Genomic DNA, 288,358 nt, shown 5'->3' with positions numbered 1-288,358 from the left:
TTAAACTGGTACCAAAAGAACACAGCATCGGGAAGACTATTCAAGTTTCACTCCAATCATCCTCGACGAATTAAGATCAACACTGCTACAAATTTTATAAACAGGGTTTTAAACATAAGCGACGTAAAATTTCATAAGGCTAACGAGAAGAAAATACGACAGATTTTACAACAAAATGACTTCCCCAATAAGACAATTAGCGATCTTCTAAATTACGTGAAAAATAAAAAAGATACAAATGATGACAAACAGGAAGCCACATCTATGGTTTTCAAAAAGATGACATATGTCCCAGGCTTCTCCGAAAGATTTGAAAAATCAAACATATACAACAAGGCCCAAAAATGTAACAAAACGATATTGTAAGGAGAAAGTCTATTACTTTGTAAAATGTAAATACAATTAATGTTATATTTTTGTTTCAAAACATTGTTAAAGTTAATATTGTAAAATATTTAAATTATTACAATTTTTTATTACAATTTTACAATATTTAAATTATATACAATTTGAAGATGATCACCGATGGTGTATCGAAATATCCGAGAACAGCAATATTTCAATAAAAAGTAATGAAAAACATTAACACCAGCATTTTTCATTAGTCCATGACCTCAACCAAACAAATAATCCCAAAATTGCAAATTTAATTTCTATAGAACATTTTTTCCAAATTTTACTTCTATAGAAAATGTTGTCAAAATTTTATTTCTATAGAAACTTTAAACTTAATTATATACGTATTTAATCGGCCTTTTTTAGTTTAATATATACCACGTATGGACTATGTGGTATATATAAAATATATAAAATAAATATAAATAAATTAACACAAAACAGTAATTCCGTATTCTCCATCCATTCCAAGCAACAATCTACACGCGACTGACGCGCAAAATGAAAATCGTGTATACCTCAATGTTTTTATAAAATTCTTTTCGCTGCAAAAAGTTAAAAAATTAAATGGTCACGCAAAAATTTACATGGTCTTTATGGCCATGTAATGGTTCTAAACATGTCTATACCTAACCTATAAAAATACTTTTTTCCCTGCAAAAAAGTCGACAAATTGAATGGTCAGGTCACATGATTTTCCTGACCATGTAATGGTCTCAAATTCTATCATTTAAATAGTCGAAAATTTTGCGGCATTTGAGAACCATTTAAATGCTTATTGCCAGCATACATTTTTCTCTGGTCGAAAATTATTTTTACAAAGACCAAATACATGGTTTTCGCGACAATTACATGATCTAGATAAGTATTAAATGGATGCGGCAACTATGTCCAAACATGTTGTTTTTTGTGCGTGTAGTTTAAATTCAAAGATTTTGACCTTCCCTTAAGGATTTTGGTATTGATTCTGAGGCAAAGATGCTGATTCTCTAATATAACGACATTTTTAAGAGAGCTATTTGATTTTATATCAAGACGCTATACATTTTAAATAAATACAATTCCGTTCTCTTTTTACGATATATCCACAAAGGTATTCATGTACAAATAAATGTCAGTTTAAAACTCCAAATTATAGCAGATACAAATCAAAACACGTTTTCTTAATTAAAACGAAAAAAAAATGGAAAGATGCAAACTCTTCAAAATAAATATTAGCCTATTATTGAAACTTTTCCGTCTGTAATATGAAAAATGTTGCCTTACCTTAATTTTGTATAAATTTCGTGTCCTCACATTTCGATTTCAAAATCTTTCATATTAGGTCAATATTTTTTTCAGTGTAAGTGAAAGAAAAAACCTTTAGATCCAAGAACACTTTAAGATTGTGACTTTTTTTATTCATTATAGACTAAAGATTCTTTTATTCATGAAAACCCTAAAAATGTGAAAAATAAGAAAGTCCTACCTCTATTGATTTTACATGGCTGGCCTGGTTCGGTGCGAGAGTTCTATGATATTATTCCAATGCTGACTACACCTAGTGAGGATAATGATTACGTTTTTGAAGTCATTGCTCCTAGTTTGCCCGGTTATGGTTGGTCCCAGGTAAATATTTTCTAATATACTTTAGACAGAAATGTTTCTAAAACTTTGCTTCTTATTTTAGGCGGCATCTAAGAAACACATGGATAACTCACAAATTGCTGTTATTCTCCGCCATCTGATGGTGCGTTTGGGTCATGAAAAATTCATAATTCATGGTGGTGATTGGGGTTCTATCATTGGCTCCAACTTGGCTGCTCTCTTTCCACAAAATACTCTGGCTTATCATTCCAACTTATGCGTCAATTTTAGTCCACTTGGTGTAATTAATGGCGTCATCTCTAGATTAGTGCCAAATTTCTTCTATGAAAAGAAACATTCCAAATTCTTTAAAACAGTGCGAGAATATGTGGCCTTTGTTTTAGAAGAGTTTGGCTATTTTCATTTGCAAGCAACTAAACCCGATACTATTGGCACTGTTCTCTCACATAATCCTATTGGTTTGGCCGCCTATATCCTTGAAAAATTCTCGTCAGTGACCAATAGCGAATTTAAACATTTGAATGATGGTGGTTTGACCAAACATTACACCTTAGATAGTCTACTTGACAACATTATGATCTACTACATCACCAATTCCATAACCACATCGCAGCGTTTGTATGCAGAAAACGTCTCGAAATCGTATTTGGGAAAAGAATTAGAAAGAGTGACCGTCAAGGCTCCAGCTGGTTGTGCCCACTTTCTACACGATATTGATCATCACACCGATTACCAACTAAGGAGTAAATTTATCAATCTCATCCACACCGCATACTATGAGGATGGAGGTCACTTTATTGCAATGGAAATGCCAAGGATTTTGTATGAAGATTTTATAGAATTTATTAAGAAGGCTAATCTGTAATAGCATTAGAGGCAGATATTCGTTGTCCTAAAAGCCCTTATTTATTTATTTAAGGAAAGGAATTACAGCTCGAGTTAATTTGTACATAATTTAAAGGGTCAAAGATGGCGAAAGACGCATCCATATGGCCTAAAGTTTCGTCCCAAGAACGAAAATGTTTTCTATACTATGGAAAATCTTTCACTACGTCTTTGTTAATATATTTTTCTATTTCCGTAGCGCATATTGTAGAAGTTAATAAATATATGTATAGGGCTGTTTTCTTTTTGCACCAGTGCAAGTCGCGCCGATCTTGCCAGATTGTGCTTTGATAAAGTGACGCTTCATCGATTCACAATAGCACTTTATTGTGACAAATTTATCGAAAAACATGTAATTCAAAGTGCACTGAAAAAACAGTGAACCCACCAGGAAGAAAAATTTCGGTTAATTGTAGAAAATTTTGAATATTTTGAGAAAATTTTAACTAAACAGTATAACAAACGCTGGCATCACGCCGATGTCATTAAAATAAGTAAATATTTTTCTACAAGTTCAAGAAAATTTACTAGACATACACTGAAAAACAGTGAACCCTTTTCCATTGCAAAATGAACTAAACTGTAGTAATATTGACCATGATTTAGCCCTTAAGATTTTTATACCCTCCATCATAGGATGGGGGTATATTAACTTTGTCATTCCGTTTGTAACACATCGAAATATTGTTCTAAGACCCCATAAAGTATATATATTCTGGGTCGTGGTGAAATTCGGAGTCGATCTAAGCATGTCCGTCCGTCCGTCCGTCCGTCTGTTGAAATCACGCTAACTTCCGAACGAAACAAGCTATCGACTTGAAACTTGGCACAAGTAGTTGTTATCGATGTAGGTCGGATGGTATTGAAAATGGGCCATATCGGTCCACTTTTACGTATAGCCTCCATATAAAGGGAACCTCAGATTTGGCTTGTGGAGCCTCTAGCAGAAGTATATTTCATCCGATCCGACTGAAATTTGGTATGTGGTGTTAATATATGGTCTCTAACAACCATGCAAAAATTGGTCCACATCGGTCCATAATTATATATAGCCCCCATATAAACCGATCTCCAGATTTGGCTTGCGGAGGCTAAAAAAGAAGCAAATTTCATCCGATCTGGCTGAAATTTGGTACATGGTGTTGGTATATGGTTTCTAATAATCATGCAAAAATTGGTCCACATCGGTCTATAATTATATATAGCCCCCATATAAACCGATCCCCAGATTTGGCTTGCGGAGCCTCAAAGAGAAGCAAATTTCATCCGATCCGGCTGAAATTTGGTACATGGTGTTGGTATATGGTCTCTAAAAACCATGCAAAAATTGGTCCATATCGGTCCTTAATTATATATAGCCCCCATATAAACCGATCCCCAGATTTGGCTTGTGGAGCCTCTAAGAGAAGCATATTTCATCCGATCCGGCTGAAATTTTGGTACATGGTGTTGGTATATGGTTTCTAACAATCATGCAAAAATTGGTCCACATCGGTCCATAATTATATATAGCCCCCATATAAACCGATCCCCAGATTTGGCTTGCGGAGCCTCAAAGAGAAGCAAATTTCATCCGATCCGGCTGAAATTTGGTACATGATGTTGGTATATGGTCTCTAACAACCATGCAAAAATTGGTCCACAGCGGTCCATAATTATATATAGACCCCATATAAACCGATCTTCAGATTTGGCTTGCGAAGCCTCAAAGAGGAGCAAATTGCATCCTATCCGGCTAAAATTTGGTACATGGTATTAGTATATGGTCTCTAACAACCGTGCAAAAATTGGTGCACATCGGTCCATAATTATATATGCCGCCCATATAAACCGATCCCCAGATTTGGGTTGCGGAGCCTCAAAGAGAAGCAAATTTCATCCGATCCGCCTGAAATTTGGTACATGATATTGGTATATGGTCTCTAACAACCATCCAAAAATTGGTCCACATCGGTTCATAATTATGTATAGCCCCCATATAAACCGATCCCCAGATTTGGCTTGCGAAGTCTCCAAGAGAAGCAAATTTCATCCAATCCGGTTGTAATTTGGAACATGGTGTTAGTATATGATCTTTAACAACCGTGCCAGAATTGGTCCATATCGGTCCATTATTATATATAGCCCCCATATAAAACATTCTCCAGATTTGACCTCCGGAGCCTCTTGGAGGAGCAAAATTCATACGATCCGGTTCAAATTAGGAACGTGGTGTTAGTATATGGTCGCTAACAACCATACCAAAATTGGTCCAATCACACGAAAATTGGTCCATATCGGTTCATAATCATGGTTGCCACTAGAGCCAAAAATAATCTACCAAAATTTTATTTCTATAGAAAATTTTGTCAAAATTTTATTTCTATAGAAAATTTTGTCAAAATTTTATTTCTAGAGAAAATTTTGTTAAAATTTTATTCGGTTCATAATAAAATTTTCATCATTGTCAAAATTTTATTTCTATAGAAAATTTTGTCAAAATTTTATTTCTATAGAAAATTTTGTTCAAATTTTATTCGGTTCATAATCATGGTTGCCACTCGAGCCAAAAATAATCTACCAAGATTTTATTTCTATAGAAAATATTGTGAAAGGTTTATTTCTATAGAAAATTTTGTTAAAATTTTATTTCTGTAGAAAATTTTGTCAAAATTTTATGTCTAGTTTGTCAAACTGAATTATGTACGTATTGGATCGATCTTTTTTGATTTAATATATACTACGTATGGGCTTACATAAAATTTAGAAGATGGGGTTTAGGAGGTTTTAAGATACCTTGCCATCGGCAAGCGTTACCGCAACTTAAGTAATTCGATTGTGGATTGCAGTGTTTAGTAGAAGTTTCTACGCATTCCATGATGGAGGGTACATAAGCTTCGGCCTGGCCGAACTTACGGCCGTATATACTTGTTTGATTTAATATATACCACGTATGGAGGTTTTAAGATACCTTGCCATCGGCAAGCGTTACCGCAACTTAAGTAATTCGATTGTGGATGGCAGTGTTTAGAAGAAGTTTCTACGCAATCCATGATGGAGGGTACATAAGCGTCGGCCTGGCCGAACTTACGGCCGTATATACTTGTTTTTGTTTCAAATAGGTAAAAAACAGAGTAAGAATTCATAAAATGGTACAAATCATTTCAATATTGTCGACAAAAATGCTAAATCCAATCTGAAAAAATTGTGAATTTTTGAAAATATTTTGCATCCAAAACATAGAATTCGGATCACACCTAAAGAAGTGATGCAAATTCAGTGCAACGGCGGTTGAAATGGAGGACTTCCATCCTATGACAAGCCATGTTAAAATCATCGCTTCTGCGTCAATTTTGCACCACTTCCGGATCCAAAAAGAACATTTTCATTACTTTTTTGGCGACGCTTTTTTTGCTGGGTAAATAAACAAATACAAATTATCGGAGGGCCCCCCGAATTTAACTATTGGGCCTCGAAAGCCCATTAAAAAACAAAAGCTAATAATTAAGGAAAAAAAAGTCGATAAACTAAATAAACAAAAATATTTTTAGAAGTCTGTATCACTCATGAGAAATGTATATTAACCCTAGAAAGCTTATCTTACTGAAAGTCACGGATAAGCTAAACATACATCTGTGGGACGTATCACACTCAAAAAAGTGAACTCTGTATTTCACTAAAGCCAATTTAACTTTATTTTAGTTCATGGAATTATTATGTTAGGAGAAAGTTTGCTCTACTCTAATAATTTTTTTGCGTACTTTAGTTAAATGAACTAAAAACGGAAAAAATATACACAAATAAAGCATAAAGATCCACTAAATTCGTATATCTCACAAAAAAAGTTAATTATTTCTTTAGATTTGTAAATTTTACTACAAATGCGTCCATCATGAACATCGTATGTCACTACAGACATTCTTGCAATTTTGAACTCCAATTTTTTCCTTCAAACTAGAAAATTTTTTTAACAAGTGAAAAAATTATGTATGTCTAATAAATTTTCTTGAATTTTTCGAAAAATATTTACTAATAAATTAATGATTTTTCAAGCTCGAGGTCTTTTTTTAAATATTTTATTTATTTTTCCCAATATTTCGCGATTGTCATATTGAATCGCTTCTTCAGAGGGTCTACAATAGATTTTCAGAAATTACATTTCATAAATATCACAGTATTAAACAAATTATAAAATTTTAAACAAGTCTACAAATTATTTTCTTTTAGTCAATACTTGTCAATAAGTATTATACATACATTAATGTTATTTTATAAATATCGGACGGATATATTTACATCACATTTTACAAGTATCAGGCGAACAGAAAATTTTGGGAAAAATAAATAAAATATTCAAAAAATACCATCATTAATTTATTATTATAACATAAAAAGGTCGAAGAAAATAATAATGAAAAATATTTACTTATTTTTGAGACATCGGTGTGATACCAGCGTTTGTAATACTGTTTAGTTAAAATTTTCTAAAAATATTCAAAATTTTCTAAAATCAACCAAAAGTTTTCTTCCTGATAAAGGTTAAAGTAGCAGCCCGATTAAGATTCAGGCTCACTTAGACTATTCAGTCCATTGTGATGGGCTCACTGTTTTTTTCAGTCTTCCTGATGGGCTCACTGTTTTTTAGTGCATGGTTTGTCATCATGTGTACACAATTTGCGGATTTTATTTTTTACTTTTTGTACTTACACCGATTCTATATACAAATCCTTACCATTTAAACCCGTTCTTAGCTAAACTTTTATTTATTGTGTAACAAAAAAATCACATTTTTGGTACTCATTTTCATGAGGTAGAGCGAAAAAACCCAAAAAACGCATACGTCTCTCAGACGTAGATAAGCTGGTTTGGGTTATGGAAATACATTTTGAGTATATTCAACTGTGTGCAAGATTTTTGGCCATTTTTTAACAACAACAAAAGTCAAAATGTCACCAATATGTTTTGAGGTTTTGAAGAGCCCTTTAGAGTAACCTAATGAATTAAGGCCGCCTTATAAATAATTATACCATGGTAAAATGTACGAATTTTAATACCTATTTTCTATATATCGAACGAAAACCCACACAGAAAAAAGTAAACTCGTGCAAAAATTGAACTAAATTATACTCCACATTTTTAGATTTCCACAAAACATTGTTAAAACCAGGAAAATTTATTGCCCTGGTCAATTTTAAGTACTACTCACGAAATCACACCCTCTCACGGATGAAAAAGACTGTTTTTCATATGTTTGGCTATAAACATTATATGTTTGGAACACAAAATTTTAAACACAATATTTTTGAGTGCAAGCATATAATGTTCATAAACTAGCATAACATGTTTGGGACATATATGTTAATATGTTAGAACATATTATGTTTGGGACATAAAATGTTTGTAAATATAATATGCTTGGATGCAAACATATATTAATTTAGAAATAGCCTATAAACATATATGTGTTTAGTAGCTTGGAGCGCTATTTAACAGGGAGCGATATTGAATTAAGTTGGTGGTTGTTGCTTGTTATTACAAAATTAACATTTTATTTTCCCTTGGGCAATTGATCAGCTACTTCTTTGATCCTTACAAACTGTGTGGTCCGCTGTTCGAAACCCCGTCCGGTAAAAGGTAAAATTAAAATAAAAAAACAAATCATAAAATTGAATAATTTCTTCAACAATGTTTGTATTACAGAAAAAGGTGCTAAGAACTAAAAAATCTTGTGGAAGTGAGAAAGATGTCGGGGAATATACAATTGGGCAGAAACAAAATTTTGAGCATTCAGGTCGAAAACCTATGTTGTTAGCACCTATATTACCTGTTTATTTTCATAATTCATTATGATTGTAAATATATAAATAAATAAATAAAATTTTGAGCACAATATTGTTTGGGAGAATTTTTTTAAGCATATAATATTTTTGGGTACAAAATGCTTCCAAACATATTATATGGTCACATAATAACATATTGTTTTTTGGAAGACAACATTATTGAATTTGGATGCAAAAATATAAAATGTTTGGAACTTAGACTACCCAAACATATATTGTTTAGACCAATATGCTTTCAAACATATTCTATATTGATAGAGTTCAAACATATAAATGTTTGAGCAATACCCAAAAATGTATATGCTTGAAGCAAAATATGTTTGGGAGTATATGTTACAGAAGCGATTTTTTGTGAGCGTGCTCATAGAAGAAAAAATGAACAAAAAGTAAAGAACAAAATCATTGGCCGTGACAATTGTAACCATACTGTAGTTCATTCTTATTTATTTTTGGGAAGCGTAGGTTAGGTTAGGTTAAAGTGGCAGCCCGATTAAATTTCAGGCTCACTTAGTATTCAGTCCATTGTGATACCACATTTAACTAAAAGTACCTATTACATATGGGCACTTCTAGTCTTAGTGGGAAGCGTACGAAATTTCATTTGCGTTAATTCGTATTGAACATATGTATGTGTACGGTTATTGAACTTTATACCCACGTTTAGTTCATAAAATGTTTGAGACATACTTAAAAAAAGGGAAATTTTATTAGGCTCTGGAAAATTTCGAAAAAAAAATATAAAATTCAACTACAAACATATATTTTTTTGCAATAAACATAAGTTAAATTTAACGTTTGTTTAACTTCTTTATTTAAGTTCAGGTATAATTTGTCCCAGTTTTTAGTTTTGACTATTTAAAACATAATAATTTCCACACCCTCACAAAAAATCGCTTCTGTAACATATACTCCCAAACATATTTTGCTTCAAGCATATACATTTTTGGGTATTGCCCAAACATTTATATGTTTGATCTCTACCAATATATAATATGTTTGAAAGCATATTGGTCTAAACAATATATGTTTGGGTAGTCTAAGTTCCAAACATTTTGTATTTTTGCATCCAAATTCAATAATGTTGTCTTCCAAAAAACAATATGTTATTTTGTGACCATATAATATGTTTGGAAGCATTTTGCACCCAAAAATATTATATGCTTAAAAAAAATTCTCCCAACAATATTGTGCTCAAAATTTTATTTATTTATTTATATATTTACAATCATAATGAATTATGAAAATAAACAGGTAATATAGGTGCTAACAACATAGGTTTTCGACCAGAATGCTCAAAATTTTGTTTCTGCCCAATTGTATATTCCCCGACATCTTTCTCACTTCCACGAGATTTTTTAGTTCTTAGCACCTTTTTCTGTAATACAAACATTGTAGAAGAAATTATTCAATTTTATGATTTTTTTTTTATTTTAATTTTACCTTTTGCCGGACGGGGATTCGAACAGCGGACCACACAGTTTGTAAGGATCAAAGAAGTAGCTGATCAATTGCCCAAGGAAAAATAAAATGTTAATTTTGTAATAACAAGCAACAACCACCAACTTAATTCAATATCGCTCCCTGTTAAATAGCGCTCCAAGCTACTAAACATGTGTTTATGTTTATAGGCTATTTCTAAATTAATATATGTTTGCATCCAAGCATATTATATTTACAAACATTTTATGTCCCAAACATAATATGTTCTAACATATTAACATATATGTCCCAAACATGTTATGCTAGTTTATGAACATTATATGCTTGCACTCAAAAATATTGTGTTTAAATATTTGTGTTCCAAACATATAATGTTTATAGCCAAACATATGAAAAACAGTCTTTTTCATCCGTGCATGAACTAGAATTGAGTTAAATTGACTTTGTGATTAGGGTTTTTTCCCAAACTGGATCGTTTTTTCGTGGTTGGTGATAGTACGAGTATATTACCTTGGAGGTTAGGGGGTTTGGTTGGGGATAAAACAGTGGTTTCGGGATTTTTCTGGGGATAGTTCCACCTACAACCTCATATTAGCAACTTTGTTCAAGAAAGTGTAAAAGTGACGTAAAATAAGACGTATACGTCAATCTTTCGATTTTATTTAGGTTGGGCTAAATCGCATTCCTGTTTACCTTCACAGCTTCGCATTTTAGCAAGAAATTTAAAATATTTCGGTTTGGGATTCTTTATATACTTTCGAAACTTTGAATTTCTCTCTCGAAAAAAATCCCTTTTTAATGTTGTTATAAAGCCAAACAAAAAGTAAACGTTACACTGCAGCCAGACTTCTCCCTCCCACTACTTGCTACATTTATTGTTTATTTTACGCAAATTAAATTTTTAACTCCATTTATTCTGTGTTCCTTAACTCGAAAACGGCCATCGACTGCCGCAAATCTTTCAACGAGATGGCTGAGCAGTACAATGTCAACCTAATATGGATGCCTGGCCATAGGATCATACTGGGGACCTGCGAAGCAGATGAGTTATCAAGGCTAAGAACTACCTTACATATTCCAGGGGAACTAGAATCTGTTGGTATGCCTCTGGCTACCTACAAGCCCTTACTGCGTGATTTATGATGGCAAATCTTCGATGGGAGAATTGCAAGGGTTGTAACACCCAGAAAAAATGCCTTGGAAACTAAAGGAAAAAAAATTCATCAATTTAGTTTAGCCATTTTATTTCCATTTAGGTTAGGTTAGGTTAGGTGGCAGCCCGATGTATCAGGCTCACTTAGACTATTCAGTCCATTGTGATACCACATTGGTGAACTTCTCTATTATCACAGAGTGCTGCCCGATTCCATGTTAAGCTCAATGACAAGGGACCTCCTTTTTATAGCCGAGTCCGAACGGCGTTCCATATTGCAGTGAAACCACTTAGAGAAGCTTTGAAACCCTCAGAAATGTCACCAGCATTACTGAGGTTGGATAATCCACCGCTGAAAAACTTTTTGGTGTTCGGTCGAAGCAGGAATCGAACCCACGACCTTGTGTATGCAAGGCGGGCATGCTAACCATTGCACCACGGTGGCTCCCTTTATTTCCATTAAGTTAAATTATTGTGTGAAATAATAAAATTTACTTGTGTCAATAAAAAAATCCTCAACTGAAAGCAGTTAGGAATAGTTCATTAACTAGAATAAAGCAAAGTTATAAGAATTTTCTACTGAACAAGAAAATTTTATTCACTGATAACAAAGCATTCGTAAAAATAAACAAAACCCGAACTAAAACCAAGTTTCCTCAAATTTAGTAAAATTTCTTATAAAATCATAATTCTGACTTCCTTTATTATAGAAAGCTTATCATACATACGAATAACACTTGGCATAGAAAAATATTTTAGTTCATTCGTACTAAGAAGTATTCAATCCTTTCAAAACTTAAGGAAACACACTTGGTAGAATATAGAAAATGTACCTATATTTCTTTTATCTACCTGTAATCGATATCTGTCATCGATGTAATCGATATGTTTGCGCGTGGGTTGTTTTTTTAGTTGGAATCGTGTTGTTATGGTATACGGAGATATTGTTAAAAAAAATAATATAGTAAAATAATAAAATAAATAACAAATATAATATATAAAATATTTGTTATTTTAAATTAGTGAGAAAATTTTTCGTTTTTTTTGAAAATTATTAAACATAAACAAGAAGTCTATCAATTTTCGCGATGGTATATAAAAAAGAAAACACCAGCATTCGTCTTCATTTTGGAATCTTCATTTTGGAATCTTCAATTATCAGGTAATATTCAGTAGCGCTAACCTTTTGTGATTAGTTTTTATTGGGTTAAAATTTATTTTTTGTTTATATTTGTAGGTATTGAAATTGTAAAAGGAGGACAAAATCGCTAGCCAGCAACTTATTAAAAGTGAAAGATACTAGAAGAAGAAAAAAATGTCTTTTAATATTTCAAGGCCAGTCAACGCTGTTGATTCTAAATAAATATATTTAATATATTAATAAAATATATCTTTTATTGAAGAAAAAATTGCTTATATAAATAAATAAAATTGTATTTAAAAACGAAGGTTAGCAGTTCTAATTTTGAAGTAAAAGGATTACCACAAATATGTAAGATTTGTCCAAATGTGTTCAACTTAAAAAAAAATATTCATATAATCTCATGTGTAGAAAATTTTATTTATGCAAAGGTATGTATACAATATGTTTATGATATTAAATTGAGCCGACGGGCTTTTTGGGCAGCAAATAAATCAATGACTTCTTCAGTCGGCACATTTATTTGGCGATTAACCGACATTAATGCCAATCCATTGAGTCTACTCTCGCCAGTCGAATTTCTAAGATACGTCTTTAATCTCTCCATTTTTGAAAATGAACGTTCGGATGTGCACGTAGTAACTGCAGGGATGGAAAATGCAGTACTAAAGTACTTTTTTCAATACTTTAATATTTTGAGAAAGTCTTTATCAACCTTATTTGCTAACAGTCTTTTACAAATATGACAAAACAGACATGTTCATGTGGGAAGAAAATCTCGATTTTGTAAAAGATATAGTCAAAAACAGGATTTTATTGAACTTCAAGAATGTTTTAGTCGAAAAAAGAATGCGATTCTATATTATCAATTTTTTATTTCGGTAGAAAATGTTGTCTAAATTTTATTTCTATATAGAATTTTTGCAAAATTTTATTTTTATAGATAATTTTGTCAAAATTTTATTTCAATTGAAAATTTTGTAAAAATGTTATTTCTATAGGAAATTTTTGCAAAACTTTATTTCTATAGAAAAAATTTTGCAAAATTTGTTTTCTATAGAATTTTTTTTTGCAAAATTTTATTTCCCTTCGTTTTGTTTTGTAATTGTTGGTTTTGTTCTTTAAGCATTGTCGTTGTTTTTTTATTGCAGCTTAAAACCATACATTGACTAAACTACAAGTGTAGCTTAACCAACAGCGGAAAAAAATGTTTGTCAAATTTATTTGGGCAAAGCCCTATAGACTGCAAGATGGTTGGATGGACGCACGTTTCGGAATTACCACATTCCTCATAGCATCCCCTACTTGCAGCAAAACTATCAACCAATTATAAGAATAAATTCAGGCAGTTCATTAAACCCAACAATAAACCACACTTGAACCTTCCGAAAAAAAGGTTTTTGTATGATAGCCGGCTATAGAAAATTTTTGCAAAATTTTTTTAATATAGAAAAATTTTTCAAAATTATATTTTCTTTAAAATTCAGTCTCTTCACAATAATCTTCCAGTGAAATTTTTGTTGAAATTTAGTAAAAAGTACCTTTCCGCTCAAAAAATACCTTTTTTGTACTTTCTTAAACATTGTATTTTTCCATCCCTGAGTTACTGGCAAAGTGACCAAAATTTTTAAAAGAATATGCACGTTTGGAAATATCTCTTTATTGCACTCTCCAAGTGCTTCCATCGCTGAATTAGGCAGGTTCTTTTCGCAGGTTTTGCGCCATTTCATTTACACATGTGTGTTTGGCTGTTTCGTTGTTGTTGCTATGGCCAAACAAAGCGAGTTATGTTCACAAAAAGAACAACAAACACACATAAAAAGCAGAAATACATTTTCCAAAAATAAAATTTGTGGTGCGAGAACAAAAACAATTTGTTTTTTTCGACCGTCGTTTGACGGGCTTTTCAACTAGTATTCTAGGATTTGTGCAAGTTTTATAGGTAAGCGTTTTCAAAATAAAACCATCAGCTTTCCTTCAACATCTTCGATAAGATTTTTCTATGCAGCTAAAAATATATATTTATTTATATAAAAATATTCATTCATTTCGGGGGGGGGGGTTTGATCCCCCTCATCCCCCCCTGAATAAGGCCTTGTATGGAATGCATTCTACCTAATTTCTACGAAAATCACATCGTTCAAACAAATAAAAATGTCTTTGGCGCTATACGATGTTCAACTTTCTTCACAATGAGTTCATTTTAACTTAAAGAAGCGGTCACTTTTTTCTGGGTGAACGACACCAAGCAAATATGGTCCCATTTAAACCGCACACTAGATTTGCTAGTGTTCTCAAGACGTCAGATTTCACTCTTGATATCTGTTATAACAGGTCGCTGCCTGATATCCGATTTTGCAAAAACTATTGTTGCGAAGTATAATGACTACTGTATGAGCTGTCATGATGCGGAGGAAAAGGAATCAATAAAACACGTCTTGTGTGAGTGTTCTGCGTTTTGAGTAAGGCGAATTTTAAAGGCTTTGTGAAAACGATAACTTAAGCAGTCTGCCAATATTTTTGGAACAATCTGGTTGGTTCAACAGAAGAAAATAATCGAGAAGGTTCAGCAGTTAAAACTAGAAGTGCCCATATGTAATAGGTACTTTTAGTTAATGTGGTATCACAATGGACTGAATAGTCTAAGTGAGCCTGAAACTTAATCGGGCTGCCACTTTAACCTAACCTAAGCTAACCTACAATTTATCTTTGGGTAATGATGAAGAGAAGTTCTTTCCTCATAGAACATGATCTTACGGAAGTAAACAACATTTCCTAAAAGCAATTTGGCATTGCGAGTTTTTGCCGGGTACCCGAAATGAATCTATTATACACATTTAATTTTTGAAAAAAGTAATGCAAATTGCTACCGGCCGATCCATCACAGGGCATGTTTAACATATTCCAATAGATTTTCTTTTCTGGTGGGATTCGGATGGTTAAAATGAAACAGAATTTCTCCCTAGAGCTGCAAAACTATCGATAGTAGCTCCATTCGATAGTTTCCTTCAGCACTATCGATGCTATCGCTTAATTTGCGTATGTTAGAATTAAAAAAAAATACACCCAATATTTTTACGAAAACAAATACGTTAAACCAATAAGTTATTTTACAAAATAAAATCTAATTCAAATACATAAAAGAAAAAGAATACAAAACACTTATCATAAAGACTTAAGTTCGAGTTTAGTTTCAAATGAAAATGCAATTACAGTTGTAAACCACTATTTTGAAGACCTTGAGGAAAACTATTTTAATCAAGGGATAGAATTGCTAGAAAAGCGTTGGACTAAGTGTATTGAAGTTTCAGGAGATTATATTGAACAAGTATATACGGCCGTAAGTTCGGCCAGGCCGAAGCTTATGTACCCTCCATCATGGATTGCGTAGAAACTTCTACTGAAGACTGTCATCCACAATCGAATTACTTAAGTTGCGGTAACGCTTGCCGATGGCAAGGTATCTTGAAACCTCCTAACACCATCTTCTAAATTGTATGTAAGTCCATACGTGGTATATATTAAATCAAAAAAGATCGATCCAATACGTATATAATTCAGTTTGACAAAGTAGACATAAAATTTTGACAAAATTTTCTACAGAAATAAAATTTTAACAAATTTTTCTATAGAAATAAAATTTTCTATAGAAATAAAGATTTTGACAAAATTTTTTATAGAGAAAAAAATTTTGACAAAAATTTCTACAGAAATAAAATATTAACAAAATTTTCTATAGAAATAAACTTTTGACAAAATATTCTATAGAAATAAAATCTTGGTAGATTATTTTTAGAATAAAATTTGAACAAAATTTTCTATAGAAATAAAATTTTGACAAAATTTTCTATAGAAATAAAATTTTGACAATGATGAAAATTGTATTATGAACCGAATAAAATTTTAACAAAATTTTCTCTAGAAATAAAATTTTGACAAAATTTTCTATAGAAATAAAATTTTGACAAAATTTTCTATATAAATAAAATTTTGGTAGATTATTTTTGGCTCTAGTGGCAACCATGATTATAAATCGAATGGACCAATTTTTGTGTGATTGGACCAATTTTGGTATGGTTGTTAGCGACCATATACTAACACCACGTTCCTAATTTGAACCGGATCGGATGAATTTTGCTCCTCCAAGAGGCTCCGGAGGTCAAATCTGGAGAACGTTTTATATGGGGGCTATATATAATTATGGACCGATATGGACCAATTCTGGCACGGTTTTTATTGATCATATACTAACACTATGTTCAAAATTACAACGGGGTTGGATGAAATTTGCTTCTCTTGGAGACTTCGCAAGCCAAATCTGGGGATCGGCTTATATGGGGGCTATATATAATTATGAACCGATGTGGACCAATTTTTGCATGGTTATTAGAGACCATATAATAATATCATGTACCAAATTTCAGGCGGATCGGATGAAATTTGCTTCATTTTGAGGCTCCGCAACCCAAATCTGGGGATCGGTTTATATGGGCGCTAAATATAATTATGAACCGATGTGGACCAATTTTTGCACGGTTGTTAGAGACCATATACCAATACCATGTACCAAATTTCAGTCGGATCGGATGAAATTTGTTTCTCTTAGAGGTTCAGAAAGCCAAATCGGGGGATTTTGGCCTTCCAAGAGGCTCCGGAGGTCAAATCTGGGGATCGGTTTATATGGGGGCTATATATAATTATGGACCGATGTGGACCAATTTTTACATAGTTATTAGAGACCATATACTAACACCATGTACCAAATTTCCGGCTGATCGGATGACATTTGCTTCTCTTAAAGGCTTCGCAAGCCAAATCGGGGGATCGGTTTATATGGGGGCTATATATAATTATTGACCGATGTGGACCAATTTTTGCATAGATGTTAGAGACCATATACTAACACCATGTACCAAATTTCAGCCGGATCGGATGAAATTTGCTTCTCTTAGAGGCTCAGAAAGCCAAATCGGAGGATCGGTTTATATGGGGGCTATATATAAATTTGGACCGTTGTGGACCAATTTTTGCATGGTTGTTAAAGACCATATACTAACACTATGTACCAAATTTCAGCCGGATCGGATGAAATTTGCTTCTCTTAGAGGCTCAGAAAGCCAAATCGGGGGATCGGTTTATATAGAGGCTATATAATTATGGACCGATGTGGACCAATTTTTGCATGGTTGTTAGAGACCATATACAAACACCATGCACCAAATTTCAGCCGGATCGGATGAAATTTGCTTCTCTTAGAGGGTCTGCAAGCCAAATTTAGGGGTCCGTTTACATGGACCAAAGGTCGGATGGTCGGATGGGCCATATCGGGCCCATTTGCAATACCATCCGACCTACATCAATAACAACTACTTGTGCCAAGTTTCAAGTCGATAGCTTGTTTCGTTCGGAAGTTAGTGTGATTTCAACAGACGGATGGACGGACATGCTCAGATCGACTCAGAGCAATATCTTAGAGCAATATTTCGTTGTGTTACAAACGGAATGACAATGTTAATATACCCCCATCCTATGGTGGAGGGTATAATAAAGCCTTTAAGTTTGTTAAATTTCAATCAAAAATGTGACTTTTGATACAAAAAAATTCGCTTTTTTCTAGGTATTTTTTAATATTTTTTAGCTTTTTTGGCTAGTTTTTTAGACAAATCTAGCGGCTTTTGGTGAAACAATTCTGCCAACGCTGGTATAAACACATAACATTGCAACCATTTTTCCATAAATATTTATCAATGTTATTATTAAGAGCCATCCTAATATATAAACACAAAATTATTTGATAAGTCTGAGACGAATGCTAACTACAAACGCTCAGTAATTTAGTCAAAGCAAAGTACACGTATCAAAATTCTATTTTTTTAGTACAATAATGAGTGCTTCAATTCAATAGGAACCTGGCGTGGAGTACAAATTAACCGATCGCTTGTTCTGATCGTTTGCGACTTTAATGCACTTATCATTCGATAACAATATACACGTCCAGATACATCACCAACAAAAACAAATGGGTAAAAATCGAGCTAATAGAAGCGATTATGACTGTGGCCACAATCGCAGCTATTGTCAAACACTTTAGGTAGCAGTTGTCCATAAAACTTTGAACATAACACTGGCTGGCACACTTCCACGATAGGCCGGATTATAAATTATAAATCACAGTGAATAGAATGTCTCCATTCACGCGTATCTTAATCCTTTTCCTTGCCATTGGCGGGGGCATGGTATATAAGGAGATAGCCCTAATGTTGAGCGATGTAGAAGCTCCCCAATTACCATTGAATCAATGGTGGGGAGATGAAGAGGAGCCAAAGGATTGGGATGCCTATTTAGCAAATTCTTCTGAAGTCATAGGCAATCGTTTAATGTATCCTGATACGGTAAGACTTTTTGCTCGATTCTAGGCACTCGAAATAAAAGATTTCCCTTTGTCCACACAGACTCTGGATGATTTGCGCTCACAATTAAACCGTACTCTACGCCTCACCGAACCTTTGGAAGATGTTGCCTTTGAATATGGTTTCAATACGAATTTCTTAAAAGAGCTCGTTGAATATTGGCGCGATGACTATTTGCCTCGTTGGCGGGAACGTGAAGTTTTTCTTTGGCAATTCAATCATTTTACAACCGAAATTCAAGGGTTAGTTGATTCAACCACTTCAAACTAACGAATGGCTTATCATCGTCCATTTGCACGTTGTTGTCAATTCTTATCAGTTACGTTTCAAAATTCCCAACTCACCATCGTGTTGTGTTGTTTTTTGTTTTTCTTCTACAGATTGCGTATGCATTTTCTGCATTTAATGGTCTATGATGAATACACCGTGAATAAACATCATTATCCAGTTCTCCTACTGCACGGTTGGCCCGGCTCCATTCGTGAATTCTATTCAATAATCCATAAATTGCATCAGACGAACAAGGATAAGAATAACAAGTATATATTCAATGTTGTGGTACCAAGTTTACCTGGATTTGCATGGTCCCAGGTAAGAAGTAAATTTGAACAAGTATATTCGGCCGTAAGGTCGGCCAGGTCGAATCTTGTGTACCCTCCATCATGGATTACCTAAATAGTTCTGCTACAAACTGCCATCTACAATCGAATTACTTCGGGTGTGGTAACTCTTGTCTTAGTTCATATGGATGCAGATTAAATGCCCATATAAGCCATTTAAGTTCGTGATCGGTTTTAATAGACGAGCCTACAAATAATTATGAACCAATTTTCGCACGGTAATTAGAGGGCCAAATTTAAACCAGATCGGATGAAATTGGCACCTACAGGAACCGGAGGAAATCAATTTTTGCATGCTTGTTAGAAACAGAAGTTTGCACCAGGGACTTGGTGCAAACTCCATGTACCAAATTTCAACCGGATCTGATGAAATGTTCACCTCCAGGAAGCTCCGGAAATCAAATCTGGGGATCGGTTTTAATGGGGGCTGTATATAATTATGGACCGATATGGACCAATTTTTAGATGGTTATTAGATATCATACACTAAGAACACATACCAAATTTCAATCGGATCTGATGAAATTTACTTCTCCAAGTGGTCCGATATGGCCGATTTCAATATCATCCGACCCAAATCAATAACTACTATTTGTGTCAAGTTTCAGGTCGATAGAGTTTTGTTTGGAAGTTAGCGTTATTTCAACAAACTCAGAATTTCACGATGAGGCAGAATATATATACTTTATGGGGTCTGAGACCAATATATCGATGTGTTACAAACGAAATGACAAAGTTAAGCTTGCAGCTCAAGTCCGATCGTTCTCAAATTTGGCATAGGATTTTACTTCGGCGAAAATCAGCTCAGATATAGCTGCTATATATATTTATCACCAATCTGTTCATAATTGACGATCCTCTTTCGTACATCCGAATATTTTGTGGGTCTTGTAAAACTTGCAAAATATCTATTTAAGTGTGTCGAATTGAATCCAAATTGGTTCAGATTTAGTTAACGCCTCCATATACATATATGTTCCTGCGATTTAGGCAAATATGGCTAGAACACCCACATTATAGACACAGTTTCAATGATGATTTTCTAATTTTATAGTTAACTATATCCTACTCACTGTAATAGCGGACTTTCCACATAATTTGTTAGGAGTTAGATAAAGCTGCGACTTGTGTAAATGCCGCCCGATTTGGCCAAATATTCTCCCAAACTCCACAAAGCGAGATCTAAGCCAAATCGCCACTGACGGGTAGCAATAAATTGAAAAAAGCCTCCAATTTACTTATACCTAATTACATTTAATTCATTCATTTATACACATATGTCGCTCGATAAATCATTTCAATCTAAGATTTAATTAGAAATAACAAGTATATATGGCCGTAAGCTCGGCCAGGCCGAATCTTATGTACCCTCCACCATGGATTGCGTAGAAACTTCTATGAAAGACTGTCATCCACAATCGAATTACTTGGGTTGTGGTATCTTAAAACTTCTTAACATCATTTTCTAAATTGTGAGTTAGTCCATACGTGGTATATATTAGACAAAAAAGGTATGTACACTGAAAAAAAGCATGCCCGGTTCCAAAGATTTTGTCTTTACTTCAAAAATGTTGGTATTGCTTCTGAGCCAAAGAAGCGGAGAATACAAGTAAGGATACTTTTAAGACACAATACTCTTTTAAATTAGGATTTTGTGTACTTGCTTCTAGGAAGCAAATTTAAATTTTTCGTTTTTTTCAGCTTTTTTTCTTCACATGCTATCAAAGTCCTTTAAAAATGAGTCAACGACAACTTTATTTTCCAAATTCAGACTTGACTTCCATTAGAAATTATGCTATGTTTCACGTAAAAACGTCTTTAAAATAAAGTGTTGAAAAACATGTCCTATATTTGAATGATTTTTTTCTTTGTAGTCAAGATGCAAAAAGACAACAAATTTAAAGACAATTTCATTTATTTTAACGAATTTTTCTGAATTATTAAAGTCAAGTTGACCTTAGCCCACAATTTTTTTCTTTCATGTTATGATACCCATTTTCAAGTCAAATCACTTAATTATAAGGACAATACGACTTCATTGAGAAGTTTATCGACTTTTGGTCAAGCCAAAAACTTTATATTGGGGAAATGCGTCTTCTATGCTAAGCAAAATTTGCATTCGTATTTTAAAGATATGAAATCTTTTACCTCACGACAATATTTTTTTTCAGTGTAGGTATGATATGATGATATGGGCCAATTTTTGTGTGATTGGGGATCGATTTATCTGAGCGCTATATACCATAGACCGATATGGACCTAGTTGGGCATGGTTGTTAACGGCCATATATTAGCACAATGTACCAAACTTCAACTGATTCGGATGAAATTTGCTCCTCCAAGAGGCTCCAAAACCAAACTTCGGGATCGATTTATATGGGGGCTATATATGATTATGGACTGATATAAACCAATTTTTGCATGGTTGTTGTATACCATATATTAACATCACGTACCAAATGTCAAAATTGCTAGAGATCATATGCTGAAACCATGTATCAAATTTCAGCCGGATCGGATGAAATTTGCTTCTCTTAGAGGCTCCGCAAGCCAAATCTGGGGATCGGTTTATATGGGGACTATATATAATTATGGATCGATGTGGACCAATTTTTGCATGGTTGTTGGAGACCATATACTAACACTATTTACCCAATTTCAGCCGGCCCGGATGAAAATTGGTGGCAAAACTTGAGGTAATTAATTATATATTATATTATTATTTATATATTCATAATTATTTCCATACATTTTCTTGCAAATAATATATGGTCTCTCACAACCATGCAAAAATTGGTCTATATCCAAATCGATCCTCTAAGAGAAGCAAATTTTATCCGATCCGGCTGAAATTTGGTACATAACATGCAAAAAATGGTTCACGTCGGTCCATAATTATATATAGCCCCCATATAAACCGATCCCCAGATTTGACCTCCAGAGCCCCTTGGAAGAGCAAAATTCACGCGATCCGGTTGAAATTTGATACGTAGTGTTAGTATATGGTCTCTAACAACCATGCAAAAATTGGTCCACACCGGTCTTAATTATATATAACCCCCATTTAAACCGATCCCCGGATTTGACCTCCGGAGCTATTGTAGGAGAAAAATTCATCCGAACCGGTTGAAATTTGGTACGTGGTGAAATTTGGTATATTGCGCCAGTATATGGCCGCTATCAACCATGCCAAAATTGGTTCATATCGGTTTATAGTTATATATAGCCGATCCCCAAAAATAATCTATCAAAATTTTATTTCTATAGAAAATTTTGTCAAAATTTTATTTCTACGGTGGAGGGTACATAAGATTCGACCTGGCCGAACTTACGGCCGTATATACTTGTTATTTCTAATTAATTCTATGATTCTATCATTTTCGCGATTGAAGCAATTTCAATTAAAAAAATATTTTATGAATATTATATATTGAATGAGAAAAAATCTGTGTAGGGAAATATGGTTTTTTAGTTTTACTACAAATCTATGGATTTTTTTATTTCCAAAGTTTACTTACATTTTACAAAAAAATTATATAATAACTTAATATTTTAGAAGTTTGAAGACCAAGAATATTTTTTTCTAAAGGCTTTAATAACGGGTGATACGGTCAAAATTTGGTCAAGGGAAAACGTGTGTAAATCGGTGAAATCGTTTATTAAAAAAATCAAATTAAATTTCTTTTTCAAGTTCAATTAGTATAAAATTCAGGAAAAATATTCAGTTAGGCTTTCGCTTTTCCAAATCCGAATTGCCGGGCCTCACGCTTGACACCTGCCATCAGATTTTGTACAACCACCTTGTCCACCTTCTTCGCCGCAGAAAGCCAGTTTGTCTTGAACTGCTGCTCGTCCTTAGCAGTTTTTTTGGTCTTCTTTAGGTTTCGCTTGACAATAGCCCAGTATTTCTCAATTGGGCGGAGCTCTGGCGTGTTGGAAGGGTTCTTGTCCTTGGGAACCACCTGCACGTTGTTGGCGGCGTACCACTCCATGGCCTTTTTACCGTAATGGCAAGATGCCAAATCCGGCCAAAACAGTACGGAACAACCGTGTTTCTTCAGGATAGGGAGCAGACGTTTATTCAAACACTCTTTCACGTAAATTTCTTGGTTGACAGTCCCGGAAGCTATGAAAATGCTACTTTTCAAGCCACAGGTACGGATGGCTTGCCAAACCAGATATTTCTTTGCGAACTTTGAAGGAACTTTCCCTTTCCTTTTGCCGTATAAAACTCCTGTCCCGGAAGCTGCTTGTAGTCGGCTTTGACGTAGGTTTCGTCGTCCATTACCACGCAGTCAAACTTCGTCAGCATCGTCGTGTACAGCCTCCGGGATCGTGCTTTGGCCGTCGTATTTTGTTTATCATCGCGATTTGGAGTCACTACCTTCTTGTAAGTCGATAGTTCGTCTCGTTTTTTGGCTCGATGCACGGTTGTAGACGATACACCCAGCTTATTTGCGGCATCTCGGAGAGAGAGGTTAGAGTTTCGCTTGAAACTAGCGGCAACTCTCTTTGTCATCTAAGCGGCTTCCGGTTTTCGATTTCCCCCCGATCCAGACTTCCTGGCTGTCGACAAACGTTCTCCAAACACTTTAATTACATTTGTAACGGTTGATTTGGCAACTTTTAGCGATTTTGCCAGCTTCGCGTGCGAGTAGCTCGGATTTTCGTGATGCGGGAGAAAAATTTTGATACGCTGCTCTTCTTGCTTGGACGGCATTTTGACAACTGAAGAGTGAATTCCAAAATCAAAATAGGAGCAACATTCTACACACACACACCTTCCAAATGAGGGGTGTTCATGTTTTTTAAATGCAAAATTGAAAGAAATACGTCAAGTTTATATTGACCAAATTTTGATTTGAATATTATGTACCCTCGACCATGGATTGCGTAGAAACTTCTATTAAAGACTGTCATCCATATGGACCAATTTTTGTGTGATTGGCCATCGACTATATATAACTATTGACCGATATGGATATGGACCAGTTTTTGTGTGATTGGCCATCGGCTATATATAACTATTGGCCGATATGGACCAATTTTTACATGGCTGTTAGCGGCCATATACTAGCGCAATGTACCAAATTTCAATCGGATCGGATGAATTTTGCTCTTCCAAGAGGCTCCGGATCGGTTTATATGGGGGCTATATATAATTATTGACCGATATGGACTAATTTTTGCATGGTTGTTAGAGACCATATACTAAAACCACGTACCAAATTTCACCCGGATCGGATAAATTCTTCGGAAAACTTCATTAGAATAAAGTTTTGAAAAACATGTCTATATTTGAACGATTTTTTGCTTTGTAGTCAAGATACAAAAAGACAACTAATTTAAAGACAATTTCATTAAATTTAAAGAATATTTCTGAATTGTTAAAGTCAAGTTGACCTTAGCCCAAACATTTTTTTTCATGTTATGATACCCATTTTTAATTCAAATCACTTAATTATAAGGACAATACGACTTCATTGAAAAGTTTATCGACTTTTGGACAAGGAAAAAAACTTTATATTAGAGAAATGCGTCTTCTATGCTAAGAAAAATTTGCATTCGTATTTTAAAGACACGAAATCTTTGACCTCACGACAATATTTTTTCCAGTGTACTTGAATATGGTACCAAGTAGTAACAGTTGCCTTGTCCGACATATATAGTCGTAGGTACCAGCCCAGGTTCTGACGGCCTACCAATTGGTTAAAAGAAGGTTTCTCTTCCTAATCTTTTATCGTCATATATCGGAAAACGGGCATTCCAATAGACTGGTAGACTAAGTAAAACTTTATAATCAACGGATTTTCGCGATGCGCGAGCAAAATTTTGATACGCTGTTCTTCTTGCTTGGGCGGCATTTTGACAACTGAAGAGTGAATTCCAAAATCAAAATAGGAGCAACATTCTACACACACACCTTCAAAATGTTCAGGTTTTTTAAATGCAAAATTTAAAGAAATACGTCAAGTTTATATTGACCAAATTTTGACCGTATCACCCTTTAATACAAGAGAATCAATAAAAGTTTTCTTTAAACTGGAACAAAATTTCATTAAAAAATATGAATTTCAATAAATGTTACCTTGACAATAAAATACGTGTTTGTCGGTAATGAGCTCGAAGAGCTGTTAAGATCACTTCCTGATTGTAAATGAAGTCCAGTTCTAGAAAAAATCGAAAACGATTTTCATTGCAAATTGAATTCAATTTAATTAAACAGCTATATAAAAAGTTCAATATTGAGAATAATCTACTTACAATTATTGACGATTTCCATTCTATTAAAAAGTGCAACATTTTCGAAATTGGACGTAGGATTCCTCACAATATTATGAATTAGCAATATCATTTGGGCCGAACGAATATTTTACACCGCAAGAACAAAGATGCGAAATAGGTTAAATCAAGACACTTTGATTTGTATATATTTACAATCAGCCGAAGGAATTTGTCCTAGTTCCAAGAGTTCCCTTAGTCATTAAATTTACTAGAATTCGAAAACTGTTTATAACAATACCCAAACGTTTTAATTTTCATATTTCTAAAAAAATTAAAATTTTCTTCATTTTTTACAAAATTTTTTCGAGTTTTATATTCGAGTATTACCGTATTGGATATTTTGGGTGTAGGTAAAGAAGGAAATTTTTGAAGTTGCGTAGGGAATTTTCAAAAATCCTTCTGACAACACTGATCGAATCCTTCTCTTAGAGTAGTTTTCGCTTATAGTCCACACCCATAGTTGCACAATTTTTTTTTTTTGGAAATTCGACAGTTAAGCAAATTTTTTTTCATGCCAAGATTTTATTTTAGTTGGACTAAGATATAGTCCTAATAATCTATACCGGTTTTTTTATTTAAAAATGGTTTCATTTTATTTAATTTTCCTATATGAGCGATGAACTATAAGCGAAAACTACTGTATTCTAAATATGTTTTGTTTCTTTATGTATTTCAGGGTACATCAAAACGTGGACTTGGTCCAGCCCAAATCGCTGTTATAATGCGCAATTTAATGTTACGTCTTGGATATAAAAAGTTCTTTATTCAGGGTGGCGATTGGGGTTCTGAAATCGGATCACATTTATCCACATTATTCCCCGAAAATGTTCTCGGTTTTCACTCCAATATGTGCCTTGCCCCAACTCCTAAATCTTTTCTCAAAGGATTCATAGCTGGACTTTTCCCCAGCATCTTTGCCCCCAGAGGATATGAGGATTTCTTCTTCCCAACATTCGAGAAAATCCATTACCTTTTGGAAGAAACTGGTTATGCCCATTTACATAGTACCAAACCAGACACAATTGGCTCAGCTTTACACGATAACCCCGTTGGCCTTGCAGCCTATATTTTGGAGAAATTCTCCACATGGACAAATGCATCGTATCGTCACTTGCCTGATGGTGGTTTAAAAAAGCGTTATAAATTAGATGCTCTTTTGGATAATGTAATGATATATCATTTGACCAACTCCATTACAACCTCTGTGCGCATATACAAGGAAACATCGTCACCAGAAAATTATGCCCTGCAAATGCCACGAGTTCCCACAAATGTTCTTACTGGCTGTGCCCGCTTCAAGAGTGATATGGCGCACTTTTTGGATTTACAATTAAAGGATAAGTATCCAAATTTGATACACAGCACCTACTACAAGCAGGGAGGTCACTTTGCTGCCATGGAAGTGCCTAATATTTTGTATCAAGATTTTATAAACTTTGTTAAAAAAGTTGAAGAAATTAAAAAGATCTCTGGATATAAAGGAGAATTGTCAAATATGTAGTCAATATGTATGAATTTTTTATATTATTTTGTATTGTAGATTAAATTCGTTACAAATACTTAATTAAATATACATTTTTGCAAAAAGAGTAACCTTTGTTTATATTTTTGTATACCCATAGGATGGGAGTACACGAACTTTGTCATTCCGTTTGTAACACATCGAAATATTGGTCTCGGGCCCCATAAAGTATATATATTATGGATCGTGGTGAAATTCGAAGTCGATCTAGCTATCACCCTGTTGAAATCTCACTAACTTCCCAACGAAACAAGCTATCGACTTGAAGATATTGATGTGTTTCGGGCCATATCGGACCACCTTTAAGTATAATCCCCAATAAACCGACCAAAAATTTAGAATTCCTGAATCTCTTGGAATAACAAGCGCCTATCCAACAATAGGTTCATACCTCCAAAAGCTTCCGGAGGTCAAATCTGGAGATCGGTTTATATGGGGCATATATATAATTATGGACCGATATGGACCAATTTTTGCATAGTTTTCACCACCCAAAAATAACATTTTACTCTTGATATATGTTTAAGGTGATCATATTCTTCTCTGCTGTGAAAAATGTAATCTCCATCATTGCAAGTTGCAGCGAAATTGCATTCATTGATCGATTGAAGAACTCAATGGGATCAAATTTTGCTAAATATTTGTTTAGTTACAAACATAGCATATGAAATGTTTTCAAAAATTAGGTTTGTCCGGAGTCGACTTTTTACGACTCCGACTTCAGCAACTTTAGTTATATCCCTATCCTATGATGGTAATATACACTGAAAAAAATGTTGTCGTGAGGTCAAAGATATCATGTCTTTAAAATACGAATACAAATTTTGCTTAGCATAGAAGACGCATTTCTCTAAAATAAAGTTATTTTCCTTGCCCAAAAGTCGATAAACTTTTCAATGAAGTCGTATTGTCCTTATAATTAAGTGATTTGACTTAAAAATGGGTATCTTAACATGAAAGAAAAAATTTATAGGCTAAGGTCAACTTGACTTTAATAATTCAGAAAAACTCTTTAAATTTAATGAAATTGTCTTTAAATTTGTTGTCTTTTTGCATCTTGACTAAAAAGCAAAAAATCGTTCAAATATAGGACATGTTTTTCAAAACTTTATTTTAAAGAAGTTTTTTACTTCAAACTTTCTACTGGAAGTCGTGTCCTAATTTGGAAAATAAAGTTGCCGTTAACTCGTTTTTAAAGGACTTTGATAGCATATGAAGAAAAAAAGCTGAGAAAACGAAAAATTAAAATTTGCTTCCTAGAAGCAAGTACACAAAACCTAAATTTAAAAGAGAATTGTGTCTTAAAAGTATCCTTATATGTATTCTCCGCTTCTTTGGCTCGGAATCAATACCAAATTTTTTAAAGTAAAGACAAAATCTTTGGAACCGAGTATCCTTTTTTTTCAGTGTAGGTATGTATATAATTTTATACACAATCCATGGTGGAAGGAAGATTCAAATTCATCTTATGTACCCTATAAGATGAATTCGAATCTCCCTTCGTCCAACTGTTATATGTTTTTGCTGGATTATTATAACGATTTACAGTCCGATACTGAAATATTTTGTTCACTTTGAGGTAGTTTAGCTACAGCCAAATATTAAATAATGAGACTATCAAGATTAAACTCCATATAACTTTCATGTGAAAAAACATTGACGAAAATGTTTTTGATGACTTTTATACAATATAATGAGCTGTCATGTGAGAGATATGCCAGTATACACTTGGTCACCTTCGTGTCAAATACCTTGTATAAACGCCTTGTAAAGCGATAGCTTAAAGAGACAGCTTAACCACCAACAGTACGGATCAACACTTGTCTGCGGTTATCCACCACATCAATTTGTTGATGATTGTGTTCATTGGCAAGCAAACATCATGCAACGTTATTGCACTCTTGTTATGTGTCATACCTCTGGTGATCGATTAATACGGAATGTACATATATATCTACGTTTTTATTTTAAATTTATCATTAATCACATATACATTTTTAATTACTAAGAAATATGTCCTATTTAGATATTCACTGTGTCATCAAGAAAATTTAGGATGAATGAATTCCGACTGCGATATGATGGAAATAGTCTGTTTCAGATATGGGTAGAATCAAGATTTCATAATTGTTATGCTCCATTATTGAAAAAATGAGTTTTCTCCAAAGAATCTATGATGGGAGACAGCTAGGGGTTTTTCTCGGACTTTTTTCATTCCCGGGAAAACGGGATATTGGTAGAAACAAGATTTCACAATTGTTATGCTCCATAATTGAAAAATGAGTTTTCTTCAAAGAATCTATGATGGGAGACAACTAGGGTTTTTTTCTCGGCCCTTTTCCATTCCCGTCAAAGCGGGATTTTTTTTCAAATTATACTAAGTTATTATACTAAAATAAGAAATATTTTGTAAACAAACTACAACATTTTATAATGGTCACAATGGACAGTCACTTCCGATATAGTGGGATTTTTTTGTAACATTAGAACTTGTATGGAAATGAAAGAAACTTATTTCGATGTCACCATCGTAAAACAGAGTTACTAGGAGTATAAGCACATGTTCGGTCAATATTCCCAGAAGGAATACACCATCTATATTTGAAATTAAAGTAACCATCATATTAAAGTTGCCATTTTAATATTTAATAAACACATCCTTGCAATAATTATGAAAATATTTTGCAATTATACAAAGTGGCTATATAAGGTAAAATAACCCATTGTTTATAAAGTTTTACTTAGTCTACCAGTCTATTGGAATGCCCGTTTTCCGATATATGACGATAAAAACTTGGGAAGAGAAACCTTCTTTTAACCAATTGGTAGGCCGTCATGAATAAATGAAATACTTAAATTATTTTATTTCATAGTTTATTTAATCTGAACAAAAATACCAAAAACAATTAAATTATATTATATACACTGTTAGAAAAATATGTTTTTCATATGTTCCGATATAAACAAAATGTGTTTCGGGCACGATTTTAAACCACAATATATTTAAGTGCGAACATGTAATGTTCCTAAACTAGCACTAAATGTTTGGGACATCTATGTTAATATGTTAGAATATATTATGTTTGGGGCATGAATGTTTCATAAAAATAATATGTGTGAATACAAACATATATAAATTTACAAATTTCGACTAAACATACATATGTTGTGATATTTTATTCAAAGCGACAGAGAGAGTATAGAGAGAAATAGAGATGGAAACCGGGAGAGTTGACGAAAGATATCAATATAACACAGCAAAAGAGTCAAAAGAGAACAATTTCTGTGAAACCGCTTGTATGTTGTTTCGGAAAACTGTTTTATGATAAGGCCAAAAATTTGATATTTTTAAGTCTAAATATTATTTAATTTGAATAAAGAGAATATACATTCTGAACCAAGAGAATAGACATTTGAAAAACAAACAGCTTATGTTTTCGCCTTGAGAGCAGCATTTTATGTATGTGTGGACATGTGTTTTGTTTATCATTTTGGCATTATGGGCACAATTTTTTTCTTGGTTCGCTAAAAGAAATCAGGGGTCTTCATAAAAATAACGAAAGGGCACTATACTCTTTTTAGAGTTGGGACAGTAAAATGAAATAATGAGGAAATAGTGAAAAATTACACAGTAAAATGTAAAAAAAACAAACTTTAGTTCCTCTTTATTAAAAAGTAGTCCACGAGGAGTTGACGGACACCATCAAATATAAAAGCGGGCATTCAGTTCGAGTTTTACAGCTAAAACAATTTAAAAAGTTTATTTTCTTTAAAATGAATTATTAAAGAAAAATAAAAGGAATTTTAGAGCGATGGTGTTAAATGCTAGTAAAAAACTGTTCACTCCTAAATAAATTTATGTTTATATTATAAAATTATGTATGTATGTTTATACTCGACTCCACGTTCTTCTTTTGTTAGTTTTTGAATTCCTTCCAAATTTTAATGTTTTGTACAAAAACAGTTTTTTATTACAAGATTGTTATTTTTGCAATAAAAAATAATGTTTTATCCAAAAATCAGTCAATTTCGTTTATATCAAGCACTGTTACTGACTATAAATCTTTAATAACGCACATTTCGAAGTTTCATTAAAAAAAAAATAATATAGTATAAATATAAATGTGTAAATTAAAAAAAAAAAAAAACAAAAAAAAAAGTTCGGTCGGAGCAGGGATTGAACCCACGACCCTTTGCATGCAAGGCAGACATGCTAACCACTGCTCCACGTGGCAAACAAATGTATGTTTCTGTTAAATAATGTTATGTTTGCATGGGCTCGTGGGCGCTGCAAACTATGCTATATAAATGTAACTTAAAACGATATTTATCTACTGGTGACTATAACAGCTACGTAGCCCAGTGGATAGTGTGTTGGCTTACAAACTGTATGGTCCTCGGTTCGATTCTCCGTGCAGGCGAAAGGTAAAATTTAAAAAAATTTATAAAAGTGAATAATTTCTTCAACATTATTTGTATTACAGAAAAAGGTGCCAATAACTAAAAAATTTCGTGGAAGTGAAAATTACGAGTATGTTAGGGAATGAGCACAATCGTGTTTGGGAAAAATTCTTCCAAGCATATAATATTTTTGGCTCAAAATGCTTCCAAACATATAATATGTTCACATAAAACAAACATATTAATGTTTCCGCAGTATGCAATAATATATGTGCTTCCTGCAAAATATGTTTGGAACATATGTTAAAGAAGCGATTTTTTTTGAGGGTGTATTCTTCTCTACTTAGTCTAAATTATACCCCATTCACATGAGACCCAAAATCTACTCAAATTGGATTTGAAGTCCTTTATTTACGATGTAAATGACAGTTGAAAATAGTTAAAGTAGATTTTGGAAGTGTAATGAAAATGATGATTTACCCAATGGTACTAAAAATAATGTGTTTGTAGTATTTATCCCTCCATTTCATATAAAAAACTGCAAAGAAAACTTCCCGGGAATTCCCGCACTTAATTCCCAGAAAAGCGGGAGCGAATTCCCGGAAACGGGATCCCTGGAAAAACCCCTAGAGACAACAGATATTGGCTGTTAGTAAAGTACATCATAGAAATGTTTCTGTAGTAAATCTATAGAAGTTGTAAACTCGGTTAAATGCCTCGTTTTGGTTTTAGATAATAAATTAGTTAATTCTATTATATCCAAAGTAAATTTTTAGTTTAGAAAGTTATCCACTTGAAACTTGGCATAAGTAGTTGTTATTGATGTAGGTCGGATGGTATTGCAAATGGGCCCCCATACACCCTCACAAAAAATCGCTTCTGTAACATATACTCCCAAACATATTTTGCTTCAAGCATATACATTTTTGGGTATTGCCCAAACATTTATATGTTTGATCTCTTCCAATATATAATATGTTTGAAAGCATATTGGTCTAAACAATATATGTTTGGGTAATCTAAGTTCCAAACATTTTGTATTTTTGCATCCAAATTCAATAATGTTGTCTTCCAAAAAAACAATATGTTATTATGTGAACATATAATATGTTTGGAAGCATTTTGCACCCAAAAATATTATATGCTTAAAAAAAATTCTCCCAAACAATATTGTGCTCAAAATTTTATTTATTTATTTATATATTTACAATCATAATGAATTATGAAAATAAACAGGTAATATAGGTGCTAACAACATAGGTTTTCGACCTGAATGCTCAAAATTTTGTTTCTGACTAATTGTATATTCCCCCACATCTTTCTCACTTCCACGAGATTTTTTAGTTCTTAGCACCTTTTTCTGTAATACAAACATTGTAGAAGAAATTATTCAATTTTATGATTTTTTTATTTTAATTTTACCTTTTGCCAGACGGGGATTCGAACAGCGGACCACACAGTTTGTAAGGATCAAAGAAGTAGCTGATCAATTGTCCAAGGAAAAATAAAATGTTAATTTTGTAATAACAAGCAACAACCACCAACTTAATTCAATATCGCTCCCTTTTAAATAGCGCTCCAAGCTACTAAACACAAATATGTTTATAGGCTATTTCTAACTTAATATATGTTTGCATCCAAGCATATTATATTTACAAACATTTTATGTCCCAAACATAATATGTTCTAACATATTAACATATATGTCCCAAACATGTTATGCTAGTTTATGAACATTATATGCTTGCACTCAAAAATATTGTGTTTAAAAATTTGTGTTCCAAACATATAATGTTTATAGCCAAACATATGAAAAACAGTCTTTTTCAACCGTGTATAAACCGACCCCAGAGTTGGCTTGTGGAGCCTCTTGGATGAGCAAAATTCATCCGATCCGGTTGAAATTTGGTACGTGGTGTTAGTATATGGTCTCTAACAACCATGCAAAAATTGGTCCATATCGGTCAATAATTATATAAAGGCCCCATATAAATCGATCCCCAGATTTGACCTCCGGAACCTCTTCGAGGAGCAAAATTCATCTGATTCGGTTGAAATTTGGTACATTTCGCTAGAATATGGCCGCTAACAGCCATGTAAAAATTGGTCTATATCGGTCAATAGTTATATATAGCCAATGGCCAATCACACAAAAACTGGTCCATATCCATATCGGTCAATAGTTAACATATATATAGTCGATGGCCAATCATACAAAAATTGGTCCATATCGCCAAAATTTTATTTCTATAGAAAATTTTGTCAAAATTTTATAAATTTGACAAGCATACTTTTCCTCTGTTGGTTAAGCTACACTTGTAGTTTAGTCAATGCATGGCTTTAAGCTGAGATCAAAAACAACAATAAAAATTTTATTTCTACACGGATGAAAAAGACTGTTTTTCATATGTTTGGCTATAAACATTATATATTTGGAACACAAATTTTTAAACACAATATTTTTGAGTGCAAGCATATAATGTTCATAAACTAGCATAACATGTTTGGGACATATATGTTAATATGTTAGAACATATTATGTTTGGGACATAAAATGTTTGTAAATATAATATGCTTGGATGCAAACATATATTAATTTAGAAATAGCCTATAAACATATATGTGTTTAGTAGCTTGGAGCGCTATTTAACAGGGAGCGATATTGAATTAAGTTGGTGGTTGTTGCTTGTTATTACAAAATTAACATTTTATTTTTCCTTGGGCAATTGATCAGCTACTTCTTTGGTCCTTACAAACTGTGTGGTCCGCTGTTCGAATCCCCGTCCGGCAAAAGGTAAAATTAAAATAAAAAATCATACAATTGAATAATTTCTTCTACAATGTTTGTATTACAGAAAAAGGTGCTAAGAACTAAAAAATCTCGTGGAAGTGAGAAAGATGTGGGGGAATATACAATTGGGCAGAAACAAAATTTTGAGCATTCAGGTCGAAAACCTATGTTGTTAGCACCTATATTACCTGTTTATTTTCATAATTCATTATGATTGTAAATATATAAATAAATAAATAAAATTTTGAGCACAATATTGTTTGGGAGAATTTTTTTTAAGCTTATAATATTTTTGGGTGCAAAATGCTTCCAAACATATTATATGTTCATATAATAACATATTGTTCTTTGGAAGACAACATTATTGAATTTGGATGCAAAAATACAAAATGTTTGGAACTTCGACTACCCAAACATATATTGTTTAGACCAATATGCTTTCAAACATATTATATATTGGAAGAGATCAAACATATAAATGTTTGGGCAATACCCAAAAATGTATATGCTTGAAGCAAAATATGTTTGGGAGTATATGTTACAGAAGCTATTTTTTTGTGAGCGTGTATAGAACATTTTGTCAACATTTTATTTCTATAGAAAATTTTGTCAAAAGGAATTATATACATATTTAATCGGCCTTTTTTGTTTAATATATACCCCGTATGGGTTAACTTACAATTTAGAAGACGGTGTTGAGAAGGTTTAAGATACCTTGCCATCGGCAAGTCCTACCGCAACCCAAGTAATTCGATTGTGGATGGCAGTCTTTAATAGAAGTTTCTACGCAATCTATGGTGGAGGGTACATAAGATTCGTCCTGGCCGATCTTACGGCCGTATATACTTGTTTTTTATCACATTTTTAATTAACTACACCCAAGGAAATTTGTTAGTATAAACAGCAGAAATGTCTGCTGAAAAAGGGAAAGCAGTCACTGTTTGCTGAAGTAGCAAACAGTGTCTGCTATTTTTTAAGCTCGAATACACTAAAACATGTTTTAGTTTGGCTGAAACAAATAAAAATATCAACTTAGGGGCTATCGTAACACAATTAAAACAATATTTTATGAATATCTATAGTATTTGCCCAAAAATCCGAATATTTATCAAGTTCATGTATAACAACAAAGAAAATGTTCGCTGATCACATTCAGGTGCTTTTAAGGATATTACAGTGCAAAAATATACCAAAAACTACTTTTGGTGCTTAAATATGCTTTGTGGAAAAATGTTTAACCTAAACATTTATAATTTATTGTTCGTTAGACCCTAAAGGTGAGTACTACGTTCGAGTTTAAGGTGAGTACTATGTTCGATTTTCAACTTGAAAATCACTTTATTTTAACGATTACTTTTCCTGAAACAATCAAAATTAAAATTGAAAACAAGCACATTCTCATAATGTCTTGCCGAAATCTAGAGGATCAGGAAACTGCGCGTCAATTGAGTTCATTTATCTGCTTTATATTGAACTGTTTTAATAAAGTAACCGCGATATTTTCAACTCGAAAACCGAACATAGTACTTACCTTTAGCCGCTAAAGTGAAAATTAAATCAGCAAAACAAAGGCATAAAATTATACATATTTGTTGCAAATTTTATTATAACTTGATGGGGTATAGGCCAAAGCAAATTTTCACTAAGTTTGTATTCCATAAAATGGATTAGTAAAGAAAAGTAATCGTGAAAAAATGACGATTTTAGCGGCTAAACTCGAACTTAATACCCACCTTAACTGAAAATTTTTAGCAGTTAAGTTCCAAACTGGCATATGGAATATATAGACATGATGACGGCCATGTCCAAACTACGGTTTAAAAGTTCGTTAGCTGATTGTTGTTTATTTTTTTTTTTTCTTTATGTAATTCTTTGTTTTATGTCTTGTTTTCCATATTTATATATACTACATAATTTAGTTTTAAGAGCTTTTTATTTTTATTGGAGCATTACTACTACTTTTGCTCACTTTCTTGTAACTAAATAAAAAATGTTTTGCTATATTTGCTAACGAAAATTCCATGTAGCATTGTTATCGGCTTCCATAGAAATACGTGGCTAAACTGTGTTATTGGAATTTTTAAAATAGTAAAAACACCCAATGATCATTGCATAAAATTTCTCATACCGAGTCGCAATCCCTATATTTGCACATGCGAATCACTTCGTCTTAACCCTTTCGGCAACGAAACTCCCATCTCTGGGTTTGTTTTTGAGAGATTATCCTAAGAATAGCATGTGGCTCTCATGTAGGGTTACCAGATGATTACGTAGTCATTGTCTGCAGTCTTTGAAATTCCTAAATATGTTGGAACCTCTGAAACTCATATTTACTCGCATATTTCGGTTTTGGTAAACAAACTTAAGCTCTGCGATAACAATTGCTGCTTCTTTTATAGTGCCTTTAGATACTGGGAATTTGGGTATCGCCATGGACATGGTTTTGTTATATTTCGCATCAGAGTTGGGGATTGTTATAGTGTCACTGAAGATTATGGTAGTGAATGGGATAAAGTCGAACTTTAAAATGTTGGATGGGAGTATAGACTTGACTTATAATTTGTAAAAATGCATTTCGCAGAAAAACGTGCATTTGAAATAAAATAAGACATTTGCGTATATTTTTTACATTACTCAAGTGGTAGTGATTTGATTTGTTTCTCATAGTAATGCGATTGAATGAAATGGTACAATTCTCACAGTCAAATGTACATTTAACAAGTATATGCAGCAGCAAGTTCCGCCGTGCCTAATCTTATATACCCACCACCATGAATCAAATATAACAGTTACCATTGAAAACTCTTCGTCATAGGCGGTTACTTGATAATATATAGAAATGATTAAATAACGACTTGATTTAAAATCTAAAATCTATAGATGCTTATCCCCATTATTCAAATGATTAGAAGAAGTAAATCCTGGGCATTTTACTTTCAGTTTCAAGTTTCATGATCAGTGCGCCTTATATACCCTCAAGAAGCGAAATCGGTGTATATGGAGGCCTTACCAAATGGAGCAATAAAAACTAAATCCGTTACAATTTCAGGCAAATCCGATAAAAGCTAAGCTTTATATAAGCCCAAGGAGTTAAATCGGGAAATCATTCTATATGGGTGCTATACCAAAAACATGCACCGATACAAAAAATTCAGCATACCTAATTGTGGTTCTGAAAACCCTACAGAATCTAGACCTCAGAGGACGGGTTTATAAGGGGGATATATCAACATCTATACCGATACACAATTTATTCGGAACACCTATTTATGGTTCTCAAAAACCTATAGATTTCACATTTCGAGCAAATTGGATAAAAACTACGGTTTCTAGAATCTCAAGAAGAAAAATCGGGTGATCGGGCTATAGCAAATCATAGACCGATACACACCATATTCGACACGCCTATTTGTGGTCCAATTTCAGTCAAATCGGATAAAAAAAGGTTTCTAGAAACCTAAGACGCCAAATCGGGGGTCGGTTTATATGGGGGCTATACCAAAACATGGACCGATATAGCGCCCACCTTCGAACTTCTCCTGCCTGCAAACTAAAACGAAATGACAAACTTAAACAATCCTGCCGAATCCCGGCCATCTGGCAAGGCTATTCTCGTGGAGGGAGGCAAACGAACTGATTGCAGCCGTATAAAAAATGAAAAATATCGACGATCAAAAGCAGACTTGAATCAGATCAAACGGAAGTTTTGCGGGGGACACTTTACTCTTTGTGGTCAGTCATTTTATTTCGTGGTACCGTTAGAAAGTTAGTTTGAAAACTAATATTTAATTGTTTTATTACCATCATTAATTTTTACAATTGTAAATAAATAAACAAGATGCACAAAGTCGAATTAAAACCAACGGTGGCATTAACCAGTGCAACTGTGGACAAGATGTCACGACATGACATGTTAGAGTGGGTCAATACTACCGTTCATGGGCAGCACAAAAAAATTGAGGAGCTGTGCTCCGGTAAGTGTTTTTCTTTTAGTGAATATATTTGCTTGTAACACCACCAAAGAAAGAGTTGTCTTTGGCAAATATACTCAGGATGTCCGCCTGAGTCGATTTAGCGATATCCGTATATCTGTGTACGCCTTTCTGTAATCAATGTCTAGGTCACAGTGATCGATTGGAAATATGGATTTGGCACAAAGTATATTTTTTGGGTCAGAATCCACCCCCATTAAAATCGGCTCGAATTTAGATGCAGCTCCCATAAGCATTTATATGGCCACAGAGGCCTTTATATAGCCACTTATTTGATGTTTTTGCATAGAATAGGGTCGAAAGAGGGCCAAATTTAAGCAAAATTGGTTCAGATTTGGATATAGGCCCATTCCCACCGAGATTTTTTAGAATCACTAAAACCAAATGTGGACACAAATTGCTCCAGATTTAAATATCTCTCATTTTTCTTAAATATTGTAACCAGGTGCTGAAAGTATTTCACCAAACGATCGTGTTTACTATTTGTAGTCAAAGTATATGTCCCAGTTTTAGTCCCATCACCTTGAACTAGATCCTTTAGTTTGCCACAATTGTTTCTCAATTTAAGCAAAATGTGGTTGAAATCATTTCAGAATTATATTGGAATTAAACTTATTTCTTTTGCCCGATATGCATTAATTAGCTACAGCAGACGTTTAAGTGAATGCAACTTTACAGAGATCGGTTCAGATTTAAATATAGGCCCCTGTATATCATCCGCTGTCAATATACTTGTAGGACCACAAAGGGTCGTTTAAATACTAATTTCGTACAAAGAGTAAAATTACTTCATATATGCGATGAATTATATTGAATCGGCTCAGATATAGACATACATTTTAGCAAATTTGAACATTTAATCACAGGAAGGACAATGTTGTTGTACAAAGTGGTGCAGGGTATAATATAGTCAACTTTATCCTTGCCCTTTTTTACTGAATTCGATTTTTTTTAATTCTGCTATCGAATATTCGTTTTTCTATATCCTCTTTATCTATTAGGTGTAGCCTATTGCCAAATGATGGAATTACTATTCCCCAATTGTATTGGTTTGAAACGGATTAAAACTACGGCTAAATTAGAGCATGAATTTCTCTACAATTTGAAACTATTCCAAGCCGCTTTTATAAAACTTAATTTCGACAAATCTGTGCCCATCGACCGTCTAATGAAGGGGAAATTTCAAGATAACTTTGAATTTCTTCAATGGTTTAAAAAGTTCTTCGATACTCACTCTGGAGGTAAAGAGAATCTTAGAGTGCCAGCTGCGCAGGCTGCAGCTATCAACAATGCTCCCAAACCCATAAGAAAACCCACGGATCGCCAAACATTGGGAACATCAAAACCAGCTGCTGGCTCTAAGCAAGAACTACTAAAAACACCCAAAGGAACACAGCCACATGAGGAGAGACAGGTCTCGCCTTCGTCTATACAAACTTTAGAACAAACCCAGACGCAATTAGCTGAACAAATATTAAACGTAGAACACGAGAGGGATACGTACTATAAGAAATTGGCAGAAATAGAAATAATGTAAGTACATATATGCGTAATATCGGAAAGAAAGATAATTAAACAAGATAACGCATACATACAGTGAGCGTCAAAGTAAGGGGAATAATGGTTTTGTTTTAATAGAGACTTAAATACTTTTCATGTAAACTAAATAATGTCTAATAAAATCGTAGAAATAAAGGGTGAAGTAAAAACTACTTTGGAAGAAGTCGTATGTACTCTTTATTATGACGCTCTCTGTAGTATGACGGCTTGTGAAGACTTGGAGCTAATTGCAAAATTGTCAGTATTCCAAATGATAAATATTAACTCAGCAAAAACTCACATTACACGGTAATCTTGTAGGTAAGCCAATTTAAAAATTAATAACCATTTATTAATTGGCATCGCTCCGAATTACATTTACATAATACGCATGTCCTAGGAGGAAAGTACTTCTCCCCAGGCATACCTTCGGCCATGAAATAAGTAGTGCTTTTAAAGCATATAATTCACCTAATATGAAATCACTTATTCATAGATATACCAAAGTTTGCAAAATATTGACATCTCTAGCCGATTACAATGGATCAAAATATGGCGAGTAATGCTGTAATATGAACACTACTTGAATAGAAAGGAATATTGCTGAAATAAACAAAAATGTAACAAATCATCTAAAGAAGTTTACACGAAAATTACACGCAAATAATTTCACACATTGATTCGTGTTTTACGTTATAATAAACCTAATAGAACATATTAGGTTCGAAATCTACTAAAGGTCGATTTTAAATACCTTTTTTAAAAGGCAAATGGCTGTTGAAATCTAGTTAAGGTCGATTTTGAAAGTGTAATGTGAATGAGGTATAATAAGCATTAATTTAAAACATAATATTGGAATGTCATTAACTTAAAACACAATTATTATGAAATATTCGTGAAGAATATTCCTTAAAGGTGAGTATTAAGTTCGAGTTTAGCCGCTAAAATCGCCATTTTTCCACGATTACTTTTCTCAATTAATCCACTTTAAGGAATAATCTTCAGAATTACCGTTACATTACATATTCTTTTTGATTTTTTTAAGTAAATAATTATACCTTATGGTACCATCATTTATTCTATTTTACTACGTCATTAACAGCCAAATGCATTACATTTTGAGAATAACAATTCGAAAATTACCTAGAAGTATTTATTATTGTCATTACAAGTTAGTCCTTATAACTCACCGCAATGTAATACAATGTGTAATGGCAGCTTTAATGCAAATTGTAATGAGATGTGGTTACCTAGTTTTTGATGGGTTGCATTTCTTTTATTTAATGTATGTATATAAACAAAAAAAACTATAAAAAATATATAACAGTGTACTGTTATGAAATTAGCGGCCGAGTAGAGTCGAACACGCTTAGTTGAAACAAAACTTGTATCTCAAACCAAACTAGTTAACTATTTATGAAAATCACTATCGATTAGTCAAAACAATGCTTTTATCTCAAACTACATGGAAACATTTTTTGAAAACGTTTAATTTGATATTTTCTCTCCACAGTCTCAACGAATCTGTGCAAAATGACATATATGTCGAATGGTGCAAACGTGCTTTAACCATACTATACGCTACTGATGATAATCCTGCTACCGGCGGCGTTGATGATGTAGCTGAGTATGAAATACCAGGATCTACTTTGGAAACAGATGTATGAGGTTGTGTTTGAATTTATAATTTTTTCTCCTTCTTTATAGTTATCTAATATTTAATGATTGAATTTGTCGATTTGTATTTTTTTCCTTTATAACTATCTAATATTTGAATAAAAACGAATTTTTTCTTATAAAGAAAGAAAAGAATCAATCATCATTTTCTGAAGGGGACGACAACGATGAATTGGAACTAGCATAATCACAGACTAAAGCTAAACTTTTAGGTAAATCTACTAAAATGGGAGAATCGGCTGCGGTGGTGGTGGTATGAATATCGCCTGAATTGATATGAATGTCGCCATTGGAGGTGCTATCAATGCCATTGATTGTTGTGGTTGATTGTGGAATCGCATTGCATGATGTGTCTTCTCTATTGTTACATTCTGTCGTCGTTTTCCGTTTGATGCCAAGTTGTCCATATTGCAATTGGGTACTCAAAGCCTTTTGCCTTTTTAGTCCTCCAAATGTGGTTTGTGTAGCACTAGGTAATGCTGGCTTTAGGAGAATATCCAAACGCTTCTCTTCCTCGCGTTCATATGCAGATTTACTCTGAAGCTTCATAAGTGCCGCCATTTGACGATCTTGTTGAGTTTCTGGAAGTAATGTGATATCCAAACTACATTTGCTCAATAACTTCTCATCTACATCTTTCAAGGCCTTCAGTTCCTTTTTCTTTGTCTAAAAGAAGAAAAATCAACTGTATCATTTGTGTCTCATCGAATATCCATAACTAAATACCCTAAAGTCTGCTCTCAATTTACTATTGGCCTCATAGCAATCATCCCAAACTGTTTTGTTACGATCGATTAGTTTTTCTAGCATTGGTTTTGCTTGTTCTCCCGCATCCTTGTCTTTAGCCTGGTGTTCCAATTTGTACATTGCATCGTCAAATAATCGTTTTTGAACCTCTTTGGTTTCTGGAACAACTTGTTCATTTTGAGTGGGATCCCAGCGATTTTCTTGCCGTCTTGCACCAGATAATATCACATAATCCAGATTTCCTGGATCCGTTTGTATCTCAAAGTGATTGTCGCAAAGATGACATTTCATGCGAAACTTGTAAATGGGAGTTGAATAGTACATGCCAACTTTAGTCTTCTCCGCATTGTATCGCACTCCCATGCCAATGTGATTTTTACAGCCATCACACCATATATTATAAGGCATTTCAAATCGAATAATCAAAATTCCTAAATGGATTTTTCTGGCCCTTTCACGAAGTGCATGTGTGCCACGGAATTTATTAAGTCCACCCTTTTTCGGATCGTAGTCCGGGGGATAGTATTTATTTTGACCTTTTCGTTCACCCATTGTTCACAACGTAAAAGATTTTTTTACAGCAGCCAATATGGAATTATTTTCGTGAATTAATTTCTTGGGACAATCAAGTCCCTTATATATTTTCCTCAGACAAAAACGTAAACAAACTGCCGCTTCAATCCACAGCTGTTAAAATTGTGTTAGTACTTGTCAGTGAATGCGGGCATATGGCATTCAAACTGGTTTGATAATTACTTAAGCGATCGTACAGATAGAAAGAAAAATTTTTACAATAGTCCTGTTTTATTTATTTAATATATTTCTATAATTCAAAGCTCATTTTAATCTCTATTGGTACCACAGACTCGTAAGTGGCTCCACAACACACGCCAACTGTCATGGCGAAAAGTCAAAAAAGTGCGAAATGTACATGAAAATATTTTTCCTCCATCAAGAACAAACACCCTGGCTGAGAGACGTTGGTACATCAGCAGAATTGCTACTTGTATGTATATACTGCATATATAACGCAATTGTCGAACCCTGCCAACATTTTTTGAATTTGACGACGCTTCTGAGAATCCCAACCACGTCGAAAACAGCCGTATACGATATCCAAAACTAGTCGGAAAAGTGACGTTACTATTGAGAAGTTGTACCACGCCAAGTTACTACAAAAACGTTTCGCATGAGTGCAATTATTAGGTGCCTTTTTAGATAATTTTAAAACGACGCCAATAAGAGACCCTTCAAACTATCAGAAAATGTGAATTTTAAGATAACTGTAAACGAATCATTGTGGTCAAGTAAAACACGATTGTTTAGATTTTTATTAATTTGATTACACACTTATTCGAGTATCACATAACATTTAACATAATTTTTTACATTAATAAACGAATGATGTCGAGTTACAAGTAGCAAGTTACATTTTTCAGCGTCAATCAGCCAGTGTGTTTTTTTCTCGGTGGAGGAAGCGTACCTGGAAAAATATTATTCACCAGTATACCTTTCACAATTTTAAGCGAAATAAAATGTTTTTAGCACTTCATTTTCGTTTTTATTTAAATAAATTATAATAAGCAAGTTGCGCTTGGTATTTCACAAAATATAAAATGGCTCTTGGAACAATAGTGATGGCAAAATACTGTCATGTACCTTCCGTACTTTTTAATAAGTTTCCCCAATCACAGTTGGCGATTGTTGTAGTGTCACTTACGAGTCTCTGGTAGCGATGAGGATGAAATGGAACTTTGAAATGATGACAGGGAAGGGACCTCCTTTTTATAGCCGAGTCCGAACGGCGTTCCACATCGCATTGAAACAACTTAGAGAAGCTTTAAAACCCTCAGAAATGTCATCAGCATTACTGAGGTGGGATAATCCACCCCTGAAAAACTTGTTGGTGTTCGGTCGAAGCAGGAACCGAACCCACGACCTTGTGTATGCAAGGCGGGCATGCTAACCATTGCACAACTGTGACTCCCGTGACAATGATGCTTTTACGGTGGCTCCCTTGACAATGCTTTTACAACTATAGGCCGGTATGCACCTCTAGCGAAATTTTCGGTAGCAAAAATTTATTTAAGTCTACAACAACAAAACAGGGCTGTGCACGCAAATTGTAAACCAGCTAATCGCTTTTAAAAATTGTTAATATATGTTCCAAATATTCCTCAAATAAATTGTTTATTATTTACAGACCTTTTAAAACTTTTACGCACACAATGATTGTAATAAATTAAATGTTTGCTGCCAAAATATGCTTTTGACAACCCTGTTATTTTCATTAGAGGTGCGTACCAGCTTACGAAATTGAACGCTACCGAAAATTTCGTTAGCATAAATAGCCATGCATTTCTTATGAGAATGAAATTTTTCGCTAGAGGTGCATACCGGCCTTATCTTAAGATGCACCTTTTCCAACAGTTTGAAGGGACTCTGATTGGCGTCGTTTTAAACTTATCTAGAAAGACACATAATAATATAGTAACTTGACGTGGTACAACTTCTCGCTTTTCCGACGAATTTTGGAATTCGTATACAACGTATGCTACATGTTGTGTCGCAGGATTTATCCGAACTTGTAAGGTCCACTTACTATTCGTTACAAAAACAGAAATTTCGTCCGGAAAACTTATGGTCTGAACTGCGCACATTTTTCGTACAAATCGTTGGGGATTTTACATAAGACACTTGCCAAACTTTATGCTAGTTTTCGGTTTTAAACGATAGTTTCTAATATCAGCTATAGAAAGTTGTAAAGAGGAACTCATTTGCATTCTTAAGGCTGGTACTAGGTTAATTCTTGCGAAAAATTTGTATAGAAACCATTATTTCGCACATAGAAAGCGGTTTTTATTTAGGTAACTTGGAGCGCTATTTTATAGGGAGCGATATTGAATTAAGTTGGTGGTTGCTGTTTGTTATTACAAAATTAACATTTTATTTTCCTTGGGCAATTGATCTGCTGCTCCTTTGATCCTTTTTATAGTTTCGGAACAAAAATATAATCCGTGTTTGTGTTATAAACCCATACAAATAGTTTTAATAAATAAATTATTTCTTAATTCACATTGCAAATGGCGCCATGCTATAAACGTCAGTTTTTCAACTCGACAAAAAACAAAGTATAACAAAAATAGAAAAATTTCGCTAGTTTTTCGCATTTTTTAATTTTGTATGGAGTTTCAACGTGAAAACCGAACAGAGTACCGGCCTTTAGGAATATTGCAAAGTGTTTTATTTGCATTCTTCCGGGTGGATATTGTTCTGTGTGGCGCAGAGAATGAAGCCGACCCATTTTTGTCGGCGGCGGCTAATACTAATTTTTTGCTTCCGGCGGCGGCGGCTTGGTGGCTAAAGGCCGGTACTCTGTTCGGTTTTCGCGTTGAAACTCCATACAAAACCAAAAAATGCGAAAAATTTGCGAAATTTTTTCCATTTGTGATACTTTGTTTTTTCGTGTTGAAAAACTGACGTTTATAGCACGACGCCATTTGCAATGTGAATTAAGAAATAATTTATTTATTAAAAACTATATGTGCGGGTTTATAAATCAAACACGGACCATATTTTTGTTCCGAAACTATACAAAGGATCAAAGGAATAGCAGATCAATTGCCCAAGGAAAAATAAAATGTTATTTTGTAAAAACAAGCAACAACCACCAACTTAATCCAATATCGCTCCCTGTAAAATAGCGCTCCAAGCTACCTAAAAAAACGCCGATTTCTATGTGCGAAATAATGGTTTCCATAAAAATTTTTCGCAAGAATGAACATAGTACCGGCCTTAAGCCGATATAAATTTGTCTTATCGACGGCGGCCAATTACCCATAATAAAATCAATCTGATGTTATCCGAACAGAGAATGAAGCCGCCGAGTCGCGCCGCCGATTTCAGTCGCCGCCGACGATTTTTGACCAGTCGACGCCGCCGCCGAATATATCGACTCATCTCGACTCAAATTTAGCCGCCAATTAATCAAAAATATCGATTTAAATCAGAAAAATGTATTACTAATTGTCGTACTTTATTCCAAAATTTTGAACCTTCCACCCACAATCAATCTATTTCACACTGCTATAATAACTTTGCAAAAAAATTTGCTCAGAAAATTTGAAGTCAATGTAAATTTGATTGTAAGATTGGTTGTACAACTAATCTCATTACCATTCGAATAACTTCAAATTGATTTTATAATGGATAATTGTCCACCGCCGAATGGACAAATCTATATCGGCTTAGCCGTCAAGCCGCCGCCGCCGGAGACAAAAATTTAGTGTCAGCCGCCGCCGACAAAAATGGGTCGGCTTCATTCTCTGTATCCGAATGGTAATGAGGTTAGTTGTACAACTTATCTTACAATCACATTTACACATAATGCGCTTTACAGATTATCAGTTATTCCGGACGGAATGTCGGTGTTTGTAAAGAATCTTACAGCCTGTTTCTGTATGTCGAACGAGTTCAATCGATCGACTGAAATGCATAGAAACAGCTGTTTTTTGGTTATAAATTCAGCTGTTTGTTTCCATTTTAGTCGATCCACAGAGCTCAGTCGACATACAGAAACAGGCTGTTACAGTGTGTCGGATCGATACGACTTGTCGGCGATGACTAAATAATCGGTAAATATGTTATCGATATATTTACCGTAAACATGCAGCAGTATCGATTACGACTTCGGACTTAACTGATAATGTGCACAATATATGGGATATGTTAGACACGAGCACTGTCGTCCGGAATAACTGATAGTCTGTAAAGCGCATAATGCTAAGTACTAACAGCCTGTTTCTGTATGTCGACCGAGCTCTATCGATCGACTGAAATGGAAACAAACAGCTGAATTTATAACCAAAAATCAGCTGTTTTTATGCATTTCGGTCGAACGATAGAGCTCGTTCGACATACAGAAACTGGCTGTTCGTTCGTTTCTGCGAAACCCGAATATCTTCATCTATCTCCGTAAATAGGGTCTCAAACGCAAGGATGTTAGCTTATTTATACGAAATAATGTGCCTACCTATTTTTTCGTGCGCAAAATCTAGGGTTGTATAAATATGTGTTTAAAAATGCTCAAATCAAAGATTTCGCTTTTCTTCCGCGCTAACGCTTATTATATGGAGTATCACAGTTTTTCGCGCTAAAACGTTATCTTAGTACTAGGATTAAGTCAAATTTTCTGAGCCAAATTTTTGCAAAATTATTATAGCAACTTGATACTGACGGATTTTGGGTGGAAAGTTAAACATTTTAACAAAAAATGACCATTATTAACAATTTTTTCTGATTCAATCAATATTTTTGATTAATTTGCAACTAACTTTGAGTCGAGATGAGTCGACAAATTCGGCGACGGCTTCGACTGGTAAAAACTAGTCGGCGGCGGCTAAAATCGGCGGCGCGACTCGGCGGCTTCATTCTTTGGTGTGGCGTATTAATAATGTGTGTTACGACAAATATGTAAGTGTGAAGTGGATGTAGGTCTACTATGCATTTTGTCGTATCTACTAATCTGGCAACCTCGTTACCACATGGTACTCTTTTTCTGACAGACATCATTTGTGACAGTTCTAATTAGGACCCTAAATAGAATTTTGTGTCCAGTTGGAATTAGTTTCAAAATAAAAAAAAAATTGTTTTTGCCACGTTTATTGAATTAATACTCGATAGTAAAGTACTCTCGTTATTTGTTAAGGATTCACAATGAAAATTTACACAAACGAAGGGAATCCTTTTGGCTTGAAGCTTCAGATACTGGCCAAGTTTGCGAAACGTGAAGTGGTCGTGGAAAAAGTTAACCTAAATGGTAAAATGTGTTTGTTGCTTATTGCAATATCCTGGCTATGAAGAACTCAGAAACTAAAACATTTGATTTGATATATTCCCATTGATTAAATTTTTATCTCGACTTCTTTCCTTGGCCACAGATTCCAGAGGGAAGGATCTGACAATATTGCCTACATTGGAGCTGGATGGTGGTATAAAGCTATTTTCGACTGATGCTGTTGCTAAGTACTTACTTCCTGATGAGGGTCAGCTGAGAGACGAAGTATGCATTGACTAATTTAGTTAATATTTTGGAATGACCTTGAAAAGGTTGTATTAATTAGTGGCGTTTTCATATTTCAGTGGCTGGAATGGTCTACTACTCTTCTAGCTCCCGCTTTGGTCCATTATATGGGTGTCGGCCACCGTGCTAATCCCAATGCAATGCCTGTCCTAAATGCTTTAGTGAAAAAGTTAGACGACCGCTTGTCCTCATCACCCTTCCTGGCAGGAGACAAGTTGTCAGCCGCTGATATTTCCGTCTGGTCGTTATTGGCTCCCGATGGTACTCTAAAAGGTGCTCAGCAAATCGATAATGTATTGGTGTGGTATCGAAAAATAAATGCTATGCCCGAAGTCCAAGCAGTGCTTGCCGTAGAGCCTCTCAAGGATCTTACCTTCAACGCTTTACAAAATTCAAATCGTTTTGGTGGCCTTTATCATGTGCCCCTCAAAGTTCCAGCATCTTCTGCTGATACTGCAAAACTTTTGGCTGATTCTGGATCTAATTTGGCCGACACTTTAACAGATGATGAAATTGCGTCAGCACGTACAAACTTTACTTACAGTGCACCGACTGAACGAAAAGAACCACGCACCGTTCTACCTAAAGCAGGAGAGCGCAATGTGTTGATAACTTCTGCCCTGCCTTATGTTAATAATGTACCTCATTTGGGAAATATTATTGGATGTGTTCTATCGGCAGATATCTTTGCAAGGTATGTTGACAAACAGTTGCTATATGTAATCATAAATAGTTTCTATGGGAATATATAGGATCGACATGCCGCAAATGCCGTTTATATCATTTATCATTGAACTTCTCTCTTATCAACGAGTTCTACATGATTCAATCTTTCATCTGCGTTTCACATTACGGTGAACTCAAGGCTCTTTGTATGCAATGCGGATGGACTTAGGATGTTATTTCATTCATAGTCCCATCTACGTTTTGTTTAGCAGGTGTAGGTCCAAAGTCTTATGACCCGTAACATCAATATCATTATGTTATTTATCGTGTTAATAAAACAGCTGATCACATACAAAAATTTGACTTTTTTGCCACAACAAAGAACTTTTCAAATTTGGCATCATTCGGAAGAAATTTAACAATTGTCCCCATAATTATGTATCGCATGATTGTCCCAATATGGTCCTCATTTATGACGAATCTTTTCAACATTTCGGACAAGTAAATACATTACGATGCACCTTGAGCAGTGGTTGTTGTAACACTAACTTTTTCTAGGCATCACGGAAATTTCTGTAGAAATCTGCCGTAAAATTCTTTTGAATTTACGAGACTCAGGAATGATAGAAGTAGACGATGTAGAAGATAGAAGGAAACTGGTCCTTGTTATAAGCGTTACACCGACAGAGTTCGCTAAAGAATATCAAACTCATTTACTACTGTATGATTTGGGTAATTTTTTTGGAAAAATTTCTCGAAAATTTTTCCAGTTAAAATCTTAATTGAGTTTTAAAAAATATTCAATTAAAAATTTATTTGATTTAAAAAATGTTTTAATTGAAATAAAAATCAATCACACAAATTAATAGTATCAATTAAATATTTAATTGGATCAATTAATTTTTTAATTGAGTGTCAATTAATTTTTTAATTGGTAATATCATTTCTGTGATTGAAGACATTTCAATTAAAAAATTAATTGGATCAATTAATTTCGTGATTGAATCACGAATATATATATATATATATATATATATATATATATATATATATATATATATATATATATATATATATATATATATATATATATATATATATATATATATATATATATATATATATATATATATATATATATATATATATATATATATATATATATATATATATATATATATATATATATATATATATATATATATATTTCTATATTTTGTCAAAATTTTATTTCTCAAAAAAATTTTGTTGAAATTTTATTTCTATAGAAAATTTTGTCAACATTTTAATTCTATAGAAAATTTTGTCAAAATTTTATTTCTATAGAAAATTGTGTCAAAATTTTATTTCTATAGAAAATTTTGTCAAAATTTTATTTTTATAGAAAATATTGTCAAAAATGTATTTCTATAGAAAATTTTGTCAAAATTTTGTTGCAATAGAAAATTTTGTCAACATTTTATTTCTATAGAAGATTTTGTCAAAATTTTATTTCTATGGAAAATTGTATAAAAATTTTATTTCTATAGAAAAATTTGTCGAAATTTTATTTCTATAAAAAGAATTATTGCTATAGAAAATTTTTTTGCTATAGAAAATTTTGTCAAATTAAACTATTACCAAACAACATATGTGGCAACCGTGTAACTTTGTCGACTGGCACATGCTATTCTATAGATTCAGATCTATCGCTATTAGATTCAGTCACCGCTCTAGGCGTGATTGAGTTTTTTTTGGTCTGGGCATTGTAATGCAAAGCTTCGAAGGAGTTGTGGACTCTGAATTTTTTTAGAATTGCAGTAGTCATACGGCGCAATTCTTGTTTTTCACCTTGAGACATCTTTTTTGGAACAGTGGCTTTCTTCTTCCTCCGTACACGTTTACGTTGGGTTAGTTGTTGTTTATATTTCCCAGCAGAGTCTTTGCCATAGAATGTGTATTGATTTGATACCATGCCATCACATGAGGTGTGCGCGTGAGTGAAATTTCATTCACACTCACGCACATTCACGAAGCAAAATGTTTATTCACGCACGATACATTTGGTAGCCACTCACGCACGTTCACGAAATGAAAACCGGTACTCACGCTCTCTCGCACGATTCATGGCAATTAACGTGACGTGGGGGTGATTTTGCAGGAATTTTATTCACGTACATTCACGAATCGATTTTATTTCTCACGCACGACTATTTTTGGTCCCATTCACGCACATTCACGGAAGTTTCTTCATATTTCGTTCACGAGTCACGTGTGAATCACCCGTGACACGACAGTTTCGTGTCACTCGCACACCTCTAGTTATCACCATATTGACACTAACTTAAGTAGTAATGCGATTAAATCTGTAATTACAACACTCTGCCTCCAACTCGTCATGGTCCGAGTTTATGAGTACGCTTGCCCTACGTTGTGAGGCTTACAGTCAGAAAGGGCGGGGAAATAAAATGAACATTATGTATGAGAGGAAGCAATAGCAATCTATTTGTTAAAATTATAATTTAATTTTAGATATTCGCGAGCTGCTGGTTACAACACCCTTTTGATAAGTGGTACGGACGAATACGGAACAGCTACAGAAAATAAGGCCTTAGCAGAAAATCTCACACCAAAGGAAATTTGTGATAAATACTTCGAATTACACAATGCCATATACTGCTGGTTTGGAATAGGTTTTGATTATTTCGGACGAACTACCACACAAGAACAAACAGAGTAAGTAGTGGGATTCTTTTGTTCTATGAAAATGTTATGGTATGCTTTAAATTTCAGAATTGTTCAAGATGCTTTCCTAGATGTTTATAAAAATGGGTACATATTAACTGAGAGTGTAGAACAACTGCTTTGTCAAAAATGTGATCGTTTCTTGGCGGATCGGTAAGAATAATGAAAGAAAACATTCATTTTATTTATTTCAGATAGATTTTGTATATAAATTCAGATTTGTGGAAGGAACATGTCCCCATCCAGGATGTGGTTATGAGGATGCTCGCGGAGATCAGTGTGACAAATGTGGTAAATTGGTAAATGCTACCGAACTGATAAGACCTCGTTGTAAGGTCTGCAATACTGCCCCTGTTGTACGCTCCTCCGATCAATTGTTCCTTGATTTGCCTAATATTGAACCCAGTCTACGTGAGTGGGTGGATCGTTCGGAGCAAGGATGGACAAATAATGCTCGTGTTATTACCCGAGCCTGGTTGCGAGAGGGCTTGAAACCACGTTGCATTACAAGAGATCTTAAATGGGGTATACCAGTTCCACACAAAGGCTTCGAAAATAAGGTGTTCTATGTTTGGTTCGATGCACCCTTCGGTTATGTTTCCATGACAAAGCGTTACACTAAAGAATACAAACAATGGTGGCAACCCGAAAAGGGCATTGATGTTGAATTATTCCAGTTTATGGCTAAAGACAATGTTCCTTTCCATTCGGTAGTGTGGCCAAGTGCGTTGTTGGCTATCAATAAGGGCCACACATTGGTCTCCCATATAATGGCTACAGAATATCTGAATTATGAGGATGGAAAATTCAGTAAAAGTCGTGGTATTGGTGTCTTTGGAAACGATGCTCAGGCAAGTTATTTGTGATATTATTATTTTTCAAGAGATTTTTATACAGTGCATTTTTTCAGGATACCGGAATTCCCGCTGATGTTTGGCGTTTCTATTTAGCTTCTGCCCGTCCAGAAGGTCAAGATTCTAGTTTCAGTTGGAATGATTTGGCAGCTAGAAATAATTCCGAGTTACTGAATAACTTGGGCAATTTTGTCAATCGTGCTCTAGTCTTCTGTGAGAAGAACTTTAATGGCATTGTTCCCGCCATGAATCTCACCAATGACGAAGAAGTCCTCTTGGCTCTCATCAATCGTGAATTGCGTGGCTACATTAACTCTCTCGAAAAGGCACGTTTGCGTGATGGCATTCGCCACCTACTTTCCATATCTCGACATGGCAATGGTTACATGCAAAGCCAGCAACCTTGGGTCCTCCTCAAGGGAAGTGAAGAGCAAAAGGCTAGAGCTGCTACAATTATTGGTCTCTGTGCTAATATAGCCTGTCTTCTTGCAAATCTTATATTCCCATATATGCCTACTACTGCTCGCACAATGTTCCAGCAATTGAATACAAAGAAGAGTAGCTTAAATCCTGAGTAAGTTATTTTCATTGCAAACAAAACACAAGTTTTCTTTGGTAATCACAAAACTTTTCTCTAGAAAACCCTATGTAACCATATTGTTACCTGCTGGACACAAAATTGGCAAACCAGCCCCATTGTTTGCTAAATTGGAACAAGCCTTTATTGAAGAAATGAAAAAGAAATATGCTGGCCCTCAAGTTTTGGGAGATGCTAACAATTCACAGACGGGACAATCAGTAGCCGAATTGGAGAAGGCAATACAAGCCCAGGGTGAAAAAGTTAGACAACTTAAGGCTCAAACAAAGGACAAGGCTGTGTGGCAACCTGAAGTTAACATTCTCTTGGATCTGAAGAAACAATTGACTGAGGCTCAAAGTAAAGCGCAGGCCAGCTCTACCACTCAAACCAATCAAAATGGTTTATCAGTCAAAGAACTAGAATCTGCCGTCCAAGCCCAAGGAGAAAAAGTTCGACAACTTAAAGCCCAAACAAAAGACAAGGCTGTATGGCAACCTGAAGTAAATAAACTTTTAGAATTAAAAAAACAATTGGCAGCAGCCCAGTCAAGTGGTCCAAATGTTACTGCCCCAGTATCATCTACAACGGCAGCTCCTACCAGTGCAGGCCAAGTCAAGGAGCTGGAAGACCAAATTGCTAAACAAGTAAACTTTCCATTGTCCTTCATACGTTATAAACATAATTGATTTGTTTCCTTCTTCTTTCTAGGGCGAAAAGGTACGCACATTAAAAGCTGCTGGCGATGCATCTGTTTGGAAGCCTGAAGTAGAAATTCTCTTGGGTCTCAAGAAGCAGTTGACTTCACTCACAGGGGTTCCAGATGCAAATGCTCAGGGCAAAAACAAGAAAAAGAAATAACTCTCACCTACCTTCACAATTGCCTAAGATAATTTTTTCCAACATCCAATGTATGTGTCGTCCTTTTTGTACTTCGCTTTCACCTTTTCATATTGTAATTTAAGCAAACTTGAGGCTCTTCGTGTAATAACTCTGGGAAGAATTATGCGAATGGCTACTATTTGTATTTGTTGTTACAAACATCTAGTAAATGCTGTTTTTCTTTGTTGGAACTTCATTGCTTTGCAGTGAGTTTCTTAGCTTTTATACATATTTCACCTTTAAATGACTTTTATTTATTCGATTTTGTGGTAATAATGAAATGCTCAATAAATATGATTTTATAAATTGGTCTTCAATTATACATTGGTTTTGTTTTGAGATTTGTTTCTTCATGGAGTTTCATACGGGGGTTCCCGTAAGATCTAGTTGAGGGAGCCACCGTGGTGCAATGGTTAGCATGCCCGCCTTGCATACACAATGTTGTGGGTTCGATTCCTGCTACGACCGAATACCAAAAAGTTTTTCAGCGGTGGATTATCCCACCTCAGTAATGCTGGTGACATTTCTGAGGGTTTCAAAGCTTCTCTAAGTGGTTTCACTGGAATGTTGAACGCCGTTCGGACTCGGCTATAAAAAGGAGGTCCCTTGTCATTGAGCTTAAAATGGAATCGGGCAGCACTCAGTGATAAGAGAGAAGTTCACCACTGTGGTATCACAATGGACTGAATAGTCTAAGTGAGCCTGATACATCGGGCTGGCCTAACCTAACCTAAGATCTAGTTGAACCCAATTTTCTACACAATTTGTGGATGGCATTTGCCTCGAAGATTTACATTTGCAATGGAACAATTATTTCAGACATGAAAAATGGCAACAGCAAAAACTGAAAGCAAACATTGAGTACAGTAGCAATTCCTAGGTCTATGATGGATATGGGGCTTATTGTTTAAAGACGGTCTGCATATTCAATATTGCCTTCAAATGTATTGGTCGTTGTTGTAGCCCCTTGGAGTTGACGCCGACCGAGTCCAAATTTCACCACGACGAAGAAAATATATACATTATGGGGTCTGAGACCAATATTTCGATGTGTTATAAACGGTATGACAAAGTTAGAATACCCCCATCCTACACTGAAAAACTATCCTCGTGAGGCCAAAAATTTATTATCCTTAAAATACGAATGTGAATTTTGCTTATCATAGAAGATATATCTGATATAAAGTTTGTTTGTCCAGAAGTCGATAAACTTTTCAATGAAGTCATTGTGCCCTTATAGTTAAGTGATATGGGTAGCTTTATACGAAAGAAACACTTGTTGACTAAGGTCAACTTGACGTTGCCCAGCAAAAAGAATTGGAAGTTGTTCCACAGACATTTCTTTTTAAGAGCATCCCGAGATCCCCCATCAATTTTTTCCACTTCCGATGAAGTTATTTTGGATCAGACTTATAAAATGCGCCATTTGGTCGATTAAAGTCAAAATTAAAATTTTTGAATGTTAAATGTCGCAAAAAATAAAATAACATCAATAAAAAAGTAAAAAAGAAAAAATAAAATAAAATTAATAATTTCACGATGATTTGGATATGTGTCAGTCGACTTTTTCACATCCAAGGAGGTTCTTTTGCGAAGGTTTTGTAAATTTCGAGAATTTTTAATTCAATTATTTACAAAAATATATGCCAAGAATAATAAACTAAAACCGATGTATAACATAAAAAATAATATTTGAGATTTGAATCTGCGTTCTTTATTTTTTCATTCATACTAATAAAGAACATTTCATATAATGACTTGGTGTCATATTACGATAATATCACAAACATTTGAATTGACATATCAGGCTTCATGTTCAATGGGGTTTGTGGCTGAGTGTGCTAAGGCGTTCTGTTATGGTGCCAACAGCCCAGGTTCAACCCCTGGTGGGAGAGAAAACGTTTTTATACCCTCCACCATAGGATGGGGGGGGGGGGTATTTAACTTTGTCATTCCGTTTGTAACAAATCGAAATATTGCTCTAAGACCTCATAAAGTATATATTCTGGGTCGTGGTGAAATTCTGAGTCGATCTAAGCATGTCCGTCCGTCCGTCTGTTGAAATCACGCTAACTTCCGAACGAAACAAGCTATTGACTTCAAACTTGGCACAAGTAGTTGTTATTGATGTAGGTCGGATGGTATTGCAAATGGGTCATATCGGTCCACTTTTACGTATAGCCCCCATATAAACGGACCCCCAGATTTGGCTTGCGGAGCTTCTAAGAATAGCATATTTCATCCGATCTGGCTGAAATTTGGTACATTGTGTTGTTATATGGTCTCTAACAACCATGTTAAAATTGGTCCATAATTATATATAGCCCCCACATAAACCGATCCCCAGATTTGACCTCTGGAGCCTCTTGGAGGAGAAAAATTTATCCGATTCGGTTGAAATTTGGTACGTGGTGTTAGTATATGGTCTCTAACAACCATGCAAAATTTGGTCCATATCGGTCCATAATTATATATAGCCCCCATATAAACTGATCCCCAGATTTGGTTTGCGGATCCTCTAAGAGAAGCAAATTTCATCCGATCCGGTTGAAATTTGGTACGTGGTGTTAGTATATTATATTCATTATATTCAACCGTATATTCATTATTCAACCGTCGAACTGAACGGACGTGTTTTCTAATAGCGGAGTATTTCATCGTAATAAGTACTTATTACGAATTTCATGTGTGGTGGAAATAATAAACCTCCATGCAGCGAAATTCAAAGTCATCTACTGGGTTGCTAACTTCAAGGCCCAGTGGGCGGGTAACGACTGAAGTTATAAATTTGGGCAACGACCAAGAGTCAGGCCCAATTAGTCGACCTGTAGACGGGTCGACTGGCTGTGACACTTTGGCAAGTCGAACCTTTTCTAAGGTGACGACATCAGAAGGAGGCAATCCCTCTCGAAAGAGATTCAAGGAACGAAGAAATGCTTTGTTTATCCTAAAGAAATTAGGATCAGTCGACCCAAGCACGTTGTCGGCTAAGCAAAGCGATTCCTTAAAATGGGCTCAAGGAAATCTTGAAGCTGGAAAAAGGGAACGATCACTGGATGAGCTGCCATCCTTTAAACGGGATCGAAGATCGTTTGCCTCAGTTGCAAAAGACAGCCTTGTGATGGCTATTATTGATAAAGGAGCATTGGACGGTATGATTCCAAGGCAAAAATGGGGGGAAATTGAGAACGCGATGCCTGGTGTCTACTCAGAGATTCGAAAAAATTTCCCGGACCAAGTCCTCGACGGCAAGATGCTGGATGGTATCAAGGACGATATAAGTTAATAGCTTTTGCGGACCAGAGGTCTATGAATTGCTTTAAAGCTGCATTGATGCTAATTGGTAAAGTTTGGGAAGGAGCCGCTTTGGAGTTAGTCGATAAAAAAGACATACCGGCTAAACCTAGAGCACATGCATGGATACCGGCAAACCCTCCTGATCCTGAGTCAATACTAGAGAGACTAAAAGAATGTAACCCAGATCTTCCAACCGCCGATTGGAAGGTTGGTCGTTTGGATGAGGTGGATGGAACAAGACGACATGCGGTGTTTATATTAAACATAGAGTCGCTGCCACATCTAGCCCAGACCCAAGGACGTGTAAGTTATGGCTTTCATGATATCCGTATGAAGGTATACAAAAGCGATCAGCCAAAGGATTCCGAAACGGACAAGCCGCCGGTAGAGTCAGCAGTGAAAAAATCTCCTAGCGAAGCCGAAAGAGACATAAAACCTGCAGACTATGGCGGAAATCATATGCGGAAAGTTTCTACAGGCTCAAACCTCACCAAAGCTGAACCGCGGATTGTTGCGAGAGTCACCGAGATCTGTGAAGAGGAAGCCCTTGATGACTCAATTGAAGCGGCTGATGTGACGGTGGTTGAAAATTTGGATGGTTCTACGGTTCCTCCAGATAAATCTTCACCATTGTAAGGCCGCTTGTGCTGCCTTAAAAGTTCTCCTGATGAAAGGAGACATAGATATAGTTCTTATTCAAGAACCATAAAACCAAAAATTGTGCATTGGCTATACACGGCAGTAGTTAGACCTATAATGCTATATGGTGTTGTAGTCTGGTGGCCGGCACTTCAGAAACCGACTTGTTTAGATAAAGTTCAGCGTATGGCGAGCTTATGTATCTCAGGCGCATTTAGTAAGACAGGAACAGACTCCCTTAATGTCATGCTACATCTATTGCCTTTAGACATTTTGGCCAAACAGTCAGCTGCAACAACGGCTGTGCGGTTGCGCGAGCTATCGCTGTGGTCGGAAAAAATGTACGGTCATAGTTCGGTCCTCAAAGTGATGCCAGATGTGCCTACACCCTGGCAAAACCACTTTTCGACAAAAAGTTTGAAACTCTAATTCCCAACAGTGAGGCGTGGTGTACACAGACCCCGGGGAATAACAGATATATAGATTTCTATACTGATGGCTCCAAATTGAATGGACAAGTGGGGTTCGGAGTATATTCTAAAGATCTGGAAATTCGAATAGCGAAAAGATTACCATATCACTGTAGTGTTTTTCAGGCTGAAATATTGGCAATAAGAGAGGTGGTGAATTGGCTGAGAAGTAATGTTCCAACAAATATTGGCATTAATATATACTCAGACAGTCAACCTGCAATAAAATCCTTGGACTCTGTGTTCCTTAACTCGAAAACGGCCATAGACTGCCGCAAATCTCTCAACGAGATGGCTGAGCAGTACAATATTCACCTAATATGTGTGCCTGGCCATAGGAACATACCGGGGAACTGCGAAGCAGATGTGTTACCAAGGCTAGGAACTACCTTACATATTCCAGGGGAACTAGAATCTGTTGGTATGCCTCTGGCCACCTGCAAGCTCTTACTGCGTGAGAAGGCTGTTATGATGGCCAATATTCGATGGGAGAATTGCAAGGGTTGTAACGACACCAAGCAAATATGGCCTCATTTAAACTTAAACCGCACACTAGATATGCTAGTGTTCTCAAGGCGTCAGATAGCACTCCTGATATCTGCTATAACGGGTCGCTGCCTGATAGGCGAATTTGCAAAAACTATAGGTGCGAAGTATTGTATAAGCTCTCATGATGTGGAGGAAAAGGAATCAATTAAACACCCCTTGCACCCTCACAAAAAATCGCTTCTGTAACATATACTCCCAAACATATTTTGCTTCAAGCATATACATTTTTGGGGTATTGCCCAAGCATTTATATGTTTGATCTCTACCAATATATAATATGTTTGAAAGCATATTGGTCTAAATAATATATGTTTGGGTAGTCTAAGTTCCAAACATTTTGTATTTTTGCATCCAAATTCAATAATGTTGTCTTCCAAAAAACAATAGGTTATTATGTGACCATATAATATGTTTGGAAGCATTTTGCACCCAAAAATATTATATGCTTAACAAAAATTCTCCCAAACAATATTGTGCTCAAAATTTTATTTATTACAATCATAATGAATTATGAAAATAAACAGGTAATATAGGTGCTAACAACATAGGTTTTCGACCTGAATGCTCAAAATTTTGTTTCTGCCCAATTGTATATTCCCCGACATCTTTCTCACTTCCACGAGATTTTTTAGTTCTTAGCACCTTTTTCTGTAATACAAACATTGTAGAAGAAATTATTCAATTTTATGATTTTTTTTTTATTTTAATTTTACCTTTTGCCGGACGGGGATTCGGACAGCGGACCACACAGTTTGTAAGGATCAAAGAAGTAGCTGATCAATTGCCCAAGGAAAAATAAAATGTTAATTTTGTAATAACAAGCAACAACCACCAACTTAATTCAATATCGCTTCCTGTTAAATAGCGCTCCAAGCTACTAAACACATATATGTTTATAGGCTATTTCTAAATTAATATATGTTTGCATCCAAGCATATTAAATTTACAAACATTTTATGTCCCAAACATAATATGTTCTAACATATTAACATATATGTCCTAAACATATTATGCTAGTTTATGAACATTATATGCTTGCACTCAAAAATATTGTGTTTAAAAATTTGTGTTCCAAACATATAATGTTTATAGCCAAACATATGAAAAACAGTCTTTTTCAACCGTGTGTGTGAGTGTCCTGCTTTTTGTGTAAGGCGTAAGCGAATTTTAGGAGCATATAGCTTTAGATTACTGGCGGACCTGGAAAACGTTAATTTAAGCAGTTTGTTAATAAGTACTTTTAGTTAAATGTGGTATCACAATGGACTGAATAGTCTAAGTGAGCCTGAAATTTAATCGGGCTGCCACTTTAACCTAACCTAACCTATCCTAGTATATGGTCTCTAACAACCATGCAAAAATTGGTCCATATCGGTCCATAATTCTATATAGCCCGTATTTGAACCTATCCCCAGATACGACCTCTGGAGCCTCTTAGAGGAGCAACCTTCATCCGATACGGTTGAAATTTGGTACGTGGTGTAAGTATATGGTCTCTAAAAACCATGCAAAAATTGGTCCACATCGGTCCATAATTAGATATAGCCCCCATATAAACCGTTCCCCAGGTTTGGTCTCCGGAGCCTCTTGGAGGAGCAAAATTCATCCGATCCGGTTTACACTAGTTCCGGATCACAAATTGGGGATCCAAACTACACAAAAAAATTCTGACTCAATCACGAAATTAATTGATCTAATTAATTTTTTAATTGAAATGCCTTCAATTACGAAAGTGATAGTATCAATCACAATTGGGCATAAAAAATATTTGATTAAAAAATTAATTGATTTGAAAATTTCAATAATTTTTTAATTGATTCAATTAAAAATTTAATTTATGGTGATTGTATCAATTAATTTTTTAATTAAAAATTTTATAATTTTTAATCACTGACTTAATTAACATAATGCTTCTATCTTATTTAATTGTATGAATTTAATTTATTAATTGAACATTTTTTCAACTTCAATTAACTTTTTAATTAGAGATATTTTGGTGATATTTTTTTCTGTGTACTGTTTTGGAAGCTCTTGGAAACTAGAACATGTTCTTAAACACTTTATTTTGAAGACATTTTTTATTTGAAAGTAAGACATATTAAGGAAGGTACTTCTAGTATTACAAAAACAACAATGTCAGGTGCCTTATTGTCACATTGATTCTAAGTCGAATTGAAACATTGTTCAACAAGTGGGAAAATTAAAACGGCGACCGGACATACCCCCCAAAGGACATTTCGCTCAAAATGATTTTTGGGCGTTATGACCTCCATTGGGGCGGTCACATCGCCCAATTTTAGTTTGGGCTTTATGTCCTCCCTCATCGCGGTCATAAGCCCCATAAAAAAAATGTGGGTATTATGACCGTTTGAATATAATTGAATATAAACAATAGTTTAAAATAACAAAATATATTTTTTTTAAATCATTCAAAAGCTATATATGATTACCCAGCAAAAACTTTTGGAAGTTCTTCCAAAGGCACAACTTTAAAAGCACTCCCAATGATGTTCTTTATTTTAACTACCCAGGAAGTTATTTTGATTAAATTTTTTATATCGTGGTTTTTTCATACTTTTAATGGGTAATTTTAACTTTTTTTGTTTGAAATAGGTTAAAAACAGAGTAAGAATTCATAAAACGGTACAAATCATTTAAATTTTGTCGAAGGCGACCGGACATATCCCCCAACGGACATTTCGCCCAAAATGTTTTTTGGGCGTTATGACCTCCAATGGGGCGGTCACATCGCCCAATTTTAGTTTGGGCTTTATGTCCTCCCTTATCGCGGTCATATGCCCCAAAAAATAGGCGGTCAAAACGCCCAATATTTTATGGGGAAAATAATGTCGGAATACAAATCAAAAACTGGCCTAAATGAAGTAGTTTTTATCCCCAATTTTGGTCAACTAAATACGTACGGTATTTAATTGAAAATGCCGTAACTAGAAAGACAGTGCAGATCTCGTGGTCTATAAGAAAATTAAGGAGAAAATGGTGCAAAACGCTCCACAAAGTCCCCAAGAACTTGCCAAATCAGAACATATGAGTGAATACTAAATGTGCGAAAGTGTGCCGGAAAAGATATTTTAGCAAACCACTATTATGGAAGCCGATTTGGCATACAGACTCTTTGTGTTCCAACCCAGTAAGTGAAATAATGAATGAATGAAATATGGATGATGGAGATGCTATTGTTTTATTGATGTCCCTTTTTCGGTCGTTGTTAAATTCATCACATTCAGTTCGTCCTCAAATCCTAGCGACTTTCAGTTTATTATCTTCTTCTAAACATTAAAATTGGAAAGAGATGAGATGATCGACGTGGTGCTGATGGGTACTTGAAAAAAATCGCGCGCGCGATTTATTTCAAGTACCCATCAGCACCACGTCGATCATCTCATCTGCCTCCAAATCGCGCGCGCGAATCCTTTTTTAAATTCATCACATTCAGTTCATCCTCACATTCTTGCAACTTTCGTTTTATTATCTTGTTCTAAACATTAAAATTGGAAAGAGATGAGATGATCGATTTGCTGCTGCTGGGTACTTGAAATAAATAAATTTTCAGTTTAAAATACATAATTTTCAATTCAGCATTTGTCTGGTTTGTTCAAAAGAAAAAAATTATCAATTTCCGAATTGTCATGTTTCAATATATAAATTCAAATGTCTTGGACCATAAACCGACCTATTTCACGAGCGAAATAGGTCTTCGTAGTGCCACTTTAGCCGCTTTTCCATATCGTACGCTGAGAAGAAAAATGGTCAAAAATTCTGTTCCAGTCAAAACCAATTAAAACAAACGATGAAGCCAAGATATGCTAGTTTTACATCTTCTTCCAGCATATACAATAAAAGCAGTATTCGATATTTGTCAATAAGAGGCATATATATCTATTAAATATTAAAAAAAATTAATGGATAGATGAAGTAATCATATCTAGCTTTTGAATGATTAAAAAAAATACATTTTGTTATTTTAAACTACACACAAAAAATTTTCACGAAAATTTTCCCAATTAAAATTTTAATTGAGTTTTAAAAAATATTCAATTAAAAATGTAATTGATTCAACAAATTTTTTAATTGAAACAAAAATCTATCACAAAAATAATAGTATCAATTAATTTTGTAATTGGATCAATTAACTTTTTAATTAACCTTCAATTAATTTTTTAATTGATACTATCATTTCTGTGATTGAAGACATTTCAATTAAAATTTAATTGCATCAATTAATTTCGTGATTGAATCTGAAAAAAAAAAATTTTGTGTGTATTGTTTATATTCAATTAGATTCAAACGGTCATAACACCCACATTTTTTTATGGGGCTTATGACCGCGATGAGGGAGGACATAAAGCCCAAACTAAAATTGGGCGATGTGACCGCCCCAATGAAGGTCATAACGCCCAAAAATCATTTTGGGCGAAATGTCCGTTGGGGGATATGTCCGGTCGCCTTTGTCGAAAAATATGCTAAATCCAATCTGAAAAAAATTTTGCATTTTTGAAAATATTTAAGGCCAAACTTTTCTGACAAGTGCTAGAATCCATTAAAAATTACAAAACATTATAAAAATTATTTATTTGACAAAATATCACAGTATTTTTTAATTTACATCCAAAACATTGAATTCGGATCACACATAAAGAAGTGATGCAAATTCAGTGCAACGGCTATTGAAATGGAGGACTTCCGTCCTATGAGAAGCCCATGTTAAATTCATCGCTTCTGCGTCAATTTTGCACCACTTCCGGATCCAAAAAGAACATTTTCATTACTTTTTTGGCGACGCTTTTTTTGCTGGGTACTTCATCTATCCATAATTTTTTTTTTAAATATTTAATAGACAGATATGCCTCTTATTGACAAATATCGAATCCTGTTTTTATTGTGTATGCTGGAAGAAGATGTAAAACTAGCATATCTTGGCTTCATCGTTTGTTTTAATTGTTTTTGACTGAACATAATTTTTTACTATTTTTCTTCTCAGCGTACGATTGAAATGGAAAAGCGGCTAAAGTGGCACTACGAAGACCTATTTCGCTCGTGAAATAGGTCGGTTTAAGCTTCAAGACATTTGAATTTATATATTGAAACATGAAAATTCGGAAATTGATATTTTTTTTCTTTTGAACAAACCAGACAAATGCTGTATTGAAAATTATGTATTTTAAACTGAAAATTGGAAAAAAGATTAGATGATCGATTTGCTGATGATGAAAATCGCGCGCGCGATTTATTTCAAGTACCCATCAGCAGCACATCGATCATCTCATCTCTTTCCAATTTTAATGTTTAGAACAAGATAATAAAACGAAAGTTGCAAGAATGTGAGGATGAACTGAATGTGATGAATTTTAAAAAGGATTCGCTCGCGCGATTTGGAGGCAGATGAGATGATCGACGTGCTGCTGATGGGTACTTGAAATAAATCGAGCGCGCGATTTATTTCAAGTATCCATCAGCAGCACGTCGATCATTTCATCTCTTTCCAATTTTAATGTTTAGAACAAGATAATAAACTGAAAGTTGCTAGTATTTGAGGACGACGAGAATTCGCGCACGCGAATCCTTTGTTAAATTCATCACATACAGTTTGTCCTCAAGTTCTTGCATCTTTCGTTTTATTAACTTGATTTAAAAAATTAACACAGTTATACTTACATGTCGTTTGTAACCTTCGTAAATATTAGTAATTTCTTGTACCCATAAGATAAAATGGAACGACCGAAAAAGGGGCATCAATAAAACAATAGCATCTCCATCATCCATATTATTCATTATTTCAGTTACTGGGGTGGAACACAAAGAGACTGTATGCCAAATCGGCTTCCATAATAGTGGTTTGCTAAAATATCTTTTCCGGCACACTTTCGCACATTTAGTTCTGATTTGGCAAATAGTGCTATGAGTTCTTGGGGGCGTTGTGGAGCGTCCTTAATTTTCTTATAGACCACGAGATCTGCACTGTCTATCTAGTTACGGCATTTTGAATTAAATACCGTACGTATTTAGTTAACCAAACTTGGGAATCAAAACTACTTCATTTAGGACAGTTTTTGATTTGTATTCCGACATTATTTTCCCCATAAAATATTGGGCGTTTTGACCGCCTATTTTTTGGGACATATGACCGCGATGAGGGAGGACATAAAGCCCAAACTAAAATTGGGCGATGTGACCGCCCCATTGGAGGTCATAACGCCCAAAAATCATTTTGGGCGAAATGTCCGTTGGGGGATATGTCCGGTCGCCAATTAAAACAGAGAAAATCTGGAAATGTACCGACCAGGAAGAAAAATACGAAAAAAGTACGAATTTAGTAAACTTTAATGCTTCATTGTTACACTGTTAGAAAAATATGTTTTTCATATGTTCCGATATAAACAAAATGTGTTTCGGGCACAATTTTTAAACACAATAATTTAAGTGTGTGTGAATGAAACCCCAATAAAACCCCTTTGGCTACGTCATTATGTCATTACCCAGCAAAAAAATAGAGCTTCCAAAAAAGTAGTTTGGATACCCAATTTGTGATCCGGAAGTAGTGCAAACTTGGATCATATCCAATGAATTTTGCATGGACTTGCCATAGGACGGAAGTACTCCATCTGGATCTTTTGCATTGCTTTAGAAGTTGTGGCTTGGAAGTTCATTTGGATGTTACGCTTTTTTTCTTATTATCTAATTTTTACACATTGAAAAACTTCTTCGTTTCCACAAGGGGTTGAACCTGGGTCTGTTTAATTTTTTATCTATTTTGTTTTTTTTTTTTAATTTAATTGTCCAAAACTTAAATTTTTACTTAAAATATTCTAATAGCGTACTTTCTAAAATTAGTCCATAAGGACTGCATAGAAGCAGAAACAATTGATTGGGGATTCCGGGATGCGCTTTAAAAGAAAAGTTTGTGGGCTTGTCCAAAAGGACTGCATCGAAAGTGCACTCAGAGAAGAGTGAACCCATTAGCAAGTTATTTTTAACTAACCAGTGTTAATATTGAACTTCGTATGTCGCTAAAGAAGCATGTACTCATAGTAAGTTCAACATTTTCCTATAGGTTAGTAATTTGTTTTAACTTTTGCGAAGTTCAAATTTAACTGTTCAGAAGTAAAAAATTAACTAAATAATACATTTTTTAAAAACAAAAAAATTGTTCTGGATTTCCTAGACCGCTTGGTGACTTGGAGCAAGGAGACCTCAAGGGGGAGGATCCCCATTTCTACATGTCATATTATATTTGGTACAAACCACTTACTCTTCTGTAGTACAAATCCTTTTTTATAAAATTTTACCTTTTGTCCGGACGGAGGATCGAACCGCGTACCATCAGTTTTCTAACACACTATCCGCTGGGCCACTTAGCTCTTATAATCATCAACAACCAAATGTGACTTTGTTTATTCTTTTCTTGCTTGGCTTCATGTATTCATTAACACATACAGTCAAGGGTGTCTATTTTTAGAAACACCACACGAGCACATTCACTTAACGGTAGTTAGAATTGACATTCATCGTTAGTTTATTTATACTAAAAATGGAAATTTCGTGTCCAACTAGACTTCGTAATATTGCACAGTAAAAGTTCAGTAGCGCTGAGAAACTTCTTCGTACGTTCGAGAAAATACGTATTCCCTATTATTATATTTGCTTCAGTCCACTTACGAACTCATTGGGAGTTCTTAACCATTTTGCTGGTAATGGCCGTAAGTTCAATTGACTTCCACTGAGTTAATTTTGTTCATAAATAGTTAAATTTAACTAACTGTGAGTAAAATTTTGATCTACTCAATATTGTGTGAATTTACTTGTAGTTACGACGTTCAATTTTCTGAGTGTGGAAAAAAATTATGGGGGATTCCGGGATGCGCTTTAAATGACATGTTTGTGGAACAACTTCCAATTTTTTTCTAGGTAATAAAATATATTTGAATATAAGCAAATATTGACAATCAAAGTTCATGTTCAAGTTCAAACAAGAAAGAATATTGTGTGAATTTACTTGTAGTTACGACGTTCAATTTTCTGAGTGTGGAAAAAAATTATGGGGTATTCCGGGATGCGCTTTAAAAGACATGTTTGTGGAACAACTTCCATTTTTTTTCTAGGTAATAAAATATATTTGAATATAAGCAAATATTGACAATCAAAGTTCATGTTCAAGTTCAAACAAGAATGAATTCAAATTTGATTCCTAGTATCAAGTACGTAAAACTCAAATTTAAAGGAAAGACGTGTCTTAATGATATCCTTCTCCGCTTCTTTGGATCGGAATAAAAACCAAAATTATTGGCGTAAGGACAAAATCTTTGGAACCCCGCAAGCTTTTTTTCAGTGTATGGTAGAGGGTATAAAAAAGTTGGCGGAGTGTCGCAGTGTTCGGAAAGCAGATTAGTTTGTGAAACTTTTTCAAACCCGGTTTAAAATTTTCCTGCGATTGCAATTGTCTTTCATAGGAATATGTTTTACTTTGCATTATTTATCTTAAATTGCATGATATTCTATATTCAATAACTCTAATATTTGTTTTCTATTCTGCAATTATATTTGCAAATAGTAAAGTAGACGACGGATGTTTATTTGGATAGAGCGGTTTATTTGTTTTCTGGAAGCTGGTATAACTGCCTCCATTAATTCAATTTCATTCTATGGAATTATTTTCATATAAATAGATGTCTGATTGATGTCTGTTACTATCTATCAGCATTTACAACATGAAGTACTTCGTTGTCTTTGGACTCTTAGCCCTTTCCGCTCTATGCCAGGCCAAAGTGAGTTGTGTTAAATCCAAAGATAAGAATGTGTCGTCTGTGAATACTAATAGTCCCTTTGTATTTTCTAGTATGGCTTCGCTGGACAAAATTTAGATTCATTCAATTCAGTCCCCGAATGGGATCAGGAGTATGATGATGCCGAAGGCTACAGAAAACCTGAAAATTACCAACAGGATCCAAGGAGTTTTGATGGACAGTACGAAAACGAGGGCGGCTTTGATGTTCAAGGCGCAGATGGCCAACAGCAATATGACGAAGATACTCCTGTTTTCGATGGCGGTTTTTTCCCCCCACAACTTCCTCTGAACCCTTTGACCTTTGAATATCTAGGTAGCGATGATGACGAAGCACAGGGATTACGTGGACTTGGAAATTTCTTCAAATTCCTTCCAGTCTTGTTCGATTTTGGATCTGGAAATAACTTCGGAGAGAACAATGGATTTGGCTATGGCCAAGAAGAAGGTTATGACGCAGAATAAGTATATTAAAGCATATAACAAAACGTTGGTCCAAATCCTAAATAATAAATAAAATTTATGTGAATTAATATACAAAATGGATGAATTTCATTAAAGTGGCTTTGGCAGATTTCTCATTCATTGAATGGTCATTCATCTTTATCTAAGGACTTAAGATTCAATACAATTGTTTCTACTGTAAATACAATTTGATTGAGAACACCAAATATGATTCATGTACCGAATTTCTAGGACGAAGGAAGGACGATATGAATACAGAAATTTTTGTTAACATATGTCATGTTCGAGATGCTGTGGGTTGTTCTAGCAGGTAGGTAGAACAACCCGCAGCAAAAAAAGCGTCGCCAAAAAGTAATGAAAATGTTCTTTTTGGATCCGGAAGTGGTGCAAAATTGACACAGAAGCGATACATTTAACATGGGTTGTCATAGGACGGAAGTCCTCCATTTCAACAGCCGTTGCACTGAATTTGCATCACTTCTTTAGGTGTGATCCGAATTCAATGTTTTGGATGTAATTAAAAAAATTCTGTCATATTTTGTCAAATAAAATTTTTTATAATTTTTTATAATTTTTAATGGATTCTAACGCTTTTCGGAAACGTTTGACCTCAAATATTATAAAAAATTCACAATTTTTTCAGATTGGAGTTAGCATTTTTTTCGACAAAATCTAAATGATTTGCGTCATTTTATGAGTTAAATTTACCCGTTAAAAGTTTGAAAAAAAGTATGTTATAAAAAATTGAATTAAAAGCACTTCCAGGGTAGTTAAAATGAAGAACATCATTGGGAGTGCATCTTCTGGAAGTGCTTTTAAAGTTGTGCCTTTGGAAGAACTTCCAAATTTTTTTGCTGGGTGATTTCACTGTGGTGACGAATTCTATTTTGATTTTTGTCAAATATTTGCCTAGTGTGATCGTACCGTTAGGTGATTCGACTTAAAACGGGTATCTTTACATGAAACAAAATTTTATTTGGCTGAGGTCAACTTATCTGAAATTCTGAAAATTTCTTCAAAACTAATAAAGTCGTTTTTAAATTTGTTGACTTTTTTGTGTTGACTACAAAACAAAACAAAATAGTTTACGGGAATTTACAATATAGTGATATAAATGTTACGCTTTGTCCGAACGTAGAAGAATATTCGGGCTTTTTTATTTAGTGAATTTATGTTTAAATTAGTCAAATTTTGTTTAATTAATTGTTTGGCTGGTTAGATTTTGATTTCGACAATAGTATGTTCTTTTTGGTAGCTCATTACATTATGAGAATTCCATAATGCGTCATTAAAATTACGAAAATATCATGACCTTGTACGAATGATCTTCTGGAGCCACCGCACAGTGCTTCGAAAACGGCAAAATAAATATGTGCTCAGATTTTCCAATTTCTGTTTTTAATTGTCTATGATATGTCTGTTTTATAGTGCGAAAATTGAACTAAATTATACTCCACATTGCACTTTTTAACTGCAGTTCACGAAATTACATCCTCTCATAGATGAGAAAATGGACTAAAAATAAAGAAGAAAAATCATTGGCGCCAAATCATGGTCATTTTATCCATACAGTAGTTCAATCTAACTGGTGTTAGGAATCGTAGGAAATTTTTCTTTTGCATTATTTCATATTCAACATATGTGTACGGTCATTGAACTTTATACCTATAGTTCATAAAATGTTTGAGGCATAATTAACCAAAAGAAAATTTCATTGGCCTGTGGAAAATTTCGAAAAAATTAATGAAATTTAACTTCAAAGAAATAATTTTTTTGCAATAAAAATAAGTTAAATGTAGTGTTAGTTTAACTTTGCAATTTTTTTCGGTGTATACAAAAATAAAATTTTGTTATAATTGACTATTATTATTTTTATTATTTTATAGTGTAAAAGAAGGAATGGTCTCTTTTTGACAAGTTAAATATTTTGTAAAGGTATTGGTGGTAGTTTTTGAATTAAAACCAAAAACAAAAAATAAATTTGAGCAAATTAAAATTGTTACAAGTTGAGATTTTTCTGCTCAAAAAGTGTAAATTGTCCTTCAATTGTACACACAAATTTTTTTTCTGATTCAATCACGAAATTAATTTATCCAATTAATTTTTAATTGAAATGTCTTCAATTACAGAAATGATAGTATCAATTAAAAAATTAATTGAAGGTCAATTAAAAGTTAATTGATCCAATTAAAAAATTAATTAATACTATTATTTTTGTTTCAATTAAAAAATTTGTTGAATCAATTAAATTTTTAATTGAATATTTTTTAAAACTCAATTAAAATTTTAATTGGAAAAATGTTTGTGAAATTTTTTTGTGTGTACGTCAAAATAAATTATATCTCTCAATTTTTTTTTCACACAATTTTTCGTTATTGAATAAAAATATAAAATTCTGTTATTTTTGTTTGGAAATATTATAAAAACATTTTTAATTTTGAAGTATATTTTTGGTAAAAAATCCTAATTTATAACAACGAGGTGATTTTGGTTGAAATAGTTTTCTTCATGTATTGCGTTTTATGCTAATTTTATTAGATTTTTGTATTTAGTTTTATTTGTTGTTAACTATCAACCACAAGAATACAATTCTGTGAATTTTAAAAAAATTAACGTTATTTTTGATATTTTTTTATTTTTCACGTATTTGAAAATTTATTTTTTTTTCCTTTTGGTCGATCTTGTAACAAACATTTTATCTCTGAATGTCATTTCTGTCTTTGATTTTGGTTTATATTTGTTGCTGCAATAACTTTAATTTTTCAAAATTTTATTTTTTGAAATAAAATGAAATATTTTGGAAAAACGAATGTTGAAAACGAGTTAGTGCACTCAAAAAAAGTTTACTTGGATCCAAAGATTTTTACCTTTCTTTAAGGATTTTGGTATTGATTCCGAGTCCAAAAAGATGCGGCTTCTTTAAAAGAAAGACATGTTGTACGGACCTCCCGGGCTTTAAATCTAGGATCGATAAAATTAAAATTGGATACAGATTTAATTCATTGAATTTTTATTCTCTGTTTGCGATATATTAATAAAGGTATTCATGTACAAACAAATTCCAATCAAAATCCAAATTATGCCAAGTAGTTCAAAGTAAAAACTGTTTTCTTAATGCTAAAAAAACTTTAAACCAAAGATGCAAATCGTTAAAATAAGTCTTAGCCTATATTTGAAGCGTTTTTATCTTAAATTTAAAAATTCAATATGTCAGTTGAGTTAAAGACGATTTCTTTCAATTAAAAATGTTTTTCTTTATTTTAAGGAACATTTGCCTTACATCAAAGATGTACAACTTCAACAGAGGGATGCAAAATTTCAAGATTTGTGTCCTAAATTTAATGAAAAAAAAATTTGTAGCAAGGGTTATAAACTTTCTTTTAATTAAAATGTCAATATTTTGAAGAATTTTGTCCTTAGCACTGCGTAAATTTCGAGTCTTAAAATTTAAGTTGCATAATCTTCCATATTAGGTCAAAATTTTTTTCAGTGTGAGAACATAGCATTACACAAATTTCAAAATAAATCTCTCGTTCTCACCAAGCATGTTTTGGGGTTTGAAATGTTTTCCCTTTATAAGCATTTCAAAACGAGTTGTTTTCAGTGATACAGTGAATATACATGTGCTTCTGAAACATGTTTGGGGTCATATTCCCGCTTTGGATGTTGTCATTGATATAATATCGGGAAGCACTCATTGATAAGAGAGCATCTCACCACATATGTTAAATAAAGAAAAAATCATTGGCGCAAAATCATGTAGTAGTTATTTCTTACTGTTTTACGAAAATTTTTCTTCGGCTTTAGTTAAGATTATTTTTTTGTACGGCCATTGAATTTAACACTCTAATGCTCAATCCCAGCTTTAGGTGGGCTTCATTAAATTAAGAAGCTTTTAGTAAAACACTCCTTAAGACATCAAAAATGGGTATAATATATTAGTTGAAACTGTTCAGGAGGCTTTGCAGCATATACTGAATTTTACCGTATAAATTTTTCTTGTTTATTTAGTTTTCTTGTTTTGTGTCGTTAACGCTGAATATTTAATCAGCTGGCAAAAAATGCTATGCAAAAGTAAAATTGCATTGGACTGTGGAAAATTTAAAAAACAAAAATTTTACCCTAATTTACTTAAAATTTTGCACAAGAAGAACAATTAGTACTATAGTCAAGTGTGCCAAATTTTATTGAAATCGGTTCAGATTTAGATATAGCTCCCATATATATCTTTCGCCCGATATGGACTAATACGGTCCCAGAGGCCAGAGTTTTACCCCAATTTGGTTGAAATTTTCCACAGGGAGTAGAATTAGCATTGTAGCTATGCGTGCAAAATTTGGTTGAAATCGGTTCAGATTTAGATATAGCTGAAATATATAGCTTTCCGCCGATTTACACTCATATGACCACAGAGGCCAATTTTTTGGTCCGATTTAGTTGAAATTTTGCATAGGGAGTAGAATTAGCATTGTTGCTATGCGTGCCAAATTTGGTTGAAATCGGTTAAGATTTAGATATATCTCCCATATATAGCTTTCGACCGATTTACACTCATGTGACCACAAAGGCCAATTTTTTGGTCCGATTTAGTTGAAATTTTGCACAGGGAGTAGAATTAGCATTGTTTCTATGCGTGCCAAATTTGGTTGAAATCGGTTCAGATTTAGATAAAGCTCCCATATATATGTTTTTCTGATTTCGACCAAAATGGTCAAAATACCAACATTTTCCTTGTAAAATTGTAAAAAGGACTCTAATTTTCCTAAACTTCTAATACATATATATCGAGCGATAAATCATAAATAAACTTTTTCGAAGTTTCCTTAAAATTGCTTCAGATTTAAACGTTTCCCATATTTTTTTACTAACATTGTGTTCCACCCTAGTGCATTAGCCGACTTAAATTTTGAGTCTATAGATTTTGTAGAAGTCTATCAAATTCTTCCAGATCGAGTGATATTTAAATGTATGTATTTGGGACAAACCTTTATACATTTGACGGATGTGATACGGTATCGAAAATTTAGATCTACAAAGTGGTGCAGGGTATAATATAGTCGGCACCGCCCGACTTTAGTGTATCATCCCAGAGCATTCGCCGACTTAAATTTTATGTCTATAGATTATAAATTTTTTTCAGAAGGAGTCAGATTTAAATGTATGTATTTGGGACAAAAACCTTTATATATAGCACCCAACACATTTGACGGATTTGGTATAGTATCGAAAATGTGGAATAACAAAGTGGTGCAGGGTATAATATAGTCGGCCCGCCCGACTTTAGACTTTCCTTACTTGAAATCACGCTAACTTCCGAACGAAACAAGCTATCGACTTGAAACTTTGCACAAGTAGTTGTTATCGATGTAGGTCGGATGGTATTGAAAATGGGCCATATCGGTCCACTTTTACGTATAGCCCCCATATAAAGGGACCCTCAGATTTGGCTTGTGGAGCTTCTAACAGAAGCATATTTCATCCGATCCGGCTGAGATTTGGTATATGGTGTTGGTATATGGTCTCTAACAACCATGCAGAAATTGGTCCACATCGGTCCATTATTATATATAGCCCCCATATAAACCGATCCCCAGATTTGGCTTGCGGAGCCTAAAAGAGAAGCAAATTTCATCCGATCCGGCTGAAATTTGGTACATGGTGTTGGTATATGGTCTCTAATAACCATGAACAAATTGGTCATATCGGTCCTTAATTATATATAGCCCCCATATAAACCGATCCCCAGATTTGGTTTGTGGAGTCTCTAAGACAAGCATATTTCATCCGATCCGGCTGAAATTTGGTACATGGTGTTGGTATATGGTCTCTAACAATCATGCAAAAATTGGTCCACATCGGTCCATATTTATATATAGACCCCATATAAACCGATCTCCAGATTTGGCTTGCGAAGCCAAGCAAGCAAAAATTGGTCCACATCGGTACATAATTATATATGGCGCCCATATAAACCGATCCCCAGATTTGGGTTGCGGAGCCTCAAAGAGAAGCAAATTTCATCCGATCCGCCTGAAATTTGGTACATGATATTGGTATATGGTCTCTAACAACCATGCAAAAATTGGTCCACATCCGTTCATAATTATATATAGCCCCCATATAAACCGATCCCCAGATTTGGCTTGCGAAGTCTCCAAGAGAAGCAAATTTCATCCAATCCGGTTGTAATTTGGAACATGGTGTTAGTATATGATCTTTAACAACCGTGCCAGAATTGGTCCATATCGGTCCATAATTATATATAGCCCTCATATAAAACATTCTCCAGATTTGACCTCCGGAGCCTCTTGGAGGAGCAAAATTCGTCCGATCCGGTTCAAATTAGGCACGTGGTGTTAGTATATGGTCACTAACAACCATACCAAAATTGGTCCAATCACACAAAAATTGGTCCATATCGGTTCATAATCATGGTTGCCACTAGAGCCAAAAATAATCTACCAAAATTTTATTTCTATAGAAAATTTTGTCAAAATTTTATTTCTATAAAAAATTTTGTCAACATTTTATTTCTAGAGAAAATGTTGTTAAAATTTTATTCGGTTCATAATAAAATTTTCATCATTGTCAAAATTTTATTTCTATAGAAAATTTTATCAAGATTTTATTTCTATAGAAAATTTTGTTCAAATTTTATTCGGTTCATAATCATGGTTGCCACTCGAGCCAAAAATAACCTACCAAGATTTTATTTCTATAGAAAATTTTGTCAAAAGTTTATTTCTATAGAAAATTTTGTGAAAATTTTATTTCTATAAAAAATTTTGTTAAAATTTTATTTCTGTAGAAAATTTTGTCTACTTTGTCAAACTGAATTATATACGTATTGGATCGATCTTTTTTGATTTAATATATACCACGTATGGACTTACATACAATTTAGAAGATGGTGTTAAGAGGTTTTAAGATACCTTGCTATCGGCAAGCGTTACCGCAACTTAAGTAATTCGATTGTGGATGGCAGTGTTTAGATGAAGTTTCTACGCAATCCATGATGGAGGGTACATAAGCTTCGGCCTGGCCGAACTTACGGCCGTATATACTTGTTTTTTAATTGGAATCGTGTTGTTATGGTATAAGGAGAGATTGTTAAAAAATAATATAATAAATAACAAATAAAATATATAAAATATTTGTTATTTTAAATTAGTGAGAAAATGTTTCGTTTTTTGAAAATTATTGAACATAAGTAACAAACAATAAATCTATCAATGTTCGTGATGATGTATTAAGAAAGAAAACACCAGCAGAATAACAACCCCTTCATTCGTCTTCATTTTGAAATCCTCAATTATCAGGTAATATTCATACAGTGACGCTAACCTTTTGTGAAAAAATTGGTTTATGATTTTTTAATATTTGTAGGTATTGAAATTGTAAAAGGAGGACAAAATCTTTAGGCAGCTACTTATAGTGGGGAGCCACCGTGGTGCAATGGTTACCATGTCCGCCTTGCATACACAAGGTCGTGGGTTCGATTCCTGCTTCGACCGAACACCAAAAAGTAATGCTGGTGACATTTCTGATGGTTTCAAAGCTTCTCTAAGTGGTTTCACTGCAATGTGGAACGCCGTTCGGACTCGGCTATAAAGAGGAGGTCCCTTGTCATTGAGCTTAACATGGAATCGGGCAGCACTCAATGATAAGAGAGAAGTTCACCAATGTGGTATCACAATGGACTGAATAGTCTAAGTGAGACTGATACATCGGGCTGCTACCTAACCTAACCTAACCTAACCTATAGTGAAATAATAAACTAATATTTCTAGGCCAGTCGATGCTGTTGATTCTTAAAAAATATATTTAATATATTAATAAAACATGTATTTTATTGAAGAAAAAATTGACTATTTAAATAAATAAAATTGTATTTAAAAACGAAGGTAAGCTGTTCTAATTTTGAAGAAAAAGGATTACCACAAATATGTAAGATTTGTGCAAAAGAATGAAGAAAGTTCAATAAAGTCATTCCATATATGAATTCAATTAAGTTAATTTTTTTCATTCTATACTATAGTGGTACATAATATAAATATAGGAAAATGTTAACTAATATATGGAATGCATCCTACCTACACCCAGAAAAAAGTGAGCTCTTCTTTAAGTTAAAATGAACTCAATGTGAAGAAAGTTGAACTTCGTATAGCGCCAAAGACATTTTTATTTGTTTAAACGATGTGATTTTCGTAGAAGTTAGGTAGAATGCATTCCATGTATTAGTTAACATTTTCCTATATTTATATTATGTACCACTATAGTATAGAATGAAAAAATTTAACTGAATTGAATTTGAATTTTTTTCATTCATTTGGACAAATCTTACATATTTGTGGTAAACCTTTTACTTCAAATTTAGAACTGCTTACCTTACTACCACGCACAAAAATTGAATTAAAATTTACTCCACATTTTGAGATTTCCACAAAGCGTTGTTAGAACCAGGAAATTTAAATGCCCTGTTGTACTTTTTAACTGCAATTCACGAAATTACATCATCTCATAGAAGAAAAAATTAATCATGACCATTTTAACCATACAATAGTTCATTCTTACTATTTTTGGGAATCGTACGAAAATTGTCATTTGTTTTAGTTCATATTGAACTTATGTGTAAGGTCATTGAACTATATACTCACGTTTAGTTCATAAACATTTTGAAACATACTTAAAAAAAGTAAGATTTCATTAAGCTGTGGAATATTTCTATAAAAATGATAAAATTTAACTGCAAGTAAACAATTTTTTCCAATACAAATAAGATAAATTTAGTGTTAGTTTAACTACGGAAATTTTTTTCTGTGTACTATTTGACTACACAGAAAAAAATAAACTGTTTTACAGGAAGAATGAACTAACTCGTGCAAAAATTTAACTAAATTGCACTCCACATTTTGAGATTTCCACGATGCGTTAGGTTAGGTTAGGTGGCAGCTCGATGTATCAGGCTCACTTAGACTATTCAGTCCATTGTGATACCAAAGTGGTGAAGTTCTCTCTTATCACTGACTGCTGCCTGATTCCATGTTAAACTCAATGACAAAGGACCTTCTTTTTATAACCGAATCCGAACGGCGTTCCACATTGCAGTGAAACCACTTAGAGACCCAGCAAAAAATACTTCAACAGTAAGAGTTTAGTTGCTCTTTTTGGTATACAATAAAGTGGGCAGTGCTTCCACACTGCATGAATCGGTGGCAATAACGTAAACGAGTAATCAAACTAGTATATGATCATTCGTTTACGTTATTGCAATCAATTCATGCAGTATACGAGGGCGGTTCGGAAGCTTCTTAGCCTATCAATGAAAGAGAATTTAGTTTTTCAAAAAAATTTTTATTTTTCAATATAATCTCCTGAAACTTCAATACACTTATTCCAACGCTTTCTAGCAATTCTATCCCTTGATTAAAATAGTTTTCCTCAATGTCTTCAAAATAGTGTTTACAACTGTAATTGCATCTTCATTTGAGGTAAAACGCTTGCCAGCAAGGAATTTTTTTAGATTTGGGAACAAGTAACAGGTTGGCTGATAAGTCCCCGGTCTGACACATAGATGGCGTCGCTAGTATTAAATGCATATTATTTTTAAATAGTACCAACCTTCAAATGATTCGTGTCAAAATTTAACGTCTGTAAGTCAATTAGTTTGTGAGATAGAGCACGGAACGCAGTGAACGCCCGAAAGAGGTGGTTACCGAAGAAAACATCAAAAAAATCCACAAAATGATTTTGAATGACCGTAAAATGAAGTTGATCGAGATAGCAGAGGCCTTAAAGATATCAAAGGAACGTGTTGGTCATATCATTCATCAATATTCGGATATGCGGAAGCTCTGTGCAAAATGGGTGCCGCGCGAGCTCACATTTGACCAAAAACAACAACGTGTTGATGATTCTGAGCGGTGTTAACTCGTAATACACCCGAGTTTTTCCGTCGATATGTGACAATAGATGAAACATGGCTCCATCACTGCACTCCTGAGTCCAATCGACAGTCGGCTGAGTGGACAGCGACCGGCTAACTGTCTCCGAAGCGTGGAAATACTCAAAAGTCCGCTGGCAAAGTAATCGCCTCTGTTTTTTGGGATGCACATGGAATAACTTTTATCGATAATCTTGAGAAGGGAAAAACCATCAACAGTGACTATTATATGGCGTTATTGGAGCATTTGAAGGTCGAAATCGCGGCAAAACGACCCCATATGAAGAAGAAAAAAGTGTTGTTCCACCAAGACAACACACCGTGCCACAAGTCATTGAGAACGATCAATTGGGCTTCGAATTGCTTCCCCACCCACCGTATTCTCCAGATTTGGCCCCAGCGACTTTTTCTTGTTCTCAGACCTCAAAAGGATGCTCGCAGGGAAAAAATTTGGCTGCAATGAAGAGGTGATCGCCGAAACTGAGACCTATTTTGAGGCAAAACCAAAGGAATACTACCAAAATGGTATCAAAAAATTGGAAGGTCGTTATAATCGTTCTATCTATCGTTCTCTTGAAGGGAACTATGTTGAATAATAAAAACGAATTTTGACAAAAAAATGTGTTTTCCTTTGTTATACCGGGGACTTATCAGCCAAAATGAAAAATTATTTTTTTGTGTTGTAAGCCAGGACGTTTTTCTCGATTTTGTACATTTAATTGATCCAAAAGGTTGCAATAATACTTTGAATTTATTGTTTTACCCTTTTGCAGATAGTCAATCAATAAAATACATTTGAAGTGCCAAAAAATCCATTATTTGAAGCACTTCCTCCAGCTTCAGTCCATTGTTTGGATTGTTCTTTTGTCTCTGGAGTATAGTGGTGGATCCATGTCTCATCAACTGTTATGAAACGACGCTTAAAATCCATTTTATTTCGCTTAAAACGATCCAAACAAGCTTGAGAAATGTTCATTCTCATGCGTTTTTGATCGACTGTAAACAAATGCGGCACCCATCTTGCAGAAAGCTTTTTCATCTGTAGTCCTTCATGCAAATTTAAATGGACTCAATCATTTGAGATACCCATGATATTAGGAATTTCACGCACTTTTATTCGTCGATCATTTAATACCATATCATGCACTTTGGCTACAATTTCTGTTGTTGTTGCTGTTTTTGGACGTCCACTACGTGGTTCATCTTCAATGCTTGTACGACCACGTTTAAATTCAGCAACCCAATTTGTTACTGTTGCATATGAAGGAGCACTTTCACCTTACACATTCACCATATCATTATGAATTTCTTGTCCTGATAAACCTTTTTTATGTAAATATTTAATGACAGCACGCATTTCTAATTTTTCCATTGTTAAAAAATTGCGGACGCGTCTTTTTTGAACACTTGTTACTATATGAAGGAGTTGCCAGATCGAAACAAAATTTAACATGTGTTCATAACAGAGATGGAAGTTTCCAAAACACTTAAAACTTGTCTGTTTATACCGCGCTTTTTGTGCTAGGCTAATAAGTTTCCGAACTGCCCCCGTAGATGCATGAAAAGTAGTGCTGTTTTCCTTCACGCCAACAATGCTATACTCAAGATTATATATCACTTCTGAACAATATTTCTATTAAAATGAGCAATTATATCAGCGCTATGTAGAAGCTGCTCTAAATCGAGACATCGCCCACTAAAATCAGCGCTGATTCGGTTGTTTTGTAAGCAGTTGGTACTGCCTCCCCTTACAATCCTGCTGAAATAGTGCTCCATTTTTTGCTGGGGAAGCTTTGTAACACTTAGAAATGTCACCAGCATTACTGAGGTGGGATAATCCACCGCAGAAAAACTTTTTTTGGAAGCAGGAATCGAACCCACGACCTTGTATATGCAAGGCGTGCATGCTAACCATTGTACCACGATGGCTCCCTTCCACGAAGCATTGTTGAAACCAAGAAATTGTAATGCCCTGTTATACATTTATAAATGCAGTTCAGGAAATTACACCCTCACCTCATTTAGTTTAACATAGTTCATATTGATCTTATGTGTACGGTTCTTGAACTTTATATCCACGTTTAGTTCATAAAATGTATTAGACATACTTAAAAAAGGAAAATTTCATTGGGCTGTGGAAAATTTCGAAAAATATAGAATTTAACTACAATTAAATAATTTTTTTTGCAATAAAAATAAGTTAAATTTAGCGTTAGTTTAACTACGGAAATTTTCTTCGGTATTCTCCATATTGTGCAATATGGAAATTCTAGACTATTGTTGTCTACAGGTACATGGAAAACATTTGCAAAAGTTATTCATTGGTTATATTGTTTATCTCGATTATCAATTATATTCCGAACCAACGTAAAAATATTGAAATTAGTCTTGTACTCGCCGTCATGGTGTTTGTTAAAACAGATGAGGTGTTTATTTGGATAAAGTCTGGAGATCTGGCATTGTTCCTTCTGTTAAGTCAATTCGATTTCGTAATACCAATTTCATATAAATAGATCCAATAGGGGTACTATCGATCAACATTCTCATCATGAAGTATTTCGTAGTTATTGGAATCTTAGCTCTCTCAGCTTTTTGCCAGGCCCAAGTGAGTATTACTTTATAGAACTGCCAGAGAATGATTTCTGTGAATAGCAGTCATTACATTACTTACAGAACGGTTTGTCTGGCCGCCGCCAACATGGTGGCCAAGGACTTTCTGGATATTCTGGAGATAACGACTGGGGATATTACGGTGAAGCAGGTGCTCCCGGATCGGACTACTTTGGTTATTCAGGCCAATGGGCTCCCCTAGACTTTGATTATAACAGCCTACCTGGACTATCGGGATATAACCATGAGCAACAAGATTATGAAGAAGATGGTTTTCGCCATGTACGCAGCGTAGTTCCCCAAGAGTTGGAAATGGATAAAGGCGAATCTACCAACCCCGCTGTTGAAATGGATGGTGCTAAGGAAGATTCTGAAAAATCCGAAAATGTGGAAGACTCTAAAAAACCTCAAGATATGGAGGACTCTGAAAAAACTGAAGACAAAGAAGACTTGGAAAACTCAGAAGATTTGGAAGACTCCGAAAACTCCGATAATATGGAAAACTCTGAAAAATCTGATAATGATCAACATGATAGTGTTCCATTAAACCTTGGCAATCTAAATTGGGATGATGTGGAAAAACATACTCCTGGAGGTAGCGAAAATTCTCGTCCCAAGTTTGGATTTCCAGGCTCCGAAAATAAACATGCTCGTGGATTTAGAAAATTCGTGAGAGGGCTCGCTTCATTATTTGGATTTCCTACCAATCTTGGAAGAAATCTTCTTCATGTTTAAATAAACTAATCATATGACAGTTCCTTTGCTATAAACTTTGTAACAAATAAAAGGATTATGAATAAATATTTGCAAACATAACTTCATACACATTATTAAATTTCAAGAGGACCATTTGAAAACTGAATTTTTAGTTCGGTCATGAAATTAAATCGGAAGATAAATTTATATAGAAATTACGTCAGATTATGATGATTTGCTCTGTTTGCCGAAGACTTTACAGAAATGTGAGATGAGGATCATAACAAAAAAAACATTATAACTGATTTTATGGAAGCATGTTCAAATTTCCAAATGTCTCTATATGTTTTTTGGACATGATGGATTTTTACCAATATAGTGTAATGATTGAGATGAGTAGATTATACAATAAAGGGAACTGATGGGGATGTGAAAATACTAGGGCTGTCATTCGGGATAAATAACGCCCTGAAATCCCGGGATTTTCGGGACGGGATTAAATGCAAATCCCGGGATTTTTTGGGATCCCGAAAAAATAAACCCAATTTGTTAAATTTGTGGCTTTTTGAGGTTGTTTATTAATAAATTGGGGTCTTAATTCATTGCAAACGGGCCTTAGATGTCATACCCACAAAATGAGACAAATGAGAATAAACATTTATGGTACACATTGAGTAAGAATTTATTTATTTTATTTATTTATTATTTAATTTGTTATAATTACAAATTACAATAAACTTATTTATATGGGCACTAGCAACTAGAGGCTACCGGCCTAACGAATTTATTATACACGAGGTCTACTATCTATAAACAGCAAAATTTCATGAAAAATTGATCAGGTCCTCCTTTGAACAATAAGTCCAAGTGAAATGGAATTCGTGCCACATAAAATAAAAAACAATGATAAAAGGTCCGTCGACAATATGGCAAGAATGCGTTTATCTGATAAAAATTTGGATTGTAAGGGAGAGAGGCACTACCAACTGCTTGCAAAACAACCGAATCAGCGCTGATTTTTGTGGGCGATGTCCCGATTTAGAGCAGCTTCTACATAGCCCTGTTATATTTTTTTAATCCAACTATTTCTCATTTAAAAATTTTGAGACAAAAATTTCAAAATTTCTCAGCTCCGCTAATGATTTGCACGGAAGCATATACAAAGTTTATGATATTGTCAGACAAAGATTTTTAACACAATACGATATGTGTGAGTGTTTGGAAGCTAGTGGAATCGATATGTTAATGTGTTATAACATAATATGTTCAGGTGAATTTTGTTTAAGACAAATAATGTTTGCACACAAGCATATAGTTCTTACAACAAATGTTCAAAAACGATTTGTTTGGGAAAGTTTAACATAATGATAGCATAATAACTTGCCGCGAAACAACATATTTTTACGGCATTTGAAAACACGTTTTATGCTCTCATTAAAATTAAGCTTTATATGTAATTTAACTCACATAAAGAAATTGAATTCAATTGCTAGCATTTATTTCTCCTTAAGGTACGTAATACGCTTGTTTTTCATAATAAATAAAGTAATTTCGGGGTTACATTAATAGCTCGTTTTAAATTTAAAAATTTCATGCTTTGGATAGGAGAAGGTTATTGTCCCTTTTTTCCTTTTATTCAAACTAGAAACCTTAAGTCAATGATTGAAATTCTTTTTCCAATTAAAAATATTAATTGGTACAATTAACTTTTTCATCAAAAGAAGAGTAAGACAGTTGTAAAATAATGTTTCTTTTAATCCTTAATTAATTTTTTTTTAAATGTCGTTTATATTTTTTACATAGTTTCGTTTTTAATTAAAAATTTATTGAATTTTGCAATCCACATCAATTTAAAATTTAATTGAATCAAATAAAAAATTAATTGAAATTTGTTAATGAAATCAATTAATTAAACTGTGATTGATACCATCATTTTTTGATTGAATCAGAAAAAAAATTTTGTGTGTATATATATAATTATTAATATCTTTCAAGAGGAATCCTACTGTGCATCACTATCGATGCACTAATCAATGCAAATTGATTACTATTTATGTCACTTTTTCCTAGTCCCGTTAGCGGAACGGAACTAATGGGAGAGATATCTTAAAGGAATTAAAATTTCCAACGCTAGCATGAGTCAAGTGTATACCAGAAAAGTTGTTTTATTCCGTAGAAGATCATTTAAAGAAGTTCAAAAAACAAGAAAATGGTAATGAGAACACAGTGTTTCTGAAATCAATTCATTATAAGCAGCGCTTCATTTTATAAAAGTTCAATATATTATAGCTAGGTTAGATGGTATATATTTTAAGACTTTTCATTGCTTTGTTGTTTTTGGTTTCAGTCGTTTTGTTTCCAAATGCATTCATCATCTAATGGCCAGTTTCTCATCCTCCGATTAATTTTAACCGGTGGATAGACCTCCGGTTAGTAAAATTTTTGTATGGGATCAGCTGTTTTATCAACACGATAAATAATAACAAGACATTGAGAAACTGGCCCTAAGATTCGCATTCGAGACTGTTGTTGTACGAAGAACATTTAACGTAACTTAGTACATGTATTAACATATTGGCTTATTTGGTAGGCTATCATTGCTGACTTTCCCATCAGTTCCCTTTATTGGGTGATCTTCTCATTTCAATCTTTACTGCAAAAAATCAATCATGTCCAAAAAAGATATTCTGTAGAGACATTTGGAAATCTGAACATGCTTCCATAAAATCAGTTATAATGTTTTTTTTTTTTATGATCCTCAGCCTTCAGCCCCAAAGCCTTCGGCAAACGGAGTAAAACATCATAATCTGCATAATTCCTTTACAAATTGATCTTCTTCAGGAAGACTGAACTGAAAATTCAGTTTTGAAATGATCCGCTTGAAATTTAATATGTATACGATGTTATGTTTGCAAATATTTATTCATAATCCTTTTATTTGTTACAAAGTTTATAACAAATGGATTGTCATATGATAAAATTATTTAAACATGAAGAAGATTTCTTCCAAGGTTGGTAGGAAATCCAAATAACGAAGCAAGCCCTCTCACGAATTTTCTAAATCCACGAGCATGTTTATTTTCGGAGCCAGGAAATCCAAACTTTGGACGAGAATTTTCGCTATCTCCAGGAGTATGTTTTTCCACATCATCCCAATTAAGATTGCCAAGGTTTAATGGAACACTATCATGTTGATCATTATCAGATTTTTCAGAGTTTTCCATATCGTCGGAGTTTTCGGAGTCTTCCATATCTTCAGAGTTTTCCAAGTCTTCTTTGTCTTCAGGTTTCTCAGAGCCCTCCATATCTTGAGGTTTTTCAGAGTCTTCCACATTTTCGGATTTTTCAGAGTCTTCCTTAGCACCATCCATTTCAACAGCGGGGTTGGCAGATTCGCCTTTATCCATTTCCAACTCTTGGGGAACTACACTGCGTACATGGCGAAAACCATCTTCTTCATAATCTTGTTGCTCATGGTTATATCCCGATAGTCCAGGTAGGCTGTTATAATCAAAGTCTAGGGGAGCCCATTGGCCTGAATAACCAGAGTAGTCCGATCCGGGAGCACCTGCTTCACCGTAATATCCCCAGTCGTTATCTCCAGAATATCCAGAAAGTCCTTGGGCACCATGTTGGCCGCGGCCAGACAAACCGTTCTGTAAGTAATGGAATGCCTGCCATTCACAGAAACCTTGATATTTCTATAAAGTAATACTCACTTGGGCCTGGCAAACAGCTGAGAAAGCTAAGATTCCAATAACTACGAAATGCTTCATGATGAGAATGTTGATCGATAGTACCCCTATTGGATCTATTTATATGAAATTAGTATTACGAAATCAAATTGCATGAACATAATGAACAATGCCAGGTCTCCAGACTAATTGAAATATTTATACGCGGGGTCAGAATATAAGTGATAAACGAGATAAACAATGTAACCAATGAATAACTTTTGCAAATATTTTCCATGCAAGAAGAAAATATGGCCCAGTGTGTTTGCTTTCAAACTATATGATCCGCGCTTCGATTCCACGGTTGCCACAGTTGGTAGAATTCTACCAACAAATTTTTTTACTGTTTGGTAGATGGTTGAAAAGGGTGATACGGTCAAAATTTGGTCAATATAAACTTGACGTATTTCTTTCAATTTTGCATTTAAAAAACCTGAACACCCCTCATTTTGAAGGTGTGTGTGTAGAATGTTGCTCCTATTTTGATTTTGGAATTCACTCTTCAGTTGTCAAAATGTCGTCCAAGCAAGAAGAGCAGCGTATCAAAATTTTGCTCGCGCATCGCGAAAATCCGAGCTACTCGCACGAAAAGCTGGCAAAATCGCTAAAAGTTGCCAAATCAACCGTTACAAATGTAATTAAAGTGTTTGGGGAATGTTTGTCGACAGCCAGGAAGTCTGGATCGGGGGGAAATCGAAAACCGGAAGCCGCTGAGACGACAAAGAGAGTTGCCGGTAGTTTCAAGCGAAACCCTAACCTCTCTCTCCGAGATGCCGCAAATAAGCTGGGTGTATGGTCTACAACCGTGCATCAAGCCAAAAAACGAGCCGGACTATCGACTTACAAGAAGGTAGTGACTCCAAATCGCGATGATAAACAATCCCGGTGGTAATGGACGACGAAACCTACGTCAAAGCCGACTACAAGCAGCTTCCGGGACAGGAGTTTTATACGGCAAAAGGAAGGGGAAAGGTAGCAGATATTTTCAAGCACATAAAACTGTCAAAGTTCGCATAGAAATATCTGGTTTGGCAAGCCATCTGTACGTGTGGCTTGAAAAGCAGCATTTTCATAGCTTCCGGGATTGTCAACCAATTTACGTGAAAGAGTGTTTGAATAAACGTCTGCTGCCTTTCCTGAAGAAACACGGTTGTTCCGTACTGTTTTGGCCGGATTTGGCATCTTGCCATTACGGTAAAAAGGCCATGGAGTGGTACGCCGCCAACAACGTGCAGGTGGTTCCCAAGGACAAGAACCCTCCCAACACGCCAGAGCTCCGCCCAATTGAGAAATACTGGGCTATTGTCAAGCGGAACCTAAAGAAGACCAAAAAAACTGCTAAGGACGAGCAGCAGTTCAAGGCAAACTGGCTTTCTGCGGCGAAGAAGGTGGACAAGGTGGCCGTACAAAATCTGATGGCAGGTGTCAAGCGTGAGGCCCGGCAATTCGGATTTGGAAAATAACTGAATATTTTTCCTGAATTTTATACTAATTGAACTTGAAAAAGAAATTTAATTTGATTTTTTAAATAAACGATTTCACTGATTTACACGCGTTTTCCCTTGACCAAATTTTGACCGTATCACCCTCTATTCTTGATGTTTTTGTAGATTTGGCAACTTATTCCCCTCTACCTAGGAGGTACTTCACAACTTTTCTGTAGAAATAAATTTTTGACAAAATTTTCTATAGAAATAAATTTTTGACAAAATTTTCTATAGAAATACAATTTTGACAAAATTTTCTGTAGAAATAAGATTTTGACTAAATTTTCTATAAAAATAAAAGTTTGACAAAATTTTTTATAGAAATAAAAGTTTGACAAAATATTTTACAGAAATAAAATTTTGATAAAGTTTCTATGGAAATAAAATTGTCGTTTTTGGTCATGTGGTTCATTATGGCTAGGTTCTCTCTCTTTGTAGAAGTAGTAATTTTCCTTCGGAGGTGAAAGCAAAAAATATTTAGCACTTCGACACGTTTATAATTCAAGGAATATTTATACACCCAAATAAATTGTCGCTATTAGATGCTTATTTATCAATAATTGATAAATAAACTTCTAAAATTAAATAATAACTTATTTCATCCGAAGAAAAGTTTTTTTAAATAACTACCAAAATTTGATCAAAAGTTGCAAAACAAGATTTTTGTATTTGTTATTTTGTTTGTAAAATTTCATTAAAATTTTGCAAGATTATTTTTGGGTCGAGTGGCAAACGTGTTCGATTTTCCGTATGGATAAAAGATAAAATTTGAAAAAAAGCTAGGAGTTGGTTGTTTAATACACTCAAGAAAAGTGAACCCTATATAGCACTAAAGCCAATTTAATTCGATTCTAATTCATGGATTTATTATGTTTTGAGAAAGTTTTCTTGACTTTAATAATTTTTTGTGTACCTTAGTTAAATGAACTGAAAAAGGGGAAAAGTATACACAAATGAAGCATAAAGGTTTACTAAATTCGTTTCTCCCACAAAATAGTTCAGAATTTCTTAAAATTTCTCAATTTTACCACTAATGATCTTCGTATGATATTAAAGACATTTTTGCAATTTTTAAATCGGCATATGGAATTTTAACATGGCATATGGAATTATGAAATATCTATATATCCCCTGCAAATTCGTCTCACAAAAGAAAAGCATCATTCATATCTCCAAATTTGGCATAAATTATTATTTGTAATAATATCCTTAAAATGTATTTGTTTTCGAATTCAGTAGGGTTTGTTCAGACCATCACAAACTCGCGTGCACGCCGTTAGACCCTTCTTATATGAATTGAATGAAGTTGTTTCAATAATGAGGATAATAGTCATTGTTGGGCTCATGTAAAAATATTTCAAATAGTTTTCTATGCACCTATTGTGTTGGAAACCCTCGCCATCTTTGCAAATATTAAAACAGATGGGTTTATTATTTGGATAGATTGTTGTTAATATATCTGGCATTGTCACTCGTGGTAACGCAATTCGATTTCATAAGACCATTTTTCATATAAATAGATCCATTACAGGTACTATCGATCAACATTAACATCATGAAGCATTTCGTAGTTATTGGAATCTTAGCTCTTTCAGCTGTCTGCCAGGCCCAAGTGAGTTTTACATTATAGACATTTCAGAAGATGATTTCTGTAAATATTGTCCATTCCGTTATTTACAGAATGTCTTATCAGGACGCCGCCAACATGGTGCCCAAGGACTTTCTGGATATTCTGGTGATAATGACTGGGGATATTACGGTGAAGCCGGAGCTCCAGGATCGGACTACTCTGGTTCTTCAGGTCAATGGGCACCCTTAGATTTTGATTATAACAGTCTACCTGGATTATCGGGATATAACCATGAACAACAAGATTACGAAGAAGATAGTTATCGCCATGTACGCAGTGCGGGTCCCATCACACTGCAATTAAATGATGATGATGATGACGACTCTGGTATCCCCATATTTGAAATGGATGATGAAGATGAAGACTCTAATGACAATCAAAAATTTCCTTTAAGTTTTGAACGGTTTCCAGAAAATGAAAAAAATCAAGAAGGCTTGAGAGCTAGATTTAACAAATTCATGGCAAAATTTACTTCGCTGTTTGGCCGTCGTCGTGGCGTAGATGTTCCCAATGCTGCATAAGTAAACTAATATTATATTAATTACTTCATTTATGTGTTCTACACTATATAACAAATAAAAGGATTATTAATTAATTCATAAATATTTGTAAAATTCGTAAATAATTCATAGTTTGACTCAGCATCATATTCTCACTCTCATATGTAACTTCATGTATTAGATTTCAAGTAGATTTGTGGATAAGTGATTTTCGGGACTCTTAGAATATCGGATCAATAGATCAAAGTGTGCATATACCTCTACTTGTTACGGAAATATATATTTTCACCAGAGTTAGTGGCGTTAATGCAAAACTTTGGCACATTTTACTAAGCAAACGCTTTATTCGTTTTATTTGTTATTGTTGGTTTATTCTTCAATCATTGCACTTTTTTGTGTTGATTTGAAATTTATAGCAAATTTTTAGAAATTTGAGGTCGCTGAATCCAAATCTACACTATCAGCTCGACTTTTCGAGATATACCGCTATGTTCAAAATTAAGGCACTTCCGCTACATATATTGGAATAACTTGAAAACGGTTCACCATATTAAATTTAACAAGTATATACGGCCGTAAGTTCGGTCAGGCCGAAGCTTATGTACCCTCCATCATGGATTGCGTAGAAACTTCTTCTAAACACTGCCACCCACAATCGAATTACTTAAGTTGCGGTAACGCTTGCCGATGGCAAGGTATCTTAAAACCTCCTAACATCATCTTCTAAATTGTATGTAAGTCCATACGTGGTATATATTAAATTAAAAAAAGATCGATCACGATTTTCACAAAATTTTCTATAGAAATAAAAATTTTCACAAAATTTTCTATAGAAAGAAAATTTTAACAAAAATGTCTACAGAAATAAAATTTTAACAAAATTTTCTATAGAAATAAACAGTCAATAGTTTTTCAAGCTTAAGATCTTCGTTTCCTTTATTTTTTTATTTTTAATCCATTATTCCTGATATTTCGCAATTTTCACTGAATTGCTTTTTCAGAGGGTTATTTGATATATGAGACAATGATCACAAAACAATTATTATTCTAATGGAGCATCACTGCTCTCGTCTACTTTATCAAATAACCCTCTGAAGAAGCAATTCAGTGAAAATTGCGAAATATCAGGAATAATGGATTAAAAATAAAAAATAAAGGAAACGAAGATCTTAAGCTTGAAAAACTATTGACTTTTATTAAAAAGAAAAAGATCGAATAAAACACCGAGAAACAAAAATATAGAAAGAAACTTTTGACAAAATTTTCTATAGAAATAAAATCTTGGTAGATTATTTTTGGCTCGAGTGGCAACAATGATTATGAACCGAATAAAATTTGAACAAAATTTTCTATAGAAATAAAATTTTGACAATGATGAAAATTTTATTGTGAACCGAATAAAATTTTAACAAAATTTTCTCTAGAAATAAAATTTTGACAAAATTTTCTATAGAAATAAAATTTTGGTATATTATTTTTGGCTCTAGTGGCAACCATGATTATGAACCGATATGGACCAATTTTTGTGTGATTGGACCAATTTTGGTATGGTTGTTAGCGACCATATACTACCACCACGTTCCTAATTTGAACCGGATCGGATGAATTTTGCTCCTCCAAGAGGCTTCGGAGGTCAAATCTAGAGAACGTTTTATATGGGGGCTATTTATAATTATGGACCGATATGGACCAAATTTTGCACGGTTGCTAGAGACCATGTACCAATACCATGTACCAAATTTCGGCCGGATCGGATGCAATTTGCATCCTCTGAAGAAGCAATTCAGTGAAAATTGCGAAATATCAGGAATAATGGATTAAAAATAAAAAATAAAGGAAACGAAGATCTTAAGCTTAAAAAACTATTGACTTTTATTAAAAAGAAAAAGATCGAATAAAACACCGAGAAACAAAAATATAGAAAGAAACTTTTGACAAAATTTTCTATAGAAATAAAATCTTGGTAGATTATTTTTGGCTCGAGTGGCAACAATGATTATGAACCGAATAAAATTTGAACAAAATTTTCTATAGAAATAAAATTTTGACAATGATGAAAATTTTATTGTGAACCGAATAAAATTTTAACAAAATTTTCTCTAGAAATAAAATTTTGACAAAATTTTCTATAGAAATAAAATTTTGGTATATTATTTTTGGCTCTAGTGGCAACCATGATTATGAACCGATATGGACCAATTTTTGTGTGATTGGACCAATTTTGGTATGGTTGTTAGCGACCATATACTACCACCACGTTCCTAATTTGAACCGGATCGGATGAATTTTGCTCCTCCAAGAGGCTCCGGAGGTCAAATCTGGAGAACGTTTTATATGGGGGCTATTTATAATTATGGACCGATATGGACCAAATTTTGCACGGTTGCTAGAGACCATGTACCAATACCATGTACCAAATTTCAGCCGGATCGGATGCAATTTGCTTCTCTTTGAGGCTTCGCAAGCCAAATCTGGAGATCGGTTTATATGGGGGCTATATATAATTATGGACCGATGTGGACCAATTTTTGCATGATTGTTAGAGACCATATACCAACACCATGTACCAAATTTCAGCCGGATCGGATGAAATATGCTTCTCTTAGAGGCTCCACAAGCCAAATCTGGGGATCGGTTTATATGGGGACTATATATAATTAAGGACCGATATGGACCAATTTTTGCATGGTTGTTAGAGACCATATACCAACACCATGTACCAAATTTCAGCCGGGTCGGATGAAATATGCTTCTCTTAGAGGCTCCACAAACCAAATCTGGGGATCGGTTTATATGGGGGGCTATATATAATTATGGACCGATGTGGACCAATTTTTGCATGGTTGTTAGAGACCATATACCAACATCATGTACCAAATTTCAGCCGGATCGGATGAAATTTGCTTCTCTTTGAGGCTCCGCAAGCCAAATCTGGGGATCGGTTTATATGGGGGCTATATATAATTATGGACCGATGTCGACCAATTTTTGCATGATTGTTAGAGACCATCTACTAACACCATGTACCAAATTTCAGCCGGATCGGATTAAATATGCTTCTCTTAGAGGCTCCACAAGCCAAATCTGGGTTTCGGTTTATATGGGGGCTATATATAATTATGGACCGATATGGACCAATTTTTGCATGGTTGTTAGAGACCATATACCAACACCATGTACTACATTTCAGCCGGATCGGATGAAATATGCTTCTGTTAGAGGCTACACAAGCCAAATCTGAGGGTCCCTTTATATAGGGGCTATACGTAAAAGTGGACCGATATGGCCCATTTTCTATACCATCCGACCTACATCGATAAGAACTACTTGTGTCAAGTTTCAAGTCGATAGCTTGTTTCGTTCGGAAGTTAGCGTGATTTCAACAGACGAACGGACGGACGGACGGACGGACATGCTTAGATCGACTCAGAATTTCACCACGACCCAGAATATATATACGTTATGAGGTCTTAGAGCAATATTTCGATGTGTTACAAACGGAATGACAAAGTTAATATACCCCCATCCTATGATGGAGGGTATCAAAAATCGAAAATTTAAAACAATATTCTCTTTAAGAAAATTTCATTTAAATTGAACCAATGTAAAATTTTCATTGATATAACGAAACATTTTCATTAACACAATGACAATATTCGTTAATAGTACGAAACGGAACGTTGGTTAATAGAAAAATCGTTATTATAACGAAAAATTTCGTTGTATTAACGAATATGTTTCATTGGCTCACTTTTAACGACACATTTCGTTAATAACGAAACTTTTTTTATTAGTGTAGAAGCTCACGGATCGGGAAATCTGCCCATGGACCGATAAACAGCATAATGGCCACACCTATTTATTGATCTAAAATACCACTGAAGTGGCCCCAAATTGGGTCACTTTCTATATCAAAACCTGCACAGCAACTTGACGGAAAGAATAAAGGTTCTTTTTTGAAAAAAAAATGCTAAAAATTCGGTAATTTTTAGAATCGTTTTTTGTTTGCAGGCAGGTCAAGTTCGAAGATGGGCTATATCGCTCCAGGTTTTGATATAGCCTCCATATAAACCGACCCCCCGGATTTGGGGTCTTCGGCTTCTAGAAACTGTACTTTCTATCCAATTTGCCTGGAATTTGTAATCTAGAGGTATTTTATGACCATAAATATGTGTGTCGAAAATATGGTGAATCAGTTCGTGTTTGGGTAAAGGGTGATACGGTTAAAATTTGGTCAATATAAACTTGACTTATTTCTTTCAATTTTGCATTTAAAAAACCTGAACACCCCTCATTTTGAAGGTGTGTGTGTAGAATGTTGTTCCTATTTTGATTTTGGAATTCACTCTTCAGTTGTCAAAATGCCGTCCAAGCACGAAGAGCAGCGTATCAAAATTTTGCTCGCGCATCGCAAAAATCCGAGCTACTCGCACGCAAAGCTGGCAAAATCGCTAAAAGTTGCCAAATCAACCGTTACAAATGTAATTAAAGTGTTTGGGGGACGTTTGTCGACAGCCAGGAAGTCTGGATCGGGGGGAAATCGAAAACCGGAAGCCGCTGAGACGACAAAGAGGGTTGCCGGTAGTTTCAAGCGAAACCCTAACCTCTCTCTCCGAGATGCCGCAAATAAGCTGGGTGTATCGTCTACAACCGTGCATCGAGCCAAAAAACGAGCCGGACTATCGACTTACAAGAAGGTAGTGACTCCAAATCTCGATGATAAACAAAATACGACGGCCAAAGCGCGATCCCGGAGGTTGTACACGACGATGCTGACGAAGTTTGACTGCGTGGTAATGGACGACGAAACCTACGTCAAAGCCGACTACAAGCAGCTTCCGGGACAGGAATCCAAATCTACACTATCAGCTCGACTTTTCGAGATATACCGCTATGTTCAAAATTAAGGCACTTCCGCTACATATATTGGAATAACTTGAAAACGGTTCACCATATTAAATTTAACAAGTATATACGGCCGTAAGTTCGGTCAGGCCGAAGCTTATGTACCCTCCATCATGGATTGCGTAGAAACTTCTTCTAAACACTGCCACCCACAATCGAATTACTTAAGTTGCGGTAACGCTTGCCGATGGCAAGGTATCTTAAAACCTCCTAACATCATCTTCTAAATTGTATGTAAGTCCATACGTGGTATATATTAAATTAAAAAAAGATCGATCACGATTTTCACAAAATTTTCTATAGAAATAAAAATTTTCACAAAATTTTCTATAGAAAGAAAATTTTAACAAAAATGTCTACAGAAATAAAATTTTAACAAAATTTTCTATAGAAATAAACAGTCAATAGTTTTTCAAGCTTAAGATCTTCGTTTCCTTTATTTTTTTATTTTTAATCCATTATTCCTGATATTTCGCAATTTTCACTGAATTGCTTTTTCAGAGGGTTATTTGATATATGAGACAATGATCACAAAACAATTATTATTCTAATGGAGCATCACTGCTCTCGTCTACTTTATCAAATAACCCTCTGAAGAAGCAATTCAGTGAAAATTGCGAAATATCAGGAATAATGGATTAAAAATAAAAAATAAAGGAAACGAAGATCTTAAGCTTGAAAAACTATTGACTTTTATTAAAAAGAAAAAGATCGAATAAAACACCGAGAAACAAAAATATAGAAAGAAACTTTTGACAAAATTTTCTATAGAAATAAAATCTTGGTAGATTATTTTTGGCTCGAGTGGCAACAATGATTATGAACCGAATAAAATTTGAACAAAATTTTCTATAGAAATAAAATTTTGACAATGATGAAAATTTTATTGTGAACCGAATAAAATTTTAACAAAATTTTCTCTAGAAATAAAATTTTGACAAAATTTTCTATAGAAATAAAATTTTGGTATATTATTTTTGGCTCTAGTGGCAACCATGATTATGAACCGATATGGACCAATTTTTGTGTGATTGGACCAATTTTGGTATGGTTGTTAGCGACCATATACTACCACCACGTTCCTAATTTGAACCGGATCGGATGAATTTTGCTCCTCCAAGAGGCTTCGGAGGTCAAATCTAGAGAACGTTTTATATGGGGGCTATTTATAATTATGGACCGATATGGACCAAATTTTGCACGGTTGCTAGAGACCATGTACCAATACCATGTACCAAATTTCAGCCGGATCGGATGCAATTTGCATCCTCTGAAGAAGCAATTCAGTGAAAATTGCGAAATATCAGGAATAATGGATTAAAAATAAAAAATAAAGGAAACGAAGATCTTAAGCTTAAAAAACTATTGACTTTTATTAAAAAGAAAAAGATCGAATAAAACACCGAGAAACAAAAATATAGAAAGAAACTTTTGACAAAATTTTCTATAGAAATAAAATCTTGGTAGATTATTTTTGGCTCGAGTGGCAACAATGATTATGAACCGAATAAAATTTGAACAAAATTTTCTATAGAAATAAAATTTTGACAATGATGAAAATTTTATTGTGAACCGAATAAAATTTTAACAAAATTTTCTCTAGAAATAAAATTTTGACAAAATTTTCTATAGAAATAAAATTTTGGTATATTATTTTTGGCTCTAGTGGCAACCATGATTATGAACCGATATGGACCAATTTTTGTGTGATTGGACCAATTTTGGTATGGTTGTTAGCGACCATATACTACCACCACGTTCCTAATTTGAACCGGATCGGATGAATTTTGCTCCTCCAAGAGGCTCCGGAGGTCAAATCTGGAGAACGTTTTATATGGGGGCTATTTATAATTATGGACCGATATGGACCAAATTTTGCACGGTTGCTAGAGACCATGTACCAATACCATGTACCAAATTTCAGCCGGATCGGATGCAATTTGCTTCTCTTTGAGGCTTCGCAAGCCAAATCTGGAGATCGGTTTATATGGGGGCTATATATAATTATGGACCGATGTGGACCAATTTTTGCATGATTGTTAGAGACCATATACCAACACCATGTACCAAATTTCAGCCGGATCGGATGAAATATGCTTCTCTTAGAGGCTCCACAAGCCAAATCTGGGGATCGGTTTATATGGGGACTATATATAATTAAGGACCGATATGGACCAATTTTTGCATGGTTGTTAGAGACCATATACCAACACCATGTACCAAATTTCAGCCGGGTCGGATGAAATATGCTTCTCTTAGAGGCTCCACAAACCAAATCTGGGGATCGGTTTATATGGGGGGCTATATATAATTATGGACCGATGTGGACCAATTTTTGCATGGTTGTTAGAGACCATATACCAACATCATGTACCAAATTTCAGCCGGATCGGATGAAATTTGCTTCTCTTTGAGGCTCCGCAAGCCAAATCTGGGGATCGGTTTATATGGGGGCTATATATAATTATGGACCGATGTCGACCAATTTTTGCATGATTGTTAGAGACCATCTACTAACACCATGTACCAAATTTCAGCCGGATCGGATTAAATATGCTTCTCTTAGAGGCTCCACAAGCCAAATCTGGGGATCGGTTTATATGGGGGCTATATATAATTATGGACCGATATGGACCAATTTTTGCATGGTTGTTAGAGACCATATACCAACACCATGTACTACATTTCAGCCGGATCGGATGAAATATGCTTCTGTTAGAGGCTACACAAGCCAAATCTGAGGGTCCCTTTATATAGGGGCTATACGTAAAAGTGGACCGATATGGCCCATTTTCTATACCATCCGACCTACATCGATAAGAACTACTTGTGTCAAGTTTCAAGTCGATAGCTTGTTTCGTTCGGAAGTTAGCGTGATTTCAACAGACGAACGGACGGACGGACGGACGGACATGCTTAGATCGACTCAGAATTTCACCACGACCCAGAATATATATACGTTATGAGGTCTTAGAGCAATATTTCGATGTGTTACAAACGGAATGACAAAGTTAATATACCCCCATCCTATGATGGAGGGTATCAAAAATCGAAAATTTAAAACAATATTCTCTTTAAGAAAATTTCATTTAAATTGAACCAATGTAAAATTTTCATTGATATAACGAAACATTTTCATTAACACAATGACAATATTCGTTAATAGTACGAAACGGAACGTTGGTTAATAGAAAAATCGTTATTATAACGAAAAATTTCGTTGTATTAACGAATATGTTTCATTGGCTCACTTTTAACGACACATTTCGTTAATAACGAAACTTTTTTTATTAGTGTAGAAGCTCACGGATCGGGAAATCTGCCCATGGACCGATAAACAGCATAATGGCCACACCTATTTATTGATCTAAAATACCACTGAAGTGGCCCCAAATTGGGTCACTTTCTATATCAAAACCTGCACAGCAACTTGACGGAAAGAATAAAGGTTCTTTTTTGAAAAAAAAATGCTAAAAATTCGGTAATTTTTAGAATCGTTTTTTGTTTGCAGGCAGGTCAAGTTCGAAGATGGGCTATATCGCTCCAGGTTTTGATATAGCCTCCATATAAACCGACCCCCCGGATTTGGGGTCTTCGGCTTCTAGAAACTGTACTTTCTATCCAATTTGCCTGGAATTTGTAATCTAGAGGTATTTTATGACCATAAATATGTGTGTCGAAAATATGGTGAATCAGTTCGTGTTTGGGTAAAGGGTGATACGGTTAAAATTTGGTCAATATAAACTTGACTTATTTCTTTCAATTTTGCATTTAAAAAACCTGAACACCCCTCATTTTGAAGGTGTGTGTGTAGAATGTTGTTCCTATTTTGATTTTGGAATTCACTCTTCAGTTGTCAAAATGCCGTCCAAGCACGAAGAGCAGCGTATCAAAATTTTGCTCGCGCATCGCAAAAATCCGAGCTACTCGCACGCAAAGCTGGCAAAATCGCTAAAAGTTGCCAAATCAACCGTTACAAATGTAATTAAAGTGTTTGGGGGACGTTTGTCGACAGCCAGGAAGTCTGGATCGGGGGGAAATCGAAAACCGGAAGCCGCTGAGACGACAAAGAGGGTTGCCGGTAGTTTCAAGCGAAACCCTAACCTCTCTCTCCGAGATGCCGCAAATAAGCTGGGTGTATCGTCTACAACCGTGCATCGAGCCAAAAAACGAGCCGGACTATCGACTTACAAGAAGGTAGTGACTCCAAATCTCGATGATAAACAAAATACGACGGCCAAAGCGCGATCCCGGAGGTTGTACACGACGATGCTGACGAAGTTTGACTGCGTGGTAATGGACGACGAAACCTACGTCAAAGCCGACTACAAGCAGCTTCCGGGACAGGAGTTTTATACGGCAAAAGGAAGGGGAAAGGTAGCAGATATTTTCATGCACATAAAACTGTCAAAGTTCGCAAAGAAATATCTGGTTTGGCAAAGCATCTGTACCTGTGGCTTGAACAGCAGCATTTTCATAGCTTCCGGGACTGTCAACGAAGAAATTTACGTGAAAGAGTGTTTGAATAAACGTCTGCTGCCTTTCCTTAAGAAACACGGTTGTTCCGTACTGTTTTGGCCGGATTTGGCATCTTGCCATTACGGTAAAAAGGCCATGGAGTGGTACGCCGCCAACAACGTGCAGGTGGTTCCCAAGGACAAGAACCCTCCCAACACGCCAGAGCTCCGCCCAATTGAGAAATACTGGGCTATTGTCAAGCGGAACCTAAAGAAGACCAAAAAACTGCTAAGGACGAGCAGCAGTTCAAGGCAAACTGGCTTTCTGCGGCGAAGAAGGTAGACAAGGTGGCTGTACAAAATCTGATGGCAGGTGTCAAGCGTGAGGCCCGGCAATTCGGATTTGGAAAAGCGAAAGCCTAACTGAATATTTTTCCTGAATTTTATACTAATTGAACTTGAAAAAGAAATTTAATTTGATTTTTTAAATAAACGATTTCACCGATTTACATGCGTTTTCCCTTGACCAAATTTTGACCGTATCACCCTTTATAGTCCCCATATAGACCGATCTACGAGTGTACTTATTTTTCTTCTAGAAACTGAATTTTTTATCCGATTTGCCTGAAATTTGAAATCTAGAGGTATTTTAGGACCACAAATAGGTGTGCAGAAAATGGGGTGTATCGGTCCATGTTTTTGTATATCCCCAATATAGACCGATCTCCCGATTTTCTTCTTGGTCTTCTAGAAACCATAGTTTCTATCCGCTTTCCCTGAAATTTGAAAGCTAGAGTTTTTTAGGACCATAAATGGATGTTCCGAATATATTGTGTACAGAGAATGAAGCCGACCCATTTTTGTCGGCGGCGGCGGACACTAAATTTTTGCCTCCGGCGGCGGCGGCTTGACGGCTGAGCCGATATAAATTTGTTCACTCGGCGGCGGACAATTATCCATTACAAAATCAATTTGAAGTTAATCGAATGATAATGAGATTAGTTGTCTTACAAACAAATTTACTTTTCGTTCAAATTTTCTGAGCTAAATTTTTGCTAAATTATTATAGCAGCTTAAATATGATTGGTTGTGTTCAAAATTTTGGAAAAAATACGTCAAATATATATAAATTTTTCTGATTTAAATCGACATTTTTGATTAATTGGCGGCTAAATTTGAGTCGAGATGAGTCGACATATTCGGCGGCGGCGTCGACTGGCAAAAAATGGTCGGCGGCGACTGAAATCGGCGGCGCGACTCGGCGGCTTCATTCTCTGATTGTGTATTATATTCCCCCCTTATGAACCCTCCCTCCGATGTGGGGTTTATATTCTGTAGGTTTATCAGATCCACAATTAGGTGTGCTAAATTTAGTATGTGTATCGATGCCTCCATATATACCGATTTCACTTCTTGAGGGTACAGAAGGCGCACTGATCATAAAAATTGCTTGAAACTGAAAGTAAAATTTTTAGATTTTACTTCTTCTAATCATTAGAATAATGGAGGTAGATATCTAAAGATTTTTGATTTTAAATCAAGGCGTTATTTAATCAATTTCTTGCACGCTTACACGAGATTTTTATGATTCCTCTAAAACTAAAAAAAGGTTGTTATAAATCCAGAATCTGTTCTAGTCTTCGTAGGTAGAATCTTTAAATTTATCTTCGGGAAGCGTACTGGATGAACTGATCTGCTTAGGAGAATATCTGTCATCAAACTCCCCTGAAACTCTATATATTATCAAGTAATCCGCTACGACGAAGAGTTTTCAAAGTAAGCTATTATATTTGATTCATGGTGGTGGGTATTTAAGATTCGGCCAGCCGAATTTGCTGCTGTATATACTTGTTTTAAATTCGAACTTGCGGAGCGTAAACCTTTTAATAAAAATCACATTTGTACACTCAAAACAAATCTTACTTGAATTCAAAAACCTTTAATCTTGTCTGTATGTTTTTGGTATTGATTTCGAGGAAATGATGTTTAAGATGTTTAAAATAAAAACATTTTTTCCTTAATATTGTGTGAATTACGTATCCTAAAGTTTAGGTACTATGGCTGTAAATGGGCCATATCGGTCCACTTTTAGGTATAGCCCCTATATAAATCGATACCCAGATTTGACTTACGGACAAGCAGAGAAGGAAGGAACCATGTTTCAAGAGCAAAATGTTACTTTTTCACGGAAAACATGTCGAAACCATGTTATTCTCTCGCAAATTATGAATCTGATTTCTGAAAGCATGTTATGTTTGACAAGAAAAGAATATTTTTGCGACAAAAAATCTACAGGGTCGCCGTGAAATGGTCCGGTTGAAATTTTGTACGTGATGTTAGTATATGCATTGAAAAAAAAGATATTTACGTGATATTAAAGACTAAACTAAATTTTAGGATGCGCAATTTACATATTTTAAGGACGAATTTCTTTAAAGTAATGACATTTTAATTAAAACAAAGTTTATAATCTTTACTTCCACCATAGGATGGGCGGTATATATATATATATATATATATATATATATATATATATATATATATATATATATAAAATTCAATCTATGTTTGTTTATTTGTTTGTTTGTTTGTTTGTATGAACCGAGTTGGCTCCGAAACGGCTGAACCGATTTACTTGAAACTTTCAGAGATCATAGGGGACGTTCATGTGGTGAAAATAGGGTACCTCATTTTTTGACACCTGGTCGCGGAGGGGGACCTCCCCTTTGTCGGACTTTTTGAAAATTGGACCAAAGTTGACCGATTTGCTTGAAATTTTCATTGAAGGTTGGGGTTGGCAACTAGACAAAGATCCGCTACTTTATATTTCGATATTTGGTGGCGGAGAGGGACCTCCCCTTTGTTCGACTTTTTTTAAAGTACAGTGAAAAAACTAAAATTCTCTAAATTATCTGAGATTTAAAGAGAACATCAGGTGGGGGAGTACTGGTAGCAGTGTCCGCTGAAATTCCTTCTGAACAGATTCAAATTCAAGATATAACTGGTATTGAGATAGTTATTGTCAAAGTTCTCTTGAAAATATGTCATTATTGATTTCTTGTTCTTATATTCCACCTTCATCGAACGACGAAATTTATTCTCAACACGTTTCGGCTATTTCATCAGCATCTCAATCTTTATTATCGTTATCTGATACATTAATAGTTTTAGGCGATTTCAATCTCCCTTATGTCTCCTGGCTACACTCTTCTGAATCTGAGAGTTTAATTCCTGTAATCTCAAATAGTATTTCTAATAATTTTCTTCATTCATTACTTAATCTTGGCCTTTTTCAAATAAACGATATTTTCAATTCACACGGTAGATTACTTGATCTGGTGTTTGTTAATAGAACATGTAATATAAGTTTGGAATCCTGTCATGCTTTAACGCAACCTGAAGATCGTTATCACCCTACTATAATATTGCACCTTGCAGCCCCAAATCTCCCACGATCTAGGTACACCAATTCGAACCGAGAGTATTGCTTTGCTAAGACGAATTATACTATACTAAATTCATTGCTTTCCGCCGTAAATTGGGACGATATTCTTGATTCTAATGATATTACCGAACTAGCATCCCGTTTTTACTCAATCCTACAGGATTGCATATCCAAATCAGTGCCTCGAATTATTATAAACGACAATTCTGGACCGCCATGGAATACCAGCGTTCTATCGAAGCTGAAGAATCAAAAGAACAAGATGTACAAAAGATTCAAAAAATCAGGTTCAGCTCTTGATTTTTCGACCTATTCGATAGCCCGTTCGAAATACAACATTGCGAATAAATTGGCTCATCAAGACTATTTAAATAGAATGAAAGATCAACTGAGAGTTGATCCTAAGTCTTTCTACAAATTTGTGAATTCAAAACGCCAATCTAGTGGCCTACCAACATATCTTAAATATAAGTCCTCAACTGCCGACAATGATGTAGACATTTCTAATATATTTGCAGATTTCTTTGCTACGACATATTCGGATAAGTGTTATGATGGTAACAACATCTATCCACACATGACTAGGAACTGTAACAGAATTGATATCTCTTACATAGATGAGAGCACCATTTTAAGTAATCTTAGAACTCTGAAATCTACATTTAATGCTGGCCCTGATGGTATTCCGTCCTGTATTCTGAAACAATGTGCCGATATACTTTCATATCCTCTATCTTTACTGTTTAATAAGTCACTAAAGTCAGGAAATCTTCCTAATATATGGAAACAATCATATGTAATGCCTTTATTCAAATCGGGTAATCGAAACGACGCATGCAACTATCGAGGTATTTCGAATCTTTGTGCCATTCCGAAGTTGATGGAAAAGATCTTAACAAGTTCTATTTCCCATCAGATTTCTTCATTATTATCTGCGAATCAACATGGTTTTAGGAAAAAACGATCGACCATAACCAACCTTTTGGAATTTACTTGTTTGGTTAATGATGCTTTTAGGGATCGCTTTCAGACAGATACAATATACACTGATTTCAGTAAAGCTTTCGACAAAGTCAATCATGCTCTCCTTTTACATAAGTTGGATATGATTGGCTTCAGCGAACCTTTATTGAAATGGTTTCATTCGTATTTAATTGGTCGGACACAATATGTTAAGTTCGGTAGTGCAACATCTAGACCTATCACTGTTACCTCGGGTGTTCCTCAGGGCAGCCACCTCGGACCTGTTTTATTTTGTCTATTCATCAATGACCTCCCATCAGTTGTAAAATTTTCTAATATTCTTATGTTTGCGGATGACGTAAAGATATTTCGTTCCTATAATAATCCCGACGAACGAAGGTATCTTCAGTTCGACCTTGATAACTTTTACGATTGGTGTGAGACAAATTTAATGGAATTAAATATCTCGAAATGTAAATTGATGCGCTTTTCGAGAAGAACTGTATTCGAGTCGAGTTATTCTATTGGGACTAACGAGCTGGAAGCAGTAGATTCTTTCAAGGATCTTGGATTGCTAATGGACCAGCGACTGAACTTTCGCCAACATGTGTCTATGGCCATCAGTAAGGCATTTGTTACTCTCGGATTCATGAAACGTTGGAGTAAAGAATTTAGAGATTACTCAATTACCAAGATATTTTACACTTCATTAGTACGAAGCAACCTTGAGTACGGTTCTATAATTTGGGATCCATATTATACAATCCACTCAAATAAGATTGAATCCGTCCAGAAGCAATTTCTTCTATTCTGCCTTCGACACAGAGGTTGGGATCGCCAGTCTTTACCATCGTATCAATTTCGCCTAAATCTTATAAAATTACCATCACTGCAAAGTCGTAGAACTATGTTAAATATTTCTTTCATAATGAATATAATTCAAGGTGAAATTGATTCTGAGTTTCTTCTCAACAAACTGTCATTTAACATACCTGTTAGATGTAGCAGAAATTTTGAACCGCTAAAAATTCCGTATTATAGATCAGATTATGCAAACAACGATCCGTTACGAAGGTTATGCCTTCAGTTCAATAAATATTATGCCATTATAAATCTGTCTGAGCAACGAGTTGTTCTGAAGAGAAATATTATTTTACACTTAAACCAGTAGTTATCTTTATCTTTGTTTGTACATATTAGTCTGTAAGGATTTTGTATCTATAGACTTAATAAAAAAAAAAACAAGTATATACGGCCGTAAGTTCGGCCAGGCCGAATCTTATGTACCCTCCACCATGGATTGCGTAGGAACTTCTACTAAAGGCTGTCATCCACAATCGAATTACTTGGGTTGCGATAACACTTGCCGATGGCAAGGTATCGTAAAACTTTTTAACACTGTCTTCTAAATTGTAAGTTAGCCCATACGGGGTATATATTAAACAAAAAAAGGCCGATTAAATACGTATATAATCTAGTTTGACAAAATTTTCTATAGAAATAAAATTTTGACAAAATTTTCTATAGAAATGAAACCTTGACAAAATTTTCTATAGAATTAAAATTTTGACAAAATTTTCTATAGAAATAAAAATTTGACAAAATTTCCTATAGAAATAAAAACTTGACAAAATTTTCTATAGAAATCAAATGTTGACAAAATTTTCTATGGAAGTAAAATGTTGACAAAATTTTCTAAAGAAATAAACTTTTTACAAAATTTTCTATAGAAATAAAATTTTGACAAACATTTCTATAGAAATAAACTTTTGACAAAACTTTCTATAGAAATGAAATTTTAACAAAGCTTTCTATAGTAATAAAATTTGACAAAATTTTCTATGGAAATAAAGTTTTGGTAGATTATTTTTGGCGATATGGACCAATTTTTGTGTAATAAGTCATCGGCTATATATAACTAAAGACCGATATGGACCAATTTTTACATGGCTGTTAGAGGCCATATATTGACAAAATGTACCAAATTTCAACCGTATCGAATGACTTTTGCTCCTCCAAGAGGTTCCGGACGTCAAATCTGGGGACGGTTTATATGGGAACTATATATAATTATGGACCAATATGGACCAATTTTTGCATGGTTGTATACTAACACCATGTACCAAATTTCAACTGGATCGGATGAATTTTGCTCTTCCAAGAGGCTCCGGAGTTCAAATCTGGGGATCGGTTTATATGGGGGCTATATATAATTATGGACCGATATGGACCAATTTTTGCATGGTTGTTAAAAACCGTATACTAAGACCACGTACTAAATTTCAACCGGATCGGATGAATTTTGCTCCTCCAAGAGGCTCCGGTGGTCAAATCTGGGGATCAGTTTATATGGGAGATATATATAATTATGGACCGATATGGACCAATTTTTGCATGGTTGTTAGAGGCCGTATACTAACATCAGGTACCAAATTTCAACCGGATCGGATGAATTTTGCTCCTCCAAAAGTCTCCGGAGGTCAAATCTGGGGATCGGTTTATATGGGGGCTATATATAATTATGGACCGATATGGACCAATTTTTGCATGATTGTTAGAGACCATATACTAACATCAGGTACCAAATTTCAATCGGATCGGATGAATTTTGCCCCTCCCAGAGGCTCCGGAGGTCAAATCTGGGGATCGGTTTATATGGGGGCTATATATAATTATGGACCGATATGGACCAATTTTTGCATGGTTGTTAGCAGCGTTGCCAGAATTGTTTCACCAAAAACCGCTAGATTTGCCCAAAAAACTAGCCAAAAAAAGCTAAAAAATTCTAAAAAATAGCTAGAAAAAAAGCTAAATTTTTTTGTAACAAAAGTCACATTTTTGATTGAAATTAGCAAACTTAAAGGCTTTATTTCACTTAAATTGCATATTATTTTAATTGTATTCATTTTAATTCAATTTATGTGAGACTGTAAGAAAATCTAAGTCATATTAGCTCTGTTTGCGTACTCGATACATTTTGATTACTATCGCAAATTTTTACTGGAAGTCCTTCGTTTATATTTCCTAGTAAAAACATTTTTCCCAATAAACTTGCAATTGTCAGCTGGTTAATCAGCAGCAAGTCCAATATGCGATATATTGCAGAATGTCACATAGAACTGCATTAGAAAATATCAATATATTTCGTTTTAACTGAATTAATGATAAATTCTAATTCTAACTGTCTTGCAAGTTTATATTGACTAACTTTTATTCGAAAATTTACCATACCAACCTATTGTTGTCCAATTTTCGTAAATGTAAATCCATTCCATTAATATAAAGCAGATTTGTTTTGATCCTATCACTACGAATTTTTTATAGCATTTTTTGATGTTAAAACAAGTAAGGAAAGTCTAAAGTCGGGCGGGGCCGACTATATTATACCCTGCACCACTTTGTAGATCTACATTTTCGATACCATATCACATCCGTCAAATGTGTTGGGGGCTATATATAAAGGTTTGTCCCAAATACATACATTTAAATATCACTCGATCTGGACCGAATTAAATAGACTTCTACAAAATCTATAGACTTAAAATTTAAGTCGGCTAATGCACTAGGGTGGAACACAATGTTAGTAAACAAATATGGGAAACATTTAAATCTGAAGCAATTTTAAGGAAACTTTGCAAAAGTTTATTTATGATTAATCGCTCGATATATATGTTTTAGAAGTTTAGGAAAATTAGAGTCATTTTTACAACTTTTCGACTAAGCAGTGGCGATTTTACAAGGAAATTGTTGGTATTTTGACCATTTTTGTCGAATTCAGAAAAACATATATATGGGAGCTATATCTAAATCTGAACCGATTTCAACCAAATTTGGCACGCATAGCAACAATGCTAATTCTACTCTCTGTGCAGAATTTCAACTAAATCGGTGTTAAAAATTGGCCTCTGTTGTCATATGAGTGTAAATCGGGCGAAAGCTATATATGGAAGATATATCCAAATCTGAACTGATTTCAACCAAATTTGGCACTCATAGTTACAATGCTAATTCTACTCCCTGTGCAAAATTTCAACTAAATCGGAGATAAAAATTGGCCTCTGTGGGCAAATGAGTGTAAATCGGGCGAAAGCTATATATGGGAGCTATATCTAAATCTGAACCGATTTGGCTGATATTTTGCAAGTTTTTCGAGACCAATAAAATATTTGGATATACGGAATTTGAGGAAGATCGGTTGATACACACGCCAATTTTGACCAGATCGGTGAAAAATATATATGGCAGCTATATCTAAATCTGAACCGATTTTTTCCAAAATCAATAGGGATCGTCTTTGAACCGAAACAGGACCCTATACCAAATTTTAGGACAATCGGACTAAAACTGCGAGCTGTACTTTGCACATAAAAATGTCAAGATACGAAAACTCTACAAATTTAAAGACTATTTCATTAATTTTAAGAATTTTTTAGAATTGACCCTAGCCTTCTTTCATGAAAAGATACCCATTTTTAAGTTGAATCACTTAACTATAAGGACAAAACGACTTTATCGGCTTTTGGACAAGGGCAACAGTTAATATAAGAGAAATTCACAAATTCTATTATAACCAAAATTCGCGTTCGTATTTGAAGGACATGAAATCTTTGGCCTCACGACAATATTTTTTTCAGTGTACAAAGCAATTCACATCTACTATTTTAATTAATAATATCATACTTTAGAATATTATAATAACATAAAAAGGTTAACGAGTCAAATGCAAATTTACTGACAGTTTATAGAAGCAATTTGTATGGTAATAGTATATTTAAAGTTTACTATAACTTTTATGAATACGAGGGAAAAACTTTACAACAAGGTGTATTTGCTGCAAAAATGCCCGCATAATGGCTGGAATAATTATTAATGTTTCAATTGAGCTTTGAAATATGTTGAAAACCTTATTCTGGCAGCAAGGCTTAGATAAAAACGAAGTTTTATCCATATTTCAATAGGAACATGTCGAAAATAAAAAAAGCCAAAAATAGCTAAAAGGGACATGAAAAAAAGCCAGAAAAAAAGCTAAAAGCTAAATGCATTTTTTCCCCGCTAAACGTCGTCAAAAAAAGCCAAATCTAGCGGGAAAAAAGCTAAATTGGCAACGCTGGTTGTTAGAGACCGTATACTAAGACCACGTACCAAATTTCAACCGGATCGGATGAATTTTGCTGCTCCGGGAGGCTCCCCAAGCCAAATTTGGGGATCGGTTTATATGGGGGCTATACGTAAACGTGGTCCGATATGGCCCATTTTCAATACCATCCGACCTACATCAATAACAACTACTTGCGCCAAGTTTCAAGTCGATAGCTTGTTTCGTTCGGAAGTTAGCGTGATTTCCACAGACGGACGGACAGCCGGACAGACGGACGGACGGACGGACATGCTTAGATCGACTCAGAATTTCACCACGACCCAGAATATATATACTTTATGGGGTCTTAGAGCAATATTTCGATGTGTTACAAACGGAATGACAAAGTTAATATACCCCCATCCTATGCACGCTCACAAAAAATCGCTTCTGTAACATATACTCCCAAACATATTTTGCTTCAAGCATATACATTTTTGGGTATTGCCCAAACATTTATATGTTTGATCTCTTCCAATATATAATATGTTTGAAAGCATATTGGTCTAAACAATATATGTTTGGGTAGTCTAAGTTCCAAACATTTTGTATTTTTGCATCCAAATTCAATAATGTTGTCTTCCAAAAAACAATATGTTATTATGTGAACATATAATATGTTTGGAAGCATTTTGCACCCAAAAATATTATATGCTTAAAAAAAATTCTCCCAAACAATATTGTGCTCAAAATTTTATTTATTTATTTATATATTTACAATCATAATGAATTATGAAAATAAACAGGTAATATAGGTGCTAACAACATAGGTTTTCGACCTGAATGCTCAAAATTTTGTTTCTGCCCAATTGTATATTCCCCCACATCTTTCTCACTTCCACGAGATTTTTTAGTTCTTAGCACCTTTTTCTGTAATACAAACATTGTAGAAGAAATTATTCAATTGTATGATTTTTTTATTTTAATTTTACCTTTTGCCGGACGGGGATTCGAACAGCGGACCACACAGTTTGTAAGGATCAAAGAAGTAGCTGATCAATTGCCCAAGGAAAAATAAAATGTTAATTTTGTAATAACAAGCAACAACCACCAACTTAATTCAATATCGCTCCCTGTTAAATAGCGCTCCAAGCTACTAAACACATATATGTTTATAGGCTATTTCTAAATTAATATATGTTTGCATCCAAGCATATTATATTTACAAACATTTTATGTCCCAAACATAATATGCTCTAACATATTACCATATATGTCCCAAACATGTTATGCTGGTTTATGAACATTATATGCTTGCACTCAAAAATATTGTGTTTAAAAATTTGTGTTCCAAACATATAATGTTTATAGCCAAACATATGAAAAACAGTCTTTTTCATCCGTGTGGTGGAGGGTATAAAAACATGCGGTGAGGTTATGGAATTATTATGGGGTACCTGATGATTTCATATGCGGACGGGGAGGGGACCTCCCCCTTGCCTTACTTTTTGAAACTTGGAACAAAATTATGCGATTTGCATGAAATTTTCATTGAATGTGGGGGTTGGCATCTAGACAAAAATCCGCTACATTATTTTTCGATATTTGGTCGGGGAGGGGGCCACCCCTTTGCCCGACTTTTTTTAAAGTACAGTGAAAACAAAACTAAACTCCCCCGACTGAAATTTTACGGAAAAATGGGTGAGGTTATGAAATTTATATCAGGTTCCTGATTTTTTAATAAAAATAAAAGGGCATAGGGAGACATCCGCTTTTCTTAAGTACATACAGAGAAACAATTAAACTTTACCGAGTTACTTGAAATTTACAGAGGACTGGGGAGAGATCGTAACCTCTGTCAACCGTAATAGTTGATACCTGATTTAGTGATTTTTGGACGGAAGAGAGGCCGCCCCTTTAGGCTTATAATTTGCTTGACATTTTCTGGGACGTTTACAAAAGATACGCTTTTCGACATTTGGTCGGGGAGGAGGTCCTCCTCTAAAACTGCAAAAAAATGGCTCTATTAACCATGTTCCTTAATCTATATCTGTCCATAAAGCTCGAAAAATAATTGTATAATTAGATATAATGCATTTGGACGTCAATTGCCTGTTTCGGTATCAGGCTAACATGAAATATAAAAAAATTTAAGTTTTCTTGAAATTTACAAAGGAAGCGGGGGAAAAGGTTATAAATGAAGAGGCAACCTTCATTGCCCCACACTTGAAGGAAAGTTTCAAGAATTTTCAGGGAAGGTTAGGGTGCTATTCACTACGGTGTTTGTCGATATTGTATCGGGGAAAGTGACGTCCCTTTAAAACAATAGAGCAAAAATTAAACATCTCCGATCTACTTGAAATTTACAGGGAACGTGGGAGGAGGTGATGAAATTTATACATGATTTTTAAATTAATATATGATTTTTCGATATCTGGTTGGGGAAGGGGAAAATTGAAATAAACTTTGTCGATTTACTTCGATAGAATTTATAGGGAGTAGTTGCGAAATTAATATAGGGTACGTGATAGTCCGATATCAGGTCAGAGTGGAGCGAAGGTGGGGAGAGAGTTCCCTTTTGTCGGTTTTTTCTCTTAAATTAAAAGTGGAGGGTTGTCCGTAAATGGGAATTCGATATATAATTTTATGATTTTCGCACAGGCTTCTTTCTTCCAGACTTCTTATTAGTACAGAGAGGGTTCCCTTTTGTCCGTTTTTTTTCCTTAAGTTGAAAGTAGAGGGTTGTTCGTAAATGGGAACTCGGTACATAATTTTAATGATTTTTGCACTTAAATTTACATGAAATTGGCAGCCAACGTAGAGGGTGCATTATTTTCCAACATTTTTAGCAAATGTTAATGTGGTAAAATTTTTTACTACTTTTGCCTTTTCCGATTTATTAGATGGATATGTTATTATAATATAATGCTTAATTTTCAGATATGTTGAGGAGAAGGATACCTTTCCTTGACAAACCACACTTAAAATTCACAAGAAATATAGAAGAAGGTACACCCTCTCCCGCCGTATAAACGAAAAATCAAGTAGTCCGATTTGTTTAAAAGAATTCAAATCATTTCGAATTTGTTTTCAGCACGAAGGATATAGTTGACTAAATTAACGCAAAATGTTCCTCCAAATACGCTTCGGACGGCGCAGCGAAGCGGGCGGGTTACGCAGGTATATATATATATATATATATATATATATATATATATATATATATATATATATATATATATATATATATATATATATATATATATATATATATATATATATATATATATATATATATATATATATATATATATATATATATATATATATATATATATATATATATATATATATATATATATATATATATATATATATATATATATATATTATATATATATATATATATATATATATATATATATATATATATATATATATATATATATATTATATATATATATATATATATATATATATATATGGGCCATATCGGTTCACTTTTACGTATAGACCTCATATAAACGACCCCCACGACTTGCGGAGCCTCTAAGAGAAGCATATTTCATCCGATCCAGCTGAAATTTGATACATGGTGTTGGTATATGGTCTCTAACAACCATGCAAAAATTGGTCCACATCGGTCCATAATTTTATATAGCCCCCAAAAATATTCTACCAAAATTTTATTGCCATAGAAAATGTTGTCAAAATTTTATATTTCTATAGAAAATTTTGTCAAAATTTTATTTCTATAGATAATTTTGTCAACATTTTATGCCTTTGGGAAATTTTGTCAAAATATAATTTCTATACAAAATTTTGTCAAAAATTTATTTCTATTCAAAATTTTGTCTAAATTTTATTTCTATAGAAAATTTTGTCAGAATTTTATTTCTGCACAAAATTTATGAAGCATTTCATCGTTGGAGAGGAATACGAGTATTTTGCAAAATCTTCCAAAACACCAAGAATTCTACCAATCTACCAAACAGTAAAAAATCTGTCATTTTTGGTAGACTCGTGTTCATAAGTGTATATATCCCCCATATAAAGTTTCAATTCTGGCTCTATAATTGCCGCACAAGTCCATATCGGTTCGTAATTATTTTTTCCCTATATATACCGGTCAAGAACTGAATATATACGTATTTAATCGACCTTTTTTTGTCTACACTGAAAAAAAGCATACCCGGTTCCAAAGATTTTGTCTTTACTTTAAAAAATTTGGTATTGATTCCGAGCCAAAGAAGCGGAGAATACAAGTAAGGATACTTTTAAGACACAATTCTCTTTTAAAATCGGGTTTTGTGTACTTGCTTCTAGGAAGCAAATTTTAACTTTTCGCTTTTTCAGCTTTTTTCTTCATATGCTATCAAAGTCCTTTAAAAACAAGTTAACGACGACTTTATTTTCCAAATTAAGACTCGACTTCTAGTAGAAATTATGCTATGTTTCAAGTAAAAAACGTCTTTAAAATAAAGTGTTGAAAAACATGTCCTATATTTGAACGATTTTTTGCTTTGTAATCAGACAACAAACACAACAAATTTAAAGACAATTGCATTAAATTTAAAGATTTTTTCTAAATTATTAAAGTCAAGTTGACCTTAGCCCAAACATTTTTTCTTTCATGTTATGATATCCATTTTTAAATCAAATCACTTAATTATAAGGACAATACGACTTCATTGAAAAGTTTATCGTCCTTTGGTCAAGAAAAAAACTTTATACTAGAGAAATGCTAAGCAAAATTTGTATTCTTATTTTAAAGACATGAAATCTTTGACCTCACGACAATATTTTTTTCAGTGTACTATATATCCTTGTCATCGGCCGCAACCCAAGTAATTTAATTGTGGATGACCGTCTTTAGTAGAAGTTTCTACGCAATCCATGGTGGAGGGTGCATAAGATTCGGCCTGGCCGAACTTACGGCCGTATATACTTGTTATTCATTAAATTTAGGACGAACATTTTGTAAATTTGCATCCCTCCGTTAAAGTCGCATGTCTTTGAACTAAGGAAAATTTTCCTTAAAATAAAGAAACACCTTTTTGATTTAAAGAAACCATCCTTAAATTACCTGTAATATTAAATCTTTAGATTTAAGATAAAAAAGCTTCAAATATAGGCTAACTTATTTTTAGGAGAAGGTCAATCCTTAAGTGAAGGTCAAAATCTTTGGATCCAAGTAAACTTTTTTTGAGTGTGCTTTCTAACAACTATGTTAACGAAATTGGTTCATATCTGTCCAGAATTATATATAGCCCCCATATAAACCGACTCCCAGATTTGACATACGGAGCCTCTTGGAGGAGCAAATTAAATCCGATCCAGTTGAAACTTGGTACGAAATGTTAGTATATGGCTTTTCACAACCTTAGTCAATAACGTTTCATAGTTATACATAACCCCCAATCAGCGTTGCCAGAATTGTTTCACCAAAAACCGCTAGATTATCCCAAACAAAAAAGCTAAAAAATAGCTAAAAAACGCTAAACGTTTTTTGTATTAAAAGTCTCATTTATTTCATTTAAAATGCATATTAATTTAATTGTATTAATTTTAATTTTACTTTTGTGAAATTATGGCAATATTTAATTCATATTAGCTCCGTTTGCGGACTCGATAAAGTTTGATTATTATCACAAAATTTTACTGGATGTCATTCGTATACTCCAATAAAAACTTACAAAAACACACAATTATCAGCTGTTTTTTGTCATCAAAAATCATATGTGCGATATATAGCAATATCAGTATGTTAAGTTTTAATTGGTTTAAAACCGGTAAGTGAGTTAATGATAAATTCGTAAACGTGTTCATTTTTACTAATTTTACCCAACAGAGTAATACCCATTCTTACTGTCTTGAAAGTTTATAATAATAAATAATTTTTATTGGAAAAGTACACAAATAAACCTATTGTTGTCTAACCTTCGTCAATTTAATTCCATTCTATTCACAATCTGCAGATTCGTTTTAAAAAATAATACCACATTAAAATCTTTATATCCCTTGTTTTTTCTTGCATACACTGAAAAAAAGCATGCCCGGATCCAAAGATTGTCCTATTTGTGAACGCTTTTTTCCTTTGTGATCAAGATACCAATTTTGAAGATTTTTTCAGAGTTATTAAAGCCTTAGTCCAACAAAATGTTCTTTCATATAAAGATACCAATATTTAAGTCGAATCATTTAACCCTTATTCTACGTTGGGGTCATTTGATGACCCATATCGTATTTTTCAACACCGCATATCTCATTGTTCGAATGTAATTAACAATTTCTATCACTCATTAATTGGTAACATATGCTCAATTCATGCTGAGTAGTAAGAACTTTTAATTATAATCCAAAAGTAAGAAATTCGGTGATGAAAAATACGACCTAATACCCAACGTAGTTTAAGGTTAACTAAAAGGATAAAACGACTTCACTGACAAGTTTATCGACTTTTGGACAAGGAAAAAAACTTAATATCAGAGAAATGTGTCTTCTGTGCGAAACAAAAATCGCATTGGGCTCACGACAATATTTTTTATACCCACCACCATAGAATGGTGACGGGGGTATAATAAGTTTGTCATTCCGTTTGTAACGCATCGAAATATCGATTTCCGACTATATAAAGTAGGTATATATATTCTTGATCAGGGAGAAATTCCAAGACGATATAGCCATGTTCGTCTGTCTGTCTGTCTGTCTGTTGTAATCACGCTACAGTCTTCAATAATGAAGCAGTCGTGCAGGCAGGTCAAGTTCGAAGATGGGCTATATCGGTCCAGGTTTTGATATAGTCCCCATATAAACCGACCTCTCGATTTGGGGTTTTGGGCTAATAGAAACCGTAGTTTTTATCCAATTTGTCTGAAATTGGAAATCTAGGGGCATTTTAGGTCCATAAAGAGGTATGCCAAAAATTTTGAAATGGTTACTTGAAATTGGAAATCTAGAGGTACTTTATGGCCATAAAGAAGTGTGCCAAAAAATTGTGAGTATCGGTCCATGTTTTGATATATAAACCGACCTCTCGATTTGGGTCTTGGGCTTATAGAAACCGTAGTTTTTATCATATTTTTCTGAAATTGGAAATCTAGGGGTATTTTAGGATCATAAAGAGGTATGCAAAAAATGGTGAGTATCCATGAGGTCCATGTTTTGGTATAGCCCCCATACAGACCGATCTCCCGATTTTACTTCTTGGGCTTCTAGAAACCGTAGTTTTTATCCAATATACTTGAAATTGGAAATCTAGAGGTACTTTAGGACCATAAAGAGGTATGCCGAAAATTAATAGGTCCATGTTTTTATATAGCCCCCATATAGACCGATCTCCAGATTTTACTTCTTATAGAAACCGTAGTTTTTATCCAATTTGTCAGAAATGGGAAATCTAGGGGTATTTTAGGACCATAAAGAGGTATGCTAAAAATGATGAGTATCGGTCCATGTTTTGATATAGACCCCATATAGACCGATCTCCAGATTTTACTTCTTGGGCTTATTGAAACCATAGTTTTTACCAATTTGCCAGAAATTAGAAATCTAGAGGTAGTTTAGGACCATCCATGTTTTGATATAGCCCCCTTATAGACCGATTTTACTTCTTTGGCTTATAGAAACTGTAGTTTTTATCCAATTTGCATGAAATTTGAAATCTATAATTATTTAAGAACCGTAAAGAGTTGCTCCGAAAATGGTGAATATCGGACAATGTTTTAGTATAGCCCCCATATATACCGATTTTACTTCTGTAGCCTCTTGTAGAAGCAAATTTCGTCCGCTCCGTACATGATGTTAGTATATGCTTTCCAACAACCATACAAAAAATGGTCCCTAAAGGTTCATAATTATATGTAGCCGCCATATAAAAGGTGATACGGTCAAAATTTGGTCAAGGGAAAACGCGTGTAAATCGGTGAAATCGTTTATTTAAAAAAATCAAATTAAATTTCTTTTTCAAGTTCAATTAGTATAAAATTCAGGAAAAATATTCAGTTAGGCTTTCGCTTTTCCAAATCTGAATTGCCGGGCCTCACGCTTGACACCTGCCATCAGATTTTGTACAGCCACCTTGTCCACCTTCTTCGCCGCAGAAAGCCAGTTTGCCTTGAACTGCTGCTCGTCCTTAGCAGTTTTTTTGGTCTTCTTTAGGTTCCGCTTGACAATAGCCCAGTATTTCTCAATTGGGCGGAGCTCTGGCGTGTTGGGAGGGTTCTTGTCCTTGGAAACCACCTGGACGTTGTTGGCGGCGTACCACTCCATGGCCTTTTTACCGTAATGGCAAGATGCCAAATCCGGCCAAAACAGTACGGAACAACCGTGTTTCTTCAGGAAAGGCAGCAGACGTTTATTCAAACAATCTTTTACGTAAATTTCTTGGTTGACAGTCCCGGAAGCTATGAAAATGCTGCTTTTCAAGCCACAGGTACAGATGGCTTGCCAAACCAGATATTTCTTTGCGAACTTTGACAGTTTTATGTGCTTGAAAATATCTGCTACCTTTCCCCTTCCTTTTGCCGTATAAAACTACTGTCCAGGAAGCTGCTTGTAGTCGGCTTTGACATAGATTTCGTCGTCCATTACCACGCAGTCAAACTTCGTCAGCATCGTCTTGTACAGCCTCCGGGATCGCGCTTTGGCCGTCGTATTTTGTTTATCATCGAGATTTGGAGTCACTACCTTCTTGCAAGTCGATAGTCCGGCTCGTTTTTTGGCTCGATGCACGGTTGTACACGATACACCCAGCTTATTTGCGGCATCTCGGAGAGAGAGGTTAGGGTTTCGCTTGAAACTACCGGCAACTCTCTTTGTCGTCTCAGCGGCTTCCGGTTTTCGTTTCCCCCCGATCCAGACTTTCTGGCTGTCGACAAACGTTCCCCAAACACTTTAATTACATTTGTAACGGTTGATTTGGCAACTTTTAGCGATTTTGCCAGCTTTGCGTGCGAGTAGCTCGATGCGCGAGCAAAATTTTGATATGCTGCTCTTCTTGCTTGGACGGCATTTTGACAACTGAAGAGTGAATTCCAAAATCAGAATAGGAGCAACATTCAACACACACACACCTTCAAAATGAGGGGTGTTCAGGTTTTTTAAATGCAAAATTGAAAGAAATACGTCAAGTTTATATTGACCAAATTTTGACCGTATCACCCTTTAAACCAATCCCTAGATTTGATTTGCCGAGCCTTTTGATAGAGTAAATTTCATTCGATCCGTTGATATTTGGTACGCGATATGCCCTCTAACAACCATGGTCAATATCGGTGCCATGGTTGTTATATATAAACCGGTTTCCAGATTTAACCTGCGGAGCCATTTGGAGGAGTAAAATTCATCCCGGCCCCCAAGATTTTACTTCTGAATATAACTACCATGCGAAGTTTGGATAATAATTTTTTATAGCTTCTTTTATATAAACCGATCTTATATAGATATTTAATATGACTTGTTTATCGAATATAGATTACATATGGACTAAGAAAAAAACTCTACCTTGCCATCGACAACTGTCACCAGAACCCTAGTCCTTAGTAGGTGAAGGAATGCAGTAAGGAAAAGGAACCAAGAATTCGGTACTTCTATGTTCAAAATACTGACCGCGTTTTGTTAAAATTTGAAAAAAAGATTGTGAGATCCATATCTCACGATCTTTTTAAGAATACTGTCCAGTAAAGAAAAGATCATAGAAATTGCTTCATAATTACAGATTTGAATGCTGAAAGAAATTTTCACACTGCCTTTTAACTTCTATAGACCAGGCCGAGGACCAACTAGGAACCCACAAACTTGCACTTAGAGGAAAACACTTCAGCTTTCACACAAAATTTATTTATAACTTCATCCATTCAAAAGATTCATAATTATTTTCAAAAAAGTCATTTGTAACCACTGTGTCTCATCTGAATAACAGACAAATCATGAATCTTTAGTAAGACATATGGGAGCCACCGTGGTGCAATGGTTAGCATGCCCGCCTTGAATACACAAGGTCGTGGGTTCGATTCCTGCTTCGACCGAACACCAAAAAGTTTTGCAGCGGTGGATTATCCCACCTCAGTAATGCTGGTGACATTTCTGAGGGTTTATGTTAAAAGTGATTTCACTGCAATGGGGAACGCCGTTCGGACTCGGCTATAAAAAGGAGGTCCCTTGTCATTATATATATATATATATATATATATATATATATATATATATATATATATATATATATATATATATATATATATATATATATATATATATATATATATATATATATATATATATATATATATATATATATATATATATATATATATATATATATATATATATATATATATATATATATATATATATATATATATATATATATATATATATATATATATATATATATATATATATATATATATATATATATATATATATATATATATATATATATATATATATATATATATATATATATAACTATACATACACGTTTTGCATTTTACTCTCTTTAATTTACTTAGAAGCTGTGCCTGGAAATTAAGGATGCATTATTTTATTGATTAGTTTTATTGAATGTCAAAGAGCGCATGGAGGAGCTACTACTACAATTTGAACCAACCACTGCAAAATACTTCTTCTTGGTATGCAGCCCTTGCCACAAAACATTTTCTTTCGAAATATCGACCATTGGACTAACGTCTCCGGTATGGGTTTTGTGGGCTAATGTTTACCTTACTCTGCAGATGTTAGTTACAATGCTTATGGAAATTCTAGGTTGTTGTTGTCTACATTCCCAAAGTCATTCATAGATATATTGTTTGTCTTGATTATCGATTATATTCCAAACCAATGTAAAAATATTTAAATTAGTTTTCTATGCAGCTATTGTGTTGGGCCCATCGTCACCTTTGCAAATAGTAAAACAGATGGGGTTGTTTATTTGGATAGAACTTTTTCTGCGAATTTGTGTTTTTCCCTCTGATAACGCAATTCGATTCTATGATACTATTTTCATATAAATAGATCCATTGGTGGTAGTATCGATCATCACTCACATCATGAAACATTTCGTAGTTATTGGAATCTTAGCTCTCTCAGCTGTCTGCCAGGCCCAAGTGAGTATTAATAACAAATGTAGAAATATTAGAAGATGGCTTCTGCGAATACCAGATATTTCCTTATTTACAGAATGGTTTGTCTGGCCGCCGTCAGCATGGTGCACAAGGACTTTCTGGATATTCTGGTGATAACGACTGGGGATATTACGGTGAAGCCGGAGCTCCAGGATCGGACTACAATGGTTATTCAGGCCAATGGGCACCCTTAGATTTTGATTATAACAGTCTACCTGGATTATCGGGATATAACCACGAGCAACAAGATTACGAAGAAGATAGTTATCGTCATGTACGTAGTGCGGGTCCCCTCAAATTGCAATTAGATGATGATGATGACGGTACTGGTATCCCCACATTTGAAATGGATGATGAAGATGAAGACTCTAATGATAATCAAAAGTTTCCTTTAAGTTTCGAAAGGTTTCCAGAAAGTGAAAATAAACAAGGCGGCTGGAATGATCGAGTAAAAAAGTTCGTGGGAAAGCTTGCTTTGCTATTTGCACTTCGTAGTACCCCTTTTTAAATAAATTTATCATACTACATTATTTTGTTCATGTGTTATATATTTGGTTACAAGAGGTGTTAATATTGTAAGATTTAATTAATATTTGTAAAATGTAATTATTTCAGTTTTTGAAAAACAATTCGATAGATTACAAACATAACGTCGAGTATTAAATTGTAAGGATATAAGTAATTCAAATTAGGAAAATATGTTGCATGGACAAAATATGATTGTCAACTAGTTTAAAAGTGGCCAAGTGAGAGGTGTGAGTCAGTATTACTCCATTGTTTCATCGACAAGCGTTGAGGCTTGGAAAATTATTTTTTATTTAAAACAAGTAAGTAAAGTAGAAAGTCGGGCGGGGCCGACTATATCATACCCTAAACCACCCTTACTGTATTAGTAATAATAAACATTTGTGTGGTAACATTGATATATGTTAGGTCTGGGAGATACACCGTAGTTGCATATTTAAGAAAATTAAGGGGTACATGTTTATGGGTGCTGACTATAGCTCATAGTCAATGTTGCCAGGGAAAATGTTCGGGTTACCCTACAAGGACAAAAAAAAGTTTCCTACTTTCCCATACAATTTTCCCTACAATATTTTTCGTTAAATTTAAAAAAAAAATGGTTCTATGTACTTTATTATCTTAAAACATGAATATGCAACGTATATAACTTAGAATATAAATTTGTATTACCACCACGGTTGCCACAGTTGGTAGAATTCTACCCAAAATAGTAATCTTTTTTGGTCAAATCTCTATAAAAATAAAATTTTGACAATAAATTCTATAGAAATAAAATTTTGAGAAAAAATTCCATAGAGCACCGGAGTCACCGTGGTGCAATGCCCGCCTTGCATACACAAGGTCGTGGGTTCGATTCCTGCTTCGACCAAACACCAAAAAGTTTTTCAGCGGTGGATTATCCCACCTCAGTTATGCTGGTGACATTTCTGAGGGTTTCAAAGCTTCTCTAAGTGGTTTCACTGGAATGTGGAACGCCGTTCGGACTCGGCTATAAAAAGGAGGTCCCTTGTCATTGAGCTTAACATGGAATCGGGCAGCACTCAGGGATAAGAGAGAAGTTCGCCAATGTGGTATCACAATGGACTGAATAGTCTAAGTGAGCCTGATACATCGGGCTGCCACGTAACCTAACCTAACCTAACCTTCCATAGAAATAAAATTTTGAGAAAATTTTTTATAGAAATAATATTTTGAAAAAAATTTCTATAGAAATACAATTTTGAGAAAATTTTCTATAGAAATAAAATTTCGACAAAAATTTCTACAGGAACAAAGTTTTGATAAAAATTTCTATAGAAATATTTGTTTGGTAGATTTGTGGTAATCTTCAAATTTTGTTAGATTTTTTTTGGCACGAGTGGTAACTGTTGTTACTACACATTGTTAAAGATCAAGCCTTGCCGCCTTCTAATTTCCTCCTCTAGAGCCACCAAAATGTAAAAATTATTACAAATTGTGTTGAGTGAAAAGACGCTAAATATTAGAAAAACCCTACATATAGGGAATTTCCCCTACTTCTAGCAACACTGGCTGTGTTGATATTGCACCTACGGAGTTAGTATGCCACTAATATTGAGCCCATTATTAAAAAAAGAGAAAATCGTTAAATTCGTGTGGGTAATAAATCCAAATTTGTAAAAATTGAGCAATATTCTTATGTAAGAGCTACAAGTACGTATAAATACGATCGGCTAGTACATCAAAATTTGAAATTTGAGTAACATTGGTTAATAAATAAGAGTACTATGGCCAAATTTGAGAAAGTAGAGCGATGCATATATATGGAAGCTATATCTAACTCTGAACCAATTTGCATACTATTTTTCGGGTTTGATTAATACCACAGACGGTTACCTTGTGCAAAATTTGAGTACGATTAGGTAATAAGGCCTCTATGGTCAAAAATAAGGTTATTATGGCCAAATTTGGCAAAATCGGGCTATACATATATATGGGAGCTATATCTAAATCTGAACCGACTTCGATGTTTTTTTGCACATATAGTAAGTGCTATAGAAGATTACACTTAGCCAGCTTTGAGTAAGATCGCTTGATAAATAAGGGTTTTATGGCCGAATTTAGAAAAATCGGGCGGCACATATATATGGGAGCTATATCTAAATCTGAACCGGTTTGGATGAAATTTTGCAGACTTGAAGGGCGGAGAAAAGGATTACCTTCTGCCAAATTTGGTGACGATCCGTTTGAAAAAAGCGCAACGTGACCCCATTTGTCGAAATCGGGCGATACATATATATGGGAGCTATATCTAAATTTGATCCGATTTCTTCCAAATTCAATAGCGTTCGTCCTTGCGCCCAAAAAACTCGGTTAATAATTGCGACCGGAATCCTGTGAAAAACAAATACATGGACAGACGGACGGACCCAAGCGCTAGATCGACTCAGGAGGTGATTCTGAGTCGATCGGTATATATTTTATGGGGTCTAAAATCAATATTTCTGGTAGGCACATTTTTTGGCAGATCAAACTTATTATACCCTAACCACTATGTGGTTTAGGGTATAAAAAGATTAAAACAGTTAAATATAAATTTTAACAAAAACAGATTATAAATAATTTTAACAAAGCGGATTAACTGATGTTTATGCATAGAATTTATAAATTTCTCTCTTGAAATGAGCGGCATTGCTTAATATTTGTAGATCAGGGGGTAAAGAGTTCCAAAGACGATTGGTAAAAATTAAGAATTGTCGCTTTGATACTAAAGTTTTTAAGCGTGGTAAAATTATTTTCTTTCCTCGATTTGACCTGGAAAAACTTAAGCGGATGAAGAGGTGTTTCGGTACTTGCGTGTAATAAGCTTGTAAAGCATTGTCAGGCATTTGGCTTTAAGTAAGTTATTGAAGGATATATTGAATATTTGGTAAGAAAACGCCGATATACTGTCGCGACGGTTTTTATTGTATTGGTATAATTGAAAGAATTAAATCAAATACGTTTTTTATTGTTTTTAAGTCCGATGTTAAATCATGCAAATATGAGATACTCATCCACACAAAAATGCCACTCGGCATTATATGAGTGAATGGCTCATATTTGCATGATTTGACATCGGATTTAATCACTCAATTGCTTATAACTTTGTCATTTTCTCCACTCAAAAAAAAAGTTTGCTTGTATCCAAAGATTTTGACCTTCCTTTAAGGATTTTGGTATTGATTCCGAGCCAAAGATGCTGGTTCTTTAAAATAAGGTTTTTTTGCGACTTATCTAGCTTAAATCTAGGATCTATAAAATTAAAATTAGGATACAGATCTCATTTATCAAAGTTTCATTCTACGTTTCCGACATAGTAATAAAGCTATTCACGAAAAAATAAATGCCAGTTTACAAATCCAAATTATGACGGATACTTCGAAGTAAAAATGTTTTCTTAATTCCAAAAAAAAAATTTAAACCAAAGATGCTAAATCCTCAAAATAAGCCTTAGCCTATATTTGAAGTGTTTTTATCTTGAATCTAAAGATTCAATATTTCAGTTAATTTAAGGACGATTTCTTTAAATCAAAAATGTGTTTCTTTACTTTAAGAAAAATTTGCCTTAGTTTAAAGACATGCAACTTTAACGAAGGGACGCAAATTTTCAAAATGTGTGTCCTAAATTTAATGAAAAAAATTTTTGAAGCAAAGATTATAAGCTTTCCATTCGTTTTTTTTTGTTATTGTTGGTTTTGTTCTTTAAGCATTGTTGTTGTTTTTTATTTCAGCTTAAAACCATAAATTAACTAAACTACAAGTGTAGTTTAACCAACAGAGGAAAATAATGTTTGTCAAATTTATTTGGGCAAAGCCCTATAGACTGCAAGATGGTTGGATGGACGTACGTTTAGGAATTACCACATTAGTCATCAGCATCCTCTACTTGCAGCAAAACTATCAACCAATTATCAGAATAAATTCAGGCAGTTCATTAAACCCAACAATGAACCACACTTGAACCGAAAAAAGGTTTTGTATGATAGCCGGCTTATGCCGAAATAAATTCGAAACAAACATATCTCTTTTCCTATGCCACTGTCAAGTGGCTTTCTTTCTTTTAATTAAAATTTCATTCTTTTAAAGCAATTTGTCTTTAATAGTGTGTAAATTGCGCATCCTAAAATTGAGTTTGCGTAATCTTTAATAGGACGTAAATATTTTTTCAGTGTAGTTGATCTTATTTCTTACGTTAAAGAATCATCTTTATGAACATAAAGAGAAACCAGACGGGTTTCCAATGGTTTCTACTTTTCCGGCAGCAAAGAGTCATTGTAAAACACGATTTTTTTTTGAAAGTTCGCCCTATTTTCATCGATAAATTTTGAACCACTTAACATATCACAGATCCAATTATACATGTTTGTTCGTCATCTCAATTCCCAGCATTCAAGTACCAAAGATTACCTAATCACTGTAGTGTTTTTTAGGCTGAAATATTGGCAATAAGAGAGGTGGTGAATTGGCTGAGAAGTAATGTTACAACAAATATTGGCATTAATATATACTCAGACAGTCAACCTGCAATAAAATCCTTGGACTCTGTGTTCCTTAACTCGAAAACGGCCATAGACTGCCGCAAATCTCTCAACGAGATGGCTGAGCAGTACAATATTCACCTAATATGGGTGCCTGGCCATAGGAACATACCGGGGAAATGCGAGGCAGATTTGGCAAGGCTACTATCTTACATATTCCAGGGCCACCTTCAAGCTCTTACTGTGTGAGAAGGCTGTTATGATGGTCAATATTCGATGGGAGAATTGCAAGGGTTGTAACGATACCAAGCAAATATGGCCCCATTTAAACTTAAACCGCACACTAGATATGCTAGTGTTCTCAAGGCGTCAGATAGCATTCCTGATATCTGCTATAACGGGTCGCTGCCTGATAGGCGAATTTGCAAAAACTATAGGTGCGAATTATAATGACTATTGTATAAGCTGTCATGATGTGGAGGAAAAGGAATCAATTAAACACCTCTTGTGTGAGTGTCCTGCTTTTTGTGTAAGGCGTAAGCGAATTTTAGGAGCATATACACCCAGAAAAAAGTGCCTTCGAAACTAAAGGAAAAAATTTTCATCAATATAGTTTATCCATTTTATTTCCATTAAGGTAAATTTTGGTGAAAAATAATAAAATTTACTCGTTTCAGTAAAAAAATCCTAAACTGTAAGCAGTTAGGAATAGTCCATTAACTAGAATAAGGCATGGAATTTTACTCATACTATTTTCTTCGCTGGGTATAAGAATTTACTACTGAAAAAGAAAATTTTATTCACCGATAACAAAGCATTCGTAAAAATAAACAAAAACCGAACTAAAACCAAGTTTCCTAAAAATTAGTAAAATTTCTTATAAAATTATAATTGCGACTTCCTTTATAATAGAAAGTTTTTCATACATACGAACAACACTTGGCATAGAAAAATATTTTAGTTCATTCGTACTAAGAAGTATGCAATCCTTTCAAAACTTAAAGAAACACACTTGTTAGAATATAGGAAATTTTCCTAAATTCCTATTGTCTACCTGTAATCGATACCTGTCATCGTAATCGATGTGTTTGCGCGTGGGTGTAATCGATATATTTGCGCGTCGGTTGTTTTTTTAGTTGGAATCGCGTTGTTTCGGAGAGATTGTTAAAAAATAATATGGTAAAATAATATAATAAATAACAAATAAAATATATAAAATATTTGTTATTTTAAATTAGTGAGAAAAATTTTCGTTTTTTTAAATAAATCTATCAATGTTCGTGATAGTGTATAAAGAAAGAAAACACCAGCAGAATAACAACCCTTTCATTTGTCTTCATTTTGGAATCTTCAATTACCAGGTAATATTCAGTGACGCTAACCTTTTGCAACAAAAATGTTTTATGATTTTTTATATTTGTAGGTATTGAAATTGTAAAAGGAGGACAAAATCGTTAGGCAGCAACTTATTAAAAGTGAAAAGTACAAGAAGAAGAAAAAGTGCGTTTTACAGTTGATAATACCACACGGAAATTGGAAATAGTGGAATAATAAACTAATATTTCAAAGAGATTCGATGCTGTTGATTCTTAATAAATATATTCAATATATAAAACATGTCTTTTATTGAAGATAAAATTGCTTACAGAAATAAATAAAATTGTATTTAAAAACGAAGGTAAGCAGTTCTAATTATGAAGTAAAAGTTTTACCACAAATGTGTAAGATTTGTCGAAATGAATGAAAAAATTTCAATAAAATCATTCCATATATGAATTCAAATTAGTTAAATTTTTTCATTCTGTAGTATAGTGGTACATAAATATAGGAAAATGTTAACTAATATATGGAATGCATTATTCCTAATTTCTACGAAAATCACATCGTTCAAACAAATAAAAATGTCTTTGGCGCTATACGAAGTTCAACTTTCTTCACAATGAGTTCATTTTAACTTAAAGAAGGGGTCACTTTTTTTCTGGGTGTAGCTTTAGATTACTGGCGGACCTGGAAAACGTTAACTTAAGCAGTTTGTTAATGTTTTTGTAGCAATCTGGTTGGTTCCACAAATGTAAATAATAGAGAAGTTTCAGTGGTTAAGACTAGAAGTGCCCATATGTAATAGGTACTTTTAGTTAAATGTGGTATCACAATGGACTGAATAGTCTAAGTGAGCCTGAAATTTAATCGGGCTGCCACTTTAACCTAACCTAACCTAAGTTCCTACAATGATATAATCGGACGAAAAAAGTACAAATAATGGAACATCTCAAAAACTGTTCCAAAAAAGAAATTAACCTTCATTTTCGAATTCAGCAGATCAAAATACATAAGAAAAGTCACCTCTCGTCAAATGTACATTTTCAGTGCAAACTAGTGTAATTTAACAGGGCTCTAAACTACATCTAAGCTATGTTTAACGAATAGAGAAGCATTCTAAGTAACGAACGGTTGAAAAAATCTGAAAAAAAATATTGTCGTGAGGCCAAGGATTTCGTGTCCTTAAAATACGAATGCGTATTTCGCTTAGCATTGAAGACGCATTTCTATGATATGAATTTTTTTCGAGTCTGAATTTTGAAATTAAAGTTGTCGTTAACACGTTTTTAAAGGACTGTGATAGCATACACAGAAAAAAAATATCATATTTCCAATTAAAAAGTTAATTGAAGTTGAAAATTTTTTCAATTAATAAATTAATTGATACAATTAACTATTTAATCATGAGAGAAACATTAAGTTAATTAAGTCAATGATTGAAATTTTTAAAATATTTAATTAAAACATTAATTGATACAATTAACTTTTTAGTCAAATTCGGAAGACTAATTCAGTTTAAAAAAGTGCTGATTTTTTTTTTACTTTTTTAATTAAAAATGTATTTCAAACAATCATTTGTTAATCCAAATAAAAACTCTAAGCTAATCTAACTAAGTAATTAAAAATAGTTACCTTTTTTAATTAATAAAGTAATTGCGTTTTGCAATCAACATCAATTAAATTTTTAATTGAATCAATTAAAAAATTAATTGAATTTTGCTGAAAAAATCAATTAATTTTTTAATCAAGAATTTTTTCTATGCCCAATTAAAACTGTGATTGATACTATCATTTTCGTGATTGAAGACATTTCAATTAAAAAATTAATTGGATTAATTAATTTGGTGATTGAATCAGAGAAAAAATTTTTTGTGTGTATGAAGAAAAAAAAAAAACGCTGAACAATTCAAATTTGCTTTCCTAAATTTAAAAGAAAAAATTTGTTTTGCCACTTAACAGAAATAAATTGCAAATATTTTCTCTCTGGTCAACTTTAACTGAAAAATATTCACCTGTTAAATTCGTAAGTGGCATTCCAGCAAAAAAAGCGTCGCCAAAAAAGTAGTGAAAATGTTCGTTTTGGATCCGGAAGTTGTGCCAAATTGACGCAGAAGCTATGCATTTAACATGGGCTTGTCATAGGGCGGATGTCCACCATTTCAACAGCCACTGCACTGAATTTGTATCACTTCTTAAGGTGTGAGGCGAATTCAGTGTTTTGGATGTGAATTAAGAAATTTTGTGATATTTGACAAGTAAATAATTTTTAATTTTTTTTTTTTATGATTTTTAATGCATTAGAACGCTTGTCTGGAACTTTTGTGATCAATCTGTTTTTAACCTTTTTGAAACATAAAAAATAAATTTCCCATTAAAAATATGAAAAAAGCGAGTTATAAAGAAATTGACTCAAATGAACTTCCTGTGCAGTTAAAATAAAGAACATCTTTGGGAGAGCATTTTTGGAAGTTCTTTTAAAGTTGTGCCTTGAGAAAAACTTCCAAAATTTTTTGCTGGGATATGGAATATATGGCAAAATGACAAATATGTTCATAGAACATTTCAAAAGTTCATTCGCTAACGTAGATATAAGCGAGCTTCATGAAAATGGGGTTGTTATAAAAAACCGATAGCGGCGATTGGCTAATGCGTCGTTAACTTCAATAAGTTTATCCGGACAATAATGCCCGTGTCCAACTTTTCGAGACATATCCCGAATATTGGCCACACTATAAGTTGCGCTCGAACACATTATCGATACTGCAGCTTGTTAATGTGATTGCCAACTTATTTATCGATATTTTTGTTATCGCCGACAATTCGTCGCGTATGGCCCCTCTTTACAGATATTTCGTCCGGATAAACTTATAGTTGGAATGGCGCATTACGCATAATCACCTTTATTGTCCTGTCAGATTTATGTTTTGATTGCCACAACAATAAATTACACCATTATTGTGAAATTGTGAAATTTAATAATTTATTTATTTACAACTTTGTTTTAAATAATTACAATTCTAGGATATTTAAAGAATATGATTAGTACAGTGGTTACCGTAATATAATTATGTTTACATATTGTATATGTAATTAGTATTATTGTTAATGTAACTTCCAATTTAAAGAGCTTAATCCTAGACTTATGTAAATACGTCAAAATATCGTTAAATATATAAAATAAATTATTTTAACAAAATGTTTAAATACACACAAGTATACATACATATATCTATGTTGAACTATTTACAAAGGAAAACATTACTTATGGGACTAGTTCTAAAAGGGTACAATAATCCTTAAAGGATTATTTATAATTTAAAATTAAGCATGAAATATACTTATAATGTACCTTATAAATAAATTGCATTAACTATTTATCTACATTAATAACTATACTAATATTGTTCTCTGTGTCTCTCTCGGTTTTCATGTTTCTTGTTTATGACTTATGGTTGCTTTTGAAGAATTTGTCCTTTAGCTGATGCGATGCGGTTTTACTTCATATAGTAACTGCTAGGCGCTCGTCCAGATGTATACGTACTCATGGGTATGCCCTGCGGACCAGGTATTTGACTTCCTCCTAAGTGTGAATGTGTACTTGAAGGATTTTGGGATCCATATAGGCGATCAACACTGCTGCTACCAATTCCATTAGCAGATGGTTCGTAGTCGACATCATAGTATATACCAGATTGATTCTAAACGAGAAGAAATTGGATATTAATATCTAATAAAATGTATTAAATTACACTTGTAGAAAAGGGCGAGTTAATAGCCTTGAAAAGGTGTTTTAGGTCACAAGGATTATTTTAGTACCTCCCCTTTGGTATTTCAATCGATTTGATTGTATTAAATTCATATTAATTATACCCTGAAAAAAAAGGTTGTGATGAGGCCAAAGATTTCGTGTCCGTAAAATACGAATGTGAATATTGCTTAGCATGGACAAACGTTTTGTCCATGTATTTAAGTGATTCGACTTAATAATGAGTATTTTTACATGAAAAAAATTTGTTTGACTGAGGTCATATTGGCTTTAATAATTCTGAAAAATTAATAAAAGAAAATTTGTGAAAATGAGTTTTAAACATTTATTTTATTCAAAAAGGAAAGAATTAACAAAACTAAGGATTAATTCATGCTGTACTTCCACACCCTCACAAAAAATCGCTTCTGTAACATATACTCCCAAACATATTTTGCTTCAAGCATATACATTTTTGGGTATTGCCCAAACATTTATATGTTTGATCTCTACCAATATATAATATGTTTGAAAGCATATTGGTCTAAACAATGTATGTTAGGGTAGTCTAAGTTCCAAACATTTTGTATTTTTGCATCCAAATTCAATAATGTTGTCTTCCAAAAAACAATATGTTATTATGTGACCATATAATATGTTTGGAAGCATTTTGCACCCAAAAATATTATATGCTTAAAAAAATTCTCCCAAACAATATTGTGCTCAAAATTTTATTTATTTATTTATATATTTACAATCATAATGAATTATGAAAATAAACAGGTAATATACATAGGTGCTAACAACATAGGTTTTCGACCTGAATGCTCAAAATTTTGTTTCTGCCCAATTGTATATTCCCCCACATCTTTCTCACTTCCACGAGATTTTTTAGTTCTTAGCACCTTTTTCTGTAATACAAACATTGTAGAAGAAATTATTCAATTGTATGATTTTTTTATTTTAATTTTACCTTTTGCCGGACGGGGATTCGAACAGCGGACCACACAGTTTGTAAGGATCAAAGAAGTAGCTGATCAATTGCCCAAGGAAAAATAAAATGTTAATTTTGTAATAACAAGCAACAACCACCAACTTAATTCAATATCGCTCCCTGTTAAATAGCGCTCCAAGCTACTAAACACATATATGTTTATAGGCTATTTCTAAATTAATATATGTTTGCATCCAAGCATATTATATTTACAAACATTTTATGTCCCGGATGACTGAAAAATGGGCGAAAGACAATGGTCTTGGGGTAAATCCCGCAAAGACAGAATTAGTCATGTACTGCAAAGATCGCAAAACTCCCACGGTTAGGCCTATTTCCTTAGGGGGTATTGAAATTCCCTTTGGTGATTGTGCAAAATACCTTGGCGTTATTTTGGACAGGAAGCTGAACTTTAAGCTTAATATTGAAGAAAGGGCGAGGAAGGCAACTGTAGCTTTGTACTCGTGCAAAAAGGCAATAGGAAAAAAGTGGGGACTAAAACCAAAAATTGTGCATTGGCTATACACGGCAGTGGTTAGACCTATAATGCTATATGGTGTTGTAGTCTGGTGGCCGACTGGTTTAGATAAAGTTCAGCGTATGGCGTGTTTGTGTATTTCAGGCGCATTCAGCAAGACAGGAACAAATTCCCTTAATGTCATGCTGCATCTATTGCCTTTAGACATTTTGGCCAAACAGTCAGCTGCAACAACGGCTGTGCGGTTGCGCGAACTATCGCTGTGGTCGGAAAAAGGTTACGGTCACAGTTCTGTCCTCAAAACAATGTCAGATGTGCCTAACGTAGTGGATTACACTTTGGCGAGTCCACTTTTCGACAAAAAGTTTGAGACTCTAATCCCCAACAGTGAGGCGTGGTGCACACAGACCCCGGGGAATAAAGAATATATAGATTTCTACACTGATGGCTCCAAATTGGATGGACAAGTGGGTTTCGGAGTATATTCTAATGATTTGGAACTTCAAATAGCGAAAAGATTACCTGATCACTGTAGTGTTTTTCAGGCTGAAATATTAGCAATAAGAGAGGTGGCGAATTGGCTGAGAAGTAATGTTCCAAAAAATGTGGGCATTAATATATACTCAGACAGTCAACCTGCAATAAAATCCTTGGACTCTGTGTTCCTCAACTCGAAAACGGCCATCGATTGCCGCAAATCGCTCAATGAGATGGCTGAGCAGTACAATATTCACCTAATATGGGTGCCTGGCCATAGGAACATACCGGGGAACTGCGAAGCCGATGAGTTGGCAAGGCTAGGGACTACCTTACATATTCCAGGGGAACTAGAATTTGTTGGTATGCCCCTAGCTACCTGTAAGCTCATGCTGCGTGAGAAGGCTGTTATGATGGCAAATGTTCGATGGGAGAATTGCAAGGGTTGTAACGACACCAAGCAAATATGGCCCCATTTCAACTTAAACCGCACACTAGATATGCTAATGTTCTCGAGACGTCAGATATCACTCCTGATATCTGCTATAACGGGTCGCTGCCTGATAGGAGATTTTGCAAAAACTATTGGCGCGAAGTATAATGACTATTGTATGAGCTGTCATGATGCGGAGGAAAAAGAATCAATTAAACACCTCTTGTGTGAGTGTCCTGCATTTTGTGTAAAGCGCAAGCAACTTTTAGGAGCATATAGCTTCAGATTACTGGCGGATCTGGAAAACGTTAACTTAAGCAGTCTGCTAATGTTTTTGGAACAATCTGGTTGGTTCAACAAAGAAAAATAATCAAGAAGGTTCAGCGGTTAAAACTAAAAGTGCCCATATGTAATAGGTACTTTTAGTTAATGTGGTATCACAATGGACTGAATAGTCTAAGTGAGCCTGAATCTTAATCGGGCTGCCACTTTAACCTAACCTAACCTAACCTATGTCCCAAACATAATATGTTCTAACATATTAACATATATGTCCCAAACATGTTATGCTAGTTTATGAACATTATATGCTTGCACTCAAAAATATTGTGTTTAAAAATTTGTGTTCCAAACATATAATGTTTATAGCCAAACATATGAAAAACAGTATTTTTCATCCGTGCAGTGTGTAGAAAAATTGCATGCGGTAAATTGCTCCCTTTGCAAACAATATTTTCGTTTATTTTTTATGAAACTTGACAATGAAAGTACTCGTTTACTGATGGTAGATGTCAGACTAAAAATGAGACAATCGTCACAACGCTTCTAATAAATTCGGGGTATTTGCATAATGCACCAAATTTCAACGGGATGAGATAAAATTTGCTCTTTCAAGAGGCTCCAGAAATCAAATTTGGGCTCCAGGAATCAAAACACCTTGGAATTCAGAATAAGGAAAATAGAATTGTAGTCGATATCCAGCATTGCCAGAATTGTTTCACCCGGGTTCAAAGATTTTGTGCACTAATGATTTTGGTATTGATTCCAGGTCAAATTTGAATTTATTCGTTTTTTAGCTTTTTCTTCATGAGCTATCGAAGTGTTTTAAAAACGTGCTAACGACAATAAATTTCCAAATTCAGACTCGACTTCAAGTAGAAATTATTCTATGTATCAAGTAAAATACGTCTTTAAAATAACGTGTTGAAAAACATCTTCTATTTTTTAACGCTTTTTTGGTTTGTGGTCAAGGTACAAACACTCCACAAATTTAATGACTATTTCATTAATTTTAAGAATTTTTCAGAATTGGCCCTAGCCTAATTTTTAAGTTGAATTACTTAACTATCAGGACACTGTCAAACAGACTTTGTCGACTTTTGGACAAGGAAAACAGTTTATATAAGATAAAGTCACAAATGATATTATAAGCAAAATTCGCGTTCGTATTTTAAGGACATGAAATCTTTGACTTCACGACAATATTTTTTCAGTGCAACTCACATCTACTATTTGAACTTAGTAATAACATAATAACTTGAGAATATTATAATAACATAAAAAGGACACCATAAACGAGTCAAATGCTAATATTCCTAATAATTTACTGACAGTTTATCTAAGGAGTTTGTATGGTAATAGTAGATTTAAACTTTACGTTAAGTTTTACCAATATGGGGAAAAAACTTTACAACAAGGGTATTTGCTGCAAAAATGACCCACATAATGGCGGGAATCATAATTAATGTTTCAATTGAGCTTTGAAATATGTGGAAAACCTTATTCTGGAAGCAAGGCTTAAGCCTAGTACTAAGATCACGTTTTCGGGCGAAAAACTGTTAGCGCGGAATAAATGCGAAATATTTGTTTTGAGCATTTTTCAACATATATTTATACAATCCTGGATTTTTCGCACGAAAAAATAGGAGGGCATATTATTTCGCATAAATAAGTTAACATCTCTGGATTTGAGACGCTATTTACGGAGTTAGATGAAGATATTCGGTTTTCGCAGAAACGAACTTAGTACTAAGCATTAGATAAAATCGCCGTTTTATCCATATTTCAATAGAAACATGTCGACAATAAAAAAACTAAAAATAGCTAAAACGGTCATTAAAAAAGCCAGAAAAAAAGCTAAATGCATTTTTTCCCCGCTAAACGACTTCAAAAAAGCCAAATCTAGTGGGAAAATAGCTAAATTGGCAACGTTGCATTTTGTCTTTTGTAATTAATTAAATTACGGGTTTGAATCAAGTAACCGTGGAGTAAATCTTCAAATGGTATACCTACCGCTATACTTCCATTACTTCGTGACTTTGGTCTAGGTACTTGGAAATTCCTTCCTAGTAAATCTGTACGATCTTCTTCTTCACTTGAACTCGAATTATCCAAGGTTCGCATACCATTCGAACGAGAGCCGAGTCCCAATCTTCTGAAAGAAATTCTCATTAAATATTGTCAATCGATTAGATGGCCTCTAGGGCATGAAAAATCTATACGCACTCATACCGTGGCAATGGAACAGGAGGAGCCAGAGTGTTGTTCTGGTGATGCATTTGTTGCATGGTACTTTGCATTGACATACCACCCATGGTACCCATACCGAGGGTTTGTAAGTTTGGATAAGCAAACATGGCCGAGGAAGGTCGTGTTGGTCCACCTATGGGTTCAGCCTGTAAATAAAGGGCTCAGTCAATAAAAATACTAGATTTGATGGACATTATATCTTACGCCGTAGTGATTTGTCTGTGCCATAACATCTGCAATTTGGGCCCATCGCATGCGATCTTCTAAAGTCACTTGATAGCCCGCCTGTGGCAAAGCAGCCGATTTCAAGGGTGCTGTATTCATGTAACCAAATACTGGTGAACCTATGGCGTTCTTCTGTTCCCTCTGCCATCTACGTGACCACATTATCAAACAAACCAAAGTCAGAACGATTATAATAACGGCCAACACAGAAGCTCCAATAGCCACACCCAAGACTTCTCCATCGATTTCACATTGACCACCATAGTGGCTAGAATCACAGGTGCATATTTGATTGCCCTCTTCGTTGTAGCTACAAACTCCACGACTATTACAGTATGTCTCCGGACATGTTTGACATTCGCGACCCGATCGCAGAGGTTGATCGGACCAAAGATCCTTTGTGCCATCTGGACAAGTACAACGATAACTACCCCATGTGTTAGTACAAGTGGCAGTTGGATGGCAATCATTGAGATCGCGCGAATGACATTCGTCTAAATCGCGCAATGCTGATATGGCACCTTCGGGCGAACTTACGAACAAAACGGAATTTCCGATGTTGTTATTGCGCCTATGGAGAACGCCCAGTAAATGTTTCTGTACATCACTGCGTAGATTGGGGCGTAGGGTTTCCACACTCTCATCCAACTGCAAGGAAATTGCAAGCATTTTATTCCAGATATATCGATTGGATTTCACTTACCTTAATTGTGAGATTGACGAAAACGCCACTTCCACCCAGATTTGGATCACCACGGTAAATATTGTTGACTTTGGCTTCCATAAATTCATCCGAATATGGGGTCATGGACATTGCAGAATCGAGCTAGAAAATGTGGAATATATTAATTATGGACATGAGCTGTTGATGAAATGGCATAACAGGTATATTAGTAATAAGGTGGGTCGAAGTAAACCTCCAACAAATGTTCCTGATGTCATATTTGACATCTCTATATATATTTGCTTTATAGGCTCTCTGTTTACATATCACAGTAAATCGGACACATAGCTTTATTGTGATATCTAAAAAAAGACCAAAGTTAATATAAGACGAAGAGGACTCAAATTTGTACACATTATGCTGATCATAAATGTTTTGGAAACATATGTTAGAACATATTATGTTTTGGGCATCGAATATAATATGTTTGGATACAATTATTTTTGAAATTTCTTGCAAACAAATATATATTTCGAGGTGTCAGAGAGAAAGAAATAAGAATGGCGAGAATGGCCAAAATTTCAGATTGCGTACAAATTTCTATTAAAGTCAACCATATAGTATTATTTGGGTTGTGGTAACAGTTGCCGATGGCAAGATTTCTAAAAACTTATTAAAATTGTCTTCTAAATTGCCCATATAGTTTCTATGTTAGATAAACACAAGTATATTCGAATCTTATTCCATCACCATCACATCAAAATCGCTTCTGTAATATATACCCAAAACACATTTTGCTTCAAGCATATCTATTTTCAGGATTGGTCCAAATAAAACATTCTTTGTATTGTTCAAACAAATTATGTTTCACCATAGGGCATAACCTGGTAGTAAAAAATTTTGAATGAAATTTTCTGTGTGTGGATATATTTTTAAGGTTAAATACTTCCATTATTTTACTTGCCGCATACTCTCTAGGTCTCTCTTTCTAGACACATATATGTTTATTGGCTATTTCCAAATTAATATATGTTTGCATCTAAGCATATTATATTTACAAACATTTTATGTCTCCAACATAATATGTTCTAACATATTAACATATATGTCCCAAATTTATTATGCTAGTTTATGAAAATTATATCGATGTCTACATTCCAAAGTGCGCTAAGTCTAAAAAGTGAATTTTACAGGAAACAAGAAACAAGTTTTGTTTTTTGAAATTTCTCAAAACCCGTATAAGATAGAAATTCCCTTATTTTCGGTCTTAAAACCATATTTTTCAATTTTTTTTAGTATGTACGAACTCAAAATAGTGATAATAGAACATAGCTAAAAATGACTTAGACCACTTTAGACCAAACAAACCTTTCTGCCCTTTTTGGGTTGGACATTTTTTAAAACTTTAGTCAAAGGCTAAGTCCAATATTAACCATAACTTTTGATAGAAGTGTCCAATAAATTCGAACTTTTGACAGGATGCAATTCATCCGAATAAAAAACAGCGAACCCCATCAAAACATGCTAAGTCGACTTAGCGCACTCAGGAATGAGGGCATCGATATGCTTGCACTTATAAATATTGTGTTACAAAATTTGAGTTCCAAACATATAATTCTTACACCCAAACATATGAAAAACAGTCTTTTTCGTCCGTGCGTGGGTTACGTACAAAGTCCTACTAAAGACTGCCATCCACAAACGAATTACTTGAGTTGTGGTAACAGTAACCGGAAGCAAGGTATCTTAAAACTTTTTAGCATTGTTATCCTAATTGTAAATTGTACACTTGATGAGAGTCAACTTTTCTCATGTATTTTGATCTGCTGAATTCGAAAAAAAATGTTTAAAAATTTTTAATGGAAGAGTTTTTGAGATATGAGATTAAGATGACGAATAATCGTGTATAATTGGATCTATGATAAGTTAAGTGGTTCAAAAACTATCGATGCGAAAAATTCAAATTTTCAAAAAAGATCGTATTTTACAATGAACCTTTTCCACCATAAAAGTATCTACCACCGGTTTCTCTTCATGGTCGTATAGATGATACTCTAACGTAAGTCGATTTTCTTCTAGTTGGTCTTATTACTTACGTTAGAGTATCATCTCATACGACCATGGAGAGAATTTTTTTTAATGGTTTATACTTTTCTGGCGGAAAAGGTCCATGTAAAATTTTTTTTTTTTGAAAATTTGCCTTTTTCGCCTCCATATTGTTTGAACCACTTAACTTATCACAGATTATAAACCAATTATAAACTATTATTCGTCATCTTAATACCTTTCATCTCAGTACCAACAACAATATAATCGGACATTTTTAACTCGAGATATAATTTGTTTCGTGAAAAAAGAGCGAAAAACTAAAAATAACGGGATATCTCAAAAACTGTTCCATAAATTTTTTTTTCGAATTCAACAGATCAAAATACATAAGAAAAGTTGCCTGTCATCAAGTGTACATGATTTTTTTGTAAACTAGTGTTATTAGAAAGCATATAATGTCATCTCATACTAAATTTCAAATGGGTTGGATGAACTTTCAGGAGGTTCAGAAGTCAAATCTGAGGATCAGTAATGTAAGGTGGTCCGATATGGCCCATTTGTAATACCATCCGATCTATATCAATAATAACTACAGTGAACCCTCTGAGAAGTGGACACACACGGTCTCCTAAATGTTGTCCACAGAGGTGTCCCGCTATAAGGTTAATTTTTATGTGTTAAAATGCAAACGTCGACAACTGTCCAGTTTTGGCAGTTGTCCGGTTTTCAGAGTGTCTAAGTTTGAGAGGTTTCACTGTACTTGTGTAAGCATCAAGATATACAAGATATCAAGATATATACTTTATAGGGTCTGAGACCAATATGTTGATGCGTTACAAACTGAATGACAATGTTAGTATACCTCCTATCCTATGGTGGAATGTATACGAATTTGGTGATATTTTCGCCTGTATAGCACTTATTAAGTACTTATTAAGGAGCCATTGTAATTAATGCCGATTCTCAGATCAAAAAAATACAGCTTAGGATCTGGAAAACGTTAATTTAAGCAGTCTGCTAATGTTGTTGGAATAATCTGATTGGTTCAACAGAAGAAAATAATCGAGAAGGTTCAGCTGTTTAAAACTAGAATTGCACATATGTAATAGGTATTTTTAGTTAATGTGGTATCACAATGGACTGAATGAGCTTGAAACTTAATCGGGCTGCCACTTTAACCTAACCTAGGAATAAAATAGTCTGTATGAGGGAGATCTATGATCTAAGGAATATTTGTCTGCATCCTCTTAAATCATACGAGTCAATACTTACAGCTCGAACAGATTCAAAACTTAGCTGTCCATAGGGTTCACTTGTACGATCGGCCAATTTGTTATCCCAAACAATTCGATGCTCGTAGATTCGATCTACACGCATACCAATATAGAACGTAATAACTCTACGACATGGTTCACGATGTTTTCTCCGAGAATAGCCTAAAAAGAGATTGAGGGGAAATCAGGCTTCATGGACATTTCATTTCAAACTTACCAGGTCTGCAATGACAACTGGAGACGCCATTCTCTGTTTTACAGTACTCGTGTTGGGCTTGGTCACAGGTCGAATCGTCACCCACAATGCATGTATCAATGCGCACTGGAGGCTGTGTAGTTCGTGGTCTATAGTGAGGACGAGTGGTTCCAACATTTGTGGTTGTTGGCAGTGAGTGCACAGGTTTCACATTTTGCGGTTTGTTGGTGTGGATATCCACGATTTCGGTTTCGGCTACACCATAACCTGATCCAGGGGTATTCTTCTGTGTAACTGGAGTGCTACTACTACCACCACTAGGGCTGCTGTTGAGACCAACCACACTTTGGACAGGATTACTAGTTGAGGAAGAAGCTGGCACTGGTGGACCTATTGGAACGCTGGGCAATTGTGGTATTGCTGTTGCAGGTATATGGGGTTGCACATTGGTCGGTGGATCTGTGGGATCACCAAAAAGATTGATGTAAGTACGCTTACCATCTATGGAAACAAAACCATCATCACCTGAGGCCGATACAATGATATCAGCTCCCGCACCACCTCCTGCCTCATAAACTCCATAGGGTTTTATGTTAATTGTCTGTTGGGAGCCGCCTTGAGAGCCAGGCCCCTGGATAGCCGACAATGTAACATCGAAAATTTCTCCATAACCTGGTGGCAATTGCTGTCTAGTTGGCTGAATATTTACAGGTGGTACTGGATTATGGGGTATTTGAGGTTGAGGTGGCCGCTGAGGTCTAGGTCGACCACCAGGCTTAAATTCTGGATCATCCAAAACAATACCGGGACGTGGTTGGTACTGTGGTGGTACCGGGGGTGTTGGAGTTGTTAGGTGGGCTTGGTTTTGGTTATTGGAGATGGGTGTAGTTTCAGTAGTGGTAGTAGTAGAAGTAGTGGTGGTTGTGGTAGTAGAACTAGTAGAAGTGGTTGAGGTAGTAGAGGTGGTAATGGTAGTGGGAGCAGAGGTTATTGGTGTAGGAACAATGGTTGTCTCTAGGTCTATATGAGACACTGAGCTAATCGCGCTAGTTTCGGTCCACTGCTCTTCTCTGGTCAAGGGTTTGGTTGAAATTGCTGAAGCTTTCATTCTCGTAGCTTGGGATGCATGGACCGAAGAGTAGGTGCTTTCTAATTCAGGAGTTTTACTGGCTGTCATGAAGATGACCTCATCACCTGTGGTATCGGGGCCAGTAGTTTCCGTCGCATCCATTGGCATAGGTAAATATTGGGAATTCATTTGCACCTCCGGCTGAGGAATCTCGGAACTGGTTGGTAGGCGTTCCGAAGAGTGCTTCTTTTTATCGGAATTTTTATGTTTATTGGGCTTCTTTTTCGACGAATGATTTTGATCTTCCTTTTTGATAGGTGCTACGACCGGAGCAGAGGGAGTTGTGGAAGGTGTAGATGTCGTAGGCACCGGCGGTTTATATTCGGCAACAACATCGTCTGGTACGTTGTCTCCATCATTGTCGGATACCTCAATATACTGAGTATTTAAATCTTCGCCGGAGAACTCGGAATCGTAAGAAGTATCAGTGGGAGTGGGATTATCAAATACTTCCCCATTTGTCGTTTCTCTGGTGGGAATTGGTATGGGTCCCGTAGCCTGGGTGCTAGGCACACCGCTTCCAGGGTTCTCCTCCTCTTGTGGCGGTTGCATTTCCGAAGGAGGTATAGGTTTATATTGGGGAATGGGTCTACGTCCTCCAATTGACGTTGTAATAGGTGGGCGTGGTTTATTACGGTGCCATGGAGGTCTACTACTTACAAATCCCGGTCGAACGGGAACAATTTGCTCTGGTATAGGGACTCCCGTAATGAATGGCCTTTCGGGACGATCAAAAGGATAAGGTGGAGGCCGGTTAGAGGAAGGCCCTTGATTCTTATGGCCCTCATAGTCAATGGGTAGAGGCTGGACATCGGAAATTCTGGGTGGACCACGATTATTAATCCGACTAGCTGTGGGGCGACGACCTCCTTGGGTATTAGCATGGACATTAACGTTGCCATTTAGCAGTTTCACAATGCCTGTAATTATATCCTGGATATCAGGATTGGGATTTTGGCGAGAGTTATGTGTCGATGCGGTAACAGTAGCTGCTGTCGATGTCACAGAGCTGGTGTTGACCAAGGGAGTTTGGGACCCCGACATGGGTTGTCGAAGGTCCCCATTCACTAAAAAAGGACCGGTGGTGCTGGCAGCTGTAGTAGCTAAATTGGCGGCCTTTCCACTACGAATTTTGCTCGTTGTCTCCATATTCTCAGTTTCATGTTCAAAGGAACTTGTCGGTTTGATGTTATATTGGAAGTAACGCCCTGAATCGATGCCTTCCTTCTCAGAATCTTTCTCAGGAAATTGTACATCGTTCTGGCTTACAGTGGGAAACTTTTCGTTAACAATTGGTAAAGCTGATCGTAGTACACGCGAATGGCTTTGTGTTTCATTTTCTCCAGAAAGTATTGTGGATTGCACTACGGCCTCCGATGTGGTTGCAGTTAATTGATCACTGGTGCTAGCTGCTAAAAAGTGTTCCGACGTTGATATGAGCAATGGATTAATGGCAACGAGACCCTCATGACTGGAGGATTTTGGAGATATTTGGGATATATCATGGACACATTCTGCAAGCAAAACAAAAGAAGAAAGAAATATGAATTAATACAAAAAATTTCCTAATTTTGTTTTTTTTTGTTCTTGTCTTCATTACTTCTTAGTAACAAACTCATTACACACAATTTAACGATAATGAATTTCGCAGAGTTGTGAAACCAGTTTGCCAACTGAATCAACCCAAACCATTTCGTAGCGAATTTAACACTGAATTATGTGAAGTAACATAAAATCTCAAATAGAGGTCTTTAATTATTCTCAGAATATAAATGAAATGTAAACTTCTTGGATATTGCAATGATGTAGTAATCTGCTATGATATTCTTCCATTTCTTACAGTTAATTTTAATTAAGTGGCTTACAGTGGTATCGAAAAGAAAATTCTTTAATACTACTGAGAGCAAAATATAGTAAGACTATTTGATAAAATTTTCAGGCGGAATCCATCCGTCAAAATTTATTTTTATATTGGTATGGGAGCCACCGTGTGCAAGCCCCGTGGTGACGGAACGCAAAAAAATGATGGGCGATATTTTATACACTCTGAGTAATGGTGGTGACATTTCTGAGAGCATTAAAGCTTCTCTTAGTTTGACCGTATTGCGAAAGACTAAACATAGAATCGGGCAGCACTTAGTGATAAGAGAGAAGATTACAATGAACTGAATAGTCTGTGAGCCTAAATAACATAACCTAACGTAGTAAACCCCCCATTCTATGGTCCTATCAATCAAATCCCAGAAGTGTGTTTCCTGTTGCGAAAAAGGACAAATATTGCTGCAAAACTCCCAATATGATGGCTGACAGGTAAATATTCACTTAAAATGGGTCACATGATCCTACCCAGAAAAAAATAGTTTTTTGCTTTCAATCCCGAAATTAATTGATTTAATTAATTTTTAAAAGAAATTGCTGAAATCATGGATTGTCGACCACGATCGATCTATCTATGTCCGTCCGTCCGTCTCTTGAAATCACGCTAACTTCCGAACAAAACAGGCTATCGACTTAAAACTTGGCACAAGTAGTTGTTATTGATATAGGTCAGATAGTATTGCAAATGGGCTATATACGTATAGCCTCCATATAAACCGATCCCCAGATTTGGCTTTCGGAGCTTCTTAGAGAGGCAAATTTCATCCGATTCCGTTGAAATTTAGCACGTGGTGTTAGTATATCGCCTCCAATACCCAATAGTGGTCCATATCGGTCCATAATTATATATAGCCCACATGTAAACCGATTCCCAGATTTTGCTTACGGATCCTCTTGGAGCCAATTTTTTTTTCGTCCGATCTGGTTTAAACTTGGTACGTGGTGTTTTTATATGGTCTCTAATATTCATGCAAAAATTGGTTCATATTGGTCCATAATTATATATAGCCCCCATATAAACCGATCCTCAGATTTGAATTCCGAAGTCTCTTAGAGGAGCAAATTTCATCCGATTCGGTTAATGTTTGTACGATGTGTTAATATATGGCCTCTAGTAACCATGTGAAAATTGGTCCATATCAGTCCATAATTATATATAGCCCCCAGATAAACCGAACCCCAGATTTTACTTCTTGAGCCTCCTGGATAAGCATATTTCACCTTTTCCTGCTAACCCTCATGGCCCCCATATTTCACCTCTGGCTCTCTAATTACCGCGCAAAAATTGGTTCATATCGGTTCGTAATTATTTATAGACTCCCCTATATATACCAAGGTCAAGAACAGAATTATATAGGTATTTAATTTGCCTTTTTTGTCTCACATACCGCATATGGACTAACTTCCAGACGACGATTTATACGACTTTTCTTCCAAATGAAATTTTATATAAACATACATTTGGTTCTAACAGTAAAGAAATTTGTTTGGTGGAAAAGTATATACTTTTTTGCATCTTCCCTTATATATTCCTTTTTGGTAGTTCTAAGCATTTTTTCAGTAATGCAAACACACTGAAAAAAAAGCATACTCGGTTCCAAAGATTTTGTCTTTACTTTAAAAAATTTGGTATTGATTCCGAGCCAAAGAAGCGGAGAATACAAGTAACGATACTTTTAAGACACAATTCTCTTTTAAATTTAGGTTTTGTGTACTTGCATCTAGGAAGCAAATTTTAATTTTTCGCTTTCTAAGCTTTTTTTCTTCATATGCTATCAAAGTCCTTTAAAAACGAGTTAACGGCAACTTTATTTTCCAAATTAGGACTCGACTTCCAGTAGAAATTATGCTATGTTTGAAGTAAAAAACTTCTTTAAAATAAAGTTTTGAAAAACATGTCCTATATTTGAACAATTTTTTGCTTTGTAGTCAATATGCAAAAAGACAACAAATTTAAAGACAATTTCATTAAATTTAAAGAATTTTTCTGAATTATTAAAGTCAAGTTGACCTTAGCCCAAACATTTTTTCTTTCATGTTACGATACTCATTTTTAAGTGAAATCACTTAATTATAAGGACAATACGACTTCGATGAAAAGTTTATCGACTTTTGAACAAGGAAAAAACTTTATATTAGAAAAATGCGTCTGCTATGCTAAGCAAAATTTGCATTCGTATTTTAAAGACATGAAATCTTTGACATCACGACAACATTTTTTCAGTGCGGAGGAAAGTATCATTTCTTTGGCTGTACGACAACGACAATTTCATAAACATAAAGCAATTACCCATAATGTTGAACAATGATAAGTTCAAATCAAAACTTTATGACATTTGACTCTCCATAATAAATCAACAAAACTAACCCACATGGTCCTCAAGATGATGGTCTTAAATTGTTATCCTTTCAACCCCTTAGCCATAAAGATCTTTGTTTATATGATAATCCAGGAATAAATGACATGCTCTAAAACATTAAATTGATTATTTTATCGTTTTTTGTTTATATTAGAGACAATAAATTATGTTGCAAGTTGAAGCAATCTCTCCGTGATATGCCGTTGGGGCATTATGACGTTTATACCATTTTCCTTTCATTTTTCATTTTCACTTTCATTTGAAAATACAAGTAGCCATAGAAGTAAAGACCACCCCCTTACATCACGTACATTGTCGATTTAAAATGATATCGAACAACAACAGCGTTGAAGTAAATGATATTGGAAGCTGGTTTTTGCCAATGACTCCCCAATGGAATATTTTATGACCATATGACTATGAAAATATTTGTTTCCAAAGGAAAATGAAATAATTTCTTTTATTATTGTGTTTATTTTTTTGTTTTTTTTTTTTTTTTTTCATTAAAACCCCTGCATAGGCCTCAGACAATATTCGTAATATTGTGCAATTATCAATAAGTAAAAGTGGTTTAACCACAAGCCCAATGTCACCGAAGATATAGCAGCCAGCCGCAGTCATATGAGTAGTTAGTCACCGATTTGGTCCAGTGCACTCGACCACAATCAAAATTGGTAGAGAAATGTTTACATGGTAACCCATGTAAAATGGTATTCACATTCAATGCCTCTCGATATTGAAAAATAACGTTGCGCATGGTTACTTTTATGTCAAATTAAAATTGAATATCCTATCTACGTTGGATAAACTATGTCGGTGGGTTAATTAAATCTGTAACGATTTTCCATAAAAAGAAATTAAATTGTAACAATAACCAATTTTAATTGAAATATGCATGAATCAATTTTATAAACAAATTAAGCCTGATTGAGATACAAGTTAAGCCTGATTGAGATACAAATCTACACTCGAAAAAAGTTAACTTGAATCCAAAGATTCAGATATTTTAGTGACTTATCTGGTTTTAAATCTTGGATCAATAAAATTAAAATTAGGATACAGATCTCATTTATCAAATTGTCACACTGTTTTCGAGGTATATTAATAAAACTATTCACGTACAAACAAATGCCAGTGTAAAAATCCAAATTATAAGGGATACTTTAAGGCAGTGAAGCCATGCGTAGGGAAAAATCCTTTTTTTGTAGGGATTTTTTTTCCTAAAACTACATCTGTAGAAAAAAAGGACAGATTTTTCATTTTTTCTACAAATGTAGGGAATTTTTCCAATTTCCAGAGTTTTCTACATTTTGCACCAAGAAGAGTACTTTTCCTTAATATTCCAGGTATTTGAAGATCCAACATATATGGTAGTCAAAGCTTCAACTAATGGAATACGCAATTCACCGCTAACGATGTTATTGATTTTATTTAGAAAAGTTCAGCGGTACCGTTAAAAGATGTTTTTGCATTGGTATTTAATTACAAATGCGTAAATAGATTTCATTTGCAGGAATTAACGCTTCCATTAAGGTTCATAAAAGGTGATGGCTTCCTCAACTTGGTGCCTCTCAATATTTTCTAATACAAAGGTCACTTGCAGTGCATACGCGGATTCGTGTTCATAAATTTAAATATTATACAGGGAAAAAAAGGGAATTTTTAGGAGCCGCGTAGGGAATTTTCAAAAAACTTCATGGCATCACTGCTTTAAGGGATACTTTAAAGTAAAAAATGTTTTCTTAATTCAAAAATAAAAAACAAACTTTAAACCAAAGATACTAAATCCTCAAAATAAGTATTAGCCTATATTTGATCTTATATTTTATATTTTATGTTAAATCTAAGAATTCAATATTTCAGTTAATTTAATGATGATTTCTTGAAATCAAAAATGTGTTTCTATACTTTAAGGTGAATTTGCCTTAGTTAAAAGACATACCACTTTAAGGGAGGGACTCAAATTTCCAAAAGTTGGGTCATAAATTTAATATTTTTTTAAGCAAACATTACAAACTTTATTTTATATAAAATTTCATTATTGTAAAGAAATTTGTCCTTAATATTTTGTAAATTACGCATCCTAAAATTTACGTTGAGCAATCTTTAATATCATCTAAATATTTTTGTCAGGGTGTGTTCTATGAAATTAAAATTAGGATACATTTCTCATTTATCGAATTTCCATTCTCTCGTTGCAATATATTAAGAAAGCTTTTCATGTATATAAATGCCAGTAAAAAATCTGAATTATAAAAGCCTGATTTAAAAAAAAAAAAAAAAAAAAAAAACAAAAACTTTAAACTAAAGATGCAAAATCCTTACTTTGAAGCTATTTTATTTTTAAAACAAAGGTTTAATTTTTCAGTTAATTTGAAAATTATTACTTTAAATTTAAAGTGTATTTCTTTACTTTAAGGGAAATTTGCCTTACTTCAAAGAAATATGATTTTAACGGAATTTCAAAGATTAGCAAATTAAAAATATACTTTAAAAAAAAAAATTATAAATTTTCTTTTCATTATGAACTTTCTTTAATTAAATTTACTTTGACCCAAAGATTTTGATAGTTTTCCCTTAAGGATTTTGGCTTTTGTCAGTGCCAAAGACGTGGCTTCTTTAAATTAAGGAAATACTTAAGAGCGTAACCCAACTTTACATCTATGGTCTATAAAATTGAAAATTGTTTACCTATACAAATAAAATATCACCAAAATATTTCCAATTAAAATTAAAAAATTAATTGATACAATTATCTTATTACTCAAATTAGCAACATTAAGTCAGTTAGTACAATGATTGAAAATGTTTAAATTATTAGTAAAAAAGAAAATTGATACAGTTGTTTTTAATCAAACTCAGAAGACAAAGTCAGTTAAATAATTATTGACTTTGTGTTTTTGATAAAAAAAAATAATTGATGAAATCAATTTTTTAATCAACCTAAGAACATAAAGTTAGTTTAAAAAAATTGTAAAAATTTTCGCTGTTTTTACTAAACAATTAATTGTTTCAGTTGACATTTTAATTAAAAAATTTAATCGATATCGAGTGTAAACCCCAATTTACTGATATAATAACAAAGTTAATCGGAAATTGGATTGAAGTTTAACTAAATAATTAAAAAAACTGAGTTTTTCATTCGACATCAATTAAAGTTTTGATTGAATCAATTAAAAAATTAATACAGTTTTGCAATAAAATAAAATTTTTGATTGAAACAATTAAAAAGATAATTGAAATTTTCAAATCAAATCAATTCATTTTTAATAAAAACAAGTATATATGGCCGTAAGTTCGGCCAGGTCGAATCTTATATACCATCCACCATGGATTGCATAGAAACTTGTACTAAAAACTGTCCTCCACAACGAATTACTTGGGTTGCGGTAACACTTGCCGATGGCGAGGTATCTTAAAACTTCTTAACACCGTCTTCTCAATTGTAAGTTAGTCCGTACGGGGTATATATTAAACAAAAAAAAAAAACGATTAAATACGTATATAATTCAGTTTGACAAAATTTTCTATAGAAATAAAATTTTGATAAAATTTTCTATAGAAATAAAATTTTGACAAAATTTTCTATAAAAATAAAATCTTGACAAAATATTGTATAGTAATAAAATTCTGACTAATTTTCTATAGCAATAACATTTTGACAAAATTTTCTATAGTAATAAAATTTTGACAAAATTTACTATGGAAACAAAATTTTGGTAGATTATTTTTGGGGATCGGCTATATATAACTATAGGCCCATATGGACCAATTTTGGCATGGTTGTTAGCGGCCATATACTAGCGCAATGTACCAAATTTCGCCACGTACCAAATTTCAACCGGATCGGGTGAATTTTGCTCTTCCAAGGGGATCCGGAGTTCAAATCTGGGGATCGGTTTATATGGGGGCTATATATAATTATGGACCGATGTGAACCAATTTTTGCATGGCTGTTAGAGACCATATACTAACACCATGTACCAAATTTCAGCCGGATCGGATGAAATTTGTTTCTCTTAGAGGCTCCGCAAGCCAAATCTGGGGATCGGTTTATATGGGGGCTATATATAATTATGCACCGATGTGAACTAATTTTTGCATGGTTGTTAGAGACCATATACTAACACCATGTACCATATTTCAATCGAATCGGATGAATTTTGCTCCTCCAAGAGGCTCCTCAACCCAAATCTGAGCGTCGCTTTATATGGGGGCTATAAGTGAAAGTGGACCGATATGGCCCATTTGCAATACCATCCGACCTACATCAATAACAACTACTTGTGCCAAATTTCAAGTCGATAGCTTGTTTTGTTTGGAAGTTAGCGTGATTTCAACAGACGGGCGAACGGACGAACGGACATGCTTAGATCGACTCAGAATTTCACCACTTTATACACTGAAAAAAATATTGTCGTGAGGTCAAAGATTTCATGTCTTTAGAATACGAATGCAAATTTTGCTTAGCATGTAAGACGCATTTCTCTAATATAAAGTTTTTTTCCTTGTCCAAAAGTCAATAAGCTTTTCAATGAAGTTGTATTGTCCTTACAATTAAGTGATTTTACTTAAAAATGTGTATCATAACATGAAAGATAAAATTTTTGGTGTAAGGTTAACGTGACTTTAATAATTCAGAAAAAATTTTTAAAATTAATAAATAAAGAAAATAAAGTTGTCGTTTACTCGTTTTTAGAGGAATTTGATAGCATCTGACGAAAAAAGTCTGAAAAAATGAAAAATTAACATTTGCTTCCTAGAAGCTAGTACACAAAACCCAAATTTAAAAGAGAATTGCGTCTTTAAAGTATCCTTACTTATATTCTCCGCTTCTTTGGCTCGGAATCAATACCCAAATTGTTAAAGTAAAGACAAAATCTTTGGAACCGGGCATGCTTTTTTTTTCAATGTAGGGTCTTAGAGGAATATTTCGATGTGTTAAAAACGGAATGACAAAGTTAATATACCCCCCATCCTATGGTTGAGGGTATAAAAATGTTTATGCCCAATTAAAACTGTCATTTATACTATCATTTTAATTGTATCAATTAATTTCGTGATTGAATCATAAATGTTTTTTGTGTACCTTTCTATGTATTCTTTGATAAATGGAAAAGGCTAATATCGGCAGACAAATGCCCATTTTAAATTCAAAATTGCCACAGACACTTCAAAGTAAAACACGTTTTCTTAGTTTCAAAATTTTAATTAAAGGTGCAACGTCTTCGAAATAAATTTCTCTAATCCAAAGATTCAATGCCACAGTTAAAATAAAAATTATTTTCTTAAAGTTTTTCTATATTAGAGAAAATTGGCCTTACGCCAAAGACGTACAACTTTAACCTAGCTTATTTCATAAGAAAAAAACTCCATCTTTAGTTGGCACTGAATTTGTTTGTACGGTCATTGGAATGTTATGATGCTTATTTTATATGATCAGTGAACCCACAAGGAAGAAAAATTTTGGTTAATTTTAGAAAATTTAAATTAGTTTTTAGTAATGTATTAAAAATGCTGACATCACGCCATTATCACAAAAATAAGAAAATATTTTTCAACAAATTCAAGAAAATTTAATAGACATAATTAATTTTTTTTACTTGTTAAAGAAAATTTTGTAGTTTGAAGGAAAAAAATCGAGTTCAAAATTGCAAGAATTTCGTTAGTTCCATACGAAGTTCAAGATGAGCGCATTTATAGTAAACTTTATAAGTTTAAAGGAATAATTAACTATTTTGTGAGAAGTACGACTATAGTAAATCTTTGTGCTTCATTTGTGTGTAATTTTTTGCCGTTTTTTATTTCATTTACCTAACGTACGCAAAAAATTATTAGAGTAAAAGAAACTTTCTCCAAACATAATAATTCCATGAACTAAAATAAAGTAAAATTGCCTTTTGTAAACTAGATGGTTCACTTTTTTTGAGTATATAATATGTTTGGAAGCACTTTTTCCCAAATAATATAATGTGCTTGGAGACATCTTCCTCCAAATAAGATTATGTCCTTACTCAAATTAAATCCAAGTTTTTAAATGTACACGTTTAGCATTTGATTTATTTCCACGTGTGTGTGTTTGATTCTGGAAGTATGAGCAATTTTTAATTCGGTTTACGTCGTTTCGATTAACGTCGTCAAATTCCGGAACCAATCACTACGTAAATCGAGGAATTACTGAATTTTTAAATCCTGAACAATAATTCTTTCAATCCATGCATACAACTATTTAAGAGTGAACTATTTTGTATTACCGTTTAAACATCATTATGATCCCAGCAAAAAAAAAGCATTACCAAAAAAGTGGTGAAAATGTTCTTTTTGGATTCGGAAGTGGTGCCAAATTGGCGTTTCGATCGGACATCATGACAACACAGCAAAAACTATTTGGTGGTGTGTAGGGTGACCTATTGACTTTTTAAAATCTCTGTAACTTTTTTGTTTATGAATATAAGTAAATACTTCAAAAGCAAAAGTTTCATATTTTGTTAAGATCTTTATAATGGTTATCAGAAATGGGCATCATAGGGGTATACGAAGCGAAATAAAAAAATTAAAAATCAAATTTGACGTCGGAGTCAAAAATGACCAATGCACGAAATATAGCCCCCGATCAACCACGAACAACAATATGCGTTTCTTTTCGATCGGACTTCAAATGACGACACAGCACAATAAATTTATTTCGGGGGGTCGTAGGGTGCACGAAAAAAAGTTTTGGTGTTCTGAAATTGTCTTCGAATATGCTACAAAACTGGGGAGTGACCGCATCAACTTTTTTTCGTGACCCTATCTAATGTCCACCATTTCAACAGCCGTTGCACTGAATTTGCATCACGTCTTAAGGTGTGATCCGAATTCAGTGTTTTGGATGTGAATTGAAATATTTTGTCATATTTTGTCAAATAAATAATTTTTATAATATTTTATGATTTTTAATATTTAAAAAAATACCCATTTTTTCTAGAATGGATTTAGTATTTTTTCGACAAAATTTAAATATTTTGCACCATTTTATTATTTCTTACTCTGTTTTTAACCTATTTGGAACAAAAAAAATTAAAATTACTCAAATATGAAAAAAGCGAGTTAAAAAAATTGAATTAAAAGAACTTCCTGTGTAGTTAAAATAATCTTTGGGAGGACATTTTTGGTAGTGCTTTTAAAGTTGTGCCTTTGGAACATTTGTATACCCTGCGCCACACTGTGGAACAGGGTATTATAAGTTAGTGCATATCTTTGCAACACCCAGAAGGAGACGAGATAGACACATGGTGTCTTTGGCAAAAATGCTCAGGGTGGGCTCCTGAGTCGATATGTTCGTTTGTCCGTGAACACATTTTTGTAATCAAAGTGTAGGTCGCAGTTTTAGTCCAATCGACTTCAAATTTGGCCATATATACACTCAAAAAAAAGTGAACTCTCTATTTCACTAAAGTCATATTAACTTTATATTAGTTCATAGAATCATTATGTTTGGAAAAAGTTTATTTTAGTCAAATAATTTTTTGCGTATGTTAGTTAAATGAACAAAAAAACGGGAAAAAGTTATACACAAATAAAGCATAAAGATTTCCTAATTTCGTATTTCTTACAAAATAGTTCATTATTTCTTTAAATTTGTAAATTTTACGAAAAATGTGTCCATCATGAACTTCGTATGTCACTAAAGACATTCTTGCAATTTTGAACTCCAAGATTTCTCTTAAAACTACAAAATTTTCTTTAACTACTGACAAAATTTAGTTATGTCTAATAAATTTTCTTGAATTTGTCGAAAAATATTTACTTATTTTTGCCATATCGGAGTGATGCCAGCACTTGTAATACCGTTTAGTTAAAATTTCCAAAATAAAAAGTTCCAAATTTTCTAAAATGAATCGAAAGTTATCTTTCCTGGTGGGTTCACTGTTTTTTCAGTGTATATTTCGCCCGATATGGACTTATATGGTCCAAGAAGCCAGAGTTTTACCCTAATTTGCTTAAAATTTTGCACAAGAAGAACAATTAGTACTTTAGTCAAGTGTGCCAAATTTTATTGAAATCGGTTCAGATTTAGATATAGCTCCCATATATATCTTTCGCCCGATATGGACTAATACGGTCCCAGAAGCTAGAGTTTTACCCCAATTTGGTTGAAATTTTGTATTATGAATACAATTTGTAGTGTAGTCAAGTGTGCCAAATTTTATTGAAATCGGTTCAGATTTAGATATAGCTCCCATATATATCGTTCGCCCGATTTACACTCATATGACCACAGAGGCCAATTTTTTGCTCCGATTTAGTTGAAATTTTGCACAGGGAGTAGAATTAGCATTGTTGCTATGCGTGCCAAATTTGGTTGAAATCGGTTCAGATTTACATATAGCTCCCATATATAGCTTTCGCCCGATTTACACTCATATGACCAAAGAGGCCAATTTTTTGCTCCGATTTAGTTGAAATTTTGCACAGGGAGTAGAATTGGTCAAAATACCAACATTTTCCTTGTAAAATCGCCACTGCGTAGTCGAAAAGTTGTAAAAATGACTCTAATTTTTTTAACTTCTAATACATATATATATCGAGCGATAAATCATAAATAAACTTTTGCGAAGTTTTCTTAAAATTGCTTCAGATTTAAATGTTTCCCATATTTTTTTACTAACATTGTGTTCCACCCTAGTGCATTAGCCGACTTAAAATTTGAGTTTATAGATTTTGTAGAAGTCTATCAAATTCTGTCCAGATCAAGTGATATTTAAATGTATGTATTTGGGACAAACCGTTACATTTGACGGATGTGATATGGTATCGAAAATTTAGATCTACAAAGTGGTGCAGGGTATAATATAGTCGGCCCCGCCCGACTTTAGACTTTTCTTACTTGTTTTTGCTGTGGATTGCATTCAAAACCAATGGAATTTAGCAGAAAATTGTTAATATCATTCTTTTTTTAAAGTTTTTGTTTTGTACCGTCTGGCATTGTTTGGGAGCCACATGAAAATAAATTGTATGACATTTTTAAGTTTTTTACCCCGGATTTTTGTCCATTGATAAACTTTGCTTATACAATCCTAGCTTAGGTTAGGTATAGTGGCAGGCTCACTTAGACTATTCAGTCCATTGTGATACCATAGTGGTGAACTTTACTCTTATCAGTGAGTGCTGCTCGAATCTATTTTATTTATTTATTTATTCATTATTTATTACAATTCTAAAAACTGTAATAAAAATTAAATCTATGTTTAGCTCAATGTCAAGGCACCTCCTTTTTATAACCACGTTAGGCATTCTTGGAGTAGTATGTAAATAAACTTCGCATATATTTAAGATTTTCAATTTCTTTAATTTAACTAAATAGAGAAAACCAAACAACAATATGTTAGATTATTATCCAAACGTAAATTAGAGCCATATTTGGAGTTCACCCAACTGTAGCTTCAAGGTTGCGTTTGTAAACAAATATTCCAAATAAGCTGTAATCGAATCACAATCTTGCAATCTCAAGCGTTGCATTGTAACGATAGTGAATTTAGATTTTACCTTCATGGAACGAATCGTAATTAGATTAATTTTACTCACAATGTTTGTGAAGCCATTAAAAAACAGTTTATCTCTTTTAGAAATCATCAGTTCCAGCAACTGAAACTACCCAGCCAGCACATGCCGCCAAATAAAAACGCTATAAATTACCAACCTACGCATGGCGTTCATCTTCAGACAATAAAACAAAGACAACGATGATGCATATTCCAAAATGCGTGACTATGTTCGGTATCATTCCATGCCACAAACAATACTACTTAACAACATACTTTCTATTTCGTTTGGAATCAAGTTGGAAACAACCAAAATATTCGAATGTATAAACAAACAGCATATGTTAACATTACAATGGGTGTTTTAGACATGTTAAAGCTCATACATACATTCAACTTCCTTAATGAAATAAGTAATAATGCCGAGATAAACAGCCAAAATAGTCAAAAACGTTAACTAAAATCATTGTTTAGCTATATCGGCCGCGTCGAAGATTTTTTACTTTCCACTATGGATTTGGTATAATAAGGTTCTGTGTATAAAATTTTTAATAATTCTAGGAACGGACTAAATCGGAAAAAAATAATATTCGTTGTTTAATTTAATAAGTATAACCTCAAAATATCCTCAAAATAAATATTTGTTTACTTATCTTTAATCCAAAGATTCAATATCTTAGTTGGATTAGGATTTATATTTTGTATTACATAAATCTTGTACTGTTAATATAAGACCTAAGTCTCGTTGCTTAAACAAATGTGTGCCTTCTTTGCGCTTAATTAAAGTAAGAAATAAAGTCAGTCGGAGAATGATTGAAAGTGTTTACGTTTTTAATTAAAATTTCCCATTAACGGCCATTTTTTGTAGCTCCGTTAGGCTTTAACTGCCAGTCAACAGAAAGTAAATTGCAAATATCTTCTCCCCGGTTAACTTTAACTGAAAAATTTTCAGCAGTTAAATTTCTAACTGGCATGTGGAATATATAGGCAAGATGACAGATATGTCCATGGTACGGTTTGAAACTTCGTTAGCTAACGGAGCACTAACGGAGCTTCATGAAAATGGGGGTAAGACTATTATAGAAAACTTTTTTTATACCCTCCATCATAGGATGGGGGTATATTAACTTTGTCATTCCGTTTGTAACACATCGAAATATTGCTCTAAGACCCCATAAAGTATATATATTCTGGGTCGTGGTGAAATTCTGAGTCGATCTAAGCATGTCCGTCCGTCCGTCCGTCCGTCCGTCCGTCCGTCTGTTGAAATCACGCTAACTTCCGAACGAAACAAGCTATCGACTTGAAATTTGGCACAAGTAGTTGTTATCGATGTAGGTCGGATGGTATTGAAAATGGGCCATATCGGCCCACTTTTACGTATAGCCCCCATATAAAGGGACCCTCAGATTTGGCTTGTGGAGCCTCTAACAGAAGCATATTTCATCCGATCCGGCTTAAATTTGGTATATGGTGTTGGTATATGGTCTCTAAAAACCATGCAAAAATTGGTCCACATCGGTCCATTATTATATATAGCCCCCATATAAACCGATCCCCAGATTTGGCTTGTGGAGCCTCTAAGAGAAGCATATTTCATCCGATCCGGCTGAAATTTGGTGCATGGTGTTGGTAGATGGTCTCTCACAATCATGCAAAAATTGGTCCACATCGGTCCATAATTATATATAGCCCCCATATAAACCGATCCCCAGATTTGGCTTTTGGAGCCTCTAAGAGAAGCATATTTCATCCGATCCGGCTGAAATTTGGTGCATGGTGTTGGTAGATGGTCTCTAACAATCGTGCAAAAATTGGTCCACATCGGTCCATAATTATATATAGCCCCCATATAAACCGATCCCCAGATTTGGCTTGTGGAGCCTCTAAGAGAAGCATATTTCATCCGATCCGGCTGAAATTTGGTACATGGTGTTGGTAGATGGTCTCTAACAATCATGCAAAAATTGGTGCACATCGGTCCATAATTATATATAGCCCCCATATAAACCGATCCCCAGATTTGGCTTGCGGAGCCTCAAAGAGAAGCAAATTTCATCCGATCCGTCTGAAATTTGGTACATGATGTTGGTATATGGTCTCTAATAACCATGCAAAAATTGGTCCACATCGGTCCATAATTATATATGGACCCCATATAAACCGATCTCCAGATTTGGCTTGCGAAGCCCCAAAGAGAAGAAAATTGCATCCGATCCGGCTGAAATTTGGTACTTGGTATTGTTATATGGTCTCTAATATCCATGCAAAAATTGGTCCACATCGGTTCATAATTATATATAGCCCCCATATAAGCCGATCCCCAGATTTGGCTTGCGAAGTCTCCAAGAGAAGCAAATTTCACCCAATCCGGTTGTAATTTTGAACATGGTGTTAGTTTAACAACCGTGCCAGAATTGGTCCATATCGGTCCATAATTATATATAGCCCCCATATAAAACGTTCTCCAGATTTGACCTCCGGAGCCTCTTGGAGGAGCAAAATTCATCCGATCCGGTTCAAATTAGGAACGTGGTGTTAGAATATGGTCGCTAACAACCATACAACAATTGGTCCAATCACTCAAAAATTGGTCCATATCGGTTCATAACCATGGTTGCCACTAGAGCCAAAATTAATCTACCAAAATTTTATTTATATAGAAAATTTTGTCAAAATTTTATTTCTATAGAAAATTTTGTCAAAATTTTATTTCTAGAGAAAATATTGTTAAAATTTTATTCGGTTCACAATAAAATTTTCATCATTGTCAAAATTTTATTTCTATAGAAAATTTTGTTCAAATTTTATTCGGTTCATAATCATGGTTGCCACTCGAGCCAAAAATAATCTACCAAGATTTTATTTCTATAGAATATTTTGTCAAAAGTCTATTCCTATAGAAAATTTTGTTAAAATTTTATTTCTGTAGAAATTTTTATCAAAATTTTCTTTCTATAGAAAATTTTGTCAAAATTTTTATTTCTATAGAAAATTTTATTTCTATAGAAAATTTTGTTAAAATTTTATTTCTGTAGAAAATTTTGTCAAAATTTTATGTCTACTTTGTCAAACTGAATTATATACGTATTGGATCGATCTTTTTTGATTTAATATATACCACGTATGGACTTACATACAATTTAGAAGATGGTGTTAGGAGGTTTTAAGATACCTTGCCATCGGCAAGCGTTACCGCAACTTAAGTAATTCGATTGTGGATGGCAGTGTTTAGAAAAAGTTTCTACGCAATCCATGATGGAGGGTACATAAGCTTCGGCCTGGCCGAACTTACGGCCGTATATACTTGTTTGGAATTGGTTAGTTTCATGGACTCATTAAATTTCTATTGATTTATTAATTTTTTAATCAAGTATATTTGTTATGAAATTGACTCTTTCATTTTCGTGATTGAAGGAATTCCAACTAAACAATTAATTGGACAACGTCCTGTGAGGAGACGCTGGTGGTACTATTGGACACACATTTTCCCGGAAATCAGACGGTTGAACCATGCACTGGCGATGTCACAGTGGCTCAGCGGTCGTTTCCTATCGAGGAAATTGTATCAGAATCTAGAATAAAATGGGCGTTAAATAGCTTTGGATCATTCAAATCCCCCGGACCTGATGGAATTACTCCGGCGGAGTTACAAGCGGTGGCTGACAGAATTATCCCCTGGTTGTCGGCGATATATATATATATAGGATGTATCAACTTAGCATATATTCCACGAAAGTGGAGAAAATCAAAAGTCGTTTTCATACCTAAAGCGGGAAAAGCCTCTCACTCGAATGCGAAGGATTTCCGACCAATCAGCTTATCATCATTCCTACTTAAGACTCTGGAGAGGATGATATATATTTATCTTAGAACTAGCGTCGATTCAAGTTTGCTCTCGAAACGACAACATGCACACTCGAAGGGCAGGCATTACATGAAGTAGTCAGCTTTATTAAAAGCTCACTATCTGTCAAAGAATACACAATCGTGGTGTTTCTAGACATCGAAGGGGCGTTCAATAACGTCCATCCGAGCTTGATATTAAATAGACTGACAACTCTGAATGTTGATCCAGGTATACTTAGGCTGTTAGACGAACTTCTAAGGAAGAGACGCATTTCAGCCACACTAGGACAAGCAAACATACAAAGGTATGTGAACAGAGGCACTCCTCAAGGAGGAGTTCTATCACCTCTTCTTTGGAATGTTGCTATAAACGACCTTCTGGTTTCCCTAGAAAAAGAAAGGATACAAGTGGTGACATACGCAGATGATGTGGCGCTAGCAGTCAGGGGAAAATTCCCATCAACAGTAAGAGATATTATACAGAGAGCCCTCCGGATGACTGAGAAATGAGCGAAAGATAATGGTCTTGGGGTAAATCCTGCAAAGACAGAACTTGTCATGTACTGCAAAGATCGCAAAACTCCCACGGTTAGACCCATTTCCTTAGGGGGTATTGAAATTCCCTTTAGGGAGTGTGCAAAATACCTTGGCGTTATTTTGGACAAGAAGCTGAACTTTAAGCTTAATATTGAAGAAAGGGCGAGGAAAGCAACGGTAGCTTTATACTCGTGCAAAAAGGCAATAGGGAAGAAGTGGGGACTAAAACCAAAAATTGTACATTGGCTATACACGGCAGTGGTTAGACCTATAATGGTATATGGTGTTGTAGTCTGGTGGCCGGCACTTCACCAGCCGACAAGTTTAGACAAAGTTCAGCGTATGGCGTGCTTGTGTATCTCAGGTGCATTCAGCAAGACAGGAACAAACTCCCTTAATGTCATACTGCACTATTGCCTTTAGGCATTTTGGCCAAACAGTCAGCTGCAACAACGGTTGTGCGGTTGCGCGAGCTATCGCTGTGGTCGGAAAAAAGTTACGGTCACAGTTCGGTCCTCAAAATAATGCCAGATGTGCCTAACGTAGTGGATTACACTTTGGCGAGTCCACTTTTCGACAAAAAGTTTGAGACTCTAATTCCCAACAGTGAGGCGTGGTGTACACGGACCCCGGGGAATAAAAGATATATAGATTTCTACACTGATGGCTCCAAATTGGATGGCCAAGTGGGTTTCGAAGTATATTCTAAAGATCTGGAACTTCGAATAGCGAAAAGATTACCTGATCACTGTAGTGTTTTTCAGGCTGAAATATTAGCAATAAGAGAAGTGGTTAATTGGCTGAGAAGTAATGCTCCAAGCAATATTGACATTAATATATACTCAGACAGTCAACCTGCAATAAAATCCTTGGACTCTGTGTTCCTCAACTCGAAAACGGCCATCGACTGCCACAAATCTCTCAATGAGATGGCTGAGCAGCACATATATTCACCTAATATGGGTGCCTGGCCATAGGAACATACCGGGGAACTGCGAAGTAGATGTGTTAGAAAGGCTAGGAACTACCTTACATATTCCAGGGGATCTAGAATCTGTTGGTATGCCTCTGGCCACCTGCAATCTCTTACTGCGTGAGAAGGCTGTCATGATGGCAAATGTTCGAGGGGAGAATTGTAAGGGTTGTAACGACACCAAGCAAATATGGCCCCATTTAAACTTAAACCGCATACTAGATATGCTAGTGTTCTCGAGACGCCAGATATCACTCCTGATATCAGCTATAACGGGTCGCTGCCTGATAGGCGATTTTGCAAAAACTATTGGTGTGAAGTACAATGACTATTGTATGAGCTGTCATGATGCGGAGGAAAAGGAATCAATAAAACACCTCTTGTGTGAGTGTCCTGCATTTTGTGTAAGGCGTAAACAAATTTTAGGGGCATATAGCTTCAGATTACTGGCGGACCTGGAAAACGTTAACTTAAGCAGTCTGCTAATGTTTTTGGAACAATCTGGTTGGTTCAACAGAAGAAAATAATCGAGAAGGTTCAACGGTTAAAACTAGAAGTGCCCATATGTAATAGGTACTTTTAGTTAATGTGGTATCACAATGGACTGAATAGTCTAAGTGAGCCTGAATCTTAATCGGGTAGCCACTTTAACCTAATCTAACCTAAACAATTAATTGGGCCAATTGATGCAAGCATACATTTTTTCCGTGAAGGTAAGTAGTTCAAAATGGGAGATCCTTTTCCTGCTAAGATATTAACATAAAAATAGCTTCTTTTCTCTAAATCACTTCTATAAAAATTGGATATAAATCGGGTCAATTTTAATTTTTCCGGGGGTTGCTTAGTACCCCAGGACCCTCTAGCTACACACAAAAAAATTTCACGAAAATTTTTCCAACTAAAATTTTAATTGAGTTTTAAAAAATATTCAATTAAAAATTTAATTGATTCAACAAATTTTTTAATTGGAACAAAAATCAATCACAAAAATAATAGTATCAATTAATTTTTTAATTGGATCAATTAACTTTTTAATTGACCTTCAATTAATTTTTTAATTGATACTATCATTTCTGTGATTGAAGACATTTCAATTAAAAATTAATTGGATCAATTAATTTCGTGATTGAATCAGAAAATTTTTTTTTGGTGTGTATGTCAATAATCATTGAATGAATTTTCTTTAGATATGATGTAAATTTCAATTAACTCCTAAAAAGTCTGCCAACGTTAGGTCCATTGCTTTCCTCAGTTATAATGCCATCAAGTAGCTCATTTTTATGGTAAGATCATATCGAGGTGTTACAAACAGAATTGTAGACATATTATATACTCCATTATATGGTAGAGGATATATCAATTAAAAGTCAATCTTGACAAAAGAAAACCCTCAGACTAGCTTACGTGCCATAATTATAACCTACGACAACAATTTTGTTAGTGTACAGCGTTGTCGTATCGGACAAATTTTGTAGCACGTTTCCTCCATATAATGTAACATGAAGTTTGCTTATCTACTTACACCACTACTACTACTTAAAATTTAAGTGCACTTACGGAGGAGGCTACACAATAATCCAGAAGCGAAGACAGACAACTTTTTGAATACAATAAAGCTAAATAGCGTTAAAATAACAACGCAGTGAGTTGAAAATATCATTAATATTCGTTTGTAACGACATTAATTAAATGTTTTGGTTGTTGCAAACGGTAATCATACCATAATGCTTTTGGCTGTTTTTCAAGCGCCCACCATTTGTAGAGCTTTTGTACTATAATAGGGCGGGTATGTCTTACAAATTAAAGTAGGCTCAGGAAGACGGGGAAAAAACTAAAATAATATAAAACGCTAAATATAATTTAGGCCCGTCTTCTCTAATTTCTATAGCCTGCGCCAAAGGATCCCTCTATACAGAAAAAAATATTTTTTGTCTTCAATCACAATCCAATTTATATTTCGTTGAAATTTCGTCGATCATAGAAATGATAGTATCAATCGCCAACTTCATAAAAAAAAAATGATCCAATTAAAAAATTTAACTAAATTAATTTTTGTGATTCAGTTTTATTTTATGTAAAATTAAAACTGTGATTGATACTATCATTTTCCTGATTGAAGACATTTCAATTAAAAAAATTATTGAATCGGAATTTTTTTTATCTGTGTACAAGTTCAAATTAATACTTTTTGGTGCTACCAAATTAGCCCTGAGCTTCCGCAAGGCTATCCAAAATTATCGCAAAATAAACCGTTACTTTTAAAAATCCTTATTTCCGGGCTAGATATTAATTTCTAAGTTAATAAAATAAAATTCTATCATTTTTGGAATGCCATATGTCATAAAATATTTCTTTGGAATCAAAGCCTTTTTGCCATGCGAGCCCACAAAATTTTATTAAGGAAATTCAGAATTATAGTTTTAAATTTGGTAGATATTTAGTAGATTTTTTTGAAAATTTTGATATATAATTTTTAACTCGGGAATTTAAGATTAAACCGAACAGTGAGTCTTATTTACATTTGTTGTAAAATATTTCTTTGAAATCAAAGCCTTTTTGCCATGCGAGACCCCAAAATTTGATTAAGGAAATTCAGAATTATAGTTTTAAATTTGGTAGATTTTTAGTAGAATTTTTTGAAAATTTTGATATATAATTTTTAACTCGGGAATTTAATATTAAACCGAACAGTGAGTCTTATTTACATTTGTTGTAAAATATTCCTTTGAAATCAAAGCCTTTTTGCCATGCGAGCCCCCAAAAGTTGATTAAGGAAATTCAGAATTATATTTTTAAATTTGGTAGATTTTTAGTAGCATTTTTTGAAAATTTTGATATATAATTTTTAACTCGTGTGGCAACTTTTTCAAGTAAAAACTTGATTGAAACAATTAACTTTTTAATGAAACTAGAAACATTAGGCCAATTAGGTCAATAATTGAAATTTTTAAATTTTAAATTAAAATATTAATTGATACAATCAAAATAAAAACACAAAGTTAACTAAGAAAGTGATTGAAAATAGTTACGATTTTAATTAAATAATTAATTATTGTATCAATTAATTTTTTAATCAAACTAAAAACACACAATTAGTTAAGAAAATGAGTGACCACTTTCGAGGTTTTTATTAAACAATTACTTGTTCCAAATAACAATTTAATTAACAAATGTAATCGATGTCGATTGCAAACCTAAATTAATTACTAGTTTACAATGAAAATATACATTTGATGAGAGGTGACTTTTTAAATCAAATATTTTTTTATGCCCAATTAAAACTGTGATTGATACTATCATTTTCGTGAATGAAGGCATTTCAATTAAAATATTAATTTCATCAATTAATTTTGTGATTGAATCCGAAACTTCTTTTTTTTTTGTATGTAGTGGCATAGCTCTTTATCTTAGATCATTTCTGCAGCGTTTTCTGAGAAAATCGGATAATCAACGAAAACACGAAAAATCCAATTGAAAGTGGAGTTTGATATGGTATTTTAAGGGATTTCGTTTTACTTTTCCTATGGAGTTATTTAATTGAATATAAGTTGGAGATATGTAATACACATTTAAGTAATAATTAATTGTCTCTGACCCATTTTAATACCTACATGAGTATTACATGTATGTTTTATAATTTTTTCTTTCCATATGCATTGAAAACTTTGACATATTGAATACTAGCGTCAATAGTTACCATGTGCTCTACGTACTTCCTAGCATATTATGAAATCATTCCGAAATCGTTTTTAATTAAATAATAGTCATATAATGACACTTTTACCTAATTTTATTGTTGTTTGTTTATTTTGCTCATATTTTTCAGCAAGCTTAAATTTACTTTTAAACAAAATGCAGAGCGAAACGACGGTGTTGTTTTTTGAAGCTAACAAACCGTTACAATGACTATTGTCATTCAATTTTCTGCTTGAAACAAAAACCTTGTGTTTTATTCCGTCTGTGCAACTTTTGTCACTGACAAAGAACACATTGCAATGTTTACTCGATTTTAAATGGAATTCAAAATAAAACGGTTCCAATATACATATCTATTTGGCACTCGGTAATTCTTATTGGAATCCAGTGGTCGACTACGAACTATCTTGGGGTCCGGGTTCGAATCCTGACGAGACCCTTCTGTTTTAAAATGAGTTTTTATACCCCGACCTTACTTTTTTATTCCATTTGAAACGCATGGAAGTATTGCTCTCAGACTATCACCCTTATTCCTGAAGTCGCCCTCACCGTCGCTTTTTGTCGCTTTTCGTCAGTCGCCACTAATTTGTATTCCGTTCGTCGATATATTCTGCTATCGAAGGAAATCGGTATTCCTGGTGTCGCTTTTTGTCGCCAACATCGTCGCTTTTTGTCGCCTTTAAATTTAACAGCGACAAGTTTAGTGTTTAATTTTTGAAGAAGTTTTTTAGACTTTCACCCTTATTCCTGAAGTCAACATTGGATTACAAACAAACAGGATTAAACGCAAATAATTAAAATTCAGTTTTGCACATCAGCTGATTGTTTTCTTTCACGATGATCCTTGTGCCATTGATCTCAGCGTTGTCGCCATTTTTGTAGTTTTGGAAGCTTTAACTGTCCTCGAATATATATCCACATTTTTTCCGCGTCAAATTAAATATTTTTTCTTGATTTTCCGACTTAGAATTGCGTCAGAAATAAAAATATTTTAAACCGAAAAAATTAAAATTCTTTTTTTGCACATCAGCTGATTGTTTTCTAGTGATATCGGCCTTTTATTACCGAGTATTGTAATTGGTACAAAAAGTAATCGTCGTCGTCGCCATCGCCACTTCGCAGGAATACCAAATGAATGACGAGACGACTTAAAAGCGACAGACGAGAAAAAGCGACGGCGAGAGCGAGGGCGACTTCAGGAATAAGGGTGTATATAATGTGCATCCGTTCACGCTAACATCCGAACGAAAACATTCACTTAGTGAAGTTGAAAATTTAATTAGTTCCATCATCGAGTATTGTCATCTGTATGGTGGTGGCTTGATATCTTAACTTTCCGAGAGGCCGGAACTCAAATAGAAGCTGGAACAGCTTGGATCTATAAACTGCTTCTGAATGTCTTATAACAAGGGGATACATGGCACAGGGAATTTAAAATTAAGACGAACAGTGGGTTTTATTTACATTTGTTTTATTTACGCACTGAAAAAAATATTGTCGTGAGGTCAAAGATTTCATGTCTTTAAAATACGAATACAAATTTTGCTTAGCATAGAAGACGCATTTCTCTAAAATAAAGTTATTTTCCTTGTCCAAAAGTCAATAAACTTTTCAATGAAGTCGTATTGTCCTTATAATTAAGCGATTTGACTTAAAAATGGGTATCTTAACATGAAAGAAAAAATTTATAGGCTAAGGTCAACTTGACTTTAATAATTCAGAAAAATTCTTTAAATTTAATGAGTATTATCTTTAAATTTGTTGTCTTTTTGCATCTTGACTACAAAGCAAAAAATCGTTCAAATATAAGACATGTTTATCAAAACTTTATTTTAAAGAAGTTCTTTACTTCAAACATAGCATAATTTCTACTGGAAGTCGAGTCCTAATTTGGAAAATAAAGTTGCCGTTAACTCGTTTTTAAAGGACTTTGATAGCATATGAAGAAAAAAAGCTGAGACAGCGAAAAATTAAAATTTGCTCCCTAGAAGCAAGTACACAAAACCTAAATTTAAAAGAGAATTGTATCTTAAAAGTATCCTTACTTGTATTCTCCGCTTCTTTGGCTCGGAATCAATACCAAATTTTTTAAAGTAAAGACAAAATCTTTGGAACCGAGTATGCTTTTTTTCAGTGCGGTCATGCAAAATCCAAGTGAAAGGATAAATTACATAGTCATTATTTTCTTTATTTTTGTATTTGTCGCCTTTTTAAATACCACATATTTTTGTGAAAACATTTGTAGCAAGAATAAAGAAAAATATCGGAAAATTTACTTAAGCATGTTAATTATCACAATGAATAAATAAAAATGCATGTCTTTACTATTGATTTGTACGGTTCTTCATTCATAAATCGTTGGTAGTGGTAATGACTTCAAAATCTACAGTTAAATAGCAGCAAAAATTTCCACATAAAAAGGGCGTTCGTACAATAATTAGTTACATCTTGGCAATCCACTATTTATGAGTGTGTGAATTTATGTAAATTCTAGTAAGTTTTCCCCTCAGAATGTAGTTAGATGATTTATCACTTCGATTGAGGGTAATTGCTTATGGCACAACATGATTTTATATTTTCCTATTATAACGCCTTCAATAATGCTTTCAGTTAGATGTACGGCTACTTTGTCTTTGGTCGCATATTATAAATAAAAAAAAACATATATATAAATAAGTAAACATATTTCCCACAAATACGTTTTTCGTATTTTTAAGCACAGTCATTATGTTTGTAATGCATAGAAATATTGGAAACCCCATTAGCTTAGGTTAGGCATAAATGCAGCACATCTACTATTCCGTCCACTGTATCCTGCCCGATTCTATATATAAGAGTCTGAAGATAACCATGAAACCACTTGGAAAGCTTTAAACATTCAAAAATGTCACCAGCATTACTGGGAAGGGATGCAACGAACGGGTTTGCAACTCTTTGGCTCCCCACCCCATAATGCAGTATATTTTATATTATACACTGAAAAAAGCATGCCCTGTTCCAAAGATTTTGTCTTTATGAGGTCGTGAGGTCAAAGATTTCATGTCTTTAAAATACGAATGCAAATTTTGCTTAGCATAGAAGACGCATTTCTCCAATATAAAGATTTTTTCCTTGTCCAAAAGTCGATGAACTTTTTAATGAAGTCGTATTGACCTTACAATTAAGTGATTTCACTTAAAAATGGGTATCATAACATGAAAGCAAAAATTGTTTTGCTAAGGTCAAGCTGACTTTAATAATTCAGAAAAATTCTTTAAATGTAATGAAATTGTCTTTAAATTTGTTGTCTTTTTGCATCTTGACTTCAAAGCAAAAAATCGTTCAAATATAGGACATGTTTTTCAACATTTCATTTTAAAGTCGTTTTTTACTTGAAACATAGCATAATTTCTACTGGAAGTCGAGTCTTAATTTGGAAAATAAAGTTGTCGTTAACTCGTTTTTAAAGGACTTTGATAGCATATGAAGAAAAAAACCTGAGAAAGCGAACAATTAAAAAAAAAAAAAAAACAAAACAAAACAAGTACACAAAACCCAAATTTAAACGGGAATTGTGTCTTAAAAGTATCCTTACTTGTATTCTCCGCTTCTTTGGCTCGGAATCAATACCAAAATTTTTAAAGTAAAGTTTTAAATTTGGTTTTGCGTACTAGATTCTGTAAAACAAATTTGAATTCATTCGTTTTTCTCAGCTTTTTTCTTCATGTGCTATCATAGTCCATTAAAAACGTGCTAAAGGCAACTAAAACTTCCGAATTCAGACAGGACTTCAAGTAGAAATTATAGTAGAGTTCAAGTAAAAAACAACTTTTAAATAAAGTTTTGAAAAACATCTCCTATTTCAAGACACAAACAGTCAACAATCTTAAAGATTTCATTAGCTTTGAAGAAATTTTCAGAATTATTAAAGCCAAGTTGACCTTAGCAAAAGAAAAATTTCTTTCATGTAAAGACAGCCAGATGTATGCCGAATCACTTAACTACACCCAGAAAAAAGTGTCTTCGAAACTAAAGGAAAAAATGTTCATCAATTTAGTTTAGCCATTTTATTTCAATTAAGTTAAATTTTTGTCTGAAATAATAAAATTTACTTGTTTCAGTAAAAAAATCCTAAACTGAAAGCAGTTAGGAATAGTTCATAACTAGAATAAGGCATGGAATTTTACTAATACTGTTTTCTTCGCTGGGTATAAGAATTTACTACTCAACAAGAAAATTTTATTCACTGATAACAAAGCATTCTTAAAAATAAACAGAAACTGAACTAAAACCAAGTTTCCTTAAATTTAGTAAAATTTCTTATAAAATGATAATTCTGACTTCCTTTATTATAGAAAGCTTATCATACATACGAATAACACTTGGCATAGAAAAATATTTTAGTTCATTCGTACTAAGAAGTATTCAAGTTTCAAAACTTAAGAAAACACACTTGTTAGATTATAGAAAATTTTTCTATATTTTTTTATCTACACTGAAATAACTATTGACGCAAATTTACGCAATGCTAAGGAAAAAAATCTTTAAAATAATGTCATTTTAATTAAAAGAAAGTTTATAATCCTTGCTTCAAAAATTTTTTTTTTCATTAAATTTAGAACACAAATCTTGAACTTTTGCTTCCCCCCGTTGAAGTTGTAGTTCTTTGAAGTAAGGCAAATGTTCCTTAAAATAAAGAAAAACATTTTTAATTTAAATAAATCGTCTTTAACTCAACTGACATTGAATTTTTAAATTTAAGGTAAAAACGCTTCAAATATAGGCTAAGAATTATTTTAAGGATTTGATTCTTTGGTTTAAAGTTTTTTTTAGCATTAAGAAATTAGTTTTTACTTTGAAGTACTTGGCATAATTTGGATTTTGAAACTGGAATTTATTTGTACATGAATATCGTAAACAGAGAATAAAAATTCGATGAATGAGATCTGTATCCAATTTTAATTTTATTGATCCTAAATTTAAAGCCAGGGAGGTCCGTAAAAAGTGTCTTTATTTTAAAGATGCCGCATCCTTGGCTCGGAATCAATACCAAAATCCTTGAAGGAAGGTCAAAATCTTTGGATCCAAGTAAACTTTTTTTTGAGTATACCTGTAATCGATATGTTTGCGTGTAAGTTGTTTTTTAATTGGAATCGCCTTGTTATGGTATACGGAGAGATTGTTAAAAATTAATTTAGTAAAATAATATAATAAATAAAATATATAAAATATTTGTTATTTTAAATTAGTGAGAAAATTTTTCGTTCTTTGAAAATTATTGAACATAAAGAACAAACAATAAGTCTATCAATGTTCGTGATGGTGTATAAAGAAAGAAAACACCAACAGAATAACAACCCCTTCATTCGTCTTCATTTTGGAATCTTCAATTAACAGGAAAAAATTGGTTTATTATTTTTTATATTTGTAGGTATTGAAATTGTAATAGGAGGACAAAATCGTTGCGTAGCAACTTATTAAAAGTGAAAGGTACAAGAAGAAGAAAAACATTACGTTTTACAGTTGGTAACATTACTTGGAAATTGGAAATAGTGGAATAATAAACTAATATTTCAAGGCCAGTCGATGCTGTTAATTTTTAATAAATACATTTAATATATTAATAAAACATGTGTTTTATTGAAGAAAAAATTTCTTATATATAAATAAAATTGTATTTAAAAACGAAAATAAGCAGTTCTAAATTTGAAGTAAAAGGTTTACCACAAATATGCAAGAATGAAATGAATGAAAGAAGTTCAATAAAATCATTCCATATACGAATTCAATTCAGTTAAATTTTTTCATTCTGTAGTATAGTGGTACATAAATATAGGAAAATGTTAACTAATATATGGAATGCATTCTACCTAATTTCTACGACAATCACATCGTTCAAACAAATAAAAATGTCTTTGGCACTATACGAAGTTCAACTTTCTTCACAATGAGTTCATTTTAACTTAAAGAAGGGGTCACTTTTTGTGGGTGTATAAGGACAAAATAACTTCATTGAAAAGTTTATCGACTTTTGGACAAGGAAAAAACTTTATGTCAGAGAAATGCGTCTTCTATGCTAAGCAAAATTCGCATTCGTATTTAAAGGACCAGAAAACTTTGTCACATTAATATTTTTTTTTCAGTGTAGATTCTGTAGTGTTAGACACTGGACTAAAGCCAATTTAACTTTATTGTAGTGCATGGAATTATTATGTTTGGAGAAAGTTTCCTTTACTCTAATAATTTTTTACATACATTAGTTAAATTAACTAAAAAACGGGAAAAAATTATACTTAAATTAAGCATAAAGATTTACTAAATTCGTATTTCTCACAACATAGTTCATTCATGAACTTCACTGTTTAGTTAAAATTTTCTAAAAATTTTAAAACTTTTCTAAAATTAATCAAAAGCTTTCTTTCCTGGTGGGTTCTCTGTTTTTTCAGTGTTACATATTTGTGCGAAGCAAATGTCTCAGTATTGAAACAAATCTCCTTATCGATTGTTTCTACCTACTTAAATGAATTTCGTAGCTCTAATGTAGTAATTATCACTTACAATTGAATTTTTATTCCCATCATCAATGAAGGATGATGGGGTTACAATAAGTTTGTCATTCCGTGTGTAATACATCGAAATATCGATATTTATATTTGTTTTTGATAAGCGAGAAATTCGAAGACGATATAACCATGTCCGTCAGTCCATGTGTCTGTCTTCTGTAATCACGCTACAGCTTTCAGCAAAGGCGCTATCGTTCAGGAATTTGACACAGATTCGAAGGCGGACTCTATCGGTCTAAGTTTTGATATAGTCCCCATATAAACCAACCCCCCAATTTCGGGTCTTGGGCTTATATAAACTGTAGTTTATATCCGATTTTTCTATGTTTGGAAACATAGAGGTATTTAAGGACCATAAGTACACACAAAAAATTTTTTCTGATTCAATCACGAAATTAATTGATCCAATTAATTTTTAATTGAAATGTCTTCAATCACAGAAATGATAGTATCAATTAAAAAATTAATTGAAGGTCAATTCAAAAATTAATTGAAGGTCAATTAAAAAATTAATTGATCCAATTAAAAAATTAAGTGATACTATTGATTTTCGTGATTGATTTTTGTTTGAATTAAAAAAATTGTTGATTCAATTAAATTTTTCATTGAATATTTTTTAAAACTCAATTAAAATTTTAATTGGAAATTTTTTCGTGAAATTTTTTTCAGTGTAGATGTGCCAAATATGGTATGTATCGGTTTGGTGAAGCGCCCATATAGACTGATCTCCCGCTTTGATTTCATGGGTTCCTAGGAACAGTAGTTTTAATGCTATGTTCCCACCGACTCGTTTTCCTCATTCGTTTTTCCAAAACATTTCACCGTTCACACCGGGTTGAGATGTTTTAGTTTGACAGTTACCATGGAAACTAGAAATTCACATTTACTCGAAAATCACATATATGCAACTTATGTCCAAATAATTACCGCGAGCGCAAAGGGGAAAAAAATTATGTTATTTTCATATGTTCATGTTCTTAAAAGCCTTTGTTTATTCTTTTTATACCCTTCACCACTACTGTGGTACAGGGTATAATAAGTTTGTGCATTTGTATGTAACGCCAAGAAGGAGTAATCATAGACCAACCTTTTAGTATACGGATCGGCTTAGAATTAAATTCTGAGTCGATTTAGCGATGTCCGTCTGTCTGTCTGTCTGTCTGTTGATGTATTTTTGTGTGCACAGTACAGCTCGCAGTTTTAGTCCGATTGTCCTAAAATTTGTTTCGGCTCAAAGACGATCCCTATTGATTTTGGAAAAAATCGGTTCAGATTTAGATATAGCTGCCATATATATTTTTCACCGATCTGGTCATAATTGGCGTGTATATAAACCGATCTTCCTCAAATTCCGTACATCCGAATATTTTATGAGTCTCGAAAAACTTGCAAAATATCAGCAAAATCGGTTCAGATTTAGATATAGCTCCCATATATAGCTTTCGACCGATTTACACTCATTTGCCCACAGAGGCCAATTTTTTGCTCCGATTTAGTTGAAATTTTGCATAGGGAGTAGAATTAGCGTTGTAACTATGCGTGCCAAATTTGCTTGAAATCGGTTCAGATTTGGATATATCTCCCATATAAAGCTTTCGCCCGATTTACACTCATATGACCACAGAGGCCAATTTTTAACTCAGATTTAGTTGAAATTTTGCACAGGGAGTAGAATTAGCATTGTAGCTATGCGTGCCAAATTTGGTTGAAATCGGTTCAGATTTAGATATAGCTCCCATATATATGTTTTTCTGATTTCGACAAAAATGGTCAAAATACCACCATTTTCCTTGTAAAATCGCCACTGCTTAGTCGAAAAGTTGTAAAAATGACTCTAATTTTCCTAAACTTCTAATACATATATATCGAGCGATAAATCATAAATAAACTTTTTCGAAGTTTCCTTAAAATTGCTTCAGATTTAAACGTTTCCCATATTTTTTACTAACATTGTGTTCCACCCTAGTGCATTATCCGACTTAAATTTTGAGTCTATAGATTTTGTAGAAGTCTATCAAATTCTTCTAGAACGAGTGATATTTAAATGTATGTATTTGGGACAAACCTTTATATATAGCCCCCAACACATTTGACGGATGTGATATGGTATCGAAAATTTAGATCTACAAAGTGGTGCAGGGTATAATATAGTCGGCCCCGCCCGACTTTAGACTTTCCTTACTGGTTTTTATACCCTAAACCACATAGTGGTCAGGGTATAATAAGTTTGATCGGTCAAAAAATGTGACTACCAGAAATATTGATTTTAGACCCCATAAAATATATACCGATCGACTCAGAATCACCTCCTGAGTCGATCTAGCGCTTGGTGTCCGTCCGTCCGTCCGTCTGTCCATGTATTTGTTGTTCACAGGATTCCGGTCGCAATTATTAACCGATTTTGATGAAATTTGGTACAGGGATGTTTTTGGGCACAAGGATGAACGCTATTTAATTTGGAAGAAATCGGATCAAATTTAGATATAGCTCCCATATATATGTATCGCCCGATTTCGACAAATGAGATCACGTTGCGCGTTTTTTCAAACGGATCGTCACCAAATTTGGCAAAAGGTAATCTTTTCCATCGCCCTTCAAGTCTGCAAAATTTAGATTAGACCCCATAAAATATATACCGATCGACTCAGAATCACCTCCTGAGTCGATCTAGCGCTTGGTGTCCGTCCGTCCGTCCGTCTGTCCATGTATTTGTTGTTCACAGGATTCCGGTCGCAATTATTAACCGATTTTGATGAAATTTGGTACAGGGATGTTTTTGGGCACAAGGATGAACGCTATTTAATTTGGAAGAAATCGGATCAAATTTAGATATACCTCTCATATATATGTATCGCCCGATTTTCCAAAATTTGGCCACAAAACCTTTATTTATCAACCCATCTTACTCAAAGTTGGCTAAATATAATCTTCTATAGCACTAACTATATGTGCAAAAAAATCATCGAAATCGGTTCAGAATTAGCTATAGCTCCCATATATATGTACCGCCCGATTTTTCTAAATTTGGCCATAAAACCCTTATTTATCAACCGATCTTACCCAAATTTGGCTAAATGTAATCTTCTATAGCACTAACTATATGTGCAAAAAATCATCGAAATCGGTTCAGATTTAGATATAGCTCCCATATATATGTATAGTCCGATTTTCCCAAATTTGGCCATAGAACCCTTATTTATTAACCGATCTTACTAAAAGTTGGCTAGATGCAGTCCTCTATAGTACTAACTATATGTGCCATCGAAATCGGTTCAGATGTAGATATAGCTCCCATGTATGTATCACCCGATTTTGAAAAATTCGCCCCTAATAACCTTATGTTTGACCATACAGGCCTCATTTCTTAACCGATCTTACTCAAATCTTGCACAAGGTAACCTTTTGTGGTATTAATCAAACCCGCAAAATATTATGCAAATTGGTTCAGATTTAGATATAGCTTCCATATATATGTATCGCTCGATTTTCCCAAATTTGGCCATAGTACTCTTATTTATTAACCAATGTTACTCAAATTTCAAATTTTGATGTACTAGCCGATCGTACTAATACGTACTTGTAGCTCTTACATAAGAATATTGCTCGATTTTTACAAATTTGTATTTATTACCCACACTAATTTAACGATTTTCACTTTTTTAATAATGGGCTCAATATTAGTGACATACTAACTCCGTAGGCGCAATATCAACACAGTCAGTGTTGCTAGAAGTAGGGGAAATTCCCTATATATAGGGTTTTTCTAATATTTAGCGTCTTCTAGGGACGTAGGGCCACAATGTAGGACATTTTCACTCAACACAATTTGTAATAATTTTTACATTTTGGTGGCTCTAGAGGAGGAAATTAGAAGCCGGCAAGGCTTGATCATTAACAATGTGTGGTAAACTTTATTCCTGTAGAGAATTTTGTCAACATTTTATTTCTATAGAACATTTGGTCAAAATGGTATTTCTATAGAAATTTTTTTCAAAATATTATTTCTATAAAAATTTTTCTCAAAATTTTATCTCTGTGGAATTTTTTCTTAAAATTTTATTTCTATAGAATTTATTATCAAAATTTTATTTCTATAGAAAAATTTCTCTCAAAAATTTGTTTATAGAAACTTTTTCCAAAATTTTATTTTTATAGAGATTTAACAAAAAAGGTTACTAATTTGGGTAGAATTCTACCAACTGTGGCAACCGTGGTGGTAATACAAATTTATATTCTAAGTTATATACGTTGCATATTCATGTTTTAAGATAATAAAGTATTTAAAACTATTTTTGTTTTGTAAATTTTTTTTAAATTTAACGAAAAATATAGTAGGGAAAATTGTTTGGGAATGTATGGGAAAGTAGGGAACTTTTTGTCCTTGTAGGGTAAACCGAACATTTTCCGTGGCAACATTGACTATGAGCTATAGTCAGATTGACACAGAGCACTCATAAACATGTACCCCTTAATTTTCTTAAATATGCAACTGCGGTTTATCTCCCAGACCTATATGTTACCCAAAAATGCTTATGATTACTAATTCTGTAATGGTGGTTTAGGGTATGATATAGTCGGCCCCGCCCGACTTTCTACTTTACTTACTTGTTTTCTATGAAACGTATTTATGTCTTTTGACATATATTTTGAATAGGGTATGTTATTCGGGGTATATTCCAAATTAAGTGGGTTCACATTCTAAAATTGACGTGTTTTGGAGGAAAACTTGTGTTTTGAACTTGTTTTTTAGTATGGCGAAAACGATTGGTTTTGAAGTGCTTATAAAGGGAAAACATTTCAAACCCCAAAACATGATTGGTGAGAACACCTTATTAATCAGATTTTCTGGAATTGGGACCACAAATAGATATCTATTGGTCCATGATTCGGTATAGCCCCATATAGACCGATCTTCTGATGACTTCACGGGCTTCTAGAAATCGTAGTTTTTACCCGATTTGCATGAATTTGGAAATCTAGATTATTTTAGGGCCACAAACAGCTGTGTGGCATATAACAGGTTGGCTGATAAGTCCCCGGTCTAACAAAGAAAAACACACTTTTTTGTCAAACTTCGTTTTTTCTATTCAACATAGTTCCCTTCAAGAGCGATACAACGATTATAACGACCTTCCAATTTTTTGATACCATTTTAGTAGTACACCTTCGGATTTGCCTCAAAATAGGCCTCAGTTTCGGCGATCACCTCTTCATTGCAGCCAAATTTTTTCCCTGCGAGCATCCTTTTGAGGTCTGAGAACAAGAAAAAGTCGCTGGTGGCCAGATCTGGAGAATACGGTGGGTGGGGAAGCAATTCGAAGCCCAATTCATGCATTTTTGCCATCGTTCTCATGGACTTGTGGCACGGTGCGTTGTCTTGGTGGAACAACACTTTTTTCTTCTTCATATGGGGCCGTTTTGCCGCGATTTCGACCTTCAAACTCTCCAATAACGCCATATAATGGTCACTGTTGATGGTTTTTCCCTTCTCAAAATAATCGATAAAAATTATTCCATGCGCATCCCAAAAAACAGAGGCCATTACTTTGCCAGCGGACTTTTGAGTCTTTCCACGCTTCGGGGACGGTTCACCGGTCGCTGTCCACTCATCCGACTGTCGATTGGACTCAGGAGTGTAGTGATGGAGCCATGTTTCATCCATTGTCACATATCGACGGAAAAACTCGGGTGCATTACGAGTTAACAGCTGCAAACACCGCTTCAAAATCATTTTGTGGATTTGTTTGATATTTTCGTCGGTAACCACCTCTTTCGGGCGTCCACCGTCCTCCGTGCTCATTTCACCACGCTTGCATTTTTACACGAAATTCCTTTTTTCCATTTTTTCACAATAACAAAAGTTGCTTCACAAAAGACGCTCTATCTCACAAACTAATTGACTTACAGACGTTAAATTTTGACACGAATCATTTGAAGGTTGGTACTATATAAAAATAATATGCATTTAATACTAGCGACGCCATCTATGAGTCAGACCGGGGACTTATCAGCCAACCTGTTAGTGTGTTTCGATCTTCCGATTTGATCTCTTGGACTTCTAGAAACGCCAATTTTTATCTGATATTCAAGAAAATGATATCTGATGTATTTTTTTGATCCGAAAATAAGTGCCCCTAATATGGAGTGCATTGCTCCATGGTTGGTATAGCCCCCATATAGACCAATCTACCGATTTAATGATCTTGGGCTTCTAGACACTACAATTTCTCCGATTTGTCTGAAATTAGAAATCTAAAGGTATTTTAAGTCCAAAAAGACCTGTGTCGAATTTGGTTTTTATCGGTTCATATTTTGATAAAATCCCCATTTATCCCGTTTTAGAACCATAAAGAGATACAGTAATCCCTCGATTTACGTCGTCTCGGTTTACGTTGTTTCGATTTACGTCGCAATTCGATTTACGTCGTCGATTTGTTTGCCAACTTTATCAGAAACGCCTTCCATACGTAAAATATGTATCAATGATGATGACATCGAAACATTTTTTTTTTCTGAAATTCTTACCGAAATTACTGAATTACCTTTATTTTTGAAGTTTTTTATTATGTACACGCACATACATACATAAGTGGACTTAGGAGTAAGTAAGAGCAATTGTTAATTCGGTTTACGTCGTTTCGACTAACGTCGTCAAATTCTGGAACCAATCACGACGTAAATCGAGGGATTACTGTATGTCAATTTTGATTTATGTCGGTAAGGGTTTGATATAATCCACATATACACAGGTCGCCTTGAAGAGATAGTAGGCGCATTGATCATCTTATACGAAACTAGAAGATTTCCCGGTTTACTTCTCGTGATCATTCGAATAAGGCAAGTAAAATTATAAACTAAAAGTGACCCTATGTAATAGGTGTTTTAGTTAATGTGGTATCACCATGGACTGAATAGTCTAAGTGAGCATGAAAATAAATCGGGCTGACACTTTAACCTAACCTGAGTAAAATTATATAAAATTTAAATTTGGAATCATATGAAAGGATTTCATCGGATTTTTTTGCACGCTTAAAATTCCTCTAAAAATCAAACAAAATTGGTTCTTATAAATCCTCGGATGTAGTCTCCACATGAAGAAACATTTAATTTAAGTTTAGACAGCGTGTTATATGAACAGATCTGTTTTCGAATTTCTAATTATTTTCTAATTCTAAATATTTTCAAGTAACGAAAGCTTTTCTATATACTTGTTTTAATTTAAAACGTGTATTTTTTACTTCAAGTGATATTCATCCGGGGCTCACCTTAATTGTTCTACACCATGGATCACATAAAACAAAGTCAAAATCAGCATATAATGACCCTAAAAATTCAATATTTGGTGGGGATTAAAAATGGTGTCGGTTTTTATTTAAATAATTTCTTTTAAAGGCACACATTATCTTAATGTACAAAATTTCTGGGATCCCTTTAAGAATTCACTCTCTGGTCGCTAATGAATTTTGAGATGGTTTTATTCTGACGTATATTTATGTGGTCATATTTTTGGTGAGCCTAAAATATAGGCCCCAATATCAATTACTCGATATGCATGCTCTTAGAATGTAATTGAGAGAATTTAAATAAAAGAAAATAATCAGTTAATAGACGATGATTCACGCTATCAGTTCCACGCTGTGTACCCAACACTATATAATAAAAATACATTAGTATTCGACCGATCTACTAGGAAATCAACGAAGTTTGTTTATAAATTAATAAACTCAGCATAATTTGAACCTTAGCAATGCTCGCTTACATTTATATAAATAAATTCACAATTTAATATGATCCATATTAATGAATCTATATTCAAACACTTAAATTGCCTACCGCATTGATTATGGTCTTTCAGACAATGTTTGTATGCGATTAATACAAATCCTTACGGTACAACATACCCCAACATCTTATTTTGTATTTTTTCCTCTGTGGTCAATTTAATATAAATTAATAAATAAAATTTCTTTTTTTTTTGAATTTTCTGTCCCAAATTCTATATTAAAGCGTACAGTGAGTGGCACACCATAAAAGTAGTTTTGTATCAGACACACCCCAGACATATCTCATAACAGACAAAGAGGCTAACTCCGTTCAATATGTCCAATCACAGGTACGCACACTTTTTGTTTATTCATTATCAATGCGTGCATTTAATGGGCTTTTATTCATTTACACTTAATGAATATCTTTGAAATTGATTACTATTATGCAATACCGATAATATCGATTTTGATTTGTTTATTCCAATCACATAGGGGTGTTATGGGCGTAAATGAAATTGTGTTATTATTCTCTTTATGCATAAACAATTAGTCAAAACAAATTGGGAAAATTTCAATTAATTTCTTATTGCCTGTGTAGCAGAATGAGTGGTATTTTCAATGTGGCACAGCTGCAAACGAAAGACTTAAGAAACAAACGTTATATAATGTTCATGTGGCTGGAGTGAGTAAACCCTCAATAATTTTGTATCATGAAGAGAAGTTGCTAAATATGGGGAAAAACGATATTGGTTGAATTTCGATTAAAATCTGTATTTTAGATTAATTATTATAGTTTAATTGATTGAAAGGATTAATGCAAATGTTGATGATGGAAAATTTTAAAATGGATTTACGTCCGAAAAAAGGGACCATACGGATAACACTCCGATTTTAGTCTATTCAATAACATTAATGTAACATATACGACATAAACACGTTTAGATTGTTGTAATTGAATTTACACTTTACAAAGACATACTGATATGGGATGGAAAAGACAATGCCGTTTCGTTGCAAAGACAACATGGTTTTGAACCAAAGGAAATTTGCATCATTTGGAATTTACAACTAAGTAGTCGAGATGTTTTTTCCAATTATGAGATTCTAGGAATATCCTTGTAAATAAAGAGTTGTTTGTGTTAAACTCTTTCGATTTCGCTTGGGGATAATGACATGCTTATCAAGTATTTCGAACGAAAAAATAAGTAATTTTTTTTTAAGTTTCACAAGTTTAGCTTATAAAAACCACGTATAAACAAGTATATACGGCCCTTTATATAAAATTTTGTCAAAATTTTCTATAGAAATAAAATTTTGCCAAAATTTTCTATAGAAATAAAATTTTGACGAAATTTTCCATAAAAATAAAATTTTGACAAACATAAAAATAAAATTTTGGTAGATTATTTTTGGCTCGAGCTACAACCATGATTATGAACCGATATGGACCAATTTATATACCCAGCAAAAAAAGCGTCGCCAAAAAAGTAATGAAAATGTTCTTTTTGGATCCGGAAGTGGTGCAAAATTGACGCAGAAGCAATGAATTTAACATGGGCTTGTCATAGGACGGAAGTCCTCCACTTCAACAGCCGTTGCACTGAATTTACATCACTTCTTTAGGTGTGATCCGAATTCAATGTTTTGAATGTAAATTTAAAAAATTCTGTGATATTTTGTCAAATAAATAATTTTTATAATTTTTTATAATTTTTTATAATTTTTTATAATTTTTAATGGATTCTAACGCTTGTCGGAAACGTTTGAACTCAAAAATTTTCAAAAAATCACAATTTTTTCAAATTGGATTTATCATTTATTTCGACAAAATTTAAATGATTTGTACCATTTTAACCTATTTGAAACAAAAAAGTTAAAATTACCCATTAAAAGTATGAAAAAACCAAGTTATAAAATATTGAATTAAAAGAAATTCCTGGGGAGTTAAAATAAAGAACATCATTGGGAAGTGCTTTTAAAGTTGTGCCTTTGGAAGAACTTCCAAATTTTTTTGCTGGGTAACTATAGACCTATATGGACCAATTTTGGCATGGTTATTAGCGGCCATATACTAACACCACGTTGCAAATTTCAACCGGATCGGATGTATTTTGCTTCTCCAAGAGGCCCCGGAGATCAAATCTGGGGAACGGTTTATATGGGGGCTATATATAATTATGGACCGATATGGACCAATTCTTGCGTGTTTGTTAGAGATGATATGGACCAATTTTTGCGAGGTTGTTAGAGACCATATAACACCACGTACCAAATTTCAACCGAATCGGATGAATTTTGCTCCTCCAAGAGGTTCCGGAGGTCAAATCTGGTGATCGATTTATATGGGGGACCGATATGGACCAATTTTTGCGTGTTTGTTAGAGACCACATACTAACACCACGTTCCAAATTTCAAACGGATCGGATGAATTTTGACCCTCCAAGAGGCTCCGGAGGACAAATCTGGGGATCGGTTTATATGGGGGCTATATATAATTATGGACCGATATGGACCAATTCTTGCATGGTTGTTAGAGACCATATACTAGGTTAGGTTAGGTTAGGTTAAAGTGGCAGCCCGATTAAATTTCAGGCTCACTTAGACTATTCAGTCCATTGTGGTACCACATTAACTAAAAGTACCTATTACATATGGGCACTTCTAGTTTTAACCGTTGAACCTTCCCGATTATTTTCTTCTGTTGAACCAACCAGATTGTTCCAAAAACATTAGCAGACTGCTTAAGTTAACGTTTTCCAGGTCCGCCAGTAATCTAAAGCTATATGCTCCTAAAATTCGCTTACGCCTTACAAAAAAGCAGGACACTCACACAAGAGGTGTTTAATTGATTCCTTTTCCTCCACATCATGACAGCTTATACAATAGTCATTATACTTCGCACCTATAGTTTTTGCAAATTCGCCTATCAGGCAGCGACCCGTTATAGCAGATATCAGGAGTGCTATCTAACGCCTTGAGAACACTAGCATATCTAGTGTGCGGTTTAAGTTTAAATGGGGCCATATTTGCTTGGTGTCGTTACAACCCATGCAATTCTCCCATCGAATATTGGCCATGACCATATACTAACACCACGTACCAAATTTCAACCGTATCGGATAAATTTTGCTCCTGCAAGAGGCGCCGGAGGTCAAATCTGGGGATCGGTTTATATGGGGGCTATATATAATTATGGACCGATATGGACCAATTTTTGGATGGTTGTTAGAGACCGTATACTAACACCACGTACCAAATTTCAATTGGATCGGATGCTGCTCTTAGAGGATCCGCAAACCAAATGTGGGGATCGGTTTATATGGGGGTTATATATAATTATGGACCGATATGGACCAATTTTTGCATGGTTGTTAGAGACCATATACTTACACCATGTACCAAATTTCAGCCACATCGGATGAAATATGCTACTCTTATATGCTTCGCAAGCCAAATCTGGGGGGTCCGTTTATATGGGGGCTATACGTAAAAGTGGACCGATATGGCCCATTTGCAATACCATCCGACCTACATCAATAATAATACGGACGGACGGACATGCTTAGATCGACTCAGAATTTCACCACGACCCAGAGTATATATACTTTATGTGGTCTTACTGCAATATTTCGATGTGTTACAAAAGGAATGACAAAGTTAATATACCCCCCATCCTATGGTAGAGGGTATAAAAAAGCCGATTAAATACGTATATAATTCATTTTCACAAAATTATCTATAGAAATAAAATTTTGATAAAATTTTCTATAGAAATAAAATCTTGACAAAATTTTGTATAGTAATAAAATTTTGACAAAATTTTCTACAAAAATAAAATCTTGTCAAAATGTTGTATTATAATAAAATTTTGAGAAAATTTTCTATATTAGAAAAATTTTGATAAAATTTTCGATAGAAATAACATTTTGGCAGATTTTTTATTTTTTGACAAAATTTTGTTTTTATTTTTATTAATTATTTTTACTTATTTTTATTAATTATGGACCGATATGGACCAATTTTGGCATGTTTGTTAGCGGTCATATACAAATCTGTGGATCGGTTTAAATGGGGGTTATATATAATTAAGATCGGTATGGACCAATTTTTGCATGGTTGTTAGAGACCATATACTAACACCACGGGACTCCGGAGTTCAAATCTGGGGATTGGTTTATATGGGGACTACATATAATTATGGACCGATAAGGATCAATTCCTGCATGGTTGTAACACCATTCACCAAATTTCAACCGAATCGAATGAATTTTGCTCATCCACGAGGTTCCAGAAATAAAATTTTGACAAAATTTTCTATAGAAATGAAATTTCGACAACGTTTTCTATATAAATAAAGTTTTGACAAAATTTTCTATAGAAATGAAATTTTAACAAAATTTTCTATAAAAATAAAATTTTAAATAAATTTTCTATAGAAATAAAATTTTGTAGATTATTTTTGGCTCGAGTGGCAACCATGATTATGAACCGATATTGAGCAATTTTTGTGTGATTGCAGCCGGATCGGATGAAATTTGTTTCTCTTTGAGCCTCCGCAAGCCAAATCTGGGGATCGGTTTATATGGGGACTATATATAATTATGGACCGATGTGGACCAATTTTTGCGTGGTACCAAATTTTTGCTTGGTACCATGTACCAAATTTCAGCCGGATTGGATGGGATATGCTTCTCTTAGAGGCTCCGCAAGCCAAATCTGAGGGTCCGTTTATATGGGGGTTATACGTGAAAGTGGACCGATATGGCCCATTTGCAGTATTCCAACTGGGTTTTCAGTGGTGGATTATCTCTCATCAGTAATGCCGTTGACATTGAGTTAAACATAGAATTGGGGAGCACTGATAAAAGATAGACAATAGTTTAAGAGAGCCAGAAACCAAATGAAATCGTTTTAAAATCAAATGAAACCTTTTACATTTCAAATGATTTTTTTTCGTTTATAACGTATTTACCTTTGAAGTCGTAAGTTAAGTAAAATCTCGTGTTGACTTAGACTATTCAGTCCATTGTAATACCACAGTGGTGAACTTCTCTCTTATCACTGAGTGCTGCTCGATTCGATGTTTAGCTCAATGACACGGGACATCATTTTTATAGCCGAGTCCGAAAGGCGTTTCACATTGCTGTGAAACCACTTAGAGAAGCTTGGAAACATTCAGTAATGTCATCACCAGCATTACTGAGAGAGGATAATCTATCGCTGAAAATTTTTTTCGTGTTCGGTCGAAGCAGGGATTGAACCCACGGCCTTTTATATGCAAGGCAGGAATGCTAACCATTGCACCAAGGTGGCTCCCAAATCTATTTGAAATCTTATAAAATATAGGTATATGCATGAATAAATTTGAAATGAGTCCACCGGGACCTCATCATGTACAGAAGGGTTGTTAATTACATCATATATCACCTAATGAATTGGAACTAACATGGTTGCTAACAAAAACACAAGAGCTAGATGGACTCAGGAATCAGAATCAGAGTCGATAATTTTGTTGATCTTAAAAATTGATTAGTCCATATGTTCACAAAAATTAGGAACATATTGTCTTTTTACAATATAAAGTAAAAAATTAAACAAGACAACATTTCGAATCCAAATGTTAATACATTCTATATAGTTTAGTTTGATTTCAAAGTTTCCGTTGGTTTTGATTTGTTTAGAAAAAGGCTTTATTTGAAGTGAAAATTCTATATACTTCTACTCATATTTCTTTATGTACGTCTCAAAAAAATGTTGGCAAATGTTTACCCTTAAGTGAGAAAGTTTTTCAAAATGTATATAATAACCATAATAATAGTAACATACTAATAAACAAAGATACATAGAAGTAAGAAATAAAAACAAAAGACTTAAGCAACAAACTTCAGTAGGCTCGCTTGCTCGCTCAATTATTTTGAACAAGAAACTTGCAAACATACACCAAAAACATGATCATTATTGAAATTACCAACTAATCCAAGACTGCTACTGTAGCTTGCCTATTTTTATGTTTTTTTTTTTTTAATATGTTCATGCATCAATTCCGAAAACAAAACAGGCAAGTAAAGAAAATGCATTCAACCTAATGTGCATTAATTTACAACAATTCCAAAAAGATTTCTTCGTGAAAAAAATAAAACAATGACGACGGAAGGCTCCGTGAAAAAAATGCATACCAGAAGCGAAACGAAAAAACACCCAGAACACCATCGACATGGTGACTGACTGAGTGAGTGAGTGAATCCATGAATCGCCAACATGACTCTATATCAGCATTACACGTGTGCTTGGCAAACATGGTCAGAGATATAGCTTTTGCCTTGAGTAGCCAACGCAACTTCTCTATAGATTTGGATGCTTGAATGATATGGCGGCATTGATGCTTAAATATGCATGTGGCATGCAACAGCACTACAAAATAGCAGAGTCTCAAGTAGGTGGAAAGATACCTGAAAGAAGCCCATGAAACTCAACTGGCAAGGAATTTGAAATGCTTCAACACATGCAATCATCCGTGGATTCAGCTTCTTCCCTTTGCTTCAAACCATATAGCAATTTCTAGGGTGTTTGATGTCTTTTTTCCCTCTTTTTGTTGTTGGTCTCATCCCATGTAATAGTGTAAGGTGGAAATTATATGGAAGTGTTAGATCAGACCTTGATTAAGGTCATTCGCTTCTATATTTGGTCGTAGGCCTGGGACATCAGTGGGATAGCCAAGGATAGTTGTTGTTTGTTTATTTAATGTTTCTAGCTACTAGTGTATACGATATAAACACGTTTAGATAGTTGTAATTGAATTTACATTTTACAAAGCCATACTGATCAGAGTTGGCCTATCGCAAACAGTGAATTTTGCGACAAACATTTACGACGGTATAATACGTATGTCGCAAAAGTCGTAAACCTAATTTTGAATAAAAGAAATTATGAACACTTTTTAATTTAATTTAGTTTGGTTCCCCGATACATGGGATGCAAAACGTATGTTTATTGTAAAGTCTGATATTTTTACATGTCTCCTTTGCAACTTCAAATTATTCTGTGTTTGCGTGGTCCATAATGTTCATTCAAGCTTCTGTTACATCAGCGAACGAAAGCTAGAGTTTTGAAAATTTTAATTAGTATGGCTCTAAAAAAGGGAGCCACCGTGGTGCAATGGTTAGCATGCCCGCCTTGCATACACAAGGTCATGGGTTCGATTCCTGCTTCGACCGAACACCAAAAAGTTTTTCACCGGTGGATTATCCCACCTCAGTAATGCTGGTGACATTTCTGAGGGTTTCAAAGCTTCTCAAAGTGGTTTCACTGCAATGTGGAACGCCGTTCGGACTCGGCTATAAAAAGGAGGTCCCTTGTCATTGAGCTTAACATGGAATCGGGCAGCACTCAGTGATAAGAGAGAAGTTCACCAATGTGGTATCACAATGGACTTAATAGTCTAAGTGAACCTGATACATCGGGCTGCCACCTAACCTACCTACCATGGCTCTAAAAAGTCATTTTATAAAATATAAAATTCCCTCTAAATAGCAGTTCGCTTTTGCAAGACTAAAGTAGTGGTCCTTTGCTGTCAGTTCCTACAGAAATTTGTTCATTTATGAAAGGTTAATTATGAGCACCGTCACGAGTAGTACACAGTAATTTTGGCTTGGAGTCTCCCATTGGAATAAGTTTAGTTTTAAATTCGTTAAAAATTTTATGAACAACCTGAGAATTCAAACTTCATCACTGTATTGTTGATGTGACTGAATTATTTTGAGTTTGCGACGTTTGTTACTTTTTCTACATTTACAATGCGTATGTGACGTTTACTTAACTTTACGACAATCAAAAACCTAAACAAGTTTGATACAGACCATCTCTGATACTGATATGGGATAGAAAAGACAATGCCATTTCGTTACAAAGAAAACATGGTATTGAACCAAGGGAATTTTGTATCATTTGGAATTTACAACTAAGTAGTCGAGATCTTTTTTCCTAATGGATTTCCAACTATGAGATTCTAGGAATATTCATGTAAATAAAGAGTTGTTTGTGTTAAACTCTCTAGATTTCGCTTGGGGATAATGACATCGCTTGGGGATAATGACATCGCTTGGGGATGGGATAATGACATGCTTAAGTATTTCGAACGAAAAAATATGGCAATATTTTGAAAGTTCACAAGATTAGCTTATAAAAGCCAAGTATAAAAAATAACGAAACGTTAAGAAATCAACTTCAGTGATTTAAGCTCTTTATGAGAAAACACTACCATTATTCTAGAAACTTATTAATAAATATTTACCATTCAAAATTTATTTGCGTGTATTAAGAATGTTCTTGTTCCAAGTTTAAGAAAATTTTGATAAACAAAATAAGGCCTTTTAATCTTAGGTAGATGTGTCTTAAATATTTTGAATTTTTAGTTTTAGCGTAATACCAATATTTAACAAGTATATACGGCCGTAAGTTCGGCCAGGCCGAATCTTATGTACCCTCCACCATGGATTGCGTAGAAACTTCTACGAAAGACTGTCATCCACAATCGAAATACTTGGGTTGTGGACCACTTTTGGCATGGTTGTTAAATATCATATACGATAACCACGTACCAAATTTCAAGCAGATCGGATGAATTTTGCTTCTCCAAAAGGCACCGGAGGTCAAAGCTGGGGATCGGTTTATATGGGGGCTATATATAATTATGGACCGATGTGGACCAATTTTTACATGGTTGTTAGAGACCATATACTAACACTATGTACCAAATTTCAGCCTGATCGGATGAAATGTGCTTCTCTTAGAGGACTCGCAAGCCAAATCGGGGGATCGGTTTATATGGGGGCTATATATAATTATGCACCGATGTGGACCAATTTTTGCATGGTTGTTAGAGGCCATATACTAACACCGTGTACCAAATTTCAGCCGGATCGGATAAAATTTGCTTCTTTTAGAGGCCTCGCAAGCCAAATTTGGGGGTCCGTTTATATGGGGGCTATACGTAAAAGTGGACCGATATGGCCCATTTTCAATACCGTCCGACCTGCATCAATAACAACTTCTTGTGCCAAGTTTCAAGTCGATAGCTTGTTTCGTTCGGAAGTTAGCGTGATTTCAACAGACGGACGGACGGACGGACGGACGGACGGACGGACGGACATGCTCAGATCGACTCAGAATTTCACCACGACCCAGAATATATATACTTTATGGGGTCTTAGAGTAATATTTCGATGTGTTACAAACGGAATGACAAAGTTAATATACCCCCCAACCTATGGTGGAGGGTATAAAAAAGGTTAATGTAAATTTTAAACCTGTTATTTACCATACAAAATCCCTCAATAAACAGCAGTATTGTTTTTATACCCTAAACAACATAGTGGTCAGTGTATAATAACTTTGATCTGCCAAAAAATGTGCCTACCAGAAATACTGATTTTAGACCCCATAAAATATATACTCAGAATCACCTCCTGAGTCGATTTAGCGCTTGGTGTCCGTCCATGTATTTTTTGTCCGCAAGATTCCGGTCGCAATTATTGACGGATTTTGATGAAATTTAGTATGTGGCGTTTTTTGGTACAAGGATGAACGCTATTGAATTTGGATCAAATTTAGATATAGCTCCCATATATATGTATCGATAGATATAGCTCTCATATAACATACTTACTTCTTTTAATATGGACACAAAACCGACATATCACGGATGATTAGAAAATGGCCGATCTTATGGCCGTACATACACGCACAGAAAACCCATGTTTGGACATGGTTGCCGAATCCATTTAATGCCTATCTAGAGCATGTAATTGCCGCGAAAACCATGTATTTTGTCTTTGTAAAAATAGTTTTCGAGCGGAGAAAAATGTATGGTGGCAATAAGCATTTGAATGGTTCTCAAATACCGCAAACATGTTCTATCTTTTAAAGATAGAATTTGAGACCATTAAATGGTCGGGAAAATCATGTACCTGAACATTCAATCATTTTACTTTTTTACAGGGAAAAAAGTATTTTTTATAGGTTAAGTATAGACATGTCTGGGAGCCACCGTAGTGCTATGGTTAGCATGCCCGCCTTGCATACACAAGGTCGTGGGTTCGATTCCTGCTTCGACCGAACACCAAAAAAGTTTTCCAGCGGTGGATTATCCTACCTCAGTAATGCTGGTGACATTTCTGAGGGTTTCAAAGCTTCTCCTGATACATCGGGCTGCCACCTAACCTAATCTAACCTAGACATGTCTAGAACCATTACATGGCCATAAAGTCCATTTACATTTTTTTCGTGACCATTTAATTTTTTTACTTTTTTGCAGCGAAAAGAATTTTATAAAAACATTGAGCAGGTACACACGATTTTCATTTTGCGCGTCAGTCGTGTGTTGGTTGTTTTTTGGAATGGACGGAGAATACGGATTTACTGTTTTGTGTTAATTTATTTATTCAGAAGAGGCACGTGGTTTTTGTGAAGACAAAAAAGGAAAGTGTAATTGAAATATGTACCTGTTTTTTGTTCTGCATTTTGCAATATGGTATCATTTATTTTTATTTGCAGTTACATGATGTCTGCGTTTGTACATTTGAAGGGCACGCAGTAAATATGGAATGATTACTTATTGTTGAAATTGAAATAAAATAGAGTATGTAAAAATATGTGATGTTTGTTGCACGATATTGTAAATAGATATAAACAATGAATTAGTTTATAAATAAATAAAACCAAATAAATAAAGTTAATTTTGTGTTTTCTTTTCTCAAGTGGAGTCCTTCTGTCGACGATGAAAAAAGTTTTTTCATAAAGATCAAAACATTTTAGGTTGTGACCATGTTCTTTTAACTAGAGGAAAAACATTTTGAATGAATACCATAACATTTTAAATCGAGACCATTGTATTTTCATTCAAACAAAATTATTTTTATCAATATAATAACATTTTAGATGAGCACCATTATATTTTTCTTAGAACCATGTTCACTGAGCCAACATGGTTGCAGATGAAAATGTTACATGGTCGCCGCAAAAATAGCTCCTATCATATTATTTTGCTCTTCAAATATGATTGTGACAATCATGTTTCTTCTCTGCGTGTACTTGTTGTAGTTTACTTAAGGTAAGCAAAACATTATTAAATTGAATTAGGTTCGTTATTATTGGCGGAAATTTATTTAAAAAATAAATACTATGTACTGTTAAAATAATTTATTAAAAAAATTTAATGGTGTCGTGACCATTTTATTTGTGTTGATATATCTTACTTGTGTTTAGTGGTCCATGTTTTACCAAAGACTTAACTTACCTGAAAAAAGAAAAAAATGTTAGTTTTTTTAGTAACAAACTAGTTCTAATTGTACTTGTAAAAATAAAAATACAAGTAAAATGATATGTTAATAAAGTAAAATATGTTTATCGGCATTTAGCATCAGATTTTGCTATGACGTTTTTGATACAATTGTTTTCCTTCAATTATCGTTTACTCGAATTTACAATTACATACTTATTATTTTATTTGTAATAAAATAAATGGTCGCGCTAATCACCGCATCTACCGTGATGCATAATATACAGATACGGTGAATTCAACGTCATCCTTAAGGTGAGTACTAAATTCAAGTTAAGCCGCTAAAATCAAAAATAAATCAGTAAAAAAGTATACATTTATACCTCAAATTTTAATATAACTTAATGGGGAATAGCTCAAAGCATATTTTTATAAAGTATCCTTTAAAATTGATTATTATAGAAAAGTAATCGTGAAAATATGGCGATTTAGCGACTAAACTCGAACGTACTACCCACCTTTAAGAAAAATATTATTTAACGGTGGTTTATCTTCTTAGAACTCTGGTGACCTCTCACAGCATTTTCAATTTTATACAATTCATTTTTTTAATTAAATTAAAAAAGAGATTGAAATAAATTTCTTTTAATTACGAACGTCTTTGTTAAAGCTTTTTATTGGCTCAATTAATTTTTTTAATTGTGAAAATTAAAAAAAAATGGATGAAATCACTAAAAAAATATGTGAAAATTGAATGTACGTTTAATGCTCAATTCTTTGACAATTTTAGAGCAATCTCCTTTAGCATAGTGGGTTGTAAGAATAAGAAGACTTTTGCGCATGCTGCCCTGTTTTCATGAGATATTTTCCCGCCACATGAGGCAAGGGTTTACACAGAAATTGGCCCAACCTGAGTAACAATAGAAAGGTTTTATTTGATTTCATTAGATGTAATTCCGAAAATTTTTAAGATATTATTTATCTAATCCCTAGGTCTGATCAGATCTTAATATTGACCCCTATCGAAGGTCTTAAATATAATTGTAATTCGATTCGCTGTTAGATCTCGCCACATATGCCCACCAAAAAAATTTGAAGTTCCAAAAACATTTCCTTTTAAGAGCATCCCGGGATCCCCCATCAATTTTTCCACTTTCGATGGAATTCTTTGGTTGTTTATTATCACAAACAATTTAATTGGCGTTTCGACACTTCGTATTCAAATTCGTTTGTGGCCGAGTGTATTGATGCGTTCTGTTATGGTGCCAACAAACACAGGTTTAATTCTCGGTCGGAGCGAAAAAGTTTTTCAAGTTGTAAAAATTATATAATTAAAATATTAAAGTATAATAAAAATATTGATAACAATAACAAGTAAGGAAAGTCTAAAGTCGGGCGGGGCCGACTATATTATACCCTGCACCACTTTGTAGATCTAAATTTTCGATATCATATCACATCCGTCAAATGTGTTGGGGGCTATATATAAAGGTTTGTCCCAAATACATACATTTAAATATCACTCGATCTGGACAGAATTTGATAGACTTCTACAAAGTCTATAGACTCAAAATTTAAGTCGGCTAATGCACTAGGGTGGAACACAATGTTAGTCAACAAATAAGGGACACATTTAAATCTGAAGCAATTTTAAGGAAACTTCGCAAAAGTTTATTTATGATTTATCGCTCCATATATTTGTATTAGAAGTTTAAAATTAGAGTCATTTTTACAACTTTTCGACTAAGCAGTGGCGATTTTACAAAGAAAATATCGGTATTTTGACCATTTTTGTCGAAATCAGAAAAACATATATATGGGAGCTATATCTAAATCTGAACCGATTTCAACCAAATTTAGCACGCATAGCAACAATGCTAATTATACTCCCTGTGCAAAATTTCAATTAAATCGGAGTAAAAGACTGGCCACTGTGGTCATATGAATGTAAATCTGGCGAACGTGACTATAGTACTAATTGTTCTTCTTGTGCAAAATTTTAAGCAAATTAGGGTAAAACTCTGGCTTCTGGGACCACATAAGTCCATATCGTACGAAATATATATATGGTAGCTATTCTGAGCCAAAACACATACTTGTGGCAATTTTGAAGTCGATTGGACTAAAACTGCGACCTAGACTTTGATTACAAAAATGTGTTCACGGACAGACGGATATGGCTATATCGACTCAGGAGCCCACCCTGAGCATTTTTGCCAAAGACACCATGTGTCTATCTCATTTCCTTCTGGGTGTTTCAAACATATACACTAACTTATAATACCCTGTTCCACAGTGTGGCGCAGGATATAATAAGTGGAATTGGTGAAAAAATCTTTTTTATTTTTTTTTTTTTAATTTCTTCATGCAAATTAACTTCCATGGTAAAACTTCTAAAGCAATGCCAAGAATCCGAATCCCCTATGATAAGCCCATGTAAAATTCATTGGAGATGATCCAAGTTTGCACTACTTCCGGACCACAAGTTGAGGATCCAAGCTACTGTTTTTGGAAGCTCTTTTTTGCTGGGTATCTAATTAAGTACACCAAATTCAAATTAGGATACAAAATTTTTAGGAGGACATTATAAAAAGGGAGAATTTCGACCTATTTAAGCATTTTCTATACTGAATATGAGAGCTTTTTATTCAGCTACATTGGTTGTAATAGATTTAAGTTTATTGCTTAAGTCTTTCGTTTTTAGCTATTACGTATTGCTGCTAGGGCCAAAACAATATTTGTTTTTCTTCATTACAATGAATTTCAATCAAATTGAATGGCCAAAGCAATATATATCTAATTAGAGCAAATGCCATTAATGGTGTCAATCCCCTTGTGTAAAGGAATTTATAACCAGTTTTCCATTTCTTTCAGTCACCTTGCCGACAAAGTGTGTTAGTACTGTAATAGTGTCAGGTAAACATGTTTAAGTGTGGCCAACGTTCAGATCGATTTAGAGATTCAAACCAATTATAAAATTATTTCTTTTATGAAGTTTTGATGCTGCCGTTGTTATTGGAACTACACATGATTTTTTTTCTCATCTTAAACTGGGGAAAAAGACCACACTGATATCCCAATGGATATGAAGAGGTGACGGGCGTCAACGTACAAATCGCTTGATATGTTTGTGTTTGTATGCGTGTGTGTAAATGAAGCTAATGAAGAAAGCAAGAAAAGAAATGTTTTTAAAAGACATATAAATAACAAACAAACGGATGACTGAGAGCAAAAAAAACAAAGAACCGTAAAAGCGCCTAAACTAACAAGTGGTGTTGTTGTATTTTTGTTGTTGTTGTTACTCTTTATAATATGTATGTCGTCGCTTTTGTAGTAAAATCTGTGTCAACCATATATTCTGATCGCAAACAGCGAAGCTTTGCAGTGTCTGTTTAGGATTTAGATCTGAGCAACGATGACGCGATCATGCCAACAGAGACTGCAACAACAATCTCTGTAGTAACAGCGACAATAACACCAACAATAACGTGGTATCTCTAAACACCAATGGCATCTGTAATCATGCGTATGAAGAAATTTTTCAGAACCATGATCGGCAGCAGATCCACTAAAACGACTGCGACACGCATGAGACCCAGTGAAAGAAAGTAGTCATTGGACCCATATTTGGTTAGACGGAATTTCCGTGGGATCTTTATTTATTGTGATTTAAAATTTTTATAACAATAAAACGCTGTACAAAAATTAAGCCCAATAAAAAACATTTGAAAAGTACTAGAATTCAACCAGCTTTCAATGAATTATTACTATTCATTGAAAGCATTGAAAGTTATGAATTTTAAAATTTCTTATTTTTGTGTGTTTGTTTATTAATAAATAAATAGATGATTTTTTAAGGGTGAATTGATTTGGTGATGACAATCAATGGCTGGAATTAAATAGCCTACATTATTTAATATGATTGTAAGTTTATACCATTTTAATTTAAAGTATGTTACTTAAATTGAATTAATAGAAATTAAAATAGTTCAAATTGAACTATGATAAATAAACTAAATTAAGTTTAGTTTTATACAAATTAAAATAAAATTACAATAGTAGATAAAATAACATAAGAAGTAATTACATGAAATTCAATGTAATTAACAGAAATTAAAATAAATCAAATTGCATAGTATAAACACTCAGAAAAGAGTAAAAGAAAATTTCTAAACGAAAAATTAATTGATTTTAGATAAGTTTTACCAACACGGCCATTGAATGCATATCAAGGACATGTAATTATCGCCAAAACCATATATTTTGTCTTTGCGAAAATGTTTCTAGCCGACAACCAAATAAATTGTGAGTTAGTCCATCCGTGGTATATATCAGACAAAAAAAGTTATGTATAACATAGGTAAGTCTACAAATAATTACGAATCGATATGAACTTTTTGCACGTTACGTAGAGAGCCAGAATTGAAATATGGGGGTCGCTTATATGGGGGTCGTTTATATGGGGGCGATATATAATTATGTACATGGTATGGACCAATTTTTGTGTGAATGGGGATCGATTTATCTGAGGGCTATATATAACTATAGACCGATATGGACCTAGTTAGGCATGGTTGTTAACGGCCATATACTAGCACAATGTACCAAATTTCAACTGACTCGGATGAAATTTGCTCCTCCAAGAGGCTCCAAAACTAAATCTCGGGATCGGTTTATATGGGGGCTATATATGATTATGGACTGATATGGACCACTTTTGGCATGGTTGTCAAATATCATATATATTACCACCACGTACCAAATTTGAACCAGATCGGATGAATTTTGCTTCTCCAAAAGGCACCGGAGGTCAAATCTGGGGATCAGTTTATATGGGGGCTATATATAATTATGGACTGATATGAACCAATTCCTGCATGGTTGTTGGATACCATATACTAACATCACGTACAAAATTTCAACCGAATCGGATGAATTTTGCTCTTCCAAGGGGCTCCGGAGGTCAAATCTGGGGATCGGTTTATAGGGGGCCGATATATAATTATGGACCGATTTCGACCAATTTTTGCATGGGTGTTTGAGGCCATATATTAACACCACATACCAAATTTCAACTGAATCAGATGAATATTGGTCTTCCAAGAGGCTCCGGAGGACAAATCTGGTGATCGGTTTATATGGGGGCTATATGTAATTATGGACCGATGTGGACCAATTTTTGCATGGTCATTAGAACCATATACTAACACCATGTACCAAATTTCAGCCGGATCGGATGCAATTTGCTTCTCTTAGAGGCTCCGCAAGCCAAATCGGGGGATCGGTTTATATAGGGGCTATATATAATTACGGACCGATGTGGACCAATTATTGCATGGTTGTTAGAGACCATATACTAACACCATGTACCAAATTTCAGCCGGATCGGATGAAATTTGCTTCTCTTAGAGGATCCGCAAGCCAAATTTGGGGGTCCATTTATATGGGGGCTATACGTAAAAATGGACCGATATGGCCCATTTACAGTACCATTCGACCTACATCAATAAAAACTATTTGTACCAAGTTTCAAGTCGATAGCTTGTTTCGTTCGGAAGTTAGCGTGATTTCAACAGGCGGACATGACCCAGAATATATATACTTTATGGGGTCTTAGAGCAATATTTCGATGTGCTACAAACGGAATGACAAAGTTGATATACCCTCCATCCTATGGTGGAGGGTATAATAAACAAGTATATACGGCCGTAAGTTCGGCCAGGCCGAAGCTTATGTACCCTCCACCATGGATTGCGTAGAAACTTCTACTGAAGGATGTCATCCACAATCGAATTACTTTGGTTACGGTAACACTTGCCGATGGCAAGGTATCTTAAAACTTCCTAACACCGTAATATATACCACATAGTCCATACGTGGTATATATTAAACTAAAAAAGACCGATTAAATACGTATATAATTAAGTTTAAAGTTTCTATAGAAATAAAATTTTGACAACATTTTCTATAGAAGTAAAATTTGGACAAACATTTCTATAGAAATAAAATTTGGAAAAAATTTTCTATAGAAATAAAATTTTGACAAAATTTTCTATAGAAATAAAATTTTGGTAGATTATTTTTGGCTCGAGTGGCACCCATGATTATGAACCGATATGGACCAATTTTTGTGTGATTGGGGATCGGCTGTATACAACTATAGACCGATATGGACCAATTTTGGCATGGTTATTAGCGGCCTTATACTAATACCACGTTGCAAATTTCAACCGGATCGGATGAATTTTACTCCTCTAAGAGGCTCCGGAGATCAAATCTGGGGAACGGTTTATATGGGGGCTATATATAATTATGGACCGATATGGACCAATTCTTGCGTGTTTGTTGGAGAACACATTCTAACACCACGTTCCAAATTTCAACCGGATAGGATGAATTTTGCTTCTCCAAGAGGCTCCGGAGGATAAATCTGGGGATCGATTTATATGGGGGCTATATATAATTTGGACCGATATGGACCAATTCTTGCATGGTTGTTAGAGACCATATACTAACACCACGTACCAAATTTCAACCGGATCGGATGAATTTTGTTCCTCTAAGAGGCTCCGGAGGTCAAATCTGGGGATCGGTTTATATGGGGGCTATATATAAATATGGACCGATGTGGACAAATTTTTGCATGGTTGTTAGAGACCATATACTAACACCATGTACTAAATTTCAGCCGGATCGGGTGAAATTTACTTCTTATAGAGCAATCGCAAGCCAAATTTGGGGGTCAGTTTATATGGGGGCTATACTTAAAAGTGGACCGATATGGACCAATTTTTGCATGATTGTTAGAGACCATATACTAACATCATGTACCAAATTTCAGCCGGATCGGAAATTTGCTTCTTTTAGAGCAATCACAAGCCAAATTTGGGGGTCCGTTTATATGGGGGCTATACGTAACAGTGGACCGATATGACCCATTTGCAATACTATCCGACCTACATGAATAACAACTACTTTTGCCTATGGTGGAGGGTATAAAAATAGCATATGGTTTCTGGTAGATTATAACATTTTAGTTAGTAGCCACATCTTTCCACTGGGAGAAAAACATTTTTCATGAGTACCATAACATTTTAGATAGCGACCATTTTCTTTTATTTCAAACAAAACTCTTTTTATCAACATCATAACATTTTAGATGAGTGCAATTATATTTTTCTCAGCACCATGTTCACTGGGCCAACATGATTGTAGGGGAAAACGCTACAGGTCTCCACAAAAATAACTCCTATTATACTACTTTGCTCTTCGAATAGGATCGTGACTATCATGTTTCTTCTCTCTGAGGAATGTGGGAAAACTTGCATTATTTTTATTAGTTTTTGCTTACTTTAATGATATGAACTAAATATAAGAAAAACGTTTTATGCAAATGAAGTAGACAATTTTACTGAATTCGAAATTAGTTTATATTTTTCTAAAATGAGTAAATTTTACATAAATTATGTCAGTGATAAACTTTGTATAGCACTGTAGGTATTTTAACAATTTAAACCCGAATTTTTCCCCTAAAAATGATTACTTAAAAATAAATATTCTTTAATTTAACAAAAATTATTAACTTATTTGTATCATGTTGCAATTAGTAAAATACTTTAGTTAAAATATTCTAAAATAAACCTAGATTTTCTTTTATGGTGGGTTCGCTTTTTTAGGTGAAATTAAAATTAAATTAGATCAAGATAAAATAAATCAAAAATTAAGTTAAATTATTTAAAACAACACAGTAAAAACTTAATACTTCAAAAGTTGATTGAAGTTGGAAACGTAATTAATAAATTAACTTATAATATAATATTAGCCTTTTAATCAAATTAAATTATCCCAATTACTTTTTTAAATAAATATTTTTTTTAATAAAAATATACTTCAAAAATTTGTTTGAAAACAATTAAGTTCTACACGCAGAGAAGGAATATGATCACCTCAACCATGTTTCGAGAGCAAAATGTTATTTTTGGACGGAGAACATGTAACATGTTTGCGGTAACCATGTTATTTTCTCAAAAAGCCTATGTCTGACTTCGGCAACCATGTATATGTCCAAAATAACATTTTGCTCTCCAAACATGGTTGAGGTGATCATATTCCTTCTCTGCGTATACAAACATTCTATTCATTGGTTTATTAAATCGTAAAATTTCAAGAAAATTTTTAATTCCAAAGGCGAAATATCCCATTTAGCGAAAATCCAATTTAACAAACGTCCAAATTATTAACATTAACATTGTGTATTCTAAATAACGAACATTTGAACAAAATTTACGTTCGATTTAACGAAAACACTTTTAATGTTAATGAAATAAACAACAACAAAAATCAGCAAAACTTGACGATTGTGAGAGTGGCTTAAGTCCTTCGGAAATGTCCACAAAGTACGGCATTCCCAAGATATTTAGATTCCATCAAATGTTTGGAAACACATATCTAACCTAACCTGGATATATTATGTTTATCAGTTTTTAAGGATTATTTAAAGTAATAGTTTTTAAATGCCTCTATAGTTTAATTTTGCCAAATGCTTCTGAATTTCTACTCATGTCGTAAAAAAAAACTACGATTTTCAATAAAAGTTAACATATAATATTCCCGTTCGATTTAACGAATATTTCTAAATAACGAAAAGGCCTAACAATATATCGTTCGTTAAACCGAGCTTCGACTGTAATTAATTATGTCGTTGGTTCATTAGTTTTGTGATTGAATCAGCAAAAAATGTTTTGAAATATGAAATCCTCTGTCTTTTGATACAATATATCGAAATATACTTACACATCAAGTTTGGATCCAGTTACACACTATTGGAAAGAAAGGGTTTCAGTTGTTTTGTCAAAGATCTACTATGAGATAATCGAATGCTTCCATTTTAATATTTAATATGTAGGTAATGTGTGTGATACACATCTAACATATCTCCCAAAAACTTATTGGTTTCCGATAGTTGTCTTGAAACAACCCACCAATACTAGTTCTTATTATCTTATTATCTATATAGCGGAAATAAAACAACAAGGGAGAGTGAGGGAGAGTTCTCCTCAATGAATGAAATAATAAGACTTGTTGTGCTCTAGTAGAGAACAGTTTGAGAACGATATATTTCACAATATTTCGATGTTAACCGACTGGGAAAAATTAATTCATGGCACAGAAGAACAGTACCACCAACGGTGGACTCGTTCATACGTTTAAGAAGAGTTTGAAATTAACGTTATCTTTTAGACAAAAAAACCTCTGAGTAAATATGTGTACAAGGTTATAAAAATAAAGGTGGTCAACCAGAGTCAAAAGTAAATTTTTGCTCGGGCCCCCTGAAAGAGGATTTTTTGTACGTTCTTGTAATCCAATATTTCTGGTAGTCAGTGGTATTAATTAACGAATACACCCCAATATAGATCAGTTTCCAGAATTCTTGAAAAGTCAGAATCTTATACGAAACCGTACCATTTGAACTGCATTTCTTGAATCCACTAACAGCAATACATAAATTGGATTTGAGACATCTGTCCCCCCATAACAGAGTTTATACATAAGAAATGATTTTTTTCATTCGATTGTGAACAAAAGGTTGGTTAAGATTAGGCCGTATATACACACTTCTTGTATGTAGTAACCTATTTGAGAATATTGTGTCATATTCTTCTATTCAAAGTTGTTGATTGGGAAGACCAACTAAGTTATTGAGCATTCCTCTTTCATTCTTTGCCTGGTTGAAGAAATTAACGGAATTGTATTTCTGGTTTGAGTCAAACCGCTTACAGGCTTTATACGGCTCGGTTCAGTCCACTTTGTCTTCATTCATTTATGTTGTGACGTAGTTTAAAACGTTCTCCTCTCTTACCATTTTTTTTTTACGATAAACGTTTTGCACTTGTCCATTTGGTTTTCAGGTTCTCCAATTGGCATGACCATTTATCTGTCTGTCCGACTAGCACACCATCTAGTTTTCATTCTGTTTTTGTGCTAGTTTACGCATGGGATTTTGTAGCGCATTTTGAGTATTTTGACATTTTAATGAAACTTTTCTTCTTTTGCTCCCAGTTTATATTTAGACCATTACAAGAAAGCATTGGCCTTTAGAACACATGTGAACATTAGAACCACAGCCAGTTAGTCAACATTAAATATTATATTTGGAATCAATTGCTAGGTTGGCTAGCAATCTATACGAAGATGAGAGTTTTAAGCAGTAAAACAAGGTCTATTGAATTCAATTCAAATAGAGCGGCTGACATAAATGAAAATCTAGGTAATCGCAATTATAAGTGGCACATACTCCAATTTCATTTCGTTTGAGGTTATTAATAAATCTAACGGAAATACTTCAAAAGATTTTTGTTTTCTTTTTCGACATGATGGTGGGAAGATTTATAATCCTTAATAATAATAATAAAGAAAGCAGCTACATACTATTGCTTGTATTAATAAATTGAGGCTGTGGTGGCGTTCTTCAGTATATAGGATCTTCTTCACTAAGAGTGAAATTAATCTGTTTTTTGAAATTAATTTTATATGCATGACTGTCATATTTTCTAATATCAATGAATGAATGGCCAAATGGATGTTGTAGTTGATAAATCTTTGGTTTGTTGTCTTAACACAAATTCTTTGAAGAACTGGCCCACTAGAGAGAATTTTACAAACGATCTACAGATGGCGGATGTTAGCTATTAAAGTTTCCGTAGAATTGATTGAGTTCTTCTGGTGTGGTACTACTAATTAAACAAATCTTTAAAAATGGTAGCAAAATAAGATCAACACATCCCGGGATCTTCCATCAATTTTTTCCACTTCCAATGAAGTTGTTTTAGAGATATGATATTTTTGTCTTAAGTGAAAAGTTTAATTTTGGACAACAAAATTTTGAAAAAGGTATAGAAAGTCTATAAAAAAAATGAAAATAAATATATAAAGATAAATAAAAGTAAACCTCCTCCCATCTCTCTGTGCCGTTTAACATTTTCACTTACATTAATTTTTTTGTTAAACGTGAATAAAAAAATTGTTTATAAAAATTAAAAAAAAGACATATTTATACAAAAAAAGGGGAAATAATTGTCAATTTTTGAATCTATGTTCTTTATTTTTTTTATTCATAATAACAAATAACATTCAACCCCGCTGTTGAGACGGAAAAGTTTTTAAAATTGTAAAAATTACTTAAGAAGAAAATAAACATTTGATAATTTGATAATATTAAAAATTAAAATTGGTATTTTTTTTAATTATTTTAATTTTCGAATAACCTTCCAAGACATAACTTCTAGAGCAATGCAAAAGTTCCGAAAACAGAGTAATTCCGTCTTATGACAAGCCCATGTAAAATTCATGGGAGATGACTCTTTTTTCTGGGTTTGTTTTAGGTCTTCCTAAGTGGAAGAGATATGCTGGTGACATTCAAACGATAAAAAACTCGACTTTTTGAAATCTTTATTTTCAATGCTTTCACTAGAAGTCGATTAGTCGATTTTAGCCTATTACACAGAAAAAAATTTCACGAAAATTCTTCCAATTAAAATCTTAATTGAGTTTTAAAAAATATTCAAGTAAAAATTTAATTGAGACAACAATTTTTTTAATTGAAATAAAAATCAATCACACAAATTAATAGTATCAATTAATTTTTTAATTAGATCAATTAATTTTTTAATTGACTGCCAATTAATTTTTTAATTGATAATATCATTTCTGTGATTGAAGACATTTCAATCAAAAAATTAATTGGATCAATTAATTTCGTGTTTGGATCAGAAATAAATTGTATTGTGTGTATTTTAGACATTTTAAAAAACATCAATCGAATTTTCAGAATACCAGAAATAAACTTTGAAAATTTTGGCAAATAATCGATTTTTCAAATAGCTCAAATTTGTCAAAAATCTTTAAGTCAATTTATTACTGGGCCATAAACAACATGGATATTCTCCAATAAACTTGTTTCACGAGTATTCCATATACACTCAAAACAATAAACCGTCCAGGGCACTAAAGCCAATTTAACTCTATTTTAGTTCATGGAAATTATGTTTTAGTTAAAATTTCTCCAATATGAGAAAGTTTTCATGACATTTATATTTTTTGTGCACTGTTAGAAATATATGTTCCGATATAAACAAAATGTGTTTCGGGCAGAATTTTTTAAACACAATATATTTAAGTGCAAAAATGTAATGTTCCTAAACTAGCATTAAATGTTTGGGACACATATGTTAAAATATTAGAATATATTATGTTTGGGACCTGAATGTTTTATAAAAATAATATGTGTGAATGTAAACATATAAAAATTTACAAATTTCTAGTAAACATATATATGTTGTGATATTTTATTCAGAGAGCGATATAGAAGGTTAGGTTAGGTTAGGTTAAAGTGGCAGCCCGATTAAATTTCAGGCTCACTTAGACTATTCAGTCCATTGTGATACCACATTTAACTAAAAGTACCTATTACATATGGGCACTTCTAGTCTTAACCACTGAACCTTCTCTATTATTTACTTTTGTGGAACCAACCAGATTGCTCCAAAAACATTAACAAACTGCTTAAGTTAACGTTTTCCAGGTCAGCCAGTAATCTAAAGCTATATGCTCCTAAAATTCGCTTACGCCTTACACAAAAAGCAGGACACTCACACAAGAGGTGTTTAATTGATTCCTTTTCCTCCACGTCATGACAGCTTATACAATAGTCATTATACTTCGCACCTATAGTTTTTGCAAATTCGCCTATCAGGCAGCGACCCGTTATAGCAGATATAAGGAGTGCTATCTGACGCCTTGAGAACACTAGCATATCTAGTGTGCGGTTTAAGTTTAAATGGGGCCATATTTGCTTGGTGTCGTTACAACCCTTGCAATTTTCCCATCGAATATTGGCCATCATAACAGCCTTCTCACGCAGTAAGAGCTTGCAGGTGGCCAGAGGCATACCAACAGATTCTAGTTCCCCTGGAATATGTAAGGTAGTTCCTAGCCTTGCTAACACATCTGCTTCACAGTTCCCCGGTATGTTCCTATGACCAGGCACCCATATTAGGTGAATATTGTACTGCTCAGCCATCTCGCGGCAGTCTATGGCCGTTTTCGAGTTAAGGAACACAGAGTCCAAGGATTTTATTGCAGGTTGACTGTCTGAGTATATATTAATGCCAATATTTGTTGGAACATTACTTCTCAGCCAATTCACCACCTCTCTTATTGCCAATATTTCAGCCTGAAAAACACTACAGTGATTAGGTAATCTTTTCGCTATTCGAATTTCCAGATCTTTAGAATATACTCCGAACCCCACTTGTCCATTCAATTTGGAGCCATCAGTATAGAAATCTATATATCTTTTATTCCCCGGGGTCTGTGTACACCACGCCTCACTGTTGGGAATTAGAGTTTCAAACTTTTTGTCGAAAAGTGGTTTTGCCAGGGTGTAATCCACTACGTTAGGCACATCTGGCATTACTTTGAGGACCGAACTATGACCGTACATTTTTTCCGACCACAGCGATACCTCGCGCAACCGCACAGCCGTTGTTGCAGCTGACAGTTTGACCAAAATGTCTAAAGGCAATAGATGTAGCATGACATTAAGGGAGTCTGTTCCTGTCTTACTAAATGCGCCTGAGATACATAAGCTCGCCATACGCTGAACTTTATCTAAACAAGTCGGTTTCTGAAGTACCGGCCACCAGACTACAACACCATATAGCATTATAGGTCTAACCACTGCCGTGTATAGCCAATGCACAATTTTTGGTCTTAGTCCCCACTTTTTCCCTATTGCCTTTTTGCACGAGTACAAAGCTACCGTGGCTTTTCTCGTCCTCTCTTCAATATTAAGCCTAAAATTCAGCTTCCTGTCCAAAATAACGCCAAGGTATTTTGCACACTCACCAAAGGGAATTTCAGTACCCCCTAAGGAAATGGGCCTAACCGTGGGAGTTTTGCGATCTTTGCAGTACATGACTATTTCTGTCTTTGCTGGATTTACACCAAGACCATTATCTTTCGCCCATTTCTCAGTCATCCGGAGAGCTCTCTGTATAATATCTCTGATTGTGGATGGGAATTTTCCCCTGACTGCTAGCGCCACATCATCTGCGTATGCCACCACTTTTATCCTTTCTTTTTCTAGAGAAACCAGAAGGTTGTTTATAGCAACATTCCAAAGAAGAGGTGATAGAACTCCTTCTTGGGGAGTGCCTCTGTTCACATACCTTTGTATGTTTGCTTGCCCTAGTGTGGCTGAAATACGTCTCTTCATTAGAAGTTCGTCTAACAGCCTAAGTATACCTGGATTAACATTCAGAGTTGTCAGTCCATTTAATATCGAGCTCGGATGGACATTATTGAACGCCCCTTCGATGTCTAGAAACGCCACGATTGTGTATTCTTTGACAGATAGTGAGCTTTCAATAAAGCTGACCAATTCATGCAATGCGGTCTCAGTAGACCTGCCCTTCGAGTATGCATGCTGTCGTTTCGAGAGCAAACCTGAATCCACGCTAGTTCTAAGATACATGTCTATCATCCTCTCCAGGGTCTTAAGTAGGAATGAGGATAAGCTGATTGGTCGGAAATCCTTCGCACTCGAGTGAGAGGCTTTTCCTGCTTTAGGTATGAAGACGACTTTTGTTTCCCTCCACTTTTCTGGAATATATGCTAAGTTTACACATTGTTTATATATCACCGTCAACCAGGGGATAATTCTTTCAGTCACTGCATGTAACTCCGCCGGAGTAATTCCATCAGGTCCGGGGGATTTGAATGGTCCAAAGCTATTTAAAGCCCATTTTATTCTAGATTCCGACACAATTTCCTCGATAGGAAATGATCGCTGAGCCTCTGTTACACCGCCGGAACATGGTTCAACCGTCTGATTTCCAGGGAAGTGTGTGTTCAAAAGTACCTCCAACGTCTCCTCACTGGACGTTGTCCAATTTCCCTTCTGTAGTCTGGAAGCCTCTGACGTATTCTCAATACTGCTACAGTAATCATCCCAAGAGGTTTGTTGAGACCTTCTCAGTTCTCGTTTATATTTTCTCAGATTCATCTTGTAAGTGTCCCAATCCTCCGGAGCTCTTGTGGACTTTGCTTTGTTAAAGAACTTCCTGCAGGATTTCCTCATATTACTTAACTCCGTAGTCCACCATGGCGGCCGATTTTTTCCCCTTGGCTTTCCTCTAGGGCATGCAGCTTTCAGTGAAATGTTGAAGGCCTTAGTAATCCGCTCCACTGCGTGTTCGATATCTTGCACAGAGCTCATATTTGTCTCCGGCACTTCCGGTATCATCAAATTGAACGATTCCCTATACCTATTCCAATCAGCTTTCCTAACATTAGGCGGAAATAGCGATATAGAAAGAGAGATAGTATAGAAAAAGAAATAGAGATGGAAACCGGGAGGGTTAACGAAAGATATCAACATAACACAGCGAGATAATCAAAAGAGAGCAATTTTTGTGAAACTGCTTGTATGTTGTTTCGGAAAACTATTTTATGTGTTCATTTGTTTGGCTTTGGCATGTTAATAAGGCTTCGCCGAAAATTTGATTTTATGTATCATAGACCAAGGAAGGTATAGACAACGAAAGTGAATTCACAGCGCTGTAGTTTGTCTGCAGATGACTCTTTTTTCGACTGCAATGGAGTGATTTTTTAATTTGGCTATAATTTATTTTCTTTCCTTTGTTCTTTTAATGAAACATCAAATATTAGAAAAACATGTAAAATTCTATACATCCACACCTTTTTTGTAATGCAAATTGACTGATTTGTACGGTAATTCTCGTTTTCCAAAAAGAAATTGAGTCACTTGACTGCGCAATTGATTGCACAGTCATTCGTGCACTGCAAATAAACTAAATCATGGTGAATTGTCAAACGATGTCTTTATATTTTCTTGGTCTATGGTATGTATATGTGGACATGTGTTTTGTTTATCATTTTCGCATTATGGGCACAATTTTTTCTTAGTTCGTCAAAAGATCGGAACATACGACGAGTAAGTCAAAATATTCAGACAAAGGAAATTAACTGTGGAAAATATATACAAATTACAAAGGGATCTTCATTAAAAATACAGTAAAATAAAAAAGGGGGAAACAGTAAAAAATTAAACGATAAATTAAACGAGCGATAATGCCAATTTACTCGTAATACCGTCCTTAAACACACAAAAAAAATTTTTTCTGATTCAATCACCAAATTAATTGATCCAATTAATTTTTTAATTGAAATGTCTTCAATCACGAAAATGATAGTATCAATCACAGTTTTAATTGGGCATAGATAAAATTCTTGATTAAAAAAATAATTAATATTTTAAGCAAATTTCAATTAATTTTTTAATTGATTCAATTAAAAATTTAATTGGTGTTGATTGCAAAACTCAATTAATTTATTAATTAAAAAAGGTAACTATTTTTAATTACTTTCTGAATTGGCTTAGAGTTTTTATTTGGATTAACAAATGATTGTTTGAAATACAGTTTTAATTAAAACTAAAAATAAAAAATCAGCAATTTTTTTAACTGAATTAAATAGTCTTCCGAATTTGATTAAAAAGTTAATTGTATCAATTAATTTTTTAATTAAAAATTTTAAAATTTTGAATCATTGACTTAATTAACTTAATTTTTCTATCATGATTAAAAAGTTAATTGTATCAATTAACTTATTAATTGAAAAAATTTTCAACTTCAATTAACTTTTTAATTGGAAATTTTTGGTGATATTTTTTTCTGTGAAGGTAAAAACGAAATTAAGTACAAAAATGTTCGCTAATAAAAATTCATATTTATTTGTATTTCTAAATACGATAAATTTTAAACTCATTAAAAGTGGTGTTAAATGCTGGTAAAAAATAGTTCACGCCTAAATAAATTTATGTGTATATTGTAAAATTATTTATGTTTATACTCGACTTCACATTCTTCATTTGTTAGAGTTTTTGAATTTCTTCGCAAATTGCAAACTTTCATACCAAAACCATTTTTTGTTACAAAATTGTTATTTTTGCAATAAAAACAAGTAAGGAAAGTCTAAAGTCGGGCGGGGCCGACTATATTATACCCTGCACAACTTTGTAGATCTAAATTTTCGATACCATATCACATCTGTCAAATGTGTTGGGGGCTATATATAAATGTTTGTCCCTAATACATACATTTAAATATCACTTGATCTGGACATAATTTGATAGACTTATACAAAATCTATAGACTCAAAATTTAAATCGCCTAATGCACTAGGGTGGAACACAATGTTAGTAAAAAATATGGGAAACATTTAAATCTGAAGCAATTTTAAGGAAACTTCGCAAAAGTTTATTTATGATTTATGGCTCGATATATATGTATTAGAAGTTTACGAAAATTAGAGTCATTTTTACAACTTTTCGACTAAACAGTGGCGATTTTACAAAAAAATGTAGGTATTTTGACCATTTTTGTCGAAATCAGAAAAACATATATATGGGAGCTATATCTAAATCTGAACCGATTTAAAATTTGGCACGCATAGCTACAATGCTAATTCTACTCCCTGTGCGAAATTTCAATTAAATCGGAATAAAAGATTGACCACTGTGGTCATATGAGTGTAAATCGGGCGAACGATATATATGGGAGCTATATCTAAACTGAACCGATTTCAATAAAATTTGGCACACTTGACTATACTACTAATTGTACTCCTAGTGCAAAATTTCAACCAAATTGGGGTAAGACTCTGGCTTATGGGACCGTATTAGTCCATATCGGGCGAAAGATATATATGGGAGCTATATCTAAATCTAAACCGATTTCAATCAAATTTGGCACACTTGACTATAGTACTAATTGTTCTTCTTGTGCAAAATTTTAAGCAAATTAGGGTAAAACTCTGGCTTCTGGGGCTATATAAGTCCAAATCGGACAAAATATATATATATATATATATATATATATATATATGGGAGCTATATCTAATTCTGAACCGATTTCTTCCAAAATCAATAGGGTTCTATTCTGAGCCAAAACACATACTTGTGCCAAATTTGAAGTCGATTGGACTAAAACTGCGACCTAGACTTTGATTACAAAAATGTGTTCACGGACAGACGGACATGGCTATATCGACTCAGGAGCCCACTCTGAGCATTTTTACCAAATATCTCGTCTCCTTCTGGGTGTTGCAAACATATGTACTAACTTATAATAGCCTGTCCCACAGTGTGGCGCAGGGTATAAAAATAATATTTTATCCAAAAGCTCAGACCATTTCGTTTATATCAAGCACTGTTCTTTTCTGACTGTAAGTTTTTAATAACGCACATTTCGAAGTTTCATTGTAAAAATTTAATATAGTAATATGTAATGTCGAACATCTTTTCGGAATTTTTGGAATATATGTAAAAAAATGTTGGTGTTCGGTCGGAGCAGGGATTGAACCCACGACCCTTTGCATGCAAGGCGGACATGCTAACCATAGCTCCACGTGGCCAACAAATGTATGTTTCTGTTAAATAATGTTTTGTTTGCATCGGCTCGTGGGCGCCACAAACTATGCTATATATAACTTATAACGATAATTGTATATTATCTACGTAGCCCATTGGATAGTGTGTTGGCTTACAAAGTGTATGGTCCCCGGTTCGATTCTTCGTCCAGGCGAAAGGTAAAATTCAACAAATTTATCAAATTGAATAATTTTTTCAACCTTGTTTGCATTACAGAAAAAGGTGCTAAGAACTAAAAAATCTCGTGGAAGTGAGAAATATATGAGGAAATATACATTTAGGTAGAAATATTTTTTTAGCACAATCTTCTTTGGGAGAAAATTCTTCCAAGCATTTAATTTTTTTGGGCTCAAAATGCTTCCAAACATACAATATATTTACGTAAAACAAACATAATAATGTTTCGGCAATATCTAATAATATATGTGCTTCCTGCAAAATATGTTGGGAACATATGTTAGAGAAGCGATTTTTTGTACGTTTATTAAATTAACTTAACCCTTTCACTACCGAAATAAACCTAAGGTTAAAAACTTTAATTTTTCTTCTATTTTTACTAGTACTAACAGGATGTAAAACAAAAATTGTCATGTTGAGATCCTACCTCAATTACTTCAAGAGCTATATGAGCTTGTTCTGAAAATTTGATTCTTGAATTGTGACCAAATGGCCTTACGAAAAGAAGCGCTATTTGGTCTATAATATTTTTCAAAGTGTGAGAAAAAATACAAAAAAGAACCCGAAAAAATATCAGCTATAGTTTTTGTATAAATGTCATACAATAGAAAAATTGTCTCAAATTTTCATATTTTTCGTTTATTGTTAAAAAAGTTTATAAAAATTTATTTTAGTGCCCACAAATATGGAAAATATTTATAGATTAGTTAGATTAAATCCTCTACTTTAAAATAACATCGAGAAATAAATCGAAGCTAAGTGGGAAAATAGAATTTGGTGTCTTTTTCGAATGTCCTTCTAAGTGGACATCGGTAGTGAAAGGGTTAAAACGCGGGAACAAATTATACACAAAATAAAGCATAAAGATTTACTTAATTCGTATTTCCCACAAAATGGTTTAAAATTTCTTAAAATTTGTACATTTTACAAAATTTTTCAAAATAAGTATGTTAATTAATATTTACTTATTTGTGTCATATTGGCATTTGTAATACAGTTTAGTATAAGTGGGTTAAATTTTTTGCAATGTACGAAGTATTACGATTGTCTGTTTGTTTTATACAAACAACGATTATGATTTTTAAACCCTTTTGTCATGCCATATTAAGGATATGTGACCGTGAATAACATCTCCAAATGCAGAATACTCTTATGAGCAATGAAAAGGGAAAGTTGAAAATAAACGGTGTTTGGAATTCTACTGCACGTCTGTCATTCATTCAATGCCTGCGAATATTTTCACGTAGCCATAATTCCATATAAATGGGATTAAATTTTGCATTTGATTTTCATCTTTTCACCTACCGAAAGTGTTGAAATAATCGCAATCAAATGTAAATCATTTGAAATAATACAAGCCTAAAAAATTGTACAAATCCAAAAAAGAAATTCAAATGTGACTATGCGTAAAAGTGATGAAGTTTTACATTTGCCATAAACATTCATATTTGGCTAAATAATCCACCAGTCGTTCAGATTATGAATACAAAGCATTGGCGTAGCAACTCTCAAAACTTTTTAATAGTACGCTGAAAAAACAAGCTTGTGCGGTCCCAATGATGTTACCTTCACACTAATGATTTTGGTATTGATTCCGAGCCAAGAAAGCGTAGAATTGAAGTAAGAATACTTTAAGCACATAATTCTTGATAATAGGTAACAAATTAGAATTTGTTCGTTTTTTTTTTAATTTTTTTTCTTTACGTGCTGTCAAAGTCCTTTAACAACGTATTAACGACAACATAAATTTCCAAATTCAGGATCGACTTCAAGTAGAAATTATGACATGTTTCAAGTAACAATTGTCTTTAATACATATATTTTGGAACGCTTCTTTGCTTTATAGTCAAGATACAAAAAGTCAAGAAATTTAAAGACGATTTCATTAATTTTGAATATTTTTTCTGAATTACCAAGTTGTCAAAATAATCAAACCAATTTTTTGCATTTTTTTGCAAGAAACGGAGTCCATCCGTTAAAGTTTCTAGAATCATTGAAATACTGAAAAAAATATTGACCTAATATTAAAGACATATTTCTTTTATTAAAAGAAAGTTCATAATCGTTATTATAAACATTGTTTTCTTTAAATTTAGGACACGAATCTTTGAAATTTGTGTTCCTCCGATAAAGTCATTGAAGTAAACCAATATCTCCTTAAAGTGAAGAAGAATTAAAGAAAATCATGTTTGATGCAAAGAAATAATCTTTAAATTAAATGAGAATTTATATCTTTGAGTTAAACATTAAAATAAAAAAGCTAAGGCTTATTTTGAGAATTTCAGATTTTCAAATTAGGAAATCCTTTTTTATATTTTTGCATAACATTTGGCTTTTTAAGACATTTTTACCAAAAAGGTCTTTACTTCATAGAAGACCTTCCCTTAAGGATCTTGGTATTGATTCTGAGCCAAAATAGAGGAGAATTCAAGTAAGGATACTTTTAAAATACAATTCTCTTTTATATTTGGATTTGCGTACTTGATTCCAATTTTAATTTTTGGTTTTTTTCAGTTTTTTTTCATACGCAAATTCAGACTCGACTTCCAGTAAAAATTATGCTATGTTTCAAGTAAAAATGTCTTTAAAATAAAGTGTTGAAAACCATGACCTATTTTTGAACACTTTTTTTTGCTTTGTAGCCAAGATGCGAAAAAACAACGAATTTAAAGACAATTAAATTTGGGAAATTTGGGGAAATTTTGAGTCGATCTAGCAACGTCCGTCCGTCTGTTGAAATCACACTAACTTCGGAACGAAATAAGCTATTGACGTGAAACTTGGCACAAGTAGGTCGGATGGTATTGCAAATGGGCCATATCGGATCGCTTTTACGTATAGCCCCCATGTAAACCAACACCCAGATTTGGTTTGCGAGCCTCTTAGAGAAGCAAATTTCATCCGATCCGGTTAAAATTTGGTACGTCGTGTTAGTATATGGTATCTAAAAACCATGCAAAAATTGGTCTATATCGGTCCATAATTATATATAGGCTCATATAAACCGATCGCCAGATTTTACCTACGGAGCTTTTTGGAGGAGAAAATTTCATCCGATCCGGTTGATTTTTTTGGTACGTGGTGTTAGTATGTGGTCTCTAACAACCATGCAAAATTTGGCCCATATCGGTTTATAGTTATATATAACCCCAGATAAGCCGATCCCCAATCATATAAAAATTGGTCCATAAGGGTTCATAACTGTATATATAAAGCCACCCCCACATTTCAATTCCTCCTCTCTAATTACCGCGCAAAAGTTCATATTGGTTCTAATTATTTGTAGACTTCCCTATATAATTCAAGAACTGATTTATATACGTATTTAATCTGCTTTTTATACCCTCCACCATAGGATGGGGGGTATATTAACTTTGTCATTCCGTTGTAACACATCGAAATATTGCTCTACGACCCCACAAAGTATATATATTCTGGGTCGTGGTGAAATTCTCAGTCGATCTGAGCATGTCCGTCCGTCCGTCCGTCCATCTGTTGAAATCACGCTAACTTCCGAAAGAAACGAGCTATCGACTTGAAACTTGGCACAAGTAGTTGTTATTGATGTAGGTCGGATGGTATTGCAAATGGGCCATATCGGTCCACTTTTACGTATAGCCCCCATATAAACGGACCCCCAAATTTGGCTTGCAGACCCTCTAAGAGAAGCAAATTTCATCCGATCCGGCTGAAATTTAGTACATGGTGTTAGTATATCGTCTCTAACAACCACGCAAAAATTGGTCCACATCGGTCCATAATTATATATAGCCCCCATATAAACCGATCCCCCGATTTGGCTTTCGGAGCTTCTACGGGAAGCAAATTTCATCCGATCCGGCTAAAATTTGGTACATGGTGTTAGTATATGGTCTCTAATGACCATGCAAAAATGGGTCCACATCGGTGCATACTTATATATAGCTCCATATAAACCGATCGCCAGATTTGACCTCCAGAGCCTCTTGGAAGACCAAAATTCATCTGATTCAGTTGATATTTGGTGCGTGGTGTTAATATATGGCCCCAAACACCCATGCAAAATTGGTCGAAATCGGTCCATAATTATGTATAGCCCTCATATAAACCGATCCCTAGATTTGACCTCCGTAGCCCCTTGGAAGAGCAAAAATTGGTACGTGATGTTAGTATATGGTATCCAACAACCATGCAGGAATTGGTTCATATCAGTCCATAATTATATATAGCCCCCATATAAACCGATCCCGAGATTTGGTTTTGGAGCCTCTTGGAGGAGTACATTTCCTCCGAGTCAGTTGAAATTTGGTACATTGTGCTAGTATATGGCCGTTAACAACCATGCCTAACTAGGTCCATATCGGTGTATAGTTATATATAGCCCTCAGATAAATCGATCCCGAATCACACAAAAATTGGTCCATATCAAGTTCATAATTGTATATAGTCCCCATATAAGCGACCCCCACACTGAAAAAAAAGCATGCCCGGTTCCAAAGATTTTGTCTTTACTTTAAAAAATTTGGTATTGATTCCGAGCCAAAGAAGCAGAGAATACAAGTAAGGATACTTTTACGACACAATTCTCTTTTAAATTTGGGTTTTGTGTACTTGCTTCTAGGAAGCAAATTTAAATTTTTCGCTTTCTCATGTTTTTTTCTTCATATGCTATCAAAGTCCTTTAAAAACGAGTTAACGACAACTTTATTTTCCAAGTTAAGACTCGACTTCCAGTAGAAATTATGCTATGTTTCAAGTAAAAATCTTCTTTAAAATAAAGTGTTGAAAACATGTCCTATATTTGAACGATTTTTTGCTTTGTAGTCAAGATGCAAAAAGTCAACAAATTTAAAGACAATTTCATTAAATTTAAAGAAATTTTCAGAATTATTAAAGTCAAGTTGACCTTAGCCCAAACATTTTTTCTTTCAAGTTATGATACCCATTTTTAAGCCAAATCACATAATTGTAAGGACAATACGACTTCATTGAAAAGTTTATCGACAAGGAAAAAAACTTTATATTAGAGAAATGCGTCTTCTATGCTAAGCAAAATTTGCATTCGTATTTTAAAGACACGAAATCTTTGATCTCACAACAATATTTTTTCAGTGCATATTTCAATTCTGGCTCCATACGTACCGTGCAAAAGTCCATATCGATTCGTAATTATTTGTAGACTTACATACCTTTTTGTCTAATATATACCACGTGTGGACTAACACATAATTTAGAAAACGATATAAGATACCACAACCCAAGTAATTCGATTGTGTATAACAGTCTTTCGTAGAAGTTTCTACGCAATCCATGGTGGAGGGTACATAAGATTCGGCCTGGCCGAACTTACGGCCGTTTATACTTGTTTTGACTAATATATACCACGTTTGGACTAACTTAGAATTTAGAAGACGATGTTAAGAAGTTTTAAGATACCTTGCCATCGGTAAGTATTGTGGCAGTCTTTAGTAGAAATTTCTACGCAATCCATGGTGGAGAGTAGTTAAGATTCGGTCTGGCCGAACTTACGGCCGGATTTGTATTTTAAGGATCTAAAAATATCTATGAGCCACTGTAGACTCTATATTTATTTATTTATTTATTTATTTAGTCTAGGAAATAGAAAATAGCAATTCTAAAAATAAGTTAAGACTAAGATAGTATTAAATTATTATCTAAATTATTGAATTCATTTAGAGCTTTCAAAATAGACTTCATAGATGCATAGTTAGTCCTATGATCAGGAACAGCAAAATAATCATGACTTTGCAAGCAATACACGGTACATTAAAAGAAATCAACTTAAGAATAGGCAGACAATATCCATTCATTATTTAATAAATTAATAAAATAGAAAATTATATTCTGCGGTACAGAAGAGAATACAAATAAAATAGACAACTAGCTTCATATGAAGGAATGGGTTCGCAAACACACAATTGAAAGAACGAACCTTGTGAATTTTTTCTGAAATATTTCAATTCGGTGCACAATGCACAGTGTATATAGGATTCCAAACAATAGCATCCTATTCATGCCTAGATCTCACAAAGACCATATACAATGTCTTTTTAGTGTACATAGAAAAAAATATCACCAAAATTTCTTCATTTAATAGATTTTTAAAAAAATATTCAATTCAAAATTTAATTGCTTCAAAATATTTTTTTAAATAAAACAAAAATTAATAGTATCAATAAAAAATTAATTGGATCAATTAATTTCGTGCTAAAAGTATTCTTTAAAAGCGCAAACATATAAACTATATGTAATATGAACGAATATTTCCATGAAAAACTACCCGCCAATCACGAAGAATCTCAAGAAGAAGAAGAAGAAGAAGAAGAATTTAGCACATTAATTCTTTTGCGATAGGATAAGAGAAGAACTTAGAGTAAGCTTCTCTTCAGGTCGCTTTAATTTCTAAGCCGCTTAAATGACAGCTGACAGATTTATTTCGGTGACAGTTAATTTTATTCTTTACAAGCTTACAAACGCATTTTAATCTATTGCATTCAGAAATAAAGGTATTCGTGATGGAATTCAAAGATGCGAAACCATTTAGACCCCATTAAATGTGAATAAATATTTTTTCTCATACCATTGATCTTTACCATGATACTGGCAGTGCTACATCGCGTACAAAACTTTAACCCTTCTGTGCGTGATGAGGTCCCGCTGGACCTTTTTGATTTTTATTCATACATAACTTTATCTTTTAAATGAATTTCAGCTTGATGGTTTATGACTTCTTGTACTGAAGTGTTTTAAGTTGAAAACTTTAAATTTTTATGTGATTGAATCATTAAATCGGTTTTTATTGGTATTTGAAAAAGTTTAGTGCGATTCTGCGTGATGAGGTCCAATGGGACCTATTACTAATTACATTAGTGGTTTTAGCACAGTTTAAAAAGCAGTGTAAAGATATTGCGATTTTCGTATTTTTGAACAATTAATAACACTAACATCCTTTCAGAAAATACCGTTATTTGGAAGAATTTGTCATTTTTGAAGTTTCCATTGGTTTCGTTGCTTGGTAGTACATAATTTTATGTCTTCCGTTGATATATCCAATATAGTGAGAGTAAAAGTGCAAAAAAAGTTATTTGAACTTCATGGAAATCGTGGTCGAAATATGTTTTTATATTTCTATACATTTTCCAGACCTATCGGCTCCTGGAATTTGGCAAGATGTGCCTCAATTTGGACCAAGTTTGAAATAACCACTGTGCACATAATACTGCGAGCAAAACGAACCCCACTAAAAAAAATCGTATTGTTTTTCCTTCAAAAATCCAGTCTGTTAAGAACATTCAACTACAAAAACAATATATTGTTGCTTGGTATATAAGGATACTTATAGGTACCACGCCTGCGTCAAACATCAGGGCCACTAGTATACTAATCAAAAATTTTAACATTATCTGTATCCTATTAAAAATTAAATAAAACTCTATATTTACAACCAAATGTTTATATATGCAATTTGTGCATTATAGAAGAGTCCACCTACAGTAAATGATCGAAAAATATCGTAGGGATAACCTCTCTACCATCCTTTTTTTTATTGTAGGTCCCACGGGACCTCATCACGCTGGTATCGCTTCCAGTGTTATCACATACACAAGGGTTAACTTCTAAGAAAACATTTGCATTCGTATTTTAAGGACATGATATATTTGGACTCACGACAATATTTTTTTCAGTGAATAATGTCAAAATATATTCCGAATTTTATCAGAAAAATCTGCTAAACACAGTATCGAAGCCCTGGGCAGATAAATACTTCGGCCGGAAACCATCGATATTCCAACAGGACTCAGCACGCGCCAAGCAATAATGGGTTAAAAAGAAGGTCCTTCTCTTAATTTCATGGCCACCAAAATCACCGAATCTCTATCCGTTGAACGTTTGCGCCTGGTGAGAACGTAAGTTTTGCACTAAAAAATACCAATGTATCGATCATCTCAATATGGAGCTTTGCCGAAAATGGGCCAAAATTCCCCAGAGGCACTTTTGTGAAGCGTGTAATGGCTTTGTCGGCCGTTTAAAGGCCATAATTTGTGCCAAAGGTAGCCAATTGCAACAAATCTAAACTGATTATAAAATTGTAGGTTATTTCAACCTATTTTAAAAATATAAAGAGCTTTACTTTGTTGAATTACATATCAGCCACACTATAGATACATTCAATGGCAAATTCACATCCGTAGAATAAAGTATCCGAATCAATTTGTAGCAAGATAACATCAGCATAGTAATTAATATTTGAAAAAAAATTTGATCAATTTTTCTAAGCTAGCCTATGTTATGTTACTACACAAAAAAATAATTTTTGTCTTTAATCACGAAATTAATTGATCCGATTAATTTTTAATTGAAATGTCTTCAATCACAGAAATCATAGTACCAATTAAAACATTAATTGAAAATCAATTAAACAATTGATCCAATTAAAAAATTATTTGTTATTATTAATATTTATTTCAATTAAAAAATTTATTGAATCGATTAACTTTTTATTGAATATTTTTTAAAACTCATTTAAGACTGTAAATGGAAAAATGTTCGTGAAAGTTTTTTCAGTGTAGTTGCGTTTTTTGTTGCACATTTATATAATTAGTAAGTATAATATCGATTTTTTAGAAATAATTAAAATAAATAAAATTTTTCAAAATTTTAAGACCATGACAAAAATTGTCCCAAAAGTTCCAAGTGTTACGAGCTGGTACCTTTAGGATAATTTCTTGTATGAAGTAAAGAGCATACTAAACTTTCGGTTGCATTTACATCCGAACTTATTTCTCCTGGTGTACAGTCCACCCAATATGATAAATTCAAAGACATAAAGTTTTTGAGAGAAATATGTGTGATAAAATCAAACCTGCCGCCAAATATTTATGAACCAAAAATGTTTTCGAAATTGATGGCGGGAGCCATTAAAAATGATCATTATGGGTGCTGCACCTTACTCACCGTCACAACACACATGGACTTTCAATGAATTTCACGATTGATCTGAAAGAAAATGGAAAAGAGTTCAGCAAAATGCTTCTAGCTCTTTTTGACAGTCATCTCTGGAATGCAGACAAGAAAACAAATCAGGGCTTTGCAGTCAGATTATTAAACCAGTTTCCATCTTTTAATAAAAGAAATATTTGGAAGATAAGTTTCAATAAACAGTCCAACCAGCTACAATGGCCACTATCGAACAAACGTGAAAGTATTCGAACGACAATGTGATTCCTTAACTCAGTGGCATTGATAAAAAAAAACAGACAAATTATTATGAACCTAAATTTTTCCAATTTTGACCCTCAAGGGAAGGTGATGATTGAAATTTAACGAACATTACTTATTATATTTGATATGTTTCATCTAAAGGTAAGAGATTTGGAAGTTTCAATTTCCATTTATATTTTGGTCATAAACAAATTTCTAAATTCAAATCAATATTCCAGTCTCTTCAAATTCTCTTACTAGATTATGGTAAGAGAATTTGAAGAGACTTCTTCCCAGAACAGTGTTTACATACTTTATTGTCATATTTATGTGATTCTATTTAACATATTTTTTAACGGGGACACATACATATATTCATCGTTCCTATACCAATGGAAGAAGTTGGCATATATTGAGACTTGTTTTCAAAGTGGGTCAAATACCGTAGTGTAAATTAAAATAAAAAACTAATTAATCTGCGAACAAACACAATGAAGGAGAACCTATTGGATACTATATAATAATGGAATCTGTTACGTGGAGGAACCAAATTTATTCATATATAAAACCTTAGCATATTCAGTCTGCATAGCGAATACATTCTAGTCAGATGGTATTGATTTTGATATTCCCTAACTTGGCTCGTGTTAATATTGTTTTAAGTCTTTATTGATTGTAATTTAGACGATTTTACAACCAAAAGGGCTCACGCCAGCAGAAATGTGACATAGGGGGTCAGGAATTTTGACGTTTCGTTTTTATATTGAACGGTTATGCTAATATATACACCCAAAACAATTTAACCCAAATAAAAGCAAATGTAGGTTTATTTTAGAAAATGTTAACTAAAATATTTTACTAATTGCAATATGATACAAATAAGTCAATACATTTTGTCAAATTGAAAAAAAAAATGATTAAAAATAGTACACTGTTTTCTTTGATTAAAAAAAGTTCACAATTTAAATAAAATTCATTCATTTTAGAAAAGTATGAACAATTTTGTGAAAATTTCTATTTCGTGTACTTCATCTGCGTTAAACCTTTATTATTATTTTCAGTTCATGACACTAAAGTGAGCAAAACAAGCACATACACGCAAAAAAATATTTCTTTCCTCCCAAATGAAATTTTAGAAAACAAAGATCGTTTCTCATTTGCTTTTCGTTGTAAGGAAGTTTATTTGGAAGAAAAGTATATACTTTTTGTGATAAACGATTATTCTTTTCCAGGATGTAAAAACAATTTCATAAAGACTAACTCAAAAAACTATCTTTTCTTGCTAATTGCATTTTCCCTCACATCTTTCTCACTTCCACGAGGTGTTTTAGTTCTTAGCACCTTTTTCTGTAATACAAACAATTTAGAATAAATTATTCGATTTTATAATTTTTTAAATTTTACCTTTCGCCTGGACGGAGAATCGAACCGCGGACCACGCAATTTGCAAGCCAACACACTATCCACTGAGCTATGTTGCTGTTATTGTCATCAATAGACAATTATCCATATAAGTTATATTTATTAAGCATAGCTTGCGGCGCCCACGAGCCGATTAAACAAACTTTATTTAACAAAAACATATATTTAGTTGGGCACCGTGGAGCAGTGGTTGCTACGTCCGCTTTGCATACCAAGGGTCCTGGGTTAAATCCCTGCTTCGACCGAATACCAAAAAGTTTTTTTTTGCATATATTCCAGATATGTTCGGCAGATTCCGAAAAGGTGTTCAACATTACATACTACTATATTAAATTTTTACTATGAAACTGTAAAATTTGTCTTATTAAAGACTTAAAGTCAGAAAAGAACAGTGCTTGATATAAACGAAATGGACTGTGTTTTTGGTTCCAAAATAATTACTTTTATTGAAAAAATAAAAATTTTGTTACAAACGAATTTTTTTTGTGAGAACAGTTTAACATTTTCGAAGAAATTCAAAAAACTCTAACGAAAGAAAAACGTTTTCGGTACACGTTTTCCAAAGGTTTTTTTTCTTTGCGTGTACGGCGGTAAGTTCGGCCAGGCCGAATCTTATGTTAAGTACCCTCCGCAATGTATTGCGTAGAAAGTACTACTAGAGACTGTCATCCACAATCCAATAACTTGAGTTATGGTAACACTTGTCTTAGCCCATATGGAGGCAGATTAAATGCCTATATAAGCCAATTAAGTTCTTGATCGGTTTACCTAGAGATAAGTATATAAATAAGTATACCTTGTGGGGTCTGGGAGCTGAGGGTAACACGGACAAAAGATTTTTAAAAAATTTTGTGCTAAAAATTTATTTTTAATTCCAAGCATATAATGTTCATAAATTAGCATAACATGTTTGCGACATATATCATAATATGTTAAAACATATTACATTAAAATTTGTTTAAATATATTATGTGTGGATGCAAACATATATTAATTTAGTAATTGCCTATAAATAAATATGTGTTTAGAAAGAGAGACCGAAATAGTATGCTGCATGTAAAAAAATTGAAGTAACCATTTGTCGCCTTGAAAATATATACACACAAAGAAAAATCTATTAAAAGTTTTTCTACCAGTGTATGCTTAAGGTGAAAAGTAATATGTTTGACCACTACAAACTATGTTTTGTTTGGACCAATCCTGAAAATATATATGCTTGAACCAGAATGACAGTATATGTTACAGAAGCGATTTTTTTTTTGAGCGTGTATATATGGGCACAACTGATATATCTGTGAAAGTTCAAAATATCTGACCCACTATGTCAGTTTTGAGTGAGTTATCTAGCTTTAAATCTAGCTAATATTTTTTTTCTTAAGCTTATGGAAAATTAGTTTTACCACAAAGCCCTATGACTTTAATGGAGGGGCGCAAATTTCACAGGTTCATGTCCTAAATTTAACGAAAAAAAATTAAAGAACTTTTCTTTTAATTGAAATTTCTTTATTTTAAAGCAATTTGTCCACAATGTTGTGTAAATTGCTTATGCTAAAATTTAGGTCGCATAACCCTGCATATTACGTCAATATTTTTTTCAGTGTATAGATAAATTAAATGCTATTTCGTTACTCTCGAATAAATCTCTACCGGGCCGAATCTTAAGTACCCCCATATTATAAAGCTTTGACAGAAAATAACAGGTTGGCTGATAAGTCCCCCGTCTGACACATAGATGGCGACGCTAGTATTAAATGCATATTATTTTTATATAGTACCAACCTTCAAATGATTCGTGTCAAAATTTGACGTGATTAAGTCAATTAGTTTGTGAGATAGAGCGTCTTTTGTGAAGCAACTTTTGTTATTGTGAAAGAAATGGAAAAAAAGAAAAAAAAATGGAAAACAATTCGTGTTCTCTGAAGCCAAAAACTTGATAATAAGTTTCCGGACTCTGCCCCAGGGACATCAACAATAATTTATTGGTATGCAAAATTCAAGCGTGGTGAAATGAGCACGGGGGCGGTGAACGCAGTGGACGCCCGAAAGAGATGGTTACCGACGAAAACATCAAAAAAATCCACAAAATGATTTTGAATGACCGTAAAATGAAGTTGATCGAGATAGCAGAGGCCTTAAAGATATCAAAGGAACGTGTTGGTCATATCATTCATCAATATTTGGATATGCAGAAGCTCTGTGCAAAATGGGTGCCGCGCGAGCTCACATTTTACCAAAAACAACAACGGTGAGCGGTATTTGCAGCTGTTAACTCGTAATACACCCGAGTTTTTCCGTCGATATGTGACAATGGATGAAACATGGCTCCATCACTACACTCCTGAGTCTAATCGACAGTCGGCTGAGGGGACAGCGACCGGTGAACCGTCTCCGAAGCGTGGAAAGACTCAAAAGTCCGATGGCAAAAATTCATGAATTGGGCTTCGAATTGCTTCCCCACCCACCGTATTCTCCAGATCTGGCGCCCAGCGACTTTTTCTTGTTCTCAGACCTCAAAAGGATGCTCGCAGGGAAAAAATTTGGCTGCAATGAAGAGGTGATCGCCGAAACTGAGGCCTATTTTGAGGCAAAACCGAAGGAGTACTACCAAAATGGTATCAAAAAATAGGAAGGTCGTTATAATCGTTGTATCGCTCTTGAAGGGAACTATGTTGAATAATAAAAACGAATTTTGACAAAAAAAAATGTGTTTTCCTTTGTTAGACCGTGGACTTATCACCCAACCTGTTAGGTTCTTGCAATGGTTTACATCAAAATCTGCACCTAAACTCATAAACAAATCAAACTCTATATTTCGCTAAAGCCAATTTAACTCTATTTTAGTTCATGAAATTATTTTGTTTTAAGAAGAGTTTCTTGACTTTAATAATTTTTTGCGTACGTTAATTAAATTAACTAAAAAAGGGGGAAAATATACTCGCACACAAAAATGTGTGTGCGAGTATATTCAATCACAGTTTTAATTGGGCATAAAAAAATTTTGATTAAACAATTAATTGATTTGAACATTTCAATTAATTTTTTAATATTATCAATTACAAATTTAATTTTTGTTGATTGTAAAACTCAATTAATTTTTTAATTAATTCAATCAAAAATGTAATTGATGTAATGTAATCTAATTGTTTATTTAAACTTTTTAATTAAATCAGTTAAACTATTAATGTCAATCTTCATCGATAACATTTTTTAATTAAATTATTAATAGGAACAATTAACTGTTTAATATGAACCGCGAAATATTTCACTCATTTCCTTAAGCAACTTTGTATTATTAGTTTGATTAAAAAAATATTGTATCAATTAATTTCTTAATTAAAGACGTAACTATTTCCAATCCCTTTCTTGATTGACTTTATGTCAATAATTGACCTAATTGATTTAATGTTTTGAGTTTGATTGTATCAATTATTTTTTTAATTTTCAGTTTCAATTAACTTTTTAATTGGAAATATTTTGGTGCTATTTTTTTCTGTGCAAATGAACCATAAAGATTTACTAAATTCTTGTCTCCAACCAAATTTATTAAGATTTCTAAATTTTGCCAATAATGCGCCCATCTTGAACTTGAACGTATAGCACTAAAGACATTTTCGCATTTTTGAACTCTAATAAATTTTCTTGAATTTGTCGAAAAAATATTTTCTTATTTTTGTGACATCGGTATGACATCTGCGTTTGTAATATAGTTTATTTTCTAAAATTAACCTATTTTTTCCAAAATTAACCAAAATTTTCTTTCATGGTGGGGTCACTGTTTTTTCAGTGTATAAAAGAAATACTCAATTTTTTTGTCGTTATCGTCTTGGGAAACTTGGGAAACAAACCAGCACCATGTTTTGCCCCCAAGTTCCTTACATTATGTAGAAATTGTTTAAACAAATATTGATTTGTTTTTATGCTGTAAATTCCAAGGTAGATTTTTTATCTCAAATCACGAGCCAAAAAGTCATTGATAATTGAAGAAGATTTTCACCAAAACGTCAATCCAAAAAGCAATGTTGAGTCTTCTTTGACCTTTCCAAAGAGTTGTATCGGCTTTTGTTTGTTTGTTGTTTTTGTAACACACCTCCTTATCAGGTGGAAATGGAAAACCACACTTTATAACACAATGGAAATGTGACTTTAACCAAACAGTTTTCCGAAGAGGAAAAACGGAATTCCCATAGCAAAAACTGTTAATATTTTCACCCACTACAGCTAACGGTGTTTTGGAACGCTTCAATATGAAAATTGCAATTTAACTCAAGTTTGATGGATTTGGCTTCATATAAGCCAATGAGTCAGTTGGCCAACATGGGCTCACATGGGCCCGTACCCATAAACATGCCAAACACTTAATAAATTTTTAGTTTTTGCCTGCTGTCGGCAGCACTTGTAAATGATAGGTTTGCCGAAAGCTTTGGGCCAGAGCTAAAGAAGAACAGTTTCTAACATTAATTATTTGCGATAACTCCAGGGTGTTAGGGTATTAACTGTATCGAAGCTACTTAACACCACCTGCTTTAGTACCTACGTTATGTTGCTCTACGAGTACCCCCACTTGAATGCTTGTGGTGCTCCGTCATTAAATCTAAGCCCCATTTTTTCTAAAAAATGATAGCCCTGGCAATGAAAGAATGAATCTGTGAATAAATGAGGATGATGTTAATTAAATTCAGTAACAGGTACGTGCGCCATCATCATTTCTCCCAGTCTTCTTCATTTAAAAAATTCGTGTGTTTTTCATTTAGAGTAGGGTTCAGATCAGGTTTTTGGTTTGTGGTAAGAATTGATGGAGAAATTATCATGCTGATTGGTAACAATTTCATTCATTCATTCATTCCTCTGGACAATCAAGTGGAAAATAATTTGAAAAAGTGAAATCTTTGTGAAGAAGACTAGTGATAAGTTTATGCGGTGTTTTGGGTATTTGCATTTGCATGCAACATAGTAGATGCCCTGTTGGTTTAAGGGCCTTTAAAGAATCATAAATTACAATACACGATGATTTTGAGTAGTGGGTATTCCAAAAGATTAATGGCCGAAGGCTAGTTTTACATTGAATTTACATAAGAAAGAGCGGATAACATTTTTGTTTTCGTTAAAAAAAAATGGGAAAGTTATATCAAATTGGCAGTACACCGAAAAAAAGTTTAATCAGTTACAAAGATTTTGTTTTAACGTTGATATTGATTCCAAGCGAAGAATTACACTAAGGATAAACCAACTCATTTTTAAATTCAAGTTTTTGATTATAGGCCGGTACTATGTTCGATTTCCGCTGCGAAATCCCATACAAAACCAAAAAATGCGTAAAACTAGCGAATTATTTTCCTTTTGTGGTACTTTGTTTTTTCGAGTTAAAAAACTGACGTAAACGGCGTAAAATAATTTATTTATTAAACTGATTTGTGTAACTTTATAATACAAGCGTGGATCGTATTATTATTTAAAAATGTAATCAGATCGATTGATAAAACAAAATATAGCATGTAGTGGTATTTTCGTAATAAACTAACAACCACCATCTAGCCGCTCCCTACTATATGGTAGAATATAAACAATTTATATAGCATGGAATTTAATCACCGTGGAGCCACCGTGGTGCAATGGTTAGCATGCCTGCCTTGCATACACAAGGTCGTGGGTTCGATTCCTGCTTCGACCGAACACCAAAAAGTTTTTCAGCGGTGGATTATCCCACCTCAGTAATGCTGGTGACATTTCTGAGGGTTTCAAATCTTCTCTAAGTGGTTTCACTGCAATGTGGAACGCCGTTCGGACTCGGCTATAAAAAGGAGGTCCCTTTTCATTGAGCTTAACATGGAATCGGGCAGCACTCAGTGATAAGAGAGAAGTTCACCAATGTGGTATCACAATGGACTGAATAGTCTAAGTGAGCCTGATACATCGGGCTGCCACCTAACCTAACCTAACCTAATCACAAATATTAACAAAATAAAAGCTTTATTTGGTGAATTATATTTTTAAACACAAAACAAAATGTAAACAAAAAGGAGGCACCGCAAATCATGTTGCAAATCAAGCATAAGCACTTCAATCGACATTTATAGTCGTGGTAGCAACGAATGGAATCACAAAAATTAATTTTTATGTTCCAAAAAATAAAATACAACTTTTAAAACTAGTTTTTTTTTTTTTTTTTTTTAACCAAAGTTATTTGTAAAATTAATGGTCATGCTTCTTCTTTTTCCAATCAATTATCATGCGTACGTATAAACAGTCGAGCCACTAGTTGCGTATGGACATGTAATCATTTTGTGACATTTTTCGATGTTGTCAATAATATTTCGCTGAAATAAACGCAAAAAAGTACCAAAATGACTGTTTTTTTCCTCCAAATTATATTGTGAACACTATCATTTTTCAACGCGAAATAATGATTTAGGGGAACTTTTTTCGCGCCAACAAACATAGTACCGGCCTTATGATGATAAATATGCAGTATGCTAAAGCATACATATTGCAAATATTGGGCCTAGATCTCACATTTTATAGTGATCTACTCACAATCAACTCTTGATAATTTTATGTCATAAGGATGATATGGAAAATCGGGCCCTACCCAGAAAAAAAAACTGCTTTATAGGAAGAATAAACTACCTCGTGCGAAAATTGAACTATATCTGCTTGAGGGACGTGTTATGTTATCTAGTAAAATGACATACGGAAGTTAGAATTTGGATATTTACAGTGTATGGCGATATATACATGCCCTCTACATTGGACATCGCACAGTGGTTCCAAATCGCTTTTTTGGAAATAATTCTGCTATTGCCTATATAAAATATCGAGATTGGTTGAAGTCGGTTCAGATTTAGATTAGCTTCCACACTGTTAGAAAAATATATATAAACATAAACAAAATGTGTTTCGGGCAGAATTTTTTAAACACAATATATTTAAGTGCAAAAATGTATTGTTCCTAAACTAGCATTAAATGTTTGGAACACATATGTTTATATGTTAGAATATATTATGTTTTGGACATGTTTCATAAAAATAATATGTGTGAATGTAAACATATAAAAATCTACAAATTTCGAGTAAACATATATATGTTGTGATATTTTACTCAGAGTGCGACAGAGAGAGAGTAGAGAGAAAGGAATAGAAATGGAAACCGGGAGGGTTGACGAAAGATATCAACATAACACAGCGAGACAATCAAAAGAGAGCAATTTCTGTGAAACTGCTTTTATGTTGTTTCGGAAATCTGTTCATTTGTTTTGGCTATGTGCTTGGCATGTTAATAAGACTTCGCCAAAAATTTGATATGCTTAAGTCTAAATATTATTTAATTTAAATATTAAAATGAGTATTCGGAGTAAAGAGAATAGACTTTCGGAACTAATAGAATAGACATTTGAAACAACAGCATGTGTTTTGCCTTGAGAGCAGCATTTTATGTATGTGTGGACATGTGTTTTTATACCCTCCATCATAGGATGGGGGTATATTAACTTTGTCATTCCGTTTGTAACACATCGAAATATTGCTCTAAGACCCCATAAAGTATATATTTTCTGGGTCGTGGTGAAATTCGGAGTCGATCTGAGCATGTCCGTCCGTCCGTCCGTCCGTCTGTTGAAATCACGCTAATTTCCGAACGAAACAAGCTATCGACTTGAAACTTGGCACAAGTTGTCTGTTGAAATCACGCTAATTTCCGAACGAAACAAGCTATCGACTTGAAACTTGGCACAAGTAGTTGTTATCGATGTAGGTCGGACGGTATTGAAAATGGGCCATATCGGTCCACTTTTACGTATAGCCCCCATATAAAGGGACCCTCATATTTGGCTTGTGGAGCCTCTAACAGAAGCATATTTAATCCGATCCGGCTGAAATTTGGTATATGGTGTTGGAATATGGTATCTAACAACCGTGCAAAAATTGGTCCACATCGGTTCATAATTATATATAGCCCCCATATAAACCGATCTCCAGATTTGGCTTGCGGAGCCTAAAAGAGAAGCAAATTTCAGCCGATCCGGCTGAAATTTGGTACATGATATTGGTATATGGTATCTAACAACCATGCACAAATTGGTCCACATCGGTTAATAATTATATATAGCCCCCATATAAACCGATCCCCAGATTTGGCTTGCGGAGCCTCAAAGAGAAGCAAATTTCATCCGATCCGTCTGAAATTTGGTACATGATATTGGTATATGGTATCTAACAACCATGCACAAATTGGTCCACATCGGTTCATAATTATATATAGCCCCCATATAAACCGATCCCCAGATTTGGCTTGCGAAGTCTCCAAGAGAAGCAAATTTCATCCAATCCGGTTGTAATTGGAACATGGCGTTAGTATATGATCTTTAACAACCGTGCCAGAATTGGTCCATATCGGTCCATAATTATATATAGCCCCCATATAAAACATTCTCCAGATTTGACCTCCGGAGCCTCTTGGAGGAGCAAAATTCATCCGATCCGGTTCAAATTAGGCACGTGGTGTTAGTATATGGTCGCTAACAACCATACCAAAATTGGTCCAATCACACAAAAATTGGTCCATATCGGTTCATAATCATGGTTGCCACTAGAGCCAAAAATAATGTACCAAAATTTTATTTCTATAGAAAATTTTGTCAAAATTTTATTTCTATAGAAAAATTTGTCAAAATTTTATTTCTATAGAAAATTTTGTTCAAATTTTATTCGGTTCATAATCATGGTTGCCACTCGAGCCAAAAATAATCTACCAAGATTTTATTTCTATAGAAAATTTTGTCAAAAGTTTATTTCTATAGAAAATTTTGTTAAAATTTTATTTCTATAGAAAATTTTGTGAAAATATTATTTCTATAGAAAATTTTGCCAAAATTTTATGTCTACTTTGTCAAACTGAATTATATACGTATTGGATCGATCTTTTTTGATTTAATATATACCACGTATGGACTTACATACAATTGAGAAGATGGTGTTAGGAGGTTTTAAGATACCTTGCCATCGGCAAGCGTTACCGCAACTTAAGTAATTCGATTATGGATGGCAGTGTTTAGAAGAAGTTTCTACGCAATCCATGATGGAGGGTACATAAGCTTCGGCCTGGCCGAACTTACGGCCGTATATACTTGTTTTTTTTTTTTTTTGAGTTTGTCCTTATGAAATTGTTGTTACATCCTGGAAAAGAATAAACGTTTATCACAAAAAGTATATACTTTTCTCCCTAATACACTTCCTTACAGCGAAAAGCAAATGAGAAACGAACTTTGTTTGTCTAAAATTTCGTTTGGGAGGAAAGAATTATTTTTTTGCGTGCACGTAGCCAACAAATGTATGTTTCTGTTAAATAATGTTTTGTTTGCATCGGCTCATGGGCGCCGCAAACTATGCTATATAAATATAACTTATAACGATAATTGTCTATTGATGACAATAACAGCTACCTAGCCCAGTGGATACTGTGTTGGCTTACAAACTGTATGGTCGTCGGCTCGATTATCCGTCCCGGCGAAAGGTCCAATTTAAAAAATTTATAAAATTGAATAATTTCTTCAACATTCAACTCCAAAATCATATGACAATTAACCGATATGACAAATTATATAAAATTAGAGCAATGATTGAACTTTTTATTATACTAATTCTAATATTCTAGATATAAGACTAAGTCACAACACACAAGAAAATGAAGGATCCTACTATTAAATAAACAATTAATACATACAATAAATGTAGCCGCATTTAAAATTTTAATAATGGTTTGTAATATAAATGTACACAAAATTCGTGCTAATTTTTACACCATTATGCATCGGTAGCCACAATTTACACGCAAAGAAAAAAAACGTTTGGAAAACGTGTACCGAAAACGTTTTTCTTTTGTTAGAGTTTTTTGAATTGCTTCGAAAATTTTAAACTTTTATCACCAAAAAAATTCGTTTGTTACAAAATTTTTATTTTTTCAATAAAAAAAGTTATTTTTGAAACAACAACGCAGTCCATTTCGTTTATATCAAACACTGTTCTTTTCTGACTTTAGGTCTTTAATAAAACACATTTTATAGTTCAAAATTTAATATACTACAATGTAATGTTGAACATTTTTTCGGAATCTTCCGAACATATCTGGAATATATGTTAAAAAAAAAAAAAAAAACAAAAATAAAAAAACTTTGGTCGAAGCAGGGATCGAACCCACGACCCTTGGCATGCAAGTCGGACGTAGCAACCACTGCTCCACGGTGCCAAACTAAATGTTTGTTTGTGTTAAATAAACTTTGTTTATTTGGTTCGTGGGCGCCGCAAGCTATGCTATATAAATATAACTTATATGGGTAATTATCTATTGGTGACCATAACAGGTACATAGCTCAGTGGTTAGTGTGTTGGCTTACAAAGTGCATGGTCCGCGGTTCGATTCTCCGTCCAGGCGAAAGGTAAAAAAAAATTAAAATTTATAAAATCATATAATTTCTTCTACATTGTTGGTATTACAGGAAAATGTGTTAAGAACTAAAAAACCCCGTGGATGTGAGAAAGATGTAAGGGAAAATGCAATTAGCAAGAAAAGAATGTTTTTTTTTTTTTTGAGTTTGTCTTTATGAAATCCTGGAAAAGAATAAACGTTTATCACAAAAAGTATATACTTTTCTTCCAAATACACTTACTTACAGCGAAAAGCAAATGAGAAACGAACTTTGTTTGTCTAAAATTTCGTTTGGGAGGAAAGAATTATTTTTTTGCGTGTATCTGGCGATATCAATATCGTAACAAAAAAGTTGTTGTAATTTCCGTTTAAATTCAAATGGGAGTAATGTCGAAATTTTATTTTTCGTTAAGAAAATAATGTTTGGTATATAAAAAGTTTACATCTATTTCGCAAAATTTTATCAACAATGCCATATTTCAGCATTATTTTCTGACTTTGATAAATGTGATGTGACACACACGCAAAATTACACAACTTCACGATAAAAAGCCACTTTGAATAGATTAATCAAAAAAGACTGTCTGTCCGCCTTAATCTATGGAATAATGAAAGAAATATTTTTCGAACAAAAGAAATGTTAACGTTACTGGTGATGGCTGACACTCACTGACGGGTTGCCTGCTAGTCTATTCAGCCAAGGTTTTTGTGAGTCACATTGTAAAAAAGAAAAAATAATGCGAAGTTTTTGAAAACATCTCACATCGTACCCTCGTAAAACTAAAACATTCCATACTCTGGCCAATAATTGCGATTGGGAAGGAAAAAACTAATAACCATGCAAAAAGAAATGTAGGACATTCACGTTCAAAAATGTTAATTAAATATTCGTAAATAATTTATTTTCCATTCAATATATCACCTACAGGCCGAACACAGTTTATCACTATCATTTGTTTATCATCAAAAAGTACATAAAATATTAGGTTAAAATCGAACTAAATCTTAAAATTCTTTGTAGACCAATGTTAATTATACCGTTTTCAGCTTTAAAGTCAAGTTCCAAACTATGGTCGAATTCAAGGACGATTTAAATAACAAAGGGGAATTTTTTCAGATTTGTTTAAGACATGCTGAATAAACATGCCTGGTTCCACAGATTTTGTCCTTACGTTAATGATTTTGGCACTGATTCCAAACCAAGGAATAAGAAAAAACGATTTCATTGAAAAGTTTGTAGACTTTTGGATAATGAAGAAAACTTTATATCAGAGAAGCAAAATCCTCATTCGTATTTTAAATGTTTGGCCTTACGACAGTGCCAGTTCACTTTGTAGCAATAAAATTTTCCATTTTAAGTCCACTCGCCCAATTCGATAAACAACCTGTCATCAAAACTTGTGTTCCAGTAAAAAATCGTCATATCCCAAAAATACACCTACTGTGTTACAAAAAAGTGCATCCCTATGTTAATGATAAGAAGTCTTGTGCATACGGAAATATTTTGATCATAGTGATAGTGGCAACCGCCTAATTTCAGGCTCACATAGACAATTTAGGGTAACACATTTAATAAAGGAATCTTTTCCATATAGGCGCTACCAGGTTTTAGCTTTGAACCCATCCATATAGTCTTTCTAACTAATTCACATCCATCATTCATATTGTTGAGAAATATTTTTCAACAATTATATTAAGACGTTATGAATATGGACCTCATGAAAATTAGCCCTAAACCTTAAATAATTGTAAGGAAAACAACAACATCAGATTTGGTTTTTGCGTTCCGCCTTCGGCCGGTGTTTAAGACATTCTCCTATGCCGCCCATAGGAGAATGCCTTAAACACCGGCCTAAAGTGCACTTAGAGAGATTCGTAATGAAATTCATATTTTTCCATCAATTAGAGTTCATTTTCACACGGCTAAATCAAAAGTGCCCTAATTTAATTTTGGGATCGAACTTGCATCACTTTTTTAGGTGTGATCCGAATTCGATGTTTTGGATGTAAATTAAAAAATTCTGTGATATTTTGTCAAATAAATAATTTTTATAATTTTTTATAATTATGAAGGATTCTAACGTTTGTCGGAACCGTTTGACCTCAAATATTTTCAAAAATGCTCAATTTTTTCAGATTAGATTTAGCATTTTTTTCGACAAAATTTAAATGATTTGTACCATTTTATGAATTCTTACTCAGTTTTTAACTCTTTGAAACAAAAAAAAAGTTAAAATCACCCATTAAAAGTATGAAAAAACAAAGTTATAAAATATTGAATTAAAAGAACATCCTGGGTAGTTAAAATAAAGAACATCATTGGGAGTGCATCTTCTGGAAGTGCTTTTAAAGTTGTGCCTTTGGAAGAATTTCCAAATTTTTTTGCTGAGCTGTAGTGTAGATCTGGGTGATGAATTGATTCAATTTGTTAATTTCTTATGGAAAGTACATCCTCCCAATAAGCTCGTATTAATAATAATTGTAATCATATGTAAATTAATTAAATTGGACCATATCAGGCTACAGCAAAAAACCATAAAAACATGTTATTACCATGGAGATATTCTGTGAATACAATACAAATTCAAGTCTTCTAGATTACTACGGTCAATTACATTTTGTCACACTTTTCATTATAAATGTTTTTATACTCCACCAAAGTTATTCCACACGAATAATTGTTCATACAATACAAATTCAAAAACTTTCGCTATTGCAAGAAGAGCAATTAGGAAAATCCACCAGCATATGCATTTCCATTCATGCATTTCAATTAACAAACCCAAATAAAAGTAAAACAGAATAATACATACTCAACTCCAATGATTAAGTTGTACCCGCAGTTACTATTGTTGTTGAATACAAATTGGAGCAATTTAAGTTTAATTTCATTTTGCCACTTACCCACAATATTTGCCAATGGCAACAGCACAATTACTATGAACAGCGTTAATAGGGGAAGTTGTTGCCAACTTTTCGTAGCGATGCAGGTTTTGTAGTTTTTCTGTTGATTCAGCATTTTGTACGGTATTGGATGGTTAATAAAACTGGAATTTCGTTGATTTTTTCGGCGCATCTTCGGACAAGGGGTTGAAGTTTAGTTCTTCTTTCTTTTCCTTTAGTTCTCAATTAATTACTCTATTATTATTATTACAACAATATAACAAATTAAATAGTTAGGTACTGTTGTTCAATTATCAAATTCATGGCGAATCCGTGCAAACATTTTCGTAGATCCAGCTGCATTCTGGAAAGAAATATAAAATAAGAGGCTTAGATTAATCATTAAGCCCATTTTAATTAGGGGAAATTAATATGGATTATTATTACTATTCTTTAGGAACCCACTGCGAATGGATACTAATGAATTAACATTAATTATATTGCATAATAGTCTTGTTATGAATTGAATTTATTGTGGAATATAGGCGAAAGAAAGCAACAAGTAGAGAAATAGGAGATTGCTTAAGCACCAATGCAATAATTGTTGATTACGGTCATGTAGCTCCGTTAGGCTTTAGCTAAGGAAACTTGGATCACAAATTTCACGGCACACATTTCACATATTTTATGGAAATGTCCACACGGTTGAAAAAGACTGTTTTTCATATGTTTGGCTATAAACATTATATGTTTGGAACACAAATTTTTAAACACAATATTTTTGAGTGCAAGCATATAATGTTCATAAACTAGCATAACATGTTTGGGACATATATGTTAATATGTTAGAACATATTATGTTTGGGACATAAAATGTTTGTAAATATAATATGCTTGAATGCAAACATATATTAATTTAGAAATAGCCTATAAACATATATGTGTTTAGTAGCTTGGAGCGCTATTTAACAGGGAGCGATATTGAATTAAGTTGGTGGTTGTTGCTTGTTATTACGAAATTACATTTTATTTTTCCTTGGGCAATTGATCAGCTACTTCTGTGATCCTTACAAACTGTGTGGGTCCGCTGTTCGAATCCCCGTCCGGCGAAAGGTAAAATTAAAATAAAAAAATCATAAAATTGAATAATCTCTTCTACAATGTTTGTATTACAGAAAAAGGTGCTAAGAACTAAAAATCTCGTGGAAGTGAGAAAGGTGTCGGGGAATATACAATTGGGCAGAAACAAAATTTTGAGTATTCAGGTCGAAAACCTATGTTGTTAGCACCTATATTACCTGTTTATTTTCATAATTCATTATGATTGTAAATATATAAATAAATAAATAAAATTTTGAGCACAATATTGTTTGGGAGAATTTTTTTTAAGCATATAATATTTTTGGGTGCAAAATGCTTCCAAACATATTATATGGTCACATAATAACATATTGTTTTTTGGAAGACAACATTATTGAATTTGGATGCAAAAATACAAAATGTTTGGAACTTAGACTACCCAAACATATATTGTTTAGACCAATATGATTTCAAACATATTATATATTGGTAGAGATCAAACATATAAATGTTTGGGCAATACCCAAAAATGTATATGCTTGAAGCAAAATATGTTTGGGAGTATATGTTACAGAAGCGATTTTTTGTGAGCGTGCAGTACTTTACTTGTCCTTATTCTATTTTATTCTCGGTAAAGTTTCGAAGTATTATTTTTTTTTTTTGTGATAACAACGCGAATCAATTGGTTTTTCTACATTAACTCAAAAGAACATCATGTGAAGTAAAAATCAAGCCCATCCCTACACGCTCACAAAAAATCGCTTCTGTAACATATACTCCCAAACATATTTTGCTTCAAGCATATACATTTTTGGGTATTGCCCAAACATTTATATGTTTAATCTCTTCCAATATATAATATGTTTGAAAGCATATTAGTCTAAACAATATATTTTTGGGTAGTCTAAGTTCCAAACATTTTGTATTTTTGCATCCAAATTCAATAATGTTGTCTTCCAAAAAACAATATGTTATTATGTGAACATACAATATGTTTGGAAGCATTTTGCACCCAAAAATATTATATGCTTAAAAAAAATTCTCCCAAACAATATTGTGCTCAAAATTTTATTTATTTATTTATATATTTACAATCATAACGAATTATGAAAATAAACAGGTAATATAGGTGCTAACAACATAGGTTTTCGACCTGAATGCTCAAAATTTTGTTTCTGCCCAATTGTATATTCCCCCACATCTTTCTCACTTCCACGAGATTTTTTAGTTCTTAGCACCTTTTTCTGTAATACAAACATTGTAGAACAAATTATTCAATTGTATGATTTTTTTTATTTTAATTTTACCTTTTGCCGGACGGGGATTCGAACAGCGGACCACACAGTTTGTAAGGATCAAAGAAGTAGCTGATCAATTGCCCAAGGGAAAATAAAATGTTAATTTTGTGATAACAAGCAACAACCACCAACTTAATTCAATATCGCTCCCTGTTAAATAGCGCTCCAAGCTACTAAACACATATATGTTTATAGGCTATTTCTAAATTAATATATGTTTGCATCCAAGCATATTATATTTACAAACATTTTATGTCCCAAACATAATATGTTCTAACATATTAACATATATGTCCCAAACATGTTATGCTAGTTTATGAACATTATATGCTTGCACTCAAAAATATTGTGTTTAAAAATTTGTGTTCCAAACATATAATGGTTATAGCCAAACATATGAAAAACAGTCTTTTTCATCCGTGTAGAATATATTGTATATTACAATGACGTATTATGTGTGTTATAGAGGATGTATAAATAAAATTGGTTCGTGTAAGTAGCAATATTTGTTGTTTACTTTAAACCAAATTCTATTAAGAATAGTATAATATTTATTAGAATGAATGGATTTAAAGCAATGTAAATTTAATTTCGTGCAATTCAATCACTTTATTCAAACTAACTTAAATCCGATTGAATTAGAATTAATTAAATATCCTAATATCCTAACAAACTATTGTTTGTATTGTTCAAACATATTATGTTTCACCTTAGGCATATATATTTTTACTTTTTTACTTGCTGCAAAATTCCATAATCAAATTTGTGCTGGATTGCAAATAAAAAAATATGTTTATAATTTATTTGAATTTTATACTCCAACTATTTATTAATAAACAAAATAAATTCTTTAATGTTGGACTTTTAGCCTCACTGTCTTGTGTTGATATCTTTCGTTATCTGTCTCATTCGCCATCTTTAGTTTTTCTCTATACTCTCTCTTAGTACACATATTATATTTAAAACAGGTTATGTCCCAAACATAATATGTTCTAACATAACATATATGTCCCAAACATGTTAAGCTAGCTTATGTGCTAAAAAGTTGAGTTCCAAAAAACTTTTGCAGAGAAACATACTTTTGCAGAGAAACATATAAAAAACAGTCTCTTACCTCTTACCAAATTTTACCATCGAAAATTTGTTCAATTGGAAAATTCTGTGCTGTATACCTCAAATGTGCAAGTTCGATTGACGGGGTGTAACCCATTGCAAGACCCATAGTCTAACCCATTTTGCACTGTAGTTAGTCTACGCTGCAGATGGTTGCACATTGAAACAACTGTTGACCACGCTTTTATCCTTCGACCTCAAATAGCGCATATGAAAATACAAAAGAAAGTATATGACGCGTGTGTTGTGGTTGATTTTCAATTTTTGCACTACAGCTGATTAATTTAACAAGAAGAAGCATTTCAATTGTTTAGTGTCGCGCCAAAAAATACGAGATTAAATATTTTAAAATCAGGCATCACAGGCATATGCAGCACAAGTATAAGGGTTCGCTTGGTTTGATGAAGTTGATAAACTCCAAAGATACTTTCTGAAGAAAGTTCTAAAACAACCAAAATGTATACCTAACTATATCTTGCCACTAGAAACGGATACCATAGACAACCATTTTTATACCTTAAAACTCCATACAAATTATATATTTGGTACAATATTAAAATATGAAACCACGAGATTACCCCATATATTGTCCAATAAAATCTGGACAAAACGAATTTTTTGGGCCTCAGCCATGAACTCATTTGCACAGGAGGTTAACGTTTATGTAAATGAAAATATAATTTATTGCGCAGACGTTTGGAAAACAACAGTGAGCTCGATAGATCACTTACTCAAATGCGCCAGTTATGCTGAAAAAATAGCAAAGTGCCTGTCATCAGATGGAAGATAGTATCGACTACTGAATCCTGAAGATGGAGTGGATTATATGAAAGACATAAGAAATCTAGATAAAATATCTGTTATTATGAGAACTCGAGCCAATGTACTCCCATTGAATGGAAACAAATTCAATATATCCGAAAATAGAGGATGCACACTTTGTAATACAAGAGAAGTAGAAAATCTGAAGCACTTTATAGGCTTGTGTCCAATATTAAGAGAAATAAGGATATTGTACTTTGGTAATTCTTACTTAGAAGAAAATAACACGTTTAGAATATTAAACGGAGAATTGGAAAATGGATGGGAAAGATTGGACATGTATGTAAGCAGTGCATTAAGGTATAGATCGTACATAATAAATTATAACTTAAAAAAAAGAGTATGTAATATAATCTATTATTGAATTAATTATATTAATTAGTAAAATAATTCGAAGTGACGGACAACATAATGTTATTGTCATATATATCGAAAATGTCTGTTCTAACTTAAATAATTATATACAACACATGGTTAAATTGAGCTATATAAACAAAATAAAACTAAAAGTAAAAAAAAAAAACTATTTTAAAATCGAAATAAGAGCAAAAATGAGATTAAATATTTTAAAGATAAAAGCAAAAATGCTAGTTTTATTCAACTTAATGCTTGTTACTTTTTTTATTTTGTATCATTGTTACACATTTTTGTTCGTTTGCAAACGCAAACATTCTAGTCTTTGCAGGGAGTTCGGAAACATTGTGCTGACACCACAACATTTTGTACCATTTGATTCAACATTTTTTTTCCAAACGAAACCACCATAAATAAAATTATTTTAGTTGAATAAAAATACATTTAACACAGGTTGGCGGGTCCAATTATATTATACCCTAACCCACATTGCAGACCGATTTCTGCAATGTGTGAATGTCAATTCCACTCTCGTAGAAAATAAAAGTTTAACATTTTAGAGGAAAGATGATTGGGAAATTGAGAACCACATTTGCAAGATCGGTCAATATTGATTTGGAAGAAATTTATAATATTATGGAACAAACATCAAGGAAATGATTTGTATAAATCTGAACCGATTTGGATCAAGTCTGTGCAAAATATTAAGTCTGTTCAAGTAAAATCACATCGAGATCGGATGTAAAATGTGGATTTTGTGGTCATATTTCCATTTCCAAATCGGGAGTACAAATCGCAACCGAATTGAAATAAATTCGGTATCAATTCTATTCTTTGTAGGAAACTTCATGTAAATCGGAATGAAAATTTGTCCTCTGGGGTCATAGTGTTTTAAATCAGGCGAAAGTTTATCGATAGTATTAGTTCTCAATTTTGTGCAACATTTGAACTACTATTATAAAGGGTGATACGGTCAAAATTTGATCAAGGGAAAACGCGTGTAAATCGGTGAAATCGTTTCTTTAAAAAGTCAAATTAAATTTCTTTTTCAAGTTCAATTAGTATAAAATTCAGGAAAAATACTCAGTTAGGCTTTCGCTTTTCCAAATTCGAATTGCCGGGCCTCAAGCTTGACACCTGCCATCAGATTTTGCACAGCCACCTTGTCCACCTTCTTCGCCGCAGAAAGCCAGTTTGCCTTGAACTGCTGCTCGCCCTTAGCAGTTTTTTTGGTCTTCTTTAGGTTCCGCTTGACAATAGCCCAGTATTTCTCAATTGGGCGGAGCTCTGGCGTATTGGGAGGGTTCTTGTCCTTGGGAACCACCTACACGTTGTTGGCGGCGTACCACTCCATGGCCTTTTTACCGTAATGGCAAGATGCCAAATCCGGCCAAAACAGTACGGAACAACCGTGTTTCTTCAGGAAAGGCAACAGACGTTTATTCAAACACTCTTTCACGTAAATTTCTTGGTTGACAGTCCCGGAAGCTATGAAAATGCTGCTTTTCAAGCCACAGGTACAGATGGCTTGCCAAACCAGATAATTCTTTGCGAACTTTGACAGTTTTCCCCTTCCTTTTGCCGTATAAAACTCCTGTCCCGGAAGCTGCTTGTAGTCGGCTTTGACGTAGGTTTCGTCGTCCTTTACCACGCAGTCAAACTTCGTCAGCACCGTCGTGTACAGCCTCCGGGATCGCGCTTTGGCCGACGTATTTTGTTTATCATCGCGATTTGGAGTCACTACCTTCTTGTAAGTCGATAGTCCGGCTCGTTTTTGGCTCGATGCACGGTTGTAGACGATACACCCAGCTTATTTGCGGCATCTCGGAGAGAGAGGTTTGGGTTTCGCTTGAAACTACCGGCAACTCTCTTTGTCGTCTCAGCGGCTTCCGGTTTTCAATTTCCCCCCGATCCAGACTTCCTGGCTGTCGACAAACGTTCCCCAAACACTTTAATTACATTTGTAATAGTTGATTTGGCAACTTTTAGCGATGTTGCCAGCTTTGCGTGCGAGTAGTTCGGATTTTCGCGATGCGCGAGCAAAATTTTGATACGCTGCTCTTCTTGCTTGGACGGCATTTTGACAATTGAAGAGTGAATTCCAAAATCAACATTCTACACACACACACACCTTCAAAATGAGGGGTGTTCAGGTTTTTTAAATGCAAAATTGAAAGAAATACGTCAAGTTTATATTGACCAATTTTTGACCGTATCACCCTTTACTGGTCTTTGGGACCATACAAATCTAAAGATTCAATATTACAGTTAATTTAAGGAAGATTTCTTTAATCAATCAAGGGTTTCTTTACTTTAAGGGAAGAGAGAAGTTCACCAATACTACTTTAAGGGAAATTTGCTTTAGTTCAAAATCATACGACTTTAACGGAGGGACGAAAATTTCCAAAACTTGTGTCCTAAATGTTATATTTTTTTTTTTTGGAGAAATGATTATACACTTTATCTTAATTAATAATGAATGAAGAATAAACCAACAAACAAAACGAATAAAGATACACTGAAAAAAATATTGTCGTGAGATCAAAGATTTCGTGTCTTTAAAATACGAATGCAAATTTTGCTTAGCATAGAAGATGTATTTCTCTAATATAAAGATTTTTTTCTTTGCCAAAAATCGATAAACTTTTCAATGAAGTCGTATTGTCCTTATAATTAAGTGATTTCACTTAAAAATGGGTATCATAACATGAAAGAAAATATGTTTGGGCTAAGGTCAACTTGACTTTAATAATTCAGAAAAATTCTTTAAATTTAATGAGTATTGTCTTCAAATTTGTTGTCTTTTTGCATCTTGACTACAAAGCAAAAAATAGTTCAAATGTAGGACATGTTTTTCAACACTTTATTTTAAAGAAGCTTTTTACTTGAAAAATAGCATAATTTCTACTGGAAGTCGAGTCTTAATTTGGAAAATAAAGTTGTCATTAACTCGTTTTTAAAGGACTTTGATAGCATATGAAGAAAAAAAGCTGAGAAAGCGAAACATTAAAATTTGCTTCCTAGAAGCAAGTACACAAAACCCAAATTTAAAAGAGAATTGTGTCTTAAAAGTATCTTTACTTGTATTCTCCGCTTCTTTGGCTCGGAATCAATACCAAATTTTTTAAAGTAAAGATAAAATCTTTGGAACCGGGCATGCTTTTTTTTCAGTGTAGAGGAAGCACGCTCAAAAACAAACCCACCTAAATGCACTCAAATCGATGATTTAAATTTGGCAAAGGAAAAGAGATATGCTTGCAGATTTGTTTAGGCTATAGTCGATTTTGATAGTCGAATTTTTTTCGGGAGGTTCCAGAGTAGTTCAATTTGGGTGTAGTGAATAACCCAAATTTATTCTGATAATTGGTTGATAGTTTTGCTGCAAGTAGAGGATGCTGATGATGAGGAATGTGGTAATTCCGAAACGTGCGTCCATCCAACCATCTTGCAGTCTATAGGGCTTTGCCCAAATAAATTTGACAAGCATACTTTTCCTCTGTTGGTTAAGTTACACTTGTAGTTTAGTCAATGCATGGTTTTAAGCTGAAATCAAAAACAACAATAATGATTCAAGAATAAACCAACAATAACAAACAAAAGGAATGTAATTATTTTAATGAAATTTGACTTTAATATTTTGAAAATTTCGTATCCTAAAATTTAGGTTGCGAAATCGTTAATATCGTTTTTTTAGTAAACGAATATTATAAATTATAGTTTTAAGTTTCCATGAAAGAAATTACATATATTCGAAGCATAGTGCAATATATTATTTATATTTAACAAATATTTGCTTAAAGAGTCCATCATCAATATAACATTTTAAGAATATTATTATACCCTCCACCATAGGATGGGGGTATATTAACTTTGTCATTCCTTTTGTAACACATCGAAATATTGCTCTAAGACCCTAACATCGAAATATTGCTCTAAGACTCTAAAGTATATATATTCTGGGTCGATCTGAGCATGTCCGTCCGTCCGTCTGTTGAAATCACGCTAACCTTCCAACGAAACAAGCTATCGACTTGTAACTTGGCACAAGTAGTTGTTATTGATGTAGGTAGGATGGTATTGAAAATGGGCCATATCGGTCCAATTTTACGTATAGCCCCCATATAAACGGACCCCCAAATTTGGCTTGCGATTGCTCTAAGAGAAGCAAATTTCATCCGATCCGGCTGAAATTTGGTACATGGTGTTAGTACATGGTCTCTAGCAACCATGCAAAAATTGGTCCACATCGGTCCATAATTATATATAGCCCCCATATAAACTGATCACCGGATTTGACCTCCGGAGCCTCTTGGAAGACCAAAATTCATATGATTCAGTTGAAATTTGGTACGTGATGTTAGTATATGGTATCCACCAACCATGTAGCAATTGGTTCATATCAGTCCATAATTATATATTTGACCTCCGGTGCCTTTTGGTGAAGCAAAATTCATCCGATCTGGTTGAAATTTGGTACGTGGTGGTAGTATATGATATTTAACAACCATGTCAAAAGTGGTCCATATCAGTCCATAATCATATATAGCCCCCATATAAGCCGATCCCGAGATTTGGTTTTGGAGCCTCTTGGAGGAGCAAATTTCATCCGAGTCAGTTGAAATTTGGTACATTGTGCTAGTATATGGCCGTTAATAACCATGCCTAACTAGGTCCATATCGGTCTGTAGTTATATATAGCCCTCAGATAAATGGATCCCTAATCACACAAAAATTGGTCCATATCAAGTTCATAATTCTATATAGCCCCCATATAAGCGAACCCCATATTTCAATTCTGGCTCTCTACGTACCGTGCAAAAGTCCATGTCAATTTTTAATAATTATATGTAGACTTACCTATACATAACTTTTTTGTCTAATATATACCACGTATGGACTAATTTAGAAAACGATGTTAAGAAGTTTTAAGATACCACAACCCAAGTAATTCGATTGTGGATGACAGTCTTTCGTAGAAGTTTCTACGCAATCCATGGTGGAGGGTACATAAGCTTCGGCCTGGCCGAACTTACGGCCGTATGTACTTGTTTTTTTTTTTAATATTTGGCATATACTTTCTTTTTATTGGCAAATAAATATTTATATTCATCAATCATCTCATAAATGATTAATGTTATTAATCGAATTGCCAAACGCAAAGCAATTACGTATTGTGTCTATTTTTTTGTTCTTCAAGACAGTATTTACATCGTCTTTTAACAAGCAAAACATCTCGATGGGTATCGATTTATGAATTATGAATATGCAAAACATTTTAAATTTACTGTTATTTAAAAATCAAAATTTCAATCTTTTTCCCCGCCCAGCAAATGCAAAATGGAAACGATAAACATACCAATTTTTAGAAATAGAAAATGTTTGTTGTCTAAGTCTTTTGTTTGATGTAAAAAACTTTTCGGAAGAAAAGCCTTTGGTAAAGATGTTAGTTTATGTACATAATATTATATTATCAACGTTCATATTTGATTATTGTTTGGTATGCATGAATTAGAATGGCTGATTCTGCACTAAAAAAAATATTTACCAGATATGAAAGATTATACACCCTACATTTTAGGACAATATTAAGGACAAATTTCTTTCAATTATTGAAATTTTAATTGAAAGAAAGTTTATAATCCTTGCTTCAATTTTTTTTGTTAAATTTGGGACACAAATCTTGTAAATTTGCGTCCCATTTTTAAACCCGTATGTATTTGAAGTAAGATACAATTTCATTAAATTAAAGAAAAATAGTTTTGATTTAAAGAAATCTTCCCTAAATTAACTGACATATTAAATCTTTCGATTTAAAATAAAAACGTTTCAAATATAGTCTAAGACTTATTTCGAGGATTTTGCATCTTTGGTTTAAAGTTTTTTTATTTCTTTTGTTTTTTATTGTTGGTCTGTTCTTTAATCATTTTTGTTGTTTTGATTCCAGCTTAAATTCAATGCAGTCTATAAGGGCAAAGCCTTATAGACTGCAAGATGGTTGCACAGAAAAAATATCACCAAAATAATTCCAATTAAAAAGTTAATTGAAGTTGAAAAAATTTTCAATTAATAAATTAATTGATACAATTAACTTTTTAATCAAGATAGAAACATTAAGTTAATTAAGTCAATGATTGAAATTTTTTACATTTTTAATTAAAACATTAATTGATACAATTAATTTTTTAATCAAAATCGGAAAACATTTTTGTAATATTTAATTAAAAACTTATTTCAAACAATCAATTGTTAATCCAAATAAAAACTCTAAGCTAATTAAGAAAGTAATTGCAAATAGTTACCCTTTTTAATTAAAAAATTAATTGAGTTTTGCAATCAACATCAATTAAATTTTTAATTGAATCCATGAAAAAAATTATTGAAATTTGCTAATGAAATCAATTAACTTTTTAATCAAGAATTTTTGATGTCCAATTAAAACTGTGATTGATACTATCATTTTAGTGATTGAAGACATTTCAATTAAAAAATTAATTGGATCAATTAATTTCGTGATTGAATCAGAAAATTTTTTTGTGTGGATGGACGGCCATTTCGGAATTACTACATTGCTCATCAGAATCTTCTACTTGCAGCGAAACTATCAACCAATTATCAGAATAAAGTCGGGCAATTCACTAAACCCAAATTAAATTACACTCGAACCTCCCGAAAAAAAGGTTTTCGGTAGTCGGCTTTGTCTAAATAAATGTTTGTATAAATATCTCACTTTTCCTTTGCCAAAGTCAAATCATCGATTCGAGTGCAGTTGGCTGAGTTTATTTCGGGCGAGTTTCCTCTTTCTTCCTTTTTGTGTTGGTTTGTTCTTCAATCATATTTGTTGTTTTGATTTATATATACATTTTAATTAAAAAAAAATAGTTATTTTGAAGTATTTGTAATAATTTCGATTTTTAAAGTAGCATGTATTTGTACGTGAAAAACTTAATTAAAAAAGTAAAACTTGGATACAAAGATTTTGACGTTTCCTTAAGGATTTTGGTATTGATTCCGAGCTAAAATACGACTTCTTTAAAATAGAGACATTTTTAGGGACCTATCCAGCTTCAAATCTTGGATTAATAAAATTAAATTTAGGATACAAAGCTCATATATCAAATTTTCATTCACATACAAACAAATGCCAGTTTAGAAATCCAAATGATTATAGATACTTCAAAGTAAAACAAACCAAACAACTTTTAACCAAAGATGCAAACTCCTCAAAATAAGACTATCTTAGAAACGTTTTTATCTAAGGTCTAAATATTCAATATATCAGTTTACTTAAAAATTCTTGTCCTAAATAAAATGACAACAATTTTTGAAGGAAATGTTATAAATTTTCTTTTAATTGATTACTTTTATTTAAAAGAATATTGTGTAAATTTAATGTCCTAAAATTTAGGTTAAAGAATATTTCACATTAGGTCACTTCAAAGTAAGCAATGTTTTCTAAATTAAAAAAGTATTCAAAGTACACACAGAGAAGGGATATAATCAACCAGCCAACCATATTCCATGAACAAAATGTTACTTTTTCACGGAAAACATGTAGCATGTTTGTCGAAACCATGTTCTTTTCTCGGAAATTATGTATCTGATTTCGGAAAGCATGTTATGTTTGACGAGAAAAGAATATTTTTGCGACAAAAATGCTACATGCTAGCTGTGAAAACGAAACATGGTGCTATTGAAACATGTTTGAGGTGATCATAGTCCTTTTCTGGGTGCATTAAGCTAAAAATTCAATATATTAGTTAATTTTAAAATATTTTTATATCAAAAATGTTTTTGTTTTACTTTAAAGAAAATTTTCCTTATTCCAAAGATATACTGCTTTAAGAACGGGATATAAATTCCAAAATTTTTGTCCACGAATTGAATGAAAAAAATTTTAAAGCAAAGATAATAAGCTTTCATTAATTAAAATGTAGTTATTAAAACAAAAATCCCATTAATATTAAGTGAATTGCATATTAGGTCCCTGTTATATCCCTGTGGCAGACAAATTATGACAATATTGCACTTCTCGGTCGAATCCAAGCTTCTTATGAGACGAAAGAATTGTTATTCGAATTATTTGACATAAACTACCTCGCAAAATGTATGTAGAAAATATATATTTTTTTCAATAGTAAAATTTCGCAGGCTGTCAAAAATACTTCTTAACGGCATCTTAGAGTACATTATCCCAAATTTTCTGCAATGCTTGTACCAAACCCAAATACCTGTTTTCTATGGCAAAACTGTGTGAGCGAAAGTTTTCATCCATCCATTCCAAAGTCAGATCATGTTTTGTGAATTTCTGTGATTGTTTATTTGGTCGATAAGTTCATGACTGCTAACTTGGACGAACAAAACACAAATTTGATGCTTTTGACAGTCCATACAAAGTAAATGCACACTTACGAACATTAGTCTATTTGAACTCACCTAAACGAGCTTTTTTATTTTGTAAAAGTCTAAACCAAATATCAATCACTTCAATTGAAAAAGATCGATTGTGCGTCTGATTGCGTGTTTAGCCAATTTGACATTTATGAGAAAGTGAAATTTATTAATGTGTTAATATGCAAGAGAATGTAAGAAAGTAAAATGAAAACATTTTAAGAATATAAACTCCATTAATGAACATTTAACAATACTATATCAAATTGGAAAGCTATAGAGTATAAAAGTAAATAAATATTAAGTAACTAATATCAAAGTAATAGAAATGTGAATGTATATTTTTTCTTGTATTTAATCATGTTATATTACATCATGGTACTTGAATTTCAACATTTCTACTGTATCAGAAATATCAGATTTTCAGTTCACTGAAAATCTTTCCGGACTGTAAAATTTTCTGTATAATAACCAAGTTTGAGTTGACATTAAGTGTGAAAGGGGCAGAGTTGGTCGAATTGTTCTATATAATACCCTAAATCAACTCTACTGAATTGGGAGTATTTCACGCTGATCAAACTCGTTGAGTTCATATATAAAAAGTGAGTTTGGTGACCGTATTTGTCCAAATCTAACGGTGCCCATGTCAGATAAACAACGAAAGCAATATTCAAATTTGAACTAATTTCAATTTTGTTTCTCTAAGGGGACTTCCCCTTAAATGCCGATGAATTTAAATAGTTTTTCATCGGACATCGCTAAAAGCAAATTTTTAAATATATCACATTTTATTTCCTATATTCCTATATAACATAAAATATAGCAATATTAGCCAATATTATAATACGATCGTCTATGTAAAAGCTACCATATATACTCGTATATTTCGTTTAAAAAAAAACTACATGGATACATATATGTCAAAAACCAGGTGCATTGAAAGAAAAGTCCATAGTTCAACTATTTTGATTGCAACAAATTATTTGTTTGTAGTTAAATGTTATTCCTTTTTTCGAAAGTTCATTGACCTTTATCAATGACCGTACACATAAGTTTCATATGTACTAAAGGTTAGGTTAGGTTATGTGGCAGCCCGATGTATTAGGCTCACTTAGACTATTCAGTCCATTGTGATACCACAGTGATGAACTTCTCTCTTATCACTGAGTGCTGCCCGATTCCATGTTAAGCTCAATGACAAGGGACCTCCTTTTTATAGCCGAGTCCGAACGGCGTTCCACATTCCAGTGAAACCACTTAGAGAAGCTTTGAAATCCTCAGAAATGTCACCAGCATTACTGAGGTGGGATAATCCACCGCTGAAAAACTTTTTGGTGTTCGGTCGTAGCAGGAATCGAACCCACGACCTTGTGTACGCAAGGCGGGCATGCTAACCATTGTACCGCGGTACTAAAGCAAAAGAAAATTTTTGTACGACTCGCAAAACTACACGGACGAAAAATACTGTTTTTCATTGTTTGGGTGTAAAAATTATATGTTTGGAACTCAAAATTTTTAACACAATTTTTTTAAGTGCAAGCATATAATGCTGATAAACTAGCATAACATGTTTGGAACATGTTAGAACATATTATGTTTGGGACATAAACTGTTTGTAAATATAATATGCTTAGATGCAAACATATATTAATTTATATATAGCCTATAAACATATATGTGTTTAGAAAGAGAGACCTAGACAGTATGCTGCAAGTAAAAAAATGGAAGTAACCAATTGGCGCCTGAAAAATATATCCACTCAAAGAAAATTTCATTACATTTTTTTCTACCATTGTATGCCCTAAGGTGAAACATAATATGTTTGAACAATACAACCAATATTTTGTTTGGAGCAATCCTGAAAATATATATGCTTGAAGCAAAATGTTTTTGGGGTATATGTTACAGAAGCGATTTTTTTTGAGGGTGTAGTAAGAATGAACTACTGTATGGTTAAATTTACCGTTATTAGGCCCCAATGAATTTTTTCTTTACTGCTAGTTCAGTTTTTCTCCTATGAGGTTTAATTTCGTGAAGTACTCTTGGTTCTAACAAAGCTTTGTGGAAATCCCAAAATGTGGTATAATTTTGTACAATTTTCGCATGAGTTAGTTCATTCTTTTCCTAAACCAGGTTATTTTTTTCCGTTTGGCTATTCGTTTATTTGCTTACCATTTCCTTTTTATAGATGAGCCTCTGAGGTAAAAAAATTGCTAAATTAAACATATTTTTATTGCAAAAAATTATTTGTTTGTTCTTAAATTTTATAATTTTTCCGAAATTTTCCAAAGCCCAAATGAAATTTTCCTTTTGTTAAGTATGTCTCACACATTTTATAAACTAAACGTGGGTATAAAGTTCAATGACTGTACGCATAAGATCAATATGAACTAAAGCAAAAGCAAATTGTCATGCGATTCCCAAATTTAGTAAGAACGAACTACAGTATGGTTAAAATGGTCATGATTTGCCACCAATGATTTTGTTCTTTACTTATAGTAAATTTTCTCTTCTAAAAGAAGGTGTAATTTCGTGAGTTGTTACTAAAAGTACACTACTGCATTAAAATTTCCTGGTTTTAACAACGCTTTGTGGAAATCACAAAATGTATAGTATAATTTAGTTCAATTTTCGCACGAGGTAAATCATTCTTCATATAAAACAGTTTACTAGAACAATTGCGATATTGTTCTAGAATGGTTTTAGCATTATTTCGACAAAATTTAAATAATTTGTAGCAATTTATTAATACTTATGATATGGTCACACTGGGCAAATATTTCACAGAAATCAAAAAAGAATCCGTCGCCACAGCCAAACCAATAGACATTTTTAGTTCATATTGGATATCTATCATCATTGAAGGAATATTTTCCAAAAACCGTATCCCGATATTTGGAAAATGGTTCTGGAAAAATGTTTGACACTCATTTTGGTCATTTTGGCCTTACTCTGTTTTTAACCTATTTTAAACAAAAACCGTTAAAATTAGCTTTAAATAAGTATATACACGCAAAAAAATAATTCTTTCCTCCCAAACGAAATTTTAGACAAACAAAGTTCGTTTCTCATTTGCTGTTCGCTGTAAGGAAGTGTATTTGGTAGAAAAGTATATACTTTTTGTGATAAACGTTTATTCTTTTCCAGGATGTAAAAACAATTTCATAAAGACTAGCTCAAAAAAAACATTATTTTCTTGCTAATTGCATTGTCCCTCACATCTTTCTCACATTCACGAGGATTTTTAGTTCTTAACACCTTTTCCTGTAATACCAACAATGTAGAAGAAATTATACGATTTTATAAATTTTTAAAATTTTTTTTACCTTTCGCCTGGACGGAGAATCGAACCGCGGACCATGCACATTGTAAGCCAACACACTAACCACTGAGCTATGTACCTGTTATGGTCATCAATAGATAAATATCCATATACGTTATATTTATATAGCATAGCTTGCGGCGCCCACGAACCGAATAAACAAAGTTTATTTAACAGAAACAAACATTTAGTTTGGCACCGTGGAGCAGTGGTAGCTACGTCCGACTCTCATGCCAAGGGTCGTGGGTTCGATCCCTGCTTCGGCCAAAGTTTTTTTTTTGCTTTTGTTTTTTTTTTACATATATTCCAGATATATTCGGAAGATTCCGAAAAAATGTTCAATATTACATTGTACTATATTAAATTTTGAACTGTAAAATGTGTCTTATTAAAGACCTAAAGTCAGAAAAGAACAGTGTTTGATATAAACGAAATGGACTGTGTTGTTATTTCAAAAATAACTTTTTTTATTGAAAAAATAAAAATTTTGTAACAAACGAATTTTTTTGGTGATAAAAGTTTAAAATTTTCGAAGCAATTCAAAAAACTCTAACAAAAGAAAAACGTTTTCGGTACACGTTTTCCAAACGTTTTTTTTCTTTGCGTGTACGGCCGTAAGTTCAGCCAGGCCGAAGCTTATGTACCCTCCACCATGGATTGCGTAGAAGCTTCTTCTAAACACTGCCATCCACAATCGAATTACTTGGGTTGCGGTACCGTTTGCCGATGGCAAGGTATCTTAAAACCTCCTAACACCGTCTTCTAAATTATAAGTACGTCCATACGTGGTATATATTAAATTAAAAAAGACCCATTAAATACGTATAAAATTCAGTTTGACAAAATTTTCTATAGAAATAAAATTTTGAGATAATTTTCTATAGAAATAACATTTTGACAACATTTTCTATAGAAATAAAATTTTGACAAAATTTTCTATATAAATAAAGTTGTGACAAAATTTTCTAAAGAAATGAAATTTTAACAAAATTTTCTATAAAAATAAAATTTTAAAGAAAATTTTCTATAGAAATAAAATTTTGACAAAATTTTCTATAGAAATAAAATTTCGACAAAATTTTCTATAGAAATAAAATTTTGTAGATTATTTTTTGGCTCGAGTGGCAACCATGATTATGAACCGATATTGACCAATTTTTGTGTGATTTCAGCCAGATCGGATGAAAATTGTTTCTCTTTGAGCCTACGCAAGCCAAATCTGGGGATCGGTTATGAACCGATGTGGACCAATTTTAGCATGTTTGTTAGAGACCATATACCAACACCATGTACCAAATTTCAGCCGGATCGGATTAAATTTGCTTCTCTTTGAGGCTTCGCAAGCCAAATCTGGGGATCGGTATATATATGGGCTATATATAATTATGGACCGATGTGGACCAATTTTTGCGTGGTTGTTAGAGACCATATACCAAAACCATGTACCAAATTTCAGCCGGATCGGATGAAATTTGCTTCTCTTTGAGACTCCGCAAGCCAAATCTGGGGATCGGTTTATATGGGGGCTATATATAATTATGGACCAATGTGGACCAATTTTTGCATGATTGTTAAAGACCATATACCAACAGCATGTACCAAATTTCAGTAGAATCGGATGAAATTTGCTTCTCTTTGAGGCTCCGCAAGCCAAATCTGGCAATCGGTTTATATGGGGGCTATATATAATTATGGACCGATGTGGACCTACATCAATAACAACTACTTGTGCCAAGTTTCAAGTCGATAGCGTGTTTCGTTCGGAAGTTAGCGTGATTTCAACAGACGGACGGACGGACGGACATGCTTATTTCGACTCAGAATTTCACCACGAACCAGAATATATATACTTTATGGGGTCTTAGAGCAATATTTCGGTGTGTTACAAACGGAATGACAATGTTAATATAATAATATCTGGCGATCGCTTTACATCAAGAATATACCCAAATTGAATCTGATATGCCTCGTTTGTAATCTGCTAACTAGTACTTAGACAAATTTAAAGATTACAAAAAATCACCTTAAACATTTAAAACAAAATGTATTCATATTTTACTGCAGTAATTCAGTAATTATCCAATAAAAACTAGCTAAACGTTATTAGAGTGGTTTTCTTTATTTATGTTTAAAAAACTCCATCTACTAAAAATTTCGAAAAGCCAAATGTCAACTTTAAAAAAAATTAACATATTGAGATTTTTACTACACATTGCCTTACATATATAATTTGCAACTCCTATAAAATTAGTTCGTTCTACTGCTCTCTATTGTTGGTTGTTTTGCCAAATTCACTTACTCGTATCAGAATGAATCACAAATGTTAAATTTATACAACTCGCCTCATAAATTTAACTGACATTGAAATCTTTTACATCCTAAAATAAACTCACTTTCGCACCAAACAGAAAATACTGACCTAAGGTTTGTGTCTTAAATCTTTTGTTTGCACGAATCTCTGCCAACGAAATCGAAATGAATAACCACCAAATGTAAACAAACATCAGCACCACCGCTTCAGCCACAACCAAAACAAAACAATGTGAACCCTCATGATTAATATTATTTTCCCAAAATAAAGTTCATGCCAAGAAGCAAAAAAAAACACTATTACAAAATCGATGAAAGTCCACAAACTGCAGACAACACATTAAGTGAATGTTTTGGCTCTTACATAATCATAAACCAAAAAACAGTAAAATAACACGAATAATGGTAGTGTTGGGCATAACAAAACGTCATCCAATGGATACATACTCATTTTATATGGTATTAAATGCCGGCGAAAAAAACCATTCGCAGTAGGGAACGCAATGAAATGAATCATTAAACCACTCCAAATACACAAACGACTACGCAGCAAACCAAGCACTGAAATTATTGAAAACCCAAAACCTCTAGGGCTTTGAGTTAATCATGAGCATAATACCCATAGTCATCATTATAGGTACAATGCTACAACACTTGGCCAAAGAAACGAACATTGAGAGCAAACGCACACCCGTTTTTCAGTGGAATTGAAGTAATGAGCAGTGAATGCATAAAAGTCCCAATTTGAAATCGCATTGGAAGTGTCAAAATACCGGTGACAAGTAAAACCAGTCCCAAAAGAGTTCATGATGGCAATAGACCCAGAGGCTAAACTAGTCCATTAAATTGTTATAAACAAATTAAGTTAATTTTAGGAATTCCATTAATGAGGTCAGTGCTTCAATTCAATATGGATGATTTTGGGTTTGAGGAAAAAAACTCTTCTCTTAATAGGTGGAGTCTTTGGAGTTTTTGTGAAAATTTGAGTTTTGTAATACAATTGACTTTACATGTCATGTTCGCTAAGATTGAAAATAAAGCTCTGACAAATTCGTTTCCTCACAGGGATCTTACTAATTCTGATGCAAAAATTATTAAATTGACAAAGTTGAAGTCTTGTTAATAAGATACAGGGACACAAAGAAGTTCTTTGAAAGAAAACAAGTATTTCAGGGTAGGCATATATTCAATATCAAGTAAGCAGAGCCGCTCCCCCTAAAAAATTGTTTTATTTCACGTAATTGTAAACGTTTAGGTCAGTTTTGACAGTATTTTTCTGACTATTCTCCCCTAACTGGGATACTTCCGCCTCCAAAAATCCCCAATTTAAATTGAAATTCGTCACAAAAACCCTTAAAAAAATTTTTGATAAGTTTTTTTGAAAGTAGGATTAAGATTTCGAAATACAAAACCAGGAGAGCGTCGATCGTCTTTCAAATGCTCATGAAATAAAAAATGGGAATTCCGTCAACGAAAATTTACTTCTAAATACTCAAGTAATAAAATTGAGTTATAGATCACTATCGTATGAAGCTGAACCATCTTCGTCATTTCGATATTTATGGGATATATTGTCCTAATCTGTGATGAGCACTGGTGAGTGGGCACCATTGAGGCCCGAGTCCTAACGAAATGATTATGGAAAAATGTTGTAGGGCAAATTCCTTTCGATAAAAATATGTTGCCTTAGTGCTGCACTATTTTTTCCCTCATAGTATTTTCGCCAAAATGGCAATGTCTTTCCAAATGTCATGGTTAATTCATAATATTGTGAGGGGTCCTGTATCCAATATTAAGTTATGACAGTGTCCTTCATATTTTGCATATGATAAAATAAGTCTGCACTTCTCATATCAATTTGTAAACGGATAGGACAAAAAGAGAGTCCGTAGATCAGTATACATGGATGCTATACGAGATTGCTAGAGTTTAAGGCGACAACAAAAATTGAATAACGACAATCAGTGGTCAAATCTTTGGCTCCGAAGAAACGCGAAAAATTAGCTGACACAGGTGTAATAATGAAATTATCTATAAAAATCTTTTCTTGGCATGAATTTAATAAAACCAACAAAAATCCAAATCCACTGTGACATTATTAAAAATGACTACAACAATAATGTCGTCAGTGAAATGATTGAAATACTAACGAACTAGAGTGACGGCATCTGCATACTTCTTTCTTTTACTCGTATTCATGCAAAACAATATGTGTTGGAAAAATAAATTTAACTTCATTTTTTAACAAAAGATTTTTCAAATGGTTAAGGGGTAGAAACATGGTAACAATAAACAATGCCAGAGCAAAAACGGAAACTGAATGAGAAACAAATTCGTTCAATTGGAACAAAAAGACGACAAACAAATCGCAGTAGTTGTAGTCTGAAATAATATGTGATGTGAATGGGAGTAGAAAGAAGCCACATGGAGTTTGAATTAACTTTCTATTTCGTTGGCATTCAGCCCAAAGCGCCAGACAATCATTTAGTAAGATACATTTTTTGTCAAGTTGTTGGTTTATTTTGATATTATTGGGTGTTAATTTTATGACTCTGAGTTTGGGTGGCTACTTACATGGCTATGCCTGTATGGTAAATAAATACAAATTTAAGGCTTTTTTCAGTAATTTGTAAATTAAGGCATTGGTACCACGGCTGCCAATTGTGCCAAAAATAACCTATCGAATTTTGAAGAAAATTTTATTACAATGTCCAAGTCATTTAAACTACATATTGTTACAATATTTATTCGAGCTTATTGGACAGGAAGTTGAGGGAATTGATACTATTAAGTCTTACAATCTTATTTTAAAGTTTTTTTTAATTTTTGTGGTTACACTGAAAAAATATTTACGTGGTATTAAAGATTACGCAACCTAAATTTTAGGATCCGCAATTTACAAAATATTAAGGACAAATTTCTTTAAAGCAATGAAATTTTAATTAAAATAAAGTTTATAATCCTTGCTTCAAAAATTATTTTCATTAAATTTAGGACACAATTTTGTTAATTTGCTTCCCTCCGTTAAAGTCGCATGTGTTTAAAATAAGGCAAAGTTTCCTTAAATTAATTGAAATATTGAATCTTTAGATTTAAGATATAAACGCTTCAAAGACTTATTTTGAGGATTTGGCGTCTTTGGTTTAACGATTGTTTTGGAATGAAGAAAACATTTTTTTATTTTGAAGTATCCGTTATAATTTGGATTTTTAAACTGGCATTTGTTTGCACGTGAATAGCTTTATTAATATACCGCGAAAAGAGAATGAAAATTCGATAAATGAGATTTGTATCCTAATTTTAATTTTATTGATCCTAGATTTAAAACCAAATAGGTCGCTAAAAAGTTTCTTTATTTTAAAGAAGCCGCATATTTGGCTCGGAATCAATACCAAAATCCTTAAAGGAAGTCTAAAATCTTTGGAATCAAGTAAACTTGTTTTTGAGTGTAGTAAAAACATGATTCTCTTCGAATCAAGCGACAAAAAAATTTGGGTTTATAAATGTCCCTTAAATTGTAAATGTATGGAATTTTAAATTTTTTAACAATTTCAGCTTGTACCAATATGGGACTACTTTTACAATTAAAATGTTGTCAAAAATATTATTTCTATATAAAATTTTGTCAACATTTTATTTCTATAGAAAATTTTGTCAAAACTTTATTTCTACAGAAAAATTTTTCATTGGTTCAAAATCCTTAAAGGAAGTTCAAAATCTTTGGATTCAAGTAAACTTTTTTTTTGAGTGTAGTAAAAAATGATTTTCTTCGAATCAAGCGACAAAAAATTTGGGTGTATAAATGTCCCATAAATTGTAAATGTGTGGAATTTTAAATTTTTTAACAATTTCAGCTTGTACCAATATGGGACTACTTTTACAATTAAAATGTTGTCAAAAATATTATTTCTATAGAAAATTTTGTCAAAATTTTATTTCTATAGAAAATTTTGTCAAAATTTATAGATATAGCTCCCATATAAAAATATTTACGTGATATTAAAGATTACGCAATCTAAATTGTAGGATGCGAAATTTACAAATTATTAAGGACAAATTTCTGTAGAATAATGAAATTTTATTTAAAATAAAGTTTATAATCTTTGCTTCCAAAATTTTTTTTTTCATTAAATTTAGGACACAAAATTTGTAAATTTGCGTCCCTCCGTTCCGCCCCATGTCTTTGAACTAAGGCTAATTTTCCTTAATGTTAAAAAACACATTTTTGATTTAAAGAAATTGTCCTTAAATTAACTGAAATATTAAAACTTTAGATTTAAGACAAAAACGCTTCAAATATAGGCTAAGGCTTATTTTGAGGATCTAGCGTCTTTGGTTTAAAGTTTATTTGGAACTAGCGTAACCCGGCCCGCTTCGCTGCGCCTTCCGAAGCGTATTTGGAGGAACATTTTGCGTTAATTTAGTCAACTATATCCTTCGTGCTGAAAACAAATTCGAAAAGATTTGAATTCTTTTAAACAAATCGGACTACTTGATTTTTCGTTTATAGGTACAAATACGGCGGGAGAGGGTGTACCTTCTTCTATATTTCTTGTGAATTTTAAGTGTGGTTTGTCAAGGAAAGGTATCCTTCTCCTCAACACATCTGCAAATTAAGCATTATATTATAATAACATACAAAGAATTACTGTTTCCCATCCAATAAATCGGAAAAGGCAAAAGTAGTAAAAAATTTTACCACATTAACATTTGCTAAAATGTTGGAAAATAATGCACCCTCTACGTTGGCTGCCAATTTCATGTAAATTTAAGTTCTTTACTAAAAAGAAGTCTGGCAGAAGCCTGTGCAAAAATCATAAAATTATGTACCGAGTTCCCATTTACGAACAACCCTCTACTTTCAACTTAAGGAAAAAAACGGACAAAAGGGAACCCTCTCTGTACTAATAAGAAGTCTGGAAGAAAGAAGCCTGTGCGAAAATCATAAAATTATATATCGAGTTCCCATTTACGGACAACCCTCCACTTTTAATTTAAGAGAAAAAACCGACAAAAGGGAACTCTCTCCCCACCTTCGCTCCACTCTGACCTGATATCGGACTATCACGTACCCTATATTAATTTCGCAACTACTCCCTATAAATTCTATCGAAGTAAATCGACAAAGTTTATTTCAATTTTCCCCTTCCCCAACCAGATATCGAAAAATCATATATTAATTTAAAAATCATGTATAAATTTCATCACCTCCTCCCACGTTCCCTGTAAATTTCAAGTAGATCGGAGATGTTTAATTTTTGCTATATTGTTTTAAAGGGACGTCACTTTCCCCGATACAATATCGACAAACACCGTAGTGAATAGCACCCTAACCTTCCCTGAAAATTCTTGAAACTTTCCTTCAAGTGTGGGCAATGAAGGTTGCCTCTTCATTTATAACCTTTTCCCCCGCTTCCTTTGTAAATTTCAAGAAAACTTAAATTTTTTTATATTTCATGTTAGCCTGATACCGAAACAGGCAATTGACGTCCAAATGCATTATATCTAATTATACAATTATTTTTCGAGCTTTATGGACAGATATAGATTAAGGAACATGGTTAATAGAGCCATTTTTTTTTTGCAGTTTTAGAGGAGGACCTCCTTCCCGACCAAATGTCGAAAAGCGTATCTTTTGTAAACGTCCCAGAAAATGTCAAGCAAATTATAAGCCTAAAGGGGCGGCCTCTCTTCCGTCCAAAAATCACTAAATCAGGTATCAACTATTACGGATGTCAGAGGTTACGATCTCTCCCCAGTCCTCTGTAAATTTCAAGTAACTCGGTAAAGTTTAATTGTTTCTCTGTATGTACTTAAGAGAAGCGGATGTCTCCCTATGCCCTTTTATTTTTATTAAAAAATCAGGAACCTGATATAAATTTCATAACCTCACCCATTTTTCCGTAAAATTTCAGTCGGGGGAGTTTAGTTTTGTTTTCACTGTACTTTAAAAAAAAGTCGGGCAAAGGGGTGGCCCCCTCCCCGACCAAATATCGAAAAATAATGTAGCGGATTTTTGTCTAGATGCCAACCCCCACATTCAATGAAAATTTCATGCAAATCGCATAATTTTGTTCCAAGTTTCAAAAAGTAAGGCAAGGGGGAGGTCCCCTCCCCGTCCGCATATGAAATCATCAGGTACCCCATAATAATTCCATAACCTCACCGCATGTTCTCTTTAAATCTCAGATAATTTAGAGAATTTTAGTTTTTTCACTGTACTTTAAAAAAAGTCGAACAAAGGGGAGGTCCCCCTCCGCCACCAAATATCGAAATAAAGGGTGATTCTTTTGAGGTTAGGATTTTCATGCATTAGTATTTGACAGATCACGTGGGATTTCAGACATGGTGTCAAAGAGAAAGATGCTCAGTATGCTTTGACATTTCATCATGAATAGACTTACTAACGAGCCACAACGTCGAATTTTCAGTGAATGGGCCCTAGAAAAGTTGGCAGAAAATCCGCTTTTTTATCGACAAATTTTGTTCAGGGATGAGGCTCATTTCTGGTTGAATGGCTACGTAAATAAGCAAAATTGCCGCATTTGGAGTGAAGAGCAACCAGAAGCCGTTCAAGAACTGCCCATGCATCCCGAAAAATGCACTGTTTGGTGTGGTTTGTACGCTGGTGGAATCATTGGACCGTATTTTTTCAAAGATGCTGTTGGACGCAACGTTACGGTGAATGGCGATCGCTATCGTTCGATGCTAACAAACTTTTTGTTGCCAAAAATGGAAGAACTGAACTTGGTTGACATGTGGTTTCAACAAGATGGCGCTACATGCCACACAGCTCGCGATTCTATGGCCATTTTGAGGGAAAACTTCGGAGAACAATTCATCTCAAGAAATGGACCGGTAAGTTGGCCACCAAGATCATGCGATTTGACGCCTTTAGACTATTTTTTGTGGGGCTACGTCAAGTCTAAAGTCTACAGAAATAAGCCAGCAACTATTCCAGCTTTGGAAGACAACATTTCCGAAGAAATTCGGGCTATTCCGGCCGAAATGCTCGAAAAAGTTGCCCAAAATTGGACTTTCCGAATGGACCACCTAAGACGCAGCCGCGGTCAACATTTAAATGAAATTATCTTCAAAAAGTAAATGTCATGGACCAATCTAACGTTTCAAATAAAGAACCGATGAGATTTTGCAAATTTTATGCGTTTTTTTTTTAAAAAAAGTTATCAAGCTCTTAACAAATCACCCTGTATAAAGTAGCGGATCTTTGTCTAGTTGCCAACCCCAACCTTCAATGAAAATTTTAAGCAAATCGGTCAACTTTGGTCCGATTTTCAAAAAGTCCGACAAAGGGGAGGTCCCCCTCCGCGACCAGGTGTCAAAAAATGAGGTACCCTATTTTCACCACATGAACGTCCCCTATGATCTCTGAAAGTTTCAAGTAAATCGGTTCAGCCGTTTCGGAGCCAACTCGGTTCATACAAACAAACAAACAAACAAATAAACAAACATAGATTGAATTTTATATATATATATAGATAGATTAAGAAAACATTTTTTAGGTCAAAATCTTTGGATCCAAGTAAACTTTTGTTGAGTGTATGTTCTCTAACAGCCGTGCAACAATAGGTCTACATCGCTTCATAATTATAAACCGTTTCCCAGATTTAACCTCCGGAGCCTATTTTAATTTACAGTACATAAACAAATGATATAGTAGCTCTATTGAAAAGATCTTAAACATCACCCTAACAAATACCACAACACTAAAATGAAAACTATTAACGACAACTCCCCATACAGACACGCCTTGATACGATTCCACTACATTTAATATTTCACTTTCCCAAGACGAATATATTTTCTTCCACAATATAAAGAAGTGTGCCATATGTAATACGATTCCATGGATTTATGGATGTTCATATGTACACTTCACATGTGATTGCGGTTCAAATATCAGTTACCCTGCCCTAGGCATCCATCACTTAAAAAAATGGAGTACATGGCCCCAAATGGTATGGAGAAGGTTTGTGTCCTAAATCTTTCGTTTCAATGACAAATGCTATAACAAAGCCACGAAGATGCGGAGACATCACAAGAATTTCACCATGTCAGTTCATTACATTTCTAGTGGAGTTAATCTTGAGGAAAGTACACAATTGATATGACATGGCATAAATCTTATTTGTACATCGAATACAACATTGAACACAAATTTTGAAGTGGTATTTCAGAGATGACATATTTCACATCGATACTGCTAATTCTGCTTTCGAAGAAAATACTTGTAAGACAAATGAAATTCACCTATTTTATAAAGTAATTTCTTTAACCCTTTCACTACCGAAATAAGCCTAATGTTAAAAACTTTAATTTTACTTCTGTTTTTACTAGTACTAACAGCATGTAAAACAAAAATTGTCTTTTTGAGATCCTACCTCAATTACTTCAAAAGCTATATGTGCTTGTTCTGAAAACTTGATTCTTGAATTGTGACCAAATGACCTTACGAAAAGAAGCGCTATTTGGCCTATAATATCTTTCAAAGTGTGAGAAAAAATACAAAAAGAACCCGAAAAGGTAGCAGCTATAGTTTTTGTATAAATGTCCATTTAGTAGAAACATACAGTAGAAAAATTGTCTCAAATTTTCATATTTTTCGTTTATTATTTAAGAAATTTACAAAAATGTATTTTCACAAATATAGAAAATATTTATAGCTTATAGATTAAAGCATCTACTTTAAAATAACATCGAGAAATAAAACATCCTGACGGATAACTGAGTTTCATATAGACAAATTTTCTGACTGAATGATGAAGCAAAAGATCAATTTGTGGTCAAACAAATGTAAATAGGTCCTATTGACTCGTAAATTTATAGGGTGGCTGATTGCAAACCAACTTCAAGTTATTATCATTTCTAAACCACTCGTCTGACAGCTGAAAGATTTATTCCACTGATTTTAATTGTTTACAAGTTTACAAAAGCATTTTGATCTAATGCTTTCAGAGTTATTCGTTATAGAATTCAAACGTGATAGTGTGATTGCTTAATACTTCGCTGAGAAACCACAACTGGCTATTGCCAGCGACCAGCATTTAAATGTGAATAAAACCTGTGCCATCACAACCGTGATACTGGCATTATTGCGACCAAAAAATGCATGAAATCAAACGGTAACAGCACCAAAAATGAAAATGAAGGCCAGATTTGATCGAAATCCTCGCCGCAGTAGTAGAAAACTTACTCGTGAGCTGAAAATATTGCGAGAGCAGTTGCAACATATATTGAAAATTGAAATGAGCTTGGACTAAAGCCATTGAAATTTCCGAAAGTGAAAGAGCTCACCTATTCACAAAAAAGTTAGACTGGAAACTTTCTTCCCTTGCATGAAAGTAGCCAATTACCGACATTGGTTTTCTCCGATGAGCAGCCATTCTAAATTAAGCAGATTGTGAACAAACAAAATGATCTGGTTTATTTGCCAGTTGAAAATCTAAAGGGTGATACGGTCAAAATTTGGTCAAGGAAAACGCGTGTAAATCGGTGAAATCGTTTATTTAAAAAATCAAATTAAATTTCTTTTTCAAGTTCAATTAGTATAAAATTCAGAAAAAATATTCAGTTAGGCTTTCGCTTTTCCAAATCCGAATTGCCGGGCCTCACGCTTGACACCTGCCATCAGATTTTGTACAGCCACCTTGTCAACCTTCTTCGCCGCAGAAAGCCAGTTTGCCTTGAACTGCCGCTCGTCCTTAGCAGTTTTTTTGGTCTTCTTTAGGTTCCGCTTGACAATAGCCCAGTATTTCTCAATGGGCGGAGCTCTGGCGTGTTGGGAGGGTTCTTGTCCTTGGGAACCACCTGCACGTTGTTGGCGGCGTACCACTCCATGGCCTTTTTACCATAATGGCAAGATACCAAATCCGGCCAAAACAGTACGGAACAACCGTGTTTCTTCAGGAAAGGCAGCAGACGTTTATTTAAACACTCTTTCATGTAAATTTCTTGGTTGACAGTCCCGGAAGCTATGAAAATGCTGCTTTTCAAGCCACAGGTATAGATGGCTTGCCAAACCAGATATTTCTTTGCGAACTTTGACAGTTTTATGTGCTTGAAAATATCTCCTACCTTTCCCTTCCTTTTGCCGTATAAAACTCCTGTCCCGCAAGCTGCTTGTGGTCGGCTTTGACGTAGGTTTCGTCGTCCATTACCACGCAGTCAAACTTCGTCAGCATCGTCGTGTACAGCCTCCGGGATCGCGCTTTGGCCATCGTATTTTGTTTATCATCGCGATTTGGAGTCACTACACACAAAAATTTTTTTTCTGATTCAATCACGAAATTAATTGATCCAATTAATTTTTTAATTGAAATGTCTTCAATCACAGAAATGATAGTATCCATTAAAAAATTAATTGAAGGTCAATTAAAAAATTAATTGACCCAATTAAAAAATTAATTGATGCTATTAATTTTTGTGATTGATTTTTGTTTCAATTAAAAAATTTGTTGATTCAATTAAATTTTTAATTGAATATTTTTTAAAACTCAATTAAAATTTTAATTGGAAAAAATTTCGTGAAATTTTTTTCTGTGTACCTTCTTGTAAGTCGATAGTCCGGCTCGTTTTTTGGCTCGATGCACGGTTGTAGACGACACACCCAGCTTATTTGCGGCATCTCGGAGAGAGAGGTTAGGGTTTCGCTTGTCGTCTCAGCGGCTTCCGGTTTTCGATTTCCCCCCGATCCAGACTTCCTGGCTGTCGACAAACGTTCCCCAAACACTTTAATTACATTTGTAACGGTTGATTTGGCAACTTTTAGCGATTTTGCCAGCTCTGCGTGCGAGTAGCTCGGATTTTCGCGATGCGCGAGCAAAATTTTGATACGCTGCTCTTCTTGCTTGGACGGCATTTTGACAACTGAAGAGTGAATTCCAAAATCAAAATAGGAGCAACATTCTACACACACACACCTTCAAAATGAGGGGTGTTCAGGTTTTTTAAATGCAAAATTGAAAGAAATACGTCAAGTTTATATTGACCAATATATACACCTTCGATTGGCCACCATAACTCAAGCGTCGCCGATGGTGGGGCCGTGTAAGGGCCGAAGGTCGCTCCCTGCTTGTATTCATCGACCGTGGGTCAAAATAAATGTGCGAATATTATCGGTAAAATGATCTAAAGACAGTATTAAAGCCATGGACAGCCGCAGATCATGGACAGTCTAACAGGATTCAGCACCGTCGCACTCAGCACGCATCAACAAAGAAGGGCATAAAATATGATATCTACCGCACAAAGAAGGGCATAAAATATGATATCTACCGCACAATGGCTACCAAAATATCCAGATCTCAATCAGGCTTATCTTGGAGAATAAGAATGGTACTAAAAATACCAACATGTCGATCATCTAAAGACGTTTCACCGGGAATGGGATAAAATACCGCAGAGCCACTTTCATGCAACATGTGATGGCTTTGTCAGCCATAAGTCGTGCCAATGGTAGCCAATTCGAACAAGTCTAAACTAATTCCAAAATATGAGGTTTTCAGACATTTTTTTGCTTTTGGAAAAATAAAATTTAAAAAAATATAGCGCTTTACTTTGTTGCATTAGACATGAGCCACCTTGTCATAGATGTAACTTTTCTAGGCCGATCTTTAGATCTTTCATAATCATAGTGATAGCTATTTAAACTTCAATTTATTTTAGATCAACATATCTAACCAATTTCTAAAATTTGGTAGGTAAGTCAATGATAATGACATGAAATTCCTATGATTGAACTTGACTGTCTCTTCATTGTGCACTATGTAAGATTTCAATCTTCAATAATTAATGGTTATATTTTAACATGGAATTGTAAAGAGTTTCCAAGGTTCAAGCTTACCTTTTCTTTAATCAAGATTCATTACATTCCTATAAATGCACAACAAAAACATTTATTTTGCAACCTAGAGAAATCGAATTAAATAGATCCCACTCTAACAAGGTTTGCATAATCTTCAATCTTTTATTCCATTTAATGCATTGTCCAGCTACAATGCCACCGAATTCCACATATTGCAGATACAATCGACTGGTTAAAGTTGGACAGACACACATATGACACACAAACTTCTTAAACAATGCCGGAAATAACTTAAACTGACCAAAGGTTGGTTAAGTTAAAATCCCCTATTTTCTCACTTCCATAAAAGCTGCACAGCTTTTGGTGTGGCTTCGGCTTTCAATATGTGGCAGTTTTTTAACTAAAATCTATGGATATAGACAATTATTAGTTGTTAACCTTTCTCAAAATGCTACGAGCAAAAAAAGCAGAAACAAAAGCACCAACATTTTCAAAAGATATACCAAATAAAAGCAATAACTAAGGAGTTTTGTAGCTCTCTGCTTTCTCTTTCATTTAGCAATAAAATGATCTCGTAATTGTGTTTCTGTTTATTTTTATTTTAGTTTTGTTTTTATTTCTGTTCAGCCTAATCCATTGTAGTATTTCAGACATGGTTAGGTTGGAGATCTAATCTGTTTTTGTCTGCTATCAGCGACGAGTGTATATGCATTTGGATTAGAGTTTAGAGTTCGAACTGAATGCAATGAAAGGAGTTGTTGTAAACCACGTATTACTCCATTAAAGTCATATAGATAGCCACATGTAGACAGCTTTTATGTAGGGTTTACAAATCCCCAATTTTGATTTATACAACAATATTTTGGAATACATAATCTTCTAGGGATTCACAACTTCAGAAGCCATGCCTTGGAAGCTACAAATTACAAATCTATATAAGATTTAAAATAAAATTCCGATATTAGATTGTTGTAACCACTTGGTAGTCTTCAATAAGGAAGATATGGAGATGAAATTTTTCTTCTCATAGTTTTTATTTTTACAAATGTTCCCATATCCGTTTTACACGCAAAAAAATAATTCTTTCCTCCCAAACGAAATTTTAGACAAACAAAGTTCGTTTCTCATTTGCTTTTCGCTGTAAGGAAGTGTATTTGGAAGAAAAGTATATACTTTTTGTGATAAACGTTTATTCTTTTCCAGGATGTAAAAACAATTTCATAAAGACTAGCTCAAAAAAAAAAAAAAAACATTATTTTCTTGCTAATTGCATTGTCCCTCACATCTTTCTCACATCCACGAGGATTTTCAGTTCTTAACACCTTTTCCTGTAATACCAACAATGTAGAAGAAATTATACGATTTTATAAATTTTTAAAATTTTTTTTACCTTTCGCCTGGACGGAGAATCGAACCGCGGACCATGCACATTGTAAGCCAACACACTAACCACTGAGCTATGTACCTGTTATGGTCATCAATAGATAAATATCCATATAAGTTATATTTATATAGCATAGCTTGCGGCGCCCACGAACCGAATAAACAATTGTACTATATTAAATTTTGAACTGTAAAATGTGTCTTATTAAAGACCTAAAGTCAGAAAAGAACAGTGTTTGATATAAACGAAATGGACTGTGTTGTTATTTCAAAAATAACTTTTTTTATTGAAAAAATAAAAATTTTGTAACAAACGAATTTTTTTGGTGATAAAAATTTAAAATTTTCGAAGCAATTCAAAAAACTCTAACAAAAGAAAAACGTTTTCGGTACACGTTTTCCAAACGTTTTTTTTCTTTGCGTGTAGATGTACGAATTTTCATCGTGCATCGTAAATATTTTTTGTAATTGATCCAATTAATCCAAAGTCAATCTTCAAAGTCAATTAAAAAATTAATCAAATTTTTATTTATTTTAATGTGCAGTTTAGGTCAATGTATATAAATACAAGTCTATTTCATTTATTTTTCTCGACGTTTCGTCGGCTTTTTTCTGACCCCTTTAAACTATTCCGTTACAATAGTTTAAAAATTATATACATTGATCTAAACAGCCCATTAAAATAAACAAAAATGTGAAAAACTAATTGGTCATAAAAAGAAACAAAAAATTAATTGATACTAATTTGTGATTGATTTTTGTTTCAATTAAAAAGATTGTTGAATCAGTTAAATTTCTCATTGAGTATTTTTTAAAACCCCATTCAAATTTTATTTGGAAAAATTTTCGTAATTTTTTTTCTCTGCACACCCTCAAAAAAATCACTTCTATAACATATACCCCTAACACATTTTCCTTCAAGCATATTTCCAATATTGGTCCAAACAAAATATTTTTGTGTATTGTTCAAACATATTATGTTTCACTTTAGGCATACACGGGTAGAACAAAATTTTAATGAAGTTTTCTTTGTATATATATTTTTAAGGCGCCAGTTGGTGACTTCCATTCTTTTACTTACAGCATACTCTCTAGGTCTCTCTTTCTAAACACATATATGTTTATATGATATTTCCAATTTAATATATGTTTGCATCTAAGCATATTATATTTACAAATATTTTATGTCCCAAACATAATATGTTCTAACATATTAACATATATGTCCCAAACATGTTATGCTAGTTTATAAACAATGTATGCTCGCATTTAAAAAAATTGTGTTAAAAATTTGAGATCCAAACATGTAATTTTTACACCCAAACATATGAAAACCAGTCTTTTTCGTCCGTGCATGCATAACACGAAGATGGTCAAATAAATATTTTTTATTACCATTTGATGTAAGAGTATTGCAAATGGCATTTGTACATTCTCATAAATGGCTGCTGTCGAAATTATTTTGTGGATTTTGTAAAAAATCTTTGCACAAAAGAAAATGTTTTGAACAGATGTCAACTTGGATCTCGAGTTTTTCGGACCTTAGGTTAGGTTAGGTTAAAGTGGCAGCCCGATTAAGATTCAGGCTCACTTAGACTATTCAGTCCATTGTGATACCACATTAACTAAAAGTACCTATTACATATGGGCACTTCTAGTTTTAACCTTCGGACCTTAAATTTTATTAGAAATTGCCATTGAAACGCATTAAAAAATAGGAGACGTTTTTCAAGACTTTACTTTAAAGACATGTTATAATTTACAATTAAAATCGAGTTAAAATTTAGTCTATGAAGGACTTTTATACTACATTATAAAAAAATATAACTGAAAAAAAAAAATCAATTAATACTTAACTTTTAATTTCGTCTTCTATGTATACTTAGTGTTATTCATCGCTTCTTTGGCTCGGAATCAATACCAAAAAACATACAGTAAAGGCAAAATTTTTGGATATGGGCAAGTAGTGATGATGATTATGGCAAGCATGTCTATGTTTAGCGAGAAATAATATTTTTGCGACAAAAATGTCCCATGTTTCTCCTATAAAAATAATATTATGATCTTGAGAAATGTTTGAAGTGATTATATTCCTTCTCTGCATGTACCCTTTTTTAGTGCCTTATGACCATATCTCTTTCACATTTGTTTCAATTAAATACAATGATCAGAAATTGCATTCTCCAATCATTCGATCCAATTATCTTGACTATAATAAAAAAAGAAGAAAAAAGGAGAAAAACGTAATGCAAACTCTTACATGTGGTCATTGGGGGTCTCCTTGACGTTCGTACATGTGAGCCTCGATTAAACAGTTTCACGCTATTACTTGCAATTCGTTATACAATTGCTATTACTTTGCCATTTGCCCAGACTTTTGGCGTACTTTCTCAAGATTTTCAGGCAAATTCGTTGCTTTTGAACCATTTCGATTTATTCCCCATTTTTCTTTCATTTTTATGCACCGCCCCTCATTTTGCTAAGGTCGATATCCACAAATGAAGTCATAAGCCAATTTTATTTGGCAGTGAACGAATCTAATATTGGCCCTCTTTCAGTTCCACTTCGGCTACTTTTATTAGGTAATTGTTGAAGTGGAAGGAAGAGATAATTGTTATTACACTTAACATCGCCTAGGCATTTGAAAAGTTTGGAAAGGTTCATGAACTTTATGGCAGCCTTAATGGGTTGTTCGACTACAACGTCTGGTGATTGGCAAAATCAATGTCATTCTCATAGTTAAACTATCTTGTTCCTTGGAAGGTAAAACAGGAAACCAGTTTTAGTATTTTGAAATATTAATAGGCTAAGGAAATGAACTCAGCAATAGGGGAAAGTGGCAATATTTAATGACCATCAGTTAAATGCATTATAGGTAATACTAAAATCCCCATGTCCACATACTTACACTGGAAAAAAAGCATGTCCGCTTACAAAGATTTTGTCTTTACACTAATGAATTTGGTATTGATTCCGAGCCAAAGAAGCGGGTAATTGAAACAAGGACAAATTGAAGACACAATTCTCTTTTAAATTTAAGTTTTGAGTACTTGATTGTAGGAAAAACAATTAATTAATCATTTTTTCAATTATGAAAAAGAAGAAGAATGTGTTGAAAAATATCTCCTATTTTTAAACGTTTTTGCTTTGTGGTCAAGATAAAAAAGTCAATAAATTTGGAGAATATACCATTAATTTTGAAGAATTTTTCAAAATTATTAAAGCTATAAGGACAAAACGACTTCATTGAAAAGTTTATCGACAAGGGAAAAAACTTTATATCAGAAAAACGCACCTTCTATACTAAGCAAAATTCGCATTCCTATTTTAAGGATATGCAATCTTTGGCCTCATGACAATATTTTTCAGCGATTGGTTAAGTTAGGTTAGGTTAAAGTGGCAGCCCGATTAAGTTTCAGACTATTCACTTCTAGTTTTAACCACTGAACCTTCTCTACACTGAGAGGAGAGTTTTCTTTTCTGAGGAACGAAATTTTAGACAAGCTTAGTTTTCTTTTGATCCTAAAAAATTGTCTTTAAAAACAAATGAAAAAGTTTAGAGGCGATCATTGTATCGCTTATCATAAATTCGGGTTTATTTGATCTAAAAGAAAATACTTTATAAGAAAGAGGAATGTTGAACCAACCAGATTGTTCCAAAAACATTAACAGCCTTCTTAAGTTAACGTTTTCCAGGTCCGCCAGTAATCTAAAGCTATATGCCCCTAAAATTTGATTACGCCTTACACAAATGCAGGACACTCACACAAGGGGTGCTTAATTGATTCCTTTTCCTCCGCATAATGACAGCTCATACAATAGTCATTATACTTCGCACCAATAGGTTTTGCAAATTCGCCTATCAGGCAGCGACCCGTTATAGCAGATATCAGGAGTGATATCTGACGTCTTGAGAACACTAGCAGTTCAAGTATAAATGGGGCCATATTTGCTTGGTGTCGTTACAACCCTTGCAATTCTCCCATCGAACATTTGCCATCATGACAGTCTTCTCACGCAGTAAGAGCTTGCAGGTTGCCAGGGCATTAAAAAAAAGTATGCCCGGTTCCAAAAATTTTGTCTTTACTTTAAATATTTTGGTATTGATTCCGAGCCAAAGAAGCGGAGAATAAAAGTAAGGATACCTTTAAGACACAATTCTCTTTTAAATTTGGGGTTTTTGTACTTGCTTCTAGGAAGCAAATTTTAATTTTTCGCTTTTTCAACTTTTTTTCTTCATATGCTATCAAAGTCCTTTCAAACACGAATTAACGACAACTTTATTTTCCAAATTAAGACTCGACTTCTGATCAGAAATTATGATATGTTTCAAGTAAAAAACGCCTTTAAACTAAAGTTTTGAAAAACATGTCCTATATTTGAAAAATTTTTTGCTTTGTAGTCAAGATGCAAAAAGACAATTTCATTAAAGTTAAAAAATTTTTCTGAATTAATAATGTCAAGTTGACCTTAGCCCAAACATTTTTTCTTTCATGTTATGATACCCATTTTTAAGTGAAATCACTTAATTATTAGGACGATACGACTTCATTGAAAAGTTTATCGACTTTTGGACAAGGAAAAAACTTTATATGAGAGAAATGCTTCTTCCATGCCAAGCAAAATTTGCATTCGTATTTTAAAGACATGAAATCTTTGACCTCACGACAATATTTTTTTAAGTGCATATATATGGGAGCTATATCTAAATCTGAACCGAATTCGATGAAATTTCGCACAAGTGGAGGGTGGCGAACTAGATTCCGTTGTAAAGGAAAGCACTCTGATCCCATTTATCGAAATCGGACGATACATATATATGGAAACTATATCTAAATTTACTAATTTTTTTTTCCAAATTCAATAGCGTTCGTTCTTGTGTCAAAAAAAGGCCATCTAACAAATTTCATCAATATTGGTTAATAATTGCGACCGGAATCCTGCAAGCAACAAATGCATGGACAAACGGATGGACGGAAATGCGTCTTCTATGCTAAGCCAAATTCACATTGGCATTTTAAGGACATGAAATCGTTGGCATAATGACAATATTGTTTTCAGTGAATAAACCCTTTTTTACAAAAAGTTAGTGTCACTGAATGCTAGCTCATAGTACACGCAATTTCACAATAGTAGGGACAAATTTCTTAAAAAAAATGAAATTTTAATGAAAGAAAATTTATAATCATTGAAATAATACAAATTTTCATTAAAATGCAGAAAATCATTTTTAATTTAAAGAAATCATCTTTGAATTGACTGATATACTAAAACTTTAGATTTGAGATAAAACGTTGTAAATACAGGCTAAGATTTATTTTGTGAATTTTGCATCTTTAGTGCAAAGAATTAAGAAAACACTTTTTACTTTGAAACATCTGTTAAAATTGGGATTTTAGGCTGACATTTTTTGTAAGTGACTACACCCTCATAAAAAATCGCTACTGTAACATATACTCCCAAACATATTTTGCTTCAAGCATATACATTTTTGGGTATTGCCCAAACATTTATATGTTTGATCTCTTCCAATATATAATATGTTTGAAAGCATATTGGTCTAAACAATATATGTTTGGGTAGTCTAAGTTCCAAACATTTTGTATTTTTGCATCCAAATTCAATAATGTTGTCTTCCAAAAAACAATATGTTATTTTGTGAACATATAATATGTTTGGAAGCATTTTGCACCCAAAAATATTATATGCTTAAAAAAATTCTCCCAAACAATATTGTGCTCAAAATTTTATTTATTTATTTATATATTTACAATCATAATGAATTATGAAAATAAACATGTAATATAGGTGCTAACAACATAGGTTTTCGACCTGAATGCTCAAAATTTTGTTTCTGCCTAATTCTATATTCCCCCACATCTTTCTCACTTCCACGACATTTTTTAGTTCTTAGCACCTTTTTCTGTAATACAAACATTGTAGAAGAAATTATTCAATTTTATGATTTTTTATACCCTCCATCATAGGATGGGGGTATATTAACTTTGTCATTCCGTTTGTAACACATCGAAATATTGCTCTAAGACCCCATAAAGTATATATATTCTGGGTCGTGGTGAAATTCTGAGTCGATCTAAGCATGTCCGTCCGTCCGTCCGTCCGTCCGTCCGTCTGTTGAAATCACGCTAACTTCCGAACGAAACAAGCTATCGACTTGAAACTTGGCACAAGTAGTTGTTATCGATGTAGGTTGGATGGTATTGAAAATGGGCCATATCGGTCCACTTTTACGTATAGCCCCCATATAAAGGGACCCTCAGATTTGGCTTGTGGAGCCTCTAACAGAAGCATATTTCATCCGATCCGGCTGAAATTTGGTACATGGTGTTGGTATATGGTCTCTAACAACCATGCAAAAATTGGTCCATATCGGTTCATAATTATATATAGCCCCCATATAAACCGATCCCCAGATTTGGCTTGTGGAGCCTCTAAGAGAAGCATATTTGATCCGATCCGGCTGAAATTTGGTACATGGTGTTAGTATATGGTCTCTAACAATCATGCAAAAATTGGTCGACATCGGTCCATAATTATATATAGCCCCCATATAAACCGATCCCCAGATTTGGCTTGCGGAGCCTCAAAGAGAAGCAAATTTCATCCGATCCGGCTGAAATTTGGTACATGATGTTGGTATATGGTCTCTAACAACCATGCAAAAATTGGTCCACATCGGTTCATAATTATATATAGCCCCCATATAAACCGATCCCCAGATTTGGTTTGTGGAGCCTCTAAGAGAAGCATATTTCATCCGATTCGGCTGAAATTTGGTACATGGTGTTGGTATATGGTCTCTAACAACCATGCAGAAATTGGTCCATATCGGTCCTTAATTATATATTGCCCCCATATAAACCGATCCCCAGATTTGGCTTGTGGAGCCTCTAAGAGAAGCATATTTCATCCGATCCGGCTGAAATTTGGTACATGGTGTTGGTATATGGTCTCTAACAATCATGCAAAAATTGGTCCACATCGGTCCATAATTATATATAGCCCCCATATAAACCGATCTCCAGATTTGGCTTGCGAAGCCTCAAAGAGAAGCAAATTGCATCCGATCCGGCTGAAATTTGGTACATGGTATTGGTATATGGTCTCTAGCAACCGTGCAAAAATTGGTCCACATCGGTCCATAATTATATATAGCGCACATATAAACCGATCCCCTGATTTGGGTTGCGGAGCCTCAAAGAGAAGCAAATTTCATCCGATCTGGCTCAAATTTGGTACATGGTATTGGTATATGGTCTCTAGCAACCGTTCAAAAATTGGTCCATATCGGTCCATAATTATATATAGCCCCCATATAAAACGTTCTCCAGATTTGACCTCCGGAGCCTCTTGGAGGAGCAAAATTCATCCGATCCGGTTCGAATTAGGAACGTGGTGTTAGTATATGGTCGCTAACAAACATATCAAAATTGGTCCAATCACACAAAAATTGGTCCATATCGGTTCATAATCATGGTTGCCACTAGAGCCAAAAATAATCTACCAAAATTTTATTTCTATAGAAAATTTTGTCAAAATTTTATTTCTAGAGAAAATTTTGTTAAAATTTTATTTGGTTCATAATAAAATTTTCATCATTGTCAAAATTTTATTTCTATAGAAAATTTTGTTCAAAAGTTTATTTATATAGAAAATGTTGTTAAAATTTTATTTCTGTAGACATTTTTGTCAAAATTTTCTTTCTATAGAAAATCGAGCCAAAAATAATCTACCAAGATTTTATTTCTATAGAAAATTTTGTCAAAAGTTTATTTCTATAGAAAATTTTGTTAAAATTTTATTTCTGTAGACATTTTTGTCAAAATTTTCTTTCTATAGAAAATTTTGTGAAAATTTTTATTTCTATAGAAAAGTTTGTGAAAATTTTATTTCTATAGAAAATTTTGTTAAAATTTTATCTCTGTAGAAAATTTTGTCAAAATTTTATGTCTACTTTGTCAAACTGAATTATATACGTATTGGATCGATCTGTTTTGATTTAATATATACCACGTATGGACTTACATACAATTTAGAAGATGGTGTTAGGAGGTTTTAAGATACCTTGCCATCGGCAAGCGTTACCGCGACTTAAGTAATTCGATTGTGGGTGGCAGTGTTTAGAAGAAGTTTCTACGCAATCCATGATGGAGGGTACATAAGCTTCGGCCTGGCCGAACTTACGGCCGTATATACTTGTTTTATTTTAATTTTACCTTTTGCCGGACGGGGATTCGAACAGCGGACCACACAGTTTGTAAGGATCAAAGAAGTAGCTGATCAATTGCCCAAGGAAAAATAAAATGTTAATTTTGTAATAACAAGCAACAACCACCAACTTAATTCAATATCGCTCCCTGTTAAATAGCGCTCCAAGCTACTAAACACATGTATGTTTATAGGTTATTTCTAAATTAATATATGTTTGCATCCAAGCATATTATATTTACAAACATTTTATGTCCCAAACATAATATGTTCTAACATATTAACATATATGTCCCAAATATGTTATGCTAGTTTATGAACATTATATGCTTGCACTCAAAAATATTGTGTTCCAAACATATAATGTTTATAGCCAAACATATGAAAAACAGTCTTTTTCATCCGTGAAGTAAAAAAAGTCTTTAAAATAAAGTATTCAAAAACATGTCATATATTGGAACGATTTTTAGCTTTGTAGTCAAGATGCAAATAGACAACAAATTTAAAGACAAATTCATTACATTTAAATAATTTTTCTGAATTATTAAAGTCAAGTTGATCTTAGCCCAAAAATTTTTTCTTTCATGTTATGATACTCATTTTTAAGTGAAATCACTTAATTATAAGGACAATACGATTTCATTGAAAAGTTTATCGACTTTTGGACAAGGAAAAAAACTTTATATTAGAGAAATGTTTCTTCTATGCTAAGCAAAATTTGCATTCGTATTTTAAAGACATGAAATCTTTGACCTCACGACAATATTTTATGGACAGACGGACGGACGGAAATGCGTCTTCTATGCTAAGCCAAATTCACATTCGCATTTTAAGGACATGAAATCTTTGGCATAATGACAATATTGTTTTCAGTGCATAAACCCTTTTTTACAAAAAGTTTGTGTCACTGAATGTTAGCTGATAGTACACGCAATTTAATTAAAGAAAATCTATAATCGTTGAGTAGAGAAAATAATTTTTAATTCAAAGAAAACATATTTGAATTGACTGATATACTAAAACTTTCGATTTGAGATAAAAACGTTGTAAATACAGGCTAAGATTTATTTTGTGAATTTTGCATCTTTGGTGTAAAGAATTAAGAAAACACTTTTTACTTTGAAGGTAAAAATTTGGATTTTAGACTGACATTTTTTGTAAGTGAATAGCTTTTTTTAATAAATCGAAAAAAAAACACAATACAAATTCGATAAATGAGATCTGCAATTTAATTTTGATAGTTTTGATCATAGATTTAAAGCCAGATAGGTCGCTAAACAAATTGTTTTTAGTTTAAAGGAGCCGCATATTTGGCTCGCAACCAATATCAAGGTCCTTAAGGAAGCTTTTTTATCTGTAATCCAAAGATTCAGTATCTAAGTCAATTTAAAGATTATCCCTCATATTCATAAAAGTTAACGTAAACTTTAAACCTACTATAACCATACAAATTCATTCGATAAACTGTAAAATTATTATTAATATAGGCATATATCTTTAGATCAAAAATATTTTTTTAACTTAATAGAAAATTTCCTTTACTTCAAACACATACCATGACAAAGGAAAGCAAATTTCAAAGATTCTAACCCTAATTTTAATTTCTTTATTTTAAAGAAATTTGTCCATAATATTATGTAAGTTGCATATGCTATTTAGGTTGCATAATCTTTTGTAGGTCAATTTTTTTTTAATGTACCATAACTCGATTTATTCCACCGAATTAAGGCTAACTGTGCAACTACAAAGAGTATTTTGGCAATAAATTCGTTTGACCAATTTTATTCTCCGTGTAGTATTGTCTTCTATACACAGAAAAAAATATCACCAAAGTATTTCCAATTAAAAAGTTGATTGAAGTTGGACATTTTTCAATTAATAAATTAATTGATACAATTAACTTTTTAATCAAGATAGAAACAAGAAACAAGATAGAAAATTTAATTATTATATGAAGACTAAGTCACTTTTTCAACTAAATTTATTTCAAACAATCAATTTTTAATCCAACTAAAAACAAAAATTTTTAATGAAAAAATTAATTGAATTTTGCATTGAATTTTTAATTGAATCCATTAAAAAATTAATTGAAATTTGCTAATGAAATTAATTAATTTTTTAATCAAGTATTTTTTTTATTTTCCAATTAAAACTGTGATTGATACTATCATTTTCATGATTGAAGATATTTCAATTAAAAAATTAATTTCGTGATTGAATCAGAATTTTTTTTTGTGTGTACAATCACAAAATCAATATAAATTTATCTTTTAAAATTTATATTTTTTAAGAAGTCCAGTTAATGACTTCTTAAAAAGAAAATATGTGCACAAGTCAACCTGTTTCATGACTTCGATGCTACTTCAATTAACACATTTTATTATCATTTCAATCGACATTAGGCAGCCCTCTAAAATATGTGGGGTCAAAGTCAGTTTTTTTTAGTTGCAATTATAAAAGAAAAACAAAAAAAACATTCATTCAAAATTTCTTAGTCAACCTGATGATGCCAATGCTGCAAGGAAAGTATCTGAGCAACTTTCTCGCAGAAACAAAACAAAAAGCAAGGCAATGGCTTACTAAGAAAAAAGTAAAAATGCCGATTTGGATATTAAATAAAAGGTACCCATCTTGCAGCAATTTCTTTATGTTGGTCTCAACAAACCCACAAACAAAAAAACAAGTCAAAGCAAAACATTTTTCAGCTACTTACCTCAAAATACAGCCTTGCTGGACCACATATCCATACCATAGACACTTTAATCCACGCACACAGCAATTGAAGAATATTAACTAGAGTTTAAGCCAAGATGATGAGGATATTTAGTCAATGTTGGATACTGTGGATGAATACTCTGATCATTGGATGATAAATATAATTTTTTGTGTTTGATGGTTAGTTTATATTTTTTTTTTCCTTTTTGTAAATAAAATTTGTTTTATTTTTCTCTTTCTTGTTAAAGATAGATTATCACTTGTCTTTTCGAAATTCGTTTCACCACTGCCGCTTTACACCTCGTCGTAATTGCAGAGGTCGTGGCACTAAAATAATTGACTACTGCGCATGCGCACACCTTTTCTGTTGGTTATTGAAGAATTCTTTAGAAAATTTTCATTTTTTTTTTTGTTTGCACACACAGTCACAACATGCACGGATAGATATTAACAATTTATGTTATTGTTATTGAATGATTGATGTGTTCTAAAAACAAACCAAGTTTTTGTTTTCTAAAATGATCTATGTAAAAAATCAGAACAAAAGTTTTAACACACACACTCAAAAGATTTCACTATTTCTGATGTGACTCCCATTCGACTACAAATACCTGAGATTGCATGCCAAAGGAGTTTCAAGTTTAGAATGCCAAAATGTATTTTGAAATTTATTGGTTGACCTGTTTTGCAATGCAGTTTTACTTGTTTCCTCTCATTTTCTTCACAACGCCTGTGTGGTAAGTCTGAGGTATTTAGGAAAATGGAACAACACACATTTTCAACATTTGAATTTTTTGTAACGCGCGTTTATTGCCCGGCACACTTGGCCAGATGAAGATTAAGTTGTTTTCGGTTTTTCGGCTACAACCCAAGTTGCATGGATTTCATGTTTGTTTGCTAAATTATATGTACATTGAAGCAGCACAACCACCGCCCCACCAAATACCAGTGACCACAATGAGACAGATGTGATGTTTGCGATATCAGCAAAAAGTTGATGTACAGGTTAATTGGTAGTGTATGGAGTTGTGAGCTACCACTACAAATAGAATTTTTTGTGCTTATTTTAAGAATTCCTTGACCCATGATTTTATTTGGAAAATCTTGTTTGGAGGATAACTTTTCACTATCCTCTACTAAGCGCCAAGCGTATTGAGGTCACACCGGAAATTTTCTAGATCTCGAAATAACTTTTCATTTTAACCTACTTAATGAAGAATTGTGTCAATCATTGATGATGAGAATTTTTTACAGGAAAATAAAAAAAATAGTTATTTGTTTACACTATTTACAAATAAATATTTGTTTTTGTATAGAATATAAAATACTAAATTAGCATGTGAAAGCTTTCATATATAAAAATTGAAATTGAAATTTGTTTTATTGACAATATATTATATTATTAACTAGCCACCAAAAGTTTATTTCAAAAGAAAGATATTCGTGCTGCAGGTGAAGAGTAATTGGGTGTTTGCATTTAGGGATCACGGTTGTCAATCGAGGCAATAATAAACTACCAACATTTTAAAAATTTCCTACCAACAATCTGCCTAATTTAAAGAAATGGTATTTTGAAGTCTTTGATCAAATTTTGGTGGTTGGAATGGAAAAAAATCTTATCCAAAAAATATTTTAAAATTTTATTTCATCAACTAAAAGTTAAATCCATTAAGCCTGCATCTAAAAAATAGTGAACGCGCCAGGAAGGAAATTGAAGGTTAATTTTAGAAAGAAAAAAGAATTTATAAATTGTAAAACAAATACCAACATTACGCCAATATCACAGAAGTATGTAAATATTTTTCAAAAAATTAAAGAAAATGTATTATTCATTATTACTTTTTTTCTTTTTAAGGAAAATTTCATAGTTTGAAGGAAAAAATTGCAAAATTCTCTTTAGCGCCATACAAGTGCAAGATTGTGGTAAAATATAATAAATTTAAGAAATTCTGAACTATTTAAAAAATATTGTCGTTAGTTTAAAGATTTCGTTTGTCCTTATAATTAAGTGATTCGACTTAATATGGAAAGAACATTTTGTTTGGATAAGACAAACATGGCTTTAATATTAAATCTGAAAATTTTTTCAAACTCAATGAAATCGTGCTTAAAATTTTTACTTTTTGCATCTTGACTACAAAGCAAAAACGCGCTTATAAATATGATATTTTTTCAACATTTTAATTTAAAGAGTGTTTTACTTAAACAAAGCATAATTTCTACTTGTCCTTAAAGGACTCTGAAAGCGCATTAAGAAAAAAGCTCAGTGTTCTTCATTTGTGTATAATGTTTAGTTCATTTGACTAACGTACACAAAATATAATTAAATCAATCAAAAAGAAACTATCTGATATTGGAAAATTTTTTACTGGACTAAAATATAGTTTGGCATGGCTAGTTCCAAAGAGTTTGTCTTTACACTAATGATTTTGGTATTGATTCCGAGACAAAGAAGCGGAGAATTGAAGTAAGGATGCATTTAAGGCAGAATTCTCTTCTAAATTTGAGTTTTGCATACTTGACCAAATTTTCATTTATTCGTTTTTTTTTCAGGTTTTTTCTTCATGTGCTATCAAAGTTCTTTAAAAACGCGAGAACTTTAAATTAAATTTTCAAATTCTGACTCGACTTTAAGTAGAAATTGTTCTATGCTTCAGTTAAAACACGTTTTTAAAGGACTTTTTTGCTTTGTAGTCAAGATACAAAAAGTCAACAAACTTAAAGACGATTTCATTAATTTTGAAGAATTTTTCAAGTTAACCTTAGTAAAACAAAATTTTCTTTCATGAAAAGTTTTAAGCCGAATCACTTAATTATAAGGACAAAACGACTTCATGGAAATGTTTATCGATTTTTGAAGAAGGAAGCCATCTTTGTGGCAGAGAAATGCGTCTTCTATGCTAAATAAATTTCGCATTCGTATTTTAAGAACACGAAATCTTTGGCCTCACGACAATACTTTTTTCATTATGGAGGGTAAACTTTTTTAAGTGAAACAATTTTATGAATATCTATTCCTGAATTGTAAATGTGTCGACATTCTAAAAATTTGCCATTTTTGCTTCCACCAATAACAGAAAGTTACTACTTCCACAAAAAGAAAGAAGAACATGTTTGTCGCAAAAATTTTGTTTTATCGCCAAACATGTACATGTTTGCAGAAATAATTTCCCAGAAAATAACATGGTGCCGAAAAACATGTTACATGTTCACCATCCAAATATAAAATTTTGCTCTTTTCCACATATCTGAGGTGATCATATTCTTTCTCTGTGGGTATAGTCTGTGATGACTTAATACGAAAATTAATATATTTACAGATGTAGACATGCAATTAAAGTACCCATTGTTTGAAGGTGATGACTTAATACGAAAATACATTGGAGGGGTATATTTTGCAAACTCTAAACACCTAGAATTCTACCAAACTAAAAAATCTTACATTTTTGGTTAAATTCATGTTATGGATAAAAAATTTGAAAATAAGACTTTTTGTCAAAAAAAAATAAAAAAATAGTATTTCTATTCTGCCCCTACGATCCAAAAACCAACTCTCCGTATAGACCGTTGTTGTTTGTAGCCTCTAACTCCCACAATTCCAAAAATATACTTCTGTGGGCAAAAATAATGTGAAGTTTAAAATTTTAATTTAGTTTTTTACAAAATCTATTGATCCAAAAAGAAAAAGTAATTGATGGAATTAATTTCTTGATTGCTTTTTGCTTTAATTAAAAATTCAATTAAAAAATTAATTGATATTTTGTAAAATTCAATTAAAATTTTAATTGGAATTTATTACAAAACTTTTTTTGTGTAGTTAGTAATGTATAAATTAGTACCTGGTATTTTTTTTCATTGACTCAATTAATAAAAATCTTTTCTCAAATAATTTCGAATACAATAAGTAAGGAAATTCTATAGTAGGACGTTTAAAGCTTTCACAACTCCAATATTGGAAATTGTTCAAAGTATCGATGTGGTGTTCCATGAGACCACATCGATAGAAATGAAGTAGGACCTTTTGAGATGATCGGACTTAAGTTAATACTTAGTACAAAACTACATAGACATCTTTTAGTCGTCTCTGAATTTGACTCTTAGACGATTGCTATGAGACTCAGGCAGCTTCTTCTGGGCAATACATCATAGCATAAGTCTGTGCAAAATTTTAAATCAATCGATTTTAATGTTTCTAAGACTTTGATTACAAAAAATATTTTGTACACTAAAAAAATTGCAGTGAACCCTCCAGAAAGAAAAATTTTGGTTAATTTTAGAAAATATAGATTATTTTTTGAAAATTTTACTTAAGCGTTGTTACAAACGCTGACATCACGCCGATATCACAAAACTAAGTAAATATTTTTCTACAAATTCAAGAAAACTTACTAGGCATAATTTATTATTTCTTTTGTTAAAGAAAATTTTGTAGTTTGGAGGAAAAAACTGGAGTTCAAAATTGCAAGAATGTCTTTAGCGCCATACGAAGTTAAAGATGGGTGCATTTGTAGTAAAATTCACAAATTTAAAGAAATAACGAACTATTTTGTGAGAAGTACGAATTTAGTAAATTTTTTTGTATTTTTCCCGTTTTTTTAGTTCATTTTTAGTTAAAAAATTATTAGAGTAAAGGAAACATAATAATTCCATGAACTAAAATAAAGTTAAATTGATTTTAGTGAAATAGAGGATTCACTTGTTTTTAGTGTAATGATTTTGGTATTGATTCCAATCCAAAGAAACAAAGAACTACTTTAAGACGCAGTTCTCTTTTAAATTTGAGCTTCTTGTACTTGATATTGGGAAACAAAATTGAATTCATTCGTTTTTTCAGCTTTATGCGTCATGTGCATTTAAGCCCTTTAAAAGCCTGTTAACCATAATTTAAATTTCCAAATTCAGACTCGACTTCATGTATAAATTTTGGCATATAGAGGTTGGTCAAAAGTTATTATGGATTCATCCTGCTTTTTATGCATGTTGTGAGACATGGAATAAAAACTAAATGAAACTACTTTTCCCATACGCTTGTTCTCTTTTACAAATTAAAACTAAATGCTAATGACCTTGAAAAGAAACCAATGTCATCGACCTAAATCATCAAATTAAATGTTCCCAGCCAGATCAAAACAATAATTTGTTGAACCATTAATTTCTAAATATTTGCTAATGGGCTTGTTTACAAAGACGTACAAAATGTTGTCTTCTTTTTTTTTGTCCCCTAGGACCATTATTAAAAAAAAAACAAAGCTACCTTCTCATTCCTTAAATTACCTTAATTATTGCCAACTATCAATCTAATGGTCTTTCACTTCATTGCCTCTTTCGTCATGTCTATGTTGTTGGTGATGAATTTCAAGTACATAGCCAGTAAGAGCTCGAGTACACCGCATATAACCTTGGCTACAAATCTGACACTGGTCATTACCATGGAAAAAGATTTCTATCTTCATCTGGAATGAATGAACACATTTCAAATGTGATTGACCATGATCTTGGACATTGACTTAGATTTTGACACATTCACATTCCTCTACCGAATAGAACTAAGCCCCCCCCTCTCCATTTATTTCCAGTTTCCGATGCCAATAAAGAAGAGGTGGAAAATTTTTAATGATAACAAAACCCACTACAAAAATAGGCAACGAAATGAGAATAGAAACCCCGGAATAACAAGATTTACTATTTGGCGTAACCAATAATTTCTGGTTTTCAATGACTTTGGACCACATCAGTCAGTTCATTACCTACAAAATATACCAATTCCAGAAGACGCAACAAACATATCAAGCGAATATCGGGGAGAACTACAAGAAATTTCACTGCCATGGCTAAAGATATTTCAAACCAGCTTGTAGCGGATTTTTCGTAGTTTTCCTTGGTGCAAATCGAGGCTATGCTGCGGCAGCATCACTACTACCACAACCAACCAAAAACAATGCCAAACAAAATTGGCAGTAATTCTGGTTTGGCTGTCGTTTATTTCTATCGTCCATCCACCACATATCCATCCATCGATCGTTATGGTCAACCAACAGCCGCCTTTGAACGCCTTATAACACATGTATTGCTATGTTCATGTGGACAATTGTAACTTTTTCTATGTGCAGCGAACCTGTGTATCCGTGTTGCTGGCTGAGTTATTTAATGGACGGGCGATTCTTTCTCGAAAATGGCCAACGTCATTGGCCCATGGCCATAAATTGTTAGCGAGCGAAAAATCTTGCTACGATTTCCAATTGTAATTTATTGACATTACCATTAACCAAAGCCAGCACAAGAAAAAATGTCGGCCAATTAATCATGGCTTTTGTAGATTACGTCTGTACATAATTAGGGGGACTTAACTATTCGGCTGGTTGACATTTTCAGAGATTTGTAAATAGAAATCAAGATGAAATTTCGTTGGGCCGTATTAATAGACAATTGCCGAAAGGAGAAAGTACATCTAAATCTTAATCGCTTTAATTGACCGATTTCCTACTTTAAAGGATTCAGGCAAAACCAAAACAAAGCTATCAAAAAAAAAATTTAAAAGCGAATTTAAATCTTGAGGTCATAACAAGTTTTCATTTATGGGTCCAAAAGGTTACCAATATTCCATGCGGTTTTTGTATATTTGCCAGAAATAAAGTGACGACAGAAACCTATGTGATGGTCACATCCAAATATAGACTCAAACCAACAATATCCAGCTTATTAATTTAAGGTTTGATAAAAACATCAAATTTCAACCAAAAACAATCGGCTTCTAATAGCTTTGGAAATAAAACTTCGGCATTGTTTTATATGGATTACATAAAAACTACAATTAAAAATCGAGAATATTAAAGTCAATTTAATTTTATTTTAATTCTTAGAAACTATTATTTATGTTAGAGTTAACATTTTCCCAATATAAGAAAGTTTCCTTTAATTTAATATTTTTTGTTTATTTTTATTAAATGGAGTAAAGAAGAGAAAAAATATATAAACAAATGAATGAATGGATTCGAATTTTTCACAAAATTGCCCAGAATTTCCTACAATTTATAAATTTTACCAAACATGCGTTAATCTTGAGTTCCGTATGGCGCTAAAGAAGTACTGGTCATTTCTAACTCAGATTAAAAAAAAAATAATAATAATTCCAATAAATTTGTTTGGATTTACTTATTTTTATCATATCGGCATTTGCAATATAGTTTAGTAAAATTTTCTAAATTAAAGGACTGATGACTTTACTTCTTTTGAGTGAACTTTCAGGGTATAAAAAACACGTATGTAATAAGAAATAAAATTAGGAGTATATATGTTACATCTCAAAGTTATGGTGGACCGAATTTTTAATACCCATTTTTAGACTCATATCAATTTAACTGAATACGACTCTTTTAAAAAAATTGGACATTTTTTGGGCCTATCTCAGTTTTATCTTAAATTTCTCGCCAAAGGACATCGGATTTATACTATATTCTTGATCTGTATGTTACGGACGATTTTGATTCCCCATAAGGTTTGAACGGGTCATTTTAAACCGTAAGTGCTCAGAGCATAACAATTTAATATCTATAAATATATACGTACATTCAGCTCTTCCATCACCATAAATACCTCCTTACTTCATTTAGCTCTTAATGTACACAATTTTACTAAATTTCAAATTCGCACAAAACAGTTCATATTTTGCTATAATATATAATAATAATGTTTTTATACCCACCACCATAGAATGGTGACGGGGGTATAATAAGTTTGTCATTGCGTTTGTAACACATCGAAATATCGATTTCCGACTATATATAGTATATATATTCTTGATCAGGGAGAAATTCTAAGACGATATAACGATGTCCGTCTGTCCGTCTGTCTGTTGTAATCACGCTATAGTCTTCAATAATGAAGCAATCGTGCTGAAATTTTGCACAAACTCGTCTTTTGTCTGCAGACAGGTAAAGTAAAGATGGGCTATATCGGTCCAGGTTTCGATATAGTCCCCATATAAACCGACCTCCCGATTTGGGGTCTTGGGCTTTAGAAATCGTAGTTTTTATCCAATTTGCCTGAAATTTGAAATCTAGAGGTATTTTATGAGCATAAAGAGGTGTGCCAAAAATGGTGAGTATCGGTCCATGTTTTGGTATAGCCCCCATATAGACCGATCTCCCGATTTTACTTCTTGGGCTTATAGAAACCGCAGTTTTTATTCAATTTACCTGAAATTGGAAATCTAGAGATATTGTAGGACCACAAATACGTGTGCCAACAATTGTGAGTATCGGTCCATATTTTGGTATAGCCCCCATATAGACCGACCTCCCGATTTTACTTCTTGGGCTTATAGAAACCGCAGTTTTTATTCAATTTACCTAAAATTGGAAATCTAGAGGTATTGTAGGACCATAAATACGTGTGCCAAAAATTGTGAGTATCGGTCCATGTTTTGGTATGGTCCCCATATAAAACGACCTCCCGATTTGGGGTCTTGGGCTTATAGAAACCGTAGTTCTTATCCAATTTGTCTGAAATTGGAAATCTAGAGGTATTTTAGGACCATAAAGAGGTGTGCCGAAAATGGTGAGTATCGGTCTATATTTTGGTATAGCCCCCATATAGACCGATTTCCCGATTTTACTTCTTGGGCTTCTAGAATCCGAAGTTTTTATCCTATTTGCCTGAAATTGGAAATCTAGAGGTATTGTCGGGTCATAAAGAGGTGTGCCGACAACGGTGAGTATCGGTCCATATTTTAGTATAGCCCCCATAAGAACGATCTCCCGATTTAACTCCTTGGGTTTCTAGAAACCGTAGTTTTTATCTGATTTGCCTGAAATTGTAAATATTCTGGTATTTTAGGCTTACTAAAACGTGTATCGGATTAAGTTTTTATCGGTCCATTTGGTAATGCCTCCATATAGACCGACTTCACTTCTTGAGGGTGTAGAAGGCGCACTGATCATGAAAATTGCTTAAAACTCAATGTAAAATTTCCAAATTTTACTTCTACAGATTTAAGATTTCAAATCAAGACGTTATTTTATAATTTTCTTGCACACTTACAAGAGATGTTAATGATTCCTCTAAAACTCAAACAAAAATGGTTCTTATAAATCTAGAATCTGATATAGTCCTCATAGGTGAAATCTTTAAATTTATCTTCGGGAAGTGTCCTCAAGTCCTCAAGCCCTCCTGAAATTTCAAAAGAAACCCTAATATTTGGTTCATGGTGGTGGGTATTTAAGATTCGGCCCGGCCGAACTTAGTGCTCTATATACTTGTTTTTTTCCAATTTTACCAAAAACATTAACGTATCATGTTATCTCATGGTGAGTTAAATTTTTTAAGTATGTAGCACATCCTCACAAGGGCCTAATATAACACAAAATCTAAGATTGAAGCAAATCTGTGAAAATGTTAACCTTCTTGCGCTCAAGAAGTAACTCGGACGATGTGAAACCTATTTCTCCGTATTTCTTTGTGGCCCTAAAATATCCAAAAGTTCCAAAACTTGAGACAAATCCAATGGAAATTGACACTTGCTTGTAATCAAAAATTAAATCAGAATCTGGACCGACTGGAAACAAATTTAGCATATTTCTTGATGAAGATATACTAAATTCCTTAATTCCAAATTTCTGTCAATCCGTATGGAAGGTATAACTCCAATGTGCCCAAGAATATAATGGGAATATCGGCTTACATGGCCCTATTTAAAAATATAGATCGATACAATCAATATAAACAATACACTGAAAATAAAAGCTTGCCCGGATCCAAAGATTATGTCTTTACTTTAAAAAATTTGGTATTGATTCCGAGCCAAAGAAGCGAAGAATACAAGTAAGGATACTTTTAAGACACAATTCTCTTTTAAATTTGGGTTTTGTGTACTTGCTTCTAGGAAGCAAATTTTAATTTTTCGCTTTCTCATCTTTTTTTCTTCATATGCTATCAAAGTCCTCTAAAAACGAGTTGACGACAACTTTATTTTCCAAATTAAGACTAGAAATTATGCTATGTTTCAAGTAAAAAACTTCTTTAAAATAAACTTTTGAAAAACATGTCCTATATTTGAACTATTTTTTGCTTTGTAGTCAAGATGCAAAAAGACAACCAATTTAAAGACAATTTCATTAAATTTAAAGAATTTTTCTGAATTATTAAAGTCAATTTGACCTTAGCCCAAACATTTTTTCTTTCATGTTATGATACCCATTTTTAAGTGAAATCACTTAATTATAAGGACAATACGACTTCATTGAAAAGTTTATCGACTTTTGGCAAAGAAAAAAACTTTATATTAGAGAAATGCGTCTTCTATGCTAAGCAAAATTTGCATTCGTCTTTTAAAGACACAAAATCTTTGACATCACGACAATATTTTTTTCAGTGTATGTGGGCCTAAAATAAGACTAAAATACAAAGTTCAGGCAAATCTGAAAAAAAATTGCAGTTTCTAAGACCATAAGGGTTAAGTAAAGTCAAGGTGCCGCTTCATTAAAAGACATAATAAAGGGTGATTTGTTAAGAGCTTGATAACTTTTTAAAAAAAAAAAAACGCATAAAATTTGCAAAATCTCATCGGTTCTTTATTTGAAACGTTAGATTGGTCCATGACATTTACTTTTTGAAGATAATTTCATTTAAATGTTGACCGCGGCTGCGTCTTAGGTGGTCCATTCGGAAAGTCCAATTTTGGGCAACTTTTTCGAGCATTTCGGCCGGAATAGCCCGAATTTCTTCGGAAATGTTGTCTTCCAAAGCTGGAATAGTTGCTGGCTTATTTCTGTAGACTTTAGACTTGACGTAGCCCCACAAAAAATAGTCTAAAGGCGTCAAATCGCATGATCTTGGTGGCCAACTTACCGGTCCATTTCTTGAGATGAATTGTTCTCCGAAGTTTTCCCTCAAAATGGCCATAGAATCGCGAGCTGTGTGGCATGTAGCGCCATCTTGTTGAAACCACATGTCAACCAAGTTCAGTTCTTCCATTTTTGGCAACAAAAAGTTTGTTAGCATCGAACGATAGCGATCGCCATTCACCGTAACGTTGCGTCCAACAGCATCTTTGAAAAAATACGGTCCAATGATTCCACCAGCGTACAAACCACACCAAACAGTGCATTTTTCGGGATGCATGGGCAGTTCTTGAACGGCTTCTGGTTGCTCTTCACTCCAAATGCGGCAATTTTGCTTATTTACGTAGCCATTCAACCAGAAATGAGCCTCATCGCTGAACAAAATTTGTCGATAAAAAAGCGGATTTTCTGCTAACTTTTCTAGGGCCCATTCACTGAAAATTCGACGTTGTGGCTCGTTAGTAAGTCTATTCATGATGAAATGTCAAAGCATACTGAGCATCTTTCTCTTTGACACCATGTCTGAAATCCCACGTGATCTGTCAAATACTAATGCATGAAAATCCTAACCTCAAAAGAATCACCCTTTATAAGTCTACATTACTACAAGTTGAAGCGTAGTAATAGGCAAACCGCCATTTCTAACTATATCACCGTATAATTTCATTCCGACCAGAAATTATTATTAGTGTAAAAATTACGAAGATTTTTTCGTTTATAATAATTGTTATAATAATTCCTAATAATTGTGTTTTAAATAAATGACCTTACCGTTTTATATATTAAATGAATGCTTTATTAGATACACCCAGAAAAGGAATATATTCACCTCAAACATGTTTTAAGAGCAAAATGTTATTTTTGGGTGGTGAACATGTAACATGTATCTGATTTCGGCGAGCAGGTTATATTTGACGAGAAAGTAACATTTTAGTGACAAACATGTTACATGGTCACCATACAAAAATAACATTTTGTTCCTGAAACATGTTTGAGGTGATCATATTCTTTCTCTGCGTGTATATTATAACGTATTTCAAAAATCCAAGTCCCTTAAAAAACACATATTTATTTCGATTTTAAGCATGAAATTAATTTTCGTTTAACTTTATTTAGATGATTATATTAAATTTTTTATTTTTTTTCTACAATATTCGTTCCTACTCAAGTAGTATTCATCTTATAATATTACTCGAAATATTTTGATCTATTGTAATCGGCGAGAGAAGTCTTTATTTTCGAAATTTAGTTACTTGAGACAATAAGTGGTTATTTTTCAAACTTTGGTATATCTACAAATAAGTGATTACATATTGCATGATCATATGCTTTAAATGCACTACATATTTCATTGCCAACGGTATGCCTGGGGTGAAGTACTTTCCTCCTAGGACATGCATATGTAAATGTTATCCGAAACGATTCCAATTTTAAGTGGTTATTTCTTTTTGATTAGGATACAGGATTACCGGTTAATGAGAGTTTTTGCTGGGTATGATATTGACATAAGTCATTTGACACATTGCTCGGACTTCCACCTGCAGATCCATTCTTTGATCTGATAAAGGAACAGAATTTTGGTTTCTAGGCTTATCACGTATTCCCCTAACGTATTTACACAACTATTCTTTATCAGTCTATGTAACAAGACTTACTCATAGACTGATTCAAGTTTTGGTATACACCCGAGTGGTGCTGCAGCTGAACCTTACGTATATGTAATAGTGCAAATACTTATTTCCGATTTTACAACAATTTTTTTTAATGTACATACTATTCAAAATAAGAAAAGCATTCAAAAACCACACTGAAAAAAATATTGTCGTGAGGTCAAAGATTTCATGTCTTTAATATACGAGTGCTTAGCATAGAAGACGCATTTCTCTAATGTAAAGTTTTTTCCTTGTCCAAAAGTCGATGAACTTTTCAATGAAGTCGTAATGTCCTTATAATTAAGTGATTTGACTTAAAAATGGGACATGAAAGAAAAAATGTTTGGGTCAACTTGACTTTAATAATTCAGAAAAATTCTTTAAAATTAATGAAATTGTCTTCAAATTTGTTGTCTTTTTGCATCATGACTACAAAGCAAAAAATCGTTCAAATATAGGACATGTTTTTCAACACTTTATTTTAAAGACGTTTTTACTTGAAACATAGCATGGAAGTCGAGTCTGAATTTGGAAAATGAGGTTGTCGTTAACTCGTTTTTAAAGGACTTTGATAGCATATGAAGAAAAAAGCTGAAAAACGAAAAATTAAAATTTGCTTCTTAGAAGCAAGTACACAAAACCCAAATTTAAAAGAGAATTGTGTCTTAAAAGTATCCTTACTTGTATTCTCTGCTTCTTTGGCTCGGAATCAATATCAAAATTTTTAAAGTAAAGACAAAATCTTTGGAAATGGGCATGTTTTTTTTTTTTCAATGCGCTAGGAACATGTTACTTTAGCTTTCCGAGACAGGTGTGACTAAAATCAACAAGACTTTTTTCTCTGAGAAGTGTTCTCCACCCTCAGACATTAGGTTAGGTTAGGTATTGCGACAGTCCGTTATGTTTGGCTCACTTAGACTATTTAATTCAATTACAATGAGGTAATTCCGATCAATGACAAGGGCTCTCTTTTTTATACACGAATCCGAATGGCGCTTCACATTGCGGTTAAACCTCTTAGAGAAACTTTGAAACACTACAGCATTACTGAGAGGGGATAATCCACCGCTGAAAAGCTTTTTGGTGTTTTGTCAAAACTGCGATTGAACCCATGACCCTTTGTATGTAATGGCGGACCATCGCACCACAGTGCCTGTCCAATATATTGACATTTATATAATTATTATTTTTGTAATAAACAAAAATATTTACCAGATAAACCACAGGAGCCTCAACTGCATTACACAACCATTAAACTCAATTTCTTAAAGAAAAATGGGATACAGCTCAACTCAAAGACAGAGATATCCCACACACATTTTTATATGCATTTACAAATACAGTTACACTTGAATGTCTAGCTTTTACACTTGCTTATAATTTAAGGAATTCCATTTATTTATAAATGCACTAGCAAAAATATCAGGTTGGCAATAATCTTTTCGAGTCGGAAATTTTTAGTTTTCTTTCCACCATTTCGGATAGAACACATAATTTCGATTGGCTGTTTTATTCATTTCTTTTTTTTTTTCTTTGCTTTGGACCATTAATTTTCTTTCAAAAGCAATTTATTCAATTTCCATTGGTTTGATGGTATTTCGTTATCAAAACTTTGGCTGAAGTTATTTCTCATTTCTTTCATTCACATTTGCGCATTCACATGATCTTTTTTATTTCACTTTTTGTCTACTATACGTGTTGTTTTTGCATGGCAATGCAAACCCGAAAAGGAGAAGATAAGAAAGATGTAATGGAGAAACACAGAAGGCGAAAAAAAGAAAGTTTTTTTTTTATAATCGCATTTTGAAATATGTATCGTTACAAACAAACAATACTCGCAACTATGAGCGATTTTAAATTGACATACACACGAACACGGATCAATGTTTGTCGTAGGTACCATCATATATGAATGTACATCTGTCATGATTTGTGTATGGAATGAGGGAGATTGTGTGTGCATGTGTGAGTGAGTCTCCATCAAGCATGTCATTCATGCACTCTATTATTGCGATATTGCGTTTTTACTGCTCACTACTCCACATTACACACGCACACATAAACCCCAACTCTTTCGCCTGCACAATTTCTCGCTTATTCACTTTGCCATACTGTGGGCTCCACACTATCACACATACCCAAACACTTGTTGTCGTCGTAGCGGTTGTTAAATAAACAAAACTGCCGGTTGTTCGAAATTTTCTTTTTCTCTGAATGTTTTTTTTATCACCGAAACTGTTTTTTTTTTCACTTCACTACTGCGCCCGTCGGTTGTTTAATCCGCGCACACTTACCCACTGGTAAAAGACGTTGTTAACTCAAGCACGGTTCGAAGTAAACTGGCGAGAAGCTCCATACTCTTTTGACGTCAAGCCAAGAAGCCACAAACGGTGGTAAGTTTCGAATATTGAAGAAGAAAACAAGAAAGTGTGGTGAAATTCTTTGCTATTTGGATCAAGGCTTGTTTATGGGTGCTTCTCTATGTCTCTCCGTAGAGTTTAGTCCAATATTAAAAAATACAGCTT

General features: G+C 33.6%; 12 protein-coding genes across 21 annotated transcripts in view; 9 read left to right on the top strand and 3 right to left on the bottom strand.

The window, feature by feature from the left end:
- The window catches only part of LOC142237845 (juvenile hormone epoxide hydrolase 1-like), a 10,985-nt gene extending 8,048 nt beyond the window's left edge, over positions 1 to 2,937 (top strand). The window contains exons 4-5 of the mRNA XM_075309286.1: positions 1,814 to 2,004; positions 2,066 to 2,937. Of these exons, the coding sequence (XP_075165401.1) occupies positions 1,814 to 2,004; positions 2,066 to 2,848 (974 nt within the window). The 3' untranslated portion in view covers positions 2,849 to 2,937. The remainder of the gene's footprint in view (positions 1 to 1,813; positions 2,005 to 2,065) is intronic.
- Positions 2,938 to 18,359: 15,422 nt separating this feature from the next.
- LOC142237844 (juvenile hormone epoxide hydrolase 2-like) lies at positions 18,360 to 27,329 on the top strand. Its single transcript, XM_075309285.1, has 4 exons — positions 18,360 to 18,813; positions 18,874 to 19,073; positions 19,212 to 19,422; positions 26,413 to 27,329. Exons 1-4 carry the CDS (start codon positions 18,604 to 18,606, stop codon positions 27,235 to 27,237), a joined length of 1,446 nt encoding a protein of 481 aa, XP_075165400.1. The 5' UTR covers positions 18,360 to 18,603; the 3' UTR covers positions 27,238 to 27,329.
- A 10,666-nt stretch (positions 27,330 to 37,995) lies between these two features.
- On the top strand, positions 37,996 to 41,793 carry LOC142238838 (microtubule-associated protein RP/EB family member 1). Of its 2 annotated transcripts, none has more exons than XM_075310563.1 (4): positions 37,996 to 38,202; positions 38,289 to 38,424; positions 39,444 to 39,975; positions 41,495 to 41,793. In XM_075310563.1, the coding sequence occupies exons 1-4, from the start codon at positions 38,011 to 38,013 to the stop codon at positions 41,646 to 41,648; spliced, it is 1,014 nt and encodes a 337-aa protein (XP_075166678.1). In that variant the 5' UTR covers positions 37,996 to 38,010; the 3' UTR covers positions 41,649 to 41,793. The 2 variants fall into 2 exon arrangements, with proteins under 2 accessions (XP_075166678.1, XP_075166679.1); XM_075310564.1 differs by having other exon boundaries at positions 38,074 to 38,182.
- Positions 41,233 to 43,080, bottom strand: LOC142238836 (coiled-coil domain-containing protein 130 homolog). Its single transcript, XM_075310562.1, has 2 exons — positions 42,385 to 43,080; positions 41,233 to 42,324 (listed from the first exon to the last, which is right to left on the bottom strand). The coding sequence occupies exons 1-2, from the start codon at positions 42,955 to 42,957 to the stop codon at positions 41,794 to 41,796; spliced, it is 1,104 nt and encodes a 367-aa protein (XP_075166677.1). The 5' UTR covers positions 42,958 to 43,080; the 3' UTR covers positions 41,233 to 41,793.
- Positions 43,081 to 47,968: 4,888 nt separating this feature from the next.
- MetRS (methionyl-tRNA synthetase 1) lies at positions 47,969 to 54,512 on the top strand. The gene is made up of 9 exons (XM_075309468.1): positions 47,969 to 48,223; positions 48,345 to 48,466; positions 48,547 to 49,181; positions 51,665 to 51,868; positions 51,926 to 52,030; positions 52,095 to 52,728; positions 52,788 to 53,305; positions 53,370 to 53,955; positions 54,020 to 54,512. The coding sequence occupies exons 1-9, from the start codon at positions 48,121 to 48,123 to the stop codon at positions 54,167 to 54,169; spliced, it is 3,057 nt and encodes a 1,018-aa protein (XP_075165583.1). The 5' UTR covers positions 47,969 to 48,120; the 3' UTR covers positions 54,170 to 54,512.
- A 13,252-nt stretch (positions 54,513 to 67,764) lies between these two features.
- Positions 67,765 to 68,484, top strand: LOC142238882 (uncharacterized). Its single transcript, XM_075310608.1, has 2 exons — positions 67,765 to 67,925; positions 67,997 to 68,484. The coding sequence occupies exons 1-2, from the start codon at positions 67,869 to 67,871 to the stop codon at positions 68,405 to 68,407; spliced, it is 468 nt and encodes a 155-aa protein (XP_075166723.1). The 5' UTR covers positions 67,765 to 67,868; the 3' UTR covers positions 68,408 to 68,484.
- Positions 68,485 to 80,795: 12,311 nt separating this feature from the next.
- Positions 80,796 to 81,776, top strand: LOC142241449 (uncharacterized). Of its 2 annotated transcripts, none has more exons than XM_075313219.1 (2): positions 80,796 to 80,955; positions 81,024 to 81,776. In XM_075313219.1, the coding sequence occupies exons 1-2, from the start codon at positions 80,899 to 80,901 to the stop codon at positions 81,693 to 81,695; spliced, it is 729 nt and encodes a 242-aa protein (XP_075169334.1). In that variant the 5' UTR covers positions 80,796 to 80,898; the 3' UTR covers positions 81,696 to 81,776. The 2 variants fall into 2 exon arrangements, with proteins under 2 accessions (XP_075169334.1, XP_075169333.1); XM_075313218.1 differs by having other exon boundaries at positions 80,813 to 80,955; positions 81,006 to 81,776.
- Positions 81,777 to 84,559: 2,783 nt separating this feature from the next.
- LOC142238236 (uncharacterized) lies at positions 84,560 to 85,535 on the bottom strand. Its single transcript, XM_075309828.1, has 2 exons — positions 85,376 to 85,535; positions 84,560 to 85,312 (listed from the first exon to the last, which is right to left on the bottom strand). The coding sequence occupies exons 1-2, from the start codon at positions 85,430 to 85,432 to the stop codon at positions 84,641 to 84,643; spliced, it is 729 nt and encodes a 242-aa protein (XP_075165943.1). The 5' UTR covers positions 85,433 to 85,535; the 3' UTR covers positions 84,560 to 84,640.
- Positions 85,536 to 88,329: 2,794 nt separating this feature from the next.
- On the top strand, positions 88,330 to 89,110 carry LOC142241448 (uncharacterized). Its single transcript, XM_075313217.1, has 2 exons — positions 88,330 to 88,489; positions 88,558 to 89,110. Exons 1-2 carry the CDS (start codon positions 88,433 to 88,435, stop codon positions 89,026 to 89,028), a joined length of 528 nt encoding a protein of 175 aa, XP_075169332.1. The 5' UTR covers positions 88,330 to 88,432; the 3' UTR covers positions 89,029 to 89,110.
- A 12,300-nt stretch (positions 89,111 to 101,410) lies between these two features.
- LOC142239894 (uncharacterized) lies at positions 101,411 to 103,889 on the top strand. Its single transcript, XM_075311639.1, has 2 exons — positions 101,411 to 103,721; positions 103,819 to 103,889. Exons 1-2 carry the CDS (start codon positions 101,411 to 101,413, stop codon positions 103,887 to 103,889), a joined length of 2,382 nt encoding a protein of 793 aa, XP_075167754.1.
- Positions 103,890 to 118,800: 14,911 nt separating this feature from the next.
- On the top strand, positions 118,801 to 119,507 carry LOC142241447 (uncharacterized). The gene is made up of 2 exons (XM_075313216.1): positions 118,801 to 118,959; positions 119,033 to 119,507. The coding sequence occupies exons 1-2, from the start codon at positions 118,903 to 118,905 to the stop codon at positions 119,483 to 119,485; spliced, it is 510 nt and encodes a 169-aa protein (XP_075169331.1). The 5' UTR covers positions 118,801 to 118,902; the 3' UTR covers positions 119,486 to 119,507.
- Positions 119,508 to 128,255: 8,748 nt separating this feature from the next.
- On the bottom strand, positions 128,256 to 288,155 carry pwn (calcium-binding EGF-like domain-containing protein pawn). Of its 8 annotated transcripts, none has more exons than XM_075310979.1 (11): positions 287,972 to 288,155; positions 273,342 to 273,866; positions 230,527 to 230,869; positions 138,890 to 141,007; positions 138,386 to 138,823; positions 138,167 to 138,330; positions 134,885 to 135,007; positions 134,161 to 134,829; positions 133,933 to 134,102; positions 133,720 to 133,861; positions 128,305 to 128,998 (listed from the first exon to the last, which is right to left on the bottom strand). In XM_075310979.1, the coding sequence occupies exons 3-11, from the start codon at positions 230,696 to 230,698 to the stop codon at positions 128,795 to 128,797; spliced, it is 4,200 nt and encodes a 1,399-aa protein (XP_075167094.1). In that variant the 5' UTR covers positions 230,699 to 230,869; positions 273,342 to 273,866; positions 287,972 to 288,155; the 3' UTR covers positions 128,305 to 128,794. The 8 variants fall into 8 exon arrangements, with proteins under 8 accessions (XP_075167091.1, XP_075167094.1, XP_075167095.1 ...); XM_075310980.1 differs by having other exon boundaries at positions 133,939 to 134,102; XM_075310976.1 differs by having other exon boundaries at positions 128,256 to 128,998; positions 133,720 to 133,858; positions 138,386 to 141,007.
- Between the last annotated feature and the right edge of the window lie 203 nt (positions 288,156 to 288,358).

This window comes from Haematobia irritans, chromosome 5 (genome assembly GCF_050003625.1).
Source record: "Haematobia irritans isolate KBUSLIRL chromosome 5, ASM5000362v1, whole genome shotgun sequence".
Taxonomy (NCBI): domain Eukaryota; kingdom Metazoa; phylum Arthropoda; class Insecta; order Diptera; family Muscidae; genus Haematobia; species Haematobia irritans.
This window is presented reverse-complemented; position numbering and strand designations above follow the sequence as displayed.

What these genes read in the sequence shown, in the direction of transcription:
- LOC142237844 (XM_075309285.1), top strand. Translation starts at nt 18,604, where the DNA reads ATGTCTCCATTCACGCGTATCTTAATCCTTTTCCTTGCCATTGGCGGG. An exon ending in GTTTAATGTATCCTGATACG is followed by an intron (nt 18,814 to 18,873) that starts GTAAGACTTTTT and finishes TTGTCCACACAG; the next exon opens with ACTCTGGATGATTTGCGCTC. An exon ending in CTGGATTTGCATGGTCCCAG is followed by an intron (nt 19,423 to 26,412) that starts GTAAGAAGTAAA and finishes TATGTATTTCAG; the next exon opens with GGTACATCAAAACGTGGACT.
- LOC142238838 (XM_075310563.1), top strand. Translation starts at nt 38,011, where the DNA reads ATGACAAACTTAAACAATCCTGCCGAATCCCGGCCATCTGGCAAGGCT. An exon ending in GTCAGTCATTTTATTTCGTG is followed by an intron (nt 38,203 to 38,288) that starts GTACCGTTAGAA and finishes TAAATAAACAAG; the next exon opens with ATGCACAAAGTCGAATTAAA. An exon ending in TTGGCAGAAATAGAAATAAT is followed by an intron (nt 39,976 to 41,494) that starts GTAAGTACATAT and finishes TTCTCTCCACAG; the next exon opens with TCTCAACGAATCTGTGCAAA.
- LOC142238836 (XM_075310562.1), bottom strand. Translation starts at nt 42,957, where the DNA reads ATGGGTGAACGAAAAGGTCAAAATAAATACTATCCCCCGGACTACGAT. An exon ending in AATTGAGAGCAGACTTTAGG is followed by an intron (nt 42,325 to 42,384) that starts GTATTTAGTTAT and finishes TTCTTCTTTTAG; the next exon opens with ACAAAGAAAAAGGAACTGAA.
- MetRS (XM_075309468.1), top strand. Translation starts at nt 48,121, where the DNA reads ATGAAAATTTACACAAACGAAGGGAATCCTTTTGGCTTGAAGCTTCAG. An exon ending in GGAAAAAGTTAACCTAAATG is followed by an intron (nt 48,224 to 48,344) that starts GTAAAATGTGTT and finishes CCTTGGCCACAG; the next exon opens with ATTCCAGAGGGAAGGATCTG. An exon ending in ACCACACAAGAACAAACAGA is followed by an intron (nt 51,869 to 51,925) that starts GTAAGTAGTGGG and finishes TTTAAATTTCAG; the next exon opens with AATTGTTCAAGATGCTTTCC.
- LOC142238882 (XM_075310608.1), top strand. Translation starts at nt 67,869, where the DNA reads ATGAAGTACTTCGTTGTCTTTGGACTCTTAGCCCTTTCCGCTCTATGC. An exon ending in CCGCTCTATGCCAGGCCAAA is followed by an intron (nt 67,926 to 67,996) that starts GTGAGTTGTGTT and finishes TGTATTTTCTAG; the next exon opens with TATGGCTTCGCTGGACAAAA.
- LOC142241449 (XM_075313218.1), top strand. Translation starts at nt 80,899, where the DNA reads ATGAAGTATTTCGTAGTTATTGGAATCTTAGCTCTCTCAGCTTTTTGC. An exon ending in CAGCTTTTTGCCAGGCCCAA is followed by an intron (nt 80,956 to 81,005) that starts GTGAGTATTACT and finishes TGTGAATAGCAG; the next exon opens with TCATTACATTACTTACAGAA.
- LOC142238236 (XM_075309828.1), bottom strand. Translation starts at nt 85,432, where the DNA reads ATGAAGCATTTCGTAGTTATTGGAATCTTAGCTTTCTCAGCTGTTTGC. An exon ending in CAGCTGTTTGCCAGGCCCAA is followed by an intron (nt 85,313 to 85,375) that starts GTGAGTATTACT and finishes CATTACTTACAG; the next exon opens with AACGGTTTGTCTGGCCGCGG.
- LOC142241448 (XM_075313217.1), top strand. Translation starts at nt 88,433, where the DNA reads ATGAAGCATTTCGTAGTTATTGGAATCTTAGCTCTTTCAGCTGTCTGC. An exon ending in CAGCTGTCTGCCAGGCCCAA is followed by an intron (nt 88,490 to 88,557) that starts GTGAGTTTTACA and finishes CGTTATTTACAG; the next exon opens with AATGTCTTATCAGGACGCCG.
- LOC142239894 (XM_075311639.1), top strand. Translation starts at nt 101,411, where the DNA reads ATGTCATTATTGATTTCTTGTTCTTATATTCCACCTTCATCGAACGAC. An exon ending in CATAATGAATATAATTCAAG is followed by an intron (nt 103,722 to 103,818) that starts GTGAAATTGATT and finishes TCCGTATTATAG; the next exon opens with ATCAGATTATGCAAACAACG.
- LOC142241447 (XM_075313216.1), top strand. Translation starts at nt 118,903, where the DNA reads ATGAAACATTTCGTAGTTATTGGAATCTTAGCTCTCTCAGCTGTCTGC. An exon ending in CAGCTGTCTGCCAGGCCCAA is followed by an intron (nt 118,960 to 119,032) that starts GTGAGTATTAAT and finishes CCTTATTTACAG; the next exon opens with AATGGTTTGTCTGGCCGCCG.
- pwn (XM_075310973.1), bottom strand. Translation starts at nt 230,698, where the DNA reads ATGCGCCGAAAAAATCAACGAAATTCCAGTTTTATTAACCATCCAATA. An exon ending in GTTTTGAATCTGTTCGAGCT is followed by an intron (nt 135,008 to 138,166) that starts GTAAGTATTGAC and finishes CACATTTTCTAG; the next exon opens with CTCGATTCTGCAATGTCCAT. An exon ending in TCGTCAATCTCACAATTAAG is followed by an intron (nt 134,830 to 134,884) that starts GTAAGTGAAATC and finishes ATTTCCTTGCAG; the next exon opens with TTGGATGAGAGTGTGGAAAC.